General features: G+C 44.8%; 1 protein-coding gene across 2 annotated transcripts; it reads right to left on the minus strand.

The window, feature by feature from the left end:
• Positions 1-485: 485 nt before the first annotated feature.
• Positions 486-153,111, minus strand: LOC146868543 (uncharacterized). 2 transcript variants are annotated; one of them, XM_085611112.1, is made up of 15 exons: positions 152,994-153,111; positions 112,580-112,766; positions 109,841-110,072; positions 84,952-85,046; positions 74,957-75,153; positions 69,051-69,129; positions 62,103-62,281; positions 58,468-59,175; positions 57,877-58,092; positions 39,501-39,564; positions 26,951-27,094; positions 25,004-25,272; positions 17,033-17,112; positions 6,264-6,482; positions 486-2,145 (listed from the first exon to the last, which is right to left on the minus strand). In XM_085611112.1, exons 2-15 carry the CDS (start codon positions 112,649-112,651, stop codon positions 2,024-2,026), a joined length of 2,676 nt encoding a protein of 891 aa, XP_085467238.1. In that variant the 5' UTR covers positions 112,652-112,766; positions 152,994-153,111; the 3' UTR covers positions 486-2,023. The 2 variants fall into 2 exon arrangements, with proteins under 2 accessions (XP_085467238.1, XP_085467230.1); XM_085611104.1 differs by lacking the exon at positions 152,994-153,111 and adding an exon at positions 151,948-152,334.
• Positions 153,112-258,517: the final 105,406 nt, after the last annotated feature.

Here is a 258,517-nt window from a genome sequence, read left to right on the forward strand (position 1 = left end):
TGTCTTTTGTGGCTATAGCAGAATGTAACATGCTGCAGTTACCGACAGTGTTCTTTGGTATGGCCTCGTCTTTGTTGCCGAGCATAAAACCCTGTTTTCTTGGTAATGAGGAGGCTTGGAAGACTAAGCACCAAACTTTAGTTCTGAACCCAATAGTGGAACAACTAGTGTAAGATTGAGTCCTCATAATGATGCAATGTGTGTTTCAGTACATGATCATTCGCGCTTGAAACTGAAACGAACTTCTGCAATATTCTGAACCCAATGCTCGATAGCAGGATGTGGTCTACAACAACACATGCTTGAAATAAGCTTTAATCACCATTTTTCCATGAATTATTTGCCCTGTATCTAAATACAAGATGAAAGGTTTAACCAACAATTACTTTTCACCATACTACCTTTAAAGATCATCTTCAGAGCTATATTGTGTTCTCATACAAAAATGTATTGTTTACGGAGACCACAACTCTGTTGACAAAATGTAGTTGTTTGGAAATATTTAATTGACAAGTCATCTCATCAATAAGTGCAAATAAATAAATTCACAAAAACATTCATATTTAATTAAAAATCAAAAGACACACCAGACATATGTGATATATGCATAGAGACATACTACAATCGTCTATCTCAAAATCCCGCAGAGGTACTAAAAGCTTGCCAGGTTCTTCGTCTACATTAGAAACAGAGATGAAAGGACTTGAATCTCTATAGCTTGCAGGCGGGCAGGGACAAATGAAATATGATAGAACAATTAAATATTACAGGAGCATAAATAAGGAATAATGATCACTCTTACTCCATTCAAGTTATTATTTTGGAACAAGATGTCCTGAGTTAAGACTTGTAACGTCATGAGCTTCAGTTTGGTAAGTGCATGGAAGTACTTTCCTCCAGAAGTAATGGAGCAAAATCAGTAATAGAACTGAAAAAGAAATGGACCTCAAGGTGTTTGCCACAAGGTGTAGGGATCAACAAGGTGGCCGAAAATAGAAGGGGGCCCTTCTAGGGGCCCTCAAACACACTTTACGACAGGCTATCCATGTCGGAAATCCTGGCATGGTAAGCCTTGCCGGAAACCATGCATCGTAATCCAGACGGCGTAAAACGGCATCCTTATGGATTACAGGCCGGTTCCAACTAGCCGACGGCTCCTTGAGCCTGTCGGAATCCAGCCAGAGTGACTGTCCAGTTTCAATTCCAACTGGCTGTATTGTAATCAGCCAGTTGGAATTGAAACTGACGATGACGGAAGGAAAGCCTCTGACGTGTGGTTCGAGGCTTTCCGACCAACAGCGTAATTGCCCCAAAGTGTGAGAGGGCCTTAGGACCAAAATCAATTTTTGCAGCCCATTAGGTTTCTGCTCTGAAAAAAAGTTACATTTTTCCCCAACAAAATGTCCTTGATTCAGAAAAAGATAAGCAAATCCAAGATGTGTTTTCATAACTTTGGGGTGCACGAGCATAATGAACAAATCCTAATGGATGAGATGTTTTATGTTATGTACTGTACACTCATGATAAAGAAATTAGGAGTTGGATACATAGAGAAGATCGAACTCCCCCTATGGATTTTTAGGGGGACTTACGTGGCATACAGGAGATGCACTTCTCTCGCAGGATTGCTTGTACTCAAAGTGAGATACATGCATGTTTGAAGCAAAAGGCAGACTTCCATTACATTAACCTGCTAATGCTATGCACGTGTGCTCTTCTGGTGCAGAAGAAGTAATACGTGTGGATGTAAAAAGAAGGTCTAGGTGCACTTGAACCTGGTGATAAATTAAGCATCACAGTAGCATGTATTGTCATGTTCATGGAGGTGTATAATTCAGACTTCGGCTCGAGTGGCTCCTTGTTTCACATGAGGTGCATGCTGAGGAGTGGCGATGACTTTTTGGGGTAGAGGTGAAACAGGGGAGCTAGCCATGAATATCCATAGTTCTTTCAATAGTGAAGGCCACAGTTCCTTCACTATGAATGGATACAGAATGGCACTTTTTCAGCACTGAGATGCAGTTCACCTTTTTCCGGAGCGAGGTTTTCCCACAGTGTGAATCTCCTTGGTTCTTTGTGGCTGGGTTTGTAAAAAGCATCCTGGCTGGAGTTGAGACCAGGCATTCATGTGTCCTTGAAAGGATGCTGCAGGGACAAAGTCAATAAAACAGTGGTAAAATAAATACTGAATATGTTTAATAGCTACTCCGCTTTTACAAAAGAAAAATGTGTGCTAGAAAGTAATGTGAGTATACCTGCCACAGAATTATGCAGAGGATCATGAGGTGGCAAGATAAGAATGAAAGGAAGAGAGGGAGCAGAGGGAACAATTTGAATTACTTTTAAAGTATGAAAATGAGGTAAGGAAGGGAGAGTTTGCAGAAGAGGGAGAAGGTGGTGCACAAAGATACTGAGTGAAGGAAGAGAACTTAGGAAAGGAGAGAGTGAAGGAAGAGGTAAAGAATGGGAGGGGAATTCAAAGGAGATAAAGGGGAGAGGCAAAAGATATATGAGTGCATAGGATCAAAAAAGGTATAGAAACAAAAAATAATACAGAAGTAAATGATAGGAAGGGAGTATCAGTAAAGGAAATGTCCAAATTAGAACATGACGAAATGTTGGAGAAATGAAAGAAAGGAAAGAGAACAAAAGAAAAGACAGCAGTGGATTGATAGGTGTCAGGAAATCAATGGTATTTGGTAGAGAGAAATAAATCACATACAAAGGGCCTGCCAGGCTCTGCCGAAGCAAATGTTACTTATCTGTAACACTGGTTTCCCCCAAAACGTGTATCCCGCTCAGATTCATATGCTTCCTCACCTTTGTAATTTTAATATTCATTGCACAGTTACCAACACATCTAATTTTGTAATTTGAACTGGAAAGCACCACAATGGAGACCCAGAGAGAGCACATTTTGATGTGGTATCCTTATGCCCCAGACAGGCGCTGTTAGTAAAATCAACCAAATATGTGAACGTCCTTCAGTCACAGGGCAGGACAGCTCCCTAATATCAGGAGATGCTAGTTGGATCATGAGCCTTAAACTTAGTGAAACATTTCCTAGGATCCTCCAAGTAAACAGGTAACTAAATAGCGAATTTAAACTTAATTATATAGTAGTTTCTTAATAGCAGTGCCCTTTTTAGGTCAAGCCTAGACAGCGCATGCGCTGTCGAAAGACCTGTAGTAAACAGAATATGGAGGGTAATCCCGCCTGCCGCTTCACATTGGTTCACTCTGGCGTTGCTCTGCTTAGCTGGCTCATTATTGGGTGGCCATCCGATATGCTACTTCCGTCTTGTGGGAAGCAGCACCGACCAACTACAGTTTAGTTACGCTGTAGGTCGGTATCTCTTTTATTTTGGGACTACTTCATCTTCTCACTGTCCCCGGCCTTGGAAACAAATGCTTGCAGTGTCTGAGAGGAAACATCCTTTGGTTTCACGCCAGGAAACAACCTTCGGTTTGACGCCAGTCTCCTCAAGTGATGTCTCGTTGTTTACTGGTTTCTTTAGCACCAGCTTTTTTTTGTAATTTCCTGTCATCATTTATTTTCCTCCCGCTCACTTTCACCCTTGTTTATTTTTATTTACGGCAGCCCTCGCAATCCACAGCACACATACTGCGCTGTCTCTTCTCCGTTCAGACAGCTCTCCTGCAGCTGCACAACACGTCTTCATTTTAGTCTGTGAGCACTATTTACTTTATTGACTTTCTCTTACTTCAGGCACGACGTGTTTGAATGTAAGCAAAGCACGTCATGCCTGCAGTAAGCAGCTAGGACAATGGCGGCCGGCATTCCTGTGCCATAGGTCTCGTTGATTACTGCATTTATTAAAGCTTCACATCGGGAAGAAAATATTCTTTCTCTACATATTTTTGGTTCTAGTCACCCTCAACCGCTTTGCAATTTTTTGTTGTGTTCTTCCATTTGAACACACTTTCGAAAGCCTCCATGCACAGCAAATGCAGCGATTTTATTCACAGGTACATAGAGTTCTGTAGCGCAGTCAGTTACCGTTTGTTTTTTAAACAACGATCTCCCATTTGTTCAGAAAAAATGGCAGCTAGCGAATGACCCTATTTCACGTTCCAGAACATTGCATTTATTTACTACTGTTCAAATGTTTTTCTCTTTTTTGTTTTGTTTTCTGGCATGCTCTTGCACATTCACAAATAAGAAAATGAATGCTTGTAAGCAAAAGAGAATTGGCGATAGGATCCCAATCAATTATTGACAGTGTTTCTGAAACTCATATTTACATGCCTTGAAAATGTTTAAGGATGTAATGGATGGGTAGTTTATAAACATACATTTTTTAACAAAATCTATAAAAAGCTTTGTCAAAGTCACAAGATCTCACCTTTTCCACTATTGCCTTTGCCAAGGCATTTTGCTGATGCTGTTCTGTATCACCCAAAATACAGCTATTGGCATATTGCCGATGCTGAGCAGCACTGATAAAAACAATAAACAAGCATTTGCAATGCAATAGGTCTCGCATTTGCAAGAGGTTGAGCTACTGGCATTGTAATGATAATGCTTTTTATTTGTGTTTTGAAAACCTGCAAGTGGTGCGTAAACACCCACTTTGTACCTATGGTCCTTGCTTACGAGAAGCAAGGCTGCCATTAAAAAAGGAGCTGTTATCTCCAGCCTTGCTTCTCGTAAGCAAGGACTATAAGTATAAAAGTGCATGTTTACGCACCACTTGCAGTTTTTCAAAACACATAATTAAAGGGCATCATCATTTACAATGCCAATAGCTCAAACTGTCGCAAATGCGAGACCTATTGCATTGCAAATGCTTGTTAATATAAAGTAGCACCTATGTTCTCTGGTACCTTAAAGCAGGAGGCGCTGTTTTGTATTGTGCCTTTTATGCCTACTAGGAGGCCCCTGTATAGTCAACTTGCTTAGTTGCTCATTGAGGCCTCAGGCCATATAAACTGTTATTCATTTGCAATAGCTAATGCAACTATATTCATCATCAAGTAACACGGTGTATTACATTTAATTTGCCTTCTGATAGTGTGCTTCTATTTCCTGTATTCATATATTCGTTTGAGTAGCTAGTGCTAAGGAAAAGGCATAATAGTGTTAGGCATTAACATGAGCATGCAAATGAATTCTAATTTTATTTCTGTTTCCTGATATGGTCATACAGTTTATGTATTCATTTAGGTTCATGCAGAGCATTTAGAGTCAAAGGGGATTATTTACAAGCCTTTTTATTTGGGAAGAGGTGATGCACCCGCAGCGCTAGGGGCTTGTAAATAAGTCCCATTGTCTCACAGCAGTCTCTCTGCAGAGACATAATACAGCCTCGTCTTACAGACAATCATCAGAATGTAAAAATAGATGAAGATCTGGTACATATGTCTGAACACTACTGATGATGGTAAACCTTTGATGCCAAAGGTTAAGCATGTAGGAATAATTAATTATGCATTATGTCAAGGTCAAGTCGTGTGATACGTGTGGTAATAACTTGTCCGTTACCTCTGAGCAGAGGGAAAAGACAAGTTGTTAACACACATTAGCAATCAGAAAAATGGGCTCATACCTGCACTTACCGGAGGGCCAAGATGGATCTATTTGGTGAAAGCACAACAACACCAGTACCCTTAGAGACTAGGGACCTACGGTGTAGTGCACGACATTATTCTCCTCAGTTTGGTTCACTTCTTTTACTATACCGTGATACGCATAAGAAGGTGAAGTGGTGGGTGATCCACATATGAGTCTGAGAATGACGCTGGTCCTGGTGAACCTCTATTACAGACAGCTATCTTTTTCTTATCCAGCTCTGGAGCCTTTCCTTATTAATATGCGGTCAAAACCTTTCCTTATTAATATGCGGTCAAAATTCAATGAAAAGACAAAAAAGGACTGAGGTCATATGATTCATATTCACGACTCCTTAATGCGAATGAGAAAACTTCCTTTTTTCAAAGAATATATTGATTCCAATATGTAAGGTGTGTTCCATAAAGTTCTCCACACTTTATTAGAAGTGAATAATCTAATATATATGGATTACAACGTGAATCACTAATTAGGCCAAGTATGAGTAATAGGTACTGGCATTTTGTTTAAACACCCACACTGGAATGTGCATGTAGGGACTTAGCCCAAGCTATTACGGTTGCGTCGCACAGGATTACCCCATTGGTTCTGACACACACCTGACGCTGACTGAAGAATTTCTTATGCCCTAGAGCTTCTCAAGGCTTTCGGTGTTTATCTTGATACTCACCCCTTGCATGTGAGAACAGGTGGTCCTTTAAAAGCAGGTCCTTGGGAAGGTGAACCGAAAGCACCTTTTTCTTCATGGGTGTGAATGCTGTGCTCTTCCTTAAGCTCCTGGGCAGTTCAGGTTCTGATATCCGCCATGTCTCTGGGCACACCATATCACTTGGATCCTTCATACCTTCCCAGTCTCTTAGGTTCCTGCGGTTTATCAGCAACATGACATCTACAATGTTGGGAGAGAGAGAACAGCAAAGGCATCTTATCCTTCCACTCTCTATGACAGAGCAAAGATCCACAAAGTTATTTTACAGTGGGGGAATCCAGAGTATGGTGGTGGAAGATGCTGCATAGTGGTGGTGCTTGGGGACTATGAATAGGAACGTACATTGTAGTGTTTCTACAATTCCTATTACCAACTAGAGACTGTAGTAACTTCCAGCTCCTCTGGCCTGCCTCGTCCTGTCAGTGATGCTAATCAAGTAATACAGGGCAGTTAACAGCAGCCCTACTGTACTGCTATTGAAATATTGCTACTATGTCTACTGCTGTAATGGCCCCTGGGATCAGATTCAATTTTATAACCAAATTTTTTAGATTTTTGCTGTAGAGAGCGGTACAGAAAACAAAACTATGTCGCAAACATACATTGCGTTTGCCCAGGCAATGATAAGTTAGTAGCCACCAAAAGGAAGAGAGTAAGGAGCACGTCTCTGCCACTGGGCCACCAAGATATTGGAGTAGGCCCACCACTTCATTTTTAAAGTTAAGAAAAATGTTTCAGTACCAAAATGGTAGTCCCTATTTAGATTAATCTCTGAATATTTCTTCAAAATGAATTACACAACAAATATACTGTTTGAAAAAATATTGACATGAGGGCCTCCACCCTTCCCGTTGTCTCAGGTAAGGTTGCCTTGCTCACCTGTACAACTACTAATTTGGTAAAGGTACTCAGTGTTTGAAAGCCAGCTAACACTAAATATTCCCTAGGTATTCCATTCCTATATGTAGTGCAAGTCTTTTCGTCTCCTGGACCCAGATTATGTTTTGGGAATCTACTGGATGTTTCTTAAAAAGCATATTGGGGCACATACTGCAAGCAACTGAAATTTGTAAGGGTGCATCATATTCACTGTTAGTCCGCACCCACATATTAATCGAAGTAGTTTAGATGCGATATAGAAATTGTATTACTAGAATCATTTAACATAAAGGTGATTAGAAATGTAACCATGGTTTTCATAAAGAGTAATGTCGTAGGGCATTGCAAACGTATTTTAGAAAATGCATAATGTTTGATTTATGTAATGCAACGTGTTAGATTAAACGTGTGCCATGTTAAAGTTGCACGTGTAGTTTGCTTATTCACATATTGAATATGCTACTTACCAGTATGCATCTGTTCTTGGCATGTAGGGCTGCTGACATTCATATCTGTGCATAGATCGCCGCCTAGTGTTGGGTCCGGATGTTTGCACGTTGTTGTCCTGGAAGAGTCTTCGAAGTATCCTTGGATAGGTGACTCCTCCCCTGGACTACAGTGCGCATGGGCATCCTCTCCATCCTCAGATTGTTTTTCGCCATTGTGGCAGTGATGGAGTAGATACAGAAAGTGATGACCATGCTTACAGTAATTCTGAGAGCTGCAGCTGCTACAGGCGCCGGGGAGGAGGGAAGGCGATATGAATGTCAGCAGCCCTACATGCCAAGAACAGATGCATACTGGTAAGTAGCATATTCAGTTCGAGGCATGTGGGCTGCTGAATTCATATCTGTGCATAGAATATATAGCAGTGCCCTCTATTAGCGGCGGCTACCAGTGCCAGCTGCAGCGGTCTGAAAAAGGGTTTTGAGAACAGCCTGTCCTACAGCTGCCTGCTGTTTTGATTGCACATCTACACAATAGTGTTTGGTAAATGTGTGTGTAGTGGACCAGGTGGCTGCTCTACATATATCATGCAGGGGAATATTTCCTAGAAAAGCCATGGAGGCCCCTAACTTACGTGTTGAGTGGGCTCGTGGGGGAATAGTTAATGTGCGTTTTGCCTTTTGATAACAAATTTGGATACACTTAACTATCCATCTGGCTATCCCTGCTTTGGAGATGGCGTTACCTTTGTGGTGTGGGGCAAAGGCAACGAACAGTTGTTTTGTCTTCCTAAAGGGTTTAGTCCTGTCGATGTAATACATGAGGGCCCTTTTGACATCTAGTGTGTGGAGTGCCCTTTCCGCGACAGTTTGTGGGTTTTGGAAGAAAACGGGCAGTTCAATAGTTTGATTCATGTGGAACTGCGATATTACCTTGGGCATGAATTTGGGGTTAGTACGTAGTACGACCCTGTTGGCATGAACCTGTATAAATGGCTCTTGAACTGTTAGTGCCTGGAGTTCACTAACTCTTCTTAAAGAAGTGATCGCTACCAGGAAGGCTACTTTCCAGGTGAGGAATTGAATCTCGCATGAGTGGAGAGGTTCAAAGGGTGGACCCATCAGGCGTGTGAGGACCAGGTTGAGGTTCCACATTGGAGCTGGTGGGTGGCTTGGTAGAATGACTCGTTTGAGTCCTTCCAAGAATGCTTTGATGGCAGGCACTCTGAATAGAGAGAGGTGCTGCCTGGTTTGTAGATATGCTGATATTGCGGTCAAATGGACACGTATAGAGGTGTACGCCAGATTGCATCGGTATAGGTGTAGGAGGTAACAAATGATGTTTTGGATGGATGCGTCCAGCGGGTTAATGTCATTATTACCGCAATAAATGACGAACCTTTTCCATTTGGCTGCATAGCAAGCTCTTGTAGTGGGTCTCCTGGCCTCCTTGATGATGTCCATACAGTCAGGTGGCAGGTTGAGGTAGCCAAACTCTAGGACTTCAGGAGCCAGATTGCCAGGTTCAGCTGCTGCGGATCTGGGTGCTGAATCTCTCCATGGTTCTGCGTCAAATGCGCGGGTTTGATCCGCAGCCTTTGATGCGGCACCACGGAAAGTTCGAGGAAGGTGGTGTACCATGGCTGGCGTGCCCACGTAGGAGCAACTAGGACGAGTGTCAGGGAGTGTTGTCTGAGTTTGCGAGCCACCAGCGGTATCAACGGCGCTGGGGGAAAAGCGTACGCAAATCTGCCGGACCAGTTCATCCATATCGCATTGCCCTGCGACTGCGGATGTCGGAACCTGGCGGCAAAGCTTTGGCATTTTGCGTTTTCGCTTGTGGCGAACAGGTCTATCTCTGGATGACCCCACTGCTGGAAGTACGGCTGGAGTACTGATGGGTGTAACTCCCACTCGTGCATCTGGTGGCTGTGTCTGCTGAGCAGATCCGCCATCTGGTTGTCCTTGCCGGGGAGGTGTTCCGCCATGAGGAACATGTTCCTCTGAATGGCCCACTTCCACATGCTCTGAGCCAGATGAGACAACTGTGGAGAGTGCGTTCCTCCCTGCTTCTGTATGTAGTACATTGCGGTCATGTTGTCCGTCCGGATCAACACGACTTTGTTGCACAGATGTACTTTGAATGCCTTCATGGCCAGGAAGATTGCCATCAGTTCCAGAAGGTTGATGTGCATTTTCTTCTGTTGTGTCGTCCATAGTCCCTGCACTGTGTAGTGGAGTACATGAGCTCCCCATCCCTGGAGAGACGCGTCCGCTGTCAGTACTATTTGTGGAACAGGCTCTTGGAACGGTCGGCCCTTGCAAAGGTTTTGTGGATTCCACCAATGCAGAGAGTTGTATGCCCGACCGCTCACCAACACTAGGTCTTTCAACTGTCCTTGAGCCTGATTCCACTGACGTGCTAAGCACTCCTGAAGCGGGCGCATATGTAATCTCGCGTGCGGGACTATGAAAATGCAGGAGGCCATCATGCCTATCAACTGCATGAACACTCGCGCAGGAAGGGAGTGTTGGGGTTTGAACTTGGAAATCAGCATTTGCATGCTGTTGATCCTCACTAAATTTGGCTGAGCTGTGGCCGCCAGAGTGTCTATAGTCGCACCCAGGTACTGTTGTACGTGTGCGGGCTGGAGATGGGATTTTGGGTAATTTAGTGAGAATCCCAGGCTGTGAAGGAGGTGAATGGTGCGGGACATGTGGCTGGCACATTGCTGGGCTGACTTCGCTTGAACGAGCCAGTCGTCCAGGTAGGGGTAGACGTGTATGTGCTGCCTCCGTAGATGTGCCGCCACAGTAGCTAGGCACTTTGTGAAAACCCTGGGTGCTGTTGTCACGCCGAAGGGCAGGACTTTGAATTGATAGTGCTGTCCCTGAACAGTGAACCTGAGGTATTTTTTGTGTGAGGTGTGAATGGGTATGTGGAAATACGCATCCTTGAGGTCCAGTGTGGCCAGGAAGTCTCCCTGCTTGAGAAGCGGAAGGACTTACTGGAGAGTGAGCATGTGAAAGTGCTCGGAAAGAATGTACCGGTTCAGGGGTCTTAGGTCTAGTATAGGTCTGAGTGACCCGTCCTTTTTCGGTATTAAAAAGTAGAGGGAGTACACTCCCGTACCCTGCTCGTGGACGGGTACGACCTCTATAGCGCCTTTTAGAAGCATACTTTGCACCTCTTGCTGTAAGAGCGTTAAGTGCTCTGAGGACATAGGACGGTTTCTTGGAGGTATTGTGGGTGGAGTGGAGGTTAGCTCTAAACAGTAACCGTATTTGACAATATCTTTGACCCACCTGTCCGTGGTGATGGAGTTCCACGTGGACAGGAACCTTTGTAGCCTTCCCCCGACAGGTGTTATGTGGTCGGGAGGAAGGGAGAGGGCGTCACTGCTTGTTCTTGGGGGAGGACCTGGTGTTGCCATAGCCGCGTCCTCTGCCCTTTGTACTGGAGCCACGATATCCACCCGGGTGTTTTTATCGTAGGTGGTTTGGGTATTGCCCTTGGTGTATGTCTGCTGTGACCCCTGTCCTCTACCTGCTCCTCTATTTCCGGGGCGACGAAAAGAGCTGCTCCGAAAGAACTGAGTCTGGAGAGCCCCCATGGACTTTGCAGTGTCCGTGTCCTTTTTTATTTTCTCAAGGGCGGTGTCAACCTCCGGCCCGAATAAATAGTCGGGGTTGACAGGTTGGTTTAGTATATTATTTTGCACCTCAGGTTTGAATCCGGAGATTCGCAACCAGGCATGTCGTCGCAGCATGACGCTTGTGTTTATGGCCCTGGCAGCCGTGTCTGCAGCATCTAGTGCACACTTGATGGAAGCATTTGTGAGTAGCTGTCCCTCTCTGATAAGAATTTCTGCACCTTCTTTTAACGGGTCAGGGAGATGTTGGAGTAGTTGCTCCAATGTGTCATAGTGCGCTCTATCGTAGCGAGCGAGGAGCGCTTGAGTGTTGGCTATGCGCCATATGTCGGCAGCCTGGGCGGCAACTCGCTTGCCAGAGGTCTCTAACACCTTGGACTCTTTGTCCGGGGGAGGAGCGTCACCTGTCGTTTGCGAGTGTGCCCTCTTGCGAGCATTCGCAACGACAATGGAGTCGAGAGGTAATTGGCCTCTGATGTAAGTAGGGTCCCCAGGTGCTGATCTGTACTTTTTGTCGATCCTGGGGTTTATCACCCTTGCCCTGGTGGGTTCCTTGAAGATGTCCTTGGCTGGTTTAAGGACCCCTTTCAACATGGGCAGAGTTTTTACATGCCTTTCTGAGGAAGCGAAAGTGTCCATAAGGAAGTCGTCCTCCACGGTGTCAGAGTGAAGCTGCACTCCATGATTATCCGCAGCACGTTCAATAAGAGCGTTGAACGCTGCAGTGTCCTCTGTGGGAGATGTTTTCGCTCCATAGAGTTGTGGGTCCTGTGCATCTAGAGGTGCACTGGGGTCTGCAGGGTCGCCCCAAGTTTGATCAGGGTCCTGTTGGTCATCAGGGTCCACGTCTTGGTGGTAAGGGACTTGGTCATCCATATAGTCTGCCAACGCGTCCGTGTTGGAGTGTGTGGGAGAGAATGATAGTGGATCCTGGTAGGGCGAGTCGAAAGATTTGCAAAGCACAGGTTCTGAGTCCACAGGCAGCTTTCTTTTTAGTGGGATCCTGAAAGGGTCCAAAGGTGGCTCCGAAGTTATCCTCCGTTCATGGATAATCATCCTGCCGGTGTTGGCGTCGATGTAATGTGACGGAGACGTCTCAGCAGGTGTAACCGTGGTGTGGGTGACCCGTGTCCTGAGTTGGAACATTTTCGGGACCGTGGATGGCGGCAGGCCAAAAGTTATGTTGGCTGGCGCCGAAGAGGCTGCTTGAGCTTTTAGTGGGCCGGAGCCCGATGTGTCCTGGAGGACCGTTTGCGTTTTGCTGCTTTGTGCTGCAACGGTTCGCACTTGAAGCGCTTTCGAGGCCTTAGCGCCGACCAGGTTTGTAGAGGCGTCCGTGGACTTTTTCGGCGCCGGTGGGTCATCGGGTCGAGGGGCGGAAATGTCCGTCGACGTTTTCGATGCATGAGGCTTTGGTGTTGCCGTGGAAGCGACGTGAGACGCAGCAGGCAGTATGACCTTTGGTTTAGGAGTCGATGGCGTCGGCGCCACGAGCCGAGCAGGTTTGATGGCACCGAGGGCCTTTTTCCGTATGCCGACTCCGACGTCGGCCGCTTCAAGTTCGGCACCGAAGTCTCGTTTGGTGCGCTCGGTGCCGACGCGTGTCGCTGGCGTCGAAGGTGTGGAAGGCCTCGATCCGACTAGCGCCACTTTCGGTTTCGGTTTCATTTGTACCAGTGCAGCTTTCGGTTTCGGTTTGGTAGAAGGGAAACCAGCCGGTTTAGGTAATAATGGCTGCCGCTGAATGTCCGAGGCCGGGCCCGAGGGCGGGGCCGAAGAACTGCGGGATAGGTCTCGGGTAAGGCCCGAAGGCGATCCCTCGACCGGAGCCATAGACTGTGGCACAGGGCTGTCGTCAGTCTGAACGGGTAGGCCTTGCTCGTCATTGGAGCTACTCTCTTCGGCCCCTAGGGCCTCATCGCCGTCTCCTACCTCGGTGTTGTCTTCATCTCTGCGAAAGAGTGATTCGTCGACGTCGTCCGAACCGGAGTCATGTTCGGAAACGGGACTGGAGGGTAGGATTTCCAATTCTTCGACATCTTCGGCGTTGAAGATGTCTGCCGGGGCCGGTGCCGCGTGCTGCGCTTCGAGTCTCGCCGCTCGTCGATTCCGTAGAGTCTTCTTGGAACGGAACCGGGCACAGGCCATGCATGTCGATTCGTCGTGGTCCGGCGACAAGCATTTGTTGCACACCGGATGGACGTCGATATGGGGATATTTCGCATTGCATACCGGGCACCTCTTGAATGGTGTCCTCGACTCCATCGTCGGTGTCGTCGATGGTCAGGTAAAAAGCGAAAAGTTGGTTCTAAAGTTAGTAAGCTAACAGGTAGGGTCGAAACCGATCGAGTGAACAGTACCGACGCGAACTAAAGGCCTTTTGGCCTTGATAAAGTTTTTTCCTAACTGGAGTTAAGATAGCACATCCGAACCCAATGGCGGATAAAAACAATCTGAGGATGGAGAGGATGCCCATGCGCACTGTAGTCCAGGGGAGGAGTCACCTATCCAAGGATACTTCGAAGACTCTTCCAGGACAACAACGTGCAAACATCCGGACCCAACACTAGGCGGCGATCTATGCACAGATATGAATTCAGCAGCCCACATGCCTCGAACAAAGGAGTAATGAACTAATGCTTAAAGTGTGATTTAGAAGTGTGTTTAACTGTGTAAAGGACTGATCGCATATACGTTTAAAGAGAAAGGCCTGTTAATTTCTTATGTTAGCTAACGTTGTAGGCCGAAAATGATTTCCCTTGGTAAAGGCTTTGGATTTCAGGAGAATGGAAAATCTTAGACAAGTGAAAAGTTTCTCGTTCCCATGTTTCTGTTGCAGGTGCAAGGAGTTTTAGCTTGTTAGAGAGACTAGGTCTTTGTTTTAGGAGTTAGGATGGTACGAGAACCCAACAGGGGAGTGCATTGAAATTTATGGATGATACTTTCAGCGGACAAGGTGCCTGGGACCCTAGGTCAAGCTAACTGTCGTTGGATGGAGTACAAGTTTCACTGGAAAAGTACTGGAAGAAGACCTGGCTGAAGAGGTGTGCCGAAAGGCGTGTTCTATGTTTTTGGGATTTTGTATTAGGGACAGTGGCCCGAAGGTGGAGCAGTTGAGGTTTTGATGGGAAGCTAGAAGGAGCATCTTAGAACGAGCTCTGAGTGAATGTGCTTCTAAGGAAGTCTTCACTTCTTACACCTTTTCATTCTCTTGCCTGGGAGGGAAATGCTAAGTAGGGATGTCACCTTAGAGAAAGAGTAGGGATAGACTAATTGTTTTTTTTTCTTTTAGGCTAATGATTCCTAATGTAGACATTGGACTAATGATTGCATTTCTTATGCTTTTAGAATTAATTGTACTTCTTATCTTGAGTCGTATGAGACTCTTATGTAGACTTGTGTTTGTTTTAGTGCCCATTTATTTTCTTCACCTTGTGCTAAGGTGTCTGTATGTGCAGTTATTCTTGGTTGTAATAAAATCCTAAAATGTTAGATTCGGAGTCAGTGGTCCTTTTGGAATGAGATTTGATTCTGTTGATTATGTACTAAGAATTGGATTTCCTCCCCTCTACACTATTTAGCAGATAAAAAGATCCTGGCGACCTGAGAGGATTCTTGGCGATTGTAAGGTAGGCAAGAATCCGGCTTCATCACATCATTGCCTTTGCAAACCCAGAAAATGCTTTTTAGATGCAGCAAACCCAAATTTGACAATTCGGTAACCTGTAACCGTATCGCAAAATGGGTTTGTGATTCGGTATCTGGAAGGGGCGTATTTAGGGCATCCCTTCAAAAATACCGAATCCTAACGGTATGCATGAATGTTTTGTGACTGTGAAATATTCGCATATTACCACCTACTTCAAGTAGGTAGTAACCCATTTGCAAAAGGGAAGGAGTCCCCAAGGGATCTCCTCCCCTTTGAGAATGACTGTAAATCTTAAAAAACTCTTAAAAAATGAAACTGCAAAGTTTCAGTTTTTCTATTTAAATGCATCCCGTTTTCCTTTAAGGAAAACGGGCTGAATTTAAAAACAAAAAAGACTGCTTTATTTAAAAGCAATCACAGAGATGGTGGTCTGCTGACCCCAGCAGGCCACCATCCCTGTGATTGCGTAGGTTCCTAATGGTTCGCAAATTGCGACCTACCTCATTAATATGTATGAGGTAGGTTTATTTGCGACCCATTAAGAATCGCTAGTGAAACTGAAAACATTACCTAATTGCGATTTAAAGAAAATCGCAATTAGTTAATCACTACATGTGATAATGATACATGTGTCCCATTATCCCTAATACTTTCAGACCATAACCGCTTTGGGAGAACCCTCCGAGATTAACAATCAAGCTGTACTATAGTGAATTCAGAAGCACTGTCAGTAATCCTGAATGGATATGTGCAAAATAGGGGTATGAACCACCACAGCTTACAAAGGGTTTGAATATCATACTTTAAACTAGCACCAATATACACACAAAATACCTCTGACACCATCAATCGATTTTCCATTTTGCCACAATGGTTTTCTCAATTAACCTTGGGCTACCATTTCTTTATGGATTCATTTGTTATTTTCATTACGGACTGGGAGGCGAAATCTAGAAGAGAGATACGCCCCGGAGAAAGAGACACTACGGACTGAAAGGTGAAACCCTGAAGTGATCGCGGACTGGGAGGCGTCTTCCTAAGGAGAGAAACGCTACGGACTCAGAGATACAAAAAACAGAGTCGAATTAAACGCCATATAATGGAATACAGGAGCTTCACGGTATTCCATCATGTGAGCCTAAGATGGCACCCAAAGTCCTACCTATTCAAAGCCCCGCCCTGATGAAGACCTTTGTTTTAAACATTGCGCTTGGTCCCATTTATTGAAGGTCGAAACATGTTGGCTCTTTATAAAGAGATTCAGAGCAACCAAATCTAATGACACTGCTCCATATTAAGGCACATATGAGCTGAACAGAGGATGCTCTCAACTAGAGTTTGTAAATAACTCTCTGACCTCTCCAGGACCTGTATAGTGGGACCTGTATAGTGAATGCAATTGAGGACTGAAGAAAATAAAGTCCCAATTAAACTATATTCCAGTAGGACTTTTTCATGTTAGTAACAAGTAGTGTGTAAAGCATCTTTAAAATTAGGAACATATCGTTTTGTATGTACATTTGTCTCAAAGTGTCAGGTCACCTTAATGTTAGTGATGTAAATATTGTCTATGTGTTATGTATTTTTGTTCAAAGTATTTCATGTATCCAAAAAGAAGGGGTCATATGTCCTAAAATGTTATGTGATGGTAACCTCTTTTTTACCTATTTGAAAATAACAAATGAATCCATAAATAAATGGTAGCCCAAGGTTAATTGAGAAAACCATTGTGGCAGAATGGAAAATCGATTGATGATGTCAGAGGTATTTTGTGTGTATATTGATGATAGCTTTTGATTCCAACCTCTGATTTACCTGAACTGAATCACTCCCCCAATCTAGACATACTTTAAACTAGGGCTCCACCCAATCGACCAGTGAAAAGTAGTCAGGAGGTCCAATTTAAATAAGTATGAGACATACTTAAATATATTATATTTCAGTGGGAATGATTTGCATACCAATATTTTGAAAAACAAATTGAATGGAATTTACGATAGGTCAGAGTAAAAAACATACTACAGAATACTGCCCACATTCAGCTTTGATCTTGCTTTGACAAGTAGCTGCAAAGAAAGATCATCAACATTCCACCATGCGTACCTTTTCCTGGCTCTGCGGTCTTACGGAAACAAGGATTCGGCGCCTTATCCTGCTGGACTGAGGCAGAGACTTGGTCCATCCTAAAGAGACAACACAATGATTAGAGGTAACGCTGAGAAAGCCCCCTTTTGGAATTCAATCAGGATTAATGTCCCTCATGGCCAGACAATGATAAGCACCATATTTTCCCGTTTTTATATAAAAATTGACAAAGGCTAGTTTTTTGTTACCCTAAACAAAGGTGGCATTTTAAGGCCCCTCCCATGCTGCATGGGGTCATATGTGATGCTTTGAGATTCATTGTTGCCCCTGTAGGAAACTGCGTAAAACTGCCTTTACGAAGAGCTGTCCTTGCATTTCTTTGAAACTAAAATAACTGAAAGGAAGTCCTAAGTGTACATTACTATACAGTTTTCATTGGTAAACAACGGGAGTTCAGATTACTGTGGCGAACTCTCTTCCATTTTGAGGTTGTTTATTTATAAATATTATGCACCAGTAATAGAAAATAAAATTGTCTTAGATAAATGCTAAAAGATTTAAGAGGCGACCTACAAAATATCTCATGATGAGTCTAAAATGTCCTTTAAAAACCAGTATAATAGTGTACTAGTTTAAATCTAGCACAAGGAAACCTTACTTAAAGTTCTGCGGTTTGTTCCCCACCCCTACTAAATAACACCCTGAAATGCACACTGGGTTCACAGCACGTTTCTACAGCAGACCATGAGACCTAGAGAAAAACATAATTTGCTGTTGACCGGATGCTGTAAAGAATGTCATCACAAAAGATAGGATGTCCCTCAAATACACTGCACTTAGTTCTCTCTTTATTTGGAATATAAATTTGCATCTAGCGGTGAAGCACAGAGGAGGTAGAAATGAAAGGGATGAAGAGATGATATTGGCAATATCCCCTTCTCATTGCCCTAGGAGAACTTTCAAGGTTTCTTGAAGAATAAACACTTTGGATAAATAAGGGGGAATAAGGCAGAAAATTCTCTGTAGTGACCAGCTCTGCCCTTTCCTTAGCCCAACAAACTGCCTAGAACCTAGACTTACATTTGGTACAGGTTTCACCAGCCCTAACCATTGTGGCGGTGCTTTTAGGCACTAGCTTCAACTTTGCATTCATAGAGTGCACTGTCAACTGAGACATGGATCACACATCAGAAGAACTGATTAATTATATCTCACTCATATGGGCGATAGCATGATTGCAGAGATAGAAGTGGCATAATGCTAAATTTACTGGATAGTTGAAAGGACAGATGCCTCTGGTACTAATGAGCTAACTATTTCTGTCATCACGTCATTAGCAGCTGGCTGAGGGCAGTGATTGCCATGGGCTGTGTGTATGATGGAAGTAGGTTTTTATTTCAGGCTGTTCAATTTGACTAGTAGTCTGGAAATTTCTCAAAAATAGCTAGGTTTTCACCTATCCTCTGAATTGTGTCTGCTCCTGTATGCATTGTATTTTGCTTGGTATGGAGTTCCAGTTGTGCCACTGGGAACGAGAATGCTTAATCTCCTATGGATTTCTATGGGTAGGGTGTAAAATGATGTGTAGTGCTAGTCTGGAATGTAACGTCCTAATTTGTATGTATTGTTTAAACTTCAACAGTACATATAATGGTCCTTTTCCATGGGAGGCTCTGAGAACAATGCAGCGTGCCTTGGACATTGATCACCTTGCTTCAGGTAGCTGGTTAAGGTCTTGTTGGAGTGGCATCATGTGTACCTTGGGGTGAGGGCAGAGAGGATGTCTTCAAAGGAAAGCTGGGGCCCCTAAATGTAGGATGATGGCACAGCCTGCCTTTGACATCATGAGAGGGAGGATAGCTTGTAACTGTTATTGGTATTCATAGGATGTGTTTCGATGCTTTCATTGTGTAAGTGTTACTAGTGACATATGGGATCATGACAAGTCTGAGTATCTTGATCTGGGTGGAGAAGCATGAAGTTCTTTGGCCCATATGGTAGTAAGGGGGAATTCTATTTGAGAGTGCTGTCATGGACTGCGATATGTTGCAGTCTGAATAGTAGCAATTGGCAGTGAACTGTATCGAGTGCTGCTGATAAGCACAGTAGTAGCAGTAGCTCATTCAATCCATTCTTATCGACAGTAAGATTAAAGTTTTGTCATATGGGTATGATAGCGGATTCTGTGCCTCTGTCTGATCTCAGATCAGTCTGTTGATCCAGCCACAGGTTATTTTCCTCAGTAAAGTTAGCGTGTTGGGTAAAGACTGCTATTTCAATCAATTTACACACAAATGATACATTCGAAATTTGAAAGAAATTTGGTGGGTTGGTTGGGTAAAGATCTTTCTTGTTGAGAAGTAGTTGATATAGGTGTAATTCAATTTGGATGGGAAGGATCCTTGTTGTATGGATTTATTTAGTAAGCATTTAGTTACCACTCTTATACAGGCACATTTTCTGGGGGGGGACACAATACAATGGCAATTGCGATGTCCTACTTGCCTTGATAAGGCTGTATAAATCTTCTTTAGATAGAACATTGAAGACATTAAAAGTTGGTTGATCGATTTGGTCTACCTTTGTGGTGGCCCTTGCTATTTGCAAGAGGAGTGTTACCTGTTTTTTTTCTTGAAGTGACGGTCTTATTTTCTTAAATTTTTTAGATCAACCCCTTGAATAATTTGTTGCAGAATGCTTGAGAGCATGGTGTCCCTGAGTTGCAGCTCTCTTGGTTGCAAATTTCTGCCAGGACTTTCTGCAGTTCCTTTGATGGTGCCCCTGTGCTGCAGCTCTCTTGGTTGCAAAATTCAACCCGGGCTTTCTGCAATTCCTTTGATGGCCAATCTGCATTGCTTGTAGATTAGTGCTGCAAGTGGAGTAGTATTGTCTTTTTATAGATCTGATTGCTGTTTTGTAGGCTCTGCTATGACATAATATGATTTTGTCTTTCTAAATATACATTGTATGATGCATAGTTATGTTCTCATTTTCTTGATCTTGTCATTGTCTATGTGATACTGTTATGAGGTTTGGTTTGTTCCAAAATGCCATGGTATCTGGTTGTGCAGGCCTGTGAATTGCTAGTTGTATTAGGTAGATACATCCAGTGGTTGCATGTCAGTCTGAGTTTTAGCAAGGTGTGAGTTCAGTCCTTGGAGGTTCAGTTTGTTCCAAAATCTGTAGGAGCTGTTGCGCATTGTCTTTGTGTTTGTACTGGAGGCTGGAAAGTTTATCTTGTAGGCAATGACATGATGGTTGCTCTAGGTTACTGGGGAGGTGCTAGTTACCTAGGCGTGGCCAGTAGGGGGAAGATTACATCTAGTGTGTGTCAGGCAGAATGATCAGGACAACAGAAAGGTGTATACATTGCCTGTTGGCAAAGCCAGTGGGTACTCGGGACCCATGAATGATACTGGTACTTTTCACAAGATGATACTTTTGTGAGCTCGGATTCTGGCACCTGCATATCTTGCGATTGGGCAACAGAATGCATGCTTAACATTAAAGCACTATACGCCAAGTCACATTCTCTCCACTAAGTATGACTGCCAAGCATGTTGCCTTCCAAATCTTAATCAGGAAAAGTATTAATAATACTCTCTAAGTAGTTCTACTTCTAGTAATGTCTGCTGCATCACCAAAGCTATCTGAAGGTATTTTTGTTTTTTTGTTTCTCACATTCTTCTTCTAGGCTTCAAACATCTCTGTTGCATATTACATCTTGTTTGCATGCAGTTTTTATATGAAATCTTTATATTAGCTACTGAACATGTGGCCTATTTTACTGCTTCTAATATTTTTTTGTTTCTTAACTTAATTAGACATTTTGGAACTTTAACTTTAGCCCATTAAACACTGGTCTTCTGTATTTTGTTAACATTTGTTGCCCATGAATTCTGTCATGTAGTAGAACTTGGCCATCAGGAAGGTGTGGCTCCTTTTTCATACGTGTGTAGTCTCCTAACTTATGATTCCATTGGGGGTGAGTCTCAAATTGATTCATCTATCAGACAGTATATTCTCAATATCAACACCTTTGAATAATACCACCCAAAAAGTACCACCTTAAACTGTGGAAGATTTATTCCCATTTCTGTAGATCTATTCTTGGACAAATCATTTATATTACACTGACTTCTTCGTCTTTCAGCCCGGTGAGTATGATGATCATTTCATAATTCTGGTAAATGCATTAAACAATCCGTATTGCAGTCTGGTAGTCAAGACATTTTGTAAGGATATTGAATTTTAAATCCTGTGGATTGACAAATTTTCACAACACACTCTATAATTGATTGCTATTATGTAGAATAATTTGTTAGATATATAGATATAGCTAACGTAACCTAGGTCTCCTATTTGGAAATGATTTCCTCTAGCTACTCATTTTAAAGCTCTTGCTAATGTTGAGCATGATTCAGAACACCTACATGCATGCAAACAGCAATGAAAAGTGTGGTACGTCATAAATGTGGTTGCTTTGTAGTTTTCAGCATGTGCCATTTGGATCAAGAGCACTTCACTGGAATTTAGATGGCAGATGTTCTTGTGCTGGGAGAGAACCTAAACCTAACAATGTCAGCACTGGTTGGATAGCATATAGACCTGGTAAAAATAAGTTCTCTCCTGGCACTGTTGTTTCTTGTAGAATAAGTCCTGTGATGATTTAGGAAAGGATGAACAACATTTTTACTACAGATACTAAAGCTTAGAAAATATATCAGTGATCACTTACTGTGATGTAGCCTTAGTTTAATAAACAGCTAGATGTTACAAACAGGTGCTTGATTACACATGAAATACTTTACTCAAACAGTAATGACACTCTTGATATCATCTGTTTCCAGGCATTGTTGAACTGGTGCTGAAGGGATTGAAAGGAAATATGAAAAGAGCTGGAATAATTGACATGAAAATGTCAAATAACTTTCAAAAGGAAGCCAGCATGATTCTTGAGACTATAATTCTGTCTGTGAAAACTGATTTACAGCTCATCAACGCAAATATTGACTTTTACTCAAGGCCCAAGAAGGGGGAGCGACAACAAAGAATTGAAGTTTCCAGAATGGGAATCTGAAATTACACTTACTGTTGAACTCACACAGAGCCTCTATACATTTCACCTACACTTAGCTGATCTTGTACCTACCATAACAAGAAGACACCCATAATTTACTTTTATATTTACTGGTACGTAGCTTTAACAACTACAAGTTGTTCAAGTTGTTATTTGCTTGGGTTTGTATAAACACCTAAGTAGTGAAAGCATAAGAACACAGTAGTGGGGCACTAATTCTACTTCTGAATTGATTCTGGGACCTGAACGCAAGCAATAACGGCAACAGAGAATGAAAACTGACTTAAATATCACAAGTTTTGCATTTGTATGTCTATGGTCATCACTTAAGATGTGGGATCATTCGACTTTTAATTGTAGGCTCTCTAATATTTAGAAAGAGATTCCTTGCTTTGAGTCATATATTTCTTTAAACAAAGATCCACTAGTCACAAAATGTCATCTGGTTACTGCAAAGTATGTTCTTCTACCCAAACAGCAGCATAAAGAAGCCCTATTAGCAAACATGCCCAAAGATGGACTTCCATGCAACAATCTGGGGGAAACACTTACAACAAGAGTATCATATTAAATTATGTGAAGCTGCTGCTTTTAAAGAGCTTTATACCTCACTAAAGTATGACAAAGTGATGGATGGAATGCCTGAATTAATCTCAGCCACTGGTAATTACCTGGGATAACATCAAGACCATTGTGCATTTGATGCCCTAAGTGCACCAGGTATGCCCATACATGGGTCCCGGGCTCACTGTGCTACCGGAACCAAGCTATACCTGGCTGAAGATCCCTAATAAGTGGACACCAAGTCCTGAGTTGCTTGTCTTCCAATTCATGGAGGTCCTGGCTTGGCACTTTGGGCTGGACGGTTCCCATAAGGAGCAGGGCCAAAACTGATATGCATACAGCCGGATTTAAACTGATGTGATCAAGGTGAGTTACTCTAGGATTTCGCAGTGCCACTGCTTCAGAGTCCTCTTTGAGAGACAGCTTGCTCTGATGTATACTGTTTCATGGTGACTTTTAGTCTAAATAGCAGCTAACTTGGCTCTACAAACATGTATGTTCCGTTTTTGCCAGAAGTAACAAAATCTCTCTTCACTGCGGCTACATATAGGAGCAAGGCTGCAAGTGTCCTTTTCTTATCATATTTACTTTAAATTGGAGCCTATGATTCACTTCCTAATATCTTGCTGCCAAATAGATGTCTTTAATCCAGAGAAACTCTTTCCTTCCACAAGGAATGCGAAAGTAATCATGATTACTTTGCCCGTTGTCTAACATTCCAGTCATGTCCTGACACCTACAATCAGGGGCAATTGAACATGTGAAGCACTGCTGGTGTAGTGTGTCTGAATATATGGGTCACTGAAGATGTTGGCCTAGGTACAAATCTCCTTCAAAGTCCAGCCACGGTTCTTCAACCAGACAAGTCTTTTACTTGTCTTTCGCCATCTGCATTTAAATAACTGTATCTTACAACGTGAAGCTACAACACGTTCTAATGAAAGCTCATGAGGTGCCTGTGTATCGCAGCGGTATAGGATACCACATCCACATCCACCATATCTACTGAGGCTGTTATCAGAAGTAAAAGCGTGTTTACCATCTTTGATCAACTGCATTGCCTTTGCAGTCTTATAATCAGGAAGGAACTCAACTCATTTCAGAACTTTGTCTGTAAAGCCACTGGCTCAAAGGTTTAAGAGTGGTGCATATCGTTTGCTGATGTCGGAATAGATTTATGCTCTGTCCAGTGACACTGAGGTCTAAAATATCTTGCAAACATGTGCTCTGAGATAGGGCAATAATAGCAGAGAGTATGGACTGTAACCTGAAAAGGCAGCAGTGCTGCTCAGAGCTCTATTCTGTCTCAAGCTTGCGAGGACAAGGAGTCGCAAAAATCTAGATTTAAGAACAACATACCCACATTTATCTCTACCACTTTCAAAATATGTGAATACATATGAGCAGTAAAACAAACCACAAAAATGTACAAAATAAGAGATTCCAAAATCCCCACAGCAAGGCAAGCATTTCACTTATGGAAGGAGAAATATTAACGAATTCCACTGTTCCAAGATTCTTCCACAATAACCAAAAAAGTCATCTTAAATGTTTTTTTTCAACATTGTGTAGTCTTGACACTTATAGTTTAACTAGCCAATCACAATGTTATGGCAATTACACAGAAATTAATGAAAATATTGCCTAGCTGCAAATATAGTGTTCATAAATTCTAGAGTGACATGGCACTGCCTTGTTCTGCTATCTAGTGCTTGGGCTGAGGAAGCAATTTTGAGATCTTGGATAAAGTTTATGGGTGTCAATTATGGACTCATATTGACATCTATCCAAACACCACATTAGTCATAGTGAAGAGATGTGGGTCAAAATATCATAGGCTTGATTTGGAGTCTGATGTGAGGGATATCCTGTCAGCAGTATTACAAGAGCAATTGTGTATAATGCACTTGTAATACAGTGAACGGAAGATACGTCACGTTTGTGATGGAGTAACCCCTCCGATGAACTCTAAATCAGGCCCTGTTTCTATTATATTGACCTGCACATGTATCGTATCCATGATGTCAACTAGCAATATGTCGTCAAGTATACATTGGGAATTATAGCTTTACCATTCTTTACTCCACTTATATGCTGTGTTGGGAACCGATATTATGGATATGATGTTAAATATAAAAAAATATGTTAAAGTGGTAATCACCTTTTGAAGTACATGGTAGACATTAATTTTGCATAGAACAAGGCTATAAAATATTAAATACAGTTTATATAGTAAAAAGTGATCAGCAGGTTCCACTTTTTTGAGTCTCCTTAGCAGTAAATATTAAAGTGAACACAAATTACTACCATTCTGACTACCCATGAATGCTTTTCTTGTTACCCACCTTTTCCACTTCTGGGGCTTCTCCTGTTTCCCCTTTTGAGGTCCCCGGAGTAGCTCACTCTCAGTTTTTGCTCGATGCTGCACCAGGTACTCCGGTCCCAGGCTCTCAAAAATGGCAATGGAAACAGGCGGGAAGCCGCCCCTTCCAGGGAAGCTTGGCACTTTGTGTCCTTTCTTTGTGTCTGCGGTGAGGCTCATAGGGTGAGACAGGGTACATAGGCCATACTGCCCTTGAAAAGCCGGGCTTATGGGTGAGCAGGAGATCACCGACTGAGACAAGGGCAAAGAAACACAAGAAACCGTGGTATTAGAGAAGGAAAACACATTACAATTTTCACTTTTCCAGTTTATAAAACAACAAAAAGCAACCTCAAAACTAAGCAAAATAATCAGTCTTCGCGTAAGGCAGTTTACTTGCAATGATTCAACACTTTCTAAAACATGAACAAAGCAAGCTGTAACCACATATTAGACTTTTCAAGTGCACCTATTGAAGTTTCCATTTTAATTGGTGGCCCATTCCAGGAATCAAGGTATTGAAGCTGGGCCTAACGCTGACAACCTGATCATATTTCACTAAAAAATGTAAATATTTTATGCATTTTTATTTAGTATATAAGTGTACGAGTGTTATTGAGAAGGTTTGTCGAAATGCGCTCATAGGAAGGCACTCAGGTCGAAAATGATGGCAGTTATGGATACACAGATGAAATAAAAGTGTACTGCTCACATGAGATGGAGCTTGCAACAGAGGTTAGATGCTCCTACTTTCTATAGTGGTCCCACCATAGAGCTTGCTTTAGAGTGGGATGGTGATGTAAGATCCTGGGATTCTTGGTAGATGTTGTACATCTGGCCCACCATTGCTCTACGACAGTGGTAATCACCACTGATCGATGCTTTATATGTGGATTTTGCAATAGAAATAGTGTGCTCCCGACCTCCCTGCAAAGGTTGGATAGCACTCCAAGCAGAAATACTGGGTTACGGTGCAACAGCCAACCTTATGCTTGTCCGTCTGGTTATCAAGTTATCGAAGTGCTATTTAATTACTCAAAATTCATGTACTTCTGTAAAGTGCCGTTAGAAAAATTAGAGATGATTTTTACTCAGAAAACTGTCTCATGGAGTTTCCTGGTAATCCTTTGTAACATTGCTTTGAATATACTAATTTTAACAAGTTGTAATACGTTTCTTTAATGTTGCATTCCAGATTATCGTCTACAGAAATATTGTTGAACATAAATATTGTGTTCTAAATATCAGAACATAGATTCTATAATATTTATATATATAATATTTACTCCAACACGGAGACATTTTTATAAACGATGTTGAGCACATGCTATTTATTGTAATTGTATTTATATAGTGCTCACTACCCCTGATGAGGCGTTAAAGCGCTTTTCGGTGAGTAGCACGCTACTCCGGAACCCAAAAAGGATTAGTGGTGGATTAGTATAGGGAAATATGTGTTAGTTTGAGTGGTGGATATGTAAGTCTGTTGATTGGACTGAAAAGGATAATGGAGCGATAGAAGAGAGAAAAGTCTAGCAAGTGTTTATTGGGAGTTCATAGCGGTAGGAGGAGGCCTGGGATGACGAAAGGAGAGATGGAGGGAAGAGTCTCTAGGAATGGATTAGGGAGATCATAGTAGTTAAATGAGTTTTCTGATGAGTCCAAGGAGGGATATGTGAGGGAAGAATTTAGAAAGGTTTGTTTGAGAGATCCCAGTAGTAAAATTAGATTGTAGTGGATATTCTGTCTGCGACACGGTCGGGGGGGACCCTTTGGCCCCGTCACTTCTGATTAGCTGCAGCTCTGCTTTAGTCTTGTGATGTTGGCCATAGAAGGATGTAGGCTGAATGCATCACACTCTCGATTGACACACCTTAGACCTGGAGACAAGCTATCCACTTAAACTCTATGGTTCAAACAAGCCTGGTACCTTGGCAGTCAGCACCTCATTTTGACTGACAGAAGCTTCAGCATTCCTTTCTCGGCTGCCTCCCAATGAGACCTCTCTGGTCAATCCCTTCAGGAGAGGTGATCTCGGTTCAGACGGCCTGGATACCATTGCCAACCGTACTACCTAGTAAAACACAAAAAGGCCATCTTTTAAAAAAAAATAATAATTTGAGCGTTCCTGTCCAAGCAAGAAGACATGTTAGTGATAAAGCTCAGTTTTTAAATACTCTAGAATAATTTGAAATGCAATAAGGAATATGCTACTTACCAGTATGCATCTGTTCTTGGCATGTAGAGCTGCAGATCTACACACCATGCATAGATCGCCATCTGGTGTTGGGTCCGGATGTTTGCACTTGTTTTTTTTCCTGGAAAGTCTTTGGAAGTCACGAAGTAGGTGACTTGTCCTTAGGATCATAGTGCGCTTGGACATCGGCTCCATCCTCAGATTGTTTTTCGTCAGCAGGGAAATGATGGAGCTTTGTAAGAAACAGGAAGATGCCCTTGTATGTTGTATCTAAATAAGATAATACTGGAACATTTAAAGGAAGCCGGGGAGGCGGGTGGGCGTGTGTAGATCTGCAGCTCTACATGCCAAGAACAGATGCATACTGGAAAGTAGCATATTCCGTTCGAGGCATATGAGCTGCAGATTACACACTATGCATAGATTGTATAGCAGTCCCACTCCTTAGCGGCGGCCACCAGTATCTGTTGCAGTGGTCTGAAATAGGGTTTTGAGTACAGCTTGGCACACACTGGCTTGTTGTCTTGATTGCACATCTACACAATAGTGTTTTGTGAACGTATGCGGTGTAGACCATGTAGCTGCTTTGCAGATGTCATCTAACGGAATGTTCCCTAAGAATGCCATAGAAGCCCCTATTTTTCTTGTAGAGTGGGCTCTAGGAGGAACAGTAAAGTGCGTTTTGCTTTGTGGTAGCAAATTTGTATGCATTTAACAATCCATCTGGCTATCCCGGACTTGGATATGGGATTGCCCTTGTGTGGTGGTGAGAAAGAAACGAAAAGTTGTGTGGTTTTTCGAAAAGGCTGTGTTCTTTCAATGTAATAGAGCAATGCTCTTTTAACATCTAAAGTATGAAGAGCTCTTTCTGCGACTGTGTGTGGTTGCGAGAAGAATACGGGCAACTCCACAGATTGATTAAGGTGGAAGGGGGAAATGACCTTAGGTAGGAATTTAGGATTAGTGTGGAGAACCACTGGGTTGTGATGGATTTGTAAGAATGGTTCTTGAGTAGTTAGGGCTTGTAGCTCACTAACTCTTCTTAGAGATGTTATGGCCACTAGGAAAGCAACCTTCCATGTTAAGAATTGTAGCTCACATTTATGTAGAGGTTCAAAGGGTGGTCCCATTAGTCGTGTGAGAACGATATTTAAATTCCGCACAGGTGAGGGTGGACAGTCGGGGAGGAATTATCCTTATGAGTCATTCCATAAAAGCTTTGATGGCAGGTACTCTAAATAGTGATAAATGTTGTCTATTTGGTAGATATGCTGCTATAGCAGCAAGGTGTAGCCGAACAGACGTATAGGCTAAGTTGCACCTTTGTAGGTGTAGTAGGTAGGTTATGATGTGTTGGATAGACACATCTAAGGGATTGATGCTATTGTTATGACAATATATCACAAATCGTTTCCACTTGGCTGCATGGCAGGCTCTAGTGGTAGGGCGTCTAGCCTCCTTAATGACGTTCATACAGTCAGGAGGAAGGTTAAGGTAACCAAATTCTAAGATTTCAGGAGCCAGATCGCAAGGTTGAGCTGAGCTGGGTCCGGGTGTCTGATCTCTCCACGGTTCTGGGTTAAGAGGCGTGGTGAGAGGTGTAATCTTTGGTGCGGAACTACTGACAGTTCCAGCAATGTGGTGTACCGTGGTTGTCTGGCCCAAGTTGGAGCAACTAGAATGAGAGTCAGTGAGTGTTGCCGTAGTTTGCGTACCACTAGTGGTACGAGTGTGAGAGGCGGAAAAGCGTTCGCAAATCTGCCTGACCAGTTCATTCATATCGCATTGCCTTTGGACAATGGGTGTGGGTATCTGGCGGCGAAGCTTGGGCATTTGACGTTTTCGTGGGTGGCGAAGAGGTCTATCTGTGGTTGCTCCCACATTTGAAAATATGGTTGAAGAACTTGTGGATGGAGTTTTCACTCGTGGATCTGTTGTGTTTGACGACTTAACAGATCGGCTATGGTGTTTTGGACTCCTGGGACGTGTTGGGCTAGGAGAAATATGTTCTGAGGTATAGCCCACCTCCATATGTTTTGTGCTAGCTGGGAGAGTTGCAGAGAGTGTGTCCCGCCTTGTTTTTGGATGTAGTACATGGCTGTCATGTTGTCTGTGCGGACTAAGACAGCCTTGCCCGATATTTGTTTTTTAAATGCTTTTAAGGCTAGGAATATGGCTAGTAATTCCAGATAATTGATGTGAAATAACTTCTGTTGAGGTGTCCACCTGCCTTGCATGGTGTGGTGTAATAGGTGAGCTCCCTAGCCGGAGAGCGATGCGTCCGCTGTCATGACAATTTGAGGAACTGGCTCTAGGAATGGTCGCCCTTTGGAAAGGTTTTTGGTGTTCCACCACTGCAGAGAGCGATGAGTGCGACCGTCTACCAACACCAGATCTGTTAGCTGACCTTGAGCCTGGTTCCATTGGCATGCTAAGCACTCTTATATGGGACGCATGTGGAGTCTTGCATGAGGCACTATGAATATGCAAGAGGCCATCATCCCTATGAGCTGCATGAACACTCGAGCTGGAAGAGAGTGATGCGGCTGAAATTTGGGTAGGAGAGCAAGAATGCTTGCTATCCTTGCTGGACTGGGATAGGCTAACGCTTTTGAGGCGTTTATTGTGGCGTCGAGGTACTGTTGTGTGTGAGAGGGTTGCAGATGAGACTTGGTGTGGTTTACTGTGAACCCTAGTTCGTGGAGTAATTGGATAGTCGCGTGCGTGTGATAAACACACTGGTTGTACGAGCTGGCTTTTATGAGCCAGTCGTCGAGGTATGGGAAGACGTGAATGTGTTGTCTTCTTAGATGGGCTGCGACTACTGCTAGGCACTTTGTGAATACCTGTGGTGCTGTTGTGACTCCGAAAGGGAGTACTTTGAATTGATAGTGCTGCCCGTCTACTACAAACCTGAGATATTTTCTGTGAGCAGCGTGTATGAGAATATGGAAATAGGCATCCTTGAGATCTAAGGTGGCTAGGAAGTCGCCCTGTGAAAGTAGAGGGCGGACTTGCTGAAGTGTGACCATGTGGAAGTGGTCTGACTGTATGTACAGGTTTAGTGGCCTGAGGTCTAGGATAGGTCTCAGAGAGCCATCCTTCTTTGGGATGACAAAGTACAGGGAGTAAACTCCTGTGTTTTGTTGGTGCAGGGGAACTAGTTCTATTGCACTTTTTTGTAGTAATGAAATTACCTCTTGTTTGAGGAGTGACAAGTGTTCTGCTGACATTGGACGCTGTTTGGGTGGAATGTTTGGGGGGTAGAGGTAAGTTTGAGACAGTAACCTGATTGCACTATTTGTCGCACCCACCTGTCTGTGGTGATGTTGGTGCAGACAGAAAGGAACTGCTGTAGTCTTCCCCCGACAGGAGTGTAATGGTCTGGGGGAAGCGGAGGGAAATCATTGGGCGGGGGTGGAGGCAGAGCGGGTGTTGTTAGTCTTGCCTCTGCTCTTGTTATTGTTGCCTCTGTATCCTCCTCTGTGGTAACCTCTGGTGCAGGCGGATTGGGTGGGAGCCTTGTAGGAGGTGGATGGGGTATCAGACGAGTATCCTCTGGAGTTGCCCCTGTAGGATGAGCGACTAAAAGAACGTCTAGGAGCTTGCGATTGCAAAGCTCCCATTGATTTGGCTGTGTTTGGGTCCTTTTTCATCTTCTCAAGGGACTCATCAACATTAGGGCCAAAAAGGTGTTGTTGGTCGAATGGTTGATTGAGGATAGAGCTTTGCACCTCAGGTTTAAACCCAGAAATGCATAGCCACGCGTGCCTGCGAAGAAGGACGCTTGTGTTTACTGCTCTGGATGCGGTATCTGCTACATCAAGAGCACACCGGATAGAGGTGTTGGTGATAATTTTACCCTCTTGTATTAGGTCGTTGGCCTTATGTTTGTATTTGTCCGGGAGGTGTTGGAGTAGGGACTTTAACTCATCATAGTGAGCCCTATTGTATCTGGCTAACAGGGCTTGAGTATTTGCGATGCACCAAATATTAGCTGCCTGGGACGCTGTTCTTTTGCCAGAGGCGTCCAGGAGTTTAGACTCATTGTCGGGCGGAGCTGTATCACCTGTTGTCTGCGAATTAGCTCTTTTCCTAGCATTTGAGACCACCATGGAGTCTAATGGAACAGAGCCCCTAATATAAGCTGGGTCTGTAGGGGCAGCTTTGCATTTCTTCTCAATTCTAGGATTGATGATTCTAGTCCTGACAGGGTCTTTAAATACTTCTGTAGCATGTTTAATCACCCCTTTGAGCATGGGTAAAGTGGATGTGGACCTTTGGGTGGTGTCGAAAGTGTCCATTAAAAAGTCGCCTTCGACCAGTTCTGTATGTAGGTCGACCCTGTGGTACTGGGCAGCCCGGTGTATTAGCTGATAAAAACCCATGGTATCTTCTGGTGGGGAAGGCCTAGAGGGGTAGATGTCCTCTTGTGGGACATTAGGGACATCAGGCGTATTATAGTCATCCCAGGGATCAGGGGAGCCCGGAGGACTGGGGTCATCTAGTGGCATGTTGTTGTCACCGTCCCCTGTATCATCATATGTGTCGTCATCTACCGGTGTAGGGGATGGCGTAGGAGAACGAGGTTGGGGAGGTGGAGAAGGAGGTGGAGGAGGTGGTGGTGGTGGAGGTGGAGAGGGCACCCTAAGAGGTGATGTGGCTATATCCCTCTTTTTAGGTGCAGGCACATCCAGTGGTCTTTTTCTGGAACTGAGAGTCAATTGACCCATTTTAGGGTCTTTAGTTTTTTGATGAGGGTCTGGTCGAAAAAGCTGGCTGCGGAGCGGTTTTGGGCTTCGAGCAGTGTGATTTACCAGTCTCTGTGTGCTTCTTCGGTGTCAATGCTTTTTTCGGCTCCGAAGAGTGGGAGTCCGAACATTTGGGGAGTGGCTTTTTCGTCGCCTCAGTTTTTTTCGGTGCCGGGGAGTCACTGGTTGGAGTCTTCGTGCCGAGGGCTTCGGGGTGGAAGTAGTGGTCGGCTCCGAGGATGGGTCCGGCTTCTTTTTCTGTGCCGATGATTGGGTTTCGGCGCCGGTGGCAAGCAGACTCGAGCCCGAGTCACCGGAAGGCTTAGTAGGCTTCTTTGCCGGGCCCGAGGGCGGAGCATGGGAAGCAGTGTGTCGGTGTGCACCTGAGCCCGAAGGTGAAGGTGTGACCGAAGCCTTTGTTGTTGTAGGGAGTGGGTCGGGGTCGACGTCTTTACTTACGACCCATTGAGCTGGAGTCACTTCAACGTCGGAGTCATCGGCTTCGGAGGCGCTGATGAGCTCTTCTTCGATCCGCTCCTCTGGCACATCGACGCCCTCCTGGAAGATGTCGTCGGGGATCGAACTCGACTAGCGAGCCATGGTCCTTCGAGCTCGTCGATCCCAGATGGTCTTCTTCGAGCGGAAGGAGGCACAAGCCAGACAGACTCTGGCCTCGTGCTCGGGAGAGAGGCAGAGGTTACACACCTCATTCAGATCGGTGTGGGGAAACTTCGACCCACATCGAGGACACTTTTTGAAAGGGGTCCTTTCCATGAGCCAGATGCCAAGGCTCGGGTCGGCCCGAAGGCCTTCTTCGACGACCGGAAACGAAGATTTGTAGAGATGCGCGCCGATTAGGGTTCGCGATCGAGACAATACCGTCGAAAGGGTGAAGGATTGCGCGTCGAAACAGGAATCAGTAACGGTTCCGAACTGGAGCGTGAGAAACACATCCGAACCCGATAGCGGAAAAAAACAATATGAGGATAGAGCCGATGCCCACGCGCACTATGATCCTAAGGAGGAGTCACCTACCTCGTGACTTCCAAAGACTTTCCAGGGCAAAAACAAGTGCAAACATCCGGACCCAACACCAGATGGCGATCTATTCATAGTGTGTAATCTGCAGCTCATATGCCTCGAACAAAGGATTTACATTCCTGTATTCTAAGTCAACTTACTGCCTCAGAACATATGCCTTAGAAATATCTTTTTTCTTTGAGAGTCAACTTACTATCTTAGAACATATGTCTGGAATGCATTCCCTACTTTTATTATTTCCACATAAGACTCGCCTAATAATAACATTTTTAATTAACACTTACAACCATATATTTGCTATTTCACAACGCTGTAAACCACATGTATGAGTGATCTGCCCCCTCATTGAAAACATGGATCACTGTTGTGCAGAAATAGTGTCCAGTAACCAGATTATCGATTTTCTATCTGCCTAGCACAATTATGAAAAAAATCTACGTCCAAACCGAACGATGCCGTGCTGATAGTGGACAATCACCAGGCATTGCTGGGCATCTCCCATTATTGTTGCACATGGTTTCAACAACTTTTGCTGCCAGACAAAGGTTGCTGAATTACTGTCAATATCAACCATTCCACCAGATACTTCCCAAATTACCACCACGGATTTCAAATCGTTTATAATAATGCGAAAATGACTGTAATTTATTATATTATTGGCTGAGCCCTTTCAGTCCTTGTTTACCAACCGAGATGATGATCAAGGCTTCAATGAGGGTTCATCTATTAAAGCTGGAGAGAAGAAAATCTTTGAGCCATACAGGAATTAAGCCTCTGACTTGAAGGTTATGCATGGATCTCTGCAGCAAGAGATTAACTTTCTGAGATATCTTTGCTTACTTAAAAGAAGGTGAAATAATGGACTTGCTCTCTCCTTCTTTGTTAGAAAAGGTTTTCACCCAACAGAAGGGGCAGTACACTTTGTAAGGCGTTGGGAAATTAGTTATTTGCCCAGAATCACAGGGTGTCGAACCAGGGCTTGGATTTGAACCCCGTCCCCCGGTTTCAAATTCAGCTGTTCTAGATGAAAGTCCAAACTTCCTCATACGCAAACAGTACATGCTGTATTGTGACATGCTACAAAAAAATTGTCATGGCACATGAACTAGTTGCTCTTTTATGAAAGAACAGCTCAGTAGTGTTTCAATGTTGGCAGACCATCTACCCAAGAGTGGCTTGAGGTAGAGGTGGCTTGGTACCAATGTGTAAAAAACATGTTGAGCCAACTTGTATGTTTGTGTTGATTTCTGTAGATGTATTGGGTTTTACAGAACCCCTTAGCATACCACACAGGACGTTATGACTGTTTATTCACAAGGGTATGCCTATCAGCCTCAGAGTGCAATGCACACTATCTGTAGACATAAGGTTAGGAAAGATATGCAACAATACATTAAATCCCTTCATTTTATGTTCACAGAGAAAACATTTTTCAATTTAAAGAAGTACCATGGAAATGGAGTATTTGGTCTCTTTCGCACATTTCTTCTACCACTTAAGCTTACTCAAAATAGGTGAAAGTGGATCAGTGCGGAAAAAGACTCTGCAAATGCCTGTGATTATACCCACTAATGTATTAGGATACTGAGTCACAGGGGCCGGTCTCATTTTGGAACAGTGGCATAGGATTGGCACTTATCCCTGGGAACCTAATAAATGGGCATCTGCATACCATGTATTTCCAGCAATAAAAGATGGCTGGAAAGGTCAACAGACCATTTTCAAGTGGAACTTAGACCACCTCAAAAACTGCATATGATTTTCAATGGAGACCCCATAAAGGAGAACATAACAACTAGTAACTGGACTCAGATGAACCGGACACAGGTGGCAAGATCAGTGCTTTGAATTCTGGCATTTGGGGGGCTCTAACTGCACCAGTGACTTTCATGGAATGGTGTCCTTATTTTCTCGGAAATGGGGGGTGAGAGAGTGAATGAGATGAAGAGGGAGAGAGAATGATTGAAAAAATGGGTCAGAATGAGTGGAGGAATGAGGCAATGAGAGTGAGAGTGACTGAAACAGTGAGTGAGACTGATAGGTTTTCTGAAACATTTGCAGAATACAACTCAAGCTTTGAGATCTCTATACACTCTGGAAGAAGAGTCTTAGTCAACATACTAATCTGAGTCACAGAATTGGACAGTAGCTCACAAATCACTTGGGCATTACATGAAGATGGTGCGTTCTGGGAAACAATCAGTTCTGTGAGACTCATAGGAGTACTTGTTGTTGTTAGTATGTTCTTAACTTCCTTTTAGTATAAATAGATACACTCAAGAATACACACTAAGAATATATTTTTTATATATGGGGCTATCCACCATGGCGGATGTGTTCCCTGGAGGACAGTTCATAACTCCAGAAAGCATAGGCGCCCGGGGCGAGGTTCCTGCCATGCAATTGTTTATCTATACTAGATTGCGCTCGGCTATGCGTGCACTATACCCACACTTCCCTACAGAGCCGCCAACCCTTGAGGCATTACAACTCCTATACACTGCTCCATCTAAGGCCAGGCTTGTCACTAGACTTTACAAGGCATCGCAAAGTGATATACCATCTGGGGGCGCGACTGCGATGGCCAAAAGGAATGCTGTGTTGCCAGAGCCGCTTTCTGAGGGTGATTGGTTAAGCAGCTGCTGCCTGACGAGCCAGCTGACGGCGAATGGCAATCTACGGTTGGTACATTTTAAATATCTACATCAGCTGTATTACACTCCTGCACAACTTCATCGGTATGGGCTGCGACAAACTGACACCTGCAAGCGCTGTGGTGCATCCGGGGCTATCTTTTATCATCTAGCTTGGGAGTGTCCCAAAGTGTATGCCTATTGGGGCTCGGTCATAAGGATTATTTGCCTGATGATTGAGGAGTCTGTTAAGTGCAGCCAGGGGATGTCTGCTGGGGGTTGGCGCTAAAGTGAAGGCATCCAATAAGAAATTTGTGTCCATAGCACTATTGATGGCTAAGCGCAGGGTCTCCATCTGCTGGGAGAGCAGGGTTGTGCCCACCGCTAAACTATGGCTACAGGATCTGGCTTACTGCGGGGATCAGCTCACATATTATGTGGAGGAACTACCGACCACGTCCAAGCCACAAGATATTTGGAGGCCGCTTACGTCCTACCTACTGTCAATAACTGACATTTGATGATTGTACAATGTTCATGAAACTGCCCTGCCTGCTCCCACTCTGCTATGTGTTTCCTGCTAGTGCCATGTCTGTATGTATTTGTGCTCTTGACAATGTGCTCTGCAACACTGTGATTTATGTAATGAGTTTATGTGAATCATACATGCTTTGCCAATGCCATAACCTAAATAATTGTAAGAGGTTCTTTCCTGTATTTGAAGAAGCAAAAATAAACTAAAAAAAAAAAAAAAAAAGAATATATTTTTTATGACCATCTTAGTAGTGGGGGTGTGCAATATATTCTGCTCCACTAAAGGAACTGGTGGAATTTTGGCCACTACACGTTATGCTTGTAACGCGGTGTTCTGGGCAAATTTCGGTAACCACTGCGTGGTTGAGGCGTTAGTCCTCTAGTGTGATTTTTGGTCACTAGGAGGGCACCCAGTGAGATTTTTCCAATGCAGGTAGTCAGAAAGCTGAAGCTGGAGTGGAAAATCTACTGGAGGGGTAGCAAAATCAACCGAGAAGCTGCGCCCTCTGACATGCTGCATGGTGCCGTTCGTGCTGATTTTGCAGTGCGGCGCAATCTCTTGGCACTACATCAAACAATTACAATACAGTACAACACACAGGACTTTCCTCTGTTTCCTCTTCTTTCTCCTTTATTGTACATCCTTCAAGGAAAGAGTTGCTGAATGCTAGGCACCTTATGCCTCCTGTGGGTTGGCATAGATACTTTCTCTTTTCTAAGTCACAGGCGACAGCAAGGAAAAGAAAGAGCTAAATCGTTGTGGCGTATTTGTACAATTTTACAATACTTTTTGTCCTTTATTTTACTCCCATTTTCTAATAGTCCTGGCTTTTATAGATGTTATGTATTCATTTAGGTTTGATGGCAACTATGTTTTGTAAATCAAATACTTTTAGATTTTTGCCTGGAGGAAATGATTGTATGCCAGTTGATCTAGTATGACAAATTATTAAAGCCCTAAACAACTGTTGCAACTTTACCAGGCGTTCCAGAATGTACTCTACACACTCATTTCACATCACCAATTCCAGCTTTCCTTTATACCAAGGGTCTCCAAACGTTTCTATAACAAGAGCTACTTCTGAGCAGTTATAGGTGTCTTGAGCTTTTATTGGTTAATGGTTTTGACTATTGTTGCAGTACAAACACAACAGTGATCACAATCTGAGGATCACCAGTAGTGGTCACCTAATGTATGTCACAATATCAAGTGAAATAATAGTGTCAGTGCCAAAATATCATATCCTTAATATTGACTAATAAAATATCATGAAAGAACATATATATAAGTAAGGTAAGTTTAGATCTACTAATCATATCTCCACTCTATGTGGCCTGAAGATATATATCTTCAAGCTAAATAGATGTGGAGTTTAATGTGAATGCAATTGAACAGACCCATAAATATCTACCAACATGATATGGCGGAAGTCTATATTCTGGATACAATATTTTGGCTGGACGATATTTAAAACTCAGTATTGTAGTAGAATACCAACCATCCCAACACATAAGACAGTTACTAACAGCAATGCCAGGAAAAGCTTAATAATTATAAAATGTGTCCTCATGGCTAATTAAATAACTTGCACAGTTGAAAGTGCCTAATGACAAGTGGAAATCTCCTCATCTCAGTTTAAACCACAATTCAAAGAGCATCTTTAAATATTCTTTTGATTTTTTATCATTTTGCTTACAGACATCAGTATATCAGTTTCGCATAATACATATGGTTCTATTAAATGTGAACTTTTCATGATGGGTTAACACGCTAAAAGAAAAAAAAATGTTGCCTCAAAAATCAGTTTTTGTGCTTGGTCTCCAAATGTCAGCTTGTGATTTCCCTTGAACAAATACATCATATTGACAGAGTCTGCTCCAGCTGCACACGTATTCGCATCACATGACAGGGATACCTACCATAATGCAAAAGATGACCACGCTATGCCAAGGATGCCCACCATTTTGTCAGGACCACAACTGTGCCATGTCTGCCCACCATAATGCTAAGAACCACCAAATCATGCAAGCCATTGCCGTTATAAATGCAAGGTTGGCCACAATTATATGATAGAGGGCCATAATTAGGCAAAGCATACATAGAGTATGCAGTGATAGCTGCCATTGCGTCATCATTAGTCCAAAGATGCCCAACATATGTTAAGATTTCCCATTATTATGCAAATAATAACATTATATCAGAGACAACCCCTTTATATTGGGGGCACGATATATATTTGGTGTTGCCCAACACCGTAAATGGCTTCAAGGATGAGGAAATGTTTTTTAAGGATGGACACACCGGCCACATGCACAACACATTCATTATAAATGCACATACACACAGATAAACGTTTAAACAATTACACATACACACATGCACACACCTCTACCACCGTCTGAAACACACAAGGGCATTACCTGCCCCCACTCTCAATCCAGTCTCTGCTCTCCTTGTTTACATATCTGCTAAAGCATGTGTATCACAAACTTCCACTATTTATGGCAATCCCATACTCTAATGACACCACTCTGGAGAATGCTGGTCAAGGTTTCCTTGGTACTTGAAAGTGCTAGAGTGGCACTTGCCAAGTGACAAATCTCCATGCAACTGTGCTAAATTGAGAGTGGAGATAGGTGGTCTTGTTGCAGGTATGGCAGGCTGTCGCAGTGAGTATTTGTGAATAAGCGTGTCACCCTGCCATTGGTTTAGTTGAAGGCCAGGCAAGGATGTGTGTAGTGCTGCCATCTTAAAAATGGCTAGACCATCTGAATTTCATAGTGTTCTGGGCTACCCTTGATGATTTCTGATTTTAAAAAAAATATTTTTGTGGCTACAAAAACTTTCCATGTCCCCCAGTGCCACCATTTGCTCATTACATATTCTAACAAGGTCTGCGTGAAATTTTAATTGTAACTGAGATTTTTGTGAAATGTAATTTTCACCTTATGCAAAATCCACAACATTTCTCTAAATTTCTCATTATCCGATTTTGTGTAACTTTTAAAAAGTGACCTTGAACCTCACGTAAAAAATAAAAACTTCTGCGATACAAGCTGGTGACTGGTTCATCCCTGAAAATGTGTTTCTAGCCGCTATCTTGTGAGACTTTTTTACATAAGTTGTGGGATTGCTTTTAAAAAGGTCACAATATAACGGCAGATAAAAGTTTGCTACGAAAGATTAATTTTACAAAATTGTCAGGTTTCAGGCACATTTTGCAGGACGAAAGTAGGCATTTTGCACATGTGCAAAGTTGTGCTTGATCACATACAGTTCTCAGAGTGAGAAAAGCAGATTCATGAAGTCTGATTTCACTGTACCTCAGAAGGGGATTGTGTTGTCTCTGCAGGCGATTCTGTTGACCAGGATAAAGACGAGTTTCTCCTACATTGGGCAAACACAAGGAAGCAATAGTATGGTCAACAGTTAGAAAGGTAGCTTCACGACTTAGCTAACATAAACATTGCAAAATGACCGTAGACCTTCCTTTTCCTTGATTTAATAATATAGGATATCCGTCAAGTTGTTTTCAACATACTAAAAAAATCCAACGTGGCACCTGTGCACTCCAAACGCTCCTATAAGTACTTCACTGGATTCGATAGTAAAGTTTATTTTCACAACATTATATGGTGTCCTTTCCATTATTGCCCAATTATCAGCAATAGTTTTAAAACCCACCGAGAAGATTGCTTTATTCCAAAGCTCTCCCTCAATCTATCAATCAGGGTTTTTGAAGCATGCTCCTCACCCGTGAGGGTGTCAAGGCACCGGGGACAGGGGGAGTTGGAGGGGAGGCGTGGGGGGAATGTGAGCCACTCCGTTGAGGTCATTCGAAGAACCAGGTCTTGAGGTCCTTTCTGAACTGGTGCAGTGTCGGGCTTCATTGGAGGTGAAGTGGACGTTCGTTCCAGGTTTTGGATGCAGGTGGGAGCAGTATCTTACACCTGCTCTGGTCCTGCAGAAACGAGGGATGGTGGCTAAGGCGAGGTCGGCTGAGCAGAGATTTCTCTTAGGAGTCGTGGAAAGAGATTCAGTCGTTGATGTATTGGGGTCCGGTGATGTGGACGGCTTTGTAGGTGTGTGTGAGCAGCTTGAAGGTTATTCTTCTTTCGACAGGAAACCAGTGGAGGTCACAGAGCTGTTGGGTGATGTGGCCCTGTCGTGGGATATCGAGGTTAAGTCTGGCTGCGGCATTCTGGATGGTCTGTAGTTTGTGGAGGAGTTTTTGATGATTCCTGGGTAGGGGGCATTGCCGTAGTCTAATGTGCTGACCAAGTAGCAAGCAGAATCAGCCTTTTGATCCCACCACAAGGGACTTCCCTTTCAGAGCCCATCAGTGACCGTGTCACCATTCAACCAAGGGAGCCAAACCACAGAAAAAATACATGGAAGGAGGGTACATTGAAACCTGGAACGGAAAAAATCTTCTCCATTCAGCCTCTGTTTTTAGGCAGACATTTGTAATATGTGAAGATGTAAGACCTATTATAGTGCTGTCTGTGTCAGGACCATTGTAAAATGTTGTGCCATAGACCAAGATGGGGGCTCCTAAATACGTACATGGGTTGTAGAAAATAGACCTAAACTGATCTGCACACTGAAAAATATCAGGAGGAAGAAATATGGCTTGAGAGAGGGAGATGAAGCAGAGAAGCAAGGCGGATGATAAGTGACAGAGTTAATGGGGAGAGACAGGATACTAAAGACAAGTATTGGCAAAGCCAACAGCTCTTGCCAATGTGAGAACTAATGGCTTTGTCAATGTGTTTAGCCATGTTGTTCGCCAGCGTGGCTGCTTTCCAGCTTGGTTTAAAGTTAGTGCTGTAGAGGAGAGTGGTGTGGAGTGGACTGTCATAGAGTGGAGTGGGGTAGAGTGGAGTGGCGTAGAGTAGAATAGAGTGATGTAAAGTGGAGTGGCATAGTGGAGTAGACTGTCGTAGACTGGAATGGAGCAGAGTGTAACAGAATGGAGTGGCACAGAGTGGAGTAAAGAAAAGAGTTGTACACTGGAGTGTCGTATAGTGTCAGAGAAGTGAAGTGTCAGAGTAGAGTGTCGTAGAGTTGAGTTTCTCAAAGTGGAGTAGAGTAGTGTAGAGTGTCATAGAGTGGAGCAGGGTGTCACAGAGTGGAGTAGCGTGGGGTTGCATAGAGTGGAGTAGAGTGATGTAGAGTAGAATGGCATAGAGTGGAGTGGCGTAGAATGTCGTAAGGTGGAGTGGCATAGAGTGGAGTACAGTGTCGTAGAGTGGAGTGTTGTTGAGTGGAGTAGAGTGTTGTAGACTTCAGTATAGTAGAGTGTAGTGTAGTAGAGTGGCATAGAATGTTGTAGAGTTGAGTAAATTGTCGTACAGTGGAGTGTCTGTCATAGAGTGGAGGAGAGTGTTGTAGAGTGGAGTGGTGTAGAGTGGAGTACATTGTCATACAGTGGAGTGTCTGTCGCAGAGTGGAGTAGAGTGTTGTGGAGAAGAGTGTTGTAGAGTGGAGTGGTGTAGATTGGAGTAAAGTGGCGTGGTGTAGCATACAGTAGAGTGGTGTAGAATGGATTGTCGTGGAGTGTCGTAGAATGTCATAGAGTAACATATCACAGAGTGGAATAGCAAAGTGTGGAGTAGAGTGTTGTGGTGTAGAGTGGAATGGCGTAAAGTGGAGTGGCATTGAGTACAGTGGTGTAGAGTGGAGTGGCATAGAGTGGACTAAAATGGCGTGGAGTGGGGAAGAGTGGAGTACAGTGTCATAGAGTGGAGTGTTGTTGAGTGGAGTAGAGTGTTGTAGACTTCAGTATAGTAGAGTGTAGTGTAGTAGAGTGGCATAGAATGTTGTAGAGTTGAGTAAATTGTCGTACAGTGGAGTGTCTGTCGTAGAGTGGAGTAGAGTGTTGTGGAGGAGAGTGTTGTAGAGTGGAGTTGTGTAGAGTGGAGTAAATTGTCATACAGTGGAGTGTCTGTCGTAGAGTGGAGCAGAGTGTTGTGGAGGAGAGTGTTGTAGAGTGGAGTGGTGTAGATTGGAGTAAAGTGGCGTGGTGTAGCGTACAGTAGAGTGGTGTAGAATGGATTGTCGTGGAGTGTCGTAGAATGTCATAGAGTAACATATCATAGAGTGGAATGGCAAAGTGTGGAGTAGAGTGTTGTGGTGTAGAGTGGAATGGTGTAAAGTGGAGTGGCATTGAGTACAGTGGTGTAGAGTGGAGTGGCATAGAGTGGACTAAAATGGCATGGAGTGGCGTAGAGTGGAGTAAAGTGTTGTAGAGTGGAGTAGTGTAGGGTGGAATTGTGTAGAGTGCAGTTCGTAGGATGGTGGAGAGTGGAGTGGTGTAGAGTGTCGTAGAGTGGCATGTCATAGAGTGGAGTAGAGTGGCATAGAGTGGAGAATGTTTTAGAGTGGGGTAGAGTGTTGTAGAGTGGAGTGGTGTAGAGTGGAGTAGAGTGAAGTGGCGTAGAGTAGAGTGGCATAGAGTGGAGTGGCACAGAGTGGAGTAAAGTGTTATGGACTGGACTAGAGTGGAGTGGAGTGTAGTAGAGTGGAAGGGTTATTGTAGAGTAAAGAAGCGTGGAGTGGAGTGGAGTGTTGTAGTGTGGAGTGGTATAGAGTGAAGTGGCACAGAGTGGAGTATAGTGTCGTACAGTGGAATGTTGTAGAGTAGAGGGGAGCGTCACAGAGTAGAGTGGCGTAGAGAGGAGTGGCACATAGTGAAGTGGTGTAGAGTTTCATAGAGTGGAGGTGTGTAGTGTGGCATGGAGTGGAGTAGAGGGGAGAAGAGTGGCATATGGTGAGGAAGAGTGTCATGAAGTGGAGTGGTGTAGACTGGAGTAGAGTGATGTCAAGTGGAGTGTTGTAGAGTTGAGTGACATAGAGTGGGATAGAGTGAAGTACAGTGGAATGTCCTAGAGTGGAGTGGCATAGAGTGGAGTATAGTGTAATAGTGTGCAGTGGAGTAGAGTGGTATTAAGTGGAGAGGCGTAGAGTAGAGTAGAATATTGTAGAGTTGAGTGTCATAGAGAGGAGTGTCATAGAGTGAAGTGGCGTAGAGTGGAGTAGAGTGTCATAGGCTGGAATGTAGTAGAGTGCCATAGAATGAAGTAGAGTAGAGTGGCATGGCATAGAGTGGAGTGGCATAGAGTGAGTGTCGTACAGTGTCAGAGTGGAATAGAGTGCAGTGAAATGTCATACAGTGGAGTGGCGTAAAGTGGAATAGAGTAGAGTGGTGTAGAGTGGCATAGAGTGGAGTAGAGAGTCACAGAGTGGCATAGAGTGGAATATGCATGGTAGCGCACTGCCATTACAGACAGCACGTTTTTAATTCAACTTACCATTGAATTTGCACAGACATACAGTTTTACTGATAAAACTATACAGCACACAAACAATAATGTGTGGAAATCGGCATCACCTAGTGTATTGATTGGTTTTGATTGTATTAAAATATTTGTTTACCCACTTCAGAATTACAGAAAATATTTCTTCATTGGAGCTTTCCTAATGTTGATATATTCTGAAATATATGTACAGTAGATTTACTGGCATTTAAATGTTGTTGTGCGCAAGAAAAAATAATATCCAACAGACTTTCCTTTCACACCCTCCAGTACCCAGCAAGATTGTCACATAACTCCTCTCACTTTGCAGTCAGAGAAAGGAAACACTAACCTTCCTCGAACCCAGAGCCTAATTGACCTCTGTCTTTGAAAGCCCACAAATGTGACAAGATAAACACTAAATATAAAGGCTTCTTTATTACTCATTGGACTGCAGAGCTCCAGCACATTTAGTTCCGCACCCTCCACTCCTCTACTTCCAGTGCCTACAACATGGGTGTGAAATAGAGTTAGAGGATTTTTTAAGTTATCCTATAAGTAAAGAGCACTGACCAAAATAAACATTCGTAGACAGAACATTGTTCTTCACAGGCATGCAAGATGGATGAACTGGTAGTAGCGGATAAGTAGAATATGTCAAGCAGAAAGTTAGGAGGCAGGAAACCTTTTCAAAGAAATACAACACATTTACTTCTGTGAACTAGCATACAAGGAAGACTACTGAAATGCATGAACTCTCGTGGAGTGCCTCACAAAAAAAAAAATAGAGTTCCAGAAAACGAACACATTTGGAAGAATACAAAGAGCCAGTCAGAGAGGTGGTAAACAAGCTATGCTTCATAAGAGGGACCAAGGCAACTAGGCAGACTAAAAAAACATAAAGCCAGTGTTGGACTTGGCCCTTTTTGCAGGGCCATCCCTAAACTTTTTGCCTTTCTCCTAGCCTTTTCTCTGACATGGTGTTGGTGGTTTTAAGCCTCTGGGCACTTTTGGCACTGCTGTCCAGTGTAAAGTGTGTGCGCTCTCTGTGTTACATTTGGTAAGATTGGTCTACACCTGTTTGGCCTATTTAATTTACCTGTCAGTCCCTTGTAAAGTGGTATCTCATATACCCAGGGCTGGTAAATTAAATGCTACTGGTGGGCTTGCAGCGCTGACTGCACCACCCACCAAAGTTGCCTTTCAAAACCTATCTCAGGCATCTGCCATTGCAGGGCCTGTGCGCGCAGTGTTACTGCCGCTGTGACGTGGCACCTAAAGTGTGTGCCATGTCTGTGACCCCCCTTTTACTGCATGTCAGTCACCCCTAAGGTAGGCCCTAGCTAGCCCGATGGGCAGGGTGCATTGTAGGTAAAAGATAGGACATGTACCTTAAGTGTGTGACATGTCCTGGTAGTGACAAACAGCCATTTTGTTTTCTCACTACTGTGGGGCTGCCCTCCCATAGGAATGCATTGGGGATTCCATGATAAGTGTTTAAGTGGTAATTCCTGATATGGGAGGAGCAGCGTGGTCAAGTTTAGTATATTTGGAATTGTCATAATAAATGCTGCGCAATAGTGTGCGCAGATTTATTATAACTATTTTCGAAATGCCACTTTTAGAAGTTGGCATTTCTGTGTGCTATGTGTCTGCCTGCCTGACGTGAATTGCATGTCTGGCTTTTGAGTTACAGGGGCTGGGAGGTGTGTGTGGTTCCAGGGGGGGCAGGGTGAGTCAGCACTAGGCTGAATGGGACATCTGCATTGGGAGTAGTGGGAGGAGTAATCCCCTGACCCTGAATAGGTCTGTGCCTAGCCTGTACAATGATGGCTCCGCCCCCTGTAGTGTGTCTGATCACCTAGCCCTCACCTGACAAAGGGGAAGAGGAGCTTTGTAAACAGAGTGCTCAAATTCCCCACTGAACCAGTTTTTGCTGGTTCCCCAAACCCTGTACTGCAGACAAAGGAATAAGTAGTATAAGTAAAGGGGCTGTGACCCCATGATTGTGTGCTGTTTTTGGACCTGCTGCTGGGAGCCCAGAGGAGCCGCCACAGGGGCTTGCCTCCCTGCTGGAGGGCCCTGTGTGCTGGCCTCCCTGGGCCCAGGTATGCCCCATGGATCTTTGGACATCTAGTGCCTCGTGAGCGCTGTGCTTTACTTCCCCAAGGAAGCACGGAGCTGCAGAGGGAATCCCGACATGGGGATTCCCCCGCATTTGGTGCTTTTTCGGTGGGAGCCCACCCTGCATTGTAGTGCTTAGCAGGAGCCTACCCCGCTTTATAAATATTTAAAATAGCGGGTGCCCACCCCGCATTATGGTGCCTTTCGCGGGTGCCCACCCCGCATTGATGATTTCATGTTAGCGAGTGGGTGCCCACTCCGCATTTATCCGATCGAGCGGGTGCCCACCCCGCTTATTTGCCTCGCGGGTGCCCAACCTGCATTGATGATTTTATTTTAGCACGCGGGAGCCCACCCCGCATTTGGAAATCTCCAAAGGAGCTGCCGCGATCGAGCGCGGCGACATGGAAGCCAGGCGGACTTGCATGGTTGTGGGCAGGGCCTACCACGGTCTTCCGGTAGTCTGTGCGGTGCTCCCGTGAGTGTGAGAGAGCTCCACGCATCTGAGCAGAGAAGTCCCGAGCCCCAGGAGAGGGCCCGGGTGAAGCCGCAGGTTCCCTGTCGAAGTCCTGGTCCCAGGAAGAGGGACCAGGCTAAGTACAAGACCGGAGGTGTCCGAGTCAAGCCCCGGTGAGTGGGGTTTCTCCTTGGAATTGTTGGGACTGATCGAGGGTTCCCAGGGCACAGTAGTGCCAAAGACTGTGGGTTTTTACAGCTGTAACACCGTAGCGGAAGCTGCAACATTTTGGGCCACATCGGCATCCTGCTTAGAAGTCCCGGAGTAGGACTTGGGGGAGCACGTTTAATTTAGAGAGCACCAGAGCGCCGCTGCGCGTTCCCTTTAGAGCTGCACCGCAACAGCGCGGGCAGCTGCAAAGTTTTGCCATATTTGTTTGTAGGGCCCCAGTGGGGGTCCCGAGGGCACAGTGGTGCCCGTGCCTTCTTTTTGGCTACTTGCACAGCTGTGTCAACAAAAAGAGGGACAAATGGGTAAGTTTAACGAGGTCCAGTGTACATACCCTAACGACTAATAATACAAAAAGAGTACAAAGTTCCTCTGGTCAGAGAAGGAAAGGTAATAGTATCAGCGGGATTGTCGTGTGTCACGGAAGGGGGAAACCCTTTTGTTGGAACTAGGGCTCTCACACACCCAGCAAGCTAGGTGTCATGCTTCATCATTTGAGCCTGCCCCTCGTCAGGTCGGCGCTGCAATTCCTGACGGGCTCCCAATAATGGGGCTCTTTGGCGGGGATCTTCTGTTCCTGCCGAAGGGTGCTGTGGGGGTAAGGGGCCCTAGAATGTGTAGATGTGGTGAAAGGATAAAATAGGTACTGTTTGTCCACGAAAAAATGTATTTAATAAAGTGGTAAACAGCCTAGTTAAAAGAAATGAAAAAATGAGGTGGGTATAGCTACTAGTGATTATGACGCTAGTTGTGTATGCCCTACACTCAGGAAGATCAACATGTTTCTTGCCTATACAGCCAGCAATTGGTCACGGCAATTCATCAGGATCAAAAAACATAAACTATCTACAACAAAGGTATGTGGATCCTACATACCAAAGAGGTGCTCAGAAGTAACCTAGGGAAAGATGGGAAACAGAGAAAACACATGACAGTATACCACATGATAAATTACACACACACAACAAAAATAAGCTGTGATCATCAAGAGACTCCTGGGGATCTGCTCCCAGGTGGGAAATGAAAGGTCACTAATGACGAGACAGAACCAAAGACAGGACTAAGGGCGGAGACAAGAGGGGGAGGTGCAAAACTCACCTCATGTACTTGCAAGACAATCTTGCAGCAGTCTCCGGCGGGTAAAAAGGACTCCAACGTGGGTCCTGGGGTAAAAACCGGGAAGGGGAATGTTAAAACCTGAAAAGATCAAAACCCGTATATGGCGCGATCGTCCCAACAATCCAAGGGGGTGAGTGAAGTGCAGGAAGGTAAAGGCAGCCTTACATTTCATAATGTACTCCCATGGGCGGTATGGTGTGCAGCCATGGTGGCCCTCATACTCAGGGGCTCAGGCGTGTCACCGCACAAATGGTTAGAGGGGTGAATATCCATAATGTCATGGAAAAATTCGTAGACATAGTGGGAACCGCCGTAGCCCCTGGTAGCGGATGGGTCAGTGCAGGACGGTGTAGCCCATGGTGTCATTGAAGTCAAAGAGGCGCCAACCACCCCCTCCGTGTAGAAAGACTCACCTTGCGGATGTCGGAGAGGCGGAAAGCCCGATACACTCACCTGCGTCGTACGACGCTCGTACTGGAAGACCTACCCCTGCCGCCGGACCTGGGATGGGTACCGGAGAGTGTGAGTCTGAGCCAGATAAGCACCCCGGGAGACGCAAATGGCGTCACGTGACCCCGGGTGTCTCAACCCCATTGGTGGAGAAATGACCTGAAGTGCGGCCATGTTGGAACGGGTAGCGTATTTCACTATCGGTATCCGGTATGCACCCGTGACCGCAGGAAATGGTTCCCCATAGGTTGAGGTTAGTAAGGAACGGGTTGCCATAGCGATGCAGGGTAATGAAGTGCAAAGTGTACAGGAAGTGGTGGACAAGACTACGCCCCAAGGAATTGGAATAGCGAGGGCAGTCGCGGGGGCCATGATGCAGTGTCAAGGTAACATGGAATCTCAGGGGATGTTGCCCATAAATTGGAGTGTAAAATCAAAGCGGTAACAATCCGCAAGGGAAAAACAGACAAACAACAAGGAAAGAGAGGGTGGCAGGTAAAGATAAAATAAAATACAGTTGTTATATCTATGCAGTACAGATGGAAAGTAATACCAGAGAGATCTATATGGCATCTGGTCTACTAATAGTGGATGCAACAATTTCCTCAATGTCAAGAAAGAGTGGTCGTAGGTAAGGATACCAAGTCCTAACTAGGATGTAAAACACACATAGTGTATTAGAGGGGGCTCAAGCCCTACCCAGGAGCATATTTAACCAATGAGTGTGGACCATGGGATGTCATCATTCAAACCAGTCAAATGTGAAGACAACCTAAGGACCCATCTTTGTTCTAGTTTGAACAATGCATTTTGAGAGATCTGAGGATGTGCTTCTAAGACCACCCAGCTGATAGAGTCTGTCTGGTGTTGCATTGTTTTGAAATGGGTGTAGAGTTTGGTGGTCACTTTCTGACATCGTATGTTGCTCTTGTGTTCCATTATCCTGGTCTTGACCATACGGGTAGTCATGCCTATGTATACCAACTCGCAGGGACATCTGATCATGTATATGCAGTTCTTTGTGTTGCAGTTAGTATGTCTGTTCAATATCCAGTGGAAATCATTCATAAAAGTGATGTCCTTACAGGTGCTGGTCAATTTACACACTACACAGGAGCCACAGGAGAAATGACCCTTGACTGGTGGTAACTCCCACATTGTCCTTTGTGAGCCAATGGTACTCAATCTAGGTCTAGTGTGAACCAATAGGTCTTTGATGTTTTGTGTGCGTCTGTAGGCAAATCTAGGTTTGGGTATGTTGAGATTACCCGTGTCTAGAATCCCCCAGTTATTCAAGATGATCTTTCTAATCCTACTTGAATCAGATGTGAAGGACGTGACACAGGTCAAGATGTCAGTTTCAGGTTCGGTGTGTGTTTCTAATAATGTCTCACGTGGATTATTCTTAGCCCTTTTCATAGAGTTGTGGACACACCTTGAGGGGTAGCCCCTGGCCATCAGGTTGGTTGATAGTATTTTAGCTTCTGTGTTGTAGTCCGATACCCTAGTGCAATTGCGTCTAATGCGTAGGAATTGCCCGAAAGGCAAGTTATCCCTCAGTGTTTTGGGATGGTGGCTGTCGTAACGCAGTAGACTATTGCGGTCAGTGGGTTTCTTGTACAGTGTGGTGGTGAGGGTACCATTGAGTAGAGTGATATTCAGGTCCAGGAACGGTACCGAGTGCTCTGATATAGTGTGAGAGAATCTGAGGAACTCGTTTTGCTCATTGATCCATTGTATGAAATTCACACAATCAGTGTGTGTACCGTGCCAAAAGACGAGTATATCGTCTATAAATCGTTTCCAAAAGGAGATGTTGTCATGGAAAGGATTTGATGTACTTAAGATCACATTTTTCTCAAAGTCAGCCATATAAAGACACGCTACACTGGGAGCAAAGGTACTACCCATAGATGTGCCTTGGCTCTGATGGTACAGTTGTCTATTGAATTCAAAAAAATTCTCAGTTAGAGCCAAGGTAGCACAATCAATAATAAATGTGACTGGTGTAGGTGATGACCAGTCCAGTGCCCGTAGTGTTGACTCAATGACTGCCAAAGTAGCCCTCTGGGGGATGTTAGTGTAGAGGGCCTCCACGTCCAAGGTCACAAGATAGTCAATAACACCAGTGTCTGGAAAGTCATCAATTATTTTGAGGACGTCAGTGGTGTCTTTAATGAAAGAGGGTGTGTCTCGTACCAAAGGTTGCAAAAAGTGATCGCAGAATTTGGACAATGGTTCGAGGAGCGAACCAATGCCGGACACAATCGGTCGTCCTGGGACCGGGGTAGTGCCCTTGTGGATCTTTGGAAGGGTATAGAAAAAGGGGGTCCTCGGTTCCCGAGTTACCAGAAACTCTGCCTCTTTATGGGTAATCCAACCATTGGCTTCAGCTTCATAAACCATGGTGGAAATGGTAGTCTTAAAACGGGGGGTCGGGTCAGACGTTATGGGAGTGTAATATCTCTCATTTGTAAGTTGGCGTCTGCATTCAATCTCATAATCCGTGGTGGACTGGATCACGATTGCCCCGCCCTTGTCTGCCTGTTTGATGGTGATAGAGGTATCCTCAGAGAGGTTTCTCAAGAGCAGGGTTTCGTATTTAGTCAGATTATGGAAAGGTGCCTCCCTGTGGGGTGAATCCAGTTCTTTCAAAACCGCTTTTTCAAAAGTGAGAATCTCCACAGGAACCATGTTATTATGTGGAGTGAATGTGGAAGGGTTTCTCAATCCAGAATCACTCCCCTCATTGTGAGGTTGGTCCTGGAAGAAGGCTTTAAGGCGTATCTTACGAAATAGATTGTGGATTTCACAGTGATCCCTGAACCTGTCAACCCTTGGAGTGGGGACAAAACCAAGGCCTTTTTGTAGTAGTGATTTTTCGGGAGCTGTGAGGACCCTATGTGAAAGATTCACTACTAGTTCCTCTTGTCCTTCGTTCTGCTCCTGGTGTCCATGCCGCTGGTCGGTGGTTCTTGCCAGTGGACCTGTTTCTGTGCGCCTCTTCTGTTGCGCCCTCTTCTGTACCCCAGGACCCACGTTGGAGTCCTTTTTACCCGCCGGAGACTGCTGCAAGATTGTCTTGCAAGTACATGAGGTGAGTTTTGCACCTCCCCCTCTTGTCTCCGCCCTTAGTCCTGTCTTTGGTTCTGTCTCGTCATTAGTGACCTTTCATTTCCCACCTGGGAGCAGATCCCCAGGAGTCTCTTGATGATCACAGCTTATTTTTGTTGTGTGTGTGTAATTTATCATGTGGTATACTGTCATGTGTTTTCTCTGTTTCCCATCTTTCCCTAGGTTACTTCTGAGCACCTCTTTGGTATGTAGGATCCACATACCTTCGTTGTAGATAGTTTATGTTTTTTGATCCTGATGAATTGCCGTGACCAATTGCTGGCTGTATAGGCAAGAAACATGCTGATCTTCCTGAGTGTAGGGCATACACAACTAGCGTCATAATCACTAGTAGCTATACCCACCTCATTTTTTCATTTCTTTTAACTAGGCTGTTTACCACTTTATTAAATACATTTTTTCGTGGACAAACAGTACCTATTTTATCCTTTCACCACATCTACACATTCTAGGGACCCTTACCCCCACAGCACCCTTCGGCAGGAACAGAAGATCCCCGCCAAAGAGCCCCATTATTGGGAGCCCGTCAGGAATTGCAGCGCCGACCTGACGAGGGGCAGGCTCAAATGATGAAGCATGACACCTAGCTTGCTGGGTGTGTGAGAGCCCTAGTTCCAACAAAAGGGTTTCCCCCTTCCGTGACACACGACAATCCCGCTGATACTATTACCTTTCCTTCTCTGACCAGAGGAACTTTGTACTCTTTTTGTATTATTACTTGCACAGCTGCCCCGTCTGTTGGAGGGCAGCTGCAACGATTGCACAGTGAGTGCCCATGCCTAGTTTTCATCACAGCTGCACAGCAATTAGTGTCAGCTGCAACATTTAGGCCAGCGCAACTGTGCACTATTGGATTCTGCTGCATTGGCAGCACACCCTGACATTATGGACATAGGGCATTTGAGCCCTCTGAAAAGACCAGCTGGCCAGGGGGACCGTGTTAGGTTGATAGGTGCCAGGCCCTAATGTGATGCCCAGGAAATGTGATTTATGCGCCCTCATTTATGCTTCTAATGTGGTTTATGTTTATGAGGTTATGTGCATACTGTGTTTATGATTATGAAGTTATTCTCTACTGTGATTTATGCCTCTAATGTGATTTATGATTAGAAGTTTATGGTCTAATATGTTTAGGCTTATGAGGTTGGCGCAGAAAGTATTTTACGCCTAATGTGATACTGATTGCTTAATATGATTTATGCTGCAGAATATAATGCTGAGTACAGTGTTTTGCCAGTAGTTACTGGTTGTGTTCTACATTTACCATTTTTACTTTGCGATGGTTCTGACAGTGGCCCAATTGGCCCTGTCATATGTATATAATCCCTTGTAAATATTGCCTAGTGCTATTTGGCACAGTGTATATTGTGTGATTACTATTCTAATGTGTTTATGAAAATACAAAGGCTATTTTTATATATAGCCTTGTGTGGAGTTCCTTTTGTGGTGTGCCTAGTGTGTTGCTGCTATGTGTGTGTTGGGCAAAGGCTTTACACATTGACTCTGGGATAAGCCTGACTGCTCGTGCCAAGCTACCAAGGGGGTGAGCAGGGGTTATCTTCAGCGTGTAACTCCCTTGCCCTGACTAGAGTGGTGGTTTCTGCCCAAGCCCTAGCCAACCAGTAATCCCATTTCTAACAGCCAGCAAATAGAAAGCAAGCAAATGTGAGTTACCAAACACAAAGGCAATGGTAAGTAATGGCCGGAATGCATTCCTAGAGAAGCTTTCAGCATGTCCCCAATATGTTTTTGCAACCAGACAGCTGTGCTGTCTGGTAGGCTTCAACCTAAACAAGAACACTGTATATAAAGAGCTAATGCTGAGGTAGGAAGAAAATTTGCTGACGCAAATAGGCTACCTTGGAAGTGTCATCCTCCACTCATTAGAGTGAAGTACATATTAGACTACACTCTCAGGGAGCATATTTATAGGCAACATCACAAGATAAAATGAATCTTTTCAAACACTCACCCACAGTCAGAGATCTTGGTTTAATCCATTGTTATTTGCTCACCAAGGCACCCCACTTTGGACCCAGCCATATGCAAATCAGTCTTGACCCTGCTCCTCATGGGAACAGCCCAGCCTGAACTTCCAAGCCAGGTCCTTCCTGGACCGGAAACAAGCATCCTGGGACCAGTTTCGGGGTATCACCCCTCATCAGCCAGGCTAGCTTGAATCCAGTGGTGCAGTGAGTATGAGACCCATGTCTGGACATACCCTTACCCACTTAGGGCGCACATTGCAACATCACAAAATAAAATGACGGATGGAGTGCTGAAACCTTTCTAACACTCACCCCCAGTCACAGATCTGGGTTTAATCCATTGTTATTTTGCTCACCATGTCACCCCAGTTTGGACCCAGCCATATGCAAATCAGTCTTGATGCTGCTCCCTATGGGAACAGTCCAGCCTGAACTTCCAAGCCATGTTCCCCCTGGACCGGAAACAAGCATCCTGGGACCAGTTTCGGGGACTCACCCCTCATCAGCCAGGCTAGCTTGTATCCAGTGGTGCAGCAAACACTAGGGCGCACATAGCAAAATCACAAAATAAAATGATGGACGGAGTGTTTAGGTTTTTCAAACACTCACGCCCAGTCACAGATCTGGGTTTAATCTATTGTTATTTTGCTCGTTATTTAACGTGGGTTCCTTAATCGCTGCGCCACTGGATTCAAGCTAGCCTGGCTGAAGAGGTGTGATACAATGAAACTGGTCCAAGGATGCTTGTTTCTGGTCCAGGGAGGCCTCTGGTGGTTCAAGCCAAACATGAGGGTTTCTCCCCTTCCCCGGCCTTAAAGACATCCCATACTACCCCAATTGGGGCACTCTCTTTATTTAAGTTTACAAACTCCGGGATCCACGTATTCATGTGAGCAATATGGTCGTTCATGTGAGCAATATAGGCTGGCTCAGTTAAGAGGCCTCTCTCAAAGGACCAACCCTGGGCAATCCTTATTTGCCCTTCCAGAGTGAGTTACATTACCAGAGGGTTATGATCAGAAATAAGACGAGGGAATAGTTATATTTCACATCCTTTAAGTAAGTCTCGAAAATAATCAAAACGGGCGAAAGAGCCAAGGGGGGAGCATATAATAAAAAATAACCAGGATGTGGTGCTTTTAGCTTAACGCAGGCATACAGCAGGCTTTGCTCTCTCTCCTGGCATGCAGAGCTCTAAACATTCTTGGTTTGCGACCTGACTAAGTACCAGTTATATCACAAAAAATGCTCCAAGATCCATTAATATTTAAATCCCCATGTACTATACAAGGGGCAGGCCGCAAAGTAAGCTCAACTGATAAAAAATCTAGAATATACGGATCATCCAAAAGTGGGCCATAGACTGAACATAAAGTTAAAGAGGCTGTTTTAGAACAACACTCCGTTATTGCGCTTCTGCCATATTTATTTACAGAGCTATGGCTAAAAACACGTCTTACATCAAGCAAATATAGCAACCCCTCTAGTCTTCGTATCTTGAGTAGTACACGTTATCAATGTTAGGCCTAAGGTCCCCAGCAAGTGCCTCTAGCCCTATCTGTATGTGTTTCCTGAAGGAAGTAGAGATCTACCTTAAAGTCTTTCAAATCCTCTGCTATCCTTTTGCCCCATGATTCAGGCCACAGATGTTTACTATGGCGATACGTAACTTAAACATATAAATGAACACAATCCACAGTCCTGTCGAAGATGACACCCATTATACCCACAGACACATTTCTTAGTTTCAAATTAATGACCGGTGCATTTAAAAACCTTATTCCAAGTTATTTTGTGCAAAATTACATCTCCCCTTGTAGTGTGCTCAACTCTCCCCCCTAATGCCAGCAGGTTAAGTACCTCCCCTTCCCCCAACTGACTCGCACCCTACCCCTCCCATGAAACCCGATCCCCAGCCCGGATCCTCCCTTCCCCTCCCGACACCACTACCCCCTCCCCCACCTCCATTACCCCACCACCCTTGTGAAGCAATCAGACCACCCATGGCCTGAATGATGGTTCCCATGTGCATCCCTATGGGCTCCCCCCTGACTCCGGCACCCATCTTGACCTCCCATTGCTAAGATGAGTGGAAAGGATGAGAGAAAACTTTCCAGAAGAATGTAATATTAACAATGGAGAAAAAAACAAAAGCCCCCAAGATGAAGAGAAATTCAGAAAACCCCCTAGGTTGTAAGCACTGTGGTGTAATACACCTATGGCTTATCACAATGTATTTGCACAGTGAAGAATGGAGGCCCCCCTTCCTCCACATAATCAAACTCCAGTTCAACCCAGGTTGTATTCAGTTCTCAACTATAGAGAGACTTCCTTGCTGCTGTGGTGTAAGTTAATTCAGGTATTCCTTGGCTTGGATTTCAGATGTGAAGGTCCGAATTTTGCCTACTAAGATGGTTTTCAAGCGGACAGGGACTAATATAAATGTTTCACACCAACATCTTGAAATGGCTTTATGTATTAATCCCCATTTGCATTCCACCATAACATGACAAAAGTCAGGGCGCACAGCGAATCATTGACAACTATGATACAGCTGGGAATCTGGATGGGCTTTCTCGACTATAGCTTGTCTAAGAAAGAAGTTCCAGAAGTAGACCAGGACTGTCCTTGGTTGTTTTCTCCAGCTTGGAATCTCTGTCTCTAGAGCATTAGCTGAAACATATTAAATTTTTGCACCATGGTCTCCCAATTCCACGAGAGCTCAGGAAGGCACCTTTAAGAAGATCCAACATATACGACCTAAAATCGTTGCCTTCGGGCCCTTCCTTTATTCCAAGAAACCTTAAGTTAATCTGTCTTTGACAGTTTTCAAACTCCTCTAATTTCCACGTGATAGCAGATATTTGCACCTCCTGAGATTCTAGATGTCCCTTGAGGACCCCTACATCAGTTTCCACTGCTGCATTCTTTCTTCGACAAATTTACGTTTTCCCCCAATCTCAATACATGTTTTTGATATTTTTTTGAAGCTCCTTGCAATTGCTTCATTGCAAGCCGGGCCCTTTGACTATTTGCTCGAGTTTCTCCTTGATGTTCTTTAATTGAGCCATAAGTAAGCTTTAGAGTGGGTTCCCCAGCTTCAACAGTGGTGTTTAAGTGGCTCATTCTTTGGATGGCGAGAGTCCCTCTTTTTCGCCCTCTGGATACAGCTGCCACGTAGCCGAATAGTGCCACTTCAGAGCTGCTGCCACCTGGGGCCCCTTCACCATCGTTACTGCAAATGCGCCCAATTTTTTCCTTTGACTTCCTTTGATGTTTCCGCCACTTTACTGTAGACCCAGGTGCACTGGAACAGCTGTTTTCACTGGCCCTGGAAAAAGGGTAGCCGGCTTCATCCTCATTAGAACTGGGGCTAAGACAGGTGGATTCTGACCCCTCTGTGAGGGAGTAAAACGTATCCCCTGCTCAGTAGAGTAAAAAAGGCTTTTACAAATTGAATCAAAATAGAATACAGGTAATACATAAAAGCCATAGCTGCAATCCCCCTGGGGCCAAGTAAAAATATAAGTAAAAAATCTCTCCAACTCAAATAACAGCTTTAAATATTTTTTTTTCAATACAACCATTTTTCTCCTAAGATCATCTTATGAGTTCTGAAAATACATGCATTTTTGTCTTGAATACATTCCTTTTAATTTTGGCATAATATATTAATTCAACTAAGCAAAAGCTTCTGTATTAATAGGCAGGGCTGCACAGAGGAGAGCTACTCACAGGTAGCTGTAGTACTACTGATAGCTCACGAGCTACTTGTTGGAGACACCTGCGCTAGTGCAATTGTAGCGCTGGTACAATCTATATTACAGAACGTGTTGCGCAAATGGGTGTACACACATCTGTGCCCTTGGGGCACTTTGTATAATATGGTCTCAAGTATCCTGTCACCCACACACACCACACTCACTTCAGTTGTTCCCTCACTGACCCAGACCTATGAAAAAAGAATACCTGGCAGACCACGTACTTACCCCACCCTTTGCGCCTTTCTACCTTCCGCCTTCTCCCTACGTAAGCCATGCTCTCTGCTCTTCCTGGAGCAGAGAGCTACACAGATGCTTTGCTGACAGACTCCTTCAGAGACATGCCGGAGCAGCTTTGAAATCCCTCTCTTGGTGCCGGTCGGTGAAGACTGCCACTGACAGGTGAATGAAGCAGTTGGCACCAGGGAAGGGAATGCTCCCCATACGACGTCACAACATTGGCAAACAGCTTATATTTCCCACTACTGTGAAGTACTACCAGTGACTAAGCAGATTTAGCATTCGGAATTCACGTTACTGGCTCTTATGGATGAAATCCATACATAGCAAAGGCTATACCCACTGATAAATAGACCCAGATTACAAAGTACACAACAAGGGTTAAATGTAGAGGCTGTTCACCTCGGCAAATGCCTTCTCAGGCAATCCAGCCAGTGATCAATGCTGAAGAGTTTTAATAGCCAGCTAAAGCCCAACAATCATGAAACATAATGAGATGCCTCAGACGTCCACAAGAACACTACCTGGAAACAATTCTATTTGAGTGCGTTAGTCATTCATGTGTTCATTTATTCTCTCAACACACAAGCAAACTGTAAGCAGAAATCAAGAACCAGAAAGGCCATGATAGACTACAGTCTGACTATTAAGAGATATACTACAGAAAGACTTAATAGACTAAGCAGACAAACAAACCAATAAACAGGAAGACTCACAATCAGAATAAAGGAGGATACATGTGATCCATTAGTCAGACTTCAAGACTGCAAACCTCAGACAAACAGACTACGGATAGAGTCAGAAAAACTACAAACAGGTTACAGATAGCTACTCAGATAAAAATACACCGCCTGGATAGCAGCTATCTGCACATGCTCAAGAACCCAATCTTGTGTTACCTGGATCTTATAATGGGCGTGCCAGCACTGTCATCCTCTCTGGATCTGTTGGCCCGTTGGCTTATGAGAATATGGTTCTTTAGTATCTTGGCAGGAGAACGTTTTTGAGTTTCTGTCATGATGCTTCTGGTCTTTGATGGCTTCTCATCTGATTCGATGGACCTTTGAGTTGAGTGGGCTGTTGATGGTTGGCTGCTCCACATGGGAGAATAACCTCTGTGGAAAATTGCATGAATTGATATGTAAACATTTTGGTCATAGATACTGGTTCAGGAATAAAGGAATTGTTTGTGCTTAGGGGAACAATTTACACAGATTGTATGAAGAGAACAATTATGCCAGTTTTTATTGAGACTGACCACTGCCCAGACTACCAGTCTTTTCATACAAGCCTCAAGAATGTTATGACCTACGAACACTACTGATGGTTTTAACCTCTGCACTGGCTATAAAAATTCCAATAAAAGGTAAAATGTGGATCCTATGGACTGAAGACACCATTAAAATGAGAATGCATCTTCTGGTGGTACACTGTCACAATAAGAGTGGGGTGAAATTTATTGGAGCAAATAGTAAACATCAAGCACTTACTTGTTAATGTTTTCATATTCATCCTTCGCAGTCCGCCTGGTCACTGGTCGGCTTTCGCAACGCCCCTCACTGGTGATGGCGCTAACAGTGCATGTGTATTCTGTGTTGGCTGTGAGCCGCCGGGCAGTGTAGGTGCGCTCAGTGCCCAGATAAACCACTTTCCCATTCAAGCAAAGCTCATAATTAAAGAAGCGACCCAGTGGTACTTTTGGGACATCCCAGGTAATGAAGATCTCGCTGCGTCCCACAACATAGAGGGTTAATTTTCCTGGGGCATGCTCACCAGTGTCTGTGGTCCTAGCCTCCACAAAGGCCTTCTCGCCCCTTCCTTTACTTGTGCATGCGCATATGCTAAAGGTGTAGCTAGTGTCAGGTGAGAGGCCTCCCACAATACAGCTTAGTTCCTGTGTAGACTCAACAACAGAGTTCCCCCTATACACAGTGTAGCCTTTAATGACTCCATGAGGCTCTGCAGGTGGAGCCCAGATCAGCTTCAATTGGCTGGTTGTCCGTCCGATAACTCGTAGGTTCAGAGGGCAGCTAGGCAGTGACTCCTCCTGGGTAAACACTGTAACGCTACTGCGAGGGCTGTGATCTCCTTCGGTTTCCATGCTGAGGGTGAAGCGGTACTCCTTCCCTGGCTTGACACTAGAGAAAACATAGCTGCACTGGTGTCCATGGTAAAGCAGGCTGTCTTTCTCGAAAAGTCTGTCAACAGAATAAATAGAAAATCTTAACCCATGAGAAAGAAAGGAATGACCTGCCACCTACCCCACATTTTATTCACTTTCTATCTCTAAGCTGTGCTCTCTGCTCTGCAGCACTGCACAGATAGGCTCTCCGAGAGCCCTGTCAGAGTAGCCCGGAATTCCTTTATGACATAGCAACGGCAAGAAACAACTTTTGTTTCCCTCTTTTGGCACGTCATAGTAGTGAATATCCAGATTTAGAACCTGGCCTTCATGGTAGTGACTTTGAGTGAAAGCCACACATAACCAATGCTTCAACAGTATTTGACCCAAATATAGCTACACAAGCACTCTCCATTCTTGTAGAATGTTGTTTTGCTTTTAAGCTTAGTACTTTTCTTGCTAATGTATTACATAACTGAAGTTGTAAATTAACGTGACAAGATTTTTAAAAATGCTATGTGATCAAATAAAAAAATAAAAAACATTCAGGCAGGAATGAAAATCTCCAAACCGGATGTGCACTGCATCATCGATCTGGTAATCCAAACAGATCTGTCTGCTAGTCCACAAAGCTGCAGCTTTGATTTATTAGAGTAAACACAACTTTTAGATTTGATTTGAAGGTATTTTATTTCAAATTGATTCATTTTGATGAGAATGCTCCAAATTCATGTCATGCTGGGAATGCTTTGTCAAGGACAAATAATTAAATTCACACATGTGAAACCATAAAAGGTAACAGAAAACTGGCAATTCAATGACCCTATGAAATATAAAAACTGGCATTACCCTTAAACAACCTGTATACAGCACACACATAGTCAAGAAAAGATCGATTTTTTACCATAATGAATTCAGCGAGTTCAACATCAGGACGCCAGTCAAGTCCTATGTTTCCCTTCTCTCACCTAGTTCATGGTGCATGGATATGTGGGCGAACCGCGAGAACTACTGTAGATTATGCACATACCCAAAATCACTCTAAATGTTGCGTTTTGTGCATTCTGATTGTGCATTCATTACTTGGTGTCCTCACACATTATCTAACATCCAGTAATGGGCATTTCAAGGAAAGCTCAGTAAGTGTTGTTCCATACCATGAAAATACCAGACACTGCATGCAGGTTGTAACTGGAATAATTCTAATTTAACTCACACAATATCATTTAACGTAAGGTTTAGTTTAGTGAAGTCAGTTTAAGGCTTACTTCAGATTAGTGCTAGAATTATTTTAATTTACTTTAGTTTTGCGAGGGGTTGAGTTGACTTCAATTTGGCGTAAAGTTTAGTAAAGTCTAAGATTTATTTTACTTTTGATTTAGGTTCAATTTAATACAGTTTAGTGGAAAGGTATGTTTTGTGTAATTTTTTGTTTGAATTCGTGTAGTCTAAGGGTTACATTAGGTTAATGTAAATCTTACTTTTGTGTAGGTTATAAAGTGTTTCTTTAGGTTAGAAATCAACTCCACAATTTGTTTGTGGTTATGCTAGAGTCTGATCTGCTTTATGATTTGTACATATCATGTTGGTAGCTTCATCCTTTGGAAAGGATGGGATATGGCAGGTTACACATTACTCAACAAACTCTAGTCACAAGGCCCTGAGAGGATGCTAAAATTCCCATAACACAACCCTCCTATATTGCAATGGTAGCAAGATATTTGGAGTGTAAACATATCTCTCCATTATCTCAAAAAATGTTCTAAAAAAAAGATAAAGCTTTATGCTTACAGATGACTGAACTACTGCATTTGAGTTGGGTTGACATACTAGAAAAGACCATTAGAACATTAATTGATATGCCCATACTGTCCCTTTATAAAGGACTCTCTATGTCATTTCCCTTTCTGTAAAACAGCTGGATAGCGTTGGCTGAAGCCTATATTTAATTGACTTAAACATCAGAGTTCGTATAAGCAACTTGTTCAGTCACTAGTGATAAATGTCTGCTTTGAGGATACTTTTAATGGCTAAGACCTGTATTAGATCTTTGCCAGAAGTGGTCCCACCATTTTTTTTTTTGGTGGTTTTCCCACCCGCCGACTATGCTGTCTGCCTGCCCGATTTAGATGTTGGCGGGCCCATCGCAGAAAGACAACCCCAGTCCCGCCGACTCCGCCAGGATTCCTTGACTGCATCGACAGCAGCAGGGCCCGAAATGGCTGGTGGTGGAACTCTAGCCACAATTCTTGCTGAGCTAATTACAATGTGCCTTCCCAGTGGCCCAACTGTGGCAGGAAGATCTACTACTTTCAGGTGGCGGACTCGAAGGAAATGAGACAAGAACTTACCTATCTCCTGCTTCCCACTATTCTTTCCTTCCTCTACCCCTTCGTCCAGGTCCTTTGTTATAAGGTTCAATTCAAAGTATGGTTTGTTATTTTAGCTTACTGTAGTCTAAATATTAGAGTAGTTTCATTTCACAGGATTGTTTTTTGTTTAGTGTGTAGTTTAGTTTACGGATTAGTCTATTATTGACTAAGGTTTAGTTCAGTATAAGACTTAGCTTTATTTTGAGTATTTGGGAGGCTCTATTAAAACATCTCAAAATACTGTATTTGAGAAATACAGTCTTGTAATCCATCAAAGACCACCCTCAGTGAAGTTCATTTGTAATACACAATAACAAGGTGTTCTTCACAATGCACATCTCCTAACAAATATTGCATGGCTTTCTCACCAGCATAATCTTTACATGAGATAATTGATTGCTGCTGATATCTAGTTACTGCTGATGGCCAAGATGTAAAATCCTGTAAAGCTCAGCAATTTTGTTCTTGGGAGTTGAAGAGTATCATTAAATTTCCTAATAACAACACGTGTAATGCTCTACCTCATAGTGCAACACAATTTCAGTGCCACTTCAGAGACTGATGTAAGTACAGCCTCTCAGAGGTTATTGTTCCCAGAATTAAGTCCAACAACACTCACTCTCACTCTCACCTATACATGACTTGAAGCCCACTCAGAGGTTTGTAATCATTCCATTCTAGTTTGATGGACCCACTGCTTAGAAGTTTGGTTGCAGGCGGGTGGGGTCTGGGAAGGCGCTGGAGCTTCAATAGCGTGGTTGTTACCTCTTCAAGGAGTTCCTTCCCAACAATGTTAGATACAGAAAGTTTCTAGGTGAAGAGGAGGAAAAACTGTTACTTATCTCAATTTTCGTTCGAAGTGTGAAAACGTTTGTCTAAACTGATCAATGTTTTAACACTACACAATCTCAAATTCCATTTGTTTTAGCTGAAGAATAATTTTCTGAACTATTCGGTTGTTGTGAAATGAAATGTTAACATTATTTAAGACAGGAGATCTTTGTGGCAAATTTGATCAATGCAAGAGACTTTAACATTCCGTTGATCTGAGCAAAACAAATTCACTAAATACACAGTTCATGACACAAGTTTTCTTTTAGTCAGTGAATAAGGGTTTAACAATGGATCTGATTTAGAGTTGGATGATAATAGGAGGTCCTCCTTTTTTTAAAGGAAGTTCTAGATGCAGAGAGTCCTTGAATGGAAATTGTATTCTGTTGTCTCTAGTGCAGACACTCCTCCATGATCTCACAACTTCACTTCTACCAGGTGTCATGCTGGCCTCCATAGTGGTTGCCACTCTTCATAACAATGTGGTGAATGGTGGTGCTGTGTGCCCAGCTAGAACAAAGAGACTATTCACATACCTCAACAAAATCCCATCAACCTCTAAAAGTGCAAAAGACTTTTCCACAGACCATTAATTTGACCCAACCAATCCCCCAAGCAGTCACCCATACTGTTTATTTCCAGCAATGACAGGATCCATGCTCTTTTATTTTAAGCTACAACTTTTATGGATGAGTTCTGTGAAGTTCATGGTTTTCACAATTTCAGTCAATGACAGACGATGGCACCAGTGTGAAAGAAGTGAAGATGCATGTTAGAATGTGTTGGTGGAGGTCACAGGAAAGAGTGGCATATGTCCTCAAACTTATGGCCTACACTGTACTTCCAATTTGAAGTTTACCTTTATGTTTTTACCTATCCCTCTAGAATGTCCTCAAACTTGCATGCACACATTTAGTAGTGCTAGATGACTCCTCTTTTCAGTCTAAATCAAAAGGCATTTATGGAGTGTGACAGCTGGTCTATCGATGTGCACAACAGCGGAGGGAATTACTCCACTGCCCTTGTGGAAGTCCAATTGTGCTTTTGCCAGGCAGGCGGAGACATCCTTGACATCAGGAGAGAAGCAATGGCGATGGCTCTGTTGAAGGCACTGAGGGGCAGATTTACAAGCCCCCTGCGCCACCAGTATGTCACTTTGTGTAACATACTGGTGGAGCATGTTACTGCTCCATATTTACAAGGACAGGAAAAGGCACCCTGTGTGGCTTTTCCTGTTCTGTAAATATGACCCCTTTGCACGCAGCACTTTGCGTGAAAGGGGCGTTCCATGGGCGTTGCTGTTGGTGTTCCCACGCAACACCCATGCAAGAAGACACATTTCCAGATTTATACGGAATGGTAAATCTGGAAATGCGTCTAAATGCTACGCCACCCTAGGAGTGGCGTAGCGAGGCGCAACGGGAAGAAATGTTTTCATTTCTCCTCGTTTTTTCCTCTTTCAATGTATGCTGCATTCTACAGTGCGCATTGAAAGAGGAAATGTCTGTAGTGATTGTTTTGCGCAGGAAGGTGCCCCTTCCTGCACAAAAACAATCTCCCCATGACGCAAGGATCCTTGCACCATGGTGCAAGGGTGCCTGTGCCAGCTCATTGCAGCAGTTTGTGTGCCAGCACTGGGGAGAGCACAGAAATGCGACATATTGTAAATATGACGCATTCCTGTGCTTTGGAAGTGCCGCAGCGTGGCGCAGCGAAAGGACTTGCTTTGCTGCGCTGCAGCACTTTCTTGTAAATCTTCCCCACAAAGTTCACCGAGCAGCCCGCCCTTTTTAATGCAGAGAACTCTCTGTAAAGTTGTTTGTTTTCCTATAGCGAAAACTTGTTTGTGAAAAACAAATAATTTGTTTGAGAAATGCTGCGAGCTTCCTCCCACTGATTGGGGGTAATTTCCTGCTCTGAATTTCCCTGGTGATCTCCAATAAGAAAAACAGCATGTCAGAATGTCTGCCTTGAATAGGGTGGATGGTCTGCGGATCTTTGGCCGACAGCCCAATATCAGACAGGGCATCAGTCACAGGTTGCCACCGGTGAATTCAGCAGAGGTTCAGCTGGTGAAGACATGGCCGTTCCCCTGAATCTAAATAAAGATGGTAAACTGTATGTTTGGTGGATAGAGTGTTTGTGGCAGAAATTCTTCTACTTCTCCTCATATTGTACTTCTCTTGGCATGCCAATAACATAGAAACAATTTAGATTTCAATCTCGATTCCATTTAGAAATGGAGAAAATCTGGATTGTGCAGCTAGCAAAATGTGAAATGGTGCAGTCTAGATGTTCCACCAAGATTTGCACTTGACAATTATGGATCGCATGTTTTTTAATGATTGTTGCTGCTTTTGCAGTAAGAGATATATTCATTTTATTGTGCTTTAAATGTGGTTTCATTTTCCACAATAGAGAGTAGAGAAACAAATAGTAGGCTTTATCCACTATATTAAGCTTCTTGTATGACTGTGGTTCTTTCTGGTGCTCCAAAGACCCGTGTCCTGAAACAGAAGTGTGCTTGAGGTACGAGCTGCAGGTGACAGATGATAAGACGTTCTTGAACACAGTATTAAGGAAAGCAGAAGTACAAATAAGGAGAAAACAAAACACAGGGAGATGGAGTAGAGGAATCGAGTAATATGGACACATCAAAGTTTCACAAATTGGGTGTGAGCTTAATGGCATAAGCTACTCATGAGTTTTGTTTCCTGAAACACAATCTCACTCTTTGTGTGTGGCAGAGACACACATCTTAAAGAACAGGTTTATGCACAGGGCATCACCCACGCTGGCTCACTGACACTCTCTTTAGGTTCCCTGGAGCTAAGTTGCCCTCTTTACACCATTCATGAATGGCACTGTACCCCAAGCGCCACCAGCACATCAGCTGGCAGGTCATCACAAGCACTGGAACCTGGTAATAAAGGGTGGCCACAAAAGCTGCCCTCAACTTCCAGCATCCTAAAATTTAAATAGTAACAACAGTACAAATTGCCTTCGCTCCATTTTTACCAAGTCCAAACGTTTCTCGGATTATTAATGGGTGGAGAAACATGTGCGATTAGTCCTGAAGGGCGCTAAATGGATTCAACGCATTTTGCACCCAGATTAAAACTATTTAACATTATCACAGAGTCCCGAGTCCCCTCTTCCTGATACCTTGTCTTTGTTTCTTCCCACCAGCCTATCAATGACCACATACCATGTGCTTCACAAGAGAAAAAGGAAGGAAGTGACCTTCCTTTCTCCTACAAAGCAGCACAGACTGCATCCTACAGAAGCCACTTCAACCAGACTGAAAACACAATCCATGTCTAAGATAACTATGCTCTGACAGCTTCTGTCATCATTCGACAATGATAAAATGTTGTAAATGCATTAACTCTTTCACCCTCTTCTCACAAGAATTATGCTGCTTATTGTCAATATTCCTGCGCAACATCAACGGTCCTAACAATAAGTGATGGTCTTTACTTTTAAAGGGCAAAATATAACAATAGCGACACTTTATTTGTATTCCCAAAGAGACTGGGAATGTTGCAGGTAAATTAACGATAAGATAGGGTTATGCAAAGGTTTTTTTTTATTCCAGCATGGCTGTACAAAGTGTCCCATTGTTACAATTCGTGAAGTTTCCCAGTTTAATTTTACTATCGCACATGCAATGCTTTTCAGTGTATTTTGAGATAATCTTTACAACACTACAAAATACTTTTCCCCTACCTACTTCCTCAAAAGATTGAATATATATATATATATATATTATTCTTCTCTTCTTCTCAAGTTTACTTTTTAGGAATTAGCAAGCAAATCCTGGGAAGTGTAAACCTTTGCAATGTTGTTGACTTGCAAAGTTTTTCATAGAACTTGATAAAGATTTAAAGAAAAGAAACTTTGCAACTCCTCACACCCCCTGCTATTTTCTTGGCATTCTGTACAGGTAGGTGGAGAGATTTGGAAAACCTGACAACGCTCACAAAACAGCTAAATTGGACTCTTGCTAACAGTACCCCTGTGCTGGACCTTGGGTAAAGACCTTACCAGGCTGCCAAAAGATGATCCAGACTCTCAATGTACTCAGCTAGAAGTAGGAGTGAGTCTGAGTAGACTCTGCGTCGAAGAAACCTAAGATGAGTCAGAATCGGTTTACATCTATCTTGAGGCACGTAGGATCTAAGGTTAACTCACAATAAGCAAAGCAATAATTCTAGTCACACCAACCTGGGTCAGACTGTAGCCAGCATCAAACTGAAATGGTCCACACCATGAGATCATGCAACACTCCTGCATGGAGCAACATAATGGTACTATGCTAGGCGTATGCATGTTGTGGGGGGAGCAGAGAAGATCAGAATAGACCTATGGTTCCCTTCCTCTTTACATCCCTTCTTCTTCCAGTATATCCAGTGCACCATAAGCCCTCTTAGAAAGACCCGGGCATGCTGAAGAGGTATCCAAAACCAGACAACAGAGTGCTCCTGAAGGAGACAATCCCCAGAGACCCAGCAAAATTTGGCATATGCCAAGAGTAGCAATTCCGTCCATACACTGTAAGCGACCATCCAAGGAGTTAGCTAGCACTGTCAATTCTGACAGCATTTGGTCAGCCTTCTTGACCAAAATCACTTTTTCTAATTCTTGAAATGGCAAAGGAGAGGCAATCGAACCAGCAAGATCACAACAGACAGTCCATACCAGAGAGGTGATCCCCACCATTGTTCTGATGGCACATGCAAGAGAAACTGGATTGGAGACCCGGATGGTCTTGTTAGTAGGCTAACAGATCTGACACTTGTGTTGGGGCTGTTGAAAATAATAAGTGCAGAGTAATTTCATAGGGTCTCTCCAAATAAAGAGGATAACATTTACGAGGAGTCTAGATGCATTGAGTGAGAAGAGACACATATGTTGTGTATCCTTAATACATGTTACTGCTAGAAACACAAGCCCATTTTACTTAGAGTCCCCACAGTAAAACTACAAGACAGAGGGCCTGATTCACAACGGTAAACTTACACTTTCGTAGAAATTTTGTAATTCACAAAGTAATTTTACGAGTAGTAGCTTTATGACCGCAGAGTCTCTGCACTAGTGTTGGAAACTCCTCACATAAAACGATAGGCATTAAGATACCACTGAACTAAAAATGTTTATGAATTTCAAAAAATTGAACACTTACACAAAAAAGTATGTTTACCTTTGTGAATGTGGTGCAATTTAAAGATAAAGTCCTGGATAGCTTATAATAATCACCCAAAAACTGGATTTTTAAAAGAGGCAAAGAAGGAATGCCGATAAAATAGCTTATCAATGATCACCAATTAGAAGGCATTCAGACTTCAGATGTGGCTGTGAAATATTCAGCAGCCTCTGACAGTACAACATCTCTTCTCCATTTGTTCTTGTACATATGAGCCACAATGCCCTACCTCAATATTTCTGAGCGAGTCAGGTGAAGCAGCCTGTAATATTGATACTCTAGATGGTTTGGCTAATTGTCATGAACGAGGACTTTGGACACAATTTAGAGTTTGGCTGAGAGGATACTCAGTCGTGTAGTCAACAGAGAACCCTAGCCACTAAAATGTAGGCCGACCGCCTCATATCGAGTCGATCCGATCTTCAGTATGTCGACTGGGGAGACTACTCCGTCTCTGCCTGCAGCATACACCCCCGACAGCCCGACATCACCAGTTAAAACCTGGCAGTAATGGTCAGTGAAAACTGCAAAATTACTGCCATGACTTAGGACAAAAGACCTATGGCGAGGGTGTCTCTGTTTTTTTTTATTTTCAAAAACCAAATCCCGCTTTGGGATTTTGTTTTTGAAAATAAAAAATAATTGAAAGTTTGCCAAATGGCTTTGTCATGTTGATGGAGCCGTCCGTCAAAATTTCAATGCATTGACAGGATCCGCTGTAATGGTGGCTCCTGACAAAGGAAGAGATATCTGCTGGGCCGGCGGGCATCTCTAAATTTGGTAGGAGGTTACTCCCTCATGGTGACTTAGCACTTTACTCCGTTGCCCTGACAGAGTAACTTCTGTCCATCAAAGTCTAAGGACCTGAATAGATTTTGGCGAGTTAGTTACTCCATCACAATGGCGATGGATATCCCATCTGCCGAAATATAAATCATATAGGATATACTGGGATATATATTTCGACAGACAAGATATACATCAGCTTTGTGATGGACTAACTTGTCAGCCAAGATCTAATTCAGGCTCTAAATCAGGCCCTTTGTCCCTCTCTTTTTCTACATTCACTCAATTTTCAAAATAACTCTCATCACTCCTCAGCTGCAAGAAAGAAGCTTTGGGCTACAAGGAGCAAGAGCTTAAGTTTCTGTTGGTGACGCTTTCTCCTGACATCTTAATTCCACATCCATACTGATTCTGCTCAGCAATTAAGTGCTGTTTCACCCCTTTACTTTACTGGATTTGAGGTGGACTCACCCAATGCTAAGCAATAATTCTAGTCACACAGAGCTGGGTCAATCTCTAGTCAGCATCAAAAGGAAATGGTTCCCACCATGAGACCATGCAACTATCCTGCATGGAGCGAGATGATGGTACTCTGCTAGGTGTATGCACGTTGTGGGTGGAGCAGAGATGGCCAAAATAGCACTGTGGTTCCCTACCCCTTTTCATTCCTTCTTCTTCCAGTACATCCTAGGCCTCACCTTCAGATTACTGTTCCACTTTTATGCCAATATCTCTAGGAATATCTTAATTGTTTACCTTTAATAACTTTTCCAACAGGGGATGTTCCCTCATCTTGACCACTCCCATGGGCTGGTTGGCCAGCACTCTCACTGTCCTGAAAACAAAGGATTCACTCTGTTACAAGGGAATATTTATCAGCATTCTCCACCTGTGAGAAGGAAATATAGTCCAGCTTTAGACTTCAGGAACATCTGTGACATCCCACCAGTTATCCATCAAGGCTATGTGACATATTGTTGTTGTGATAAGTCAGGGTCGTGCATCATATTCTAGTTGTAAGCCAACATCGGCACAAGAGGCTATAAGAGGGAGGTCAACTCTTACCCTTATCCAAGGTCATAAGAAATGAAACAAATTTAGCAGCCATCAAGGAATGCAAAATACTTTGGGTTTGCTCAGTCATGGCCTTTATTTTGAGCACCAGACGTGTCCCTTTACATGTGCCAATTTACTGTTTTAGTTAGACATTAATTAAGTGCAGCATTTACAATGAGTCTTTAGGCGCTAGAGAGGCATGGCTTTAAAGCAAGAGCTTATGCAAACACCCTGTAAATACTGTGTGAAAATCCAAGTTCGTTTTCCTAAATTTTAAATGGTGGGATTCAGAATGAGTTTACAGGAAGAGAGAGTTTGAGCTCAGAGCTCTCTGGGCTCAACAGGCTCTGCGGACTGTTATGCGGCAACATGTTTTGGGGGCATTCGGGGCATATGCTTGTGATAAAACATTTAACCATTGCATCAATTTGCCAAGGCACTCCTTTTGGCTTTGTTAGTGCATGTTTATACATAAAGTTAGGGGTCTCAGGCAGCGCTCATGTGCGTATTTTGAGAATGGATTTGCTAAACGCTGAGTCTCTCTCTGGAAATGCCTATAGGCATAATACTGGCGGCTTTGAATTAGACTGTCTTATGGACAAGTAGCTAAGGGAGTTGGTGTAAATGACTGCCTCCTTAGTCAAACTCTTCACATTTAGGAGAGTTCTCGGAGATTCCTCACCACTGAATTCGGAATCCATTGTAAATGCTGAATGCACTTTTTTGGAATCAGTGCTTGATTGAACAAACTCGCTGACCATGTTAATTTTGGGAGAGAAGGACAAAACAAAGGAACTAACAGAGCCTGTGCAAATGATAAAAGAAGACTTTAGTAACAGCTACCAGTTGTCCGGTGATAGAAAGCACTGGATCTAGCAAAGCCCATATGTTTTCTTCTTTTTTATTACAACTGCTGGGTTAAGGGTCTACATGAGAACGAGCCATAACAAGCCATACTGTTTAAAGATCTGATGCTTTGGGTGTAACATTTCCATTTTCGATTTATTTTAGGACGTTGATTGTGTGTGGGGGCAGGGGGGTTGAACAGGTTTCCAACAAAGTAAAAAGAAACGGTGTCATCAGCATGAATATATATGTATATATATATATATATATATATATATATATATATATATATATATATATATATATATATATATATATATATATATATATATATATATATACCCTAAATATGATGGGCTTCCCAATACCCTATAGGCAGAAGCCCTGTGGCGGGTGGTCCGCTGCCAATGATTGCGCACTTGGGAAGGCAGAGAAAGTTCCACCAGTGCACTATCAGTGGTGCCCTCATCTTCAAATGGGGCAGGAGAACTGCAGGCTTGGTGGGCCTCCTTCTCCACCAGTCACTAAGCGGGGCCCAAAGACTCCTGAAAACCATGATGCTTTAAGGAACAACAGCTGTAGTGTGTGATTTACAGTTAGTGCATAAATAACCTGTTTCACAAGAAACATGACATGAAGCCGATCAGCATTTAATGCAGGGGCTACGTCCCCAATGTAATAATCTTACCATAGAAATCAGAGTGGAATTTGTTTTTACAACAGTGGAATGGAATTGATTCTCAGAGCAGAGGACTTGTGTAGCCTTGGTATCTAGTTCATCACATACAGATAACAGATATAAAAAAAATCCCCCAAAATCTGGAGCTTTTGTTGAGAGTCAAGGGAACAGCTGGCAAGTCACAGGCTGCATTCAGGCACAGATAGGCTCAGCTGGCCTTCTGTAGATGCATGGTAATGGGGTTACCTGCTGCGTGCGTCTGCTGGCTGTGCAGCCCACCACACCAAGCAGAAGCCAGGAAAGAAAAATGGCAACCGGCTGACAGCTGAAGTAAACTAACCTAAAAAGGCAACGAGTTCAAGGGAGGCCTCTCACCTTGCAATGAGGGTACAAGTCCAAGAAATATAAAATGCAAAAGGAGAAATAAAGTAATAGAATGGGTCCAGTGAAGTCTAAGCACTCCTCATGCCTCAAGATTCTTATATGAGGTAATTAAAAGGGGATGAGCGTCTTTGTTGTTGGCACAAATACAATGTGATTTAATTGCTAGAAATAGCAATCACATAATAGTTTTCCACAGGGTGTAAAAAGGAGTCTGCGCCACACTTGCCATTAAAGATGCTCCCGATACTGGGCCTCCAGTCAATGGACAGAAGCCAGCCTGCAGCTCCTCCCCATGTCAGGCAGAAGTCAGGCATCCAAAATAGGCCAAGAAAACAGAGTTCTAACTGGCATAAATGTTAAAAAATAAAGCAACCATATAATAGTGAGGCGGCCTGCCACCCTCCCAAAGAGGGTTCAAGGATAGGAAATTCAACCAACAGAAGGAGAATTAAAATAATATAAAAGATCCTGTGTGGTCCAAGCACCCATCAAGCCTGATGGAAAGCATGGGAGGAAATGAACGGGGAGTGGGGGCTTTTTAGATGGCCTGCAAAAAGTGAAAGAATTTCTAGAAATAGCACCACTATAGCAGCATCTTCTGAGCCTGAAAGGAGTCCGCGCCATGCTCACCACTGAAGTTTCTCCCAGCACTGGACCTCCAATCGAATAAAAGAAAGAAGACTGCACTACTGTTATTTATGGCCTTGAAAAGCTTTATTATTTTTTCACTAGAAGAGCAAGGTTCATGTAACTAACGCTGTGAAGTCTCTTTTCCGACAGAAGTATCAAACCTAGGAAAACAAGCATTGGCATAGCCAATAGGTCTCGCCTTTGGGACCTTATAAGTGTTTAGCCAGAGCTATTGGCAATGTTTCTTCAAAAATACCAATAATTAGTAAATAAAACTATTTGCAGCTTTTTCTCTGCTAATAGATAAAGAGCAAGCATTTAGTGACTGTGTTAAACACGTAAGTATTTAAATAGAGAAGGGTTTAGTAAGGGAATAAAAATGGTAGGGGTTTATGAAAACAGCATATAGCGCGAACTCAACCCGAAGGTTTTGGAGCGCTTCACATGAGCACTAGTTATGTTAAACAAGGACAATTTAATGAGCTTGTGCGTGTCAAAAGGATTCTGGGAAAGGTTGCGTGCAGTGGCCACATACCCGCTGTCAGCAGATAACTGGACCTGTCACAGTTCAGCATGTTACCATAGCACCTCGCTGTCAGGCTGCGAGGCGCGGGGAGTAGGTGGTAGAATATGTTATCATATTTATGTAGTGCGCCTTGTGACCCCATAAGCTGCTTCGTAGCACGAGGAGCAGGTCTTCTGCCGAATCTAGAGTGATGGCGCTCTGTCTGCTGTAGTCTGTGGTTCTTTTACAACAGTTTCTTCCGTTGCTCATAAAGCGCTCCGATGCCTCGTTGGGCATGGTTTGTACTAAATAAAAGTACACAAAACAAACGTAAATATTGGCGCACCTTGTGCCACAATGAAACCAGTGAGGAGTTGGGGCATAGGAGTCCGGGGTGTCACAGAGTGAGCCGACCAAAGGGGTTCGTTTCCTGAATAATGACAATGTAACTTCATCCACAGAGTCAGGGAATAAATAGAGTTAGGGCACATCGTATTGTATTATTTAATTTTTAACATCAGTGTCTGTGTTTAACCATATTATTTCCACTCATGTCTGCTGATTTATCCTTCTTCATTAGGTTAAGAAATATATAAATTCTGAATTTGAACAATTATTTGACTGATAGATGCACCTTTGCGCTTCAGTGCCGGTTAGGTTTTAATAATATAAACAGCTGCATGTAAAAAAAAGACAGTCACCTGAGAAGATTGGCATGGCGGTACAAACACGAGCAGATTGTCAGCTATATAGGGACCGCGCACCCCTTAGTACTGTAACAACCCGTGGTACCAGTCCTGTCAGCTACTGGTCAGGCAGCTGTGACATGAAGTTTCACTGGGAGAATCCCGAACGCTTGTAAGCATGAAGGCGGGGGAAGAGGCGGAGGCAGGAAGCAAGCGGAAAGACAGATGGCGCTGAAGGCTGGCGCGTGCACGCTCGTGTGAACGCAAGCTTGTTGCCAGCCAGCAGCACTTTGAAAACTCACCTACTAAAGTCTCTCCGAGCAGCGCATGCGCGCTGACTCAGCGAGTCCTAAAAACATTATAGCTGAGTTGGAGATAAGACTCCAATAGAGATACAAACCGATGATTAGTTCTAGTTTCCGTATGTTGGCAATCGTTCGTGTAAAGTGCAACATCGAAAGTTTTTATTACCTCGGAGGCTCCCACAATGAGTGGCCTGTGTTTTTCCAGTCCATGTGCATTCCCTTGTTTCAGCAGGGATCAGAATCAGCAGTTTATCAGTAATTATTGCATCCCCCACAATTCTCCTCGGTGAATCCCTCCGAAAATTACTGGGGGAGGGATGTGTAGTATAATACAGGACATGCAGATGTTGATGCAGAAAGCACGCTCTTCTGCATGTTATTTTCCACTTGGATGGAAAATGTTGTGATTGCAGTTATTTATCAGTCTGATACATACCAATTTACAGGGTATCACGTTTGGTCATAGTTGATAAATAATTTATCCATCATCAGGACTCTCATGATGAGGGCCTTGGAGCAGAGAGCTGTTTCCTATCTGTAAATAGCTTGGTGGAGATGGGCCAGCGAAACACAGGAATAGTCTAGTGCATAACATACCTAGAGGAACCTTACCATGTGTTATTTGTATTCACACTACATGGTCAGAGTGACAAATTTAATTTGCTTACAGGCTCCCTTGACATAGTGCAAACCCCCTGGATTTTCCCATCAAGACTGGCACTTGAATCACTTCATCTGGTTGGTTTGGCCACTTAACAATTCAGAAAGAGCACAATGCATGCTGGCCTCATTCCCCAGATTTGTTGTCAGATATGTCACTAGGGATGCACAATGTGCTGCTGCAAAGAAGACAGCCACCCACACTGATCTCTGTGCAGTGGTCTTTACCTACCCCTGGTGCTCCATGATATCATAATTTCAAGGTCACTCAGAGGACATTTTATTGTATACACGGGTCAAAGGATTACCACACAAACCCTGGGGTTTTCCCGCAATAGGAAAGTTCCCCTTTCTAGAACAGACATATTTCTTTCCATTGGATCCACAGAACATTCCTCAGTGTCTTGGTTATCAACAAACTAGCTATTCTTTTTGGCTAAGTTGCAGGTGTGCTGGAAACAATGGGTGTGTAAGGGCATTTCCATTTTGAGTGTCTGGAAGCGTGGGGTGCGCAGGAGCATCGCCAGTGCTCATTCCCAGCTAGCTCTATCACGACAGAGATGGTACACAAAACAGTAAATGAAAAACCACCTTCCCTAAGGATGTTATCATTGACATGCAACAAGCCATTTACTCCTTGCCACAAGAGTGCTCGAGCAGTACCATCCTACAATTATCTGTCACTTCCCACAGCACTATATCTAAATTAATACAAAGGCACTACAGATGAGGCAGATGATTATAGTATCTTTAATATGCCAGTTCTAGAGTCAAGAATAGAAAACAATGGAAACCAAAGGAATACAAGGCAGCACAAAACATTGAAGAACCCTGGCCAAGCACGCAAGACAAGAGGTCTGTATCACTGCAGGGAATGAAAACTGTATTGAAGAGTGAGAAAAGTTACATACATTGCAGCAAACCAGGAGGTCTCCTGCTCCTCAGACTGTAGGAGCCGACAGAGTGTATCGATGACCTGGCTGTAGGCTGGACTCTTCAGGACGTGATCGTGGCCATCTAGGTCTGCTGCGAGGCAACTAAGTGCAAAGCAGGCATTCCGACTCCCTCCGGCATCCCCTTTAGCCATCATTAACTCCAGAGCAACAATCTTACCAACAAAAGAGATGGTACACAGTTAAAGGAAGAAACTTCTCTCAAAGGATGCTGTAGCTCAAGACAATCACAACAAAAAACTGCAGGAGGGTGCTTTTGCAGAATATTTGAATGTTAAACAGCGCAGCGATATCCTTACAGGTTATCAGACACCTTTGAGAAAATCGTTTTTCATACAGAACTGGTGCATGTGGGCTACTTATTTAGCATGATAGAAGTTCACAAACCACATAACATAATATAAATTGAACATATGTAGCACTGTCAAGATTTTGATCCAAGGGGGCGTGGTCTGCCCTGCTGCGGAATGGCCGCTCTGTGAGTGTGCTCCGCCGGCCGAGACATTATCCTTCAGTCATCCGCGCATTAAAGGGAGTTGAGACTCTGCAATCCTCGCTTCATCGGAAGCGGTAACCCTGCTGCGGCCAGCGGTGTCGTGGTGCGCTGCCTTCCCCGCCTCGGCGTTGAGAGATTAGCCCTAAAGAGCTGAGCGCAGTGTGAGAGGAGTATCGGGCAGAGATGAGGAACGGCGAACGCAGCTACCTGAGGCCGCGGCTTCCGTTTGGGCCTGAACGACGCTCGGTGCAGCGACCGGAGCACCGGACTGCCCGCGCCTGGAGGAGTGAGTTTGGTGCAGCTGCGTATACACCCCTAAAGCACAGGGGAGTGGTGAACCACGCCGGTGCGCAAGCTGCTCGGAGATCCTACCCCGGGCCCAGTCGAGGCCATTTTCTAACTCGCAGTGCCGGCCAGTAGTGGAAGCAGTGCGCGCCCCGTCAAGGAGATCGGAGACGCTGCCCAGCGGGGGCAACGCTGATACCCAAGAGCACATCACATGCTGGAGGTATTTGCGGGCCTGCCTCGTCATGTACGCACACTCTTATGGACACTGACCGGGTAAGCGCGTCTTCCCTGCAAGAAAGTCCCCATGCTACCATTCATTGCGCGTTGCTGTTGGTGTGGAGCTGATTCCCTTTGGCAGAGGTGCGGGGACGATTTGGAGCAGGCGTGTGCCGATTGTACTGTCTGTGACTGGGCGGGGGGTGTGCAACACCTGTCTGCACGTAGTGCAGCAAGAGGAAGGTGAGCTAAAGCGTGCCCTGTGATGGATTGCGGAAAGGAGGTTAGAGCCTGAGTAGCCCCGTGCTGGCTGTGTTGCTGCTGCCTGGTCCACCCTTGTGCAGAGTTGGGTGTCTGGTGCTCATCCCTTGCCACAGGCCATTTGGAGAAGAATGCGGGCTGTGAAGTGTCTGCGGACCAGTATACACCGCACATTTACAGGTGTTCTACCAACAGCTAGATACATACACGAGGTGTGGGGCAGTGCGTGCGGAGAGACCACTGGGACATCCCCGTTTTGCTGCGGAGGGGCACATCTGCACCTCAGTCATGGGCAAACAGGATGCCAAACAGCCCAAGCTCAACTTCGATCAAAGACGGATGACCCGCCTCACGGAATCAGATCTAGAGACAGCGACAGCGGGCTCTGCTGAGGGACGGCTGGGGGACCAAGGAGACGACCTCCGAACACTTATGCTCGAAATGCACTCCAGCCTTCGCACCATCAATGCGAAGTTAGACACACTAACGACGCAAATGGAATCCGTGAAAACTCAAGTAAGGGCGCACGAGCAAAGGTTGGATGTGCTGGAGAATAAGCAGTCAGACTTTCACAAATTTCAAGTAGAAAACAAAGACCAATTGTTATAGATGGATAAGCTACTAGGTGTCATTCGTGCCAAAAACGAGGATTTGGAGGCGAGGTCCCGCCGCAACAACCTGCGCATCACAGGAATTCCGTAAACTACAGCAATTTCTAAAATGGAGGTGTACGTGTTGGAAATGTTGCGGGACTTGTTTGGAGAACACCTCCCACCAGTTTTTGCGGTGGAGACAGCTCATCGTGCTTTGGGCCCCAAACCTCCAGTGGGAGCTTCTCCCTGACCCATCCTGGTGAGACTTTTGAACTATCAAGATCACAATGTGGTGCTGCGTCAGGCGCGCGCTTTGCGGAATGTAGCGTATCAAGGGAATCACATCTCCTTTTATCCAGACTTTACACCGGCGGTACAAGCTGCGAGGCTCGAGTTCCTACCAGCGAAGCGGATCCTTCTGCAGGCGCAAGTCCCCTACTCCTTGTTATATCCTGCTAAACTTAAGGTGTCTTATGATGGCTCATCCAACTTCTTCACCGATGCCAAATCCGCCCTAAAGTTTGCCAAGCATGTAGGTGGCAAACAAGCTAAGAAAGGTCCCAGACCGGAGGAATCAACTAAACACCGGCTAAGTGCTAATGACTGATGATAATGGGCTGTTGTCCTATGCATAGTATATAGCAATGTTTTTTAATTTCCTTTCACCTCTTGAGCAGTTATGTATGACCGTCTCGCTTTGACTTCTGCTCTTGGCCATTATGTGTTCATAAATGCTGTTGTTTACAGTTCACAATTATTGGTTTAGACCGCTCATCTCACGCAGGATTGTACTGAGGTGGACACTGGACGTGAGCTGCTCCGGGTTCAAACTGTGATATTTAGTGCTACCGGCGCTTTGCCTTTTGTAACTGTATGATATTGACTAATGTTTGAAATGGATTGGCCGGGGAGGGAGGTTCCTCCTACATTTATATGGTCACACAATTCATTCTCTATCATGCAGCAGGCTTAACTCCCTGTAGTTTCTTGGCCACCCTGCCAATGTTGGGGAGTCTGCCGGCGCTCATACAGCCCCATGGGAAATTTCCTGGATTTCGTTGGTCTACATTGTACTTTTTGGGGGGGCACTCTTCAACCTGATTGGGGGGTTGGTGTGGGTGGGGGGGTGGGCTGGGGATGTTGTTCATTGTTTGACTGGTGTACTGGTGAGTTATTGGATAGCATGCACGATCAGGACCAAAACAATCATCTGTTTCCCTAGCCACACGAATGACACACACTTTCCTTTTTTATGCCTAACGAGACGAGTATAAATTGCCTCTCGTGGAACATTAGAGGTTTAAATGATAATAGGAAAACTAGACTAGTACATGCCTATCTTACACGGCATAATATTGATCTATGTATGCTGCAGGAAACCCACTTGCAAGTTACTACCTCCCCGAAACTGAAACACAAAAGATGGGGTTACACGTACTCATCTGTCTATTCCAATTATTCCCCCGGGGTGGCGGTGCTGGTAAAGCGGGGCATTGACTGGAAGGAGAGGGAAGTCCATACAGACCAGACCCCGAAGGCCGATATGTCATCCTGTTGAGCTCATTGGGGGGTGGCCACGGTAGCAATATATGGACCTAACATAGATTCTCCTGGTTTCTTTCAAGATATCTGGGCCAACATTAAAGCTACTGGTTGCACCACGATTTTTTTTGGGGGGGGGGACTTTAATGCCATTTTAAATGATAATATGGACAGACAGGGTACGGCGAGGGCACTTCATCTGCTGCTGGAAGGGTTCTCAATACACTACTTGAGGATGGGGACCTGGTTGATGTTTGGCGTATGCGAAACCCACACTCTAGGGAGGGAACCTGTTTTTCTGAACACCATAAGGCGAAATGTGGCCAGTTGGGTGGTGGAGATGGCACACTTGCAGAGAACGCTATCGGACCATTCCCCGTGTCTCCTGAGGCTATCTTTCCCTGATGTAGCACGCAGATCGTTCTCTTGGAGACTACCCCCACATGTGTTATTGGATGAGGCGTTTAAGGAAGAAATTCGTAAGGATATTACTGACTATTTCTCTCTCAACTCCGGTTCCGTTGATACTGAAGCCTCTTTATGAGAGGCGTTTAAAGTGGTCATTCGGGGGCAGTGCATTTCTCGGCAAGTGGGAGTGCTTAAGGCCATCAGAAATACGCTGACCGCCATCAAGGCTAAAATAAAAGACCTTGAGACACAATTTTATACTGACGGCGCGCCCGTTACTATCGCTCATTTGAAAGCCGCACTATTGGAATATGATGAGGAGGTGCAAAGGGAGGTGAAGTTTCTTGGTAAATATGCAGAGGCATGTAGATATGGGGAGGGAGATAGACCAGGATGTACATTTGCTGGCATGATCCGCCCTTCGAGATCCACTGCTTACATTCCCGAGTTGACCAGCAAAGACGGTGGTACCGTCAGAGGTCCTATAGCTATACATGATGAGTTTTCTTCCTTCTATGCCCAATTATATACAGTCACGCAATTCGGATGTTCGTAGGGTTTGTAGACATTCCTAGATTCCCTAGAATTGGTTTGGTTTAACAACAGGCACAGACAGTACACGGACCTCCCCATTACGGTGGAGGACGTTGCCACCCTGATTAAGAGCATGCCCTTAGATAAGGCCCCTGGCTCAGACGGGCTGACAACTGCCTTTTATAAAGCGTACGTGGAAGAGATTGCACCCAAATTCCTGTAGGTTTATGAGGAAGCCCAGGAGACAGGTATACTGCCACCCACGATGCACGAGGCAATTATTATTACCTTGCTAAAACCAGGGAAACCAGATTCCAACCTTGATTCATATCGCCCCGTCTCTCCTTAATGTGGACGTTAAAATTCTGGCGAAATTAATAGCTAACAAGCTGCAACCCATGCTCCCCATTATTGCCCGCCCGAACCAAATGTGTTTCATACCAGGGAGATCTACTTCCCATAATCTCCGGATGGTTTTTTCAGTTCTCCATTATCTACATCCGGATGTGCAGGCTGCGGCGGTGTTTTTAGACGCGACCAAAGCCTTTGATTCACTTGAATGGCCCTATCTTTTTAGAATATTGGAGAGGAGAGGATTTAGCCCCCTTTTCATCAGATTGATTAGGCTGTTATATACCAAGCCCACAGCTAGATTATGTGCTAATGGTCTCGTATCTGCTCCATTTCCGATTACACGAGGCACGCGGCAGGGGTGTCCCTCGTCCCTCCTATTATTTGCAATTGCAATGGAGCCATTAGCTGCTCACGTCCGACAACATCACAAGGACAAAGGGATAGGGTTTGGCTCTCGAAGTCTCCTGATATCGCTTTACGCGGATGATGTTACCCTGTATATTTTGAATCCTGCACAGAACTTATATGCCGTACAGAGGGAGTTCATCAAATTTAGTGGGCTGGCCTGTATATCCATAAACTGGTCTAAGTCAATGATTTTCCCCCTGACTGACAACACCAAGACTGTCACTAGCGAGTTCCTGTTGCAATGGGAAGATGAGAAAGTAAAATATTTAGGAATATGGATAAGCCGAAACCTACAAGAAATCTGGAATTTAAATTATGGCAGGGCCATCACGTGGCTGGAAGAGAAAGTTGCTCTGTGGACTAAGCTTTCGTTATCATTAGCAGGGAGGATCGCGTTGGTGAAAATGATTGTGCTGCCTACATTTTTAGATCTCTTTATAAACTTACCGATAATACTTACACAACCATTCTTTAGAACACTGAGATCATTGTTAATTACTCTAGTGTGGGCAGGAGGCCAGGCGCGGGTTTCGTGGGAATTATTCTCTCTCCCGCTGCGGCAGGGAGGCCTGGGAGCCCCATATATGAAATTATATGTACTTTGTGCACAAGCACAATTTTTACACCATTGGGTCTACCCGACACCTTTTCAGCCTCATGTGGCTGTGGAGAGGGACGCAGTGGCACCGGTTCCCTTGCACGTAGCGGTGTATCAGCCGTACAGGCGACCCACGGAAGACATATATACTCCTGAAACGTTACAATGGGCTTGGGATGGGTTGCGGAGAAGGGCGGGAGCTCAGGTATTGTATGCCCCTTCAATTCCCTTGGCCCAAAATCCAATGCTACCAAAGGTTAAGGATGAGATTAGTACAAAGGTTGCGCAGAAATGTAAACTTCACACGTTTGCGGACCTCTACCCAGGAGATGTTTTCAGAGACCCCCGGTGGCGGAGGAGGGTACCATTTGCGGAAATATTTCTCTATCACAAACTAAAGGCTGCCTGCCGAGTGTTGCACAGTGATTTCCCAGCTCCCCCGTCCCCATTGTTAGTCCTGGAGAACATACTTAAACCACCATCCCCACGTCGGCTTATAACCAGACTATACACACGAAGGCAAACTGATGTCCCAGTGACGAGGCCCACTGCATTGGTGAGGTGGAACGCAGAGTTATTGCCCCCGCTATCAGACGACCAATGGACGTATTGTTGTACTCAGCTAACTGAGCTTTCTCCAAACTACAAGCTTCGGATAATCCACTTCAAATTCTTACATAGATTTTACAAAACACCCATTAGCTTACGTAGAATGGGGCTAAGGGATGACGACTGCTGCTGGAGGTGTGGGATGGAGTTGGCCTCATTCCTCCACATGGCATGGGAATGTCCAGTGCATGCTGAATACTGGGCCCAGATTTTTACGTCTATCAACCAGATCCTGGGTCTATCCCTGCCCCCATCTCCCCTCTTGGGATTTCTAGAGTATGTTAAGGACACACACATACAAAAACGTAAATTATATGCATTATTTCTGCTGTTTGCCAAACGCCAAATTGCAATACACTGGGGGAGAAAGCGGAAGCCCACGGTCACGGAATGGATCAGTGAGGTTACGCATGGGCACATTCAGTTAACCACTTTCTGGGAGTTGATGCCACCCACCTCTAGGCCCAGAGAGATATGGGAACCATTTATTGCTTGGGTTCGGGAGAAGACGAGTGTAAATGTGGATGCTGACTTCACTGATGTCCAAACTGGGGATTAGTATGGCATGGAGGGATGATAAGTGTATAGACTCGAAATTGCAAAGCACACTCTGGACACTGCTGCTATATTCAGATGTCATCACCTCTGAATGTTTCTTGTTTCATGTATACTGTATCTGGGGATATATATTCGCATTGCTGCGCTGGGCAGATGATCATGGATGATAAAGATGTATTTTTTGATTTGCAATGTCACTTGAACTGGTACACCAGATTTGTTTGTGGTTGTATAAATTGTATCTTGCATTTTCTTGAAACACCAATAAACAAATAAAAAAAATAAAAAATAAAGAGTTTGATCCAAGAAGTCCACAAATATTTACATCCAATCCTAATATGTGGCAACCCTAGGTAGTATCAGTAATATGTACAAGTGTATTCAGGTATTCTAGATTTGGGAACGAATAAAGCAGACATTAACCTAATTACTTATGTAGATGACATTGCATTCTTTAACAATAACCCATCTACTGCTCTCTCCACCACTGAATATGAGGCAAGATGATACAGAAAAAATATCATTTAAACAGAAATGAAGGCCACATTTTGTTTAACAGCAACCCATCATGCCTGGCCCATCAGTCCGCCTCAAATGCTACATACTTAGGTGTAAACATATAATTCCAAAATATAGGTGTTTAAGCTAAAACTTGAAGTTTTGTTTCTTTCCACTGTAAGGTTCTTGCAAAAATCGAATAGTCTTCAGTGAGAAATTATTAGAGGATAAGATTTAATGTCATTCAAATGTTACATTGCCCACATTTTTTTATTTTTGTTTCGTGCATTACTGCTACTTGTGTGCTTTTTATATTATTATTTATTGTATAAATTCAACTCAGCGTCCCTTGTTCCATATATTAATATAAAAATCTCAGCAGAGCTATTAGCTTTCACCAACTTCAGCTCCCCAGGGGTGGATGGGCTCTTCCTTGTTTTAAATGTTATTACTGTTACACATTCTTCTATAGAGTCGTGCACTTATTTGCCCATAATAGAAATAAGTGGCTGTTAGGGTTCACTAAAATGATCTATCCCCTTTTGCAGGCTTTTTTGTTCCGTAACATTTTAGAAGCACATACTTTAAACCTATCGCTGTTTACTCTCATATTCAATCACACAATGCCTCGACGTTCCAAAACTCACTAAATATGCTTCTTTATGGGTTAATGCCTCATTTCCATATTTTTCACATGATGCTTTTATCCATTAATGGTCTGGAACAGACCTTCAATATCTTGGCCAACTCAATGATGGCCCTACCTTTAATACTTTTGCAACGTTTTCTGCTAAATATTGAATTCCAGTAACAGGATTCTTTAAACATTTACAGATGTGTGAGTTCTATATAAATATTTCGCATTCAAATTTAAACCTTGAGACATTTAGGTACTTGAATACACTGCTCAATAACTAGCAAAGGTGTTATCGGTAGGCCCTACCATATATTTCTGGAGAAACTGCTAGATACTAAGGGGCAGATTTACAAGCCCCTTGCGCCACTTTTGTGTCACTTTTAACATTGGAAAAGTGACGCAAAAGTGGCGCAAGGGGCTTGTATATCTGCCCCAAAGCATTCTATGTCAAACAGATGGTCGGGAAAATGCTGAAGAAGGTGCCACAAAGGATGAAATTCTTCAAAGTATCACATTCAATCTCGTAATTTCGTAAGCCTTAAGGTTCGTCACTATAAATTAACACAAGCAGTCTATAAAATACCTAAAAGGCTTCATTCTTAAAGCCTCAAGGGCAGATTACGATGTCGAATGAGTCAAGGGTTCTGAATCAGTTTCAGCAAAACCGAACCCTATTCGGTGCCTTTCCGACAGACATCGGAATCGGCCCCTTAGTCGTGGTTCATAATGTTTTTGCTGTTCTTCTTCAGATGCCGATACAATTCATATTTTCATTCATTATGTTAAAATTCAAGACAATTTGGTTCTGGTCACCTGAAAAATTAGCAGGTTAATTACCGTTCCACTCCAGGCATCTGCTAAACTAATATTACTTGTTTTTTTCTACAGATACACCATTAAAATACAAGGGCATCATATCTGTACTGCTAGTTCGTGGATCAACAGCAATCCTCCTAGAGTTTGTGAATGGTGGTCTCAATCTTTAGATTTGTGCGGTTTAGAAATGGCCACTATACAGAAAAACTCTAAACGAGATATGGGAGATTTGTAGTAATGAAGGGTGAAGTAGTAGACGTAGCCAAGTAGTGTCTTTGTAAGTTATAAGTCCATAACATCAGTGGTAGCAGCCCCACAAGGAGCAACCTCCCTGCTGCTCAGCCCATCTTCAACTCAACATTCACACCAGGCACCCAAACATTCCCAGGATGTCCTTCACACCAACATTCCATACAGAACACTCACACTGGCTGAGCAGCTAGGAACCAGGAACATCTCTATTTTTGCTACCAGGAACATTATAAACACTATACCAGGATATTACAGAAACACTGCTCATCTTTGCAGGCCTTCGTCAAGGGGATCATAATGTGGCATTCCAAATCACAGAGTCTATGAGTGGTGCAGCAGGTGTGGCACCAGGGTCGAGTGGTGTGAGTGTCCCACTGCACTCCAATTAGTGTCTGTTCCTTAACTATAAAACTAAGGGTGGGGCTGAATTTCCTTGCTTGATTTAGGGCCCATGGTGCACTGGCGACACCACTGCCAAATCAACTTCCATGCTGGATTCGTGGAGGTCTGCTGGTGCAGATTGGTGGGAGTTACGCTGCATATTAGTAGATATACTCACATGCTACAATGGGGCCATCTTTGAATGACCCCATTGCATCCAAGCAAAAGCCAACCACAATCCCTAGGAATATGCCACGGTCAACAAATGTTTATCACACAAACAGCTAATATTATTCGAAGGTGACAAACAAGAATAGCCAACATTTACACTAGAAAAATATCTCAGAAATTCTCACTGTGTTATAGGGAGCGCATTGAGAAGAAATGACTATCCAAGAACATTTGACACAAAAGGGTGCCAACCTTTTAACTTTGTGCACTGCAAATGAGTTAAAAAAGAGAAAACAAGCTTTGAATACCTCACACGCTCCTGACTATTCTCACCATATTTTCAGCTTCAGGAAGGGGCAGAACTTTCTTGAGGCCAGAATCTGTCCCACAAAGACGTCCAATGGCAAAAGCAGCATTCATCCCACAACCTGCAGATGAAAGACAATCATTACATGACCAGGTGATCTTCATCACAGCAGGGGCATTATCCCTTCATTCCAACCGCATGCTTCTCATTGGCAGTTCTCACAAGTTGCCTTGTGCTGCACAACAATGTACCACACAATGATTCTTCACTCTGACATACACAATTGATAAAAAAAAAGTATCCTTAAGATGGGAAACAGCCATCACATCGCCTGCGAAACAACGCATGCGATTACAACGCGGTCAGCGTTGTTACATCGTAGTACTATTACAACGCAAGTCGTTGCAGCGACTTGCTCTAGGGGCGCTCTAAACTAAGGAATAGTATAATATACTATTCCAACACCTTCCCTACTATTCCTAAGTCCAGCGCACCCCCTAGAGCAAGTCGTTATAACAACTTGCGTTATAATGGTACTGCGGTGTAACAACGCGGTCTTTGTAACGACCTTGTTGTAATTGCATGCATTGTAAACACATGCGATGTAAACGCCTATATTGCTTAAGGCACACAGCATATACATATATACAGAAAAACACTGTTACTTCGTGGTTCTGAAAGTGCTATGTGCCCACTTACTTTGGGGGCACACCAAGCAGATCCCCTTAGCCGCAAAAGGAAGTATATGTGACATACCCTTTTTGAGGAAAAGGAGAATGTGGAGGTCTCTCACTCCCTCTCTTCCAAATTATGCTCTTCCAGGCAGTGAATGTTGGAAGTCAAACCAAACCTGTCAGAGAATCTCTCATCTGCATGGGGTATCATTTATGGAGGCCGTGACTCGGATTGGCAGTACCAGCAGACAGCTGAGACAGCTGGGACCGAGAGGACGCAGACTAAACACTCGTGACTCCTTTCTGACTGAACCTCAGAGACAGACACTCGGATAAGTCTATGATTGCTGCCTAACGTGATTGTGTCTGGTGACAGTTTTTGAGAGGAGCGCTTGTGAAACCTCTGCGTTTCTTCTCCCTTTCAGTTTTTCTTCCCTGTCTGGCTGGTCTCGCTAAAGGACATTCTAAAGCTGAGGAGGCTTGTGTGCGAAATGGAATTCTGAGCCAGAGAGTAAAGTTAGGAAGTTAGGTGATTTACGTGTTTTTCTTGCTATAAATAGACGTATGTTATTACTGTGCTTCTCGTAGAGCCAAAGGGAAGACTGCGTCTTTCAGTGGTGCTCATTTTTTTATTATTGTTATAACGTGTTACTGTGCCTCTCCACATATAGCAATGAGAGGGCCTCTGTCCGAGGAGTTCCAAGGAGTCATAGGGACCTGACAGAGAGGGAAAGGTTGCATTTACAATCTTTCAGTGATTATCTCTGTGTTTTTTTTAGTGCTTCTCTGAGTATTCGGAGGGGACCCCTATTTCAGTACCAATAGGGAAGAGGTTGATTATTACGGCTCGTGTAGCTAACGGGCTCAGGGATATCTCCTGTTTAAAGTGGATTACAAGTGGTTTCCCCGGGATGATTTATTAGATATTATGTTAAGCATTGTTTTTTTTAGGACTTACATTATATATTTTTTTACTATTATGGAGATATATTTTGTGTAACGGAGATAGAGTTTACGCCTGTGCAGGAAGGCAAGGAGTTTGCATGATGCAAATCTCAGCTTTTTGCAGGCTCAGGAGCGGTTCCGAGTCCCGGATAAGATGTGCCACTCTACGTCTTGTGACTGTCACATGAGGATTTATGATAAGCAGTTATCAGACTTCCTCGGCTTTTGCGAGGGACTGTCAGTATATATTTTTATTTCCAAAAGACAGTAAACATGAGTATTGTGTGATTATGGTTTATGAACAGAACTCCTTCCAATGTGGTTTTTTGTTCTCTTCCTGCGTTAAAATGAAATGTAAAGACGTTTATTTTTTGCTATGTTATTTTAAGACGTCCTTCTGTACGCATTTAGGCCAGCAGAGGAGAATGCGCAAATAGCGCTGTGGGTTTATATATATAGATTGAAGGGAGTCAAGTTATACATGATATGCTTCACATTTTGTATAATTGAAGTGCGAATATTTTACGGTCACATGTCTTTTTATTATGGACTTTTTTTAGCATGCATTGTGGTTGTCTTTTTAATCATCTGTGCCTGGCGCACCGACCTTTCATGTATTTAGTAAGACCAATAATAACTAGGATTGTAACAATTTTTTTTATATTAAAGCTGTTGCCTTTTTGTGAATAAATAGTATTATATAGTTACCCCTTGCCCCCCCCCCCAGCCCCTGTCTGATCCATGTGGCTCAGCACCACATTTAATTAGCACAAATCATTTTCAGATAACTGACCACGTAGTGCACAACAATATACCCCAAATTGTTGAAATATTTTCCCATATTTATATTTTGAAGCATGTACTTGGTGACAGGAGGTTGTGTCTGGCGTCTCTCCCTTTGTGCCACAAATACATGTTTATGGAACTGCGTCTGGCAGCTCACATTTGTTTTGAATTTTGATTACTTATTTGGTGAAAACTGTATTGTTTGAACGTTTAATTCTGCAAGGAATGGGAGGCATCTTATCGCATTGAGTTTAACAGTATCCTTTTTTTCAACTGCGTGCTTCCAAAAGGGGAGCTACTTATCTTCATCACATTGCATTGTGGTTTCCTATCTTAGGCCTGGCAGTAGCCAACGCCTTTCGACTTCTTTCTCCATATTGTAATGGGTGTCCTCTGTTCTTCTCCTTTTTCAGCTACATGCAGTGTACTTTAATAGATATGTCTGTCACCTTCTCTCGATTTGCAATTTAGCGTCTCTCCCTCTCTTATCTGGCTTATAGGCCTTTCTCCCTGAAGTGACGCAAATTCTGTTCAATGGGTGCTCAATTTCATTATCATTCATGGTCAAGAATCCTGTGACCTTTGAGAACATTTTTGTAGCGTGGGTGGCCCTTCTATTTTCTTAAATACTTCCCAGAAGTGACCACAATGTGTCATGTCCTATAGGTCAGAGGCACCTGATAATGTTGTCCTTTTGTGGTCAATAGTTCATCATTAAAAGAGTATAAAAATCTGCTCCTTAGTCCATTCGACGGACTACCCCGCTGCAGTGACCCCTTGGGTCACTGACGCCTGTGTGGTCTCCTTCAGCCCTCTATCTAAGCCTCTTTGGCTGAAGCTCTAATTTTTTTATTGTACTTTGAAATGGTCTTTTTCTCTCTCCTCTGCATTGCTCTTATTCTAAAACATTATTGCAAAGCACTAATGGATGTCCCTCCTAACTTAACATGTGCATTCCTAGCATTGCAGTAAAGTGTATGTTGAATTTTGAAAGTATTTCCATTGACTTAAAATATATTTGCATTACATGAGTTTGTTCTTCGCTACAGAAATGTGTCTTTAAATGCCAAGACTTTGTTAAGACTTCCAGGATATATATTGAATTATTTTTTTAATAAACGGGGTTCTTCTTTCATATAAATCAGACAGCTATTTTTCCCTATCGTTCACACGTCTATTTTGTCATACTTTTGCAGAAGCACCCCCTCAAATTAAGCTGCCTTGGTGCAGTGCCCCAGGACCATGAAATTTCACCCTTTCATTGCATTTAAATGTATTATGAAATTGTAAATTCTTGCACGATTAATTTTATCATTTAAGGGTTTGCCTTCTAGATACTTGAGCATCATAAACATCTATCCTTGTGTTACTATTTTTGGCTGATTACAATTGTAGCTTTGAATAGTCTTTCTGGAGCTAACAAACTGATGAATATATTCTCTGCTGTGTTAATGATTTGATGAATAAAAGTGGCACTTCAACGTAAGACCTTTTGTTTTCAGAAGGGAAATACTTACCATTCATCTCTTATTTTGCTTATGGGCCCTCCTCATCTCTTTCTCTCACAGTGGTACCACAGGAGATGTTATATATAGGTGTACGTCTCTTGTGCACTGCAGTAAGAGGTGATAAGCAGGAACATCTGGGTACGTGCCAAGCACACCCACTTTAACTGAGACAGGTTCAACTAGAGACCACGCAACAGGTGCGCGGTGCATCCAGTGAATACTGTGTCTAGCTTCCAAGTAGCTGCCCTATTTTAACTCATTACTCACTAAATTAAGTACATTCTGTTCCTTGACAGTCACACCTCACGCTTCTCATCTCACCTTTCTGGCGTGCTTGCACACATAGTAAAGGATCCTCCCACTTGAATATTCAGTAAAGTGGTAGTAAGAGGGGGAGGAAGGCTTTTGCATGCACTTCTCGCCACAACACACAGCACCTTTTTGCATTTTCTGGTTGCTATTACGCCCTAGACTAGGCCCAGCATCAAATGATAGACCAGCCACATAATAAGGTGAGGTCAAGGACTGCCGTCCCTTACCACCCAGAGCACAATGATAGAAGTTGTAATACCAGCTAAAATGGAGCTGTCCCTTTTGATATTTTTGGATCATGGCCCACAATATTAAAAAGACTAAAAATGCCATCAATGTAGGTAATGTAGTTTCCTGGCAGAAAGGGAGATACTTTCAGTTTCAAGTGCAAATTAATATCTCTCTATTTGGATGGCCAATTATAATTCACACTGAAGATTACACCAAATGCTGTAGTACTGAGCAGCCAAGTACAGAATAATTTACTCCTACCTGCGTCCAAATTCAGCAGCAACTGAAGCAGGCACAAGCAGTAGCCCGAAAAGCTAGGGTAGATCCAGTAAGTGCTGCCACAAAGAGCACACAGTTGGGGTTAGTTAATAGGGAAAATTTTGAAATTGAGTCTCACGGCCAAGAAAGTTAGTGACACTAGACTTGGAGCAACGTAAATGTCGGAGCAGATGGTGAACATTAGACAGAAGATTGGAATAAGAAAGTTAAGACTGAAGACTGTTCCCTTTCAACTTCTTGTGCACGGAAGTGCACAGAAGAGGGGAGATAAAATGATGGAGTGGAAGGCACGCTAGATATACCCATGGTTTGACTTCATGGGCACACGTCAAATGCTGCTAGGTCTCCTCAGCCTTTCATCTTTCCAAGTTGGATAAAATGAGTACCATTGAGCTAGGGGAACAATAAAGATTTGCTATTTTGCACCACAATACCATTCTGAGTAAACGTGCGCTTTACAAAAAAGCCATACTATTTTAAAATAAGCTATATTTTACGTACAATTAAAGTCAACACGTGTCTGGATATTACATGGTGTTGAAGGGTTAACAGATTTTTGAGGATGCCATTAGAAGTAGCATTCCTGGCCGACCACAGATTCTGGGCGTTGAGCCAGGCAGGAAATGGGCTTCCTGTGGTTGGCAGCGAACATAGGATTTAGAAAGAAAATGTATGTGTAGAAATATATTTGTGTCTGTGGAAGTGAGCAGGAGGAATAGTTGCCTAGAATCACACAATTTGGTAACGGGGGAAGCCGAGATTGAATACAGTGCTTCAGGTTTCACTTAGTGCAGTTTAGTGAAGGAATATGTATGTGTTTATGTGCAGATGGGTGAAAGGAAGTAAGGAATACGTTTTCGGATATGCACAGCTGTGTGCAGCCTTCGAAATATGAGGCAACCAGAGATTCGTAGGAATAAGATTACCACAGGTAGCCAACACATGCCCCAGTACTAGGAAAATACAAAAGAATAAATAATCCGTGCAGATATAAAGTAGATCTCAATGTTAAAGGATGGAGTGCATGAATGATTAGAGGTTATTATTATTAGATTCTTCCCTGCATCTCCAAGAACAGTATTGGATTTCCTGTCTTCGGGATGTTTGCTTACATAGGCTCAATGTTATTGTTTTCATCACCTCGTGTCTGGTTAGAAATAAAACACAAATGGGAAAATCTACCATACCACAGGCTCAGGCCTACCACATTTTTCCACACATTTGGATGACAGCTAGTTCATGTGTCCATTATGATATAAAAGCAGCAACAACTTTCAGCAATGCCTGAAAAGGCTGCTTAAAGGTAATAAATTGAGAGAAAGCAAAAATAGTTTATTGCCCATGGATCACTCTGTTTTCACTTACAAATATTACAATGTTCTGACAACAACTTAACACCCCATATACTTCTCCCTGATCAATTCATATATGTAGAGTTCACATCAACTAGACATCACAGTGGCATTGAAATTATGTAAGAAGGCATATATTTGTATAAATTAACACCCGCTGCGAAGTTTCTTTCTACTCAGGTATTTAGGCAGGATGGGAAGGGCCCCATCATCTCTGATTCCAAAGAAGAAGAGGACAGGTGATCAGCCACAACAGGAAAACCGCCATCTTCACAAGCAGATGTTCTTCAGAGTTGGAGAGAATATTGGAGTAATAAATTACAGTGTAAGGTGGAATGTGCTAATATGCATTCTAAATGCAGTGCATTCACCAGGGACAAAAAGGATAGGAGTAATAGGAAAAGTAGTAATGTTGTGTTTATGTTTATGTATTGATCATTAGTAATGAGTATATGCCAATACAGAAGGATAGTGTGTATTGAATAGCTGTGCTTCGTATTATAATGTTTCAAGGATACAATGTGTACAGATTTAATATGTGTTTTAATATATAGGTGCAATATTTCAGGGTGTTTGAAAATAGGTTACAAGGTGTAGGGATTGGCACAAAGGGGTGTGGAATTTAATGAAATATCTACTTGTCCTTTAGCAAAATTCACTTGTCCCTTTTGTGCCATGTAATGCAGCGACAAATTGTGGCAGCAATGTCATCATATAAGAGCTCTGAAGTAGCCTCTCTGATTATGTTAGGACTCCTTCCATAGTAGGCTTTGAATACTAAAAATTCCCTTATGTTGCCACGTTTCCGCAGATCTACATACTGGGGCTGAAGGTAATGGTAAGCAACACTTCTGGCTCACAAAAAAGGTGGCTGAAGGAAAAGTGAACTTGCAATAGCTCAGATTTTTGCTTGAGCAATATAGTACACCTGCATATTTGCTCATGCTGAAATACAGTTCACAAATATCTTCTAGGAGTACTATTTCTTGGCCTACTTCTGTAGTATTGTGAATTTACAACAGTTGTATATCTGCACTTAATACAAGGACATTGGTGCACTTTATTTCATGATTTGGCCCCTAATTAGGTCTGGCGTTAACAATGACCTTTTATGTTTAGTAAAATGTTGTCTCTCCCTCCCTCTCTTGGCTAGCTTCACTGTGAGTGACTTCATTCTGTTCTTTCACAAGGAGCATATCCACACACAGTTGTTTTATCCAGTGTCAGGAACTACTGTGCAATGTGTGATTTTTTAGACCACAACAATTTCTGCTTTTGCCAATGTTTGTTATAATGGTGAGGGCCCAGCAGCTCCCACACCAATGATGTTTCACAAAAATATTGCCAAAACAAGTTGTGCATTGACAAAGCCAAAAGGCTGAACAACAATTTCATTGGCTTTACCAACGCTTGTTAGGTCTCGCTGAGACAGCGAAAGCTGTCTCTTTGAGACATTTTGTAAGTGGCTTTCAAAAGTGCTACCCACATGTTTTGCTGGCCTAGGGCTTGAGTGCACGATGGCGTGCACGTGCACAGCTGCTCCTCTCTACCCCCTCCCTTCTCACCTAGCCCTTTGACGCTCTGCTCGATTACTTTCACTTTCACCGCTTTGATGTTTGATCGCAAACGCAATCAAGTATTCTGCTGAGAAGGAAACTCACCCAGCCTAAACGTCATTTGTTTTACGCCTCTTAACTGTCTCTGTTTGGTCCGAGGGCCGATGTCGTGAAAACAAATCATACATTGATTTTAGCCCTAGTCAATGAGTGTCTGAGAGAAACTGTTATGTTATCTGCGAAACTGAAACATTTCAGGGTGCCTGCCTCTCACTTTAAAATGAGCCGTGACTTCACACCACACCTCCCGGGGTCACTAGAGTATCAGTTCTCACTGTTACTCACCTGCAGGCTGCAGCAGAACCAACAGGGCGGTGAAAGTGGGCGTTTGATGGCGCCATTCATACCCCCGCGGCAGTTCTGGTCACGAGTTGGCACACAATTATGTTCCTATTCTCTCTTTTGTTGCTGAAGTCCGAAATGTTGTTTTCGCATCACCCACATTCAAACGCCTCCTACCAATAGGAAACTAGTTGGGCGGGTGTTGGGTCCCAGCCGTGAACGTTTTTAGCTTGTCTGAGCGTCGTTGTTGAAAAATAAAAACATGACAGGTTGTGACTTCACTATATGGTCACTTGGTGGGGGACAAAAACACTACTTTTCCAAACCGTATCGTGCCACTCTCCCTCATTAATATAAAGAGGGGTGCAGTGAAGGTCGCGTTTCAACGCGTTCTTATTGGTTTAACCCAGTGTTTTTGTTAATGTATGTTTTATGTATTTATATATTGCAGTAACGAGATCATTTTCTCTAAACAGCCTACTTCAATGGTTTTCAAGAACAAACTCACAAAATATTTTGTATTTTGTGTAAAGACATGGTTACTCTTGCATGTTTCTACCAGGAAACTAAGAAACGATTACATTTAATTTCATGAGATAAGAGTGTTTTGTTCCTTTTGTGGAGATTAGGCTAGATGGGCAACATACACAATTACATTGCTGCGCATAACATCTCCTAGCCACTTATTTGCACAAGATCCTTGAACACCGAGTGCAAAAGTTGTATTCTCAAGCACAACACAGGAATGGCAGTGTGAACGGGCTTACACTAACTAACAAGAACAGATTGTATAAATATCTTGTATGAAGGGCATTTTTTTGAACTTTTCTTTTTTGCACCCGCCTGGCATCATGCCACACCTCTGCCACTCGTGGCCATTGACTATCTCACGTGGCAAATGTTGCTACATATGGTTATGCAATTGTGCAATTTCCCAGCTCTTTTGAGAAGTGCACGGATTGTGTTTACATAACCACAGCTCGCCAAAGTCTCCAAGTGTCGATAACAGATGTCTGTGTTACCCACTCATTTTACTGAACTTTGAAAAAGATGAAAGGCTGATCTGACAGTGGAATTCAATCAAACGTGTCACCAAGAGCAGTACTTTAAATGGAAATACAGAAGTGCAGGTACTCACTCTTTAGCGTACCTGTTTGCTCCTGAGAGTCTGTGCACTAACTTTTACTAGGCGTGTGAACTTCAAAGTGACACACCCAGGGTGTCAATGTGCTACTATCCATCCACCTAATAATTGGAGTCAAAGACTCGATCATTATTAAAAATAAGATCATCAGTCATCAGGTCGAATCCATTTGAGATCTCGCGACACTTACTATTTACAGTGCATACAAATGGCAGACGTACGGTAGGAAGCGCTATAGCATTTCAGATCGGAGACGGTGTACCTGATACTCCGTGGCTTGAACATTACTCATACCAGCTCTTCCCAGTTCACTACTGTGCTTTGGTAAACTTTCTTTCAATAATTAGTTGTTTTTATATAGCGCTAGCTGTTGCAGCCTCGGGGCTTCTAAGCACTGTCAAGAACCGGCATCACGAAAAAACAATTGAGTTGTAGTCGTTTTATCGCGCTCAGGCGGATAGAAGATTGCTTTGGTCCTGCCTGGCTAGGAGCCGTCTGCCTACACAGGCTGCACCCGCAAACCCCGGCAGCCGGTGCCCTAACCATTCGAGCTCCACAGATGCTATTTTGCTGGTGTGCTCGCGCTAGTCTGGGCGCTGATTTGTTAGGTCTCGCCTGACCCAGCGCTTGCGCTGGTCTGGCGAGACTTATTGAGAGGGCTCCAAAAAGTGCTACCAGGCCAGCCTAGAGCCACAGTACATGTGCGTGGGCGTGCGCCGTGCTTTTTCCGCGATTACTTTCACTTTCGCGGCCGCTTGTTTTTTGCATCGAGTTCTGTATTTGTGTTAACGCGTTTTGTCGTGGCAGCTTTTAACTCAGCACGATATACTGCAGTGTGACTACTCCACGGCTCTGAAACAGCACAACAGACGGAAAAAACGATCGTCTGCCGTCATACCGGGTAGGCATGAGCAACGACAGGTTTCTAAATAAAATAACTCAACACATTTCTTTGTGACAAAGGATTGCACATTTCAGAGAAGTTCCAAATGCCGATTTTGTGCTGTAATTACTTGCCAGGTAATACTGCTTTGAAATACGAAACATTAGCTTTTGGGCAGAGTCTGTTACCCTATGGAACCTACAGTGAATAGTACATTTAACTCCAAAACATTTCCCTCATCGAGCGTTTCCTCAAAGGTGTTTGCACTAGTGATTTCATCTTACTACCACATGTAGCCTTTATTTTTAAACATTGTTTTTTTACAATTTTTATTTTGCTATTCACAACACATGGATTTACACCTATAAAAGATTTACACGCAGATTTTGAGTGGTCTGAGTCTTAAAAGAGGTGCTCATGTAGACTTTCTAAGGTGGGAATGCCATGAACATATAGGAGCACTCACAAACATCCTTGCTTTCTGGTATTAACAAATTATTTCCAAACCTGGGAAAACATCTATGATATTCTCCCATAAAAGGCAAAAACATATCCTTTTGCAGAGTAGTAATAGAGAACAGGCTGCGGTGATAAACACACATGCTTACCAACTCAGGGGGCACTTATGCATCCACTGCTTACATTTTAGTTCGGTAAGTGTACCCTGGCTCTTGATACAAAAGAAATTAACTAGTGACAATAGCTGTGCGCCTTCTAGCAAGCCACAGGCCAAGCATGAACTACAAACAGCTTCTACAAGGAAGGAAGTGCCATGTACTTTCGGTCTGTACATTGTCAAAGAGGCCTGTTCTGCTCCTTCTGGCTCTAGGCACAAACTATTGCCAAATCCCTCCTGAAAGACTTCATAGCGCGGAGAACCTATGCTTTTGGGTTCTGAAAATGGACCGGCGTTCATCTCACATGTGATTGAGGGGTTGTGCAAGGGGCAAGGAGCCACACAGAAACTACATGTGTTCCACAGAAACTACCAAGTGGGAATGGTATCCCAAGCTCATCCTGAAGGGTTGTACGTGCTACACAGAGGAGAAAGGACGAGTGTGTAAGCGGGCCCCAAGGATACTTCACTTAAAGAACGTCTGGAAACATCGACGCCCCAACCCCTCAGTCTACAAGTTGTGACAACGAGACATCTTTACCTTTTCTTCACTTTGTTTTATTCATATCGAATGTGCCTAAGTAATAAGAAGTGCTTGCAAACCTCTCAAATTACTTGAAGACAGGCACCAATAGTTACTTTTTCTGTTTAAAGGTATCATCTCTGAGGCTCTACATTATTATTCAGCAGGCTTTTTTGAAAATAGTACAGACGCAGCAGAAGATAAGACATTCTTCCAACTAGTCACACTAGCCACACGTACCAACGATTGGAACAATACCTCGAGACTTGCTCAAGACTTTCAGAACAATTATAGAAAATGATCATGGGTGCTACTAGCAGCATTGACCCCCATTGCTGCTATTATAAAGACTTTTGTACTACATTGAATAAATTGTCATTGATAAAGACGGGACAGGGGGACAGTTGACAGAGCAGGATGTTATTTTTGCACACACCGGCCTACCGACACAGAAAGCGGCATGTATTACAATGTCATACCTGTTTGTCCTAATGTACAACATGCTCTGCAGTAAACACACCGAGATATGAACTTTCACCTAGCTCACGTACCACAGTTACTGGAAAGGGCGTCACCATGTATGGTAAAATATTCGAACCATGCCATAAGTCACGAGGTAGACATGGCGTGAGATGACGATACCGTAGGCACTTCTAATCGCCTTAAAGAGTATAAGAAGGGAGACCACAGAGACATCTTTGGACTACCCCATCCATCTGTTAGTAGATGGCAGGCGGGTGTGGGTGGTTTCCAAGAGCTCTTGTTTTTTGTTTTTAAGATACAATTTAACTTGCCAATATATTTGCTGTATATGCTATGTATGCTATTTTGCTATGCTATTTTGTCCCTAAATTGGTGTTTTCTTATTGAGCACTCCATTCTTATATTACATTTGCAAAGTTGCTTTCTTTTAGGTTTTAGGTAGGCACGTGAGTATTCTCAGTATTTTAGATCAAGTGTGTTTTACATTCTAAGAACATTTTCCTTGATTTAACTTACGTTTTTAATAATGCATTTATAAATGTGTCTTTGAGGTTTAGTCTTTCTCTCTCTCAGACAGTACAATAGTTTTAATACAGAAATGCCATCTTATCCATGTGACTATCTGGATTCTGTATTTTGTATTTTTATGCCTTTGTCTTGCAGTTTTTGAAGTTGCACCTTCTTAATAAAACTGCCAAATATTTCAGCCTCAGTTTCCATGGCTCACATATCTGTTTCCTTCATTTTTAGAGCGAGCATTCCCAGACACCCCGGCTCAAATTAAGGTGCCCCTTTTGTCCCTAACTCACTCTCCCGATCACTCCGTGAAGGCTCCAAGAGCTCTGTGCTCAGTTTCCTGCCCTCTTGACACTTACATAAAGCTCCCTCCAACAGATGTCAAAGGGTGGGGAGATAATTACCTGTTTTCACCCTGGCACGTGGGTTAGTGTATAATATTTGCACCCAGCATAGGAAGTTGGGACCTATGCCGAATCGGGCCAACGCCGCCCGTAGATAGTCCCATCCCAGGGTGTCGAAGGCCTTATCTACATCCAAAGCTGCTATCCAGTGTTGTACAGGAGCCGTTTGGGCCCATTCTAGGGTTTTGAACAAGTGTCTATGGTTCAGTCCCGTGCTCCTACACGGGACAACCCCATTTTGGTCCATGTGGACCAGTAGAGGGACGACACCTAGCAGCCTATTAGCTAGCAATTTGCCCAAGATTTTATAATCCGATGTGAGCAATGACAACGGACGGTACGAGCTCATGGAGATGGGGTCTCTGCCAGGTTTTGCGAGGACTACGAGGACAGCTTTGCAGAGAGAAGGGGGTAATGTACCTCCATCAAAGGATTCTTTAAATATTGTGAGCAAGCGGGGAGCCAGCAGAGTGGAGTATGTGGCATAGAATTCCGCGGGCCAGCTGTCCATTCCGGGGGTTTTACTTCTGGCCAGCTGTTTGATGGTGTCCGAGACTTCATCTACTGTGAGTGAAGCCTCCATCTCTGTATATTGGTCCTGTGTTACTTGAGTGAGGCTGTCTGTTCTAGAAACTGTTGCAGTCTCTGAGGGTCACCTGAGTATGGGGCCTTGTTTAGTGATGTATAGTATTTATAGAATGAGTCATTAATCTGCTCCTGTGTGTTGACTTGGGTGCCATCTAGGGTGTATATTGCAGTGATGGGTGGTTGTGTGAGGTTGCTCTTCAACAACCAGGCAAGTGTCTTGACTGCTTTGTCACCCTCTGCGTGGCGTCTAGCCGAGTACTGCTTGTAATCTAGGACACACACTTTATCCAGTGCTTCCATATGCGCTAATCTGGCTTGAGAGAGTGCTGGTAAGGTGTACGGGTCCGTGGGGGCCTTTTGTTCCTGCTGTTGAATTTCAGCCTCTAGCCCTTGTATTTTCCTAGTTAGTGTCATACAGGTACCGTACACTGCCTGGACAACCTTCAGGGTCTCCGATTTAATGCCGGCATGTGTGACTGTTCCCTCATTAGTTTGGAAGTATGAGGTGATGGACTGCGAGATAGTGGCACTCAGAACAGGGCCACAAAGTGCCTCCAGAGGGAGGCGCCAGGTTGGTATGCTGGGTTTGGACACACCCCAAGTCAAATGAAGTTGCAGGGGACTATGGTCCGATATTGTGCAAGCTAAGTATTCAGTGTGAGCTACATGTGACAGCGCCGTGTCCGTGCAGTATATGGCATCGATTCATGTGTACAGGTCATGGAGAGTGGAATCGTGTGAGTACGTCGGATCTGTAGGGTATTGTGCACTCCAACCGTCGAGCAATTGCATCTGTGCGGCCCAGGTAGACATAGTATGTGCAAGCCCAACAGCCTGAGCTCCGGGGAAGGGAGCGCGGGAGCGTTCAAGAGTTAAATCGGGTACACCATTATAGTCGCCCCCCCCCCCATAAGTGGGGACTGAAGGGTCCCTAAGAAGTGCCGGGGTAAATGTTTGAAGGAATGCGGATTGCCCTGAGCTGGGCATGTGAAGAGAAACAATGGTTAGTGGGCGACCATCTAAGGAGCCTTCTGGTACCGCATAACGGCTCTGAGGATCTACGTGCGTGTGCATTATCTGTAATGGAATACCAGGTGCCAGCCAGATCAGAGCCCCTCTGGCATAGCCTGAATAAGTTGTGTCTATTACCAAGCCCCTCCATCTTTTACTGAACGATTGCAGTGTTTGTTGTGTTAAATGAGTCTCTTGAAGTAGAGCTATGGCTATATTATGTCTGCGTAAGTAGTGGTAAACTTTATGTCGCTTGACATCTCCGGCCAGGCCACAGTCAACAATAGGTAATTATTCCCATGCATTTACTTCAGTAAGTGTTAAAGACAGTAAATATGCATTCCAAGCATGCAACAGACAATTGAACAGCGTGTAAAGGAAATTTCTGCATTCTAGCGTAGCATGCAGATATATGTTATGGACTGGATTTTCATGGTAAACTATAAACCACTCCCCCCATCCCAGGCCTAATTGCCAACAGGCAAGAGGCCATATGCACTTGTCTGCAAACATGATAAATTACGAAGAAATGGAAAAACAATAAATCACAAAATTCAAGATAACTCTATAACAGTCACTTATCGTGTGTGGGGCGTGAAGATACTCGCCATAGCCTCTCGACCACCTTAGTAGTTTTCATAAAACAGCCAATCAGGGAAAAATGAAGAACTTTATCCAGTGTTTGCTTTCTGCTTGGACATATTATACCATTGGCGTGGATTGTGCAGTTCCGGTGAGTCCCAGTGCCATGAGTAGTTAACCCAGCTCGTCTGTGGTGTTATATTGGGGTCGTCGCCCAGCATCAACTGTTGCTGTGAGTCCGATAGAGAGTATTCCTTTTCTGGGAGGGCCTCCGTTTCTGAATCTGAACGGAGGGGGAAGCGGTGGTTCTGTGCTTTTCGGCTTGTTTGAGAGCCTGCTCCCTCTCCGGTGCTGCCTGGGCTTTGGTGAGGCGCTGCCCGCAGGACAGGCTGCGGCGTCTGCAGTGTTCAGCCTTCTTCCATTGTTGCTGAGGGTCCCCAGTGGATTTCAGGGCTGACGCCACTCCGGTCTGTTCCACCCAATTCCATGCATCATCAGGAGAGTGGCAGAACACCGTGGTTCCTTTATGCTGGATTCCGGATATATGTGCACCACCGCGTTCTCGATCATCCACGAGCCACGGGCTCTCTTCACCTGCAGGATGTGGTCCCTGTCATGGTTAATAAAGAGGAGCACGACCACCAGCTTGGGAGGAGCACTGTGCGATGAGGGGCCCCCAGAACTCTATGGGCTCGCTCCACGGAAAAGAACTTGGAGTGCTTGCCTTGAAGTATGGTGGCCGAGAACCAGATTACCAAGAATAACTCCATACTCAGTCCCTCTACGCGCTCTGTCAGGCCCACCAGGCGCACATTGTTCCGGCGTGATCTGCCTTCCAGGTCGTCAACACGATCTTTGAGGTAGTTCACCTCCTCCTGCAGTTTCTTGACTTGGGCTTCCGTTTAGGTCACGGAGGGCTTCACTGTTGCGACTGAGGGCTCCACATCATCCACCCTGTCTTTCAGCTTTTTGTGGTCCTCTCGCAGGACACTGAGCTCTGCGCATAGCATGTCGAATATAGGGACTGGGGTGGATTTAATGTCCATCATCTCTGCCATTAGCTCATCCAGGCAGTGTGAGAGGTCAGCCTGTGGCATGGGCTGTCTCGTTAACAACTGGTTGGCACCCTCGGCGACCAATGTTGGGCCATGTGAGTCAGCGGACAGAGGCTGTTGTTTCTCTAGTCTTGTCTATCCTGGTGGTAATAGCACCTCGTAAGTTCTGGCGGAGGGGGGCAAAGAGGTCCAATGTTCGCATCAAGCCTCTGGGTGGACTACTGGCCCAGAGGGGGTGGTTATCTTTCACCCGGGCCCAGGCGCCGAGCAATGGTGTCAATTGTTGCGCGTGGAAGTGGAAGGCGGAGGGAGTGTCGGGCCTTGTGTTAGCAACTGTTCAGGGGGTGGCAGTTACAGGGCAGTGGGAAGGTGCGCTGCCTGATCCAGGTTTCAAAAGGAGGGTGCCTCTCGTATAAGCTCTGACAATGGAGGGCGTGCAGTGGGGCAGTGCATTCTGCCAGGTAGGGAATAACTGTGCGCCTACCTCCCTCCTCGCACGTGTTCACCTCTGGGCAAAAGAGGAGACCTCCCAGGCCCAGTGTTGTGGGAGTACAGCGCCGGAATGGAGAGGGGTGTTCATGCTCTGACGCACAGCAGAGAGCCGTCACTGCCCGGGCTCATTGTTTTCCCCGGTCACGAGGGGGCCCCACAAGTCCAGGGGCAAGCACGGTGCCGTCGGGCCAGTATGGTGCAGGGGCCTCTGGGCCAAAGGGCCGCCCCCACCGCCGGTCCGCAGCAGGTCTGGTGCATACCAAGATGTGGTCGGGCCACGTGTGCCACACTGTGCCCATGGGATGCGCAGTTCAATGAGGGACAACCCAGACCTCTTGGAAGACGTCCAGTGGGCCGTAAGCATGAAGGGGAAGCCCATAGATATAGATCGAGCTCCCGGGGGCCGTTGCCAGTGCCAGCCTCAAGGTTGAAGAGATGCTGGGAGGGGAAGGCGTGAGGTGCAGGCGGACTACCTGAGTCCATGGCTGGGCCTGTCGTCAATGTAGCTCAGACACCCTCCCGACATCGGTGTGGTAACAGGGCGTGCGGCCGGGCCACACCTCGCCGCACTGAGCTCCTGCCACAGCCGCGCGACCGCAGGGGCGATACACCATCAAGTGAGGGCCGGCGGCGGTAGAACAGGCACTCCTGGCCAGGTGCACTCCCAGCGGAAGTCCGGTGGGGGAAGGGCCGCGAACGTGGGTCCGGGACTTCGCTCTGGATTCTTGCTTCCCCAAAGCCGTTTTCGCTGCTGAATGACTCAGCTAGATCGTGGGATGCCCTTAATGCATCTCGCAGTGATTCCAAGGTCCGCTGATCTTCCTCCCGTCGGCTGGATGCAGAATATTTGGCGGTCGCAACGGAGCGAGCAGAAAACGTGTCGGATATTAACCTTAACCACCCTTACCGAACCCAACCTCACCGTCGTTTCTGGCTGAATCTGAATCCCACTTCTCCCCTGGCCCCCTCCTCCCACTAACTTTAACATGCTGTGACGCTGTCTTGTTTCCACCTACTTTTTCTCCGAAGTGTGGCTGGATGTAGTTAGTCGACTTAGTGTTGTCAACGCGCTGTGTCGTCCACTCCTTAACTCCTCCGGTCCGGGTCAGGATTTTTGTCAAAAGTGACTACTGTGACTCAAGTCTGTTCCTGCCCTGGGCTGGCCACAACAACAACACAACAACACAACAACAGCATAGGTGTTGTCTCACTCCTCTCGCGGAGAGGAGGGAAGAGACAGACAGGCAGGCCAATTAGCTTAGCCCAGCCCAGCAGTTGCAGAAATGGCCAATCACTGTATGGCTCCCATTAGAGTGATTGATCATTGCTCCGTTGGGCAGACCCCTCCCACCCCCACGGTGCAAGGTGGAAACTCTGCCCCAAGGCCTACACTAGACTTGGCAACTGAGCCCTGGCCTGCAGCCAATCCAGGCACTACTCTCTTGCTGAGAGCAGCGCCAGGATTGGCGTGAGCAGGCAAAGTCACCACTCATTTAGTGAATGGGGGTCTGCGGTTGTGAGCAACCCCCACTCACTCAATGTGCAATATAGAGAAGCCTGTAGTGCGCAGGTCGGGTTGGCCGGGGAAAGGCAGCCGGCCAATCTGACATGAGCATCATGCGGACTAGGTGCAGTGCGCTCAACAGTCTCATGTCACGTGATGGTGTCGATTCAGGCCTGCCCCACCCACTTGCTACTGCGACTGAAGGATGACTGATTCGCAGAGTCGCGGGCTGACTTTTCAGCAAAGTAAATAGTTTATTGCTTGCTTAAATACGTACATGTGATATTACAGAGGCCAGGGTGGCAAATATAAGTGGGGCAACGCCCCGCCGCCCTAAGGCAGAAACCTCCCCTGCATCAAACACAGATTCTGGCAAATACCTTAGTCCCCATTTACTCCCAATGGAGCAAGTAGGGGCACTCCTCATCGGCTATTATGGTGTTGCTCTAGAAGGCTAACAATCATTACGATGGCTGTGGTTCCGCCACCATCAGCTTATCGGTGGCGGTCCCACCGCCATTGGACCCTGCATTACCGCAGCTGCATTATGATGGCAGGTGGATGCTTAGCGGTCGGAGAGACCGACTGCCACGAATCCGACAGGCTCAAGGAGTCCGTTGGACGGAGTGTAATGCCTACAATGGTGGCAAAGCCTACTCAACACCGCCGTAGGTATTACAATGTCAGTTTCTGACGGCCATTTCATGGCAGTATACCCGCGATGAAAAGGCAAAATGAAATGGACATTGTAGGCCCGTAGCAGCCCCCTTTCCCCCCTGGCCCTCCGACATGGGCCTTGGGTATCCCAGCACCATGTGGCAGGCACCACATGGTGCCTGCCACATAGTGCAGGGATATGTAGAGAGTGTATCTATTGCACTGCGGCGTGTGTTGCAGCCCACAGTACATGCCGCAATACAAAAGATACACATTGCGACTGCCTTGAAGGCGGTTGCATCGTGATACCGGTTGCGGGACCGCCGACAGCTAGTCGGGTGGTCCCGTTTTCATAGGAATGGCGGTCGGACGTAAGTCAAACTGCCATCCTAATTAGGCACAATGTTTCTTTTGCAGAAGTTTATTGAAAGCAGGCAATGTAATTGTCTCTGCTTCCCACCAAGTCGAATCTGCAGACGGTCTTTGCACCTTGCTGCTGTGATTGTAACATGTAGATTAAAGTGCACTCTGTATTAATGCATTCATGTTGGCATACATACAGGTCTGCTTTGTATGTAACTCTGTGTGGTTTTTCCAAAGTGGCAGGACATGGATTATGAGGCCAACCAGTGGGGTTACTTGTCAAAAACATTTCTCAAATTCAGATGCTGTCATGTTCTTACATGTATTAAGGAAAAACCAAGAAGGTATTCAAGGGTCAATATTTGAATTCTTTCGGGATGTTCAATTGTTCCCAACCTCAATTGTAGTAAATGTATTTGAGCTTTCGAAATAAAAACTTGGAAATGTATTCAGATGAGACTGTAATGTAAGTCCTATATTTGAAAGCAAGTTTTTAGATGATTTTTGTTATTTAATAAAATATCTTTATTGATTTTTACATCATTCTACACAGCAGATATTCCACAAGGCAATAGAAGAGAATTAATTTACAAAATCCATACGAGCAGCAGCAAAGTAGGCCCTATTAGGTTTGGGGAGAATATCCCAGGGCATCGATTAAAAAAGAAAAAAGACATAATAAATGGTTAGCAATTAATAGTTGTAACTTCGCTAGCATTAAAATAAACCTTCCCATATTAACTTTTAAAGTGCAGATGCTTATTCTAAAACCAACAGTGATGACATTTCATAGGCGAGAAGCCCTTAAAACAGCAAGTGCAAATATATGATAGCATTGATATATTTCAATAGAGGCAACCAATTTATATCCCCCTGCATACATGACCATTCTGATGTGCGTATAAACAGCTGCATAATTAGAAGCATTGCCATAAAGTGCAGGTGCTTACTAACAGCAAAAATTCCTTACAAAAAATAAAAGCCGCGTTCAGTAAACATTATCAACATAGATGGCAAAATTAAAACACATTTGGCAAATTCCCACTAAAGAAATACACGGGGGGACAAACAGTCCTATTCCTATCACTATAAATGCTAGTGCTAACTCATGGTTTGCTATCTTTATTGCCTTTCCCCAAAATGTATTACTGCAGCATCGACCCTTCCATCCAGTTGGTAACTGAAGTCCAGATTCTGCGCCCCCCCACCACTGCTTCTTTCCCCCTTTGCATTTATACAGATTAATTTCCATATTGTAAACTGCTAACAATTTCGTTTTCTACATTGAAAATGTTGGGGGGGTCAGAGTTGAACTATTCTGATGCAATGTACAGGCAGGCGACCGCCATAAAAATATATATTAATAAACATGTTTCTCTCATTTTTACCGCATTGTCTGGTGAGCCAATAATCACACCCAATCTCATCAATAGAGAGGTAATCCGAACCTGCCAACCAATAATTGTGCCCAAAAACGTCCCAATGTCTTGTATCAATGATTCTATTTTGGAGCTTGAGAAGAACATGTGAATAATTTTGACCTGCTCCGAACCACACCTATTGCACTTGCCAATAAACCTACCACCACACTAAGGGCCTCATGTAGGAAGCCAAATACCGGTCGGTAACGGCCGAAATTCGGTAAATATCCTGTTACTGACCGGTATTTAGGCATTTGCTATGTAGGGGGCTGATTTCTGGATTCGGTATTTACCGAATCGGAAATTAAGAAATCGGTAAAATACCGATTCGGTAAATACCGAATCCAGAAATGCAATGTAGGGTGCACTCTAAAGAGTGAATATCAGTATTAAGAATTCGTTATTTACCACCAAATACAGGTTGGTGATAAATAACGAATACCTTGCAAAAAGCAATATTTTGCAAGAGTGCCATGTGGCAGACATACATGCCCTTAGGGCATGTATGTGCGCCACGTGGGCACACATGCAAGATTCAGGGGTGCAACAGGGTGTCAATGTGACACCCTGCCACCCTTGTATATGCTCCCCCCATTACCGAATCGGTATTTACCGAATCGGTAAATACCGATTCATAATTTCCGAATTTTTCCGATTCGGTAAACTTTACCGAATCATTACCTACATCACATTTACCGATTCATAAATACCGAATCGGTAAAATTCGGTATTTATGAATCGGTAAATGTGAGGCTACCTACATATGGCCCTAAGTCACCTTGGCCGGGGTCTGGTATAGATTGAATACTGTCTTAGAGTGTTGGCTTCTTAAGTCCACCGTTAATAACACTGTATTGCCTAAATACAATGACTCCTGGAGATAGAACCCCTCTATGCCAAACCTATCCTCACACTTAGAAATTTGCATTTCCAAATAATCTGTTGGCCTTGTACCAACAAATCCTAGATTGGGACAATTCTATCGCTCCGCCTCACCTCCTCGACCATGGGGATCTTTACTATTAAGATTAAGTCTTTTTTTCTTTTAGAGAGAAAATCTTTTATCTGAAGGATTTAAAAAAAATCACCCTTAATCAATATAAAGGCCTCCTGTATCTGAGTGAGAGAAGTTGACAATCATAGTATAGATCCCATAATACTGTGAGTCCCTTCTGCACCCATATGTCTATAATTACATCCTGAAAAACTAGTGGAGAAATTGACAAAGCTGACAAAGGTGTATTAAAATTGAGATTATGAATATCTAATTGATAATAAAAAGATGTATTAAAAAAATACCTAATTGTTGCTTAATCTGGCTCCAGACCTTATATGCTGCTCTTTTAGTCTTGAACCTGGTTTTCCTATAATAGGTGGGTTCTACTTTTTTTAACAAGACTAGCTTCGGCTCTCAAGGTCATCTCATATATTCTTGGAGCTTCCGCCAAATGTATTCTACCTGACCCCATTGTAATTAAGATTCCCATATGTTGCAAAATACAAGCCCAATAATAAAAAGTTAAATTAGGGACTGACCAACCGCCTCGCAGCTGCGGCAAAATTATGTATTTAGCCGCCCTCTGTGCTGATATCCCCACAAAAATCTAAAACATGCACTCTCTAATTTAGACAGCCAATATTTGCTGATATCCATAGGGGTGTTTCTAAAAAAAATATATAGTACCTTTGGTAGAATAGTCATTTTCAATACATTACATCTCCCTAATAATGAGAGATATAGGTGAATAATTCTATCACACAATATTGAAAAAGATCTTGATAGAATTGAATTATCACCTACATCTCTCATTATTAGGGAGATGTAATGTATTGAAAATAAATATTCTACCTAAGGTACTATATATTTGATCTTCAATTTGAGGGAGCGCCTCAGAGGGATCTGTAGTAACTACAGCGATATCGTCTTTGGACTCTACTTGATTAACAATAGCCGGTTTAATTCGTGGGTGATCCTCAAGCTTTGCTATGAAGGAATCTATATATAATACAAATAATAGAGGTGAGCATGGGCAGCCCTGCCTAGTGCCTCTTGATATCTGTATTCAATCCAACTCCAGCTCCATTATTTGTAATGCAGCCCTTGGGAGTCTTATGCAGGGTCTTAATGGCCTTGATAAAGCTTCTGCCAAACCCTTTCCACTCTAAGACTGCCCACAAACATTCCCATGACATATGGTCAAAAGCCTTCGAGGCATCTAATAAAACTAAACCCAGTGATGACTTTGAAGCTTAAGCTGTGTCGAACAGGGTGATCACTCTTCTAACGTGGTCGACTGTACCACACATCGGAATACAACTGTTTTGCCGGAGTGATACTAATGGCCAGATAACACTCCTCAGCCGATTTGCCAATATTTTGGCATACATTTTCCCTCACAATTTATTAAAGAAATCGTCCTATATGATCCAGGGAACAAAAGTGATTTACCTTTTCTCTTAAAAACTATAACATTAGTTGTTTCTCATGAAGGTGGGATTGACCCCGCTTGTGCCAGCAGGAAAGTCTACAGCATATCCTGTCGGTGTTATCCAAAAAACTTTAAAGAATTCCAGCGGAAGATTATCAGGCCCAGTAGCTTTCCCAGAGGCTAATGAATTTATCACCTCAGAAATCTCGTCCAATGTTTTTGGAGTATCCAGGGTAACCTGGTCCTCATTGTTTAATCTGACCCTGTCCAATCCCATAAAAAGATTCTCATACCCATTTGTCAGGATTTCAAGTTATTCTGTATATATGGGCTTCATACAAGTCCCTGAAATCCCTTGTAATATCAGACGGGGTTTCAAAGGTCCTCCCTTACTGATCTATTATGGCAGGTATCTCATTATCCACTTTGTTCTGCCTAATCTGCTTTGCTAATAGTCTTCCGTGGTCTACCCATATTCATAGCATTCCGATCTATAATGGTGAAATGTAACGGCCACCTCCCTACTAAAATGATGGTTGATCTTTAACTTTAAGATAGCTATTTCTTGCTGCGTGTCATGAAGATCCATACCCTTAGTCAGCCTCCAGGTCAATTTCTCCTCTGGGATAGCTCATGGTAAAGCCCCAGGATCTCAGTCTGCTTTAACTTCTGTTGCCACAGACTAAAGTTAAGGGTTTCCTCCCAAATTCCTGCCTTTCGGGCGTCCCACAACAGACCAGTCAAGGCAGTCCCTCTATTAATTTCCATTAAAAATTCATAATCTATTCACCCATAGGATCCAAATATGTTACAGAAGCTCCCTGTCGAAGGTCCAGGACCCTGAGGCAACAAAGAGTAGTGGCATAGAGTAAAGTGGAGTGGCATAGAGTAGAGTGGCATAGAGGAGAATAGAGGTGAGTGGTGTAGACTAGAGTGGAGTGGCTTACAATAGAGTGGATTAGTGTAGAGTGGTGTACAGTGAAGTGGAGTGGCTTAGAGTGAAGTAGAGTAGAGTGCTGTAGAGTAGTACAGTTTGGGTGTAAGTAACTAAAGCATCAATAGAGATGGCAGATAGGGAGAAAACAACATAAATAAGAAGCTGAATGCCTCTGTTAAAAGTAGGGAAGCCACATTGCATGTCCAGGAATAATACCAAAATGCTTATAAAATTAAACAAATAGTGCATTTCAAAAAGACTAGGAAGAATACATGTGCTTGGTTCATGCTCCATGGAGGTGCTAACACATAGAAGGAAGGGAAGCCTACAGGAGCTAAGTAATCGAATGATTGTAAATGACAGTGAGAATGAAAACAACTAATAGTATGCTGTGGGCGTGTTGTAAGCCCACTTAATTGTAAACAAAACGTCTCACAACATAGCACGTGCGCAATGTAGCGTGACCTAAAAAAGGAGTCAAAGCTCAAATGATGGGGGTACAAGCTTCAGTGCACTCCTATGACCTCAGACAGTCAGCTGTCTTCCATCTTATGCTTAGAAGTTAGGGCAAACTCAGGTCAGAGAATCAAAACCTGATTTTTCTTGAATGCTGATTAATGTAAAAAAAAAAAAAGCAAAATTCCACTTTGGAAGTTACAACGGAGCAGTCTTGCAGTTAACTTGCATATTGTACTTACACAGCAGAACCTGACGTTGAATAGAGTCACCTAGGATGACAACTGTCTGCACATAGTTGTAATTCTGACACTAGTCACACATTCTTGTGTTTCACGTACAGAGAAGTCCCCCCGCTCCTATTTGCTATGTAATAATCAGAACAACATACTTCTTTTGCACTTAACCTTGAACTGTGTTTTTTCCATTGTGTTTCCATGTACCTATTGATATCTCAGTATCATTCCAGAGGTTTTTTTGTGCAATCACTCACTCTTATCGCTTCTCCCCACTTTTCCATCTTCCAAGTACCCTCCCTTTGCCTTACACATGCTCTAACTTTATCTTTATCACTACTTAGTATGCCATATTCCTACATATGTGCCTCGACCCCTCCTGCAACATCCTCATCTGTCTCTCACTAGATGTCACTGGTACATCCACTAATGCCCTCCCTATTTGCTTTTCTATTGCAACCCTCTTTATGACATTCCCTTTCTACCTGCTGTACACTTGATCGCCTTTTTTTCTTTTTTTTGTGTCTGTAAAGCTTTATGGCAGACACTGGGATGCAACTTACAAAAGACACTTGACGTGAACAAAGCTTTTGTTTCAGCTTTTTTCTGAAGTGACTGATCGATACTCACCAGCTTGATCCACCTGCAAACTCATAATCAGCTTTTTCAGCGTGAGCTCTGAGGTGGTGTGTTCCAAGAGCTTTACACACCCCTCTTGGCACATCGAGAGTCGTGCCAGCACCAAGGCCGCATTGCTGGCTGTCCATTCATTGGAAGAGTCAAGCAAGAGTGTGATGTTCTCAATGATCTCATCTCCTTGGGGATCTTTCAGGAGCAACTGCTGGCCCATACTCGTCTCCGCCTAGGAAGGAATGAGTGAACTATACGTTGAAATCCTCTTCACTCACATACAAACTTTTCTTCATTACAGAAATCATTTCATCTTACTCATTGCCATGAAACATGTCAAGGACATGCATATCACTAGGTAAAGGTGAAGCATAGTTATTCACTCCCAGGAGCATTTCATGATCATCCAACAACGGGTACTTTTTTTAAAAGGAAAGCTAATGCCCAACCCAACAATCAACTAAGAGCTATGCCTTAGGAGGTAGAAAGTCAATGCCCATCCTTAATACACATCATCTCTAGGAACATGCAAACGTGATATGCATTTGATCGCTAGGTCCATTTAAGGGAGAGCCATTATCATTCACTATTATCACATCAAAGATACAAAATACGGAAACCCTAGATCCATTTACCTGCACATCTTTGACGGGTCAATAAAGCTTTTCATGACACCACATAGTGTTAGATTATGTTAGCTTGCTCAACCATCCATGAGCAGTGGGCTGAGAGCAGTCTATAACAAAATAATCTAAAGTGGTAAATTAAGAACAATTCATGTAGCTATGTAAGGCTGCAAGAAGGGTTTATGCTGCAAATGCCTGGGAGTCCTTGACGAGGCATTCTCAACAGATTTATAAATAGATGCTGGTACAATAGGTCACTTACAACACCATAAATGGCACTCACGTAAATGCTGTTGACAAGGGGTAAATACCCATACAGTTGAAAACCTCTTTAGACTAGGATATTGATTGCATTGCACAGAAAAATGAAAACTTACAAAAGTTTACAAATGACAATGAATTTCAGACTGAGTGGTGCCAAAGTCAAACAGTAAGATATTTTACAATGCTAGTGCTACAAAAGTGAAGTGCTTTCAGAGCACCATCTCCTTTTCAACTGTTACTGCAATGCAGCCCAACATGATCTTATCTGCTCATGGAGTTTGGTCTCTCTTCTTTTATAAGGTTTAACCTTTGCTTCTAAGGGTGGTATGGTTACAGAAGCCAAGATGGCCAGCACAGTTTAATAAAGCTCCCAGATAGTGCTTGATAATCTCCAGTGAACCTGTGCGGCACAGCACCTAAAAATACAAAAAAGGTGGGGGGTGCATGAAGTTCTGCTGCTGGAGGCAACTAGTAAGACTCACTTTTGTTGACTTTAGCATGGAGCCGCCTGGCACACTACATGAAACATCATTGACCTGAGTTGTGTCAGAGACATAGCCAGTACAGCAGAGAGTCAGACAGGGTTGCTCTCTGTTCAAACTACTATTTACCTTGGCCATAGGAAACTTCTAGCCAACACATGTTTCGTCTTTGGGCTGTGTAATGCCACAACTTCATCAGGGCAGGAAAAATATAACCAAAAACTTGCATAAATACAAATGTGTGCAAGAAATATATCCCTAGTGATTACTGCACCCATGAAAAAACCAAATGCCTGGTTTTGTGATAGTTTGAGTCTGCGAGAGAGACATTTAGGAAGTCCAAGATAAAGAGAATTTGCATAGTCAATTCATGAAATGACTAAAGCAAGAATAACCTGGAACAGGGCTTCGAAAGTGAGAAGCTTGCTGCTTGCTAATCTTCATGTTTTTTCACAGCTGAAGAAAGCAGGCAGAGGTAACTGCTCCTAATTGGGGTTTCATCGAAAGATCTTTGTCGATGAGGACGCCTAAGCTTTTTACAGAGTACTTAGGTTGTGTAGAAGTGCCCATCAAGGGGGGCCAAAAAGAAGGCTTCCACAACATGTGTTTTTAATGTACAAAACCCAAATTGACATTGGTAACACATTACCGAATCGCAATTTGGTTTTTAGACTAATCTCGTATACATACATATATATATCACGGCTTCAAGGTGAGACTCAGTATGCCCTTCAGTTCTTACATTCCATTGAAATCAAATATTTTATGTTGCGCTTTTGTATGAGACATGGGTGAGAAATAAAAACACACAGCCATTTTCCCTCTTAAAGATATGATTTGGCATATAACAGTTGGGGAGTTTTTATCGCTGTCTCCGTAGATGTCCTTTCATCTGCCCACAACAGGCTGATTGATTGGATGTGTTGCTATGTCACCTCTTTGTGTTGTTGCTGTTTCTAACTGCCTGTTTATTTTGTCCTGCTTCAGTGGTTCAGTCTTCAATGATTTGTTGATCTAAGCTTTCTTTATTAGATGCAGGTCTGATGGAGATTCTAAGCCCCACTTGGGTTGAAGAAAGGGATGCTGTTGAAAGAGCCTGGAGAAGGTTAGGTTATAGGCATATAGCCAGCTGCTAAGGGCTGTACCGGTGATTAAAGGCCCTGAACCCGAGTTATAGGCCGGAGTAGCAGGCAAGTCCCTATAATGAGGAAGCGCGCCAGAAGGGCTATTGGGCTATTAGAACAGGCATTAGAAGCCCGGAGCTACTCCATTGTCTTCTATGGAGTTCTCAGCAATGCTCTAATAATTCTTAAGCCTCATCCTTCTTTCCATACTTGCAGATATATAGAGTGTTGCAGATTCCTTACCAAGGTGCCCAGGGTGCCTGCCGCATTCATTACTGCTTCGGAATCATCCCACGTCAGCATGGCTGCCAGCATGCCCAGGAGGCTGCAATCCTTCGTGATAGGCCTCTCAGCGAGCAGCACCAGGTGTGATGCTCCAATCTCATCTTCAGCAATGGTGCCAAGGAAGTAGGCAACATTACTGCACAGCCTGCCAGGAAAAAGCAGACTTTTAGGTTAACCAGGAGGTTCCCTCTAAAAAAAAAAAGCTGCAGATCACTGACAATTGAATTCTGTGCAATAACTAGCAAAATACAGAACCCTAACAGGGGAAAAAGAATATTGTGCGATGCCAGATCCACAGCACCGCCTTAACAATACCGCGCTACATTAAGTCAGGTCTGCAGCAATTTCGATCTATATAAATATTAAATGTAGATTAGCAGGACACAGCACATTGCGAATGTAAGAAACACTGCACTGTAGCAAACCAGACCCAGGGGATTCACAAAGGAATATATCATCAGAACATAAACATAAAGCACCATAGTAGCTCATGTGTAACGCAATTTGAAAGATGGATAAATCTACAGAATTAGGATAGGGTGAGTGCACTGTTATGTAAAATTGGTGCGCTGTACACCAACTGTCCAGTGATGATATAAGGAGTGTGGCAAATTGACAAAATGCTGACAGGCTGATACATTTCCAACTTAAAAGTTTCCAAACTAATAAATAAACAGAATGATGTCAAAAAAGCACTGTATGCCATGTCTGGGATTGAAAATACATATTAATGTTCTTATGATCCCTAAGAAAGTAGAAATGTTAAGAATAGCAATGCACTGGGTTATCAAAATTAAAGACTGGTAGCTGTTAAGGTGTCTACATTTGTTGTAACATCAACATGAAATATACTCAGAGGAAAAACAAGAATTAAAGAACGTTAAGGAGGAAAGGGGGCTCGGGGCGAGTTGCACATTTGAAATGGTTTGGGTTAAACATTAGAAAAATAATAATATGGGAGTTGAACAAAATGGACATACAAGAAAGGAGGAGGAAGGGAGAAGACGTCGAAGGGTAAACGGAAGCCATGAGGTAGGAATAAGAGTGTGTGCTTACAGACGGAAGCAGGCGAGAGGGTCTATAGGAGGTTCCAAATAATCTATGTTGGTAAATGACAAAAGGACTTGCCGAAACATTTTTGAAAAGGAAAACGTTCACAATTTTGAACTTGCTTGGGCTTGGGAGGCTTCAAACTCCGGGCGTTCACGATAAATGGGGACTGTATATCTCAGGCTCCTTGATACACCTGAAATGCTCAGCGGGTTGGTCCAATAGAGACCTGACCAAGTGCAGCAAAGAGATGAAGGAGTGCTAGGACTCCCATCACACCCCACAGTATCCTCCCATCACCGTCCGCTCACAGCTGCACTCCTTTTGTTCTTGCACCCTTTCAGTGATGACAAGAAGGGTTGCCCCACCTTGAAGACCATTAACTATGCAGCTGCTGCTCACTAAAACCTTCCAGACATAAGTCAAATAACAAACATCTCAAAATTCACAGATTTACAAACATCTAAAAATTCACAGATTTCTGCTGAGCAGGCTCCTGAACTCAGCATCTTCAGGGGCCTGTCCAAAGCAGGCTATGGGAACCTCCATTTCGGAGATGGGCTACAGAAAAGCTTAAGCTCTGTTTTGCAAAGCTCTTACGTTTGCAGAACATAACATACTTAGGCCCTGATTATGAGTTTAGGTGTTATTTATCTCACCTGATAAATAATGATACCACGGGGTGTGTTATTTATTGGGTGCGACAAATAGCACCTATTACTAATTGGTGGAGAATAACATGTGGATTTTGGTGTTTAAACTGACCTGCTGAGTGAGAGACTGACTGACAGAGAGAGAGAGACTGAGAGAGAGAGAGAGAGAGAGAGAGAGAGAGAAAGACTGACTGAGAGAGAGAGACTGACTGACTGAGAGAGACTGACTGACAGCGAACTAGAGACTGTCTGACAAAGAGAGCGACTGACTGACTGACAGAGAGAGACAGACTGACTGAGAGAGAGACTGACTGACAGAGAGAGACTGACTAAGAGAGAGAGAGAGAGAGAGAGAGAGAGAGAGAGAGAGAGACTGACTGACTGACAGAGAGAGACTGACTAACCGACAGAGAGAGACTGACTAACTGAGAGAGTGAGATTGACTGACAGCGAGAGAATGACTTACTGACAGAGAGAGAGAGACTGACTGACTGAAAGAGACTAACTGAGAGGGAGATAGACTGACTGACAGAGAGCCAGACTGACTGACTAACAGAGAGAGACTGACTGACTGGGGGGGAGAGAGAGAGAGAGAGAGAGAGACTTCCTGAGAGAGACTGACAGAGAGAGAGAGACTGACTGCGAGAGAGAGAGACTGACTGGCTGAGAGAGAGAGACTGAGAGAGAGAGAGAGAGAGAGAGAGAGAGAGAGACTGACTGGCTGTGAGAGAGACTGAGAGAGAGAGAGAGAGAGAGAGAGAGACTGACTGACTGACTGACAGAGAGAGACTGACTAACCGACAGAGAGAGACTGACTAACTGAGAGAGTGAGATTGACTGACAGCGAGAGAATGACTGACTGACAGAGAGAGAGAGACTGACTGACTGAAAGAGACTAACTGAGAGGGAGACAGACTGACTGACAGAGAGCCAGACTGACTGACTAACAGAGAGAGACTGACTGACTGGGGGGGAGAGAGAGAGACTTCCTGAGAGAGACTGACAGAGAGAGAGAGACTGACTGGCTGAGAGAGAGAGACTGAGAGAGAGAGAGAGAGAGAGAGAGAGAGAGAGAGAGAGAGAGAGAGAGAGAGAGAGAGAGAGAGAGAGAGAGAGAGACTGACTGGCTGTGAGCGAGACTGAGAGAGAGAGAGAGAGACTGACTGGCTGAGAGAGAGACTGACTGACAGAGAGAGACTGAGAGGCAGAGAGACACTGACTGATAGAGAGAGACTGACTGACTGAAAGAGACTGACTGACAGCGAGAGAGAGACTGACTGACAAAGAGAGAGACTGACTGACTGACAGAGAGAGACAGACTGACTGATAGAGAGACTGAATGACTAAGAGAGAGACTGACTGACAGAGAGAGAGACTGACAGAGAGAGAGAGAGAGAGAGAGACTGACTGACTGACAGAGAGACTGACTGACAGAGAGACTGACTGACAGAGATAGACTGACGGACTGACTGACAGAGACTGACGGACTGACTGAGAGAGATTGACTGACAGAGAGACTGACTGACTGAGAGAGATTGACTGACTGAGAGAGAGAGAGACTGACTGACAGAGAGAGAGAGAGAGACTGACTGACTGAGAGTGAGACTGACTGACAGAGAGAGAGAGAGATGTAAATACTTTGTGAAGTCAGTACTACTTTGTGCCAGAGGGAGGAAACAACAAAAGATTATTGTAGGGGAGAAGCGAGGGAAAGAATATGAGCTAGAAAAGGGAAAAGCTAAATAAAGAGAAAATATAGAGAAAAGAGCATGACATGAACTTCCCTGGAGTGGTAAACACAAATGGTGAAGAAATAAAAGAAAAGTTGTTTTCTGATATCAGCATTTCAAGGAAACAATTCATTCAATCAGGGTAAAGCCAAATTCCTATAGGAGTGGGACCAGCACAAGAATAGAGAGAAAAGACAAAATCAGGATCTACCAATGGAAATGGACAAAAAGCCTGGCAATCATGAGCAGGGGCCTGAACCAAAGCCCACTCTATGTAATATTGGATGCAAAGCTGTGAAAGACTTCTGAAGCTGTCTATAGCGAGCCCACAAAACCGATCAGAATAGTCAGCTACAGCGATAGTGCCTATGGGTAGTAGATCCAGGGTGTGTGATGGCAGTGTGGCAGCATGGATATGAAGGTGTCTGCCTTGTAGGAGAAAGGATGAAGTAAACAGTGAAAGAAGGGATGGTCTTCATCACCATGGCAGTATGTCATATTTGTAAGGCTTCAGCATGGCTGGATCACAATCCCCCATCCTTCCAGCAATGGCAAGGGTGTTTCTTAGAGTATGCACTATAAGAGCGGAAGGGGAAGAAGGCCGGGCGGAAGGAGAAGAAAATCGGGTGGGCCTTATCAGACTGCCCTCAGCCGTCATTAAGTTTACTCCAGGAATAAAAAGTAAACTCTCGGAGTCCTCTTGACTTTCTTCAGTTTTTGGTACTTGCCTTTCCGCCATTCCGTTTGCAAGACATTGCAGGCTATTGCTGCGTTAAGGGTGGGCCAAAAGTAACCCTGTGATGGAATTGGGGTCAAAGTGTGTATGAAGCTATGCAATGCCTCTTAAGAATGCTATTGTCTGTTAATAGAAATGTATTATCAAAATGTGCTCTTAGTAGTTACATCTGCTTTTGAAATACAGCATTGTTGCATTGTCTAATGTTTTGAAACTGGGTTGATTTTTTTTTACTCTAGCCGTGACCCCCACTGACCCCGCCCCCCACTGACCCCACCCCTACCGCATGCGGCCCTCGGCCACAAACCACACTGGAATTTTGGCCCCCGACAGAAAGTTTGTGAGTACCCATGATTTAACGCTTCATATAATTAGTGGATGTCTTAAATACTTAACAGCTCATAATTCCAACTCGTGTGTAAACAAGGGTATATGCAAGGGTCAGAATATACCAACAAACTCGTAATCAGGGGGTGTTTTGGTCATCTCCTTGCTAGTGATTGGCTATCTTTTTGTCTGTCTCATTCGTCTGCTCCTTATTTGATGGTTTTCTATTTATGTGTTTGTGAGACATCCTTATAGGCTGATGAATTCTTTAAGCTGTTTATTTCTTTGTTCCTCTCGACCCCTCCTCGTGCATCTTTGAGGAACACTCTGAAGGTGGCATCAGGCAATATGCGCGCTGGCTGAAAACAAGGAAGAAACATATAACAATCACCGATAAAGCCAATATGTTGCAGCTCTAAAGGGCTAAGCTGCTGGATTTGCTAATGTTTTTTTTTAATTATTGTGGTTGTATGTGTCACGTTGAAACCTAATAAAACACCCAATAAGAAAACTCCTGATTGGTATATAGATTTTGTTGTCACCCTGGTCTGATCTATGGGCTGCTGCAAGAAGGAATTCATGTAAAAATATGCGATGTCATAAATTTAATGTATTTGTTTATGAGTTGTGAGATGAAGATCAACAACCTAAAAAGGGATGCCTTTAAACAGAAGTATGGAGTACGGGTGAGTTGTAACCTTAACCACATTCTTTTTAAGTCATATTATTAATCTCCAAAGTCAGCTCGAGAGCTCCCACACACCAGGTATCTCTGCACGACAGAAGTAAAGTGCCTGCTACACGTAAATCTGGGAAGGAATCCAACATGGACATGCTCCAGATCTACTGACGACAACCCTGTAGGCGAACATTGGGGTATGTGTACGAGCCCCTATCGCCACGGGAAAGTCACTTTTTAGGATGTTCCTGTGGTTATAGGGGTTTTATCTTATTTGCAAGGCAGCGTTAAGCCACTTAACGTGGCTTAACGCTGCCTAGTAAATAAGGGACCCTTTCATGCTACACTTAGTGTGAAAGGGGAGGGCAATGGGTGTTGCGGTGGGCGTTCCACCGCAACACCTATTGAATTTGACGCTGCCCCCTATTTACAAGGGTGGGGTAAATAGGAGGCAGCACCAAAATTAAGACCAGGGAAAACCTGGTCTTAATTTGGCGAAGCGAGGAGAAATGATTTATTTCTCCTTGTTTTTGCTTTTTCCATGTGTGCTGCCTTGTGCAGCACACATGGAAAAAGCAAAACGCCTTGGATTGTTTATGTGTAGGAAGGTGTCCCTTCCTGCACATTAACAATCTTTTTAAAAAAATGACATTTTGTAACTTTCATGTGTGCTGCATTAAGCAGCACACAGTGGGGCCGATTCCGATCCGGGTCGGAAAGCACTCCGACCGAGCCGGATCCGGAGTGTTTTCCGACCGAGCCGGAGTCCTGCAGTCTGACCGAGCGAGTACGATGCAGCCGTATGCTGTCGGACTCGGTTCGGTCGGACTCCCATAGAAGTCAACGACGCGTGCATGGGCTCCCATTGACTGAACGAGTACGTTGCGGACAAGGACGCTCCCTACAGTGGGTATGCGTCGGTGCCATCTGCACAGTACATGTCTGTGTAGGGGAGACCCATGGGTCTCCCCCTGTGTCTGAGTCGTAGGGCTGCAGGTGACAGGGGGTCCGACGCGGACCCCCAAAGGCAACCACCCGGACAATTTGCGAGCCGGACACTTCGGCTCGCACAGGCTGTCCAACGCGTGCATCGTACTGGCTCGGTCGTGAATCGCATCCATTGCATGCCACGGTTAACTTACGACTGAGACGTACGGAGCGGTTCGGACCCGGAAACGACTCGGTCGGTGAATTTCATGTAGCTCGCATCGTACTTGCTCGCTCGTACAGCTGTACGAGTCGGGCGTAAAACACGCGTACGGCTCGTAGTTTTTCCGACCGGATTGCGTTCGGTGCCCTTCCGACCCGGATCGGAATCGGACCCATAGTAGTGACAAAACGGCATTTAAAGATTGATAAACAATCTTCCCCTGCATGCAGACACCCTTGCACTATGGTGCAAGGGTGCCTGCGTTGGCACTACAATGGTAAGTGTAGCACCAGCGCAGCGGAAAACGCAAGGCTGCACCATATTCTTGTGAACATGGTGCAGCCTTGCGTTTCTGAAGTGGCGGAGTAAGGCATTAAGCCATGATAGCTAACGCCTTACTCCGCCACTTCTTTATACATTTGCCCCATTGTCTTCAAAAATAAAGATTCTTTTATCAACGATACACTAATATTCTAGATGCCGCTGCTTCATACGCTGTGTGAAAGTGGAAGGACTGGCACTGGGAGGGCACCTCCAGAATGGGCACCGGCCACCTTGCTTGCCAGAGCTCCTCCCCCATTTCTAATCTTATGAGGCCTGGCTGCCTCGTGCTCCCGTTACACATCCTTCACTTTACATCACTTTCTTAGGCATAGGATGAACATCCTGGACCAGTGACTTCCTAGGCCCATGGCGCCAAGGTCTTCCACTTCCATGCCATGGGGTGACAGAACCACAGTCCCTCGCAAGCCTCTAAGTCATAATAGCATGAGAGTGCCTGGTCGGTCCCCGCCACTGGTCCCCCCTGTGTTGATCCAGCCACCAAGGAGGCCTTGGATTCTGAGATGGTCGTGGAAGCAACATTGATGTCTTTTAGGAGTACATTTTTCAATGTGTGTTTTTGCTTAAGATTTCTCTTTTTAATCATGGGACTGCGCTGATACAGAGCTGCCACTCTGAGTGCACTGCCTTGTAAAAGCTGTCTCACTTGGTCTGGAAATTTTGACCAATTTATTATACACAGAACCCCACGGAAAGATTAATTAACCTACTGCTCCGTCTCATTGTGATCCAAATGTGTAAATGCATGACGCACAGATCTCTGTTACCCCTCAGATGTCTCAATGGGATAACTATCTGTGACCTGCAGGTATCTGCAGTTTGCAGACTACACAAAAACATGTGAGCCAGGATATTAAATAACTGAGCTATCTCACAAGGAACAACACCATTGACCTGCAGATGACACATGTAACTCAGCAATATGTGCATTGATCACATGTGGCATCTGGTTCACATTATGATCTCCAACTCAAAGAATCTGCCCATTTTCCTTCTGCTTTCTTTCGATGTTCATTATATTCCATTTTCTCATTTGAAGCTACAAAAAAAACCATCTTACTGAAGAAAAAAAACAGTTCAACCATAGCCGAGCAGTGGTTGGCCATCAGTTGGATTACAGTAACTCAGTTATGGCAGGGCCAACAAAAAATGATACAAGCAATCTGCCGATGGTTCTGAATCCACCACTAGTGCACTGGTCAACTTCAGAAGAATGCAGGTACTTACAGTCGAAGCAAGAGTAAAACATAAACCCATGAGCATGATTAATACATTTTTCCTTGGCAACTTATTGGAATGTAGGTAGGCAAAATCCTATTTTACCAACTGGATAGATCACTCAAATCATGCGATAAAACCGTTTTGGTTGCACCAAAGATAAAGCGAGCTGGGGCACAGGGGCGCTCCCTTACACCCCAAGCATGGTCCCTGTGGAATGGTCTGCCCACTGGCACACAAATGACTCAACATTGTTCTTGAATCACTGATTACCCAGGGGCTTGACCGATCCTCCTTAGTACGTGGATGCCATGTTGGTTTTAGCAGGGATACACAATAAAAGATGATGCGGCTCAACAGAGGAGGCGTCTGAAGACACAAGAGGCTTCATAGACAAGACTTCAGCAAAGGGCTGGAGACCGAGGTCTCTTGTTCTAGACTAATAGGATTTCCATTACCCTCTCAGGTTTGCCTGTGATTGAGGGCAAACTCAAACAAACCTCACTCCAACAATTGCCACCAAGCTGCCACCCGGGCCCATCTTGTCAATGGGCCCTGGCTTTTTGTGAGTGTCCTCGATTTGCAAGTACTGAATCTCAGTAGCTTGTTTCTGGTCCTCATTTTGTACTCTGAGTGGGAGATCTGCAGCACCAGCTCAAAGAATGGCATGACAACACCAGGAATCTCAATTTAGGTTCTCCTCAAGGCTTAGACTAGGCCTAGTTACAGATATCAAGGAAAAGCAGCTGTCCTTGTTTGGAGGACAAAACCAATAACTGCCTCCATGGAGTGAAACTGATTTGGCCAAAAAGGAGACTAAGTCAAGGCCCAGCTAATTTAGACCAGTTTGAAGACTAACTCAAAGTTGGAGCCTGTCTATGAACCACGAAGATTTGCATCCCAACTTTACCTCTACGTGGTATTTGTGCAGCCCTAACATAGCTTAAAGGATGCAGGGCACTGTACAGGGTCACCGCTACAGTAAATGAGTGATGGGAGAGGTAGCAGATGTTTGCTGGAGCTATGGTGTGGTGTAATATTCTTGAAAGAGAGGTGCCTTAAGAGTTTTCCTAAATTGAATCAAGGTTTGAGCAGTGTTAATGGATACAGGGTTGTCATTCTAGAATCTGGAGTGCATAGATGTAGAAGTTCTGTTGTCTTGTTTTTTTTTCTTTTTCTGCATTCCTTTATCTCCAGTGTGATGGTGATTTGGTGGGGTAACTATCTGCTGTTCCAAGATAAGAAGAACACAATGGTTGTGCATTTTCTGCGTACTCTTCATTGTGTTGGCCAAATGGTACCGAACTAAGAACCACCAGAACATTTCTCTATGACTTAGCGTTCTTAGTGATTTCACATTTTGGTCTAACCTGACTCTAATCAAGGGAGCTTCTGCTATTGATGAATGCAACCTTTTTCAGAGCACCCACCAGATTCTTGGGCCCCACTCTCAACAGCGAAAATCTTGAATGTGTCTAGCTGGTACTAAAATAAAGACCTCTAAAGTTTGTGAACACACTTGAGTATCTTGTCTGATGACAGTCATGGTACTCTAGTCTGACCTGCATGAAGACCCATTGGGAGGCTTTAGTGAATGAAGGCAATGAAGTGACCTCAAAGACCCTGGTACACCAGACACACATTTGCCAAACATTGTTCAGTTTCCTGTGCCTACCAGTGGCTGCGATATTAGTGGTTTTGGGATCCTCTTTACACTTTTGGGTAGAGGGCTTTTTGATTTGGTGCAGGACCTGCAGTTTGGCTTGGACACACTAAGGGCCTGATTACGATGTCGGTGAGTCTGACAGACGGCTCGTTGGTGGCGGACCTACAGACATCGGCCCCTGCGGCCCGCCCGCAGAGGAAGGATGCGGCGCGCAAAGATATCTGTCGGGGGACTGTCCGCACTTACAAAGGACCAGTCGGTGCGCTGGAGGGTAAGTAATCCCTACAATGAGGGTGGAACCTGCTCATGCACCACCATGGGGATTACAATGTCCCTTTCCGCCTGCCCTTTCATGGAAGTTTACCTGCCATGAAAAGGCAGGCAGAGAGTGACTATGGGGGCTCCTAGCAGGCCCTTTTTCACCCTGGCACTCCGCTACAGGACCTGGGGGCACCTATGGTTCCCCCCTAAACATCCCTGCACCATGTGGCAGGCCATGCATGGTCCTGACACACAGTGCAGGGATGTTTTAAACGTGTATATTTTCTATTGTGGCATGTGCTGCGGGCTGCAGTACACGCCACAAGAGAAAATATACACATTGTGACCGCGGTAAAGGCGGTTGCATCGTAATGCGGGCAGGGGGACAGCCGACTTCTAGTGTGGCGGTCCTGCTTCTGCTATGGTGCCGTTCAGATGAGAGTCCGACCAGCATCCTAATCAGGCCCTAAGTTATCTTCCTGGAGAATCCCAGGCTGTGGGAAAACTAGTAAAGTAAGACAGATTTTTTTTAAAACGTGGAGATACTTTGTAGCTCTCTGTTCAGAAGCTAGATTCCAAAGACAGTATGGTTGGAACTAAAACCTACAGTAAAAACAAAAAGACCTGATAGGATTTCAACCTAGCAGAAGTCTCTACCGCCTCGCTCCGTAGAATAATGATGTCCAGAGACTCTACTGATAAATTAACCATGGAGCCTTAGCTCTACATCTCTCCATGCTGTAGATATGTAAAGCATATTTCAGATCCCAGAAAGAGTTGTGGTTTCTTTTCGTTCTCATTTGAATATCCAGTGACGGTCGACACATTTAAACACAGGTTGGAGGGGCACGGAGTGGAGTAGCGCGGGGGTGGAATAATGTTTAAAAAAAATAACACTTACCTGATGCTGCTTCTGCCACCTCGCACCTCAGAGCTGCTCTGCTTCCTGGGACAGCCTCAGAGACTCCCTGTGCAACCCCTGAGTGACAGCAGCCGGGGACTGGCCTGAGCGGGCTTGTCTAATGCTCGCTCAGGCACATGGAGCCTGTGCTTTTTCTCCAACCTGGCTGTGTAATACAGCTGGGTCGGAGAAACCTAACTGCGCATGTTTGTTTGGCCGGCCTAAGATGACCGGCCAGACAGACATGCACAGTTAGCTGTGCAAGTCCACTTCATTCCTCCTCCCTTTCGTAGCCCGGACCCGCCCCTCCCTTCACACGCTGGGTCAGCCAGAAGCTGAAAAATAAAACGATATTGTTTTATTTTTCAGCTGATGGCTGAGCCAGTGGGGCGACGCTCCTCCGCCATTGTGGTGGAGGTGCTGCTGTGAACATTCTAAGTGGCCTTGTTAAAGGTTCTAATGGAATATTTTGACTAAAATCAATGTTATTGTGCGTCATTACTAAGTCTTAGTTCCAAGCCTATTGCCAGTTACTGGAGTTAGCCCTGGCTCCTCAGCTTAGCAACTACTGGAGCAGATGGAGACCTCCACATGTATAGTTGGCGGGTCCATTGTAAGTGCAGGAGCTCCCAGAGAACGAGATACCAAGAATAAAGAATAGTATCACTAACTTCAGCAACAGTGGTATAATCTACCACACTCATTAGAGGTTGCAAAATCAGAAGAGTAGAGAGGTGAATGCTGAGGGCTAGAGAGAACAAGCATTGGCAATGCAATCGGTCTCGCCTTTGGGACCTAATATGTACTTAGCTATGCAGCACATTAGCCCGGGTGCTGAAACATCTACTGTTCTTTAACATGGAGGGAAAGTAAGCACCAAACTGTGTGACATGCCAGGTATGGGAACACATGGAGAGAAATATTTCCTCTCAGCGGGAAATGGTAATGTCCAAAGCTCTGTTTTTAATATAAAATCAGGGCCTTCGGTGGTCATATCACTGAAAATACAAGATTTAAAAAAAATATTATTGTCTACGGGTGTTTGTGAAAGACCATCTATGGACTGGAATCTAGAGAATGCTAAGGTGATTCTGGTATTTTACTGACCTCTGCTGGTCGTTTTCTTTGAAGAAAGTTAAATAGAGAAAGTTGCCAGAAAAATAACAAAAGAAAGCCCCTCAGCAGGAAGAAATTCTGCTATTTAACTGACCTCTGCTGGTCGTTTTCTATCAAGACAGTTAAATAGAAGTGAAACAGAAAAAAAAGTCCCTAAGCAGAAGCAGACAAGTCCTAGGGCTGATCTCCAGAGCCCACAAAGTACATACACATATAAGTATATACTAAGGTATATACTAAAGTATATCAAGAGGTCTTGAATGCGCGGCCTAAAAAGGGTGATGTGAGAAAGGATGCGGAAAAAGAGATATAGGAGCCGGGATTCAGAGGCAGGACACAAGCGTAAGGGAGGATGGAGAGGGTTAGGAGCATGCATGTCATCTTATCAAGGTAGCACAATATCAATGTTTCCATAAATATTTCTACTGGGTTATTCATATTAAGAGAACGAGAGAACCAAAGAGATGGAAGATAGGCCGAGTCAACTTGGACTCAGGACGTGTCCCTGATTCACAAGCAAAATCTCTGATCCTAATATTGGCTCGATTCACCCTGAAATAGATTGAATTAGGCATTGAGAACGCGCAATGAAACAGTATATTTGTTTACACTGATATATTTCTTTTAGGTGGCGGCATATACATACATACGGTGCGGATCCTGAATATTGAGTTGGGTATACCTTTATCCCTAATATTGTAACCAAAATATTGAGGACAAAAATATAGAATGATAAATATCGGTACATTTTCTATACCTGACTCCACATCTATATCTATCTATCTCTCTCTGTATATATATATATATATATATATATATATATATATATATATATATATATTATCTACTGGCGGTCGCCAGTAGATAGTTATAGTTAGGACCCTGTTTCCATAGGAAATCCGCAACATTCTATTTGGAATAACTTTGGCGCCGGTCGACGAATCCTCGCGAAATTTTCAAAATAGGTGGGGCGCTACGCTCCTCTCCTACCCTGAAAGTCTCGGGGGGATTCGTCAAGCGGGGGCTGAGAAAAAAGGGGGGTTCCAAAACGCGTTTTTCCCATGCATTTTTCCATAGGACCTTTAGACACAGCTACAGCCCGAACGGCTGAACAGAGTCACTTGAAATTCGGCACAGAGGTAGTCCTCAGGTCAAGGAAGTGCCTTTTGTTGGTCTGGTGTAAATCTGTTCAGTAGTTCCTTAGAAAATAGCATTTAAATCAATATATATATCTGAGCCAGCTTACGGTGCGCTTACCGTGCGCTTACGGTAAGCTTACCGTACGCGTACGGTGACGTGCGCGAGCGCGATTCTGATTGGCTGTTAGATCTTAGTAAACATTCAAATCGGTCGAAACCAGGAAGCGGCGGCCGCCATTTTCTCTCTCGCACTCTGAGGGGGCGGAGGAAAATCAAAGGCAATAAACATGTAAAGGGGCTGTTTTGACAGCTCCTAAGCACCTAGCCTTGATAATGGTGTCCACAAAGATCCCCCAAGGCCAAAAAGGAAATTTTATTTTTTTCGACAATTTCGCCGATTACGCTTACCGTACGCGTACGGTTATAAAAATTGTAAAATAAAAAAATATCCATACTCTCCCCACCCCGTGTGCAAATGGTGCCCGGAGAGCACCATTTGTGCATTGCATATACCTTTTAACCAAAAATGTAAAAGATTACCTTTCACAACGAAGCGCATAATATGTCCTCCATGTGCGCACGGTGCGCGAAGCGCATCGTGCGTACATGGCCCATCTAGCGTAACGTGGCCACGCGGTGCACGTAGCGCACCGCGTGCCCACCGTGCGTGCACGGCACTAACTGCGTAAAGTGGGCGCGCGGTGCGATAAGTGGGCGCGCACGCCACGAATGGCGTAAAGTAACTTAGCATTTAAAAAACCGTACAAATTCACTGAAAAAACCATAGGTTTCACACATGTTATAGTTAGCTGGACATTTTACTGATAAAAAACCAATGAAATTCTCCCGTTATAGTTAGTGCAGGCAACTATAACTCACGCGACCGCAATCCTCTGCTGATGACATATGTGTCTTTATGAAAAATAAATATTTGTAATATATGTATAGCTAAAATTTAATGGAAGAAGACATGGGCAAATAAGTGTCTAAATACAGTATTAGCATCAGCAGAGGATTGCGGTCGCGTGAGTTATAGTTGCCTGCACTAACAATAACGGGGGAATTTCATAGGTTTTTTATCAGTAAAATTTCCAGCTAACTATAACATGTGTGAAACCTATGGTTTTTTCAGTGAATTTGTATATATATATATTCACTTAAAAAACATAGGTTTCACACATGTTATAGTTAGGTGGATATTTCACTCGTAAAAAACCAATGAAATTCCCCCGTTATAGTTAGTTCAGATAACTATAACTCGCGCGCCCGCAATCCTGCTCATGACGTCACATATTACATCACTCATGACATGGTCAGTGGCATCACTCATGACATCACTGATTACATCATCCTTGTGATAGATTGGCGGTCGCGCGAGTTATAGTTATCTGAACTAACTATAACGGGGGAATTTCACTGGTTTTTTACGAGTGAAATATCCACCTAACTATAACAAGTGTGAAACCTATGGTTTTTTAAGTGAATTTACAAGGTTTTTTAAATGCTAATTCCTAACTATAACGTGTGTGAAACCTATGGTTTTTTCAGTGAATTTGTACGTTTTTTTAAATGTTACGTTATGTATGTATTATTATTTTTTTTATATATTTATTTTACAATAAACTACGTATTAAAACATTTTTTGGGGGGTTTTTCACCGTGCGCGCACGGTGCGCCACCCCCGCGATTTAAAAAAAAAATGTTACAATGTTTTTCTCTGCCTTCGGGGTCCTTCAGGGACCCCCTGACAAAGGCTAGGGGGTCAGGAACTCTCTACCCTGCCCCCTTTTCACGTTCGCCACCTTCCTTTTTCACTCTCGCACTGAAAACAAACAAAATGGCGTCCAACACTTCCTGATTTCGACCGATTCGAACGTTGACTAACATGAAACCACCAATCGGAATTACGCTCGCGCACGTTAGGGTGCTCGCACGGTGCGCGCACGGTGCGCGGCTATAGATATGTATGTGCTTTTGACTGCAATTTTCTCAGGAACTACTGAATAGATTGACTCCATATATGCAAAAGGCACATCCCTGACCTGAGGACTACCTCTCTGCCAAATTTCAAGTAATTCTGTTCAGCCGTTCGGGCTGTACCTTCGACTAAAGGTCCCATGGGAAAATGCATGGGGAAAACGCGTTTTGGGACCCCCCTTTTTTCTCGGCCCCCGCCTGACGAATCCCCCCGAGACTTTCAGGGTAGGAGCTGAGCAGAGCGCCCCATAAGATTTGAAAATTTCGCGAAGATTCGTCAACCGGCGCCAAAGTTATTCAAAATAGAATTTTCAGATTTCCTAAGGGAAAAACGGTCCTAACTATAACTATCTACTGGCGACCGCCAGTAGATAATATATATATATATATATATATATATATATATATATATATATACACACACAGAGAGAGAGCACATCTACCAGCATAAAGACCCTCACAGGCTGTCCGGATCAGGGCTTGCTGTGCTACAGACCTGCTGTCTGTCCCTCACGGCCACCAAGACAGAATGCATGCATGGGGTTCCACAAAGCACAGTACTGCTGGGAGGCGCGAGGGTTGTGGTGAAGTTAGTTTTGTGTTCAGTTGGTGAATTGCACTTATTTTTTCTTCATTTTGTTTTCACTGCTTTAGGGTGCAATACCCCGCTGCTTTACTTTCACTTTACTTACTGTGCGGTAAAGATTTTGAGGAATGTTTTTAGGTCTCAGCTGGCGAAAGCAGCGCGCATGCGTTGCTCTTGTCATACGAGAGCTACTTGGAATCAGTACAGATTCCAAAGCTCTCAGAGGTGGAGTTGAAGCCCCGCCCATCTTCCTCATTCGCAGGTGTCATCTTCTATGCAAAACGCTGGCTTCTCATTGTTAAGGAGGCTTCTTAGTCCCTCTTTGTTGCCGCCTTGTCTCCTTTTGGCCCCGCCCACCAGGATTGGATCTTTTACCGGGGGCGTTACACTTTGGCCTTTAATTACTGGGGAAGCACTATTTGTTTCCCCTTCCCTCTGTCTCCCCGAGCAGACCCTTCCCTCTGTCTCTCTCAGAGACACAGCTGCTTGTTTCTACGTGCGTCTGTCCCTGTTTTCTCAACTTCTGAATCCCCTCCTGCCCCTCGCTCTTTATTGCGCTGTTTTTAATTCCACCCCCTATTTCTGTTATCTTGCCATGCTCGTTTGTTTTTCCTCTTCTGTCCTTCGTCCCTAACGCTCTCCCTATTTATCTTCTCTTCTGCACCCTTTCTTGTTCTTTTTTCACGTCACTTCTTCTCTCTGTTTCTCTTTTCTTCCCTTGTTTTGCCCACCCCGGATCGTTCTTTCTTCCGACTATCCCTTTCTGCCCGTGTCTATGGCCCTCGTGTGCCCTGAGGCAGGCTCTCGACTTATTAAGGCGCTGGAATGCGCTGGTCACAGAACGGGAAATTAAGAGGCTCTTAAAATGTAATAAACTATTAACTTCTAATACACTCCATTTAAAGGGCAGAACAGTGCCACGTGACCCGCGAGCAGTCGGTATGTGCGCAGTCACTCTGGCACGGACTCTGTGGCACACCTAGGGCTGGTCTCTGGGGATTTCGCTTCTCAAAGTAGGGTAACCTTTTGCTATCCAAGTAGCCGCCTCTCAGATATGCATAGTCTAGTTCACTTCGGTTTGTACCTGTAATCTTCGTGGTGCACAGTACACACCTGTGTGCCCGGAAGCAGGCTCCTTGCAGCTTTCTTCCTGTGTTGGGGGCCTAGCTTCCATTTGGTGCAGCAGGTGCACTGGCGCACTGACCCCAATTATTGCCCCATTTCACAGTTCACTCATGTTCTTGTTTGCGCACAGATAACCTCGGCTGTGTGCCCGCTGCACGGAAATCGAAGCTGTGAGTAAGCGCACACCGAGCTGCGCTGCATGTATTTTTTATATGCCGCCTCCGCTCCCTGAAGGGTCATCGGCACAGGGCGCAGCCTGGGGTGAGCCGTGAAGCCATGCCTGGCGCCGGGGGAGGAGAGGCCCGCGCACCAGCAGCGTGGTCAGACACACGTGGAAGGAAGGAGGGGAGAGCAGGAGGGCAGACCTGGGGGTGGCAGCTGCTGCTCTGAGAACACACAGGGAATGTAGCGGTTCATAATGGAGGCCCTCTGGCACTGGACAGGTCCAGTTTTAAAGGGCATTTGAGGCGTGGACATTCAGAATGCGTCATTGACAGGCAGGGTCCTCTTGCGTGAGACCGGTGTGGGAATAACCTATAAGTTGCCGGGGTAAGGCTGCACAGGGCAGACCCAGGAGTATAATACAGGCCCTTGCGTGAGGGGAGGCCCGCACCCCTTCAGGGCCGCATTTAGCCCAAGACCATTACTGTGAGACACACGAGTCTATGGGCCCCTCCTGGATTTCTTCACGGGTGGGGGGCATCATAATTTTGCGTTCAACCCCTGGCCAGACCGAGTGTGCAGCGCCCTGGCCTGGAGTGTAGGGAGGCTCCCTAGTCACCAGGGCACCCAGACCCAGTCAGCCAGGGGCCCTAGGCTGCTGACCTGTCCCTTTTACAGTTTGACGATTTAGTTTACAGCTATTTATTTTACCCACATTGGTGGTACTCATTTTAACATTAGCATCAGCCTAGCTGAGATTCGAACCCGTGCCCTTGAAGAGGGCGAGCTTTGGGGGTGGGGAGTAGTTGGTCAAGGTAGGGCAGCAGGCTCATTAACCCTCAGAGCAGCATTAGATTTTGTTTAAAACAGAGAAATTGTTTCAATGCATTAGTTTTTTTATTTTTAACATTTCGTAAAGCATTGTTGATATATCTTCTGTTTTTGTGCAACAGTATTCTTGTACTAGCGTATTTCAAATAGCAATAATGCAATCCTCTGATTGAAAGAATCCCTATCCCAGGTGGAACAAAAGCACTGCTCCTATTGCATCTCTACAGAGAGGCCATCAACCGAATGAGCATCATGGCCTCTCGACCTTCGCGTTCGAGTGTCCAGCTTAAGTTGCATTGGTGGACAGTGTGAGAAACTTGATCTTTGTGGATGTTTTAAGAACTTCACACGTACACAGACTACAATTTCCCAATGTCTGGGGGCAAATTCGCTCACTTTGTTACTATAGAGCATTCTGCCTGTGGTGCGATTCACTAACTAAATAACTATAATAAAAACAAGCATTAAAAATGCAATAGGTCTCGCCTTTCATTAAGTTAAAACCATTTGCTTTGCTATACAATACCATTAGCAAAGCAAATGGCTTTAACTTAATCAAAGGCGAGACCTATTGCATTTTCAATGCTTGTTTATCTTGCACATAACGTGTATTTCACAATATGACAGCAATGCATGTCTAATGAAAGCGGGGCTAATAAAACTCACAATTTGGAGGCAAGGTGGGAGATAAGGAGGTAGCCGTAATTTTGAGGGGTCATTGTGAGTGGGAGTCATTATTGGTGAGAGTTATTGTGTATGAGCGGCACGTTGTCCATCCTCACGCCTCCATATGCACGGTTGACGGTTACGTACTGTCTGATGGTGCTACTACGGTACTTCTCGGGGCTCATGAAAGAGGGGCTTGTGATGGTACAGGGGCGTGGAGAAGGGCAGTGTTCTCAGCATCTGTCAGAGGCTTTCCTTTGTTCAACGGTGGAGGTTCTCCTCAGGGTGGTAGCTGGAATGTGTGCGTCACGAGACACCGTCCCCCTGTCTGGAGCAGACTCCGGAAGGACTCACCGCCACACGTGCCTCCGCTGCACGGACGATGCACAGTGCCACCCGGTCCCACCTCCAGTGATGGCTGTACACGAAACATGGGGCTCTTTTTTTTTCTTTTTTAATGTACTCATTATGTCTTTGGAAAAGCGTGCCACTTCCGAGTGCCAGGACATTGATGCGAGCTATACATAGAAACGCAGCGACCAGGCCATATCAAGATGGCACGCATCTACAAGTATTTACTTGGTCTCGTACATTTCATTTAGTTCACCTTGGTGGAAGATTGCGGTTTGTTCCTTTCTTGACCTGGAGAGTGCCTTTAGAAATCTCAACAATGTGCTCAGTTTGCATTTTGGAATATTTACACCTCTGAACTTCGATTTTTTTAGTATGACAATAAAGCCTGCACGGTGTCTTTAGGACGTTCTTGATGCTTTCTACCACTGCCAGAATGTGTAAGGTTTGCTCTCATGTAGGGAGTTTGAGTTACTGGCACTGAAAATGACAATACCTTTCATTTATGTTTTGGTTTTTAAAACATAAATAAAAGGCTTTGTCGTATACAATGTCATTTACAATGCCAATTGCTTAAAATCGCGTAAATGTGAGACCTGTTGCATTGCAAATGCTTGTTCTACCCAGCACGGTGTTCACCCTCGCATGTTTCCTAGATGGCACTAACATTCTCCTTGTCTCGCTACCTTCCATCACCCATTGCTGACCTCTGACATCTCTTAGTAATTCGTCTTATAGCCCCCTTATCACGTGGGAAAATGTCACTTCGCTGTTCTTTTTCAGAAGAGGAAGGTGCCTGCTTGTCAAGACTATGATAACTGGGCCATATGGTGAAGACAATATCGTTACCCTCAAAGTTTTCTGCAGGGGCCTAGCGTGGCACAATAAGTATAAAAGCAAAGAAAACAACACTTTAATTAATTAGGGAGAATTTGACTTCCGTGGTTTCTGCTCTGTGTGACTAGAGTGATCTTTCTTCAGTTAGAGAGATTGGGGTCAGGCGCGTGGTTTCGGATTACCAAAGGAGAACATATTTTATAGTGCTTCGGTTACCAAGAGAGGGCCACCAAATCACCTACCACAAGACTCAGAAATAAAGAAAAACGTAAGAGACATTGGAACTGCTTGCTGAGTACATAAAGGACGTGCTGAAATGCATTGTGGGATTATTTTTCTGAAGACAATATCGCACACCATGGATGTCTGGCTAGAAAGGGAAGCGGTGGCAGACACGATGGTGGGGAGCAAACTCGATGTTTATTAAAGAGGTTACTGCCCGGAAGTCGTGAACACTGCTGCTTTTCCTGCCATTTCTCTTTAGTCACACACGTCACCAGGAGATAATGCGCCGAGGCTTTCTATTGATAGGTGAAAAATGGTGAAAGGTTTTAATAGGACCATAAAATGCCACCACGCCGCCTCTGTCGACCGTGGCCTGAGCGGTGCAGTCAACGATAACACCCTGTTATTATGGAAGCATCTGCTTTAATGAGATAGGTCTACACATTACAGCAAAAATGCAGACCCAATTTCCATCGCCTTTCAAACTGAACATCACCAAAAATGTGAATTCAAACCAACTTTTGTCCTTCCCTATATGTGACCCACCCCTGAACCTTCCAGCTGTGCATCAAACATAACCTACCTACCAGATCTATATTCCTTCCTTATTTGGTCACCCGCTTCTGGTACCCATTGGTTCTCCACCATTCCCATATCTACTGATCCATCATTTTTATTTATTTCTTGCACCTATATGTCCTATCTGACACATCCCTGTGATCTCCCGCTCCTTCTCATCGCCTCCTCCAGGAGAAACCAGACCTCCAACCTTCCAGCCGAGTGCTGTGCCCCAACCCCCTGAGCCTGCCTATCCATCCTCACATGGGTCGGGAGGACGACCCTCTGCGTTCCCTACCAGATAACTCGGTCCTAACATCTTCAAACGACCATCCTAGCCCGATGAACACATCCATCCACCTAAGCCACTGAACCTGATTAACAGGAATGGACCAGGGATGCCCCCCTCTCAAATCCACATGGCCTATCCCTCACCGATAAAAAAGTATATATATATATATGACAAACACCCTATAAAACTGACGAGCCTAAAAAAAGGTTGAAGAGGGGAACCGTGGAAATGAAAGGAGACCTAAAATTCCATGAGCAATGATGCGGGGCAGGGATGCAGCACCCTCCTGATGATGCCCAGGGTGGAACTCCGTATCCTTACTCCCTCCTGGGCCTTCTTTAACGGAGTCGGCCACGCGAACTCAACGTAAACAAGAACATGCACCCTATTTATTCTCTGTGCACAGGTTCTCTCCCTCCCAAATAAGTTACTTTTATTCATTTACATTTGTATAATGAAAACACATTTTACGAACGCCTGGTGTCAGTGAAGTACAATCGATTAAAGACTATGGGCCGGATTCACAAAGGTAAAGTTATACTAAAGTCTAACCTTACGACTTTCGGAATTCACAAAGAATATTTGCTACATGTAAATGCCCTTTGTGACTACCGAAAGTCGTAAAGTTAGACTTTCGTCTGACTTTACCTTTGTGAATGGGCCCGTAGTTTCTTATTTGCATTTTTTTTATAGCGCGATCTCCTCCCAAGGGCATTGGAGTTTACACGAGGTCAGATACTGAAAAGAATGTTTTCTTTAAGACATGGGGAGATTAAGGGATTTGCCCACTCGAGCCTGATCCCAAAGTTTCAAAGTCAGCAGCTGCGGCCGTGACGTCACAGCTCTCCGAACGTGCAAGATTTACACCACCTTTGCATCCATTTGGAAACCGTCTTATTTTATTTAATTTTATTTGGGACATTTATAAGGGGAAGTTTCACGTTTGTGAGCGCCGTAAGAGAGACAGATGTAGCAGGTAATGATGTGGCGTCATGGCCAGAGCTGACGACGTCAGTGTGGGTAAATAAAGTTCTAGTCCCGGCGCCAGCTCAGCATCTTGTGATTCTTTGCAAATAATTCAATCTCCCCCTGCCTAAAAACACGATGCTGATCTTGTGTAATGTAACCGATGCACACGTAAGCCACGCCAAAGCCTTTGGGCTGAGTTCGCGCTATATAAAACTGCAAAAAAAAAAAAATATATTCAGACATACTGCCTCGGCCCGCACAAAGTTCAGCACCACGACCTCCGGTGCCAGGGCAACCGAGTAAACAAAGGTCGCCGCCGGCCTGGGCCCTGGTGAGGTTCTGCCTCCCCCACACAGGGTGGGATTGGGAAGCCACTCCTCAGAGGCGCAGCTATGGGGGCATGAGCAATGTCTATTTCAGATACCACCTATGCTAAGCTGCAGATAGGATATGCCAGTGAACCTTACTCCTTTCTCTTTGTATTATATGAAAAATTGTGAGTTTGTGATGTGTCCATTTTAAGAGTACGTAGTGCCGCAAAACACCAAACTGTACTAGGAGCCTAAATTATTTTAAGGTTTTATTCAAAAACATACATTTTCATGTATTCACAATCATGAAACATAGCAACAACTTGCTTAAAAATGTTGCCAACAATGACATACAATAAGCCAGTGCCAGAATTGTGCCATTAGTGTTCTACATATACTACGGTTGACACTTATGTTAAAAAATTACCTCTTATGTCAGGGCCAGCATTTTAGTTGCCTTTCCCCAATATACCACAATTATACTGCTGTATGCCAAGAAGTACCGCAGACATGCCAGTCCTAGTATTTTCCCATGGGTGCCTCCTATGCCAAAGAATTTGCTCCAGTATGCCAGTGCCAGAATTTGTCCTGGGTGTCCCCAAATGTCAAGTATTATCTCTAAAATGGCAATGCCATTATTTTATCACAGGTGCCTGTCATGCTAACACAGGCACCTCTGCCAGTGCTAGTTTGCCATGGGCGCTAGTATGAGTCAAGAATTACGTTCAGAGTACCACAATCAACTGCAGACTTCCAAGTAGAGCATCACATTCTCTCCCAAGTTCACTTACTTTCACTAACTCACTCATTCTCACTCAAACTCATTCATTCTCTCTCACTTGCACTAACTGAACCTCACCCACTCTCTTATTTGCACTCACTCATTCAGACTCACTCAAATTCTCACTCACGCTCTTCCACTCATTCTTACTTTCACTCACAAATTCTTTCTCACTCAGTCTCACTTAATCTTATTCACTCTGAATCACTCATTCATGTGCACTCACTCACTTGCATTCTCTCTTACTCAGTCCTACATTATTGTAATTGTATTTATTTAGCACTTACTACCCCTGATGAGGCGCTGAAGCGTGTTTCAGCGAGTAGCACGCTACTCCAGAGCCCAAAAGGATTAGTGGTGGATTAGTATAGGGAAATATCAGTTAATTTGAGCGGTGAAAAAAATACTTCCAAAAAGTCAGATTAAAGACACTAAAGGCAGCACTTACCCTTTGGGTAGGGATAAGAAAAATACAGGAAATGGGCTACTACTCAGATGGAGCACCAGTGTGGGACTCACCGGGAACGCCAGAATGTTTGCAGGATCAACTCAGCATTCCTCTAAAGAGAGCAGGGATTGAACGATGGGGAGATCTTATGGTGTCGAAAGAGGTGGTCCCATGGGAAATCTTGACAGCTAAGAAAGGGGGGTCCCTCTCAATGTTCAAATACCTAGAGTTGTTATCCTGGGGGGAGGCAAACAGGGGAGAGATTGGAGGAGGCACCTGGGACTATGAAAGGGAAATATAAAATGAGGCTCCAAAAAGGAAAGAAGTACCTGTCTGGTACCAGACCCTGGTGATATCAGAAGAAAAGAAGCAGAAAGCACCATACGAGATCTGGGCAGGTGATATTCAGCTGACAAAACCACAGCAAATGTGGCAAATGTCTTTTAATCTGCTGTATAAAGTGGTTAAACCAGCAAATCTGAAAAGTAACCACTTCTTTACAGCTAACAGATTATATTGGACACCGAGGAAACTGGCTAAATTCGTAAAATTAGTAGCCCCGAGATGCTATAGATGTGGAATGCTGAGTGCGGACGATCGGCACATGTTCTTTGAATGCCCCTCACTGCAGGTTTATTGGACGTTTGTGGAGAAAGTAATAAATGAAATTCTCTGCCCCAATATAAAAATTAGTTTAATGCTGGTAATGATGGGGGCGGAGGAGAACCCGGTTTCACCTTTATCGAAGAATAGGCAGGCCTTATTGTTTTACTTGATTCTTCTCGCCAGGAGAGAAATATGTAAGAAATGGACAGACACTGTACCGCCATTGGGGATGGAACGGCTTCAGGTGGTAAAATTCATTTGCAAAATGGACATAGGACTTCAAAACAGCGCACACTCTGAGATATGGGATGATTTGCTAAATTGGAATGGTATCATCAGATCATAAAAAGTTTTTGGGAGTCCTATGATTACACCTGCGTGGAACTAGCAACCAGGAAACTGGGTGGGCAGGTACGCAGGACTATTAAGATATTGCAAACAGCCTGGGGCGGTACAGGTTGGCTGGCTGGCTAGACATTGCAAACTACGGTGGTATGAGGACTAAATAACAATAATAAAAAATTAAAAATATTGAGCGGTGGACATGTGAATCTGTTAGTTGGAGGGATAGAAGAGGGGAGAGTCTAGAAAGTGTTATTTGAGAGATTATAGTAGTAAGAGGAGGTTTGGGATGAGTAAAAAGGAGAGACCTTTCTTACTCATTTACTAATTTTCACTTATTCTCACTCACTCTGACACATTCATTCTCACTCAGTTACGTTTACTCACTGTCACTTTTATTCAATCTTATTCACACTCCATTCTCTCTAACATGCTTCACACTCATTCTTATTCATTCTCACTCATACTGACTTTCACACACACATGCTCACAAATGAAAACAGCCCCCCGCTCACACCTGCACAGGCTTTCTCTCTCACACACAAACTCACTTCCACTGGCACGAACAGACACAACATGCATTTAAAAGTATTTTACTTTTAAGTCACCTCAGCGGTCAGCACATATCCTGTTACAGCTCCTGGGGTCTATTTTTACTCCACAAATAGTGAGTTGTAGACTATTATTCATTATTGGAATGATGAAAAATGCGCAGAAAACAGGAAGGGAAGAGACCCTACGCCCACAAGCGCGACCGCCCCAGTGTTCTTGGCACTGATTTCGTCACATGCAAAAAGAACAGATGCTGAATGGTATGCTGAAAACTGCCAAACATTCACCTCCAGTACAGAGATCCTGGCCTAAATCCTTTGTATTTTTGCTCACCGTGCCATTCTAGTTTAGATCCAGCCATATGCAAATCAGTCTTGGCCCTGTACCTCATGTAAACAGTCCAGCCCAAATTGCCAAGCCAGGTCCTCCCTGGACCGGAAACAAGCATCCTGGGACTGGTTTCAGGGTATCAGCCCTCATCAGCCAGACTAGCTTGAATCCAGTGGTGCACTGAGCACGGGACCCACGTCTGGGCATACCCTTCACACTTAGGGCGACTAATACAAAAAGAAGAGGTGATGGAAAGAATGCTGATTTTGTCACTTCAGATGCCATGGGATAGCAAAAGCACTGAGAAGGTTCCAAAGGACAATCCAGGAATCACAGCTGCGACCCACTGCAACTGTCCATTTGTCCATTTCCTCAACTCTCAACAATTCTTTCTATTGTGCTTTTATCATTAATCCTCTCTCTCTGTTTCATGAGTATCCCTCTGTCTCTCTGTCATCCTCTTCCGCTCTGTACTTTTGAGCTGTATCTTTCTCACCAGTCTCTCCTTTCTCTCAGATGTCTCTTTTTTACACATCGGCTGTCTCTTCTAGACTCTCTCTTTATCACCTTTGCCAGACCTCCCTCGTCCTTTATTTCTGTCTCTCTAATCTCTTCTTTTCTGTCTACCTGAAACATCTATTTTCCCTTCTCTGCAGACTCTTTTTCACCTGTATTTGTCACCACTTCTCACCTGTCTCTCTCTCTCTCAAACCAGTCTATATGTATCCCTCCAACATCCCCACAGACACACAGATGTCTTTTTCTCTCTATGTCTCACCTGTCTGTCTAGTTTGTCTTCTTCCTCTCTTCTGGACTCTTCATATTCTCTCTCGCCTGCTGGGCCTTTGCTCAACTATTATTTTCTGTTTGAGCACACCACCTTAACCATACGCTGTGAAGGCAGCTCAGGCCAGAGCCCCCACTTCAGGAATGGTGGCAGCATTTTGTTTTATTGCAGTGTTCAGAGTTTCACAGCTGAATGTATTTATGTCAGGTTCCTAGCACTCCTTTATCGACCGCTTACACAAGTGGTCGTAGGGGTTGTGCTAGAGGTGGCAAGTGGGAAGCCAGGGGTTCCAGCTGTGACCTCTTGTGACCTCTAAATGATGGCCACGTTTCCCAGATCCATGCGTGTTGTGCTGCTCCAGTCCAGGTTTTTAATTTGAATTCTGGGACGTGTAGTTTATATTATTCCATATTAAATAGGAGTACACGTCCCAGAATTCACATAAAGAAACCTGGACTGGAATATCACATAATCCATGGATGTGGGAAATGCGGAAGCTATGCTCCTGTATTGTTGGATTTGTATAGTACTTACAACCTCTGTTTGGAGTGCTGAAGTCCTTACCCACACAGGTTGCAAGCTCCAGCATATGGGGTGTGACGTTGGACAGATGTTTTTGTTTGAGCCTTTGACGGAAGTGTTCATAACAGGCATGAAGACCACTGAGGTGAGACTCAATTATTTTGAATTAGTGCTTGCTCCTACCTGGACCTTGGTGGGGGACGCTTGGCTGTGTGGCGCCCGAGGCTTTATTGGCGATTCCTGCTGGGGTGGCTGCTGCGGTCCTCGTGGTAACGGAGGCAGGAGACTACAGCCCCCAGAAGCCCCTGCAGTTGCCCCGCCCCAAACATTCTCGCTTCCGCGCCCGGAGGCGCTCATAAGCCCGAGGCTTTATTGGCGATTCCTGCTGGGGTGGCTGCTGCGGTCCTCGTGGTAAGGGAGGCAGGAGACTACAGCCCCCAGAAGCCCCTGCAGTTGCCCCGCCCCAAACATTCTCGCTTCCGTGCCCGGAGGCGCTCATAAGCGGAAGGCTCCCTCCGAGTCGCGGGACGCGCGCGGGACCGGCCGGGCTAAGCCCGGGCAAAGGGCGGGCCGTCTGTGGCCGTCCGGGGCCGATCGAGGCCGGGCTGGGCCACGGATTTTCGTTGTTAGTCGCTGAAGTTCTTAGACGTTTAGCTCAAGTGAGATTCATGTATATTGTGGACTCTATATGACGTTGCATTAGTGTTATCATCCATGCTGCGTATTCCGGAACCCTTGTATTAGGTAATTTTTATTTTGCCGCTGGGGGAAGTTGCTTATTGATTCATCCTTATTGCAAAGCTATATCACCCAGTATTGAGCATGCCAACTGCTAAGCATGACAAGTTTTTATCTGGGGTTGGCCCTATTGATAATTACTTGGTCAAAATTGTAAATAAAATTAACAACGATCGGAGAACCTCACTTGGCAAAGGGAGCCCATCTGCCTCTCCGCAAGCAATTTTTAATCCTTTGGAGGAAACCACAGATGATACACTCGATCTGGCCGACAGGGCGGCTACAACGGTTGAAGCTTTGGTTCATCCTGAGCCTCAAGAGGATCTCCAAGATACATCCGTCGTTGATATAGAGGAAGCACTACTTACCCCTAGACCAGTGAGAGCATGTAGGAAACAACAAAGTAAACGAGGGGGTAAGCATAGTAAAAAAAGAGTGGAAGCTTCCCATTCAGGTCAAATTAGCTGTCCTGTTGGAATTGCCCCACAGGAAGGAAATATTGCAGCCAGTATTAACTTATCTCCGGAGCAATTTGCTTCACTGGTATGTACCTTAGAAGCCAACCTTGTGGCCAAAATAACTGAGTACATCCAACCTCTTGTGCTTCAATTAGATATTGCTACCTCGGAAGTTAAGAGGCTTGGAGACCTTGTAGCGACCCACCTGGCCATGGCCGAAAGAGCGAAGGCAGCTGTAAAGGATTCTGGCGGAGTTGAGCAGGGAACCATTCATGATAATCTGCAGCCCCCTTCCCAGCTTACAACCGCTCCTAAAATCGTTCCCCCTGATCTCACATTACCTATTGGTCCTTCTATACAACCCTCTCTTGGATCTGATGGTTTTTCAAGTCTTAGACAGGGAAAAACAAACGGCTTCATGAATCTTCCCCCTGATTGCGCTCCATACGTGGTTGTCTTAACAAATGTTCCTCCTCCTGATAGCCACTCTGCCCAGTTTTATGAGGAATCGCATGAGTCACTAAAAAATAAAACAGTGTCATGGCTTAATAGAAGATGTGGCTTCCCGGTTAGTTTCTCAGATCAAATTCTATTAACTAGAAGGATTAACTGGATTGGCCCGTCCCGAAAAACCTGTAATGGGGACTGTGTGATAGTAAATTTTAAACACCCCCAACATGCTGCTACAGTATTGTTACGGGCAGCTTCATTGGCCTATGACGCAAATAGTGTCTGTGCGCGCCCCCTGGGTTACTTTTACACGCAGTTAATTAAAGCACCTTTTAATCGTGGGAGAGTTAGACCTTACACCTTTAACCAGCCCCGGTCCCTTGCTATGCCACAAATCTAAATTGATGACAATCCCTGTGGGAACGGTTTTAACATCTTCACTCACAATAGATTTGGGGTACTTATGGACCTAGAGGCTTGTGACTGACGTGAGGATTCTGAGGGCCAGGGAAGGGATAGTTCGGTTGAGATTGGATCCATGAAATCTGTTCAAACATTATTGAGTATCGAAAACTCTCTATGTAATTTGGCAAGTATCCCCAATGGTGTGGGGGAAAGGGTAAAGTTGATAAGTTGGAACATTGCAGGCTTGCGGTCAAAAAGGGACGATTGCGACTGGTTACATTTTGTTAAACAGTATGATATCGTCGCTTTCCAAGAGACTTGGGATAAGGATTGTGACTTTTGGATTGATGGTTATACTTCCTTTTTTGTCCCTGCCTTGAGCTCGACAGCAGGGAGAGACAGAGGAGGTCTTATGTTCCTGGTTTCAGTAAATATTACAGGAAGAGTTTTAAAGGTTGATTGTACCTCCCATAATTGCCTTATCTTGGAAGTAAGTTTGGCAAATAACACTAAACTAATTCTTGGCAACTGTTATAATTCGCAGCTTGGGGAGTTTCCTAATGAGCATCTTTATTTTTTGTTAAACTTTTTAGAATCCTATAAGGAAAATCAAACAACTTTCTGTCACTATATTTTGATGGGAGATTTTAATGTACATTTATGTAGTCTAAATTGCCATTACAGAGATAATGATGGCCCAGATTTCACATCCCCTCAACATTTTGAACATAGCTCTAAGGGGGAAGCATTGGAGTCTCTCTTGTCCAATAATGAATTGTTTGAGCCAGGGTTTTTTGATAAGAGTAACCGTGTTCCCACGTACATTGCTAGGGATTGTGAATCTATAATTGACTATATATATTTATCTTCAGAGCTTTTAAAATATGTGATTTTTTATAATGCTATACGTTCATCCTTTAGTGACCACAATCCGGCGGTAATTGATTTGGCTAATGATTTTTCCCTCCTGGATAAAACAGTTTGTCCCCTTACTACTCCCGATGTAATAATTAAAGACCAGGGGAGGAGATTAAACTGGAGCAAGGTCACCCCTGAAGACTTTCTTCACACTATTATAACTAAGGTTGGCTCGGATTTAAACATATGTTCAGACCCGCTCAATTATGGAGGGGATGTAATATCGTCTTATGAAGCTATCTGTTCCCAAGTGGCTATTGAACTTACAACTGATAGCCGAGTTGTTAAAAATAAACTTGCATTTGGATGGTTTGACCATAATTGCTCCAAAGCCCATAACTTACTTAAAAAGGCTCTGAATGATAGCCCAAGGAACAAATGTCTAGTCACTCAGCTAAGGAAAGATTATTCTAAAGCAGTCCAGGTTCGTAAAAAGGAAATTAAACAAGATGCGTGGACTGCTTTAATGGATAATGCCACTTTGAAAGATAGCTCCAAGTTTTGGGCAATTGTTAATACTCCCCTGTTTGCTGGTACCCAGAACTCTGTACTAGAACTTAATATTTCAGAGAAGGACTGGTTATGCCATTTTGAAAAAATCTATGGGAGTAAGTTATTTTAGCTAGAGTAACGAGCTGGGCGACGGAGAAAGATATATTAACCGATGCCCAGTATGGCTTTAGATCGGGGAGAGGCACTGAAGACCAATGTCTTAACTTACATCTAATTGTATCTAAATACACGAAAGCTGTAGGGGGCTCGATCTTTTTAGGCTTTATGGATCTGTCCACGGCCTTTGATCTGGTCAACAGGTCAAGGCTGTGGGACATGCTTTTGGAACTGGGGCGTGTTCCTCGTGCATTTCCTGGCAGACCTACATAAAGATTTGAGAGCGTCAATAAGGATGCCGCAGGAGGGGAAATGTACCGCTAGTTTTAAGTCTGGAAGAGGGGTGCGCCAAGGCTGTATCCTTGCTCCCATGTTGTTTACTTTGTATATAAACTCCTTGGAAGAAAACCTTTTAACAGCTACACTTGATATCCCGCGAATGGGAGGTACATCTATTCCCGTACTCCTCTATGCAGATGATGCAGTTTTATTGGCCCGGACTCCTCTCGGTCTACAAAGATTATTGGATTCCTTTGGGGATTTTATGAAATCGCTGGACCTTGTGGTCAATAACGGTAAATCGCACATCATGCTGTTAGGGAAGGGGAAAAAGTATGCTAAAACCTTTTACTGTGGCGGGGAAGTAATTACTAGGATGAAAGTTTTTACCTACTTGGGAGTTGTTTTTGACGAAAAAGGAACCTGGGCACCGCAACTCTCTACAAAGGTAAAAGCTGTGAGAAACTCCTCCGCTGCAATATCAGGTTTTGTAAAAAGACTGGGAGGAAAACCTTGTGAGGCTATTCTAGCTATATATAAAGCTAAAACTATCTCAATTGCTAGGTATGGGGCTGCAATATGGGGGTACATAAAACCCGAGCCCTTACGAAGAGAAGAAAATAAATTTCTACGTGTCGTTCTTGGCCTCCCACAACCTATAGCTTCTCATTCGGTTCATCTTGAGTTGGGGATAGGCTATATTTCAGATATAATAAAAATAGCCCCAATCCTGTTATGGATTAGAATCTGGATAAATCCGAATCTTACATTAAATCATAAAATCTTGAAGGATTGCATTAATTTAGACAATATGAAGGATATTCAGTGGCTGTGTTAAAATGTTATCTATAAAAATGGGGCGTCCAGAGATTTTTACTAACCCCGAAGGTTTATGTAAAGCTGATCTAAAGTGGGTTAAAATTAATTACATCAAGATCAGCGACGCTGAGCGAGAAGCCCTAGAATTGAGTAAATCTACTGTGAGGGCTCACTTTCAGCTCATTTTGTCCTTCACTATGCAACCTTATTTGTCTATTGTCACAAACTCATTTCATAGATGGCTATTGACAAAATTTCGCTTTAACCAGATCCACTTAGTATTAAGTGATCAACAGGGATGGTTCAGGCCGGAAGACACGGCTCCCTGTAAATGTGACGACTTCTCTTCCCAAGATACCATGCATTTTTTGTTCTTTTGCCCACTGTATCGTGATGCAAGAAAAAGGTTTATTTTCCAAATATTGAAAGAGAAAGCATTTATTCAGACCAAACCTGCTTTACTGTTTTTACAATTAATGGAATCCCCTGTAACCATGTTTGGTGTTGCTAGTTTTCTCGTTGCATCTATTAGGAGTAAGAGGAATAGACAGGTAGCCCCACCGGAGGAAATCAATTAGTTTTTATAAAATTTACTGATTGTGATCAATTGTTTTTAATCAATGCAAACGTTTTTAATGTTCATAACCGTATTTATACTGTATAGCATACTTCTATGATTTTAAATGATCGAATAAAGTTGTTTTGATTGATTGATTGACCACTGAGGTGCAGTTATCGTGTCATGGGACACAGCACTTCGTGGGGTTATGGATGCATGAATGTGAGAAATAAGACATGCACATTGTAATTAAAATAAAAACTAAACCATGTAGAGAGCTACATAGCACCAGCCTAGCAACAAGCGCAGACGGATGCTGGGGATATGTACGCAAAAAAATGGGGGCAATCAGAGAAGGCCCAGTAATCCATATGGCAATGAGAGCCAGGCAGAGATGCTGTCGACTGAGTAAAAGGATGCCAAAAGGACCAGAATGGGAATTGGTGACATGAGCAGTAGGCATGCACTTTCTTCATTTTTAAAAGACAGAGATACTGCCTGCCTTATTGTTGAACAAATACATCCTATGAATGAGGAAGGTAGTGCAAAATAAATAAAGGCCAGCAAACTGAGCAGAAACTACACAATCTTGAAAAGGTCCAGATTCCACCTAGTCCTATTAGGTTAAGGGAAGCCAAAATTTTGAGCAGGGGTTCATGCTCTAATCTCACAAAGGCATACGAGAACCAGTCATACGTGTCCTACTCTGGTTGTGGTTCAGACCCTGGCCAGACTCACACTCTGAACATGCAATAGAAAAAGCACTTGGTAGGTGGCTGCTCTGACAGCAGAAGAGGGAACTGGCCTGCTTTGTGTTACTTTTCTATATATATATATGTGTTTGTGCTTCTATAAATATTTATCTATAGATATCATGTTACATAATGAATCCAAATATTTATTTTACATTCTATTCATTTTTTTACTATTTCAAATATTTTACCATACACACACACCCATATACATATATATATACAATGAATATATATATATTCATAGTAAGATATTCAAAATAGTATATATAAATGTAAAATAAGTGAGTCAGTAAGAGTGAGTGTCAGTGAGTGAGAGTGAGTCTGTCAGTCTGTGAGAGTGAGTGGGAGAGTCTGTCAGTGAGAGTCTGTCAGTCAGTGACTAAGTCAGTGAGAGGGAGTCAGTCAGTCAGTGAGAGAGATTCTGTCAGTCAGTGAGAGAGAGTCTGTCAGTCAGTGAGAGTGAGTCAGTCAGTCAGTGAGAGAGAGTGGGAGAGTCTGTCAGTGAGAGTCTGTCAGTCAGTGAGAGTCTGTCAGTGAGAGTGAGTGAGTCAGTCAGTGAGAGAGTGGGAGAGTAAGTCAGTGAGAGAGTGTGTCAGTGAGAGTGAGTCAGTCAGTGAGAGTCTGTCAGTGAGAGTGAATCAGTGAGAGTGAGTCAGTGAGAGTGAGTGAGTCAGTCAGTCAGTGAGAGTGAGTGGGAGAGTCAGTTAGTGAGTGAGGGAGTCTGTCAGTGAGAGTCTATCAGTGAGGGTCTGTCAGTGAGAGTGAGTGAGTCAGTCAGTGAGAGAGAGTTTTGAGAGTCAGTTAGTGAGAGAGTGGGAGAGTCAGTCTGTGAGAGTCTGTCAGTGAGAGTCTGTCAGTGAGAGTCTGTCAGTGAGAGTGAGTAAGTCAGTCTGTCTGTCAGTGAGAGTCTGTCAGTGAGAGTCTGTCAGTGAGTCAGTCTGTGAGAGAGGGGAGTGTCACTGAGAGTCTGTCAGTGAGAGTGAATCAGTGAGAGTCAGTCGGTGAGAGTGAGTCAGTGAGTAAGTGAGAGTGAGTCAGTCAGTCAGTGAGTGAGAGTGAGTCAGTCAGTCAGTGAGAGATAAAGAGTGGGAGAGTCTGTCAGTGAGAGTCTATCAGTGAGAGTCTGTCAGTGAGTGAGAGTGAGTCTGTCAGTCAGTGAGAGTGAGTCTGTCAGTCAGTGAGAGAGAGTGAGAGAGTCTGTCAGTGAGAGTCTGTCAGTCAGTGAGAGTGAGTCTGTCAGTCAGTGAGAGTGAGTCAGTCAGTCAGTGAGAGGGAGTGGGAGAGTCTGTCAGTGAGAGTCTGTCAGTCAGTGAGAGTCTGTCAGTGAGAGTGAGTTAGTCAGTGAGAGTCTGTCAGTGAGAGTGAGTCAGTCAGTCAGTGAGAGAGTGGGAAAGTCAGTCAGTGAGAGAGTATGTCAGTGAGAGTGAGTCAGTCAGTGAGAGTCTGTTAGTGAGAGTGAGCCAGTCAGTCAGTGAGAGTGAGTGAGACAGTGAGAGAGTGAGAGAGTGACAGTGAGAGTCTGTCAGTGAGAATGAGTAAGTCAGTCTGTCAGTGAGAGTCTGTCAGTGAGAGTCTCTCAGTGAGTCAGTCAGTGAGAGAGGGGAGAGTCAGTGAGAGTCTGTCAGTGAGAGTGAGTCAGTGAGAGTCAGTCAGTCGGTCAGAGTGAGTCAGTCAGTGAGTGAGAGTGAGTCAGTCAGTCAGTCAGTGAGAGTGAGTGAGTCAGTGAGAGAGAAAGAGTGGGAGAGTCAGTGAGTGAGAGAGAGTCTGTCAGTGAGAGTCTATCAGTGAGAGTCTGTCAGTGAGAGTGAGTGAGTGAGTCAGTCAGTGAGAGAGAGTGGGAGAGTCAGTTAGTGAGAGAGTGGGAGAGTCAGTCAGTGAGAGTCTGTCAGTGAGAGTCTGTCAGTGAGTCTGTCCGTGAGAGAGAGTGAGTGAGTGAGAGAGTGGAAGAGTCCGTCAGTGAGAGAGTGGGAGAGTGTCAGTGAAAGTGAGAGTCAGTGTGAGTGAGAGAGTCAGTGAGAGTGAGAGAGTCAGTGTGAGTGAGAGAGTCAGTGTGAGTGAGAGTGTCAGTGTCAGTGAAAGTGTGAGAGAGTGAGAGTCTGTGAGAGTATCAGTGAGAGTGAGAGTCTGTGAGAGTGTCAGTGAGAGTGTGATAGTCAGTGAGAGTGAGTCAGCCATAAATGCAAGGCATTTGCAGTTAGGGTTAGTACTCTAAAGCTCAACTTTCATTGTGACAATGGTTCGAATGTAAAACCCGTACTTGTTTGCAGAGTTTAACGATTTGTGGCTATTCCTAATGCTCTGAGGATACAACATTATTATATGCAAATAAATACATGCAGAACAAATAAAAGAAACAATTATAGTGAAGACTTGAATCGGCATGTTCTGAAAACCTGTAATTTCCCATCTTTCAAAAGAGCACAAGCAGCAGCTGTTTTAAAGCACTCATGCTTGTGCTCGTCATTGCTAATTTATATTAATTGATTTCATTTTAAAGTAATTCAATTAAGATAGAGAGACAGCACATCGGGTAAGGATTACAACGCACCTGAGAAAACACGTTAAACTCTTAACTTGTCAAGCCTGGGAGTGAAGCGTGCGTGCGCGAGCTTGTGCGTAGTCTTCACTTTTTCAAGCACTGCACTCGTGCTTGGGGCACACCGCTGCGTGCTCCCGCAAGGTGGATGCCGCCACAAGCACGAGTGCAGTGCTTGGAATAGTGAAGAACGACGGCTAAAGGCCCTCCTAAGCAGCGCATGTGCGCTGCGTAGGCGAGACCTAAAAATGAGGAGAAATTAAAACATTTCTCCTTGTTTCGCCTCGCTACACCACCACTGGGGTAGCATAGCATTCTCCCGCATTTCCAGGTTTATAATTGCTCGTAAATCTAGAAATGCATCAGTGGACATTGGTGTTGCGTGGGAACACCCACAGCAACACCCTTGTCACACCCCTATCACGTAAAATGTTGGAAAAGAAAACATTTCTGGTGTTTTTACCAAAAGCATTGTCTTTTCCAGTAGCGCGGATGACCTGAGGTATTCCACCCCACTGGGAAGGGAGTGGTGGATGTCAACGGGCCATCTGTACTAAAACAGTTCAAACCCACCAAATCCATGCAGGCTAATTTCCTGGCCTACGAGAATTGACAACAAGCTTCAGGGATATGATGGCCACATTGTACTAACTTCTTTGTTCTGTGGTTGTAGGAGACGTCTTCAGTTCCGTGGAGCCCCATGGATGGTAGATTTGTGGGACCGGGAAACTGTGAAAAGCACAGTGATCAAGGACAGGTGGCAGCTGCTGCTAATGGCCATGCACAGCCAAGAGAAACAGTTACCAAACATGGTCTATGTCGATGAGGGCTAGAGAAAGAATTCAAAATTTTAGGTAGTACAGAAAAGATAGATGAGAAGATAGAGAGAAGAGGTTCTACAAACGGGGAGAAGATTTACAGAAAGGAAGGAGAGTAAAGAGAAAAATGCAAGAGAGAGAGAGAGAGAGAGAGAGAGAGAGAGAGAGCTTAAAGGAGCAAAATGAGAGTTCACTACTCATGGAGAAAAGGTGATTGGGGATTGTAAGTGGACTTTATAGTTTACCATGTTTTGGCCAATCCAAATCATCCAAAGTGATTTCAATGCACAATTTTGCATTTTATTTTCTAAAAAGTATTTTAGTGTAAGATCTAAAAATCACATTGCATAATGTTCTTTATAGCGCTAATAAGTTCTAACCATTTCTATCTCATCCACGTTGTGTTTTGCAAATTGCTTAACAATGGCACCCCTTTTGGTCGGGTGGTGGATATTCCCTTGGTGCTCGATCCCCAGATAGTCTTGCTGGGTATTATGGAAACAGTGGGTGACACCAGAGCAGTCCGTTCTTTGACTGCAACAGCGTATATGGTGGCCAAGAAAGATCTCACCAGGCACTGGAGGGATGCACGAGCACCCGGAGCGTGGCACTGAGAAAGCTTGTGTATAAGGTGAGTGGGTCCCCCAGAAATACAACTGAATATGGAGGCATGGGTCTGGACTGGGGACATGGGGTTCATTGGTTAAGATGTTTTTTGATTTACAATGTTTAACTACTATTGCAATGGTGATATATGTCATGCTTATTGCAAATGTGTACCTCTGCAATCCATTTGCACATTTACAAGTGCTCTATTGCTGCCATGTGTCCAGGATCCGGTGGTCTTGTGGATGTTGTTGTTAAAATTCAACCAAAATTGTGTTATTAAAAAAATGCAATGGCACTCCTTGTTATTTGTTGCTATCTGCTGTTGGTGGCAAGCACGGACGTCTTCTCTGTAAATGCATTTCAGCCACGTCTACATTTTCTGGTATAGACGCTGGAAAGTGCAACCTACTTGCCGAGAAGTCCAAGTTCTTTTAAGGAGGTGATTTGGCTTTCTTGTGTACATTTAAAGATGGCAGTCTCTGTTTCATAACATGAAGCTTGACTTTTATCTGCGCCTATAGTAATAGAGGGCCAATCCATCTGCAAGTAATTCTTTTCCATTTCTAGTACACATGGCAGGCTACCATGCTTTCTACATTCAGCAATCAGAAAAGTGCTTGGTCATCCAAGCACAGGTAGCCACATAAAGAGTACCACGTAGAGGATTCTATGCAAGGAGTCTGCTGCATGTGATAGCAACATGTCCCATGTCAGTTATGTCAATATTTTAAACCCTGCCTTTACATGGAAAAGAAATACCACTACATATATCAGAATGAAAAGTGATTGTTTTACTTTGAAATGGACATACACGAGAGGAGAAAACTAGAACCCCCTGGATTTGTCTCTGCAGAGATTCCAAACCTGTGAGCAAGGATACCACATAAATCCATGTGACCATGGATTTAGTGCGCTAGCCCCTCGATTTTTGCAGTAATGTAGTACTTTCTGGGAGTTATAATTCTGATTAATGCCAGTTGATCCAACTGAACTTAACACTTCCGAAACCACTGATCTACAAAACAAATAGCCACGGATCTAAACATTTGGCTCTCTCTCTCGGCAGCAGGTACATTAACCCGCAGAACTATCTTCCCTTTCATGAAAATGGTATACTGCTTTTCCATTTTCTTTTCTATTGAACGAAACCTGTAACAAATGCAACTGCCAAGCCCAGTCGCCCACGCCAAACACATTTTATCCTTAGCCTGCATTAGAAAAATGTATTCTAAGCCCCAATCTCTCTCGCTCTACACATGGTCCTGGCTCACTGGAAGAATATCAAGACTTGCTTGTGCATAAGGGCATGACATTTACTATATGTAGCCCCAGAGGACAGAGTTCAGCCCTGCACTCCCTACAGCTGGTTTCCATGTCCACCCTCATCCTTCTACCCAGGAGGGAGGCTCTTGCCTAGCTACAGATTGGCTAATTAGGCTGCATCTGGATTCATTCATACAGTTGATACAGGTTGAAAACAACAGAGTGCACCCGCGTGCCCCTGTTTAAAAAGGTTATTGCAAAGTACTACAGCAAGACAGAAAAAAATGAATATAGTTGATGAGTGTGAAAACAAAGCAAACGACGTCACAATAATGAATGTAAAAACAACAGCACGAACCACAGAGCACAACCCGCGAGCATGGAATTTGATGGGGGCGGGGGGGAACACACAAAGGAGAGATGGAAAACACATGCATTCTCATGGTCTGCTTAAATGAAAAGAAAAAAAAGCTTCCCTAAAAGTGATCAGACAAAGCACAGAAGTCAGCCAATCAATGACGTAGGTAAAGAGGCAATGCTCCATTGGAGAGACAAACACAAGAGTGACAAACTGGGACACCAGTAAGAAGCAGGCAAATGAGAGTGACAAGAAACCCAACCAATGGTAAGCAATGATGCTGCTGGAGTGACAACTGTATTATTATTTAAGAGAAATAGTATTGTACTTTTGTGCACAAATATTGTTAGCTCTCTTGAGCAGGGTTGAGACCGGTTAACAACCCTCCTCTGAAAAACATTGTTACGTGGTAGTGACATTTGTAAAGCAAATTATGTGAGAAATGACAAGGAAAATGTTGCCATGGAACGTGATCGACCATCCCATGTCAAGGGCATTTTAATGTCTGGTGTTATATGTAAGAATATTGAGTACTAAATATCATCCTATAAAAATACTATGGCCTAAATATCAAGATTCAAATATTTTCTGTGTTAGTATGTTTAAGGAAGCATAGATTTACTGTTTCTAACTTCACATCCTTGTACCACCAAGGCATATAGCAGCAAGAAGCATATATGTGGAGTTAAGTATAGGAAACCTATACCTATGCATATATACTTATCTTCACAATATGTTGGTACGCAATATTTTGGCCAAAATATTTTGGTGCACGGCATTGGACGGCGGCCATTCATCGAATATCGAATGCATCAAAACTGAAGGCCCTTCTATGCCAAGGACCCCTGTCTGCTGGGACTCTGGGCGGTGGCCAGAGACAATGAGGGAGTGCCAAGGGGCAGCAGGGATCTTCCAGCCATCGATCCTTGAGCTCCAGCATCACCTCCGCATCATTACACCGACCGTGGGCATTACATTCAACTCATTTACAACTGGAACCTCCATCGCAATGGCTTTGTGATGCGATCGTGTTCCGCACCGAGTTTTTACCCCGTCCAAAATAAAGAGGACAAAGTGCATCATTTATACCCAAGGCAAGGTGGGTATTAGGCCCCCAAGTGCGGGTGAACAACACTTTCAATGCAATAGAAAAAAATGAAAATACGTCTTGCCTTCGAGAGAGTGGCAAGAGATTATTCGTTGGCGGTGCTACACCGTACAAGTGCGCCCAGTCATGCAAATCCATCCATCCATCCGTGCATCCATCCATCCGTCCATCCATCCATCCATCGGTCCATCCTTCAATCCATCCATCGTCCATCCGTGCATCCATCCATCCATCCATCGGTCCATCCTTCAATCCATCCATCCGTCCATCCATCAGTCCATCCATCAATCCATCCATCGTCCATCCGTGCATCCATCCATCCATCCGTCCATTCATCCACCCGTCCATTCCCCCCACCACGACCCATCTCTCCACCCATCCTTCCTTCTGCAAAGCCTGCAAAGGAGCCCTCACTCACCTGACATCGGGAGCCCCCAGGAAGCGGCCCAGCGCCTCCAGGTACAGCTGGCACTTGGGGTTTCCCAGCAGGACCTGCAGCAGCCGGCCCTTCTCCTCCTGCAGAGCGCACAGCAGGCCCTCCACTGCTTGGAGACCCTCACCCGGGTCCGAAGACAGCAGCAAGGGCAGGAGGGCACCCAGCTCCACCGATGGGGTCTTCTGCACCATCTTCCCCTCTCCCATGCCCCCTCTTCCTGCCCATGCCTTCATGGCCTCAGGCTGGCACCTGTCACCCGTCCCCCAGCCTCCCGCTACCTGCGAAGGGTCTATCCATGCTAGGGGGGCGTGTTCAGAAGATGCTGTCTGCAGTCACTTCTTATACACCGGAAGGACCTGGCTGGGGTGACATAAAACAAACACGCTCTGCTTGGACTAGTTTCAATGCAGGCTTTTAAGGCCAACCGTAGATAATTGGGGGGCTTCTCGTGTAAGAACACAAGGTGCCGGGGAAACGTTTGCTTCGAATCAGTGAACTCGTGAAGGCGCGTGTGGAACACTGAAGAGTGGGTCTGCGGTGGCAAAGAGTGCCGTAGTCTACATCGAGCTCCGGCAGTGCCTGAGGCATGGGCGCTGCAGTGCCTAGAAGCTCTTCCTGCCCTCTCCCCAAGTGCTCTCAGGACATCTTAGGATTCTTCTGCGCCCTCGTGACCCCTGGGTATCTATCCCGAAGGCAGCAGGAGTACGTGACAGGAAACTACAAACTGTGCGGCTGTACCGCCCTTCTCCACCCCGTCCCCCCACCCCCGCCACCTTACAGATGTAGCCCCCCTTCTCCCCCAACCGAGCTCCCTTCTTCCAAACTCCGTGGACCGTCTTGCTCAACTCTGCCACTCTGTGGCCTCAACCCCCTTCTCCACCACCCCGCTCCGCACCTCGCAGAAGCAGCTACCTTCTAAACGCTGCCTTTGCAGCCCCTCCTCTTTAACTTTGAGGTAAGTAAACCCACGCCCCCCGCTCCCCCTAGCCATCTCGTCCCCCTTTAACTTTGTGTGGAAGTGAACTCACAAGAAGGCTTCTCCACCTCGCCGCTCAGGCGGGCAGGCAGGCCCCTCTCTCCTGGGGCTGTCCCGGCTCCCGCTCACATAAGATTAATGCCCTCCGTGCCGTCCAATCAGGGCAGCGCTGCCCTTGGAGACCTGGGAGCGAGCCAGTTCAATTAGCAACAGCCCTTTGTGCCCCGTGTTGTCGCCGTAGAGTTTTCTTTTAATCAGAACAGTCTACAACTTGTGAAAGTAAACAACTCTCACAGGCGTACTTACTACTTCCACAACGCAAGAACTGCCAGAAAAGTTATTTGCACCAGGCCGAGAACATTTTCTTTAACGGCCGCGATATTGCACAGTGGCGCAGAGTTTCCTGGCTGTGCAAACATTCAAAGGGGCTCTAAAAAAATTAAGACTTTGATTAGGGGTATCTCATAGATGTGTGCTCCTTGCATACAGTGTCGAGTTATGAATAATCTGTGCACGTAAATAATGTTGTCTGAGTCCTACCACATTCTGCACGTGAGCGTAAAACAATATGCAGTCCAGTGGATGTGGCGTCGGTTGCTTTTTTTGTTGCAGTGTTGTATCGTACGAACCTGCTGCCTTTTTCTCGGTATTGCAGTTTCCTGGGCGTTACTTGAGCCCAATCTACATTCAGGGCTCGAGTCGGGGTACCACGCGGGTGGACGGCGTCCCCCCACTTATTTTACCAGGTTTTTCCGGGTGGACGCCGTCCCCCCTGCCCAAAAGCTGGACAGCATTGTGTGAGCAGAGAGCCCGGGTGGGAGGGAAGTTTCCCGTAAATTACCAAAGATATGCTAATATTTGTAATTGGAGACTTTAAGAGGCACCGGTGGTGTGTGCAGGCTGGAGTGATTGGGAGGCGGAGCGAGCAGGCGTTGGCGGTTAACGCTTGGAATGTGTGTCCTTCTGTATCTTGTGCACTTTTGAGCACTTCGTTGTGCAACTGGGGCACCCCCTCGGGGGAGTGGGGGGGGTTGCAAAGGACATCGAGGAACAGACCAGGGGTAGCAGTGCTGTGAAATGCCCCGTCATCTAAAGGCATATGAATACTCATGAGATTCCTGTTGTGACGTCACTTCCGGTGACAGCGTCCCCCCACTTCTTTTCATGAGATTCCTGTTGTGACGTCACTTCCGGTGACAGCGTCCCCCCACTTCTTTTTTTAGGACTTGTGCCCTGTCTACATTACACCAGGTCACATTCATTTTTTAAGGCAAGGGGAGATTAAGGGCCTAAGTTTGACGGTCCAATGGACCACCAACCCGTGGTGACCGGTGCGACGATCGTACCAGTGGTCCGACTGTCCTATTACAAGTAGGCGGTCAGCCCGCCATGGTAGCACTGCTGCTACCAGGGATCCGTGCTGCCTGGCCGTCTTGCAGTGGTCTGAGGCCCTTAATGAGCTGGCGGTGCCACTCAGAGTTTCCTCATTGCCAGTTTTCATAGCAGTGAGCCCACCATGAAAGGTGTGGGGGTGAGGAAACAAAGTTGCCTCTGCACCAAGGGATGCATGCAGGGGGATGGCGGTACATGGTGTGCCCTCCTGTATGCAGGCACCCCCAGTTCCTGCAGGAACTGCCTTTGACGTGCCCATTGCGGGGCCTTTTTCAAAGGAACCGCAGTGGGATCGCCAAAGAACCGCCCACCAGAGACAAAAAATGTTGTAATCTGTAGGGCCCTTTCTTATGGCTTTGGCGGTCTTGGAGCAGGATGGCGGCCCTGCTCCAAGACCGCCAAAGTCATAATAAGGCCCCAAGTGATTTGCCCAGAATCACTGGATATAAAATACGCTGGGACTCAGTTGACGCAAGCTCCCCATTGCCAAAGTTGGCACCTCCAACCATAACGCCACATCCTCCCCCATCATCAACTTTTATGCTCCATCGAATCCCAGCTTTGCCACTCACTAGCAACGGTTTGATGCTTATGATTTCCCTGTACCTTCCAATGCCCCAGTTCCCTTGTCTATCAAGCATGCACAGCAGTGAGGGGTGGCCGGGGTAGCAGCTGCTGCCATTAGCTTCTCTGTGGCATAACTGGCATTGCTGCTGCTACCTCTGCTTTCAGGGTATAGCAATTCTTTCATTTAAAAATAAATAAATAAATAAATGCAGGTGCCTGATTCTTTTTCTCCAGAATGCCATAGTTAGCGAATACTAAATTAGCTCAGTCTCCATTCCACCTCATGCCTCTTTCTTCACGTCTCCTTATCTTACAGGTTCTTTTTAATCTCTTCTCCCTTTACAGTTTCCTATCTCTCTCTTCCTTCTTCTTTCTCCTTTTTCTGCTTTTTCTCTCTTGCTCTGGATCAAAGTTTGACGATGAAAATCAAGTCCCTGTGAATGAGTGCGGGTGCCCACCGTCTGCAGCCCGTGGCACAAATTAGCCACTGGGTGTAACTAACACTCCAAAGAGAAGCTGATGTCACTTCCCCTAGCATGTCGATACAGTGATATTCATCCTGCTAAGCCTTCACAAGGAGGTGAACCCCTAATAGCATTCAATGCTGTTAGAAAATGGCCATGAAAATATAGGTTTATTGCCTTATTTAGGGCTTGGCAGAGTAGGAGGCCCCTTGTAATTTGGCATCCCTCACGCACCACCAAACCTGAGTTTGTCAGGCTCTATTTAGATTAGAGATTAATTCCAGAATTCCAGCCATCACCTGGAAAGAAGGAACAATTGAGCTTCATTCAAAGGTTGGCAACAATATTGCACTAAAGATTCAGAACACGAGGGTGAGGGCAGTTTCTCTAGCATTCGAGAACCGATCACATTAAATATCGAAGAATTCCAAGCAAGACAACAAGCTTTAACACTGGACATCAAGTGTGTTCCAGCACTTATCAATAATGTGTGTGACCTAGTCCTGGTCCTGAGGAGAACCCAAAAAGATTTCAAGGGTTTTGAAACGCGTTGACCCAGCTAGTTGGATAAGACACTAAGTTGTATAGACTACAAATAGCCAACAAACATGGCAATCAGCCTGTTGTTCCATTAACTCCCAACTCGCTTGTAATGGCAGGATTCACATTTTGACTAGTGTATAAATCTGTTGACCCCATTCTTTTCAACTAGAAATGAAGGATAGGTCTGCCTATCAAATGTTATGTTTGTTTATTCACATGTTGTTCATTTTGTATCCATTTTTGTGATTATGTATGTTTTATATATGTCTTGATCCGGTGTTCCTTCATGTACAACATGTTTGAAATGTCCATGACTCTTTTTTTCAAAGAAGCAAAGTAAAAATTGAAGGTGAATTAAATCACTAAGACCACTAAATCCAATATGGTGGTCCTGTTTATTGTAGTTTTCAAATGAATTGTAGCACCCATACACTGTCTAGTTCTGTTATATACCATTGAGGCCTAGTGTGGGTGCTGTGAATGGGCCCAACCCCTCCTTGTTCATAACTAAATGAGAAATATGGCATACATTTTTTTGATTAGATGGCATGGCTCTGGTTGTGAGAGGGATGAGCGTAACATTATATGGCTGTCATGGCCATCATAAGAATGTAAAAGCCAGATAGTTGTCGTTCTCAGGAACTAGCTCTTCTTGGAATAATTCTCTACAATAGACACCAAAATGAGATGGACAGGTAAAAAGTGGGGAATATATATATCCATTTCTCATCCGTATTTCTCCAACCAACTCTCCTATCACAGCTCTCACTGCTGGGACTGCTCCACTCTCTGTTGTTTCCCCCCTCACTTTCCAGGCTGTGCTCGTACCATCTCTTAGCTGTTATCCAAGCAGGGCTCCTGCAGTTGTTGTGTGTTTTTGCCCCTCACAGATCACAGGCCTCATTTATCACAGCTCTCCAAGGCTGCAGCCAGAGACTCTCTGTAGGGATATGGTCCCTCTCTAACCCCAGTTCTCAGATACCTGTAGATGAATGACGTCTTCCTTATGTCTTAGGCCATTTCTGTTTACCACTGTAATATCTGGCCATGTGCCTTAATCGTTCAGTAATACAAACAATGCTGGTCTGGTTAGCTGTGGGGAAAGGTTTCGTGTTGAGCATTTTTGATAGAGCCACGTGGTGTTTGCTGGTCAGCCAAACAAAGATATGCAAATATATTCCACCTGTTCCTGAGCAAACTCAGGTGTCCCGCGTGGTCCTTTTCGTCTCTCCTGCGAGTGCCATTTCCATTCCCTGACAGAGATGGTGTGAGGAGTAGGATGTGTGGGGTACCCCGTTGGTAAGTACTTGCCATCGTTGCCGTCTTTTTTTGTTTTCATTTTATTAAAACATACTTTATTGAAAACCATAACAGTATAATAAAGTCACATTATTGATACATGAGGTATTTTGTCTTTTGTTGATGTTCTGACTTACACATTCTACATATATGTCATGGTATATCTTCTGGATACAGATGTGGTTCGTCTGTCATCCGCTTTTGCGGTATAAAGAAACATTTGTATCAGCATAAAACAACATTACACTGCAATCGAAAATATCAAGAATGTTCGTTAGTCAATTTTATTGTTTCCAGTTATTAAAAACTATTACAAAATACAATAAGATACATTCATTAAAATACTCTTATTTATACCACTATAAAATCAAATTGTCCATAAATGTATTTATACATTTATCTATGTAGTGTTGGTTTAAAATCAACTTGTCCATAAGTTATTTGAACATTTATCTATATAATGTTAGTTTTGAATTTTTCGGGCTCTTTTATCCCCCTCTGTTCCACTTGTTGTAGGAGGGATTGTACATGTCTCATATATTTAACCCCCCTACAGGCCAACATGGGAGATGTTCCATCTAACCATTGAATAACAGCTTGCCTGCATGTGCGAATATTCAGTTTGTTAAAGAGGTTTTTTAAAAATTGTCTCCTTATGTCCAATAATGCTGGGCAAGCGCATAGCAAGTGGGGTAGTGTTTCATTTTTATAGCCGCATAAGCGACAACAGGAATCCATATAGCTGCCTTTATAAGTTAATAACAAATCTTTTGAAAAATGTAAGCCCAACCGATATTCAATGTATCTCTGTTTTAATGTCACATTAAAATGACTTCTTAGATAAGACTGCGGCTTTATCCCAGAATATGAGTTTATTACTGTCCACCCATGTCGTCGCTTCGCGATTAATGATTGATCTTCCAAAAACGACATCCGTTTGACAGCATTGTTTATTATTTTATTAAAAGTCGGTCTATCTGGATTAGAGTCCCATAATGGTTGAATTTCAAGGACCTTCAAAGATTGAGCCAAATAATTTCCCCAACTGCCTTGCGTATCTTTACTCAGCTGGTTTCTTATTTCCTTCCAGCATAGACTATCCAATGTTCCTTCTTCGGATAGGCGTATTTTGTGACAAAATTTTACAAAAGTGCCCCTGCTACAGAACTTCTGGTTCAGAAGACCAAATTCTAAACAAACCTGGGCCGGTGAGGCTGATTTTGGGAGATTTAAAACTGCTTTATATGCCCTCATTTGAAGGTTATTTAACAGCCCCGCCTCTTTACCGCACCAGGTTACCAAGGCATATGACAAGGTTGGCAAAATCTGTGATTTCATCACGTTTAACTGGTGGGTATAATTTAGGCAACTCAACTTTTTTTGTAGTATCCGGTGTGCATAAATCAAAGAGTGTGTTTTTGCCTTTAGGTCAATTTTGAGTTCTTTGTTCGATGAACCTCTTTCTATTTTTAGACCTAGATATTTATATGATGGTTCTTCCTTTATTTGTATTTTGTTTGCGAACCATTTAAATATCTGTTTTTTTGTATCAACTAAACGGACCACTTTAGTCTTTTCTTTATTTAATTCCAGACTTTCGTGCTCCAGATAGATTACCAAGTCATTAATCAGTCTTTGGAGTCCTATTGGGGTTTGGCTCAGAACAACAATGTCGTCCGCGTATTGCAGAAGGGGGATTGGGATGTTTGCCAACTTCGGCGGGTGGCCTTCTGCTATCTTCATATGCTGTGAAATGTCCGCCATATAAAGATTGAATAAACTTGGGGCGAGGACGCATCCTTGTTTTAGGCCCTGTTGCGTAATAATTTCGCCAGTAGTACTACTGCCGTCTCCCAATTTGACTCTTGCCCAAGTGTCGCTATACAGATTTTTTATTGCATCCAACAGGCTCTTTGGTATTCCCCATAGATTTAATTTTTTCCATAGTCTGTTTCGATTCACTCTGTCGAATGCTGCTCGTAGATCAATGAAACATGCAAATAATCTGGTCTTCTTTTTTTCTGCTTTTCCTTTTAGGAGTGCCAAGGTTGTTAAATTTGTTAAGGTGCCCATTTTTTGCCTAAAACCTGTTTGAAACATAGGTATTATTTTTGTTTCCTCCATCCAATCTTGAAGGTGCTGCAGCAAACATGATCCATATAGTTTTGCATCCACATCTGTCAAAGATATCAGCCTGTAATTCCCAGGCTCGTTATGATCGCCCTTTTTAAAAATAGGGTGTATTATACTTCCTTTCCAGGACTTGGGCGTTTTATTCTGGATATAAATCCAATTAAATAATGGAGTTAAATATTCGTCCCAAAACTCAGGAAAGTGTTTGAAAAGAGCGTTTGGGAGTCCATTTGGTCCTGCTGCACCCTCTGTTTTTAAATGTTTTATTATTCCTTTTAGCTGTTTAGCTGTCACAAGGGTGTCTAGATCCAGGATATTAGCTTCTAACGCTTTAAATACGCTTGTGATAACTTTTCCAGTGTTATTACTAAGTCGGTTCTTTTTGCCCGTGTTTGACATCCTTTTGTCCTCCAGTTGCTGCTCCTGTGTTTTGAGCGAAGGTTTTTTTTGCTCTGATTCATTGGAAAATATTTCATACTCTTTATTATTATGACACTTTTGTACGCTCTTCCCACCAGCGAACATATTTTTAACGTACTTGATCCATTTATCTTCTCCGATTCCTGCCTCTTGTTTTAGTTGGTTACCCTTTGTTAATTTGTTAATTATACCCCAAAATGACCGGCCATTTTTATTCTTTCCAGCAATTAATAATTTAGTCCAGATTTCTTCTTGATATACTTTTTTTGCTTTACTCAGCATTATCTTGTATTTATTTCGCATTGTTCTTAGTTTTACCTTATCTGGATTCCTTCCGTTTTTCATCATTATTACCTGCTTCCGAACTTCACGGGAAATTTTCTTTTTTTCCTCCCGGAGCGTAAGATTAAACCATGGCTTCATTCCACTATCTATTCTTCCATTTTTTAATTTTTGAACTGGGGGGTCTCTGGTTATGGAGTCACATAAATTTTCCCAAGCTTTTATAGGGTTTTTTTTTTTATCTTCAATTGATTGTATTAACAATAGATTTTTGAATTTCTCCATTACTGGTTTAATATCTTTACCACCCCATTTCAGTTTCCGTAAATTGAATTTTTCCGTGTTTTGAATAACTGTTTTTATTTTTTGAGATTTATTTACTGGCATTATGATTTTGGTAATTAAAGGAAAGTGGTCACTTTCTGTCCTTTGCTCAACATCAAATGCGTTTACCTTTGGTAGCAGGTTATTGCTCATTATTATAAAATCTATAGTTGATCGCCGTTTACCGCTTAAAAAAGTTATTATGGATTTATCCCCATTTGTGTTCCCATTCAAAATTGTCAGGCCCAGCTCTCTAAGTTCTTGAGATAAATATTTATCTTTCACGAGGTTGGTATTAAAGTCTCCTGAAATAATTAAAGAGTACCATTCATATGAAGTTTGCAAAGCTTGAAGGAGGGATATTAATATTATAAGTCTTTCCTTTTTCTGTTTCTTTTCTGGGTGTACATATACGTTAAGCAATAATAAGTTATTAATCTGTACAGTTGAATCAAACTTTGCTGTGAGTTTTATTGCTTGCAGCCAATTAGCCCCAGTATCTATCTCTTCCGCTTGCCATCTATATTGCTGAGAGATGTATACTGATAGTCCTCCTCTCGGGTGACCACATTTTGAGAGTTTTTCAGCTAAGATATGAAACTCTATGTAACCTGAGATTGATACTGGTCTCTGGTTCCAGGTTTCTTGAAGTAATATTAAATCCTGTTGTTCCAAAAATTTCAAGGTTTCATGATCTTGTCCCATATTACTGAAACCATGGACATTCCAAGAGCAAATACTGATTGTTCTTATATTCGACTCACCGAAATCGTCTCTAATTGCCCGTTTTTTCCCTGATTCCCCATAATTATGGGGTATTATCTGTAAGTGGTTAGGAACTCTTTTGGTTCAGTGTTTTAGCAATCCAGGACCAGTCTGTGCTCTTTTCCAGCCTACTATCCTGGTCCTCTAAGGTTGTCTGTTTCATGCCTCTTTGGATTATTTTTTGCGGAGTTACTGAACAAGCGTTTTTTAGGCATGATCTCTGATCTTGTTCAATTTCCTTTTCTGTAGATTCCTTTTTAATGGCTTTTAAAAGAGGAAATGGGTATTTTTTCCGTTGAAGACGTCTTAACCCAATACCCCATGCTTCAAAGATCAGGCTCATTGCGAGTATCCTATCCACTATGGTCTTTGAAGCCCAAGTAGTCAGAGTTTCTTCTATATCTGGATTGCTTGCTTCTGTTTTAAATTCTACTGATATCAGGTCTTTGGATGTTATTTCCTCTAATTCTGGTATTTCTTTAAAAAGTCGCAATAAATTCCCTCTATTCAAGACATCTTGACCACCAGTTATCTGATATGCCGGTGTAAATAATAATTTTTCAGGGCTTTCTCCTTGTATTTTAGTTACTAGTGTCTCTTCTTTTTCCTTTTGTTGTTGGTTCTTTGATTGGTCACCCTTAGCTATTATTGTTCTGCTCGGAATTTGAATATTTTTAGTTATTTCTCCGATTGTATTTGTTGTTCTATTTCGCTTAAAATTGGATGCCATAAGCCCGCCTGTTTCCAACTTTGTCTCTTCAATATTATGTTCAAGTATATCACTCTTTAAATGTATCGCTGTTTGTGGACACTTTGAGGATTTATCTTTTTGTGATGTCTTGCATGATCTCCCATTTTCATTTAACTTTATTTTTAACGGTGTTCTTATCCTTTCTTCTTCACTATCTTGTCTCCTGAGGTTCCGTACTTCATCACCTTTGATAGTTAGTTGTTCCTTTTCTCGTTTTATCCTCTTGACTTTAGGAGATGAACTAACTCTGCCCGCTGCATTTTTGTTTCCCATTCTCCTGAGTTTTCTTTATAGGATATATTAATGTCGCCTTCAATTTCAGTTCGGGCTTTGCCTTGTGATTGCGGAAGTTTTTTTATTTGATTTTTTTGTTTTTTGTTTTTTTTCTTTTTTTCCTGTGCATGGTTTACCTTTATTGGCGTAAGAGATTTCTGTGATTCATTAAGGAAATCATGCCCATTCTCTATCCTTAATTGAGTTGGATGCTCCAAGTTATTTTCAGACAGAAATTATGAACTTTTTTCTGATAACCGTTTCTCTTGTTTTTTTAAAGTTATTTTATTAAAGATAGGAAAGATCTGATCGTTTATAGGAAGCGACTCCTTTCGCTGAGTCCTCCCCTTTCTGGCGCGTTTTCTTTGTCTTTTTGTTAATTTTACATGTGAATTGTCCTTTACTCTTTGTGAGTCTTCAATTTGGAATAATCCTTGATTTGAATGTTCGTCATGTATCAATTTCTTTATGTCAGAGCTTCTATTCTATTCTTTTCCCTCATTTTGGCTCACGCTTTCCTCATTTATCTCTATATCCTTGCCGGGGCTCATATGTTTATTGTTCCCTAGTGATGTTTGTACTACCCCTAAGATATCTTTTAGGATATCTGGTAAATTTGACAATTTATCCACCAATTTGCCACACACGCAAGTAGGTTTCGAGGCATTTGTATGTTGTTGGCCCGAATCTGATCTTCTAGATAAAAGGGTTGTCATATGATCCAGCTTGGTATTTATGCCTGAGATATGGCTTGCGATTAGATTTATTAAATCGATTTGTACATCCATTTTGTTTGACTGGAAATTCAAGGCCCTAATTGCCTGATCCAGGGTATTTAATAGTGTCTCACTCCACGGGATCTTTTGATTCGTTCCTGGTAATATTTCCAGCACGTCTGACACCTCTTCCAGTCTACTCACCGAAGAGATCGTGATTGGGGATGTCAAATTTAGCTTTATTGGCCACCCTTTGGTTTTTTCATGTTTCTCATCTGATGCAACGTAGTTTTTGGCTAGACATATTGGTGTAGATTCCAGTCTATCTTCTTCAATCTTTCCCTTTACCTGTTCCTTTTCTCGTTGGTTATTTTTAGGAACACCTTGTGTTTGAATTTGAATGCATTGATCTATTTGAGAGTTGGGTTCTATTAATCTGTCCGGGGTTATCTCCTTAGATGTTAAAACGGCTGACCAAATTTCCTCTAGCGCAATTATTTGATCTTCCCCGATTTTATTCCCCTCTATTATAAAGCTTTTATCTTTAGCCTTGTCTTTGGCCTTGGTCCTGTTCTCATTTTTTGTAGTTTTCTCCATTACTGTGGAACTCTGGTTATGTATCTGGGCTGTTACCACAACCAATTTATTATCTTCTGTTTTCCATTTTTCCTTTCCAAAGGATTGAGAAATTTGTAACTGTTCCATTGAGTGAGTTGGACTGTTCTCAATGGAGATTTTCTGAGCTTCTTTTTCATCCTTCTTGTTCTTTACTTGCAGTTGTTCATTTTTACTGTTATTTATCCTTAATGCTGGTACAATTGGGCTTGGCAAATGGGCTTGTTCCTGTGTTTGCCCATATATAGCCGCCATTGGGTCCTTTAAGAAAAAGAATTTTTGAATCCCACTTGGTTTTTTTTTGGTTGACGATGGTTCAGGTGCAGACACTAGTCTCTCTCTTTGTTGTATATCCTTCTCTTTTTTTTTTCCCATCTTAGATGACCCCTGTTCTTTTTCGTCATCGTACCCTTTTTTTTTTTCATTTATCTCCTGCCGCACTCTCCCGGATCGCATATTCTCCCTTGTTAACGGCAATTATTATCACTTCTCCTTATTCCTCTCCCCTCCTTGTCCCCTCCTGGTCTTCTGGTCTCCAATGTTCCGACCCCCGTACTAGTTTTTCAGGGTCACCGTCCACAACCGGGAAAACTAATGAGGACAAACACGACAACTAACTACCTAGGCTTCTTTGTGGAAGAGAGGCGGGGAGTTTGAGGAAACAATGAGGCAGCTAGGCCGGGGTAACCGACGGCAGGAAAAAGCGGAAAATAAAATAAAACACGGGTGACCAAGAATGATTAAGAGTCTACTCGTTATCCCTCCGCCTCCATCTCGTTGGCTCCCCTCATACCTCGTACCTCACTTGCTGCCTGACTCCACTCCACTCCACGCCGCCGCCTCCTGTCTCGCCCGTCTCGCTCGCTCTTCTTACTCCTCCGTCTGCTCCTCCGTCCGGTTCGGTTCTCTCTTCCGGCTTCAGGTTCCAACTCCTGCCACCTGCGTCTCAGATCCCAGGTCACAGGTCTGCTACAATGCTGATGAGGTGCGTGATGGCCCTGTGAGTGGGAGGCCAGGGATCAATGGCCGTTAGTGCTGGTTAGGTTAGGCTCCGGCCAAACTGGATGCTCCTCCACGCTAACGGGCACTGTGGGAGGACGCCGTTTGGAGCTTACGGCTCCGCGGCCCCGCTGTCAGCTTCGCTATAGGCTCCGAATCTGCCAAAACTGAATCTGCCAAACAAACACAGCCCAAAGCCGCTGCCGCCAAAAGCCTCTCTCGGAACCTGCGGATCGCGGATCGCAGCTTGCAGCTCTGCTCCTCCTCCTCCTCTGAACGTCACGGTGTCAATTGAGCCAATCGACGCACGAATGTTCGTTGTTAAACTAATGTTAACTTTACTAACTTGTCCCGGCCAACACCCGCCCTCCCCTCCTCCTGGTCTGTGGTTTCTGCTTCGTAAGGTCTCCTATTAGGGTTATTAAGATGGTGCTGTAGGTCTCACTCTGCCTATGATCTGTGGTGTGTAGAAATGGGACTATGATGCTCTAACCATATAGTCGTACGGTGCAACAATGGCTTATTACGTGAGTATTAGGTCTAGCTGTTTAAAGTCTTCTAATATAATGTCCCATTCCATTGAGATAGGCTGTTTCCGCAATCCTCTCGCCTCTTCTCTTTTAATTGCCGCGCTTCCCGCGCTGCCCCATTGTAACACATCTTCCTGCCAACTAGACAGTGTCGGGCCTCTAGGGGATTTCCGTCTCATAGTGAGGGCCCTCACCGCCAGTATAAAGGCAAGGTCCAAAAATCTTTGTTGTACTTCCTGCGCTTTAGTACGTCTGCGGAGATCCACGAGGCATTCTAGGGCACTGTCCTGGACTGTTATGTGTGTGGCCTCTCCTAGGGAGTGATAAATCCCTTTCCAATAATCTTGTATACGCGGGCAGGCCCACAGAATATGAATAAAATCCGCCTCATCTCCCTTGCAGCGGGGGCAGCAGTGTTGGGCCTCCGGGAACATGCGGTGGATTCTCTGAGGGGCTAAGTATGATCTATGAAGGACCATTGTTTGAATACATTTCATTTTAGCGTTGCGAGATACCCTCTTGGGATGTTCAAGCATGCTCGCCCAGTCTTTGTCGGTGAGTTCTATACCTGCATCCTCTTCCCATTTTGTTCTAAGAGTTGTGAGTGTGATTGTGGCATGTGCCCTAATACCGGTGTACAGCCATTTGACAAGGTGTCCTCCATTCCCTATGTAATATAATAGATGGACCAGGTCATGTTGTGGGGGTTCTCTGCATTGTGGTGCCCAAGTGTTCCTGATGTAATGTGATACTACTGCATGTACAAGGTATAGGCGTTCTGGTGCTCCCGTGGTCTGTACAAAAGTATCATGGTCGAGGAGGTTACCATCGCAAAAGAAAGCCCCAACATCTTCCACGCCTACCTCTGTCCAGGCGTGGATTCTAGCCTTCGTGAGCTTACCCCCAGGGGTGGGAATACCCAATAAGGGGATATTGGTCGAGTAAGCGGTTACTACTGAGGTGTACAGCAGAGCTTTCTTCCAACATTGTAATGCGGTCTTTAGTAGTGGGGGTCCCTCTGGGGGAATTTTGGCGTTGGGCAGGATCAGGGAATGTAGCGTACCCCGGTCGATGTCCCTTGGTGTGTATCCGATTTCCTGTAGATTCGTGGTCCGATCAAGGGGGGGGTGTAGTGAAGGCAGCAATTTAGATACATACATTGCTATGTTAGCATAAGCGCGTTAGATGTTAGAAAAGCCATCTTGCCACTTTTGCTGCTTTTGCACACGACACTGCAGAGACATGTTATTATTTGAAAACTGCTTGCTTGCCTTTTCTTCACATAAGACCTGCCTTTTGTTCACATCCCTAGACGTGCACTGCGACCTTGGTCTGAACACTGTGTGCAAAAACACTCTGAGCCGCCAAACAATGTATGTTTTTGAGTTCAGGTTGATCGGCCCACTCTCTAGCCATAATACGCACACGCTGCAAATACCTGAATGTCGAGAGCCTTTAATATTACAGTTTGCATGCGTTAGAAACACATTCTGGAGAAGAACATGTCCAAGCGCAGATCCTGTGATGTGATTCACCTAAGCTGATCTTTACGGTATGGGGTTCCCCATTCAAGCCTAGAGACCTTCTATTAGTCTAATACTACTAGCTTACTAGCGAAAGGAAGGTGGCTGTATTCCACTGTCATTTATACTATGATTTCTCCCTTCATTTTCTATGGTATTGTAACAATGCTGATGGTTTTAATTTTAATCATTTGTCTGCTTATGTTGGCCAAAGTACTGCATCTTAGGACACGTAGTTTATAAAATAAACATTTTAAACTTTACAGTGTCTCTGATTACTGTTGTTGTGGACTGATATGAGAATAATAACGAACAGGTATTTCTGATTCCCACCATTCCTGAGAGTACTCTAAGTCGCTTGTTCTGGGTTGTCTATACATTGGGAGCTCCGAGAGAATACGGATAACGAATGGGACACTGATGCTGGTCGGATTGGTGTTCTGGGTACTGAGGTGAGTTTTTGGTACCCCTCAATTCACTGAGGTCCTGGTTTCCTGCGCATAGTTCTGTGCATGAGCAGAATCCCTGCAACATTACCGTCTCCAATACCTCAGGATCAAGTAGCGAAGAGGAAGGACTCCCTGCGGATGAACAAGGGGGACATATATCCAACACTGACCATGAGTTTTTTTTCGAACATCGACAAAGAAGGGGACAAAGAACCAATATGAACCAAGGAAGGGGTCAATACATGAGGAACCATCCACCCCAGGAATATCTAAAAACAGAAATATTGGCGATAGATCATGTCCCTTTCACCAATCTGTCAAAAAGGGTACAAAACAAGGAGCTAAACAAATTCCCCACTATCAATTTGTCAGATAGGGCATTAAAGAGGGCTGAAAGTGAAGTTCGGGAGTAGGGTTTTAGTTTTGCCCCCATGACTAATATCAATAAGTTTGAATTCAAAAATAATCTTAAATCCTTTTACCGGGAGAGCTGCCTTAGGCATTTCTTTGAAGCTAGACAGTTCAAAAGTGGTGAGAATAGTTCAGGGCTGAAACTGAAGTCTACATTTACACCCTCCACTAATCAAGTAAAAACATTGACATTTTGGAAAAAGTGGTGGAAATTAACATTAAAAAAAATTACGTGATTATCGCCACCATGTTAACAATATGTCCAGAGATCATAGGGAAGCAGCATCCTCGTTTAAAGAGGATTTTAATATCACAATCAAATCAGCCGATAAAGGCAGAGGAGTGGTTATTTTCAAGACAGCTGGCTATGAGAGAAGAATAATGGAATTACTCAGCGTTGAGGAACATTACACGAATGTACCATCCAGTAGATTAGAAGCACTTAAAATAGAAGTGAACAGAACAATTGAAATGGTAAAAGATAACAACTGGATCTGTGAGGAGGAGTCTAGGTTCCTTAGGAATGACAACCCTGTAACTCCAGCAATTTATGGACTCCTAAAGATCCACAACAACTATAAAGAGACCCCATTAAGACCTATCGTGAGTTGTTTGGGTTCTCTGTTGGAGCCCTTAAGCAAAAAAGTAGATTGCTTCCTTAAACTCTTGGTTGCCAAACAAAAATCCTACATTAAAGATTCAGCACATATAATTTTTATATTGGAGGGGGTGATTTCAATGATGAAACACAAATGTTAGTCACCTTTGACATAGAGGAGTTGTATACAAATATACCGCAGAATGACACCATTGAAGTTATTTAGAAGATTTTAATAGAAGAGGATACTAGGGGAGCTAATAAGGAATTTATTCTACAATGTGTAACAATGGTTTCAAAAAATAATATTTTCCTTTTAAAAAATGACCTGTATTTACAACGTAAGGGGACCAGCATGGGAGCCACCTGTGCTCCAAGCCTAGCCTGCTTATATGTTGGTGGCTTTGAAACCAAACGTATCTTTAATGAGATAGCCCCCTTCTTTGAAAATATTGTGAACTGGTATCGCTTCAGTGATGATATTTTGTTTATTTAATTTAATTTAATTTAATTGTGGGTTTATATAGCGCTAGAATCGACTCCCAGAGGAGTATCTCCGCGCTTCGAAGGCTCTTCTGAGCATTTGGATGAATTCCTCGAGCGGATCAACCTGGACGATCCTAATCTTTAAATTCACTACGCACCAAATTAACATCATTGTTAATTTTCTTGATATCTCTATAAAAAATGTCTTAGGTCATTTAGAGGTAGAATATTTCACTAAACCAACGGACAAAAAAACACTCTTACTCTACACTAGGGTGGTGCATTGCTGGAAAACAACAGGCAAGGCACTACCCTGATCCTTGTGCTGCAGAGACATAGTGTCACGCTCCGTCCTCCGGTGGTCCTCAGGGTTGTACTGATGCTGAATGGGGTCCACCTCTCGACCTCCCCAAGTCCGGAATTATGGAATAACACAGACTGGTGAGGTGATCGAGTGAGGGAAGGAAAGGGTAGGGACAGCAGGGAAGGAGATCTGTAACGAGAAAACACACAACGTATCTAAACTTTGGCAAGATGTAGGTAAATAATCTCTCCCGTTAAGGAGTCTTACTGTTTTGTCGGACTGAGATGCGGGTCGTTCGCCCTTGTCTTAGGGGGTGTATCTCGGGCGTGGGAATCACTTCCACGTTATGACGATGCCTACAAACAGCACCGAAAGCTTTAGCGCTCCTCTGCACGAGGCTCCGCCAAGGAGTCTCTCCAACAGAGGAGCGTACTAGGAAGGTGCTTGGAAATAGCACCACAAGAAGCTTTAGCGCTCCTCTGCACGAGGCTCTGCCAAGGAGTCTCTCCAACAGAGGAGCGAACTAGGAAGGTGCTTGGAAATAGCACCACAAGAAGCTTTAGCACTCCTCTGCACGAGGCTCCGCCAAGGAGTCTCTCCAACAGAGGAGCGAACTAGGAAGGTGCTTGGAAATAGCACCACAAGAAGCTTTAGCGCTCCTCTGCACGAGGCTCCGCCAAGGAGTCTCTCCAACAGAGGAGCGAACTAGGAAGGTGCTTGGAAATAGCACCACAAGAAGCCTTAGCGCTCCTCTGCACGAGGCTCCGCCAAGGAGTCTCTCCAACAGAGGAGCGAACTAGGAAGGTGCTTGGAAATAGCACCACAAGAAGCTTTAGCGCTCCTCTGCACGAGGCTCTGCCAAGGAGTCTCTCCAACAGAGGAGCGAACTAGGAAGGTGCTTGGAAATAGCACCACAAGGAGCTTTAGCGCTCCTCTGCACGAGGCTCTGCCAAGGAGTCTCTCCAACAGAGGAGCGAACTAGGAAGGTGCTTGGAAATAGCACCACAAGGAGCTTTAGCGCTCCTCTGCACGAGGCTCTGCCAAGGAGTCTCTCCAACAGAGGAGCGAACTAGGAAAGGACCTAATCGGATCGAGGGCTGATCTGCGACTTCTACTCACATCCCGCGTCTAGGTAGCGCTGAAGCCGGTCTTCGGGTTGGAGCGTTTCGACTGCTCGCCAGGACTGGACGCCGAGGAGGAATAACCAGCGTCTGTTTGCTGCTTCCGTCTCACAGATAAGGGGTCCGGCGCACCGCATAAGCGTCACGTGTAACCGCGTTACGCGCAACGCCTCACGGGAATTGTAGTCTTTGCGAAATCGCGGCAGTCAGTGACTACCGGGTGTTCGGCCTGACAGTACATCCCCCTTTCCGAGGACACTGACTGGCCCTTGGTTTCTCAGGGTATCGGGCGTGGAATGCCGCCACCAACCGGGCCGCATGAACGGACGAGGCCGGTTCCCAAGAGTTTTCTTCCGGCCCGTAACCCTTCCACGCCACCAAATACCACAACTTGTTTCTCAGTATTTTGGAGTCCATGATACCTTGTACCACATATTCCTGATCGTGTCGTACCCATATAGGCACCGGACGTTTCTTCACAGGACAATAGGATGGCTTAAGGAGAGAGACATGAAAGACCGGATGTATGTGTAAGGAGGGTGGCAAATTCAGCTTGACAGCTACAGGGTTAACATGCCGGATCACCCGGTACGGACCTATGTATTTAGGGTGAAAAGCGTTGTGTTTTTTAAACCTGATGTTTTTGGTCGACAGCCAAACCCACTCCCCTTTCTTGTATGAGGGCCCCGGTCGACGATGTTTGTCCGCCTGAGCTTTGTACTGCATTTTGGCCTTTAACAAGGCATCCCGTGTGTCTCGTAACGTGGAGTGAATGCGTTCTAGCCTTTCTTGTACCGTGGGGAGGTTGAAACGTGGAAGAGGTAGGTCGAGAGGTGTGAACCGAGGGTGAAATCCGTAAGAGCTAAAGAAAGGGGAGTGTTGGGTGGAGGTGTGCTTGGCGTTATTGTAAGCTATCTCCGCTACCCAGAGCCACTCCACCCACGCCTCTGTGTTGTTGTCCACATAGCAACGGAGGATTGTTTTAATGTCTGATTAAGTCTTTCTGTTTGGCCATCCGATTGTGGGTGAAAACTAGTGGAAAGGGCGGATTCAATTTTCAGTTCTGAGCACCAGGTCTTCCAAAACCGGGCAGTGAACTGGGCCCCTCTGTCCGATACAATGACTTTTGGAAGGCCATGGAGACGGACAACATGGATCAGCAGTAGTTTGGCTAACGAACCCGCAGTGGGAACCTGCTTGCATGCAATGAAGTGCCCCATCTTGGTTAAATAGTCAACCACTACCACTATGGCAGTGCATCCTTGGTCCCGGGGTAACCCTACGATAAAAATCCACTGAAAAACATTCCCATGGGGTGTCGGGTGTGGGTAGAGGTTGTAACAATCCTTGAATGGGGCGGTGTTCGGTCTTCATCTGGGAACAGGTGACGCAGCTTTTGACCCAAGACATGACGTCGGTACGTACTGCGGGCCACCAGAATTGTCTCTGAATCCTTTCCAATGTTTTCTTCTCTCCGGTATGTCCGGCACAGGGGAGATCGTGACACCATGTGAACACCATCTTCCGTAACTCCTGGGTTGGGATCAAGAGCTGGTGACCTTTAAAGAACAGACCCTGGTGGCTCTTCCATTCTGGGTGGAACTTCAACCAGGTTCTCCAGGTAAAGGTGTTCATTCCTTGCTTGGTCTTCTGTAAGAACAGATCCGTGTGCACGGCCCCAATCACTTGGTGGGGTGCGATTATGGCCCTTTCCTTGGTTCCGGGACGGTCTGTCGGCATTTCTTGTCTTGTAAGAGCGTCAGCTTTCTGGTTATCTTTGCCAGGACGAAAGGTGATAAGAAAATGAAATTCCGCAAAAAACAGCATCCACCGGAGCTGACGCGGGGTTAGATGTCTTGCGGCTCGCATGAATTGGAGGTTCCGATGATCCGTGTAAACGGTGACCTGGTGAACCGCCCCTAATAGCCAATGTCGCCATTCACTGAACGCATCCTTTATCGCTAGAAGCTCCTTCTCTGCAATCGTGTAGTTCTGTTCTGCGGAGTTGAGCTTTCGGGACATGAACGCTATGGGGTGCAGGTATCCTGTTTCTTCATTCCTTTGAGATAAGACCGCTCCTACCGCAACTTTCGAAGCGTCGGCTTCCACGATGAAAGGTATCTCTGGACGAGCATGGGCCAACACAGGAGCAGAAGTAAACGCTTGTTTGAGCTGTTCGAAAGCGTCTTGGGCGTCAGAAGACCAATGAAAGGGTACCTTTTTTCGGGTAAGTTTGGTGAGAGGTGTTACTGTCTCCGAAAAGTTCGAGATAAACCTCCTATAAAAGTTAGCAAACCCTAAGAAACTCTGGATTTCTTTCACGGTCCGGGGTTGGGGCCAGTCGAGGATCGCCTGCACCTTTCTTTCTGCCATAACCTGACCAGACGGGGTAAGCATCACCCCCAGGAATTCGACCGTGGCCACATGAAACTCACATTTGGAGATTTTACAGTAGAGTTGATGATCCTGAAGGGCCTGTAACACTCTTCCTACGTGGGCACGATGCTCCTCTTCGGTAGTGGAGTACACCAGGATATCGTCTATGTAGACGACCACAAACCGATCCAGAAATGGCCGTAGGACATCGTTCAGGGAAAATTGAAATGCGGCCGGGGCGTTACATAGCCCGAAGGGCATGACCAAGTACTCGAACAGCCCATACCGCGTCTTGAAGGCCGTCTTCCACTCGTCGCCTTCTCTCATGCGAACCAGATGGTATGCCCCGCGTAGGTCCAATTTGGTGTACACCACCGCCGTCCTTACCTGCTCCAGAAGAACCGGAATCAAGGGCAAGGGGTATTGGTTCTTAACGGTGATGGCATTTAAGGCTCTATAATCAATGCAACACCGCAAGTCCCCGTTGGCCTTGGGGATAAAAAAAAGGGGGGACGCCGCTGGCGATCGAGAAGGGCGGATGAATCCTAAGTGCAGATACTTGTCGAGATATTCGCGGAGATGTAAATTCTCAGGAGTGGTGAGTGCATAGACCCTACCACACGGAATTTCAGTGCCTGGGACCAAATCGATGCGGCAGTCATATTCCCGATGTGGGGGAAGTTCTTCCGCCTTACTGTCACTGAACACTACAGCGTATTTCTCATAACATTCTGGTAGGGTCACATCTTTCTCTGCAGCCGTTGCCACATGGAAACCAGCGGCCAACGTCTCCGATGGTCGTGTGGGGTAGTGGTTGCATTTCTCCTGACAGTAGTGGGATTGCAGGATTAAGGTCTTGTGTTTCCATTGTATGGTTGGTTCATGCTTCTGAAGCCAGGGGAGACCCAGGATCACTCCGTAGTGTGGGGCATGAATGACTTGGAAGGACAGCATTTCGTGGTGATAACCTCCATAGACAATTTCATATTCTTGGGTCATGTAGCTGATAGGTCCGGACTCCAATTCCTTGCCGTCAACGGCAAATACTCTTTCAGGGGTGGTTTTCTGAATGAGTTGTAGCCGTAGACGTTGAGCTTCTTGGTGATCTATAAAACACCCGGTGGCGCCGGAATCAATCATGGCTTGTGTTGGTTTTCTTTGGTCGTCCGTCAGGATGTCAACCTCTATGAAGAAGTGTTTGGCTTCGACGGCGTTATGGCTGTTAACTGAAGGGATCAGATACGTGCTTGATGGCTCCCCTTCGTGAACCTTCAAGCTTTGAAGTTTTCCGAATCTTTTCCGGTTGTTGCTGCGGCCGTCTGTCCTGGTCGCGGACGCCCAAACCGTGGTCGTACTGGACATTCGCGGAGGAAGTGCCCCTTTTTGCCGCAATAGAGACAGAGGCCTTGTTTCCTCCTTAGGTCTTTCTCGCTCAGAGTGAGGGAGGCACGCACGGCTCCTATTTCCATAGGCTCAGATTTGCTAGCCGAAGAGTCCATTGACTGCTTGAGGTCTGGTGGTAACGACCCTCTGTCCTTTCTCCGGTGATCCCCTTTCCGTTCTTGGAGGCGATGGTCCAGGCGTAACGTCAACTCAATGAGGGCAGAGCACGTGGAGGGTTGAGGGTCAATCTGGGCAAGGACGTCTTTCAGCTCTTCCTTCAGACCTTGGTAGAAGACGGCGGCTTGCTTGGATTCGGGCCAGTCTGTCTCAGCCACCAACCGCCGAAACTGGTTCAGGTAAGTAAGCAAGTCTGCATTACCCTGGCGTAATACCAATAAGTCCCTGTCTGCCGCGAAGGACTCGGTTCTTCTATCAAAGGTTTTCTCAAATTCAATTCTGAAGGCGTCCCAGTCGTACAATAATGGATCGTCCCTTCTCACCAATGGCACTGCCCACTGGGCTGCTTCTCCCGCCAAATAAGAGATCACAAACGCTACTCTAGCTTGATTCGTGTTGAATAGCCGTGGTTTGCAATTGAAATGAAGCAGGGCTTGGGTTATGAACACTTGTATCTTTTTGTTATCCCCATAAAACCTTTCAGGGGAGGCCAACGGGATTTGTGTGGGCATCTCTACGACTACTGGAACTGAATGAGGGCGCATGGTGTCTCCTGCATCAAAGGGATTCCTTTGCATCCTATCTACTCTAGCCTGGAGAGTTGCGCTCTCAGTTCGTGAGGCCGTGAGCTCTGCTTGAACAAGGGCCAGGGCCGCCATGACATCTTCCAGCGTGGTCATTCTCACACCAGCACAACCGGGAGGAGCGAATTCGTGGGCTGGTTATTCTGTCACGCTCCGTCCTCCGGTGGTCCTCAGGGTTGTACTGATGCTGAATGGGGTCCACCTCTCGACCTCCCCAAGTCCGGAATTATGGAATAACACAGACTGGTGAGGTGATCGAGTGAGGGAAGGAAAGGGTAGGGACAGCAGGGAAGGAGATCTGTAACGAGAAAACACACAACGTATCTAAACTTTGGCAAGATGTAGGTAAATAATCTCTCCCGTTAAGGAGTCTTACTGTTTTGTCGGACTGAGATGCGGGTCGTTCGCCCTTGTCTTAGGGTGTGTATCTCGGGCGTGGGAATCACTTCCACGTTATGACGATGCCTACAAACAGCACCGAAAGCTTTAGCGGTCCTCTGCACGAGGCTCCGCCAAGGAGTCTCTCCAACAGAGGAGCGTACTAGGAAGGTGCTTGGAAATAGCACCACAAGAAGCTTTAGCGCTCCTCTGCACGAGGCTCTGCCAAGGAGTCTCTCCAACAGAGGAGCGAACTAGGAAGGTGCTTGGAAATAGCACCACAAGAAGCTTTAGCGCTCCTCTGCACGAGGCTCCGCCAAGGAGTCTCTCCAACAGAGGAGCGAACTAGGAAGGTGCTTGGAAATAGCACCACAAGAAGCTTTAGCGCTCCTCTGCACGAGGCTCCGCCAAGGAGTCTCTCCAACAGAGGAGCGAACTAGGAAGGTGCTTGGAAATAGCACCACAAGAAGCCTTAGCGCTCCTCTGCACGAGGCTCCGCCAAGGAGTCTCTCCAACAGAGGAGCGAACTAGGAAGGTGCTTGGAAATAGCACCACAAGAAGCTTTAGCGCTCCTCTGCACGAGGCTCTGCCAAGGAGTCTCTCCAACAGAGGAGCGAACTAGGAAGGTGCTTGGAAATAGCACCACAAGGAGCTTTAGCGCTCCTCTGCACGAGGCTCTGCCAAGGAGTCTCTCCAACAGAGGAGCGAACTAGGAAGGTGCTTGGAAATAGCACCACAAGGAGCTTTAGCGCTCCTCTGCACGAGGCTCTGCCAAGGAGTCTCTCCAACAGAGGAGCGAACTAGGAAAGGACCTAATCGGATCGAGGGCTGATCTGCGACTTCTACTCACATCCCGCGTCTAGGTAGCGCTGAAGCCGGTCTTCGGGTTGGAGCGTTTCGACTGCTCGCCAGGACTGGACGCCGAGGAGGAATAACCAGCGTCTGTTTGCTGCTTCCGTCTCACAGATAAGGGATCCGGCGCACCGCATAAGCGTCACGTGTAACCGCGTTACGCGCAACGCCTCACGGGAATTGTAGTCTTTGCGAAATCGCGGCAGTCAGTGACTACCGGGTGTTCGGCCTGACACATAGTGCCATTTGAATAATCACTCCACTGTGTTGTTTTATGTTGTTCACACCCAAGCCTTGCTTAGACAGACCACGTGGCAGCCTAGAGAGATTCAGAGGCCAGCCCGGGCTCCGATTGATTAGAAATAGCTAGTCTCCTTTTGCTTTTAAAGAAATGTCATTGTAAACACAGACACCAGCGCTCTGCCCTGTGTGAATTAATGTAAGTTGAGATCATTTTGGCAGGCTCGGAGCAGTAATAGCAGTGCAGGCACTGCCAGAGCAAGCTAATTACAGCGCTGGCTGACTTTGTTATCAGCTTCCTTCAGTGCCCTTTGTTGTAAAGCGGTGCCCCAGGAGCGCTATTATGCGTGACATTCATTTTAGTGCGATGATGCAGACACCAGCACTAAAATGTGTTAGTCTAACCCCTGATCCATAGTACTTGGCAGGACGGCTCTAGGTGGCTCTCGTCTGGGTTGATTTTGGGTCTGATGTCATCCAAGGCACGGATTACTGACTGTAAGTGTTTTAGGTGCCGATCCCATGAAGAGCTATAGACGACAATGCCGTCTATAGAAGTGGCAGCGTACTGTCCATGGGGTTTTAGGATGGAATTCATCATTCATTGGAAGGTCGCAGGGACTCCGTGAAGCCCAAAAGGCAGTACCGTGAAATGATATAAACCCCCTGGAGCAGAGAAAGCAGTTTTCTCTTTGTCTTGTTCTCCTATCAGGACTTACCAGTAACCTTTGCATAGGTGCAAGGTACCTATGTTTTTCGCCTCCCCTAGTCTTTCTATCATTTCATCCTCTCTGAGGAGGGGATAAGTATAGAATCCAGAGATTTTATTAACTTCTCTAAAATCTATACAAAAGCAAGCAGAACCATTGGGTTTTGGCACTAATATGAACGGCAAATTCCAGTTACTAAGGGAAGGTTCGATGACCCTTCCCCAATCTGTAGCATTTGCTTTACCTCTTTTTCTATTACTTCTTTGAGGACTTCTCGGATGCAATAAGGTCTCAACTGCAAGGTCTTCCCTGGAGGTTATTTGTCAGATGATCTAGGACAGTAGCCCTGCCAGGAAGAAGGGAGAATACTTTCTGCAGGGGCTATAAGGGGGTTTGAAGTTCCTGATTTAGGCTTACTGGGAGGTCTGGATCAATACAATGGGAATACAATGGTATTTCCTCACGAGTGGTACTGAACAGGACAGGTAGAGGTCCCTCCCATTTTTAGAAGGTTTCTGTGATAGATCTGTTACCTGATTTTCAGGGTTCATCTCAATACAGTAAGTGACAGGAGTCACTAGTTCCAACACCTTATATGGACCTTGCCACTAACCCACAAGCTTGTGTTCAGATGAAGGCATCATAAGGAGGACCACATCCCCAGTGGCTTAAGTCTTGTGTTAGATGAAGGCATCATAAGGAGGACCACATTCCCAGTGGCTTACGTCTGGGCCGTCGCCTTTTTATTATATTTGCATTTTTGGGAGTTAGGTGTTCTCTAGATTAGTCCTCGCTATGCTTTGGATCTACCCTAAGTGGATTTTAAGACTAGGAACATACTCCAAGAGGCGCTTTGTCTCATCCTTCTCTTGAAGCCATTCTTCCTTTGCCATGTCCAACAAAGAACAGTGTTGACGGCATAAGAGCAACTTGAAGGGTGAAAACCTGGTGCTCTTCTGGACTTTACATCTAATTGTTAATAGAGCCAGAGACAACAAATCCTCCCACTTTCTGGTTTCTAGATCCAGAAGTTGCTTGAGGGTACTCTTAAGAGTGACATTATTCCTCTCAACGAGGCCATCCGTTTGGGGGTGATAGGCAGCAGTGGATATTTGTTTGATTTCTAATTGCTGACACACTTGCCTCATTAGCCGAGAAACAAAGTGGGTCCCTCTGTCGGTTAAAACTCCTTTCGGGAATGCAACCCTTGAAAATATGTTAATCATGGCTTTGGCTATGTTCGTTGGATTGTCGCAGGGCCACTGCTTTTGGGTATCGTGTGGCATAGTCCACCATTACAAGGACATATCTGCAGTCACCATGTAAAGGGAGAAGGGGACCAATGATATCCATTCCTACTCTAGTGATTGCTCATCAATAACCGGAAGAGGAAGTAAAGGTACTCTGGAGGGCCGTTAGGGACTATTCTTTTGGCATACGGGTCATTCCCTACACTACTTTTTCACCTGCTGATATAAGCCTGGCCACTAGAATCTATCTAGGATGTTCTTTTTTTGCTATGCTGAAGTGTTCCCACAGTAAATGGCAATGGGCCAGGAATAACACTTTTTCTCTAAAGTGAGCGGATTTTAATAGCTGTAAGGGTTGGGTTGGGTTTTCCCTCCTTTTCTATACAATAACCCCTAGTTCATAAAGAATTGAGGAGCCTAATTCCCCAGGTCTTCCTGCTCAGAAGCGACATTCGAAGCTTCTCTGAACAGGGGTTCTTCTTGTTGGGCCTCTCGGAAATTCCTGTCAGAGTTCCATATGAAGTCCTTGGCCTGTAAGGGCAATATAACTCGAAAAGATCACTTTTCTTCTCTTCTTTGTTTCCTAGCTTTTTGTTCTTTTGGGGTAGGCCATTCACTTTCCTCTGCCTGAGAGAACGGTGCATTTCCCAACTAGGTGTCGCCTTCCTTCGAGGTTTCCTGGACCAGGGATTCCAGGTTGGTATAATCATTACCCGTTTAACGTCTCATGTTGTTTAGGAATGAGTCCTACCCGTAGGGGTACGATGGGGTCTGCTTGATGTTGTACGTGGACCTCCGTCATGGGATACACCTTTTTGTCCCAGTAGACACATTGTATATTCACCATTCCTGTAAGTTTCGTTGTTCCCTCTGGAAGCAATTGAGGCAGCATGACGCTCTGAAGCCTTCCGGTACCCACCAAAGCTGAAACAGGGTCATCATTCACTCTCATCTGACAGTGATAGGAGGGTCGAGCCTCAGTTATGCAATAAAGAGACCTAACCAGGCTGATATCCATAGGTTCTTCTTTCTGGAAACATAGTCTATCAGTATGTCTGAATCCCCCACAATTATAGCATTGTGGTCCAGGGAGTGGGGGTCTAAGTACAGGACCAGGTAGAATCATTAATGTCTTGTGTTTCTGGGGCAACCAGGGTCTAGGTGGTCTCAATGTGCTGGGTCCAGTACCCCTTTAAATACTTTCTTCACAACCTTTCTGACTCCCATGGGCTTGGTTAAAGGCGCTCACAACTTCAACTGCCCTTTCCAATGTCAGCTGCATATGTTGGCACAGCCATTTCTGGGCCGGGGGATGTAGGAAGGCAGAGTATTGTTCTAAGTATATCTTTTCAAGGATTTCCTCTTTCGTGGCAATGATGGGTTTAAACCACTGGTCAGTCATATCCTTAACTCGATAGTACAGGACCCGGGGAGACTCCTGGGACCCCTCTTTCATCTGTCGCAACATCACCCTATAGGTCTCCTCATCGACCCCCACCCTCACAAGAATACTCCTCTTGATCTCAACATATAGAATAGTACTTTGGGGTTAGATGCCTGATAGGCTGTTCGTAGCTCTCCCGACACTAAGGGACCCAAATATTGACCCCATCTGTCTGCGGGCCAAGCAGCTGCCTGTGCCATACGCTCATAATTATTAAAGTAAATATCTGGGTCCTCGCCACTGAACTCTTCTGCAGGACCACTGAGGGCAAGGCAGTGTGGCCTCTTTGTTGACCCAGGACACCTGCTAATCTCCCAATGGCTGTGTCTTGGGACTGTGCTTGATCGGACAGGACCTTTTGGAGGTTCTCTCTTCTTCCTCCCAGTACGGCTGATGTTGATTTTCTTTCTTTCTTCTAGGAATCTCTCCTTACAGGATGGCACCGCCAGGATCTTTGAAAAGGAAAAGAGCAGTAAGTAAGAGGTTCGTACTTTACCTCCTAGTGTATCCTACTCCATCGCCTCACCTGTGCTAGGGAATAATGTAGGCACAACTACGTATGACCCTCCCTGGTTCTAAAAATCCCCATCTTGCTTTCCTCCCAGCATAGGGTTGTTTTTCCTAGAGTCCCTGTGAAAGTCAGGTCCCTTTTCTCTTCAGGGTAGACTCTCTCCCTCCGAGAGGTTGCCAAATGTTTCCCCTCTGTTTCGCTGACAGCTTTCTCTCGCTGAACCCACAATAGCATTCTACGTGAGTGGTATCCACTACCATACAATAGTGCTCATGTTTCAGAATTCACCTGTGACAAACAAGTGTGACTGAAAAAGAAAGAAAACCAGGTGCATAGTACTTTCCTCGTGCTGAGTGTCTTGGTGTGTTTCCAATCATATGGTCAAACAACACTTGGTGCAGGCAGACAGGCAGGGAACAACGTGCATGCAACACAAGCGAGTCCCTCCTCCCGTACAACTTCCCGCTCCCTCCCTTGAATCGTTCACCCGCTACGCTGGACAGCGACTCCTGTTCATGAGTATTCCCAAGGCTCAGGTGGTTGAACTTTGTTCAGGGGCAGTCCAAGCTGGTACAGGCGTAGAGCAAGGAGGGTTATAAAAAGCATGGAAATGTTTGTATGAAGCTTTGTAGGATTTCCTGCTCTTTCCTAATTAACATTAATTCCCTTTTTCCTCTAAATAACGTGTTCTTTGCCCCATCTCTGCCCAATCAATTTAGTCTTCTACTATTGTTTTCTTTGAGTATCTAAACACCCATTAATGAGTTTACTTCTTTATTCTCCTCATGTTTGTATTGTCCTGACTCAATCCCAGTTCAACAAACAAACGCACAAGCAGGTGACCGGGCTGGCCAAGTCACACAAACTTTGGCGTCCCAGGGGAATAAGAAGGCAACGCTTCCATCAGCGGTAAGTACTGGGGCATTGTCTAAGGACTCCTTGTATACAAAGGCAAGCCACAGAAAAGGTATCCCTCACAGCTTGCATGGTGACTTTCCATCAAGCCATTCAAATATTATTTACTCATAGAATTAGAGGTTTCTAAAGAAAAGGCATCCTCTGCAGGTGTAAAACACGCCAGCAGCGCCACCAGATCCATTGGACGTAGGAGAATAACACCCTTATTAGCTCGCAGCTCAAGCCATCCATTGTATTCCATTGAGTGGCCATAGAGAAGGCTTAGCTGCATCGCAACCAATAGCAGGAACCTCTCAAAGAGGAAGCGTCAGAGGTGTGCTGCAACTTGCCGCAATGTGGTAGGACAAAGGCATGCTGATATTAACAAACAGAGAATGAGATGTTGTACCAAGTAATTTATGTAAGTATTTGTGAAACGCAAACCGAGCTATGGAGGAATGGAGCGCTGAGCAAGGGTGCAAGCCCTGAGGGACAATACAGGAGTTTGCAGTCAAGCAGGAGGATCAGAAGTGTCAATCAATCATTCAAGATTCTTATAAAGTGCGACTACTCACCCGTGAGGGTCTCAAGGCGCTGAGTGGGGGTGGGGGGATCTGCAGTACAAATGTAGGGAGATCTAGGGGCTAATTTACAAAAGCATTTATTGGTACAGGAGGTAGTATTACAGGAGTACTATTTCATGTACTCATAAATGCCTTTGTGAATTGCCCCAGAAACAATCAACTCTCTATTAGCAAAATTGCAAAGAGGGCACAGTCCTTTCTATTTGTACTAACTATGTGTGAGCCTTCCTTTAATATTCCCATGTTCTTTGGTTTGGAGCCAATTCACATGGCACGTAAGGCTAGGTAAAAGAGTACTTCTTGAGTAATACTTCAAGTACTCATGAATGCTTTTGCGAATCGGCTCCATAGTGTTCTATAAAGAACTCCAGTTGTTCTCTGAATTGCGTACAGGTTGGGGGTGAATATGGTTTTGATCGGGATGTTATTTCAGATTCTGGGAGGGAAGATGGACACCTGTATTCTGGTTTTCTGGTCATCGTTGATCTGCTAAATATTAGCATTGAGTCAGATTTCTAGCACCTCAAAGACCAAGCTTGAACACTGATTACTTATGATGATCGAGGCCACCTCTGCGGCGCACTGTCAGATACTTTAGACCCTTTTCAGTGTTAGCCCCAAAGATTTGCCACAGGCCAATGTGACAAAAAGACAGAGGAGTTTGTGAAAAGCGACTCTGTCTGTGAGGGAGCATGGCGGCCTCTTGGATGGATAGAAAAGAGACAGGAGCGTTCAGTACACCATATCAAACGAACAATGATGCGAGAGCAATAACAACAGCTTTAGCTATCAGGAAGGCATCTGATGCTGACCATCACTGCCTCAGGACACTTAGGTATTGAGCAGTTAATAACATAGCATAACATAACATAGCACAGCATACCATAACATAACATCGCATAACATAACATAACATAGCATAGCATAGCATAGCATAGCATAGCATAGCATAACATAACATAGCATAGCATGGCATAACATAACATAGCATACCATAACATCACATAGCATAACATAACATAACATAGCATAGCATAACATAACAGCATAACATAGCATAACATAACATAGCATAACATAACGTGTACTTGTAAAGCGCATGTTCACCCAAGGATATCTTGCCGCTGAATAACATGTTATTGATATGAAATCTCAGAAACATGGGTCAAGGGTGGCCTAATGGGCTGCAACTACATGACACAGCTGGCATAGCCTTAGCAAAGAAAGCACGAGGCCGGAGGCATTCAGATTCACATCAGATCTGAGGTTCTGTGGCCTTTGTGCGTATGGTTTTCACCTCCCTAGATTCCAGCAGGACAGCCCTACTCATTTCTTGCTGATCTCTATGTGTATGTGGGTCCTTCCCGCCAGACCACCTGCTACTGCATCAAAGCTGTTATTGCAACAATGTTTCCTGCGAGGAACCACTTGCTGCGAAGTACAGCCCATGAGAGCAGAGATGCAACAGAATTGTGTTTAGGAAAGTGAGAACCACTGCTCACAGCCACAAACACACCTATGTGCATACAAAAGACCAGAATGATGTCAGCCACCACCCTTTAAACAAGGGTACGTGGCCGTTAGCTATAGCCCTTATTTAAACAGCAGCTCTGGGCTTCTGTTGACTAAACACAAATTGTCGAAAAGGCGCTAAATAAACGGCAAGGATCCATTTACAAGTTAACTTAAGCAGCTGAAAAGAAGCTCAGCATGAGTCCTGTGCCACTTTTCTGTAGGAGCGCCATCTTTGAAGTGCAATAAACATTTACAAATATTCTCTTCACAATTAAAACAAAGTGCATTTCTCTAAGATGTGGAAGTGTTTCATCTTAGTGCAACATATTCTATCAATCTATTGAGTGACCTTTATTAAAACTGACGGTTTTCAAACATGAACTTAGAAAAAATCATGCCCCACCCCCCCTTCCCCGATGACAATGACATGAGTGAATCGCTAGGTAAGTCAACTGTGTTGTGACCCTCTCTGTGGCCTCGGTTGCTATTGTACATGGAAGAACATTATTGTCCAATAAATGAAACACAAGAGAAGGTGTTGTACAGTTCACATGCTGAACTCGTGGATTTCAAGATGTGTGTGATATTGAAGAAAAAGGAGGCAGAGTGCCCTAAAATATTTGTCTAGGATCACACAATTTGGTCAAGTGGGGAAGCCAGGATTGATCCCAGGTTTTCTGGTGTCACACTGTGCAATAAAGCCACTATATGGGTATATCTTTCTACCTCATGTTTTACATTTAAAACCAATGCTTTATCTTTAATGCTTGGTATTTGAGGGTACAGCGTGGGTGGTGGTCAGAAGCCATATGACAGTATGGTTTGTTTGATCCAATAAAACATCAAGGTGAGACAGAGACAGGCCTCTACCTTAACAGCAGTTTAGGAGACAAATGCTTTAGAGGGACATGATTTGACTATGATCAAATGATTTGATGAAGTAGGAATACCTCCACAATACTGTGGGATGTCTTGTTTCAAGGTCCATAACTTTCACAGTGCACCACATTTGAGTGAGTGTACTATAAGACTGGTTGTTGTTTGCTCCAAGGGTAAAACCAAATGATTGTTGGTTTAAAGTCCTATTTTCTCATACATTTTTTACTTTCAGTCTTTTGTTTGATTTAAGTTCCTTCAAAGGTAAAAAAAACAAGCATTAAAAATGCAATAGGTCTCGCCTTTGATTAAGTTAAAGCCATTTGCTTTGCTAATGGTATTGTATAGCAAAGCAAATGGCTTTCACTTTATGAAAGGCGACACCTATTGCATTTTTAATGCTTGTTCTTACACGCTATCGCCTGGGAATTTGTGCAATCGGTGAGGGCGGGAGCGGTGATAGGACCTGTGCTCATGCTGGGCGGGAAGAGCGGCCCCTCCCAGGCCGGGACAGTTCCTTAAATCCGCCGGCCCTCCTTCTGCGAGCAGAAACTGGAGCCTGCCAGTGTCTAGGCGCAACGCCAGCGTGAAGCGGAGCACCCCCCACCAGAGACGGTAAGAGCGCGGGGCCGGGAGATCCACACCCGAAGGACACCCCTGTCTCACGGACTTTCGTTCCATTTTATAGGTCTAATTTAGAATTTGACTGATGTGGAACATCTGCCTAAAAGTAACAGATGCCCCATCCACACTGTTTACAGTGCATTGACGCATGCGCACTGCGAAGAGGGCAGACCGAACTCCAGGCACTTACCGGTCAAACATGAAGTCTTGTGGCCTGCCCTGCCAGAAGCAATGTTATGTTTGATTTAAGTTCCTTCAAAGGTAGTAAAAAAAAGAAAAAGCAGAGAAATACATTCAGAGAGTGAGTGCCCAAGAGTCCGCAATCAGTCAAAAGATGGGAACCAGGGTTAATAAAAAGCATGTCTTCTCATTACTCGACAACTGAGGTGTGAGTGGTTACGATGGTAAAATTGGAGGCCTACCCTCAACAAAGAAATGTCACTATGTTGTGGAACTTGCCAAGACTTTGTATACAAAGTTCACAACCAGCCAAAGTGGTAAACTCAGGTTTAAGCGTCAACTCTCCCAGTGCCATGGCTAGAACTTTCCAGTGGTACCAATCTAGCAGTGGAGGTTGGATTTTAATGACTGCCCACCTCAGTGAATTGCACACCTTGTTGGAGGGGGGGGTCTTTGTCAAGGACGTTTTATAGCATTTGCGGCCTTAATTGAGCCTGTTTCTAAGCATCTTTCATGTTTATAGATAAGAGCAGTGGCAGCTGGCACTGATCAGGGGTAGCGAGACAGGCGGGGGGGCGGAGGGAAGGGGGTAAATAAAAAATGAAATAAAACTTACCTCCTGTCTGTTTCGCCGCATCCTTATCGTCATGTCACTCCACTCCTTCGTCCGGCTAGAACAGGAAGGACCCAGGAAGCACCCAGGCTCCCCTGAGCCAATCACAACGCTGCAATGCTGCGTTGTGATTGGTCTGAGCCCTGTGGTTCAGCGCTCAGATGAGGACTGGGGGCCTGGGCATGTTCTCCACCCAGGCTGTAATGCAGCCTGGGTAGAGAAGATGCTATGTGCTCATGAATGTTTAGCCGGCCTGAGACGGCCGGCCAAACATTCATGTGCACATAGGGAGGGAAAACCACTCCTCCCCTCCCCTGCTCTTTCAGCGGAGCAGCCCCCATCCTGCCTCGCAAAGCTACTGCACCTGCAATAAGAAAATATAAAATGATAATAACATTGAGGTATTATCATTTTAATGTATCTTACACTGCTGAAAAGCAGTGGGGCGACGCTCCTCCACCTTAGCGGAGGAGCCGCCACTGGATAAGAGTCTAATTTCATAGGGATATTGGAAGGCCTGAAGTTCTGATTCATTTCAATTCAATAATCAAGTTTCTTCCATTGTACGCCTGACTCGCCAAAGGTAGCAATACCAAGCAGAGAAGGCTTACTCCAGGGTGTGGTACACAGATAACAACTCAGATACATATTAACACAGTATTATCAAATCTGTGTTTGTCTAACTAAAGGGCAGTATAGAATGAAACTCACAAAGTAACTCTGCAACTCACAGTCCACACCATATACATGCTGTGCTCCCCTTATGCCCCCCAATTACACAGGCCTTCTACAATTCCAAGTAAATACAAAACGGTCTGCTATACCTATAATCTTTTGACTGTTGCATCTAAGTCAACTTTTGAAAAGAGAAAAACCACTCTATCTAGACCATGCATAAATCATGATACAAAGCAATTAAAAATATTTATCTTTTTTTTTTTATTTTTCAACTTAATTGGAAAAAACTTACTTGATAAATGCGCAAATTAATATTGCAAAGACAATTTAACAAACAAAAGACAATATAGTTCTACAAATCAATAATGCCCATGGGAAACCTAAGATATAAAATTGTTCAGAACTCTCATTCATACTCAATCATACCATACATCCTAGAGGGTAAAAAAATGAACAATTTAGAGGCCCAACGTGGTAGGCTAGTCTTATAAGGCGTGAACACACAAATAATCAATTGAACATGAATATTATACAATCAAAAATATCCAAAAATGGAGAAAAGAATGGAAAAAACAAGGGATTATTTTTTTTTAAAAGATTGTAGAGTCTTAATAAATCTGTGTGAAGAACAATTCAGTTCAAAACGCCGACGCGCGTTTCGGTGTGACACCCCCTTTCCTGGGGTAACACCTTCTTCAGGGCATAAAATTATTCAGATGCGATTTCCATGGGACCAAAAAACATGGGGAAAATGTCCTCAGATTAAGTAGGACAAGTTCAGAGTTTCTTGCAGGGGACGTGAATAGCAATAGAATGAAGCTCGTCCTACAATTCCAACCTTGCTGGCATCAATGCGTCCCTTACTCACACCAAAGACCGTACTTTTTGGCCCCTGGAAAAATGTTTGTGTGTACCCAGGCTCTAAACTATGGAACAGGCCATACCCGATTGAGAGTTATATTTTGCATTCTTGTTTAGGATTTCAGTGTCTTGACTCCATTTGTTGATTTTGTATTGTTTATGAGCAAATATACTTTACAATGGTGGCTGATTGATTGTTCATTTAATTTTCAGCCACTTAAATGTATAATACCTGAGGTTTGGAAATCTCCTGATTTCCTTTGCTTTTGCTGCCCACCTATTTTTCCACTTTTTTGTTTCGGAATTATTGTGTGGTATACTAAATAACCGATCTCCATTTGGAGTGTACAAACATAGATATCTTTGCATTTCTGTGTTTCAGTGCTTACCTCTTTTATAAGGGACCACTGTTTTTGTTATAAATTCTTGTTTAGGATGGCAATTTACAATTGTCTTAGATGGCTTAATTTGATCTGTGATTTACTCAAACGAACAAAAGGAAAGTGAATACACATGAGCAATGCTTGAACATAGTTTCACAAGTGAGGGCAGAGGAGGCATGATTCCCCAGGCCCTGCACTTTCCAGTGCCTTCTCTCACTCCACAACATTTATTGATCGATTTTTTATTGATTGCAACTAAGCCTGCTGTCTTCACTATTAATGAGGGAGCTTGTGTGTCCAGACCACTTGATGGGTTCCTTTAGTTGAAAATAAAGAGATATGACACTGGCACCTTCATAGCACTTGTTTTGCTGTTGGGATGGGATTGGAGGAGAGCGTGTGGAGGCAAGAAAAAACAAGGGATTGGGGCAAGCAACAATGAGGGATTGGGGGCAAGCAACAAACAACCCGGGATAAGGGGAGCAAGCAACAAAACAACTTGGGACATTCCCAAAAGAATTAGAAGCTGCGTTGTTCTGATGGTTGTTTGAAGTTTTGGACCTGATTGTTAAAAATTAATGAGATTATAACATTTCCTGTATCATTAATCTACTTAATGGACAGAAGTTTGAAAGCGAGAACAACTATGTACTGTGATTGCTAAATGCCATTATTGTTTTATTTTCAAACACTTAAACCCACATTAGAGCAGTATTGGTAAATGAGATGTACACATTTTTCACCGTGAATTACAGATTGTGAATTCCAGGATGCAGAATTACCTCATGATTAAAAAAGTAATACCACATGGCGCTTCCATGCAATGTGGAATAGCACATCTGTGTTAATCCACCAATGGCCAGACATTTTCTTATGGACAAGTCCCTCTGGGCTTGATGTGGAGAATTAGATAATAACATTGGTTACTGGGCATTGCTCTCCTTATGCACACTTCCTGAGGCTTGGACCACGTGCTGGGAGAAGGTTATTAACAAGTGGTATCGAATGGTGCTGCCAGTAACGTCAATGTCTGATTCTCTCCTGCAATTACTTAAACTGTAGTGCATGGACCGATATATTTTTTTTAAGTTAAAAAGACTTCATTAAATTAATTGTATACAGCACAACAACAACACATAAGATCAACAATAATAATCAGAAGTGCATATGCAGTATTAGACACTATAGAGAAAACCATAAAAGTCTTTATAATTTTATGGGGAAGGGGAAGAAAAGGAAAGGAGGGAAAAATAGAGATCTTAAGGCAAATCATAGAAGAATAATAGAAATAACAACAGATTACCTCTAAATTAACCGTATATAATGAACATTATATTATAAACATATCATAAAATGTACTCTAATATAAAAGGAGGACAGAGAGAAAAAATTCAAGGAGGACGAAAGATTTTTGAAGATACAACAATATTACTCGATACATCACTAAGAGGTAACCATAACAATTGTGCATTATGAGAAGATGTACATTGTATAGTATACATAGTATCTAATTTATGATGAGAATTTACCGAATCCCACCACATTTTAAAGGATAACTTATCAGATGTTTTCCAATTCAGACTAATCTGATGAAAGGCTATTTCTAACAGAATATTTAATAACTTATGTTTAGGGACAGATGGAGTGAGCGAATTGGACAACGTTCCTAAAAACAGATAAATAATATTGAAATGGGTATCAAAATGAAAAAAATCCTCTTAATCTGGGCCCAAATTCTGTACCAGAAATTCCAGGTATTGGGACAATTGAATAAGATATGCATTAAATCTGCATCCGGAAAATCACAAGACCAACATTGAGCAGGTGTATTGGAGAAGAATTTGGAGCATTGCAAGGGAGTACAATATAGGTGATGATAAACAAAAAACAAAGATTGTGTAAAAGCAGCAGACCGTTAGATTTTTTATATGCATGCTCATACCTTATTCCAAAAAGGGATTGTCCAAGAAAATCCCAGGTCTCTCTCCCACATAAATCCAGAAAGTCTGTGATTCCAGAAGAAAAGGGAACCTTCTTTATAGAGTTCTGTAAGGAGAAATAAACATCAAGAACCACATTCATCAATGATAAAAAGCGAGTATAGAAGGATTTAGGACATTGATAGATAAGGCAAAATTGAGGAAAAGAGACAGGGGATCTTATATTAAAAAGTTGAGATATCCACATCAAGCCTTTATCCTTCCAGGTACGCCAAAAAACGGTCTATTATTTATCTTCAGTAAGGAGTTATACCATATCGACATTTTTAAAAACAAAGCCGCATCTAGAGAAAGAGGAAGAAAAGTGGATTTGAGCAACGATATTGTGTTTTGTAATATAGGGGAATGAAGCAATTACATCTTAGCAGTAAAAGATAAGACTTCTTTCAAACTAAAGGGAAAGAAGAGAGAACTGCTCAATGTCTTGCCATAATGGAAAAAATGTCGAGGATAAATTATGGGTCCAGAGAGCCGCTTGACGCAAAGCAAAAGCTCTGTGATAACAATAAAAATTAGGCTAATTAACTCCTCCTGCTGTCCTCGGTTTTTTATGTTTCCAAATAAACTTAATGTGTTAATTTTAAAAAAAAGAAATGTTTCGGAATATGAAGTGACAGCATAGAAAGAAGATATAACAGTGAGCGGAAATCATAATTTTAATAGTCTAAATGGCCCCACCAAGATAAAAATAAAGGATTCCAAGAAGAGAGAGTCTTATCAATTTTGACACTAAGTTCTGTAAAGTTAATTTTAACCGTTTCAGGGATGGAATGTGTAAACCAGACCCCCAAATATTTAATTTTTGCAGAAGTGGACCACTGATAGCCAGTAAGGGAATAAGAATTACTGAAAGTGTATTTAGTAAGCGAGAGACATCATGACACCCTTGCACCTTTGAAAATATTCTCAATTTGCGAATAGCAAATTGCGATTCGCAAATTGAGAAGGACTTCCCATTCATTGCTATGGGCCTCCTGGCCCATAGGAATGAATGGGAAGGTATTCCTTAATTGCGATTTCACAATTTGCTAATCGCAATTAAGGAATTTTAAGAAATCGCAAAATATTTGCGATTTTTTAAATACATCCCGTTTTGCAATTCTCAAATAGCGATTCTCAAAATATCGCTATTTGAGAATCGCAAATGGAGATGTTGATACATATGCCCCTAGGTCTATAATTTTTACGTTCCTGAGGGTATTTGCAATCTTGCTGAATAAGACAGATTATAGCTTCTTGCAAAGTACCAGAAGTAGAAGAAAATAAATAAGCGATACAGATAGGGAAGAAGGATGTTGGAAAAGTGGAGATAAAATTCTACTGTGAAACCATAAGGACCAGGAGTTTTCCCTAATTTAAGGGCTTGTAAGGCTGCAGCAAGTTCCTCATTAGAAAGATCATTTTCTAAAGAATCAAAGTCCAAATTAGGGGCATCAGAGTGAGGGGTGTGATGTAAATAGTCCACAATTGCGGAGGAAGGAGGAGTTGATTGAGGCGTATAAAGAGATTTATAAAACCTGACAAATTCATCTAAAATAGCCTGATGATTAGTGATAGACTTACCCGTTGATGAAGAAATTGAATCAATACTGTGCCGCTCCTTCTTTCCTTTGAGATAATTCGCTAATAGCTTGCCAGCTTTATTTCTTCCTCCATAATAACGTGAGCTTTACCAAAGAAGAACAGAGGAGGCTTTTTCAGAAGAAGTAAAGTTAAATTGTAATTTGGCTTTGAGCAGAGCATTAAGGTCAGAGGGCAATTTAGAGGAGAAATACTTCTTTTCTAAAGACTTAATCGATAAGAGAAGTCTAGTATGTTCTTTTAACTGCATCTTCTTTTACCCGGAGACACAATTTAAAATGAAATCTCTAGCCAAGGCTTTCAATGTATCCCAGAGCAAGGTAGGGGAAATTTCAATATTATCATAAAAAAAAGAAATCAGAAGCAAAAGCAATAAACGAACTAGAGAATTGAGCATCTTGTAATAAATTGTTGTTAAATTTCCTTCTGTGCAGAGGAGGATGGGGGGAACTAAATCTAAATCCGTTACCACCATAGCATGGTCAGAGAGTACAATTGGAGAGATATTTGACTGTATAATAAACTGAGCAAGTGACTCAGAAAAAAATATATGATACAATTATGAAAGTGAGCCATGAGAGGCAGAGTAAAAAGTATACTCCCGAGCAGTTGGGTTGGACAATCTCCAGGAATCCACCAAGGCTCCCCTTATGGATAGCAAAATTAGATTGTTTGTGCATTTTATGGCCAAAAAATGAATTGAGGATTGTCTATCCAAAAACTGGTCCATTATTTGGTTACATTCTCCCCCTAAAACAAAGTAAGAATCCTGAAATTGTGTACATTTCTGTGCAATGGAGGGCCAAAAAGCAGTATCAGGTTGTGTCGTACATAAATGCTCATAATAGTCAGGGGGACATTATCTATAAAAAGGTTTACTATAATCCATCTACCCTTATCATCCATTTTAACATCAATGGATTTTTTACCCAATATCACAACCCCATTCTTCTTATCTACTGAAGGGGAAACAAACACATAACCAACCCAGGCTTGCTTAAATTTCAAAGCTTCAGATTGTGTAAGGTGAGTTTCCTGGAGAAGAACCTGATCAGGATTAGATTTACCAAGATGGGATAACACTCTCAGTCGTTTGATCGGATGAAGTGATCCTTTAATATTCCATTTGATTACTCTGAATTATATACAATGAAGAAAATAGTTATTGGAGAACAACGAGGTATAAAAGAAAATTCTAATATATAATATAAAAAGGAAGAACAATATAGAGATGAGCCAAGAAGAAGAGAAAAAAAGAGAAGAATGAAAAGGAAACAGGAGCAGGGATAGGAAAGATAGAAGGGAAGAAAAGCAAAAAAGCCAAAAAAGGAGACAGTACATATCCATAAATGATGACTGAAGAAACATACCTTTAAAAGAACAAGACTAAAAGGAAAAGGGGTGGTGACGACACATAAGACGATGACAAGCCACATCAGGACCAAGAACACTTAGGAAAATGGACCGAACAAATTGAATTACATCAGACGAATCTGACGCGCGGCGGACAACCGTCGCTAGGGGGCCATCTTGAGTGGCACCAAAGCCACGCCCCTCCCACAGATCGATATATTAATAATACAAATAATGTTTATTTTTCAGAATAACTTCTTTCCTTCATTTGGCACCCCAAAACCCTCTACCCTTCTTCTCCCCACAGCACCCACCCATGCATGTTACGTCACATTTTTTAATTGGCTACCCTGCAGTATTTTTAAATCATACACCTAACATCCCACTAAGACATGGCCCTGGCCATTTATACCTTGAATGTTTCTAAGAGATTAAATGAGTTCGGAGCAGGTTGCGGGAGCTCTTTTATGACCTAATGCAGAGCTGAGACGCTGGAAGGAGGCCTAGAATTCATTTTTTGTCAAAGGGATGGGAATAAACAAACATGGGGTGCATAATATGAGCTATATAGACACAGCCATGCTCACAGGATCTCCCACCCAATTTCCCTACCACTTCCCACAGCTCCACAGCTCCACCTCTTAACCTGTGCAAAATCAAAGTCTCTATAAACATCATGTAGTCCCATTCATAGTAATATTGTAGGCAATTTCCCCCATAGGCTCTCTGAAAATAATTGAATACACTCTCCTAATTTTTCACCATTTAGACATGAGGTTTTTCTTGTGACATTCAATGCACCACATGTATGAAGGGATTTTGCTCAAAAATCAAAGCTGAGACCATACTATTTTCATTGTAGAACACCACTCTTTAGTCCCAATGAATGATGGTAACAATAAGCTCAGAATATTGTCACAAGAGCATGACTTTAACTGTGAGTTTGACTGCCATACAGACGTGTCAAAGGTCTCTAAAGACATTCAACAATCAACGACAAATTATGTCCACTTAGGGATTCGGCTGTGTGATGGAGGTGGCATGCTTGTTTATCAATAATTTCATTTGATGGTTTGTACAGTGCCACATGTGCTTCAAAATACAGCTACAGGCAGAAGCAAAGCAATATCAATAATACTGCATGGCATTGATGGGTTTACAGGTATAACAAATTAACTATAGTTTCACACGGAGCATTGGTAACAAGGTATGGCATGTAGGCTACAGGAGTCTTTGGTGAAAATTCCACAATTAATCTCCCCTATACGCACATATATATATTTCTGAAACAAAACGGGCACGGACCACAATTGCGGGTGCGTAGCTGATTTATTGCCGACAGTCCGCCATAACGCGTTTCGGCCTGGAAAGGCCTTGATCACATGACGCCACTGCATTGTGGGACAAAAGTATGCAAAGTGACAAGTGCTCAAGTGTGGCATACACACTGTAAACAGACTGCTCAAGTGCTCGCGTCTATGGCATCTTCATAAAAAACACGATTTCAAATACATGATTATTGCAATTTCAATAAAATGCCTAAATGCGCTTTGTTCAAAAATACATATAATTAATAACTTTAATGTTTTATCTATTACATGAAAAGACGTGAGAATACTTTTGTTATTACCCCTGACCCCATTTCATAAAACCATATGTCTCATTATCTACAGCTACAGGCAGAAGCAAAGCAATACCAATAATACTGCATGGCATTGATGGGTTTACAGGTATAACAAATTAACTATAGTTTCCATGCCCCGTGTGAAACTACAGTTGCCTATGTATCCATATGACGTATAAATCCATCAATACCATACAAGGGATAAAGTACCTTCTGCCATAAAGGGGAGAAGATTTTAATAAGCTCAAAATATTGGCACAAGAGCATGGCCTTAACTGCAGGTTTGACAGCCATGCAGGCATGTGGAACATCACTCAAAGATGTTTAACATTCACAGACAAATGTTTCCCAATATGAGAATTGTCTACGTGATGGAGGTAACACGCTTACTTATCATTCATTTTATTTGATGGTTTGTTGGGTGCTGCACATGGCTTCAGAATACAACTACTGACAGAAGCAAAGCAATACCATTAATGCGTTATTGCTCTGATGGGTTTACAAGGATAGCACATTCATAGGTAAGTGTAGTTACACGAGGCACTGGTAACAAGGTATGGTGTAGGCTGAATCTCCAAGAGTCTTTGGTGCAAAGCCATTTATTGTGTTTATTGGTTACTGACAACGGTTATACTGAGGCAGTGGGTTATCTGGCCATTTCACTGAACAATCAAAGCTGTGGCCATAAAGGTTTCAGTTGGGAACACCAGTTTTTGCCCCAATTATGTCAATAATAAGCTCAAAACATTGTCACAAAAGCATGACCTTAACTGTGGGGTTGACTGCTAGATGTGTGGAACGCCTCTCAAAGACGTTCAACAATCACTGACCAATTTTAGCTACTTTGAGAGTTGTAAATTGTAAAATATAAATTGTAAATGTATTTATAGCGCTTACGACCCCTGATTAGGCATTGAATTGCTTTTTCAGCGAGTAGCGTCCTACTCTGGAACCCAAAATGAGTAGTTAGAAGGTTAGTGTGACTCTCTTTTTTTTCCCTTTTTCTTGTGCATTAGTTTTGTTAGGTTTGTGCTCCTGCTTTCATGTGTGTTTAATAGAGTTTGGGGTAGGGATAGAATGATAGGAAGGGACTTAAAAAGGGAAATTGGAGTAGAGGTAGAATGATAGGAATTGATTTGAAAGGATAAGTAGTACATTTTTTGTAAGTAGTGGTCAGATTTGTCCTCTATCTAGATAGGTAAGTGGACCACCGCCCTTAATACTGGGATCACTTTCTTACTTCCAGTTTGTTGGATCTTGATCTGATATCCTTGGTGTGGTCTCCCCAACTCCCTGTCCTCAATCCTCCTGTCCCTGCTGACATTGACCCTGCCCCCAGGACTGCACACCTTACCGCTAACAACCAGTGCCAAAGTGCTTTCTCTCCTAAAAACATGGCAACATTGGTCTATACCCCATTGGCAAATCCAATTTACATGTAAGCCCCCAGAAAAGTGGAACCACCTATGTACCCACATCCTGCAAATCAAATACCCCCAGTGGGTCTGCAGTCCTTCAAATATGTCCCAGGCCTGCCACAGCAGCCTTTATGCGCAGTTCTCAAACTGCCCTTTGGATCCAGCAAAATAAACCCCTTGCCAGGACCAAACATTCCCCCTTATTACATGTAAATCCCCCCCACCCCCACCCCCCATAGTGGGCCCCACACAGCCCAAAGGGCAGGGTGCGATGCATTCAAAAGCGGGGCATGTACCCTCAAGTTTCACATGTCCTGGCAGTGAAAAACTCCTCAACTCACCCTTCACCACTGTAAGAGTCGACTCTCCCACATGACAGCACTGGGTTACCTCATCACATCTAACAAGTGATAATTTTCAATTGGGAACAGACAGGTAGGTCGAGCCCGGTCCTCAAAAAATTATAATTCAAAACTCTCTCCAACCGCAAAGTCAGATCTCAAGTCACAACTCCAAAAATGCCACCTCCAGTCCCAACCACCCGGTGCCTGCAGCCTGTGTCCCAGGCTACATGACGAGGCCTGCAGTTGGTCCCTATGTATCCTTCCCAGACAGTGAGACAAAGGGGACCAGGAGTTGTCAGGATGGGCCCTCTCTGTCAGAATGAGGGGAAGGACCAGACCTACACACCACAAAGACGCTGCCTCAGCACACTCGCAAAGTGTTCCCACATAAAGCAGGGTTGTAGAGCTTCCTATCAGCAGTTCTCGAAAAAAAAGCAAGACTGTAAACTTGTTTTAACTGTATTTGACAATTAAAAAAAAAGGAACCAGCCCTGGGCCTGAAAAATGTTCTGTCCCAAAAGCAGAATATGTGCTTCATCAGAACTCAAAACACTTCGGTTTATTTAATTATAGCTTCTCACGCATAACTTTTTGTTTCACTTTACAGTCTTAAAATAAAATAAAATGCAAACAGCCAAATACGTGATTCAAAAACGTGATTTTAAAGTGTCTCAAAATAAAAATACAATTTAAACGTACACAAACGTGATTTAAAAAACTTGATTTTCAAGTGCCTACAAAATTCCACGCTGAATTTATGAGAGAAGTGCCAGCTCTTACAGGTACAATACGTGATAATGGTCTTAGCAGGTATTTGATGGTAGCTCACAAGTGATTCTCATTTGCAAAGTGAAGCCTCACTTTACACCCTTTATGTGGAAAATAATCACTAGCCTCATCCCTGTGTAAGTCCCCCAAAATTTCATCCAGTCCCATGATTTTCAACAGAACATGAATAGGTTTTTGTTCAAAATTATTCTCGGCCATAACTGTGGGTTTGTCTGCCAAGCAGATGTGAACAATGACTCCCAAAGATGTTCATCATTCACAAACAAAATGTGCCCCATATGAGAATAAGGTATGGCATAGGATGAGGCTCCAGGAATCTTTGGTGCAAAGCAATTCAGCAGTGTTTTTAGGTCTCGCCTGGCGTTGGAGCACGCATGCACTTCTCGCCTGCGAGAGCTATAGTTAGGTAGTCAGTTTCTAGAAGAGGACTCAAGCCCCGCCCCTCATTTCCATTGGGTAGCATCAGCGTTTATGGTAAACGCTGGCTTCCCATTGGGAAGTAGGGTTTTTCGTTGCCTCCCTTTGGCTTTTTGCCGGACTGGCTCGCCTGATTCACGGCTGTCGTGAAGACTTTTCTTATCTGCTTGTTTATTTAACAAGCAGATAAAAAAAGTCTTCACACAGCTGTGAAGCAGGCACGGAGCTCAGAGGCGCACGGGGTCACGGGGAGGACAAGGCAATGGCGAGCGCTTTTTTTTTACTGATGTGCCAGGGACACATGCGGGCATTGGGTATGAGATCAGCGTTGGAAAACATTGTAATGGCGAAATAAGGAGTATCTGTATTTAATTTGATGTGTTTCCGGATGTTTTCTGTAGGGTTCCAGCTGCACAAGCTCACCGTGTGCACTGGCTGTGTCACCACCTTTATTTCTCTGAATAGTACTGTAAGCTAACTGACCTCAAACACTGTTCTGGGGGCTCTGCATGCGCTCTGCCTCATTCTTGGGGTCTGGGAGAAGTAGTCTGGATAACAAGATGTTATTTGTGACTTGTTCATGGATAAGATAGGCATGGATAACCGACTCAATGACTGCTTTCGTATTCAGGATGACCGCACTTGGACAGTGCAGACCCCCTCTCCCCCATCCCGCGTGGGCTCAGCGAGGGCTGCACACATGTGGCCAGTGCTTTCGGTTTCTGAATGACAAGCTCTGTTCGGGGTGGGCTTCTCCTTCTGGCCGGGTGGCAGTCATGTCAGCCGGTTGCTCCTTTGTTGCCCGCTCACAGATTTGGTTAGGTCCTCTGTGAAGGGCTGACTATTTGCGTCAAGTTTCACTGAGCAGTATTTAAAGGCTCTTCCAGGCCTCAGCCCCCATCCTGTGGCAGGCTCTCACTGTCGATTCACAGAAAGGCGCCATCGACGCAGTGAACCGCACGTACAGGGGCAGTATTCTGCTAGGACTGCAGGCAGCAGAGCTCTGAATGGCACATCCGAATGATGAACGCATGCATGCAATCATTGTATATCTGCGAAGTGGGCGCATTTCGAAAAACAAATAGAGGGAATGTGTAAGAACCCGATATTGAAGCAGAACCAATTTTAGGCGGTAGACAGGTGAAACCTCTTCAAAATCGGGAACCTCCCGCTTGAATCTGGTATGTTGGGCCGCGTGTAAACGCTGTCAGCAGAATGACAGGTGGATAAGGTGAAGGTTGCCTCGCACTGCGCAGCGCACGACTTTTGCGCGGTCTGGTGAGGCGAACGCATGGGCTTTGAGCCATATGGGAAGGAAGCTTCTGATCCCTGAGCGCGCAGCCTGTCTGCCACGGCGGGGTTATTCTCGGTCAGACACCTGCCGCTGCCCTGGGCTCCGGCTCCTTCATCTCTTATGCGCCAGGAAATTAACCTTCGCTACTTCGGCTTTGTATCAGATGTGCATTTGGAAAGGATGTGTGTCATGCAGGCAGGCTCGGGTTCTGATAGCATTTTAACCGGTCCACGCATATGTGTCCTGAAAACAGGACTCACTGAGTTCAAGTTTTAAGACATCACAAATGTTCATAGAATCTATTTATTTCACTACCTCATACTTTTGATGTTTTTTAATATTTATTAGACTTACTCAAACTGCTTTTGCAACCCAGATGAGTAAAATATGGGTGCTTTTGTATGGTACTTAGCTAATTTATTTTACCTCGTTCAGTGACTGATGTGGCTGGTAACATGTTGAGGAATTGAGCGCAAAAGCAGGACAGTTCAGTTTGTGCTCTTCATTGTTTGATATATAATGAAAGTGCCTACCATCGCGAGTACCTGTTCTCTACTGACAAGTGCATGCACTCTCCTGTTAAAAGTGTTGCACTCCTGCTAAGGAGTGCAAATACTTTCCCTTTTAAATTAAAGAAGTGCATGTACCGAGTACTCGCGATTACCTGTCCATTTAAAGCACCGCTCTGCACCATGTGAATGGCCAATGTAATGACGATAAATGGTTGTATTTTGTCAGAGTTGAAAATGTATTGTCAATCGCTTTACACCTACACATCCACCATGTTTACTGGTGTACCTGTTCTTCTTGTGCCTTCCAGTCTCTTAAATGCATAGTCTCCATTCAATCAAAGTTAACTGAAACATTCATTTTATTTGTTTTCTCCTCGAGGTTTGATATCCTTCTGATTTTATCAAGTGTTTGGCATGTATATAAACTGATTGTACAGATATGTAGAAAAGAAATGGGATAAAAGTGTTCCAATCTGCTGGCAAAATCTTAGTACATATTCATGTTCACTAGAGCTGTATGAGTATTGTGATTTCCCTCAAGTCCTTTCCATTTTGTTTCTGATGGCGGTATTGGCTTTTGTCAGTATATTTGTTGCTCTGCAGGAGTCCTGAAATTAGTTACAGGGTCATGTAAGAGGATAATATAGAGAACATGCAGAAGGAGTGGATGTACCCTTACAGCTAGAGCGGTCGACCTCGAAGCTGGGGAACCAGGTCCGAGTCTCGGCAACGACGCTCAACATCCTGTGATTCTGGGCAAATCACTTCATTTCCCTGTGCCTAACAAAACAAGCATTTGCAGTGCAATAGGTCTCGCATTTACACAAGTTTGAGATATTGGCATTGTAAATGACAATGCCTTTTATTTATGTTTTGGTTTTTAAAACATAAATAAAAGGCATCGGCATTCAGGGCTTTAAGTGGGGGGGTCTGTGGGGTCTGAGCACCCCCAGTTTTTTTGGGGGGGCCTCGAAAGGGATCTTTAGGGGGCTCTATTTTCGGGCCTCAAAGTCAATGGTAGGGTGACCAGACGTCCCGGTTTTTGTTTGGTGTTTCGGGTGAGCATGTACGCGCACTGCTTAAGGCGTGACGTCATTGTAGCAGGAAGGGAAATCCTTTGAAGAGAGACACTTTCTCTCGGGATTTCCCTTCTCTTTGATCACGCAGCGCCACCTACGTCATCGTGCCAGCCATCGGCACAACAACAGCTGGTTAGAACCGGCACAACCCTGCTTTTATGGCCTGCAGCAAGACTTCTCCAGCAACCAGTGTGACCCTGCTCTGCCTTAAAGCAAGCGAGTGACGAGGGTCTACAACAGAATCCAGCACCAGTAAAAAGGAAACTTACCTTCGTGACGCCTCCCCAGCCCTACCAGCACCGCCGAGACCCTGCCTCCGCATCAGAGATGCCTCAGCCAGGATCCTTCTGAAGCCACACAAGACTTGCCCTCCTAGCCTGCAAGACTGCAACGTGAGTATTTTAATGGACCTAGACAACTGGTATAAGCGGATATGAGGAGAACAGTTGCTTTTAAATACCGACTACGAGCGACGCCCAGGCACGGTAGGGAAATGAAAGGACCCTGTAGATGTTGGCAGTGGTGTTGCGTTCGGTGAAAATATCAATTGTGAAAAAGGAGCGCCCTCTATAGGGTCAGGGTGTAAGGTGCGCGGCAGTAATGTATATGCAGCAGAATGTATGTGCGCACTCAAAGGACGCTGCGCCATTATAATTTGCTGCTGTATTTTATTGTGGTATATGTAAGTATTTTACGTCCTTCTTGCAGCATTACCCGCACCTGTGTTCTATAATATCAGTGCATTTGTAATTGGCTACAATATTAGTAATGGCATATTAGTACATTTTATAGTGATGGTTATATTGTACGTCGCTTATATTTAACAACGAGCCATGTATACTTTGATTGAAGCTTCCTGTAAAGCTCTAGCGTTACTATTTATTTGAAAATAGCTCTGGGCCCAAGAGCGTAACTACCAAACGTGACGTGACTGCAGGAACACCGGGGCCAGGGGTATTGATTGATGGGCCTCACTTCACCCCAATTATGACCGTTTTTCAATACCAAACTAGATATATGGGAACCATATTTCCTTCCCTGCATTAGAGCCCACAACACTTGCTATCCCACTGCCTGGGCCGCCTGAAGGCGGTCTTCCCGTCCCCTTGTTAGGCGAAGGGCCCCCTATTCGTATTCTGCGGGAGGGCATTATTTTATATTATGCCACTGCTCAGTACAAATAGCCCAAAGCTGTCACATCCAGCAGATGCTCGGGTTTAATTAGGATCCGCTGTTAGGTGTGTGCAGGGTGGGGCACAGTACAGGGTATAGAAAGAAGTACAACAAAATTGTTACTCGTATATGAATGTTTCCTTTGCTGGAGACGACTTCATGATTTTCTTAAGCACACAATGCTAGTTATCTTGATTTAGACCACTCCCCTACTCGGATAGGCCACACTCCTTTACGAAATTTGCCACGCCCCTTTTAGAGCACCCCCAGTTTTTTTTCCCACTTAAAGCCCTGTCGTCATTTCTAATGCCAATAGCTCAAACTCGCATAAATGCGAGACCTATTGCATTTCAAATGCTTGTTGGGTCCTTGACAACGGTCAGACGGTGACCAATCTGACCAGGATGGGCATTGAGAGGACCGAGATGTCAAGCCTGTTGGGCACCGTGCTTAATTGTCAGCAATGAACACAAGGTGGCGCTGTCTGGTTAATATAGAGAGGACCATCGCAACAGTTAATTATTAATTCAATATACGTGAAACATGACTATTACCTGCTGCCCAAGCCTTTCTTATTGCTGAGCCGCTAAAATTTAAATTAGTATGAGTTACCACACTTGTAGGAGTGTGACGGTTAGTAGTTGTGTTCTTACTATCATCGGCAGCGACAATGTGTGGTGCAAGCTGAGGCTGCCTCCGTGCGAGAGCAGAGGAACTTTTTTTTTTTTTTTACAAATTAAGCACTGCTTTCAGACATGGCTCGGGCCTTGGCAGCATTTGTCGAGGGAGATCTTACGTTTGGGGAACCCACCTTTTGGTATTTTTTTCAGCAGTGCAACACCGGTTTTCCTGTGCTTTTGTCACTGGGGAAAGCAAGGATGAAAGTGTAAAAAAAAGCACAATATTAAGGCAAGCATAGAGTTTTCTTTTTTGTTTACTGTGTGGTGGGAGGAGGGACGTGAGGTGACATTGAGGGAGGGGTCTTGAGACAACACTGAAGGAGGCGACACAGACAACAGAGGGTGGGGGCGAGAACAAGCACGCACATATTTCGAAGAACATCATCTTTTTTTAAAACATTCATTTTTCCTTTTTTAATCAATAAACCCACCATAGGTGTATAATGTCAAAGGGTGCGTGGCTTGGCCCGCGACCGCGATGGCCGCAAGCCTGTAGAGCTCCGGCACATCGGTGCCCCAATCCTGGCGTCTATCCTGCGAGGGACCCCCTTCTGATGTCGGGAACCGGAGCGGAGGTGGCCCATTCCCCCACCACAGCATAGCCGGGCCGAGCGACGAGCGAGGGTGCCGAGCGGCGGCTCGGGACCGCCTGAAAGGTGATGCCGGCGGCGGGCGGAGGTGCTGGAGCTCCGCGACCGGCCGCGCGCACTACTGTGCCCCGCGGCTTGACGAGTGCTCCCTGGGCCGCGGCTGCCGGAGCGTCAGATTTGGCGGCCTGGAGTCCCGACGGAGATCGGACATCGGAGGGACGACGCCCGCCCCGTGAGTGCATGCGGGGGGCATCGGCGGCTGGCTGGCCAGGGCTCACGGTGCGGACACTGGAGGCGGTCGGCGCCCGGGCGGGGGGCCCTCTGGCTGGACACCACTAGGGCAGGACGTGCCCAGAGACTGTGCTGGGAGGACTCGGTGGTCCAGAGCCCGCTGGTGCCGATTGCCCGGAGGGGACTGGTGGCGGTCCGCGGCACTTGAGTGACTGGCCCGGAGAGGAGTCGGCGGGCGAGAGGTGTGGTGCGACCCCGGTGGGGCCTGCGGCCCGGGGGGCTCGGCCCCCTGCGGGGCCTGCAGAGGAGGAACTGAGGCGCTCGACGTTGGCGCCAGGTTGGCGGCCTGAGGTCACTTTACGGCTCCCCACGCGGTGGGGCTGCGACTGCGCCAGGGTTCGCTGGGCCGAGCCTGGGTTCGCCTTGCAGTGAGGAGGAGTGCCGACCGGGCCTGGGCCGCTCGGTGAGAAGACCCGGACGCAGAGAGGAGGATCGGAAGGAGACCTTGATGGGCGATCACGCGCCCTGAGACAACTGAGGACAGCTCCCTGTCGTTCTGGGCCATTCTCTGCCTTTTCCCCCCATTCCGCTCCCTCCTCCTTCGGCGCGATGGACCCGTGAGCGTGGTGGGGCCCTGCTGAGGCGGCTAATTTGGTGGCAGAGAGGCTTGCTGGGCCGTTCCTGCCTACTGGCCGACCGGACTAAGGGCGGATGCCCACTGCACAGCAACTGGTCATGGGCCGGCTGCGCAATGCCCAGAGAGACGGCCGGACGCTAGCGGCCGGGCCGGGTCCCGTCGCAGTGCCTGGAGAAGCTGGCGCGGCCCCGCGCACTGAGCTGTTGGCCGCTAAGCTGGATTCGGTGCTGGCTGCGGTGGAGCGGATCGGCTCTTTTCTTGACCAGACGAGGGCATCGCTGGAAGCCCGCATTGATAAAGTCACGGTTGACTTTACACTGCTCCACGCGGACCATCGCAAGCTGGCAGACAGGGTGACACAGCAGGAGCAAACTCTCCAGGAGGTGCGGCCGGTAGTCTCCACACACACGGCCACCCTTCAGGACCTCATCGACTGTGTACATACCTTGGAGGACCGCGTGGATGATGCAGAAGGGCGCTCTCGGCGCAACAATGAGCGCGTGGTTGGCCTGCCGGAAGGCGAGGAGGGGAGGCAACCGGAGCAATATGTGGAGGAGTGGCTGCGCAACCTGATCGGATCCGAGAAGCTCTCTCCGCAATTCGTGGTGGAACGTGCGCACAGGGTCCCGCGCACAGAGGCCTGGCCCGGGGTCCCGACCGCGGCCCTTCCTGTTCAAACTCCTGAACTACCGGGACAGAGATGTGGTGCTCCGCGAGACCAGGAGGATAGGCGACATCACTATTGGGGGCGTACAGGTACACCGCTCTGGTGCAGAGGCGCCGAAGCAACTATCTGGCGGTGAAGCGCCGCCTGCGTGAGCTGGACATAACGTATGCTCTCCTGTTCCCCTCCCGCTTGCGGGTGATCACTACAGACGGTGCTCGCTTCTTTGACTCGCCATCCGAGGTCTGGGACTGGCTGGAGGACACGGGGCGATGTGATGGTCAGCGACCGCGGAGCCAGGAGGCCGCCACAGACCGGGGTAGAAGATCCCGCCAGCGTAAAGGAAGGAGGCAACGGCGCGCAGAGGGACGAAGCCTCGGGGTGGCACCCAGCCCGGAGAGGAGTAGGCTGGAACGCCAGGATGCGCTGGCAGCGGTGGCCACCCTCGGATCGCCGGGCGGCGGGAGTGGAGAGCCTGCCCAGGACCAGGGTGATGTGTTGACCAGTGGCTCATCCTCCCCATCTACCATGATCTCCGAAGACCAGCTGTTGCCGCTGGTCACCCCGCAAACGGCGGATCTGGTGATATAGTATGAGACCATGAGGGACATCGGGGGTCACCGCCAGGGGTACTCCTTGGAGATGGGCCCTGTAACCCACAGATTGACACCTGGCGGCTCCTGCCCGAGCGGTGGTACGAGGAGTGAGAGGCAGACAGGAGAGGACTTGTGGCTGGAACTCTGGGGGCTGCCGGGACAGGTGAGCCGTGGTGGGTGCTGGGATCCTGCCCCGCCGCAGCGGGGTGGTCACCTGGGGCGAGACTCATCCATCCTTGCATGATGTGGGGAGGGGGGGGGACTCTCCATCTCCCGGATAGGCGCTGTGCTTTGCTCCTGGGGGTCCCTTAGCTTCGCATATACACAGGCACCTTTGTGGGGGTGCGCCCACGCGTAGGGATTCTCGCTAGCCTGCCCCCTAGCCACAACTGGGCTTAGTTACGCTTTGTGAGCATTGTTCCATGGTTTGGACGAATACCCGTAGAGGGTTTCGCCCTGGCAGTTTAGTTGGCCAGTTTGGCTTGTTCTTGCACACGGTATTGTGTTTGTCCGTTGTTGTGTTGAAGGGTTTCTGTCGCAGCTCTCTACATGGTCAGGTGAAGGTCCGCTGCTCCCCGCCCTGGAGGGCCACCCCTAGTCCCCCCGCCACAGACTTACCCTTAGGACTTCCGCATGGCTACAACAAATGTAATTACATGGAATGTTAGGGACATGCACACACCGGCGCGGCGATACTCTGTTTATGCATACATGCGGCGACACGCAGTGGCGATAGCACTCCTGCAGGAAACGCACATGACGGCTGGGGAGTTGGACAGGCTGCGCGCGCGCTGGAGGGGGCAGGTGTATGGCACTACATGCTCGGCACATGCTAGAGGCACGCTGATATGGGTGAGGGCGGGTACCCCGTTTGTCTGTCTGCAGGCGCTGGTGGATCCTGGTGGGAGGTACACCGTAGTACACGGAAGGATAGATGGTCAGCAGGTGCTGCTGGGGTCCCTTTATGCGCCGAATGTCGAACAGTCGTCCTACCTGGCCACCCTGTCGTCGGTGCTGGCGCCGTTTGCTGGCCTCCCCTGGCTCCTGGGAGGGGACTTTAACTCCGTGCTAGATATCCACATGGACCGGTCGTTCCAGCCCCTGCGGGGCACGCAGGTGGGGTCGAACGCCAGAGCGCTTACCGCCTGGCTGCCACATTGGACTCTCATTGACCTGTGGCGGAATGTCCATCCGGACGAGCGCGTCTATTCATACTGCTCCGCGGTTCACGGCCTCCATGTCCGGTTGGACAGAGTGGTGGGCACCCCTTCGGTGCTTCCGTGGGTGACCCGCGCGGAGTATATGGGTCGGACGCATTCAGCCCACAATCCCCTCATATTGGGGCTTCGATGGCGGCCCGACCGGCCCCCGGTGCCGACATGACACCTCCAAACAGCAGCACTGGAGGACCCGGAATTCCGGGCCTCCTTGGGCACCGCGATCGAACAGTATTTTGATCTCAACGAGGGCTCCACAGATAGCGAGCTGATAGAATGGGATGCCCATAAGGTATACATTAGGGGGCACTGTCTGGGCGCGACCTGGAACATTCGACGGCAGCTGGCACGTGCTCTCACCGCCTTGGAGGCCCGCCTCCTCTCGTGCGAATTGCATGGTGAAGGAGGGGGCACAGACTCGAGCCGCTTATTGGATCTCCGGGCACGCCATGCCGACCTCCTCGAGCGGCTTCGTTGCCTCAACTACGCGGCCCACTCAGCCCGGGTACATGCTACGTCGGACAGGGCGGGACGACTCCTGGCCTGGCTCATTAGGCAGGAGACGGCACGTATCCCAGTAGGTACCATTGCTGGACCTGATGGGGCGCTGGTCCACACACAGTGGGAAATCCATCAGGCGTTCACGGCACACTACGCCTCACTGTACCGGTCCACGGGGCGGAGGAGTGCGAGGGACCTGGATGCGTTCTTAGAAGCGGTGGGATTGCCCATGGTTCCGGAGGAGCACCATGCGGCCCTGGAGTGCCCCCCTACAGTTGACGAGTTAGGGGAGGCTATTTCCTCTCTGGCTTCGGGGAAGGCGCCGGGCCCGGACGGACTTCTGGCGGAATACTACAAAACCTGCCATGAGTCCCTGATTCCGAGGCTTCACAGCCTCTACCTGACGGCACTAGAGAAGGGCACATTGCCAGCATCGTTGAAGGAAGCCTATTTGATTTCCCTGCTGAAACCGGGACGGGACGCCACTCAGCTGGGGTCCTATCGCCCGCTCGCCCTGCTCAACACAGACTATAAAATTTTGGCGAAGATACTGGCAGAGAGACTGGCGCCGGTGGTGCCCTCGCTGGTACACAGTGATCAAAATGGCTTCGTGCCCAAACGCAGCACCTCGCTTAATCTGCGGCGGTTTTTTCGGGTGATGGAGGAGAGCACCCGAAAATGGCCTAGGGCGGGCTGCCTGGTCTTGGACCTGGAGAAAGCCTTTGATTGCCTGGAATGGGGATACCTGGTGTCGACGCTATCGCACTTCAGTCTGGGTATGGGCTTTCTTCAGTTGGTGGCCCTTCTGTACAAAGGACCCACGGTGCGCGTGCGCACTGGCCCATACGTGTCGGACCCCATCACAATCGGCCGAGGCACCAGGCAGGGGTGTCCGTTGTCGCCCCTCCTGTTTGCGCTTGCCATGGAACCGTTAGCGGCGACACTCCGTAGGGAGCTAGCGGATGGCATCCCGCTGGGGGACGCAACCCACCAGGTGTCCCTTTATGCGGACGACCTATTGGTCTATGTCAGGGACATGTCTGCTGTCCCGGCGCGGCTGGACTGCATCCTACGCACCTTTGAGCAGCTCTCCGGCCTGCGAGTCAACGCCGCTAAATCCTGTCTGTTCGCCTTTCGGGACGATGTCCAAGACCCAGACTACCACCTTGGCGGAGTGCGGGTCCAATGGCAACCGGACACCTTTCGCTATCTGGGTGTCCAGATATATTGCCGCTCTGCGGATTTGGTGGAGGGTAACCTGGGGCGCGCTGTGACAGCGGTCCGGGCTCAGATGGCATTCTGGAGTACACTTGCCCTTTCGGTGACCGGCCGAATAGCGCTAGTTAAAATGGTAGTGCTGCCCCGGATGCTGTACTATTTTGCCAACCTCCCAGTATACATATCGGTGTCTTTCTTCACGCCCTTCACGCGCTCCCTCCGTGACTTCATATGGGGAACGGCGCGCCACAGGGTCGCGCTGCCGAAACTGTGTCTTCCTGTGGGCCAGGGCGGACTAGGGATGTCGTGTCTTGAGCACTACTATCTGGCTGCGCAGCTGCAATGGGTGGCCCGCTGGCTAGCTGACAGATGCCGTGAGGACACGGCGACGGTGGTGAACCCGCCGCTGGCGTTGACGGAACTCCTCAGAATCTTCCACCCGACGACTAGCGCGCACAAGCCCGAACCCCTGTTGCTAGTGGTGGCGTATAAATGCTACCGTCGATGCCTCCGGCTGACACGAGCCAGGATCCCATACGCCCCGGCCATTCCTCTGGAGGGTTCCCCCTGCGGGCGAGACACGCTTGGTGCTGCGGAACTTAGGGATTGGCACGCGTCGGATATACACACACTGGCGGACTTATTCCAGGAAGCGGGCCTTCTACCGTTCGCGACCCTGGCGGAGGAGACGGGGCTGGCGCAGGGCCAGTTTCTCCGACACCGGGCTCTGATAGAGACGCTGGCGGGTCATTGGGGGGACTTACGGGAAGAGCCGGAGCAGCACTTAGTGCTGCAATACCTCCATGTCATGGGCCGAGGGGGGCATCTAATCAGATGGTTTGCTGCGGCCCTGCGGATACACGCGGTGCCCAGCCTAGAGGCACTACGCGAGAAGTGGAAGGGAGATCTTGTCTGACCTATGGTAGATAAAGAGTGGGAAAGGGTGCTGCAGGGGCCGAGGAGGATACCTCGAAACATGAGATGTCGTCAAATACAGTTTTTTGTCCTGCACAGGGCCTACCTTACGCCGGCTGCCATAAATAAGTTTTTTCATCGCGTAGACGCATGCTGCCCCCGCTGCGCAGTGGTTGGCGCCGATCTGCTCCACATGCTGTGGGACTGCCCAGCACTACAAATGTACTGGCAGGTGATACATAGGGAGCTCCGCAGGTGCACGGGCCTGGACATTCCGTCTGAGTGGCCCACTTATTTGCTACATCTCTTTCACCGGCCATCCCCGGCTAAGGTGGCCTCCCGATTTCTCGATCTGGGAATCGTAGTGGCTAAGCGACTTATCACCAAACGCTGGAAGGCAGACGCGGCGCCGCATGTGCGAGCATGGCGTAGCTCTTTACTGGCGTGGGCAAAGGCGGAGGAGGTGGCACTTCGGCGGGAGGAGACTCTGGGCCTGAGAGTGACGCCCATCGCATCCCAATGGGGGGAGATGCTGCAGACTTTGATGCATTCGGAGGAGGTGACCCCGAGTGGTGGCAGGGAGGTGATGTCGGAGCCGCGCTAGGTAATGGGGAGCGGCCAGCCTGGTGGAGATGCTGCGCTGGTGGATGTGGCAGGCTTAGAAGTGAGGCCAGTGCATGTTGCAGACCGAATTTTAGGGCTTGAATTAGTCCTGACGGGGGGGGCTGGGGAGTTTGGAATCTGACGGGGACGGGGATCAGAAGGGAGCGGCCGTTTAGACTAGGGCTTGCGAGCTGCTGTTGGAAGTTGTTTTGGTTGCTAGGCTGTCGGGGAGACAGCTACCCGGCCACTGAGCGGGGAGTTTAGCACTGTTTGAATAACTGTTTGGGGATGCACCGGGATTTGCACGTTGATACAGGAGATGGTGAGCGGATGCTTTCCACCAGGGCTGCGGCCACAGCATCACGCATGGCGAGCAGAGTTGCCCAGCACCTCACGGGTGGTATATTTGGACGCAGCCGCTTACTATTCAGGTCATGTAGCGCGACCGGACTACATGCGCTGTGCACTGACACTTGCCAAGTGATGTATGTAACGATGCTCCCTGATTAAATATGATGTAATGTGTGATTCCACCTGCAAACTCAATAAACAGATTTCTAAATAAAAAAATAGGTGTATAATGTCAAACATTGCGGTCAGGTGAGATCCACAACAAAGTGCAAAAATGTATAAACTGTACCTGATCACTGTTAGCTTTACCAGTTCTCTAACAACAATAAGCCTGTCATTTAAACGTCAGAGATATCAACTCACACCCTCTTCAGTTGAATGTTCTCTCGCATCCGAGTCATGCTGATCACTTCGGTTCACATCAGGGTTTAAGAACACCTGACACAACTCCCTCCAAGTTCTAAGACCCTCTTCTAACTTCTCATCCCTCCTGCTAGTCTTCATGTGGGCTTCCTCCACCAGAGACCACTCACGCACCTCCCTCATCCATTCATCTAGAGTGGGGGTACGCTTCCCCATCCAAGTCATTGCTACCCTGTGCTTTGCTAGAACCAGGAGGAGTTGCAAGAGTTTATACTCCAGCATGCAGTTCTTGGGTTTCGTAACATGTCCGAGGAAACAGTTTTGTGGGGTTGTCTCTACTTGAAATCCTGTACCCCTTTTTACCAACTCCACCACCCTGGGTCCAGAATCGGTACACCTCGGGCATCCCCACGACAGATGCAGAAAATCTGCCCCCACTGCACCAAACGGAGGGCACGCATCAGAGCGGTCCAGATCGATGTCTCATCAGGGTCATAGATGTGCGGTGTAAGTAGTTGAAAATGTATCAACTTGAAGCGCACATTGCAAGACACTGTGCGCATGAGTGCGCTTATTGCTCTCCACTTCTTCTCAGTCAGGGGATCCGTCACGTCCCACGCCTCCCAGGCCTTGGGTGAGGACCAGCCGAGTCTACCCTCGTGGCACTATAAGGGAGAGAAAAAAGCCGACGACCGGAGCCACTGGTAAGCATTATGTCCAGCGTTTGTGTCATTGGCGGGACATTTGGATATGTGAGCCATGTTGTCCTAGCCAGGTCCAGGAGTCCAGCATACTCAAGAAATGGGCCCTCACCCAGCCCATTCGTAGGAGATGAAGGTTTGGTTTGGGAACAAATCCTCTAATACCTGACCACCCCCCTCCCTCCATGCCTGGAATGACATCAAGTCCATCATTTTTCGCACTGGAATAAAATTGGAATAAGAACAAAACCGATGCGGATCATGGGGTGGGATGAGAAAGGCACATGGACAATCAAGAGCATGGCGGTGGTGGAGGGGAGAAAAATTCTAGAACAAGACAGAGCAACTGGGAGGGGGAGAGAAGCACACAAGGGAGACAACTGAAAAATACAAGCACTGTCCTAGAGTGCTTCAGAAAAAAGAAAAAAAGAGTTCCTGAAAAGCAAGCACTTGTGGAAGAAATAAAGAAGCCATTCAGAGAGGTGTCGAAGAGGCTATGCTCAATAGGAGCAGCGGCGGCTTGCATTAGAGGGAGGGGGAGGGAAGCGGACGCACACAAGCGAGCACAAATAAAATAAAAAAATTAAAATAAAATGAAACACTTACCGAGACAAACTGTAGACTTCCTCTTCTTTCTTCATCTGCAGCCTGACCCCGAGGAAACTCCCTTGACCAATCCTGGCACTGCTGTCATACCATGAGAGCTATGCCCCGATTGGAGGGAGCTGCCTCACTCGGTGCACCACAGTGCTCTGGAGGCCTGCACTTGCTCTAACCCAGCTGTCTTTTGACAGCTGGTTTAGAGATATGTTAAGTGCGCATGTGTGGCTGGCCATTGCAAAACAGCAGGTTAAAAAGACATGCACACTTTGAACAGTGCATAGACAGCCCACCCTCGTCCCTGTTGCTCACTCAGCAGCGGCCCGCCCCCATCCTGATGCTTTGTTCTGTATAGGGAATGAAAAATAAAATGGTAATGAATTACCATTTTATTTTCCATCTCTGGGACTTTGGGATTGATTTAAGTGGGTGACGCTCCTCTACTCCAACAGAGGAGCCGCTCCTGCACAGGAGAGACAAAGACGCACTGGAAGGCGAAAACATTTAAAGCCGTGGGCGGACTACATTCCTAGGTAAGTGATGCTCAAATATGAATTTACCTTGAAAAAACAAAAAACGAGAGGAGTTTGGCAAAACAGGAACAGTTGCTTTCATTAAACGCTTCATCCAGGAGTACACTTATAGAAGCGGGTCTGAGGATTGCCTCAAAGTACAATCAATCTGACCAAGGTTTTATACTATCCTTTGGGTATCATAAAGTGTTTCTGTCGATCCTTTCTTGGTAAAGAATTTGGCCATGTCTGTGGAGTCATAAATAAGACCCCTGATAACAAATGCAGGTGGGACTCGGCCTTGTGTGGACACAGTGAGGGCCAGTGGGTAATGTTCCAGATGTCTGGCATGAGGGGCGCGTGATCACTGCGTGCACTGTGTGTGCTGTGTCCTGATTGGCTATGTGTTCCTAACTTCATGTGGCTGCGGACTTTATGGTGTGTTTGGGATTGCGCGCGTCCCTCCGGCCATGTGTGCTTTCTTGGGGCCAATCTCCCTGGACCATTGTGGTGTCGCTGCGCCTATCTGTGGGACTGAGCTAAGTTTCTTGTTCGTGTGTTTGTCTGTAACCTATGTGCCACCCCACCTGTGACCTGTCAATCAGTAAGCTCAGGCTTAGGCCTCAGAGCCTGTCTGACTAAATATTTCATTGATGGACAGTTCATGACAGGCAAATTCAATAATAGAGATGCTATTTAATTTTTACCTATGACTGTATCATTTATATTGACATCAACTTTTTCAATATTAACATAAGCTTTCAGCAAGTCTCCACTGTGTCTTCGCAGCCACACAGCAGTGCTGTCTCGGAGGCTTTGACCAAAAAAGCTTTAAGAGCTTAGAAAGCCCGTTCCAAATCTCTTGTCTGAGTCAGCATCAGTTTGGGGAGGGTACCAATTTCAAGTGACCTCAAAGGTGCTGCACTACAATTTGGGACCATAGTTGGTAAATGAAGAAAAGCAAAATGGAACATTTATTGAGAAAATGGTTTTAGGAATGTAAGTGGGTGGTCACCATTAGACCGAGCTACTCAGTATATATCCAATATTGCCTCACCGCCAACTTAATCACCTCTCGGAGCTTTAGAGCATGAGACTGGTGAGAAGTGCTGGATTTACAGAGTTGAAGCATGGTGGCCTTAACAGCAATACAAGATTTCATTATATTCAGCATTGTGCCTCCAACCTGATTTGGTTGCTAAAAGCTCCTGCCAATTAGGATAGATGGTTTGTAGATAATAATAAGGGTGATGACACATGTAATAGTTAACAAGAATTTACAAATGCAATAGATTGATCGTGCCTGCCCTTCTCTCCAAAACCTGCACTTCACCAAGGACGAATCCATCATGGTTTGTTGAAAGAAGGTCAACTAACTACATACACAACCATGCATGCTACTTCTGTCTATTTGGAAAACTTGTGTCTCTCTCTGAGTATGTCTAAGATTAGTGTATTCAGAATTATTTACATATGTGGATACGTATCATCATGCCATGGCTACTCGGAATATTCCACAAATTAGCACCATTAAGCGAGGGCCACCATTATGACCGGAATGCGTACCAGCATGTCATGCACGCCCAGAGTTTGTCAAGAATTACCAACATATAGCAAGATCCAGCATTATACTAAGTGTGGGCACAATTGTTGAATGCCCACAATATACAAGGAATTGCTACCATAGTACTAAGGTTAACATTAAGATTGGGGTGGGCCTCATAGTGCAATCGAGGCATATGATATGACAGTAATTACCATGATACTGCCAGGACCAGGATAGGTAAAGAATGACCGCTATTCTGCCAGGACCAGAATTATGCCAGAAAAAGGCATCATCATGCCATGGAGGACCACAATATACCATAAATTACCACTGATATGTAAGGATTGGCATTAGGCCAGAGGTTGACACCATTACACCATTGATGCCCAGAATTTGGCAAGAGCTACCTTATGCCAGCGTGGACTCTACCATAACATAATGCCCAAACTATGCAAAGAATTACCACCATTTTTCAATGGATGCCCACAATATGGCAATAATTATCCCCAAACTGCCAAATCTACCATTCTGCCATGGATGTCAACAATATGCCAATAATTAGCACCATTCTTCCAGAGGTGGCACAACTGTGCAATGGCTGCCCAAAATATGCTAAGAATGATCACAATACTGCTAGGCTATCATTGCGCTATTCCACTGGCGATGGATGGCCACAGTATGTCAGGAAGTAACACAATTCTATTAGGATGAGCATTATTGGAGAGGCAGGCACCATCATCTTAGATTTCTATAGTATGTCAGTAATTACTACTATTATTCCCGAGGTTTGACACCATCATCCTATTGATGCTTACAATATTCTAAGAAGTACCACCAGTGTTCTAGGGCCAGTATAGATGGCAACAGTATACCAGGAATTATCACCATTACGCCACGATCAGCATTTTAGTGGGGGTCAGCATCATTCCATGGATGCCCACAAAGTGCCCTGAATTACAACAATTACGCCAAGAGAAGAATTTTACAATGGTGAGTCTCATAAAATGGATGCCCACAATTTGGCAAAAAGTACCACAGTTATGCCAGAGCTGGACATTATGCCATGAATGCCCATGAGTTATCAATGATTACCCCAGCGCGTCAGGGCCAGCATTAACCAGAGGTAGGCACAAGGCAGTGAGCACCGCCCTCATCCACACTCATGTGTGGATTAACACAAAGACACAAGCAAACGCAAGTGCATGCATCCAGACACACACACCATTCAAGACTCTTTTAATCTACTTACTTTCCGCTGCTGCTGGCTCGTGACTCCTGCATCCTACAGTTGTCCCGACTCCTGCTCTGGACTTTCTAAAGTATTGTCCAGGAAATTCTTTCAGGACAAGTTATTGAGGGGCAGAGGCTTAACTTGCCATGGAAATGGTAAGAAAATCTCTCTTGGGCATTTGCCTCCTGCAGAGGCAATGGAACACTAGGCTCTGAGAAGATCAAGAGGGCCCAACAGGGAATTTGAAATGTTTAGGGTGAGATTTTCTGTTTGGCTTAGCAGCCCTGTTATGAAAATTAATCTAGCAAGTAATAGTTTGTGTGTTTATTAGAGGTCCATCAATGGGGGTATTTATAACGTGGTTATTTGTTTCCTGAAAAACTTGTGTCATTGATTTTTCTTTGACTTGTAGCTTTATACCTCTCATCCCTACTGTAGTGACTAGCCAAATGGGAACAGTGCAGGCTCCACCCAGAGACAGATATGAGATAGTAGTGAGAAACTAATGTCCCTGGGGAGGTCCAGGTGGCTGTCCAGCAGATGCCTATGTCTTCTTTATTCTACTCCGAAGCAGAAGTGATCTCTCTGATAAAAGAGAACTTAATGGGGCCAGAAATTGACTTTGGAGCCTTCTCACAAACTACTGTAAAAGCAGCCTAAGCTGGAGTGGGTCGCAGAGGAATGCTTCTTAGCTGGTTGATCTTGTCGAAAGTATGCAAAAATTTAGTCAGAGGAACAATTGGAAGCTATACTATCTACATAGCTCTTAAAGCCATCACCACATAAAAAATGTGAATTGTAGATGTATACCTTGAGTAAGGCAAGGGCCACAGAGCAAGCAAAAGCAGGTACTAGCTCAGCTGAATATCTAAAAGGTCCTTAGAAATGAAGGCTGTAGAAGGTAAAAGCATCAAGCCATCTAGAAGAAAACCAGGATAAGATACACCACTCAGGATGGATTCCAACTACCCCAGGAGATGAAGTCATTGCCACAAAGAAAATAGCTTTAACTGACTAGAATCAAAGGGTTACAAGGGAGTGCCCTAATGGTTTTATAAACTACAGGCATAGCTCAAGAAGGACGGGGCACCTACCCCTGGCCTGTCTTGCTTAAAGCTCCACAGTGAGCAAAAAATGTCCTGGTGGTTACTACGGAAGGATCAGAGACCAGGATCACAAATTGAGTTGATAGATTACAGAAGTTCTCTAAGGCCGGAAACAGGAAGTCAAAAACTACTGCCTTGATTCAGGAAGACGGAAACTCTTAACAGATTGCAAGCCAAAGGAGAAAAAGCCTTCCCAGTGCACCAACTAGAAAAAGATTTCAAATGACTTGACACTGAAGGATGACTAAAGCGTTTGACGACTAAGGCCATTCCCTCCCGCAAAGTTTCTGCAGTCCATGCCAATCAGTTCAGTGGGAGGTATGATTCCAAGCACTGGAAGAGCCCTCCGTTAGGCTCTCAGTGCTCCCAGTACCAGCCTTCTTGACCCGGATAGCACAAAATGGTTGCTGCCAACCAGAGACACAATTCTGCCCTCCTGCTGCTGAGCCAAACTGGGGCAGAGGAAGGTAGGACAATAGGCATTCTGTCACAGGGAGGTGTGACCACCTCCTGGGCAGGATTTAGTGTATTGGGATGGGGTGGGTGCGCTTGCCAGCGCCACCCAGTCTGCATGAGGGGCACATTTGGTGTCCCTGTGCATAGTCCAGTTCAAACCAGTTCTGGGAGCCTTTGGCTTCCGCTCTGGTGCGCAACTGGACAAAGGACGTTGGAGAAACCTCCCCCCTGTCCAGACCCTCTACTGGGAGGGTCCCCTGAATCTTCCCAACCCTTTCCCTAGGGTACTTAAGGGCTTACCTGGGTGTAGGTCCCTAGATGTGTCGTGGGATAAGATTCAGACTAGACGCCACTGCACTTAAAGTGGCTGGGCACTCTGGACTTCGCTGGACATCGTTTGGGCCTGACTTCATCTCCCTTCCAGTCTGCTACATCATCTGTGCCTGTGCATCAAACAGGAACCTTCCACGGCCTGTGAAGCATCAAAGACACCTGAAGAAATCGCCCTTGGAGTGAAGGAGTCACTCCCCTGCATTCGCAAGCACCACAACTAAGTTGACCGGTCTGCTGATCCTGAGCTCCTCCGGACTCTGAATGGCTCTGCAACACAGGTGGTAGTTTTTCACAGCTCCCAAGGCCTGCTCTACCCTCACCAAGTTTGAGGCCAGTATTCCTTGTGGGGGATGCAATAACCAAACCCCTGTGTACCGCGTCAACTTGCAGTTGCAAAGGCTTGTTGACTTTTTTCCAAGAAGATCTTTGGGCTCAAAGTAGCCCCAGCCTCATGCATCTCCTGTGACCAGAATATTCAGCCACACCGCATTGTGTGCTTCGTGGCCTGCATCTTTTGGTGAGCTGCTTGAGGTCCTCTTGTGACTCCTGTGCCTCCGGCCTGTGGGTCCATTTGAGGGTCACCTTTACTTCTCTTGGGCTCCCCTGTTTGCTCAGGGCCTGCCCTGACTTCCCTGCCTTTGGTGAGTCCCCTGGACCTTGCTGGTCCTGACATTGATCCTTCTTTGATTCCTGCATGGCTTGCCTTTGCCAAGGCTTGTTGGTGCTCCCGCCAGACACCGACCCCTCAGCACTCGACATCCTTCGTGGGACAGCTTGTGCACAGCTTCTGGTCTTCCTCAGCATCACCTGGTCCTCACAGCTACAGAGTCAAGGTCACCTTCATCCATCCTGCAACACCCGACATCAGAGGGCATTCGTCTTCCAAGACTCCTGGTCACTCCTCAGTGACATAGACCCTGTCCCCTCTACTTGCAGGTACTTCTCGTCTAGAACCCACCTTCGGAGTCCCCTGGACACTTTCTCCTCTTCCAGCAGTAACACTTTCCTGAAGTCCTTGATTGGAAACAACAACGATTTCCGACACCACTTCACCCATATGCACCCGGCTTCCCTGTTGTAGGGAACGGGGTTACTAGGGTATCCACAGGTGGGGTGGCTCTCCAACCTTCTGTCTTCTGCGAGGTTTCTTCAGGGTACACTGGGAAGGGTCCTTAATCTTTAAAAATCCAACTGTGACTTACATGAAGAGTTGTACGGAGCATGCAGCTGTGTACTCACACTGCACACGCTCCTCGTGGGGACCCTATCTACTTACCTTGGGTGGTTCCCTGGGTCCCCAGTACTTCTACGTTCTCTTGACACTGTATTGACTCCAGTTGTGGTTCTTATACCACTTTCTCAGTATATGGTTTTGTCCCTCCCTGGGGCCACTGTGTATTTTGTGCTATTTACTGTGTTTGCTAAAGTATTGTGTACATTGTTCATATCTCCGGGTAGGAGATATTTCTATGTGTTAGAGAGTGTTATATAATAAATACATTTTTATAACTACTTTGTGTGGTTCTTTCTCACTTAATCTATACTATAAGATTGCATTCTGGTAAAACAAGCTGCTTTACACTCCTTCTGGACTAAGCCTGAAGGCTGCTCTCGACAGCTACCACTTAGAGAGCTTTCTAAGGTTGTCAAAGACCTCTTAAATCACCATAAGTGTTGTCTGGACTGGTGCACGGTCTTATAGGACTCTTACAGGAACCCTATCGGCTGGACCTGCTCTCACTTATACCCAGTACAAATAAGTGGACTCCAGGGATCAATTGGCACATCATTGGTTCCGAAGATCCTAGATCCAGTTGGCATCTCTTTTTACGCTACAGGGACACAAAAGCAGCAAGAAGCCCACTTTCCTGGAAGAGCCCAGCTGATTCAATTCTAATAGACCTACCCTGGACCCTGCTGGTGGCTTTAGTTGGAATGAGTCCTGACCTCCAAGTGCTATTTATGAGATCCTGGAATCCTTGGCTGGTGTCAGAGTTTACTCTTTCTACCTAACCCAAAAAACTTGCGACTTTAAAAAACATGTCTAGACTTTTTGCCTGCACAACTGAGAGAAGAGAGAGACCAACCTTCCGAGCTAATATGCTGAGGGTGCATCGCCGGTGGACCTAACTTCGCCATAGATCCTGCTATGTTCTTTTCCACAGCAGCAAATCCATTTAAGTGGGCCTGACACAGACTGACATCTGACAACATCAAACCCTTTTCGGGTCTAATCTGCAGCCTTGTCCCGCTGGAGGAATCCAACTTTAACAAAGCGTCTTAGTCCAACGGTAGAAAGCTTCACCCAGTCCAATGCCGAGTGGCAGTCTATTGACATCAATACTTCCTGGGTGTGAAATCTGAACTTTTCCTGCTCAGAGCTTTTCCTGCCTTTATCAACGGCTTCACTAGGACTTGAAATAGTGGCAATCCATCATCATCGACTCTGTCTTCGGATCCAACCCACTGCCTTGCCTCGCTGAAAACTCTACTTTCTCAGAAAATGTACAAGTCCGAAGATAACTCTTTTAGTGGGAAAAAACTGGTCCTTGTATCCAAACTGAGCTCCATCGCTGTTGGCCTCAAACCTTACCCTAGTGCCGTTCTAGAGTGACCAGTTACCCGCGGTTGACGCTTTGCACAATTTGGAGCTATTTTTATTTTTAAAATGTTAAATTCAATGTTAAAATCAAATCTCTAGTTCCCCTTATTTGATTTTTGTCATTATGGTCATTATGGTGCCATTTTGTTCATTAAAATATTTTCTATTTTAATTTCTACTTTTTAACTGTTATGGTACTTCTAGATTCTTTACACATTTTCTTATGTAAAACCCAGCTGCTCTGTGCCTTAGCTACCAGGGGTTGCGCTCAGGTTTACATTATTAAACCCCTTATTGGACCTAGCAGGAACAGTGACATTACTACTGGTGGTGGACTAAAATACACTCTAACTAATGATCTACTTTATCACAGGACCCATTAAGAGATAGGAGGGTGTGGGGTGCCTTGGATTGAAACAGATGGACATACGTCATCTCCGCCTGATTGACCGATTCACTCAAGTATGGTCCAAAGAGTTTCTACCTAAGGAAAGGCAATGTCTGCAAGAGGGCCAGACTTGTAAGCCTACGTCTAGTTCTCAATTACGTTGATCAAGAGATGCAATCCACTCCTTCATCAAGAGACTTCAGTAGAGCTTGGATGTTTTTTGTGAGGGATTGGTGGTATGGGCAGCATAGACTGGGAATTTCTAAGGAGATACAATGCAGTATGAAACTTCTTCGATTAGTATTTTACCATCACATTCACCACGCTGGCCATCATCTGAGGAAATTGTGGTCAATCATGAAAATTTCTGAAGCAGGTTGTCAGGGTATCGAACTCAAAATTACATGTCTAGAGGGTTATAACATTGGTCATTAGTGTGAAACAAAGGCTCTCTCTTTCCTTTCCTGTGAGGTCACCTTACAAATACTCTGGTATAGTGAGAGTCCACTCATTCATGAGTGGTGATACAATCAAATATATCAGGGACCTTTAGGTAATCACAGCCATGACCCGTGCAGGTAAGAGGGGTGGGGCCGGATGGTAAGGGGATTTCTATGGACGATGACGAGGGGCAATTAAATAAATAATTGCTCTGCACGGGCCGCGGTGGGTAATAATCTTAAGTGAAAGACAATCACAGAAGACCATGTTTTCTTGAAGATGGTTTACCACTTCTTCCAGGACCTCATTGTTTATGTACTTGCCCATTTCCTCGTCATACTTGGTCACAGATTCCTGGTTGGAGTAAACTATGCATTGGATTTGAATCAAGGCTTTTGTGGGGAAAGTATGTGCTAGATGTTTCTTTCGAAAATTGTGGATGCAGACTTCACAATTACTGATCAAATTTTGACTGTTGAAAGGGCCATAGATGGCCCTTTCACCTATGCTTTTCTAAGGGAAAAGATGGGTACTGGGGTGCCCTGATAAGCAACACTGGGATCAGGGCAAGTGTGGCTCATGCCACTGTAGATGTGTTTTTTTATAATTTGAAATGAATTTATAATTCAGCTAAGGTAGCATAACTAGGCCTCAGTCAAAGGCAAGGTAGTAGCCAGCTTACATTGACATCCATTCAGAAAAAAGTGTGCAGAGTCCTAATGCCAAGAAAAATGGGTTCAGCACAGGAAGTCAAAAATCTAAGTACCCTTCAGAAAGGGCCAGGTCCAACAACACGTAATTAGTCCCAATCCAATCTCAAAACAAAAACCTTAAACACAATGCACAATGTCAGCAAGTCAAAACAAATAAACCTTTGTCTGTATCCCAGAATATGGGTAGGGAATCAAATTCTCCACTGAAAGGGAAATAGAACCTTGTGGTACTAACTACAAACACTGTGAGCTAGGTTTCACAACAGGCAATTCAACCCTAATCTGGAATCCATGTATTTTAACCTTGTGCACAGAATAAACTGTCACAATTCCTAGTTAGAACTCATTCACAACTAGTCTATTAAGGATCTTATAAACTTGAACTGATACCTAAACTGACAACTTTATGTCTAACTCAAGTTTTCCATAAATCAAATACCTATTCATAAAATTACCAATAACTTCAACAAATTATAAACTGACAATTCATTACAGCGATGCACAATGCATTTCAGTATGTCACAATTTCAGTTATTGCATGCAAATATAACATAACATGATCACGATCACCAAACCACTGTAACATATCACACATCAGATCTTTTGATGCTCTAATTAACTAATGAAGAGGGTCGATGCACACGCTCCAGACTGTCTGTGTCTTCTTAAGACTTTGTCAATATTTGTAATATTTAGTCCAAGGCTAATTAACAAACCTGTGCAAGACAGGCTTGCAGATTAAAACTTTATGAGTTAATTCAAATATATAATAATTACTGAAAGCAAAAAGTATTTAGTTAGTCAATTAGGAATCTGCCCAGCCAAATAATTAAATTAATATTCTGCAAGAGGGCTATGTGAGAAAGTGGGTTTCTGTTGCAGTAAACACCCCCCCCCCTTTATTATGCCAGACTACTGAAGCTCTTTGACTTGATGTGCTCTGAGGCCCTGCCAATCAGGACCCCAGGGCCTGTGTTCTTTCCCCAAAACAAAACCCAATTGTCAACTCTGGCACAGGTAGGTCCCTTGTAAATGGTACCCCATGTACCCAGGGCACTGTGACCAGAGAAGGCTCCTAAGGGCTGCAGCACCAATTTTGTCACCCTTAGGGGCCCTGTACCTTTTCACAAACACACTGCCTTGCAGGCTGCGTGTCTTGGTGCAGATCAAAAGTGAAAAGTCGACATGGTACACATCCCTGTGTGCCATGCCTACAAACCACTGCCCTGGCCTAGGTCACCCCTCTAGCTGGTTGCACTATGCCAGTGGTAAGGGCACAGAGGCGTGAGCCCTGTGCCCCTACAGTGTCTGAGTCCATTCTCAGACAGTGTAGTGCAGTGTACAATTAAAGAGTAAATGGTGCTGGGAGTTTGTCATTACGAACTCCACAGTACCATGATGGATTCACTGAAGTCTGGGAAATTTGGTATCAAACTTCTCAGCACATTGTACCCACACTTATGCCAGTGTGGGTTTCAATGTAAAACACACGACAGAGGGCATTTTAGAAATGCCCCCTGAACTCGACCCACAACCAGTGTCCCGACTGAGTGGCTGCTTAAGCTGCCACCCACCAGACATGTTGCTGGACCCCTGGGTCGAGAGACATCTGCTCTCTAGGGCCTGCAACAATGCACATCCTGGGACGAGGTGCTAGGCCCCTTCCCCCAGGATGGGCAGGGGAAGCTTCAAAGGCCTACCGCCCTTGTGAGCTTCTCCAGACCCCTTGCTGTACTCAGCAACTGGTCCCCACTGGTTCTACCCCCCACTTTGGGCGGGAGAACCGGCAAGAAAAACAAGTGAAGAAGAGAGGTGTGCCCACCTCTGCCAACTCCATCCCTAAGGTGGGGGAGGCGTGGTGAAGCACAACCTCGAGTCCCCGCCATCTTGAGGATGGAGGGACCCAGCCAACCAGGGACAGGCTCCTGCCCCCCTCCCACTGGAGAGAGGCAGAATAGGGGGTGTACCCACACAAGGGAAGGGACCCATTGGTCCCTGCCCTTTACCTACCTGTAACGCCCCTAAATATAGTATTTAGGGGCACCCTGAACCTTCCTTCCTTCGACCCAGCAACAACAAGAAAAGAAGAGAAGAAGAAGGACGAAAAGCCGTGCAGAGCTAACAAGAGGACGACGCCCACTGACTTGGCCCCAGCCCTACAGGCCTGTCTCCCATCGAACCTGCTCCTGCGAAACGCCGGCATGTCCGGCAGCCAGCAACCTCACAAACCCCAGAGAACCTGCCTGCCTTCACTTTCCAAGCTGCTTCTCCCGTGAACACCGGACGTGTTTGAACTGCAGCTTCTGGTGCCATCCAGGAACCGCGAATCCCGCACACTCTGCACCCGCCGAATCCGGCCCGAGTTCAAGTGGACAAGTACCATGAGGATGTCCCCCCGGTGATCCTGATCCGAGATCCGGCGACCCCTGACCTGCCTCAAGCCTCCTGACGACACCTGCAGCCTCATTCCAGAGGACCCCCCTACCGCGACCAGAGCAGGTAACAATATCCGATGTCCCAAGGCACCCCTGCACCTGAAGACCCACGGCCTTGTGTGCCCAACCCAGCGGTGCCTAACCAACCCTCTACATCCCAACTTACCCCTCGAAGTGGTGGTCGCTCCTGGAAGATCATCGTCCCCGAGCATGCAGTGTTTCTTTGTCCCGGAGAATCTCCATTGAAATCAACAGGGCACCCGACCTCAAAACAGCACGCTGCACCCAGACGCCCTAGTGCCGCTGAGGGTGGCTTTTTGTGCTAACTTGGTCCCCAACTTGCCCTGAGCTAAACCCTAGGAGCTTTACTCCAACAACCCCGAAACCTGCTTGCCAGCAGCCACCAACCGGGCACTGGGGGTGCAACTACAGTGCATCACTGACCCTGGGAGACCCCTGAGTCTAACCTCAGAACCCTAACTCAAAAGACCGATCACTTACCTCGAAACCGATAACCTGTTTTTCCTCATAGGATAGCATTGACACTTTTTCTCCCAAAAAGTTTCTGTCGACTTTTGAAAACTAAGAATATTCCTTAAAAATCACACAAATAACCAAAACGCATTTTCTCAACTGTTTTCAGGAAATGTCCCAGTGCTGAATCTAGGTATCCAGCACTGAGTAAGAAAGGTAACGTTAAAGTAACTTACCTGCAAAGTGAATTTCTTCCCATAGGATAACATTGCGATTCTATGTGAAAAAGTTTCTAAGTGTCAACTTTTGAAATACAATAATATTCTATAAAAATCGTACCTCTAACTAAAACGCATTTACAGGAAATGCCCCAGTGCTGAATCCAGGATCCAGCACTCTGTTAGAAAAAACTATCCGAAAAGTAGTTAACTGCATCTTACTTAAAAAGCCTATTGATTCCAATGTACTGAGTTTACTAAGTTTGTGCATTGCATTGCAACCCCTGTAGACCCGAATTGGTACAAAGTCATACTGTATTCTGAAAGTATTCAACAACAGCATCTTATATCTGAAAAGTATTTTTATGCTTACCTGTACCAGGCTTGCTTGGTTCTAGAAATAAAACAGTATATCTTTTTATACAAAAACAATTGGCCTAGAGATCAGTCCTTGAGTGTGTGAATTCATTTGCTGACTGAGTGTGTACATCAAATGCTTAACACTGTCCTCTGATACTGCCTTACTGCTCGACCAAGCTACCACTTTGGAGAGTAAAGTTCTATCTAACTTTAATCTCTGCCTACCTCTGGAGACCCTTGGACTCTATACACACTGAACCTCACTTTGTTGCAGTATATATAGAGCCAGTTTTTTACAGGCTAACATGAGGTATGACTCTGAAGAAAATCCAAGCAAGAGCTAATCAATAAATAGACTAGCGCAGAGTTTGCCTTTTAAAGAAACTCAGAAAGAACTAACTCTTCTCCAAAATTAAGCAGCTTTTCTAAGGTTTCAGGGTGCAGAAGCCACACAAATTTCATGGTGTGTTATGATACGACAGTGTAGGACTAGCCATGTTGAAAGCACCTAGGCAAATCAGTATTCTGATAAACAAGATACTTCTAGGAACACTTACTCCCTAATGCATTTCATTGGTTAGACTGTGCATAACTAATTAAGGAAACAAGTTAACATTTTATGTAACGCAGCAATATAATGGTTTGTTCAGCTAATGAATGACATACACAGAAAATCGGTAAGAAACCTTGAAAAGTTGCAAAATAAAGAAACATCCAGAACATAGCACCTCGAGTGACTACCTATATTACATTACAGACAACACAGTTGTAACTTCTTTTGTGATGTTTTTCCTGAAATGGAAAAACACACAATCACATAGGGATAGGCAAAGGCTTGCTTACATAAAATAAACCTGCACTATTATTCTATAAATATGACTAGCTATCTGAGCCCTCATCATTAGCATTGCTACCTATCCAGAGAAAAATACTGACCATCTATTCATGTTTTTTAATATTCCTGTCCTGCCAAGTACCACGCATCTGGAGTTAGACTAACACATTTTAATGTGGTGGTCCACATCACCACTCTAAAATACATAGTCGTGGATTATAATAGTGTCTTTACACCACCTGAGCGCGCTGCCAGGGCCGAGGCACAAGCTGGGACTCGACAGTGGGGCGAGTGCTGTGGTCTGAGGCTTGTGCACTGCACAGTGTGCTGCAGGCGAGTCTTGTCGAGAACATCACACTTGGTGTCTTAGTAAATTTAACACTCTCTTACATACCGACTGGGCTCAGCTGATTAGTAATTCATGCTGAGACTTTGGCGCTTCAGTGGCCTCAGAAGCCGAACCAAGTCATGTGGTCTGCCTACATTTTATCCTGAGTCTGCCACAGTTCGAGACTCATCTCCAGCAGTGCCCACGTGAATCCAGGGGACGGGCCTTAAGTTGCCTGTTGTTTTTGTTTTCGGTCACCTGGTACTAACCCATTAGTAGTGTTACCATTGACCTTTTTTGCTGCGCCAATGATCAGATGATTCTGGGGCCAAATCTGTGGGTTTTTTTAATCTCTTGTGTGTCACTCCCCACCAGAGTGGGGCTCTGGAATATCCAAGTCCCTTTGGCCCATTCGTGGGCATGTAGCCAACTGTCTGCCACTTAGACTCAAGGGTCCGCTCTGCACAGGCAGGATGTTTTTAGGTCTCGCGACCTGCGTTGCACTGCGCAGCAGTGCTCGCGCAGGCGAGAGTCCTTTTGTCCGAAGTTCAGAAATGGACCCTGGAATCGCACACGCTCGTGCGTGTGCGATTCCTTTGGTGCTACCCCATTGTCCTTTACGTGCGTCTTTTTATAAAAGACTGCATGCAATTTGCCAAAGGCGGGCGCTTTGCTCCGCGCACGGCCTATTGGTGTCTATTACGCGCTTGGCGCGCGTAATAGACACCGATAGGCCATGTGGTCTCAATTATCGTGCCCAGACATGGGCGCGATAATTGAAAGCACGTCTCGCTGTGGTGCGCGGGCACCACTCGCGGGATTGTTCATTTTTGGATCCATTTCTCATGGAAGCAACGGAAGGAAAGAAGCGCTGACGTCTTGTTTAGGACTTGTTTTTTATTGTGCTTGGATCCATATGACCCCATTAGTGTTTTAAATAGGTAAACAATTGATCTTGAATTTTAAATAGTACATGTCCTGTTACCGTGGACAACTCTGCTCGCGGGGTGAACGGGGTGATGCACTCTCTCATCTGTTTGTGGAACCAGGGACACAGTGAAATGTCTTTTGTGGGTATTAGATTGGATTTAGCATCTTTGCCAAGACAGTGCAGCAACCGCGGAAACCGTTCTGCCAAGCGTGAAATAAACACTAGATTTAACCAAAATGAAAATGGGACCTCCACGTCATGCAGCATCATTGCCCACATAGTATAGCGTTACACTACACATCCGTGTCCAAAGGCGATAGGTGATAGCTGCTGAGCGTTCATGTAACGGCTCAGTGGATTCTGGGAGTTGTAGTCTTTGTTTGCTGCAATTGAAACAGATGGACTACCCTGTCATATTACACTGGTTTGTAGAGGGAAGGACGCAGCTGCTCTAAAAAAAACTTGTGCCCCAGATAGCATGGAGTTTTCACGTAATTTTACACTTCCTCTAAAAATAAAAGTCTGGACAAGTCTCTCCTGCAAAATAGGAGCCAGTCCCACTTCACTCTCCTTCATCCATGCCCTAAAACATTCCTGTTCAGCCAAGTCGAGAAAACACAGCCCATATTCTGACAGAAAGAAGTCTAGACACTGACAGAGACAAGTACCTAACAATTCACACGAAATAAAAACAAAATACGAAGAACCACAAAACATAGCGAGATTAACAATTCCAAACAAAATATATAAAGGGACCCTTGACCCTGATGGTACAATGGAATGTTGCTATGAGGGCCCCGTGCAGGCTCTAAGAGCCTGGTGGGTGCATCGCCGAGGTAACGATGCTGATAACTCAGTGCATTAGATTTGTGGAGAAAGGCGCTACTACACCTTTTAATGCGTCGAGCAAACAAAGGATGTTGGGGGCATATTATCAAAACAGGCGATAAAATTATCGCCTCTTTAGCGGCAGAAAACTGCCGCTAAAACGGTGATAATGGGCTTGATAATATGCTCTATGGAATTCCAATTGAATGGGCTTCAATTGGAATTCCATAGAGCATATTATCACGCCCATAATCGCCCTTTTAGCGGCAGTTTTCTGCCGCTAAAGTGGCGATAATTTTATCGCCTGTCTTGATAATATGCCCCCAACTAGGTTTCATATAGTGTGCATTTAACACCAGTGGACCGTGCTTCATTTGACAAAAAACATGGCGGGCCAAATACCGTGTTCCAGTATACCGAGACTGACTAATATTGATTCCCTTGCATGCCTCTTTCTTCCACCATCTTGTACTCCTGCCTCTTTGTATCCTGTTGGGGATTTTCTTTCTTCGTTTGAAACGCCGTTTTCCTATTTTTCTCTTCCTCCTTCTTTTTTTCTTCTTCTTCACCTCTCTTTCTCTGGGTGAATGTCTGATGAGAAATTATTCCTGGCCCCTATAAATAAGTGCAGATACCCACCACCAGCAACCGTTAGCGGAACGGATGTTTCCCTTTTGCATCTCGGGTGTGTTAGGGGCGGAGAAGAGGGGGGGAGGGGGCTCCTGTGAGCCAGGTCTCAAACTGTCTCATCAAAGTGTGCATTGAAGTTTAAAGAAGAAACCAGTCCTCCTGTTTTCTATAAGGTTCACTGGAGCCAATAAAGCACTAGGGCCCACATGCATCAAAGCAAAAACCGGTCGCAAACGGGCAGATTCTCAGAATCTGCCCCTTTGCGACCGGTATTTTTGCATTTGGGATGCATCATCCCAAATACAAAAATCGCAATTTAAGTAATCTCTAAATTGCGATTACTTAAATTGCGATTGCATTTAAGGAATCTCACATTGAGATTCCTTAAATGCAATGCACTAAAGTAAAAAAAATTGCGATTTCGCTAATAGGGGGAGAAAATTACCATGAAGTTGAACTTCATGGTAATTTGCAAAAACGTTGAAAAATGCACAAAAGTGCATTTTTCAAAGTTCCATTTTACACACACACATGCCCTTGGGGCATGTGTGTGTGCAAGATGTACTCATATGCAGATTTCAGGGGTGCAACAGGGTGTCCTTTTGACACCCTGACACCCTTGAAATTGCATGAGCAATTTGCGATTCTCTAATTGAGAATCGCAAATTGAGAAGGTCTTCCCATTCATTCCTATGGGCCTCTAGGCCCATAGGAATGAATAGGGAGGTATTCCTTAATTGCGAGTCGCAATTTCCGAGTCGCAATTAAGGAATGTTTAGAAATCGCTATTTTTTAAGCGATTTCTACATGCATAGCCTTTTGCTATTCCTTATTAGCTAATCCTTATTTTTCGCTAATAAGGAATCGCAAATGGCATTGTTTTTAGTTTTTTTATTGTTTTTTAATTTTTTATTTTTTTTAAAAAAAATTTTTTATTAACAGTAATTTTGCACCTTTCCATATATAGAGTTCACGTTCACGACATAGGTTGAATTTTTTTTTTGTCAAAATCAACATAGGTGATATCACTTTGGAACAACCATACGTCATCTGTACATATAACACAGAGTACCTCCTGCAAGCATTCCCATACGTGGACCCCCACCCCTCTAATCATGAAGTGTACCTTCTGCATTATTCGCTGAGGTCGGACTCTGAGCCCGATGACGGGGGTGTGCATATATGACCCCTGAATGTGTTCCATTTTCCCCATATTATCTGCCATCACCGGGGGCAACCCCTATTAGCACATACCACCTTCTCCGCTACCATGGCGCTATCCAAGTCACAACACCCCCATGCGTGTGAGGGGACTGCTTGCGCCCCCCAGTGTCGCGCAATATTCCTCTTGGCCAATACTAGCCCTATGGTCACCCAGGTTTGTTCAGCGTGGTTTAGGTCTGTATCATCCCATATATTCAGTAAACACATCCGAGGCTCAGGGGGAACCTCACGCCCGGTTACTCGGGAGACCGTTGCCATAACCTCTCTCCAATATCCGGCAATGGCAGGGCAATCCCAAATCGTATGAAAAAAGGTACCCTGGAGGCCGCATCCCCGCAGGCAAAGCGGATCAACCGCTCTCCCCATTTTATGTAGCGTGGATCTAGTGTAGTATATCCTGTGCAGTATTTTAAGCTGCACCAATTTTAGTTTGGACGAAACCGCCACCTCCCGCGGGGACGCAGTCGCCTCCTGCCATTCGTGCTCATCCATGTCCCCAATATCTACCTCCCATTTCCGTTTAAGAAGTTCTGTGGGGTCTTTTTGATGGTTTATTAACCTACGATATGTCAGTGATATTGCTTTCTTGGTCAGATGGTCTGTGAGTAAACGATCCTCGAGTGGGGAGGACTCAGGTGGGGTGGTCCCTCTAGGTATAGCATTCCTCAAGGCATGTTGAATTTGCAGAAATTTGAAACTTTCCGCTCGCTGCAGCTGATATTCTATCTGCAGTTGCTCAAACGGGACCATCTCACCCCGCTTCCAGTGGTCACCGACCCTGGAGATGCCTATCAGGTCCCACCCCGCAAATTCCTTACTTAAATGCATCATGCCTATCGCGGGAGAAACCCATAGCGGTGTCTGCCGAGTGATCACCCCCTCCCAACCAAGCCTGCGCTGCGCCGTGTGCCATATGTGTAGGGTGTGTTTCGTGGGGCCCGTTAGTGTATTTTTGGGGGATTTATTGTACAAGGCACGAAGTACTCCTGTCACCCCCATCTTATGCCTATCCATGCGCAGAGCCGGATCGTCCTGCGGCGCATGCAGCCACTGATTGATTACCGTGAGCTGGGAGGCCCAGTAATATAAGCGTATGTTGGGTAGGGCAATTCCCCCGTCGTACCAACGCCTCATCAGTTTGCAGAGAGCAATGCGGTGGGGTCCGCCCTCCCACAGCAGACTGCCCATCTCCGCCTCAACCAATTTAAAGTAGGAGTCTGGGATTGGCATGGGCGTGTTTTGTAGCACATAGAGGAAACGCGGGAGGCCCATCATCTTGAACAGGGCTGCTCTCCCCAGCAACGTCAGCGGTAGAGAGTGCCAGTGTTTGACATCGCTCCGGAGTCTGCGGAGGGGCGGAAGTAAGTTGCGTTCAAAGAATAGGGCCGGGTCAGGCGTGATGTTAATGCCGAGGTATCGGAAACCATTCACCGCCACCGTTAGTGTTACTCCTCTAGGGAGTTGTGGTATGGGTCCATGCAGGACGTAGAGTACTGACTTTGCCCAATTGATCAGATAACCGGATAATCTACCGTACGATTCACAGATGTCCAACAGACTACTGATAGACCATTTCGGCCGCGTCAGGTATACCAAAATATCATCTGCATAGAGGGAGACACGGTCGTCCCAGCTCTCAGTCCACTTCAGTCCCGTGATGACCGGATCCTGCTTGATCCACGCCGCCAAGGGCTCCAGCACTAGAACGAACAGCAGTGGGGAGAGAGGACAACCCTGCCTAGTTTCCCGCCCCAGCGGAAAGTCCTCCGATAGCCGTCCGTTCACTGCCACCTGTGCCAGAGGCGCACTAAATAGCAAACGTACCCAAGCACGAAATTTGTGCCCGAAACCAAAACGCGCAAGCACTGCAAAGAGGAAGGGCCACTCCACACGGTCAAACGCCATACTGGCGTCCAGCGACAAGATAACCGCGTCCTCCTGAATGTGGGGTCCTCCGGCCAATATGCCATGCAGTCGTCTAATATTCATCGCTGTGTTGCGTCCCGGCATAAAGCCGGATTGGTCAGGGTGTATGAGCTTCTGCAAATGAGGCTGCAGACGGGTCGCTAACACCTTCGCTAGAATTTTTACTTCTGCGTTAAGGAGTGAGATAGGTCTGTAGGAGGTGCAGTCGTGGGGAGGCTTCCCGGGTTTTAATATCGCCACTCTCTGGTCGCGGGGGAGTATGCCCTCCTTTAAGCTGGTTTCATACATTTTCAGCAGGTGGGGAACTACTGTGTCTGTCTCCTTCTTGTATAACTCTATCGGAACCCCATTCGGCCCCAAGGCTTTCCCAGACTGGAGGCCCCGAACGGCCAGGGCTATCTCTTCTGCGGAGAGGTCAGCCTCTAATGCCTCCGCATCCTCCTCAGGCAATCGCGGAAGACGTATGTCCCGCAGAGATGCCAGGTTGTCGTCAACAGAGGCCGTTACCACGGGAGTGTACACTTGTTCGTAGTGGGTTGCAAAGGCCCTCACTATTTCGTCAGGATTCGTCACAACCTCACCCGTGGCCAACCGTATCTGCGCTACCCATCTGTTTGCCCTCTATTTTTTATCTAGCCACGCTAGTAGTTTGCCCGCCTTATCTCCCACCTCATAGATTGTGTGTTGCGTTTTCGTTAGACGCACCCGGGCTGCCTCCCATAAGTGGTCCCTGTATATCTGTTTAGCGAGGTTCAATGCCTGGACTCTCGTGTCAGTGGGCTCTCGTGCGTGCTCCCTTTCTGCCTCGGTCACCGCCTCCTCAAGCTCTAATATCTGTTGCGCCGAGGTGCACCTGTGGGCTGTAATGGACGCAATGTCCTGTCCACGTAGCACTACCTTGTAGGCCTCCCAGAGGATAACAGGTGAGGTAACTGACTGCGTGTTGTCCTTGAATTAATGTTTCGTGGTTTTATGTAGGGTCTTACGTATGTTGGGGATTTTTAAATAGCTGGGGTGTATCGGGAAGATGCGTCTCCGCCCCAACAGGCCCGAGGAGCATGACAGCAACATCGGGGAGTGATCTGATATCCCCCTGGGGAGGTGTTTAACCTCCAGTAGTTTCTCAATGCATGCCGGGGAAGTAAGGAGGTAGTCGATACGTGAAAGACTGTTATGCGCGCTGGAGTGATGCGTGTATTGACGCTCCGTGGGGTGGTGTATGCGCCAGGTGTCTTGCAATCCCATCGCATCTATAAAGTCGCGCAAGGGCGATGTAGCCGCGCTTCGCTCCCTCGGGGGGTGCCTGTCCCACGCATCGTCCACTGTAGTGTTGAAATCGCCCCCTAGTATCAGGTCTCCAGGGGGTAGGCCTAGCAGAAAACTCCCCAGAGCCGGGAAAGCAAGAGAGTGCAATGCCGGAGGAATATATACTGTGACAAAATTGAAGCTGCGCCCCTCCCACTGCCCGGCCATCGCAGCAAAGCGCCCTTGGTCATCTGTCCACTTCCCTTTCACCACCAGGGGGCAACTTCTCCGGATAAGGATCCCCGCGCCCCTAGAGCCAGCGGTAAACTCTGAATGTCCTATCATTGTAAAACCCCATCTATTGAGTGCCTTAACGGCTGTTCCCACTAAGTGGGTCTCCTGCAGTAGCACCACCGACGGGGTATGCCGTTTAAGGTGTTGTAGTACCAACCCCCGTTTGATTTTATTGCCCAGGCCATTCACATTCCACGACAGCACCGTCAATGGACCACCCGGGGCCTGGCCACTAGCTGGTTGCGGGACTGTAGTTGTCATCAGAGTGGCTGCTAATCATGTGCAAGTCGACCCCTGTCAGGATCAAATCCCCTAGTGTATCTACCCTGGTTTTTATAGTCGTAGTCGATGAACGTGTCTCATGTATGTATGTTCCCGTGACCCACTGAAGGTGACTGACAAACCAAGAAACTAAAAAAGAAAACAGAAAAATCCAACAATTCCATAATGGAAATCCTCGCCCCCCAACTACCCCCCTCCCTGCTTCCCTGCCAGACAGATCCCGAACTACCCGCCACCCCAACATAGCAGAGTGCTTTAATCCCATCAACAGTACTTGCGTGTAGAGGGAAGGAAGTCCGAGAGCCGGCACCGCTCCCCCAGCCTCCACACTGTCTCGTAACCATGCAAACTGTGCACCATCCGATTCTCTTTGTTACTTGTAGGCATTGGAAGCATCTCTCGTAAGGAAGGAGACCCCAGTGATCAGTCCCTGTGCCACTCATTTTGCCCCTTCCTGCAGTGGGTGCATCTGCTCCTCCCCATGTCGCCGGTCCCACGGCAGGCGCCAACAGTTCAGTCATCCGAGTCTGGACCTCTGGGGCCCGGCTCCGTCCCCTCCTGCCGACACGGCTGGGAATTCCCGTGCAATTCTGTGTCTTGTCGCTGCCGCCTCTTCGATCTGTCGGTACCACTCACAGGCTGCCAGCCCTCGAGCCAGTCGTGGGCCTCCTCTGGCGTTTCAAAGAACCATGTCTTGCCCTGTGCTACCACTCTCAATTTAGCCGGAAAGAGCATTGAATATGAAAGTTCCTTGCGGCGAAGTTCTTTTTTCACCTCTATAAAACTTCTGCGCCATTTGGCCACCGCCGCTGTATAGTCCGGGAAAAAGGAGATCAAGGAATTTTGTATGCGCAAGGGCGGCACCACCCGCGCTGCCTGCAATATAGCGTCGCGGTCTCTAAAATTGAAGATCCGGGCCACAATTGGCCTAGGGGGCGCTCCCGGCTGGGGCCTACCTCCCGGCACTCTGTGCGCCCGCTCCACGGAAAAGAGGGTGGACAGTCCACGGGGCTGAATCTTGGATTGTATGAGTTCCTCAACATAGAGGTCCATGGCGGGGCCCCCTTCGTTCTCGGGAACCCCGGTAATTCGGATGTTGTTCCGTCGGGAGCACCCCTCCTGATCGTCCAACTTTTCCGCCATAAGCCTGTTGTCCGCCTCCAGATGACCGACTCTTTGAAGCAGTGAGGCAGTGTCCGCAGTGAGGGATTTTGTCACCTTTTCCACTTCCTTCACTCTGTCGGTCATTTTTGAAAAATCTGCACGTAGGAGGGAAACATCAGTGGAGATCGACCCCACCGCAAGGGGGGCCGCAGGCGGTGCAGCGCATAGAGGGCCTGCCTGCCCACTCGGTCCGCGGGCCTACGCTGGTCGATGGCCGCCGGCGCCGGGCACCCCGAGCCTCCTTCAATCCGGCGAGTCTGTCGGCAGGACCCCTCCGGTCCAGAGGGCCCCCCTAGCGTCGATCCACAAGGGCGTCCAGATCAAGGAAATGGCGCGGCACAGTCCCGAGGGGCCACAGCGTTATTAAGGCTGCAGGTGCGCCCCCCCTCCAGAGCACGCCGCGCGGGAGCCCTCTCTGCCCCGCACACTCCCGGGGGAACTCACTGTGTGGTCCGGTCCCAGCACGCGTCTGCCACGAGGTCGGCAAGCGCCGGAATCGAAGCAGGGCTCCTCCACCACACCTCAGTCGTCCTCAAGGATCAGGCGTGAGCAGCCGATGCCGCAACGTTGGGTCGCGCACCCGCCTACGCCTCTCCGCTCCCGCTGTCACTCACAGGGAACCAGGGGGGGGCTCGCGGCGCGCCCCCGCCGCGGGGCCGCACCACCAGCGGCCAGGTCGGATTTCAACTTGAGGTCCCGGCTGCAGGCTCGCAGCCAGGCCGCCGCCTTTTCTTCGGCACCAGCAGCGTTTCCAGGCACAGGGTGGTCGCTGGGTCGGATCAATCGATGCCTCTCACCCTCCGGTATGGTCACATGTCGGTGGGGCCGGATAAATGCACGGATAGCTGATCGGATCGTCGGGGGAACTTTACCACTCCCGGAGCTTCGCTAGTTCGCGGCCATCGCTGGTTCCGCCAGGCCACGCCCCCCGCAAATGGCATTGTTGATGCATGTGTCAGAAAGTACTGAAAGGTTCCTTCTCTGAAAAAGGTGGTTGCAGCTCTATTTAGTGGAGCGAAGCGTGCAGTCCACTCAGAGTTAGGTCTATGTAAGGGGATCAAAAGAACTCCGCCGGCATACAGAATACCCATTTACTCAATGCTTTAGTAGAGGAGAGTCTGTGCCCACAAACGGGGCAGTCTTCCTTCTCCACCACCAGTAGACAGGGAGGAGAAAGGATAGAGTATGACAAAGCAGGATCTCATGTAAGGGTCAAGAAAACCACATAACACACAAGTTAAGGGAGCAAGCACACACGGAGTACTCCAAGTCTACTCTTCCGTAGAAAGGCACCAGCGAGGTGTTACTGTTTGCATACCGTGCTTGAATCCTGCGTGTGCTGTTACTGTGGCGAACGGACAGCAATTTGTTCGAAACAGAGCATATAGGCCAGCAGTTTCAAGACTCGAAGATGAAAATCAATACTGGAGCACAGCAGTATCCGGAAAATGAGAAAGATAAAAGGTTTCGAGAAGCCAGCTGGGCTAGCTGCAGCAGCCTAACATGCCAACTGCACTAGTAGATAAGAGGTTGGGAACTGAGGAGCACAGACCTGTAGATATGCGTTGTATCCTAAGCCCTGACGACTAGTCAAACATTTCCAAGGAGCGTCATCACAAACAACAAACCTACCACATTATGTTACACATAAATGTCCGGTGGGCTGATCATGTGGTACCTTTTGTTACCTCGGAATAGGATCTTTCACCAAAGATTAAACATTTCAAATGTCCCAGACACCACTCCTGAGAAGCGATATTCAAGGAGTGTCAAGCACTCCCGCCTCAGTGAAGCCTGAAACGTAACCAGTATGAGACTGCAGCACAAAAGGAAGGTATGGCTTGTGTGCCCTAAAGCAGCACTGTACCTGCTGCACATAACTCTTATTAAAAGCGCTATGAATTTAGGGGCATATTATCAAGAAAGGGCGTTAAAATTATCGCTGCTTTAGCAGCAGAAAACCATAGAAGCCCATGTCCTGGTGTGAACATGGGCTTCTATTGGAATTCTCTGCAGCATATTATCAAGCCCATTATCGCCGCTTTAGCGGCAGTTTTCTGCCGCTATAGCGGCGATAATGTTAACGCCATGCTTGATAATATGCCCCTTAGAGTCCCCCAAGTACCCACTGTGCAGATGAGTTTCCCGAACAACGGAGCACAGAAGCACAAAGGAGTAACCGAACATGTCATAATGAAGAGTACTGGCCACGATTAGAGATCTTCCAGATACACATTGGCAAGTTAACAACAATGAAAACATTAAACCCAACATAATGAAAGGCCACCATCCCTTAGCACAGGAATAAAACACCTTTCCCACGGGTATTAAATACACTGGTAACAGCCAATAGGGTTAGGTGAGACTAAAGATGAATACTCCACTGAAATGAGCCAGGCTCAGAGGTGAACGACAACGTCTCAAGCCAATGGCTGGACGGGGAAAGATTCCACTTGAGAGGGCACGATCCAGGCTCACTGTAGGGATATTGTTAGCAATAACTGTTTGACAATTGGTCATAAACCCAGACCTGAAATAGCACTTGTGTGTGGAAATTATTCCATTTGCATCCAAGTAATTAGACTGAGCTTTAAAAGCTTGGCCTGCAGAGTTTTAGAAACGATCACTTGATGCTTCTCTGCTCGGTCATTCCTTAACTACAATTGCGATCCATATGCAAGGGTTAAAACGAGTGTGCCTCACACTCAAGCACAAATATCCACGCAAGTGTTAATCTAAGGAGATAACAATTTTACTAAAAAGACAACAGTAAATAAAAATCTGCTGCAGAAAGTTGCTGAGTAAATGTGCAAATTATCAAGCAGTGGTAACAAGGAGTTGAAAGTTGTACTTCGTACAACGTTTTAAAAACAGAAACAAAAATAAAAGGCTTACAGCCTCATGCATCAACCCAAAATCCAGTCGGTAAAATACCGATTCGCTAATAGCTCCCGGTATTAAGTTAAAAATACCCAATCCCAATGCATCAACCCAAAACCAGAAATCGCTATTTAAGGAATCCTTAAATAGCGATTCTTTAAATAGGGATTCCTTAAATACCGATTCCTTAAATAGGGATTCCTTAAATACCGATTCCTTAAATAGCGATTGCATTTAAGAAATCCCAAAGTGAGATTCCTTAAATGCAATGCATCAAAGTTAAAAAATTAGCGATTTCGCTAATAGGGGGAGAAAATTACCATGAAGATGAACTGCATGGTAATTTGCAAAAACTTTGAAAAATGCACTTTTGTGCATTTTTCAAAGTTTCATGTTGCGCACACACATGCCCTTAGAGCATGTGTGTGTGCAACATATGTGCACATATCATTTTCAGGGGTGCTATAGGGTGTCATTTTGACACCCTTGCACCCTTGAAATTGCATGAGCAATTAGCGAGAACCTACTGGTACTCGCTATTTGCTCATGCAATCTCCGATTCATTCCTATGGGTCTGGAGGCCCATAGGAATGATTGGGACGGCATTCCTTAATTGCTACTCACTATTTGCTAGTAGCAATTAAGGAAAGTTAAGGAATCGCTATTTGAATAGCGATTCCTACATGCATAGCCTTTTGCTATTCCTTATTAGCGAATCCTTATTTTTCGCTAATAAGGAATCGCAAATGCTAATGTTGATGCATATGCCCCATTGTCATTTACAATGTCAATAGCTCAAACTCACGTAAATGCGAGACCTATTGCATTGCAAATGCTTGTTAATTAATTACTGCCAGCCCGGTCCACAAGGAAGGAATTGCTGCTGCCAGGCCCCGCACATCGGAAGGCCAATGGGCAACTCGATTTGTGTCGTCCTCGACGCATGCTGCCCTGCTTGTGTGTGTGTGTGGGGGGGCGGTCAGCTGTTTTTGTCCCGTGAGTGCGAGCTTACTGAGTCATTAAAGGCACATGGCACGGACCTGCTCTGAACTTGCCAGCGTTCCAAGTCATGAGCTCTCATCACAACTTCTACAGTACTGCAGACTGAGAAAGGAGAATCTGCAACCCTCCTAGCTTCATCGGCAACAGGCCTGAGCAGCTGTCAGCTCTGAGCGTGTGCGAGGCCACAGACTGCTGCAGCAACTTCTCCTGACTGAGTGAGTTGGTAAGTGAAAGAAAACTCTCATGATTAATGTTACCGCTTTTGTCTAGTGACTGTCGCCATAAAGTAGCACAGAGGGTAAATGTGCCTACTGCAAAGAACATATTATGTGGAAAGCTCAGTGGGTTTTTGCTTTTGTCACAGACATCCTTTTGATACTTGGGGTTTAGCCCCGCCTGGCGCTGAGCTGGGGTGGGGTGCTGTGCTTACGAATAATGTATTGGGTTTAAAAGCTCCTGTTGCAGAGTTGCTTATGTGTCCATCAGTTTTCAGGCACCAATAAAACAAAGATAACTCTGATGATTATTGTGCCTGCTGGAAAGAGATCGGAGTTTGACTCCCCATAAAGTAGCGCAGATGGTTAATATGCCTGCTGCAAATAAAGTGTACCAGCATATCTGAGACCTGTCTGTAGATAGCTCCGTGAGTTACTGCTTTTATCACAGGGTACTAGGTTAGCCTCTTCCATTTCAGATGCTTTGCAACTGTTTCAAAATCTTCTTAGGATTTCTCGTTGCTCAAATGGGTGTAATTTCTGATATGTATCTGTTTCCATTGACTTCATTGCTTCATTTTGCTCACGAGAAAGTGCCACTCACTCTAAGTGTCACACATTTTGCTGTTGAATGTCACTCATAAATACACTGAAAGCATGAAAAGATCACAAATAAGCAATCTGAAACCTTGGCAGCTATGATATTCTGCAAAGGACCAGGCATGATTCTTAAGTAGAACTTTATCTACCTGTAGCAAATCGATTTGGTATTTGTAGATTGACAAATACTAAAGCATAACCCTGACCAGGTGATCACCTGCCAAGCGGCTCCTATGGAGTTGGATATATCAACCAGAGGGCAGTGTAGTCTGAGTACCACCCACGGGGCAGGGGTGGAAGTAGCGAAGATGCACCCTGAATTAAAACAAAAAAGTAGGGACAAGGGAGGCACATTGGAAGGGCATTCGGTCAAGACTCTGAACCTAAGTGATAATCTAACGGGCCCGCATACAAGTTACCCCAAAACCCTGCCCCAAAACCCTGCCTTAGGAACATCAGAAGCCCCAAATCCTCTAGTTAATTTAGGTGTTCAAACAAGGTCGTTGGGAAAGTGCCTCAGTGACCGCTTGAGGGAAGAAAAGCCCCCCAATATTGACATCCAGGCAGCTAACCCAGGAGAATATAATGAACCAACTACGCTGAAGATATTATCCTGGAATGTCGCAGGCCTTAAAAGTACATTGAACAGCCCTGACTGGGGGGCCTTTGTGGACCAATACGATGTATGTATGTTTCAGGAAATATGGGCAATAGAGGAGGTTCTGTGGACGGGGTTTTCGGCATTTAGAATAGCTGCCACTACAAGGGGAATGGGTAGGCCATCTGGGCCCTTTGCATATGAGTAGACAATCACCTGGGCTGTATGGCCAAGCATTTGGAGTCTTTCTTCAATGATATTCAGGGCATCCTACTTACCTTTGCACCACACTAAAATAGCACTGGTTTATGACTATTCCAGGCCTGCAAGGCTGAGCCAAGAATCTCTGACCATCGATCAACTGGCGCTTTTTATTCCTAATATAACCAAAAATGTCTTGATGGTTATAGGGGGCAAGTTTAATTGCCAATTTGAGCCCCAGATTGATTCCAATGGAACATCATCCTGTGAAGAAGATTTGCTATGGGTAATCCCTGAGCCCAACAACCTGCCAATTAGGGCATGGACACCGCTGGCTCTTCAGATCAAATCCCTTATCCTTAACTACTCTCTAAGAGCCTGCAATGGTCGCACAAAATCTGACTCCCCAGGGAAGCAAACTTTTAGCAGAGTTGGTCAATTCTCATTTCTAGATTACATCCTGGTAGAAACCAGGATGTGGCACAGGGTTGTTGACTTTGCTGCCCTGCCTCGGCATGACAGCGACCATAACGCTCTGACTGTGAAGTTGGAGCTGTCGGTCCCTGTGAAAAACTTCGACCATAAAATACCAGCAGACGGTAGATTAATACTTACTAAGAATAGGAGAAAAAAACTGTGGCCAGGAATCCAACAGTCTCTCGAAAGGCTGGCTTCCTTATACAAAACCATCATCCTGACTCTACTAGAAGTAGAAAAGTTTATAAGCTTAGATGGTTCTTTTGCCTCTCTAACGGGAGTTGCCAGGACCCATGAAACAATGACTTCTAACCTGGTCGATATATTTTTTCAAATAGGTTCTTCTAGGGGGGGTAAAAAAGTAAAGTGGTTGGGCGGCCAAGCAAGCCCTGATAGATGCCATCAAATCCAAGGACAGGATTCAAATTAAAAAAATGAGGGTATCATACAGAGACAGCATTATCCTAGCCAAAATAAATCTGGGAGATGGGTAAATGGGCCTCTCTGAAAGGGCCTGTCAATCAATGATATGAAAGCCTTCTGGAACATAATTAACACAGGCTGTATTGAGGGAAAGCAGGCTACAGAGCCTAATCTAGTGGCAGACATTTGGAAGGGACACTTTCAGGCTCTATACACTATGCCCGAGGCTGAGGGTACCATCATAGCACAAGCAATTATCCCACTGCAGAACACCCATGTAGAGGCCCCTGAGATAACTCTGACGGAAGTAGTCAGTGCTATATGCAAAATAGCCCTGAGCAAAGCACCAGGGCTGGATAAGATACCAGGGGACCTCTTTCATGCAGAACTAAAAATCTGGGGACCTTATTTGTGGGCTCTATTGCCATATTGCAGGGAATGACGATCCCTACAACATGAGCTGGACCTGAAATCCTCTCAGTATATAAAAAAAGGTTCATCACTTTTGCCTATTAACTATAGACCCATCAGCTTTATCGATGTAACCAAGAAAATGTTTGCCTGGGTACTGTTGGATCGTCTTCAGATCTGGATGGATGAACATAAAATCTTGAGCCCATTGCAAGCAGGTTTTAGGAAAAATATCTCCGCTATTGATCAAATATTTAGGCTCCAACTTCTTTATTGGAAAACGGTGTCTATAGGGTGGCAGTCTATCTCTAATATGTGTGAATTTAAAAAACGCTTTTGATCTGGTACCAAGGGACAAACTTTAAGCTGTACTAAGCAATCTTGGGGTTCCCATCTATCTTCGGCACATGCTTAGGAGGTTACATGAAGGCAACTATGCCCAAATTAGATATTGGAAACATGGTGAAATTAAAACATCACTTGCATTTAACAGAGGAGTCAGGCAATGCTGCGTGCTTGCACCTACCCTTGTTGTATTCCGCTTTAGGTGTCCGTATATAGGTTTCCCTGAAACATGTCCTTATATAGGCACAATTCGCATTGCCCTTATATAGCCATAAGATCCCAGTCCTTATTTAGGCATTAGCCATGCTATCCAAATACAGGCATGGTCACCTACATCAGTCCACCCCAACGTCACAACGAGTTCTTAGAAACCAGACCCTTAAGCTCTTGGGAGTTCCCCTAGCACAGGATTATTGATTTCTCCAAGAACTCATTTATTATGCATGAACCGCTATTCCTTAAGGGTTCATTCCTGACGTCTTCCTCTGCCCGACTTTACGTCAATGCTAACATTCCAAGGCACATACTAGGTATAAATATACCTTCCCTTGCCCAAGCAAGTAGGAGGAGACCTCGACTTTAGAGGAGCCCGTGTCCCGGCCTGACGCACTGACAAGAGACGCTGTCATCCCTGCTTGCAGAGAATCCAGCTTCCAGTGTTCTGACTCCCTTCGCGGGGTGTTAGAGTTCGAGACCCGGAAAGAGATTCCCACCTCTCTCATTCTCAAGGTAAGGAGCTGACTAGAACCTAGAGGGACTCTTGGCATACCAGACTCTTGGCATACCAGACTATAGCATACAGTACCTACTTCTTACATAGTTCTACACTTAGGTTAGGTACACTGAGGTAGAACTAGTTAGAGAAGCATCTCATGAGTACTCGCATTTTTAGCTTATGTTATTTATGTATATGAATACATGTGTCATAGCTAAAAGATAATGCTAGCGCAGTATTATTTCTTTCTACTGCTTACGCTGTACATAATATATCTTCCATACTGTCTTCTGATTGTAACAGCTCATATCTCTTACACGAGAAACAAGACTGTTCAATAAATTCTTTTATTGAAACCCCGTCTATTCTTTCTGTGTAACTCTGAAGAAACTAAGCATGCACGATTAGCTGAGTGAAACTGTTATCTGTTGTTTCCACGATTCTGAGAGTGTTCCGATTCTAAATGGAAACAAAGTTGTCATGTTTATGTGGTTGCCAGAAACTACTCCCTACTTGTTTACAAGGAGTTTCTAGTGGCCTCTGAGTTAGCTGGAACAAATCAATTAAGTTTAATATACTCGATAGGGGCATACTGACCTCAGTCCTATGCCAAATCTATAGGGTATATTATTCCAATGCGCAGAGCCTACTAGGGAAATAGGAACGACACTACATGGCACCCAACGTTTGGTAAGGCACTAATTTAACGCTAGATACTGAGTAACTCTATCGTGCTTTTCTCAGAGACCCCTACTCACATACTCCATAAGACGTCTGGAGTTGGTAGGGTTAAGTATCCACCAGAGCTGAATAGGACAAAAATCCTACATATTAGCTGTTTAGTTTGTTCAACGTTGACGGATGCAGTGTTCAAAAAATATTGTGCACCTTATCTTTGTTTCCTTGAAACTTGTTCTACATTCTTCAAAAACAATGTCCCAGAACGGGGATACTAACACCGAGAACGGTGTAGCTACGGCTGACCCAGTCGTAACAGTTGATAATTTTACAGGTTTAAATGAAACCGAAGAGGGTGTTATAAACATACCTTCAAACTTAAGGAGAGCCATCACTCTAAAACTTATAAAACACGGCCAAGAGGTGGTAGAGCAGTTTTCGTGATAGAGGCACACAAATCCTTTCAGACAGAGGTATTCTATTCATGGATTGTATTCCCAGAATCAAATCCAGTAACAAAAGTATTTCACTTCTTTAAAGAAGATGAACCACCTGAGGAATATATTCCTTTCGAGGATATTGAAATTCGACTCACATACCAGCAGCATAATCTCTGGTTTAAAGGCGCCCTAAAACATCACATAAACATCACCAGGCTTGGTCCACTAGGTAGACCAGGAGCAACATGGCTGATTTTAGCCGGCTACACACCTCATCCTGACATCGGTGAAATGTCAGACGAGGAATTACTTACTCAACGACAAGAGTTAATGAAAATTTACAGACAATTAGTCCAATATGTCATGCGGACTTTCACAGTCCAACCACCAATAACCATTCCAAATCAAACCCCTCAACAAGGGTATACACTAAAAATTACTCCACAGACTTTACACGCAGGCATGGGTAAAATGAAGACAAAACATGAACAAATTCCATTCTGGATAGCTCAAAAAATTACTCAACTAGAAGCAGTATTTCCAAATACTAGCCCTTATGAGAAACACAGAATTCCTAAAAATCTGTTTACCAATAGGGATCACACCACAACTGGAAGACTGCACCACTTGGGGCACAGTCTTGGCTGCCATCTATACTAAAACACATGGTGTTCCGTCAATTGCAGTAATACCAGATGTCCTGAAACAAATTCAAAACGAATACGGGGCAGAGCCTGCTCTGAATTTAGGTATGAAATCACTGAAAAACTTCGACCAGGTCTCAACAATAATATTATCTAATATTAAAGGAGAAGCAGCATCAGTGGCGACCCGCCAACGCTTAAGGGAATTTGATGTAACAGAACATCAACATGAACTACCCAGAATAATAGAAAAATCTTATGCAGAATTAGGAAGAGACAGTTTGGGTGGAAAACCTTTGAAGCCAAAACTGTCTGAAGGTCCTGAGAAGGACCCTAATATTCAAAATCCTATATCTTCTAAAAAGAAGTTGGAAACTAATAAACAACATTCAAAAGAGAAACGTTCTCAATCCCAAGGTAGGTCTCCTCAAAAGGAGCCCTCTGAAAGGAGGTATAACCTCAGGAAAAGGGATAATTTAAGAAAACCTGACAGGTATCAGGATACTGATACACGTTCCTCTCGTACCTTTCAGATATCGTCACAGACATCAGAAAGAAGAGGGCGGTCAGATCACAAAGAAGAACGCGTGAAGTCCAAAGACAATCAACACGTTCAGAAAAATAAATCATAACCTCAATTCACAAAAAAGAAGGTAGCAGGTCTGAAGATCAGACATGCCGAGAATACTGAGAACACAGCTCAAGAACGGAGAATGGGCTCAGACAATGCTGGACAGTGCAGCAGAAGTAACAATAGCTCGCCAGAACCTGAAGGAACTTCTGGAGATAGTGGACTTGAACGAGTACATCACAGTAGAGACGGTAGACACCAGGGTTAGTACTCCACAAAAGTTATATGAAATAACACTCCAGATGGAGGGAGACATACCAAGAAAAGTGAAAGCACTCTTTTGGGAGAAACTTTCAAGGAGGTATGATATACTTCTAGCAGAACAGGGCTGGCCACCAAAATTTGTCAGGGAGTGCCCACATGGCGAGGACATCATTATACCAGCCTTCTCCAACCATATTCCAATTCACCTAAAATATACTTATGCCAGGAAATGGGCAGTAGCCCAGGCCCCAGCATTATCCAAAAATCATGTAGGATGGGATGAGGACTCACCTCACCACAAAATACAGCTAAAAAATCAACCTACTGCACAAAGGCAGTACCCAATAAAGCAAGAAGCTAAAAAACAGGTCAGGGAGATCTTAGATCAACTTGAATACCAAGAGGTGATTGAAACACGCACCTCCTCAATGAACAATCCTTTGTTTCCTGTATCCAAACCAGACAATACATATAGTCTAGTTTTGGATTACAGACACTTGAACAATTGTTCCAAAACATTTGCAGTGCAAAATGCACATAGTACAGCATTAATGAATAACATTGTGCGTAAAAAATCATCATCATCATCATTAGCTTTATTTCGGTCAAAAACCATAAAAGCACAGGTATATAGTACAAAAATACAATGATAAAAATTCACAATACATACTCAGCCATAAAACAATAGATAAGATAGTTAAAATATGCTTAAAAAGCAATATCAAGAATAAAAACAGTTAATGACCAGAGAGAGGAACAGTGGATCTGTAAATAAAACAACATAATACTACACATGGTTTGCCTTGATCATTGCATTTCTTACGAACCACATGGAGAGGAGAAATCTCGAAGTGGCAAAGACAAACACAGGGGTCATATCATATTTTAATAGTCTAAAAACGTCCCTGTAATCCCTAAGACCTCTTAATTTGCAAAGGGAAATGATCCATTTATAACAAGCCCTATTATAAGAGGGACAGAAAAGCAAAACATGCAGATCAGTCTCCTCTACATGCTCGCAACCAGGGCAGGGGCACCACTTAGATGACGAGGGCATCCATTTGTTTGTGAAAGCCCGCAAAGGTAAGGATCCGTGTCTGAACTGGAGATAACGTTTTTTTGCTAGCAAGGGCTGGATGTCATCTAAAAAGTTTTCAAAAACATAAAATTCCTTCACCTCCAAAAATTTAAGAGACAGCCTGCCCATGCTAGAGTCCTTGTCACGGAGATTCAGGTGATGCTGTTTGAGAATGCCCCCCAACGCCCTCTTGCTAGTCAGAGGGCAGGATGTTTCTGGTGAGGTTCACAGATCTTCCCTATGTATGTCGTAGCAGAGTTGTTTAACATGTCTAAGCCACGCAATTTTGCCCGATCCCCTTAAAGACAAAAGGTCGACTAACTCCTCCTTATAGCTTAATAACTCTGGAGTAGACCAAAGTCTCCTCCAGTAAAACAGAGGACGATGAAGAATAGTCTCCTGGATAGGGAACAATCCCAAATCCAGTCTTAGGGGGATCAAAGTGGTACTCTTAGGGAGATTTAAGAGACGTCTAATAAAATTATTTTCAGTGACGGACATAGAGCTGGCATTAACATGGCCCCAAAGCTCTACGCCGTATAGTGCCGCTCCCCTAGCCTGAGCCCGATAGATTTCCACTGGGGGGCCCACGGGTTTATAAGAACATTCATTAAAAACCAGATTCCACCTGATGATTGTATTAACTTAAGATTTGCCTTGACCATATGGGAATCCCACTCCATCCTGTCATTCAGGGTAGCTCCCAAATAGTCAAATGTAGAAACTTTCTCGAGAGAACATCCCTCCAAATGCGGACGGGGAAAGGTTGATGGTTTGGAATTAAAAACCATATATTTGGTTTTAGAAAGGTTTAATTCCAAATTTCTCGAAGAGCAGAAAGAACAAAAGGCCTCCAATGTTCGCTGGGCTCCCATTGGAGATTTTGAAAGTAGGAGGGTGTCATCAGCGAACATTAGGGCCGGTATTCTGCGTGCTGCTAAAATCGGGGAATCAAGATCCTTTGCCTCCAACAGATGAGTAATCAAACCATTGATGAATAGAGTGAACAAGGTGGGGGCCAACACACACCCCTGCCTAACACCCCTGTCCACCGGGAAGGGCGCAGAGAGCTCACCATTCCTACCATAGCGAACCCTTGCAAACGTTCCAGAATGGAGTCGCCTGAAGAGGTCACAGAGGTAAGAGGGGGCGCCCATCTCGAGTAAGATTAACCAAAGCTTATCCCTCTGAACCAGATCAAACGCGGATCTAAGATCCACAAAGATCAGGTAGAGAGAACCCTTCGCCAAGAATACCGTTTTCCAGTGTACCAACTGCAACCTAAACAGTTGGTCAATTGTGGAAACTCTAGGACGAAAGCCTGCTTGGAAGGGCGATAGAATATGGAATTCTTCCATCCAGCTTTCTAGCCTAGTTAATAGGATTCGGGCGAACACCTTCTGGAGGACATCGATAAGGCTGATGGGCCGATAATTTACTGGATCTAAAGGGGAGGCCTTTTTATAAATAGGGATAATTTCTGCGCCCTTCCAAGTATGAGGGATAGCCATACCAGAAATAATTGCGTTATAATATATCAACAGGTATGGAACCCAAACCGTTGGTTCACTTTTAAATAAATCCCCAGGGATCCTGTCTAGACCAGGGGCTTTACCAGAAGAAAGACTCAGTAGGGCAGCCTGGATTTCAGAAGAGGTGCAGAGAAATGTATCAGAGTCCCCTGCTTCGATAGGGACATGGGGAGATAAGTTAATTAAGAAAGGTGAAGGTTCAACCACAGTGTCACTTATCGGATCACTAAAGAGGGGCTTAAAGTGCCTCAACCAAACCTCCTCACTGAGACCAGGTGTTATAGCTGGGGATCCTTCACTACTACCACACCTGACTAAATTCCAGAAAGTCCTGGAATCATGACTATCCAGAGCGTCCTTTATATTTGCCCACCTGTCTACCTCCCAGTCTTTTTTAGCTAGAGATATAACAGATGTATTCAAAAATCTAGATCCTCTGATGCTATGAGACGTCCCATGTTTCACCTCCCATAAGAGGGCCCGTTTAGCATCCTTACAACTAGAATTATGCCAATTAACTTGTTTCCTTACCCCATTTGGCTTAGGTTTTACCGTGATGTAAAAAGAACTAGCGGCCATTGAAAAAAGTTTTGTGTGGATAATCTCCAAGGCTTCAAAATTAAGTAGACCCTGTCTGGCCTCCATGAGAACAGATACTTCGGCGAAATGGGTGACCACCTGTGAATAAAAAGCCGCAATTTTATTTGGGGTAGACAAAAACTGAGCCCACCTGATGCGACGTCCACCAGCCACTGCTAGTAGATTGGGTGCTACAGATTGAACTAAGGACCCTGGGGCTCCAGCTGGATCCAGATGATGTAAGAATTCCAGACTGAGGAGATTATGGTCACTATCAACCCTGTCCACTATGGTAAGGGATTTAAGATGAGACCAAAACTCCACAGATACCAAGAAGTAATCAATGGTTGAACTTTTGCCCAGTCTGTTATAAGTATGTTTCCCGGGGGTATCTGGGGCAAGTCTACCATTGCAAGCTCGCAATGAATGAGATACTACGAGCTTGTTAATCTCAATAGCCAGAGGTGTAAAACGCAGAACAGGGTACATAAGACAGTCCTGTATATTCCAGGATAGATCTACCTCGGAAGTAACAGAGGGTATGCCAACCAAGGGTTCAAAGTGGCAATTGAGATCACCACCAATGATCTTATATGGAATTACAGAATACAAAATCAGGAGTTCATTGAGGGCATTAAGAATGGTAAGTCCTAGATGTAAAGGAGTGGGGCGTAAGTAGATATTAATTACTAGTATCGAAGTGCCATCCCCGAACTTCAGAATTATACAAAGAATACCCAGGGAATGGGAATCAATAACACTAACTGTACACCCCAAGTTGGTAGCCACCCAAGTACATAGACCCCCCGAGGGACGCCCCCTGGGACCCTGCACAACCGGGACATTATAAGAAGCAAAACCAACCTTGACCGGGGTAGTCGTCATCCAAGTCTCTTGAAAGAGACAGAGGTCGTACTTATCTATCAGTGCCTCCCAGTCGGGGTTGGAAAGTTTAGTACCCAGCCCCGCTACATTCCATGACCCTATTAAGGAGCCAGAGTTTGCGTCATCGGGAATTTCAAATGGTTTCTTTTTGTCAAAACATAGCACCTGAAAGCAGGCACTTCACAGCTTTCTCAATAATGGGACTCAGTGTCAATTTTGTAGACTCCCACAAGGGTTCAAAAACAACCCGGGGCTATTCTCAGCAATGGTAACAGAGTTACTACAAATTTATGATAACAAGGCACTGTCATATGTCGATGACATCTATCTTACAGACGATGACCTAGATAGGCACTTGAACAGGGTGAATACCATTATACTGGGCTTCGCCTCTGAGGGCTATAAATTCAACTTTAAAAAATCCAGAATTGCCCATCTCAATGTCCTTTTCCTAGGATATGAGCTTTCAAGTGAAGGCAAGAGCCTGGCAGCTAACTTTTTAGAAAAGTGTGCGCTGCTCCAACCTCCAAGAACGCTGAAAAAATTACAATCCACCTTGGGTTTCTTAAATTTTGGAAGAACTTACATTCTAAATTACGCAGAAAGGGTTAAACCTCTCTACGAATTAATCAAACGGGATTTCATTGATGGTGGTGAGCAGATTGTACAGTTTGGCAAACTTTTTTGTACTGTATACTTTTACTTTATACTTTTACTTTTTAACAGGATAGTATTTATTCTGTACATCTATTTTTAGACTTCTAATGGGGCACATGCCCATTAATCGTATTGTTTGTAACTAAGATCACTCTAGCTACTTGAAGATGTATATTTTTAATGATTGTTTTAATGTACTGTCTGACTATTGCACTCACTTTTATGATCTATTGGTGGAATGGAATGGAGAACTTTATCTGAAATCATCTTTATTCATTTTTAGCATGACTGTCTATCTTTTTTTAACTGTAGTTATCAGTCAGTGGTCATTAAGGCAGCTGTAGAACACATTTAAAGTATTTTCTTCTTACATTTACTGCTTAAAGTATCTAGTTATAAGGAGAAAAAATATCGGCTTTAAGTGATTTTCCTAATATTTATACTAGCAGCATAACTGCAATAGACATTGGTGGCCAGCATGGCTCTCGGGTGGCGGGGCAGGAGGAGGGAGTTGCGCGGAGGGTTTGGGTGGTGGGGTGTGCAATATATATTTTTTTTAATTACCTTGCCGCCAGGTCCTGAGTCTCTGCTCCTGCTCTGTTCGTCTTGGAACAGGAAGCACAGCCAGTCCCCACTAACCAATCACAACGTTGAAATACAGTGTTGTGATTGTTAAGCACCCAGGCTCCTCTGACCAAACACAACGCTGAAATGCAGCATTGTGATTAGTCTGACGCCGCTCAGCCAGGGGCTGGAGGGGTGGGCATGTTCTCTATGCAGGTTGAAATGCAACTGCATGGAGAACAGGGAAAAAACGCATGACTGGTTTGAGCGGCCCGAGAGTGCCGACCAAACAGTCATTGCACACTTAGGAGTGAGCAAACCATTCATTCCTTGACCTGCTCTGAGAGCAAAGCAGCACCAGCCCTGCCAAGTATCACGCATCAGACGTGATGCTAACGCATATCAGTGAGGTGGACCACATCACCGCACTGAAATGCGAAGTCATGCATATAAGGGCCTGTGCCTATCAAGTGCTGTTATTATAAAACACTAGTGTCAGTGGCACAGGCAGGCAGCCCGTGCTGCACAGGAGACTTCTTGGAGCTGGGTTTGAGTTGTCCGCTTGCTACAATGTAACAACTGTATTGAATCGCTGCATGGTAGCGCGGCATACTTTCACTTTCATGAGTTCATGGGCAGCAGCTGAACTCAGAAATGGCTCCAGACTGGTCTTGATGAGGTCACAGCCGGCGCGGTAATAAATCCCGCAGCCCGCTGCATCACACGCGCACGACCCAGCCTGTCCCACCACGGCCCGGGAGGCGGTGGAGTCATTTAGAACACCCAGGCAGACTGCGGCTACCGGAGTGGTTCGTTTGCGACCCCAGAGCACCAGGAACTGTGCAGCTGAGACGGCCGGCCACCCCGAGCGAGCCTGATTTGGGTGGCCGGTCTCAACAGGGAGAGGCAAGCTAGGCAGCCGGCATCGCGTGAAATGCAGCTACTCTCGAGCTGGCCGCAGTTGCAATTTCTTTTCAAGTAAGTGTGTGCCTAGCCCTGAAGTTAGAGAGGGGCATAAAATAAGAGTACTCGCTGGCAATAAAGATTTGAATTATCTGTGCTCCCAGCTTTGCATTCCGACCTCCTCCAAGTTCAACTCAAAGGCGCGCCACACTCCGCACTCGCAGCCACACACAGACTTGCACATAGCGGCCAGTCAGTGACACGCGCACACACAACATGCACGGCATGACACCTTTCTCAGGCCAGCTCAGCTCATGTAACATGATTTCTCTGTATCGCATAAACACTCACTTGACATCTACACATGATCTTCCATATAATTGCCCACTGGCTCAAGGCTGCCATTCCCCAAATCCCCGGCATGCATTCTGCAGTCTGCCGCAATTCGTTTTCCCTTCGCTGTGGGCCAGCCAACAACTCCAACTGTGCTCTACTTTAGTCATGATAGGCAATTAAATCCGGCGCTCAGGAGAGGCTGGTGGTGTCTCTTGAAGGTGGTGCCCGTGTTTGTGAGGCGTTTGGTAGCCGGATGTATATGTGTCGTACATGAATGGCTAACTAACCTGAAGTTGAAGCGCATCAAAAATACATTAGTTATTGGAGCATGTGGATGGAACTTGGAGTGCTGCAGATCGGAGCATATAAATTCTCCCTACTTTCACGGGCAGAGTAATTCCACAGTCATACGCACATACACTCATCATACGCTAGGGCCCATCACACTAACATTCATTCTATTACTCTATCCATGCTAAATATACGAGAGGAAACCTAAATCAATCTGCATCTAAACTGAGGTCAATGCGACCTAATTGATCAGTCTTGAGTCATGATTTAAACAATAAGTACACATTTGATACTCAATAAATGACAAAGAAATAACAACCCGACGCTGTGATTCAAACAAAAGGTTATTTTATCTAATTTAGTTCAAATGAAAATCAATCAATAGCAATATCATTATTCTCATAGTTACCTATTCTAGCTAAATGTCGTAATTGGGTCAGGACAGGTCTCTCAGTAAAGTCTCCCGAGTCGCCGTCCTCTCAATCAGCGTCGATCCTCTCGAGCATAAGTTCGGGAAGAAGTGGCCTTAGACCCTCCCTAGTCTAACAGTATTTATACTAAAACTTACACATTGAAAGTTACAAACAAACTCTAAACGTCCGTTGAGCCGTTGAGCAGAGCGAGCAGGAAAGGATGTCGACTCGCAACATTTAGAAAACCTCCGCTCTCGAAAATCTCAAAAATAAAAACACGGAAGAAGGAAGCATAAACTAAAAAATGTAACATCCATGAATGCTCTTCCTCGGAATCATAGTGAAGCCACCGCAAGTTTATCAGAGTTCATCGTGGCCTTTATTCTTCTCCAAGGGCAACTGGCATCAAGCCCGGAGCTGCTGTCCTCACGGAAACTTTTAATACAGTCAGAGGCCGAGGTCAGGTGGTTTTCAACCATATTCAGCGAGGCCTCTCTTCGTATTTCATCTACTCAAATGCAGGCTGTAAATATCGGCCATCTTTGACTAGGCCAAAACGGACCATCTTAATTAAAAGAAACACAAAACAGTGTTACCACATCATAATGATTATACAGTGTTAATTCCCACTAATACCCTTATGTGTATGTAATTATCTAGCCATCTGCAACACAAAGAAGCATTAAAAACGTATTATTTCAAAGCGCAATCACATAACAAATAGCACTTTAGCCACACATATTTAATTTATTTGCTCACCAACTTAGTTCACGTATTAATAAAGCAACACAAATGCAATCCCGCGTGTAATTCTTTCATTAGTAAGGTTGATTAGTCAGAAACTTCAACAAAATTAATATTTAATAATTAATTATCAGTAATTTTAATTATGACATATAAAACATAAACTGGAGTTCAAATTTCAACAAATTTTCAATAGAAAACCCTGCTCCAGCAATCCCCCCTTTGGTGATATATTATCACCACAAAAACCAACCCAAAAAAAAAATGTAGTCCCATTTCTTAGGAGAAATTCAAATGTCTTTTTGAACAACATGCTACACACCAGTCTCTCTTTCATCCTCTTCTCTCGATTCTAGGTACACACTCTCCCTAAATTCTTCTAATTCTATTTCTTGTGGGTCTCTCCTTGACCTCTTTTGTTTCTTTTCAGTATTTTCTCTTATTATTTTCTTTTTCCCTCCCCTGTTTTTACAACACAAACACCCTAATCTAAGTATCAATAAAGCAACAATCACACATGTCAATGGAAACAATATTTTACCAATAATGGTACTACCTATCTTAGCAATAAAGTTCTTAACAGCAATCATCTTATTAGCCATTTTAGTCCAGATACTTTCAGCTTCCAGTGGTACTAATTCTTCATGCAAATCAGTAATATTTTTGATATAGACCTTTAGATCTCTGCTTTCGTCAGGAATGTAAGTGCAACAATGTTGAACTTTCAGCATTCCACAGACTCCACCCTCTTTGGCCAATAGAATATCAAGGGCAAGTCGATTTTGCATAGACATGGCGCGTACGGCAATCATCTCCGTATTTACCAAAAGAAACCCTCCAGCGGTGCTTGTCGATAAGCGATCCACCACTGTCGACAGTTTCCGAATTCCATATGCATTTAATGAAATTCCCACTGCTGGAATCAAAGCTCCAAAAATATCACCTACAATTTCTGACCAAGTTTCTCTCTTAAAGCGTGTTAGTAGATTAATCTGTTCTGCATCTTCTATCTTATCTATATGAAAAATCTTAGGGAAGACCAGGCCAACATAACATGTGCCATACCAATGGTCAGGCAACCTGTAATAAGCCTTATTCCCACAAATATAATACACTCCCGGGAAAACTGGATCTTCTCCTCCCTTGAATCCCAATCCCGTTGCAATAAAGTATGTATCATGACACTCACTAGTCCCAACGAAATAATTATCATATTGAGATTTCCTCCTGGTAATGCATAGTTTACCCTTCTGTGGTGCATCTAAAGCCAAAGTTGGACTGGCCCCATTCTTCAATTCCTTTCCCATCTCAATATCCCATATTGTCTCACTCATTTTATATTCCCCTGCCTTTTCATGCATGCTCACTCTTCTTTTCTCTACCATGTCTAGGAAAGCCTTTTCTTCTTCTTTCAAACTGCAAGTTAAATTGTTTCTAAAAATGTAATCTAATGTTAATTCTTCTGTTTCAATAAAAATCTCACCAAAAATATTAGCTTCTTTAGCAGGGTTCAGTTTCTTATTCATAGGCAACTGCCCAAAAATGTTATCTTTATTAGACATCTCATAATCTATTTTCCCTAGCAAATAAAAAACACTTCTTAACACACTACATGAAATCCCATACGTATCTGGAAGATGGTGATAAGTAACTCCTTCTGAAACAGATGCAGGCAATTGCATACAGACGTAGCAATCCCTTACTTCCATTGTCTTTACGTATTCGTACAACAACTTTGAAAAAACATTACTAGAAAAATCATTAATTGACCTATCCTTATGTATGTAAATGTTACTAGTTCTAGTTGGAACTACTTTCTGTGAACTCTTCACTATGTTAGTCACATTCTCAGTATTTATTCCAAAAGTGTCTATTGTAACCCTAAAAGTAACTAATAAAGCAAGTACACCCCATAGTAGCATTAATAATCCTGTACAGCAGCAGCACATTCTACACCATCTTTTCAAGAAGGTACATCTACTTTGATTATTTTCTGTGTTAGCCATCTTATTACTTTGGCAGTGTCTTTTGACTTAGCCTCTACTACTCCACTACTGAATTTCTAGAACTCTAGATTATTTCAAACAGCTAATTTTAGATTTTCTTCTTTTCACTCTTCTCCAAGTGACTCCTTCAGTTCACTCAATTTGGATTTTCATCACTTTTCACTTCTTCTTCAGCAACATCAAATTGTATCAGATCTTCAATATCCTGAGCATCCGACTCTTCTCCAATGTCAGTCAAGATAACTTTCAGGATTCCAACAGTTTTCTCCTCCTCAACCACTTCTCGTAAGGTCCCCTCTGGATTTCCTTGACTTTCTGCCTCTTCTTCTTCAGACAGTGCCACATACGTCCATTCCGGTGACCTATACTTCTGGTTGGGCTTTCTGATTCTCTTGATCTCCTCTGGTTCTTTTGATTCCTTTTGTTTTTCACCCTTCGCTTGATTCTGACTTGACACTTTGTTCACCTGTTCAGCTTTCGATGAATTTGCTCGTGTCAGTCTAAACCTTAGCCTCTTTATCTTGTTAGGCCAAAGATCTCCTTTTACACTCTTTTTTGGTCTCACTTCTCTGTTGTTTCTTTCTCCAATCCAAGTTCTCTTTCTCAGAACTCGACCCTCAGGTTTCTCATTCTCACTCTCATCCGATTCTGTTTCATTTACCTCTGGTTCATGAACAATTTTCTTTTGCTCCACAGACTTCTTCTCCACTGATTGAGATTTCCCTACCACTGTCCCTCCTCGGGTCTCTGACACGCAATCTTCTTGCTGTCTACTTGTCCCTTCACCTAGCTTATCAGGAATGTTCCCTACACCTCCTCGGGGGTCTTCCGCAATCTGTCCCTCTCTATCTTCTTCTGACCCTGCTTCTTCAGGAGTAATCTCAGGTGGATTCTCAATCTCTTCATCTGACTCAGGCGTAGTCTCTGTGGAATTGCTCTTTTCTCCTCTTTCTTTTTCACCACTCGAAACTTCAGGCACTTTTCCAGAATCTGAACTTTCTCCTGAGGCTCTCAATGTTCCTCTTGAAGCCTCTCTTGGTAAGAAAAAAGAATCACCTGACTCTCTTTCTCCTTCCCCCCTTTCAGGATTCTTTTTTCTTCTCACTGGTTCAGTCTCTGCTTCATCACTGGAATCTGACTCTTCAAAATACTCTTTACCAGTCCCATCCTTTGGATTCGGAACTCTCAGAGTATGACTTGCATGAACCCAGTTCTTCACACCAGCACACTTCACAGCAGTTGTCGTAGTCAGAATGACTTGTCTTGGCCTTCCCCACCTTGGAACCAAGCAATTTCTTCTTCTGTGCACTTTTATTCTCACCCAGTCCCCTGGACTTAGATCATGGGCTTGCTTCTTTTCAAGTGTGGTGGCGTGTTCTCCAACCTGGTGAAACACAGAATGAACTGCGTCAGCCAGGCCTTTACAGTAATCCAAAATCATGTCATCAGTTATTGTCATCAACTTGTTGACAGGCACAAAAGCATGTCTCATTGCTCGTCCCATCAGTATTTCATGTGGACTTAACCCTGTAGTTCTATCTGGAGTAGACCTAATAGTCATTAGCACTAGAGGCAAGACATCAGGCCATTTCATTCCAGTGGCTAAACACATCTTACCAATTCTATTTTTGATTGTGCCATTCATCTGTTCAACAACACCAGAAGCCTCTGGTCTGTATGCACAATGTAGCTTCTGCTGTATGCTCAATGCTTCACAAATCAAACCCATGAGCTCATTGTAGAAGTGTCCACCTCTGTCTGACTCAATTGTCACTGGGAACCCGTACCTAGGAATCAACTCTCTTAACAGTAACTTTGCCACTGTTATTCCATCATTTCTCCTAGTCGGATAGGCTTCTACCCACCTTGAAAACAAACAGACTACCACTAAAACATACCTCAATCTATTCACTTGGGGCATTTCAATGAAATCAATTTGCATTCTGGTAAAAGGACCTCCTTCTCTGCCTATTGTTCCTAGGCTCACCACTGTCTTCTTTCCAGTATTGAATTGCTGACAAATCAAACATCTTTGACAGATGCTCTCTGCAATCAGCCTGAACTTTGCATTGTACCAGGTTTGTTTAAAGGACCTAATCATAGCGTCCCTCCCCAGATGTCCCTGGCCATGATACATTCTTGCCATTGTTGATAGCATTGAGTTAGGCATGACTGGTCTTCCATCTCTATAGATCCAAACATGATCTTTCTCTCTTGGGGCACAACCTGCCTTAATCCAATCTCTCATTTCCTCATCTCCTGCCTCATCCTGCAACTGTTTCACTTCATCCCATGTTTCTAGGACATTAGTAAACCTCACAGAACAAAAAGACATTTCCCTTTCTCTTCCCCGGTTAATTGAATGATTGTTCTTTGCACAATACTGTGCTATGTCATTTGCAAAGCGATTACCAAGGGTAACAAAATCATCTCCTTGTCCATGAGCAGCACATTTTACAACCGCTAGTTCTTTAGGCAGCTGTATCGCCTCAAGCAACTTCCCAATCACTTCAGCATTCTTTATGGGAGTTCCACTCGACGTCAAGAAACCTCTCTGCAGCCAAAGTTGGCCAAAATCAAGTACCACTCCAAATCCATACTGACTATCAGTCATCACAGTCACTCTCAAATTCTTCCCAATCTTGCAAGCTTTTGTCAATGCCACCAATTCAGCCACCTGAGCAGATCTAACTCCTTTCAAAGGCGAAGCTTCCATAACTTCTGAAACCTTGCACACCGCATATGCTGCACTCAGCACACCATCATCAGTTCTCAGACATGATCCATCCACAAACAACACATGATCCCTCTCAGGTAGTGGCAGATCTCTTATGTCTGGTCTGGGTTTCGTGCAGTAGTCAAGCACATCCAAACAATCATGATCAACATCATCTCCCACATTCACATTTTCAGCATCTGGCAACAGAGTTGCTGGATTTACATTCACACATCTCTCAAGAGTCACATTTGATGCTCCCAGAATGATTTTCTCATATTCAGTCAGCCGACTATGTGACATATATTGAGTTCTGCTTCTTGTCAAAAGAATTGCCACATCATGAGGTACAAACACCCTTACAGGATATCCCATTATTATACCCTCACTCTGTTCCAAGCTTCTGCATGTAGCAGCTACTGCTTTCAGGCAACCTGGCAAACCCACAGCCACTGGGTCAAGTGTTGATGAGAAGTACGCAATCGGCCTTCTCAGTCGTCCATGTTTCTGGATTAACACAGAAAGTGCACATCCATTTCTCTCACTACAGTACAATTCAAACTCCTTCTCATAGTCTGGCATTCCCAAAGCAGGAGCTTCACACATTCTGCTCTTCAATTCTTCAAATGCTGCCATTTGTTCTGCATTCAGTTCCAATGGGTCTCTCACCTCACTTTTAGTCAATTTAATCAGTGGCTTTGCTATCAGGGAGAAATTACTTATCCACTGACGACAATAACCCACCATCCCCAAAAACATCCTCACTTCTCTCTGGGTCATTGGGGCTCTCATTCCTCTGATAATTTTGATCCTGTCATCAGTCACCTTTCTCAGACCTTTTTCAATATTGTGTCCAAGATAATGTACCTCTTTCTTGCAAAATTGCAATTTGGCTGGAGATACCTTTAACCCTCCATCTGCCAGATGATTCAGTAAAGCTATGGTATCTACTTCACAAGCCTCACGTGTTTTCGATGCCACAAGTAGGTCATCGATATACTGCACTAGTACTGAGCTTTCAGGCATGATCAAACTCTCCAATGATTTTTTCAGTAACTGATTAAATATTGAAGGACTCTCTGTATACCCCTGTGGGATACGGCACCATGCCAAAATACGCTGTCCAAACCGAAATGCAAAAATCGGCTGGCTGTCATGATGCAATGGAATTGAAAAGAAAGCATGACACAAATCAATCACCGTATACCATTCAGCATCATGAGGAAGCTGATACAAAATCACTGACGGATTTGGCACAATGGGACAACATGCTACCACAATTTTATTAACCTTTCTCAAATCTTGTACAATCCTGAACTTTCCATTAGGTTTCTTTAGCCCCATTATCGGTGAATTACACGGGCTACTCAGTAACTCTCTCAAAACACCCTGTTGAATCATCTTGTCAATTATAGGGGTTATTCCCTCAATTATTGCTGGTGTCAATCTGTACTGTGGGATATTAGGATAAATGATTCCTTCTTTCACTGAAATCTTCACTGGATCTACATTATTCATCAATCCCACATCTTCTCCAGTAAACTCCCAAACTGCTGCTTTTACTGTGTGTCTCAACTCTTGAGGCAAGTCATCTGGATTAAATACAGCATATGTTCCAACAATCTCACTTTCTCTATTATCTAGAGTCATCCTGTACAAGACATCCTCATCTGGTGTCTCAAAAGCTATTCCATCCGGAGTACAAAAAATTGTGCAATTCATTTTACACAATAGGTCCCTACCTAACAAGTTCACTGGACTAGTGTCACAGACTACAAATCTGTGCATATCTGAAAATTTCCCTATTCTTACCCTTACTGGTTCAGTAAGACGAGTCTTAATCTGTGTATTAGCTACACCAACCACTTGGATTGCTTCGTCCGAGAGAGGAAGATTTCTTATATCTGCTGACCTGACAGTTGATCTCGTTGCTCCTGTGTCTACCAAAAAAGTAACACTCTCCCCATTTATTTTCCCATCTACAAATGGTCCTGCCTGGTCTATGTCTAGAGTTGCACCAAGTATGCACTCTTCCTCCTCTCTTCGGCACCGTCAATAGTCCCCTTCAGACTCACTCCCCTCATTCTTTAACCAGTACTGCTGTACCGGGTTAGTACGTCTCGGTTTGTTTACCTGCTCATCATTGTAGAATCCTGAGTCCTGGTTATATTTCTGGGACCCTCTATTCTGCGGCAAGGGCGGTTTTGGCTCTTGACTCTGCTGTCTGACAACCTTCTGTTGTTGCTGCTGATGATTACACCCCTCGTTCTGCACCTGTTGATTCAATGATTTATTCTCATTACTTACTAATGGTGGATTTGTACACTCGGATCTCCAATGCCCCAATTGTCCACAGTTGTGACATGGGAACTTC

The sequence above is a fragment of the Triturus cristatus genome, chromosome 1_2 (genome assembly GCF_964204655.1).
Source record: "Triturus cristatus chromosome 1_2, aTriCri1.1, whole genome shotgun sequence".
In the NCBI taxonomy this organism is placed as follows: domain Eukaryota; kingdom Metazoa; phylum Chordata; class Amphibia; order Caudata; family Salamandridae; genus Triturus; species Triturus cristatus.

Coding starts and splice junctions, on each gene's coding strand:
- LOC146868543 (XM_085611104.1), bottom strand. CDS start 152,198: ATGAAGGCATGGGCAGGAAGAGGGGGCATGGGAGAGGGGAAGATGGTG. Junction 85,047..109,840: donor TTTGCAGGTGGATCAAGCTG/GTGAGTATCGAT, acceptor TTTCATCTGCAG/GTTGTGGGATGAATGCTGCT. Junction 58,093..58,467: donor GAATATGAAAACATTAACAA/GTAAGTGCTTGA, acceptor AATTTTCCACAG/AGGTTATTCTCCCATGTGGA.